The 243,793-nt window shown below is 49.6% G+C and overlaps 1 protein-coding gene across 3 annotated transcripts; it reads left to right on the plus strand.

Moving 5' to 3' along the window:
• Positions 1-45,552: 45,552 nt before the first annotated feature.
• On the plus strand, positions 45,553-237,443 carry ZFHX3 (zinc finger homeobox 3). 3 transcript variants are annotated; one of them, XM_063334933.1, is made up of 11 exons: positions 45,553-45,765; positions 61,458-61,819; positions 121,851-124,594; positions 128,172-128,668; positions 158,265-158,496; positions 197,568-197,675; positions 210,122-210,255; positions 210,463-210,663; positions 220,097-220,199; positions 221,490-226,940; positions 232,049-237,443. In XM_063334933.1, exons 3-11 carry the CDS (start codon positions 121,897-121,899, stop codon positions 233,629-233,631), a joined length of 11,007 nt encoding a protein of 3,668 aa, XP_063191003.1. In that variant the 5' UTR covers positions 45,553-45,765; positions 61,458-61,819; positions 121,851-121,896; the 3' UTR covers positions 233,632-237,443. The 3 variants fall into 3 exon arrangements, with proteins under 3 accessions (XP_063191003.1, XP_063191004.1, XP_063191005.1); XM_063334934.1 differs by lacking the exons at positions 45,553-45,765; positions 61,458-61,819 and adding an exon at positions 63,992-64,068; XM_063334935.1 differs by lacking the exons at positions 45,553-45,765; positions 61,458-61,819 and adding an exon at positions 87,941-87,978.
• The last annotated feature ends 6,350 nt before the right edge of the window (positions 237,444-243,793 follow it).

Here is a 243,793-nt window from a genome sequence, read left to right on the forward strand (position 1 = left end):
TAAAAATATCAAAATGCAATATAAGAATAGGCGGCAAATGCTATTTAAAAATAATAAGTCTTGTGGCTTACATTAGGAATAACAGGTTTTCTGACTCAACATTCTAAAAACGTGGATGGCAGGCGTTCAAAGTTGAATGTTCCTGGGATCATGATAGTAAAACTTAATCATTTTCCACTTTATACTATAATGGAGTTTTTGAGGAGTAAGTGATAGCAGGGCAGAGGCATCTGTGAAGATGAGCTACTCTACACAGTTTTCATACGAGAAGTACTCTTTCTCAAATTTTTCCAAACCAACAAATAATTGCTTAAGGAATAAAGAATATAATTCAGAGCTGCAGGGCACAGCCCTTGATCCTAGAAAGAAACAGAGAAGACTTTGGAGTCTTGGTTGATGGCCAGATGAGTAACTCTCGTCTTCCTTGGGCGCGTCAGTGGAGCAGTGACAGTGACTCTGCAGGGGGACCCGTCCCTGTGCCGGCACGCAGCCTGGTGCTCAGGACCTGAGCTGCGGGAACTCTTCTGTGCCCAAGTGGGAGGCCAGCGATGGCCAGAAGCAAGATGCCGAGCCGCTCTCCGCTGCAGGGGCGACCCGGGGCTGTGGACGTACATCAGCGTGCAGCTCACTTTCTGCATCTCAGGAACTCGCTGATCCGGGGTGACTTGGCCCGTTTGGTTAATGTGAGCATAACTCCGTGCATTTCTGTGCGGTAAGATAAAAACAAGAAGCAGAGCCAGAAAAAACGCCAAGGAAGAAGCCGGACTTAGCACACGCTGTGCACCATCTCCAGCTTCTCGGGACTCGGCCAGGCTGCGCTCTCCTGGTGGGTACCTTGCAGCCGCCAACAGTTAACGATGCTCTTTTAGCCTGGACTGTCCTTCCCACCCACTGTGCTCCAGGGGAAAAACTGTGTTTATTTCTCCAGTTATTTTCCTTAAACAAGTTTCAGATATTAGGAGATTTAACTTAGAGTGGCACCATGACAGAGCCTTTACATCTAGAGCCCTTCCTCCTCCCCTATCTCGCCCTCTTCCTCTTGCACGCTAAAAGCAAACAGAATTCATTATCTCATCTCAGCATTGCAGCTTTTTAAGTTCAATGTCAATAGCTAGTTAGGAAAGGGCAGGCAGGTCAGGGATTAGGACTCCGAACTGTCCTTGACGTTTCTCTGTAGGATGATCTGCTGTTTGCATCAGCCAAGTGAAAAAAAATTCCTTCTTCTCTATCCTGGGAATGATCAGGATGGGAAAATGTCAGTTTAGGGGCTGACAGAGCTCTGATAAGAATGATGTAGAAATGGCGAAGAGTGAGAGAGAAGGAGAGGGACAGAGACATAAATACTGTAATTCTAAGTTTAAAATTTCATTTTTAAGTATATTTGCTAGTGCGTGATCTGTTTTCTTCCAGTGTTTCAATTCATAGGCTTGTTTTTCAAGCAGTTTCATTTTAAGAAAGTCTGAATCTATTTTTATTCGATTTGATTTTACAAGTTCTGGAAAGGTCATCCTGCCTGGCCTGGAAGCTGCAAATACATTCACTCCCACAGAATTACTTATAAGCACGAAAATAGTTTCTGCTTTCAAAAGTATCTATACATTCTCTGGAGTTACCGACTTGGTCTGAATTCTCAGGCTTAATCTAACAGGACGGAAACAAAACAGTAGATGAAAATATTTTTGAAGTGTGATGACCTCTGAACACAAATTAAATACCTACTTTATAAAAATTACTGTGCTAGTAATGATTTTTTTAAAGTTTCCATGCCCTTATTATAAATTTGATAAATTTTGAGAGAAAACTTATTGTAGTATTCTTCATACTGGGTTCGGTGTTTCATCCAAATAATCTCATCTACCCACAAAGATACTCTTGCTATATAAGATACGTCTTGTATTAATATGTTCTCTTCCTAAAGATATTCCATTAAGAGTTCTCAGCTATGTAGTTGTTATGCTTATGAAGGACACGATTGTTTTCAAAGCCATGGAAGACATTTGTGCTTTAAATTGGAGAATGGATTATGCTGTTAGGCAAGGAGGAGCATGCGTTTCTGTAAAACGGTCTTCGTTTTTTAGTTTTTAATGCACCTTTCTACACAGTTTTGTAGTTACTTGTGGGACAGCCTGAAGGAGAGGCAAAATAAATTCTCTTAATTTAATTTCTTTCTATAACCTAGTAAAGTACCAAATGTCATCAAATTGTGGTCTCTGGGCTATGGCAGTTTCTTCAATGGCAGTGCAGCAAGGTTACATTTCACTTGGGTTCAGCTTTTCCATTTATTGGTTAAATCCCAATAAACGGAACTAGGAAGTATTCGTCCCTTCTCAGAGTTCATTTTCCTTGTAACCACTGGCTGTGCTTTTCCAGGTATTACAGAATCACAAGTATAAAAAGCACCACGACAGCAGCAGCAGTGGCAGTCTGTATGAAGTAACTTAGTGCCCAACGTGATACTGCTATTTATAATAAAGTAAAATTTTTTTTTTTTTTTTTTTTTTAATTTTAGACCTGCATTTGTGTCTGCTAGCATGGAATGTTGCAGTACTTCCAAGTTGTTGCCTCTTTCAGTTGTAGCTTACTCCGCCACTGTGCAATTATCTGACCAGGGGTTTCTAGAGTTTGATGCACTTACCAGAAACCAGGCATTTTAGTTTGAGCATCGTGTCCGCAACTGCTGCATTTATTCTCTCTGCCCCATATTGAAACAATACAGCGTGTTCTTCCTTGTCCCCTCTCTTTTTAATAATCCTTTGGTATAAATATCAAGACACGGTTTTCCTTGGAGAAACTAAGTTGTCAAAAATCTCAAAATTATCAATTTTCTCAGATAGCAGTAGTTATTTTTCAAAATAATAGCTTCTACTATAGCTTGCCTACAAGAATAATTAAACTACCACGGTGTTTTTTTCTGTAGGGCCTGATAGTGCACTGTATAACTTTCTATAAAGGTATTGAATAAAAGAAAAAATTAAGATCCTACTCCTTATAACTTTTGTGAACAGCTTGTAAATCTTTTAATTACTTCATTTTTAAAATCCTAAATTGGATTTAATTGTGACCACAATCAGATTTCTCTGTCTGCTATCCCGATCTCCTACTGTCGCGGCCAGGAAAGGAGGGAGACGTGTGTTCCTGCTCATGTGTCAGCGTCATCCTGTCCCTGGATCCTGCTCTCTGGGGGCTGACGTGCCACCACTTCCATCTGGGACGTGGGACTTGGTCACCGTCTGTTTCAGAAAACTGAGCTTCAGCATCAGTGACATCGGCCCAGAGAATCGGTGGGGATCAAGCCTTGATGGCGAACCTTCCGTACGAGGAAGGTGACTACGTGTCCCTGTCCTCCTCTGTCAATTTATTTTCCTCAAACATTTAATTTTACCTGGAAAAGCTCAACTGCTAACTTTAAAGTTGCTTCATTGCCAAGTGATAGATTCGAGGGGTTCTAGTAGATAAATTTCCCAGCAGAATGGAAAGTGATAACGCAGACCCAAAGTGTTCTGAGCCCTATTTATCTTGAGAAGAAATATCCAGTACGATTCATAACCAACTCCATTTGTATACCCTCTTGCTAAGATAATACTGAACGAAGTCTTTCTGACAATATCTCGTCTTTTCTTACCTTCGGTTCTGGGGGGTTTTGGCTCTAGCGCACTGCCGGTGCCATCTGCACTGTGTTTCCCACCTGGACACTCTTAGCCAAAAGTCACGCGCTTTTGACAGAGTGGAACCTGCGCTCCCAAAGTTAAATGTGGCATGCTTAGGGTCGCCTTTTGTGACGAATTTTCTGGCTTCATAGGCTGACATTTATATAGATTGACTACCTCCCCTCTTCTCTGGAAACAACAGCTCTGCCCATGGTGTCTAATCTATACGATTCCACAGCAGTTACCCAGATATACCCAGCGTATATAACCCTCTGACTGGAGAAGGTTAGTGCCTGTATTAATCAAGTATGATGTTCGTTCCATTAATAACTCTATCCTAACAAAAGTTAAAACTATTTTAAGATCCTATCAAGAAAGGAATATACTGAACTATAGTTTCTCTACATTATTAGCATATCAGAGAAACGTATACAAAGGGAAGCAAGCTCAGATAATTGATTTACCTAAATAATTTAGATCATGCATTCAAACTTTTAAAGAACTCTCAAGTTTAATACCTGAGGGCCTTGTGCTATCATCTAGCAGATGTAAAGCAAAAATGCCATGTGCTTGATGAATAGATGTCTCAGTCCTAAACACAAGCGGTGGGTTCTCAGCTTTTAAGCTGGAACAGGGAGCAAAAATGTCGGTAGCTAAATAAAGAAGGAGTTATGGAATTTAAATATTTATAGTGCATTATTTTAGTCTACAAGATGCAGATGCTCATATTAACTTTTGGCATTTTAAAGCATTTGATTACATTATAATTACACACAGTGATCTCCAATTTGATTTATTCACAAAGAACCAGAGTTGGTCAGCCCAGAAAATACTTTTTTTCGCCAAGAAAGTCCAGCATATTTGGATCACGTTCTTAGTCTTGCTAAGCTTCTACAAAGATATTTACAACCCAAACTGCAGCCAGCTGCTCGGTGATTCCTGCTCAGTTGGGGAATACCTGGATGATGCAGAGGCCGGCACAGCAGACTTTGTGCCTACTTTCTCCTATCCCGGACATCTATCTGATTCTTGCCTGCCAAAATGAGCCTTTGAGATCATTGTCACTCTGTAAATATACTCTAACTTGCCCTGAAATAATCAAAACCGTAGCCTTTCTTCAGCTGTGTTTCTTATCAGTTAGGTAGCTCCAGGACTTGGGCTAACGTTTCCCAGTAATGTTTGTACACAATATTTACTCTCTCTTTAATCTATTACTGTTGCCTTCCTTAGTCCCCTCTCCTGATTCAAGAGTATAAACATTTAAACTGGTGACAGAGGTGGTCCCCATAGTCAGTGGAGCATGCGTATTTTGGGTACATAATAATTTAAGATTGCTCTTAGGTTTTATTTTTGCATCTACTGTGTATAGCAGTAGGATCAGAATTGTTTCAGCTCTGGGTAGTCACACCTTCACCTTCCTGGCTTTGTAGCTTCTTACAGTGATTTTCTAGTAGTGATTTATAGTCCGCGTCTATCATTTACGTCTTCTAGTAGTTGTGAACCTGACTTACAGGGCAATATCAAAAGTGAAAATCTAAATGGATTGGTTAAACTACACGTGACATCGTTGAAGAGTGCGAGCTGTGGTGCCTTCAGAGGGCTCAACACAGCGATATGATCACTAATCACAAACTGGTGGAGCAGTGTATGTAGATCAACAGTATTTGATTAAAGACAGTGGTCTTAAGGCGGGTTTTTGGCAGTGCCAGGTATTTTAGGATGCTCAGAGCCAGGGACTAGATCTGCAGTGTAGTCTGGTTGTGCAGCACTGTGCCATCGCCATCAAGGAGAGAGTGGTCCGAGTGCTTGCCCAGTGGGAGACTGGCTGGAATTACAACCTCAACCCCGTGGGATTCAAACTCATATCTGCCACCTGCAGGGATGCTTCCTGCCCATGGTGCAGAAGTGATGAGCTTTTGAGGGGCCTCAGGCCGCAGAGGAGACTGAACTCCTGCGCCAGCCTCTCGCCACCAGGCTGTTAGGGTGGGCAGCTTTGGTGCCCTCCTTCCCTTTCACGTCAAAGATGGCTCATCGTCTGTGCCCCAGGGGAAGCCTCTTTCCTGACATCTCTTTATTCTTGTTTTTGCTCAATAAGAATAAAAGTTTACAAAGCTTTAGGCTGTGGTATTCCAGAGCTGGGTCCCTAGTCAGGAAGAAATGACCAGGCTGCCCTTTAGTTTGTCTCCTCTCACAAAGTTGTAATGAACGTATCTCCTTCAAAACCACGCTTTTGTCCAAAGACAAATGGAAACAATTCAGAGGAAGCTCAGATGGGTGCAGGAACAGTCATTTCTCTAGACTTGAGCATAACTTTGTTTTTAAAAGCCTCGCTGTTTTTTTTATAACTAAAGGCCGTGTATGGCGTGTGACCAGAAACGCCAAGAGCCTCAGAGGCAGGTGACAGACAGACAGGCTCCCTGACACAGCCTGGGCAGCAGCTCAGCGCAGCAGGAAAAAGACCTGCTAAATCCTTCGAAAAAGACAAAATGCGAAGGATTGCTGACATCAGCCTGCAGTTTTCAGAGAGAATTTACAGGCATATGGAATAATTGTACTATGCCTTGGCTGCTTCTGTTTTCAAGCTAAACGCAAGAGTAAATATTGTATCTTTCAATGTATATCTATTTCTTGGCCTGTTTACACCTTCCTGGTTTTGCACTCTTTAAGTGGTTACAGGACCTACATCAGAAATATTGTTTAATATTCAATCAGCTTGATTTTCAATCTGACTTTTTAAATTTTTTTAACGTATGCTAGTTTATTACCTGATAAAGACCCCTGAAGATACAGGGGTTGCAGTTTTACATGATCTGTCTATTGATAGGTACTGACGTATGTAGAGATGTGCATGCACACACACATACATACAGTGCAGCTTTATAGCGATCTGTGTGCCATAGGTTTGTGTTGAATAACATCACCTGACTACATGTTGTCACACAGGCATTTTAGAGAAGTTGGTTTGTTTTGCTAAGGGAACATGTGGTGTAAAAGCAGAAAATAAAATGAGGGAATCGTAGAATAATTCAGGCTGGGGGGGGCCCCTGGAGACCATCTGGGCCAAGCCCTGCTCAAAGCAATTACAAATAGATCAGTTGCTCAAGGACTTGTCTAGTCGAGTTTCTGCTCAATGCAGATGCAAACTAACCATAACGCCCCCTGCATCCTCCTGTAGTTACAGGCTGTCTGATGTGGACAACAGCAAGAACCCGTGTCTGCTGATAGCCAACACGAAGTAAAAGATCTTTACTATCACCTCGAATGTTTCATAACTCTGCCTGGGGGAAGCTAATTAAATAGGTATAATTAAGCATAAGATACGTGAAATTTTACTGCACGCATCTGTATTAATTTGAGAAATAGCTATATGTGACCATATAGTGAAAATAATGAAATACAGGTAAAAAGGAAATAAGGCCTATTTGAACGTTTCCGGCTCTGTGGACGGTGCCTCTCTCTTTGTCTTTTAATAAGTCCAAAGAAACGTGAAAGTCCTTCTGCATCCATCTACGTTTGCTGAAGCTGCTTGAATTCTTTGTAACCCTTACTCAGCGCGGAGTAAAAACTGAAATATGCGATTGAGACTGTAATTAATGCTGCACAGTTTCACTTAGTCTCCTTAGTCCACATTGTCAGTTCTGCTTGGATGTTTTCTACCCGGAGTCTATAATTTTAATCAAGCAGTATCTGTTTTGAGATGTTGTCTTGCATTAACATCATCGTAATTCAGACAGTCAAAGGAAGATAAGGGTTCTTCGGATTTTGTGCCTCCCTTCCCTGCCTGGTTTCCATTTGATTTTCTCAGCCCGGTTCCCTCGCTGGCCCTTTGTGGCTCTTTGGGCGATGGGGGTGACAGGTCCGCCACCTCCTGCACGTGAGGGACAGAGTCTTTAAGGCGGTGTGAGAAAAGACCTCCTCACCAACCTTCTACCTGGGAGCAGGTAATCCGCAGCTGATGAACCTCTCTTGAATCTCTGAGGAAGCTCTTTTTAAGAAAAAAACAGCCATCAAGTCATGTCTGGATACCAGTGGCCATATGAGCCTGTACGGCTCGTCGCTCCTCTCTGGAATGGGCATCAGACATCAGGGCTGAAGTTTGGCATTGCTGCCTCCAGCCACCCTCCCCATATTGCAATTCCCGCTCCCGGGCTGTGGTTGGCCATCCCTCCGGTTGTGCTGATACAGCTGTTTCTGCAGCCACATTGTAAACCACAAGTGAGATGACCGAGGTTTAAAAAATCCCAGCTAAACAAAGCCTTCCCTTCCCTCTCCAAAAATAAAGGGGTGCGTGGAAATGGCTGGACCTTCTTAAGCTAGCCTTAGCAACAGAGAAAATGGAATGACATCTTCATAGTGGTTATGTGCTTGGGAAGAAGTTATGCTGAAGTCATTGCCTTTAAATGTAATTAATGGTTATCTAGAACCCCCTAATTTCCTGCTCAAAATTGTTGGCAAATCCACGTTGTTGGATCTGTGCGACCTGCTGCTTTGTAAATCTGAATTAAACACGTTACTGTGATTTTAAGTTTAGAGAAGAAAATTAAGCTTTTGAAAATACCCAATGCTTGCCACAAGGCGCGTTCCTGGAGGGGATAAAATATGAGAGCTGAAATATGCTCCACGTTGAACAATCCTCCAAAACTCAACGGTGTCTTTGAGCTAATATGTAACACCAACTTGGAATTTAAGTTATCATTAACTTAGAGGTTAATACCTTCCTTCCCAAGGATTCCTGGAAATGTGGTAGAGTTACTGTTTATTTTTCTTCTGTGAAGAACCTAGACTCTTAAGCCAAATTCCCTGTTGGCTGAAGATATCTACTGAATTCAAGGATGCACAGCTTCTCAATAATCCTGGGTATCACTTCAGTTTTGAAGGTATATATTGCTTCTGAGCCCCTATATCAGTTGTATCCTCATCTTTATATCGCATTTCAGAAAAAAAAAAAAAAAAACAGCAGGAACATTGCATGTAATTTTAAGTTAGCAATTACTGTCTTTTGGGCTGTGATGACTGGAAGTTACTGGGGTCTGTGCTGGTGAAGTCGATTGGGCCCTCTGAGCTGAAGTACTGTGGCTTACAGTTTTCTGTTTCAACCTTGCATTTCATGTTAGATCATCTTCCATTACAAGTCAAGGCTGTGTGAAAAGCAGGCGGTGTTCTAAAATTGACAGTCAGCATGTCTTCCTCCCATTTGGTAAAAAAAAAAAAATTGCCAGCAAGTCTTTGTAATGGTATTTTAAAGTCAAAGATATCAGATTTACAGAGAGTATGTTAAAATATCGAATCCTTCAAAGATTATATTGCAGATGTTTTTCAGAGCAGAGATTTACGGGGGAGGAGGCCGCGCTGTTTGTAAGGACGCCTGCCCGCTGCTGCGAGGAGCGGGCCGTCGCTGCCTCTGCCCAGCCCAGGCTCCAGAAAAGGGGAGAGAGGAATATTATTTCCAAGCATTTTAGCTTGCCGCCTGAGAGAAAACGAGTGTCAGCGCCTGGATGCTGTGCCCGTCCCTGCCTCAAGTGCTTAGAAATGACATGTCTGTCATCTCTCTTCCCTGGCTGGAGCCAGCACAGGTGACGAGTTAAGTGCAGTAATAGCCATCACCAGCCTGAGCCTGTCTTCCTCCTTGGCTAGCCCTGTCCTCATCATTTCCCATCTGACCTTGGTCTCTACCTGCTGTCAGGCTGGTAGGACCTTTGCTTCATCTCGCTTTTCCTTTCAAACCTGATCTTGGACCTCACCTATTTCCCTCAAAACCTGATGCTCCAGCTTCCCCCGGGAGCTGCCCAGCTGCGGGCGGGCTCTCTGCAGGCAGGGTGGACAGGCTCTCAGAGCAGGCTTTAGGGCATGGAAAGTGATTAAAAGTCATTAGAATGAAATTATTTTTTGCAAACTTTGAGGCATGATATATTACACTGCACTTTTCCCAGGACTTTTCTGTGTAACGGCATCCAGAGAGCAGCCCGGCACTGTCTGTCACTAAGCCAAGCCGATGAAGCTTTTAGATCTGAGGTTTTATGTCATCCAACTAACAAGTCATACTGGGAGCAGTTTGCAATTTAAGACTTATAAGTTTTGACTATCCAACGTCCTCTCTTCAAGTTGCTTATTCCCCAGTTATTGTGTGCAGTTAATTTTTTTACTGGGCATGTTTACATGGAGGTATTTATTTTTCTTTTTAGACTACTTTCATAGTCATATCATGGAAAGGGAAGTCTATTGTAAAAACATTTTTGCTTTACTGTGTCTTCTTAGACCTAAGGCCAGAATGAGATCTCTGGGTTGACTCCTTGTGCATTAGATTTCGGTTTCCACCAAGGCATCCCTGCACAAGACCAAACATTACAGTTGAACCATTTCAGTTCCAAAGAGACCAAAGCTCTTCAGGGTTCAGACAGAGAGCAAGAGTAGCCAGGGTACAAGGCAAGAGATGACCAGATGGTTTCGTACCAGACAAACCATAGCCAGTGCTGTAGATGACGCTATAAAACCAGTCTTCTACGTATTCTTACTCACATCATACCAACGATGTCCTGTGAGGGGACACAGCACGGGTTGCCCTAGAACCACCACACCCTCAGTAAGGGGCACGGAGAAGAGCACGGTACTGCTAGCACAGGAGAAGAGAAGAGCAGAGAGACACCAGGTGCCCAACAGCCAGTCCACATCGTCAAACTACTTATATTATGGTTTTCCTATTAAATGAAACAGAGCCTTTTGCATCTGTAACTTGAATAGGAAACCTTCCCAGAAAATCCAGGTGCTGTGTAGTTGATTCGGTTTGTTGGTCTTCTTTCTGAGTTAACAGTGAAGCAGTTCTCCAGCATAAACACAGACACCCCCGTGAAGACAAATGTGTAGATATAGAGGTTTATATTTAATGTTTTTATTATTTTTTCTGCTGTAATATGGAAACCATGGCTGACAACCTTTTGGCAGATTAGGGATGAAGATTTTTACTCAGAATCAAAATGACTAGCATGTAAGCAAAGAGCAGTGCTTGGATTACATGAGAAGAAAGCAAAAGCGAATGATAAAGGAAAAAACTTCTACACGTGTAAGCAAGCCAACAAATAAAATATAATTTTGTAAATGTAATACATGACCATCTCAAGTTTAGTCCATGTTTTTTGGCTGTAAATAAAAACCATTGTGGCAAATTTGTACAACAGAACCTTTCTTAAAAAAAAAAAAGGTAATTATCCTTTGAACTTTAAAAAATCAAACCAAACCAAACAAAAATCCAACCACCCAGAGACTGAAATATTGTAAAAAACAATCTCTGAGGTCTAAGTAGCTCTAGAATCCGTGCCATGTGGGTCACACGTAATATGTTCAACTAACTATCAAAAGTTTTCACACGTTATTACCCTTTCTGTTTTGGCACCTGTTACACATCTTTGATAGGCTCGCAAGAGCAGGAGAGCATGCGTTTCCCAGGACAGGGAAGCCAAACCTAAAAGCAAAGCGTGTGTGCTCAAGCCAGATGTCCTCGGTTCATACCCCACTGGCGGCTCTCCCGCCGGCGGCAGGCACGCACAGGCTGACAAGGGGCCCGCACCTCACCCTTTCACCCAGCACCTATTGCTTGACGCTGCTCTCCGTGCTGCAGTGGAGGTTAAACTCCACCATTTCCACCTCTTACCTTGCGTCTTCCGTTGGGTGCAAGGGTCTTCTGTGAAGGATGGTGCTTGGCTTTTTACATCTGCTCTTCCCCCTTGCATCCTCACATTTCTTTCTGCTCCGCACGCATTTCCAAGCCCAAAAGCAAAATGAACCTCGTCTGCATTTGAGACCTGAGGCTGTCTGAGATTTTACAAGGTGCTCGTCCCTCAGCACTGTGCTGATGAAGTGGAGGGACCTGTCAAGGTCAGATGTAGTCTGCTGCAGAACAGTAGTCAAACAAAAGTCTCTTGGGATGCTGTCTAAGATCCCTATTAGACTCTTCGTTGTCTGGGAATATTTCAGCCTTGGGAGGGAAGTAGCAATGATCTTTGAGGTGCTATCTAGTGAAAGCTCCATCAAAGGAAGGAGAGACATAATGGTGCTGGGAAAGGGAGCGGGAACTTCAAACACTTCATTAAATGTCAGTGAGTAACATATCATCCGGGTATAGTCTTTGGACAAAAATGAAATAATCTGCAAACAGCTTGGATGAAGGGTAAAAATGTTAAAAATACACTGTTAATGTGATAAAATAAGACTGGATGCTGCAAGTCATGGCACACCATGGCTTTCAGGAAATACAGCCCTGAAGAAGTACAAAAGGCCTTTAGTTTGAGGTAATGAGGTGCATCTAATTATATTTAAGAAAGAACAGCAAGAACTACTTAGGAATACACTACCCACCCTTTTCCTTCCACGAGGGCCAGGCAGAATCCCAGTCCTGAGACACCGTTATTTTATAAAGGGTGAGGATTTCAGAGAACATCACAGAAAACAAGTTTATTTTCCCATAACTGTGGAAAAAAAATGGCAAAGTCTTTCTTGTCTGTTCTCTTCTTCCTCTCAATAACTCCCATTAGGGGAGGGGAAAAAAAAAAACACAACAAAAAACAACCAGGCCAAAATAAGCCCGGCCGTCATGAGAAATGAAGGCTGTCAGAATGACATCTGACACCATCGGGCCACAGCTGAAGAACAAGGGAAAAGTTTTCGGACGACTGTCACTGACCCATAGTCCCTCGCTCCTAACCTTGCTCTCCAACATATGTTTCTCATTTCCTTGCTTATAGCTGGTCCAAGCTAATGATATGTGTTTTGGCAGCCATCCCGTGCTTGGCATAGTGCCTGCCTTGTTCTCATTGTCTCCGCTACTTACAGAAACCCCTTTCTCCGTCTTTCTCTCTCTCAGAAAATCAGCTTTGTACAACTCCAAGTATGCAAAGCAGCTCTTGCTGCCAGAGCTACCATCTCCAAGGCTCCTCCACCCTGTGTCCCCCGTCCCAGCCACCACTGGCCAGACACACCAGCAGAAGTGCAGGGAGACTGCCGAGGAGCGGGACTTGAGCTGGGGTGGAAACAGTGGAAAATCAAACATATTGGCCCGTTAGAGCCTTGCTAAAAATACGGAGAGCAGAGCTATTCTGAGGGACGATGGCATGGGAAAGCTCTGCCTGGAATCCTGGGTCCCTCCGAGCAGACAGGGCTCTCCGGCAGACGTGGGAAGGGGAATTTGCTCCAGCCCCGAGGGGAAGAGGGCACCGCTCTTGGCAGATGCTGACTGGGGGCCGGGAGATGCCAGGACAGTTCGTTTCTATCTGCAATCAATAACAATTGTGGATAAGCGCGGGGAGTGCGTTCTGCAGGGCATAGCGCTGGCCTGGGAGCCAGCAGCCCAGGCTTCCATTCCCAGGTCAGCCGCTGGCTTTCTGCGGGACTTGGACCAAGCCTCGGCATCAGTTCAGGCTGTGCCTGAATAACCCTCTCCTTAAAGCGCCGCGGGTACTGGCGCGTGGGACAGTGCCGGAGGATCAGAGCTGCTGCTGCCTTCGGAGCGCTCGCTCACTGTTACATCTCGACACGTGGATATTTGCCATTCAGCTTTGTGTTGGCATGGGGAAGCGGGTCCTGTGGATCAAAAAGAAAAGGCCACTGCCTCTTCACGAGGCATAAATAACCGAAAAGACCACAACAAACAGAACAAGTGCTAGCAGCGAGCAATAACCCTAGGCTACGAAACAGCTTTGCTCCAAAGGGTTTTCAACAAATCCTGGTATATTCCGTTAGCTGCCCCAACATCTTCTTATAACCTTCCCCACACCAAAAAATTTAACTTGTGTTTTAGTCTGGGCAGTGTTTTAGCCGCCCTAGGTAAAACTAGGGTTTTTACAGAAACTCTGCAACTACTTCAACGGCATGCGCTTCGCTGTAGGATGCAGACATTTACGATTCTATTGTATGTATTTACATATCAAAGGCTCCATAACCAGTCTGTCCTCGGTAATCCTGCTACCACTAGGACATATATATCTATAAAATGCATATATATGTTCTCAGTTAGTGTCCAAACTAATCTTATTTTTTACTAGCAGAGGAAGTGTAAAATCCAACACACGGTGCTCAGGTTAAATTGTTGTCCAGTGGGCATTCCTTAGGATTTTGCACCCGATCTGTTGGTTCTTAGGCTATTGTCACCTTTCTTCTATCCAGGTCAGGGTGAAGGACTCTCACTAACTCGGATAAATCATCAGGAATTAGTCTCTGGCAACAAGAAAGTCATGCCATCTTTTTAAAGATACAGAGCCAATTAACTCCAGCAGCAGTCACTCCGCCGTGTTTGTTGCAAACTATTTATTTTCATTTTTGAAATAGGGAACAATAGAATTTCAGCAGTTAACTCGTACTCAGCATGATGAAAGCGAAACTTAAATTTTTCCTCCTTTCCTCCTCTCTTTTCTGACACTGTCATCCACTTTAGTGTCTGCTCTTTTAGAGCCTGGTCCAGTGTCACTGAAGTTAATAGGAGATTTTCCATTCTCATTGTACGAGAGCAGGAGCAGGCCATTACCAGGGCTCATAACCTCCTTGCCACATTCGGCTATTTCCTCTTTGTTCCTGCTCCTCGTATCAAGGTCATTGCTGAACACTTTTTATTCTTTCCCTGCACTATCTACAGAAACCATTTCTTACACAGAAACTTTACTCCGCGTTCTGTGATCTCAGGTGCTGACTGCGGTGACCTCCGCGGTTCTAGCCTTCCTGGTTATCATGGTGTAATTTAGGTGAGAAGGGACCTCCGGAGGTCACCTTGTCCGAACCCCCAGTGAAAGCAGGGCCAACAGAAATCAAGTTCCTGAGGACCTTCTCCAGTCAGGCATTAAAAATCTCTGCAACCTCTCTGGACACCTGTTCTACTTTTTGACTACTTTCATGAAACATTTTTTCGAGTATCAACTCATAATTTTCCTTGTTCAGGCTTCTGCCGCTCACCCCTTCACTGCACGTTCCCACAAAGAGCCTGGCTCCATCCTTTTATGGAGGAAACAGCCCCTGTTCCTCAGGCTATCCATGTAAACTCCTCCACCCTGCCCGCCGATCCAGGTCGGTGCTATGAAGTTTGATTCCTTTCTGAAGCATGCTCCGAGTCTCTGCTGGCTACAGCTCCCGGTGCCCAGCGTCACGGGCCAGGGAGCCGGCTGGGGCCAGCACGCGCCGTGTCCTGCGCCCCACAGGTCCCTGTGAGCAGGGTGCCCGAGATCAGATGAGGGTTTTTGCACAGCCCAGGGGCTCCGGCTGCCCCCAGCAGCTCTCGCACCCTGTTTCGGCGTGATCCTGAAGGCAGCTCTCCTGGGCAGCGCTGCCAAGCGGCGTCACTGGGAGGGCAGGTCGCAGACCGTGCTGGCAGCTGCTGTGCAGCCGGATCCGTGCTCGGAGGCGGTGGGGATCAGCGCGTGCTCCATGGGTGGGCTCCTCTGCCCACCTGCAGCCAGTCGGTGAGGACGGGACGGGGTCCGAACCCTGCTGTGCCCGTCTCCGACCCAGCCAGTGTCTTCTCCGGTTCCTGCCTCCTGGCTCAGGACCGTCTCACGCCGCTGGCCGGCAGACACCGCTGCCGTGCTCTCACCTGCTGCCGTGCTCTGTGCCTGCCCAGCCCAGCTGCCCTGCCCCGGCCCTCTCGCAGGAGGACTCGTCTCTGCCTGCCAGGACGTCCCTGAGGATGCTGGCCTCGTGTCATGGCTGCCCGCAGCACGCACGACCTGCAACCAGCAGGTCCGTCTTGCTGTTCCCTTACGTGTTCTCAGCTCCCACCACTGCTGGGTTATGGTTACGTTAGAGGTTCCCCAAGGCTGTCTTTCCCACCTAAGGAGTTATGTAAATATATAAAATATATTCATATCGGGGCATGGATGCTAAAACGTTATTTGGACCTTTAAATCAGGCTTTGTTCCTTTGTAAGAAAAACAGCTCAGCTTTAACACAGCTTTGGAGCTCAGTGTAGGAGTATCTGAAATTCTGGTTTGCCTTATGGGATGTCAGATTGCAAGGTCACTGCTGGTCTTAAAACCCAGAGCACAGATTTCTGTGTCGTGCCTTTTGGAGCTGCAGCAGTTGCAGTGCAACCTGAAAAAGTCTGGTGGCTGACGGTGGGACAGCCACCCTGCTCTTGGGAGAGAGCTTTCTGGTTAAGCTCTTGGGTTGTGCCATCCATCTCCTGGTCAGGAAAATACTTGGTCTCCACTGCAACCCACCGCAGAGCGTCTTCACTGCCTCAATCGCAGGGAAATCTCGTCCTTCTTGTGGCAAAGTTTTATGTTGTCTAAAACTGTGGGGCATCAAAGAGGGCTGCAAGCAGGTATGAAAATCTCTCCGTTGTTCCAACGTGACATTATTGCTAAGAGGATGGTGAGTTTGTTGGGTGAGGCTTGGCCAGGTTTGTGTACACGAGCACTTCTCTTGGTGCGAGGCTTCTGTCGGAGCACGGGGCGGATGGGCAGGTGCCCTGGGGGGACGTGGGGCTCCAGCGCAGGACAGTAGAGCTGGTGTTTAAGTGGTTAAAATATCCCCACATTTCGTTCGTCTTGGGTTTCTCATAAACATTCAGCAAAGCACTTTCATTCAATCACACGTATTAACTACTTAAGTTCCCCTCTCCAAGGATGTGGATTGTTATTTTATGCCAAATGTGCTGTAATTAAGTTTGACATAAGCACATGGATTAAATATGTGGTTTGGTGGGCAAATGGGAGATGGCTTTTCCTTCTGGCCATATGGAGAATGCAGCCAAACGATGTGAGGGGGGGGAGATAATTCTTTACTCTTTATTTTGTTGTTCAGTGTTGTCTCTTTTATTAAAATTGCACAGGTTAGTCAGCTAGTGCCAAGAACATCAGCATTCATTTAACCGCTTCAGAAGGAAGTTAACACCAGGCATTACCCTGGCTTGCTTTGTGTAGTGAAATATATGTATGTATATGTATACGTATACAGATATGATTTTGGGGCTAGCAGTTTTAGAGACAGCATATACTGGATAATAATAGATTATTACTGGATTATCAGTGAAGTTTTTCCTGAGACTGACCACATTATTTTTTTTTCGAATTGTCACAGTAAGTATCCTAGTAAGAATGCTGCGCCTTTCAGTGTTACTTAGAACATTGTTCTGCACTTTATCATTCTCTTGTTGTAAGTTACGTCTTGCAATGATAAAGAGACCTCATTGAGGGCCTTCGTTGTGGTGGTGGTGGTGGTGGTGGTATTGTTATTTGTTGCTACATCCTACGTTTATGTCTAAATCAGGATATGGTTGTCATAGTGCTTGCTGCTAAACTCATGAGAAAACGTGACAATTATTCCATAAATATGACTTTCTAGTTTAAGGCCAAAGACAATAGTAAAAAACATGGAGGTAAGGAGATGAGGAAGATGAAGATTGCATCCTCATGAACAACGGGCACAGAAAATTATAATTCCAAATGAAATACATTTTAAATGCCACAGAAAAACATTAACTTTCTACATTCCTTAACATCTCCCTCCTCTCCTGTGAAAGTTGGCTCTAGAGTCAGTTATTATTAGTGTATTAATTTATTGAATATTTATTTCTTTTCCTAATTCTCTGTATTTCCAGCACCTTTGCTCTCTCTCGGTTCAGTTCCTGAATTCTGCCATCTGATATAACATCTTACACCTCTTTGTTTAGAAACCAACCTTTTGGTCGGTAGACCAAAGTTAGTCATGATTTTGGGTGTCCAGCTTGAAATGCTGCAAAGGGACTTGATTTTCAGACAGTCATTGTTATCTAGTGGCTAAAATTCTGTCTTAGAAAAGGACCTAGGCTCATGCCAGATAACTGAACACGAGCATCGTAGTGATGTGTTTGTAAGAGCTAACGAGGTTCTTGGCCGTGCACCAAATGAGCATCACAAAGCGTATTGCACCACTTGCGAGGCTACGGTCAGGGTTACGGCTCTCATCGGTGAGTTCAGTTCTGGTGAATGTGTCTCAGAAAGAAAACTGTGCAGAGTTTAGAGAAGAGCTGAAACAAGGATTGGTGATCTGGAAAATGTACCTTGCAGTGAAAAATGGAGAAACTTAATCTAGGTATTTTATCTAACGAAACCAGTAGACTGTTAGCACAAGTTATTTAGGGAGATGAAGAATCTATGTCACCTAGCATTTATAATTGAAGATTGAATGATGTCTTTTCAAAAGGTACGCTGCGGCTCTCAGAGAGGATGAGCTTGGTGCAGGAATGAACGGAAGAGCAGCTGCATTTGTGCCCGTGGGGCGGCCGAGCCAGGTCTCATGAAACGTGTCTCTCTCACGCAATGCGTTTTGGTGCTGGGTAACTCTGCGTGCAGATACGGTAGCACAGGGGAGGTCCTGGTGACATGAGCACCGACAGACCCAAACAGATGTAGACCCAGCGGTGGCAAGTAGGTGTCCTGCCTCCAGCTCCGGATTGAGTTTGTCAGCCCTTGCTCAGGGACCCCTCGCCCTGAGCAACTGCGCTTAAAACTTCAGTTATCTCTTCTGACATGGAAATCTATTGCTCTATTACAGATTCGGAGGGGGACACACACATAAGTAAGAAAAGCAGTTCTTTCCAGAGGAGAAAAAGGAGAGAGGAAAGAGGAATCATTAGCTGGTTGAGAGCTGAACGACCCATAGGAGGAGGTGCAGGGAAGACTCTATTACACTGGGTTTAACAGTGTGCTTTGCAAGAAATTGCTTCTGTCAGTGATCTTTCAAATGGCCTAGATGTAAAAGGAAGGTGGGCCATAAGATTGTACCGATCTTCATAACACTATCATCGTTCTCTGATGTACTGATACAAGTGTATTGGTTTGGGTTGAATTTTGGTTGGTTGGCTTCATTTTTTTTTACTTAAAACCATAGTCTGGTGTACGTACTGACTAGAAAATAGGACAATAAGAGATGGGAAAGCTGGAAAACTCTGCCAAGAAATAAAAAAAAATCACAGGATTAATGCATCTTCTGCATTGTACGAAAGGGTTATCTTCTATAACTACTTGTTATGTAGACACCCAATGAAACGTCACTTCTACAGGGAAAAAAATGGAACAAATCTGGAAATGTGTTCAGAGGAACTTACTACTTGAACTACTTCTGGTGACAAAGAACATAATTTAAGGTTATTCTAGGAGTTATACGCCTTCACAGCAGACTCCTTTGACTTACAACTGCTGTCAGTTCCTCTGGCGTGTACTTCTGAAACATTCAGCAATGGCTGCTCAGTTAAAGTAAGCAGCAGCCTCAAATATAGCTTATTTTTCAACATGCAAAAAGTTGTAATCGTATCACATAGGGAAAATGAGCTCGCTCAGTTTTCTGCAATTTTTTTAACCACAAATTGATTGGTATAAACAAGGTTGCTTTTTAGAGACTGTATATAAACAGAGCAACGCTGGGCTGCAAAACCCCCGGGGAACAACTAAGGAAGATCGAGTTCAATATAGACATGCAGAAATCTGAAATTGTATTGAAATGTAATTAATTTTAATTTTTCTAAAAACGATACCTTTCTCCAATGAGACGTCTTATTTCCAAAGTATTTGGAAGAAAACTAAGACCAATTCCTATCCAAGCATGTCTTCTGCATGGTCTTTAGAGACAAGGGTGCATTACCAAGGTCTCAGAGACTTTCCTTAGCGCTCCCAGGAAATGGGCAATTCTTTCCTTTTGCAATTACCCTCCCAAAAGATGTGACACCTGGGAAGGCTCCTAGACCGTCATAACACAGTGTTCATCTCCTAAGAGAGACGTCAGGAAGCCAGCTCGACAGGTGAAGAGGTTGAGCGGTCACTAGTTTTATCAGTCCAGGCATAATAAATCTCCCGAGGTTTGCAAAGACAACTATGCAAAACCATATTCTTTCTCTTTCTCCAAAAAGCACCATAACAGTCATCTACAAAGTTAGAATCTTTTAAAAAACGTCAAACGTTTTGACATGCTGTGCAACAAACGAAGAAATTGCTAAGATGACTCATAAAAGCCAAATTCCCAAACTGAGGTCTGGCACTGAGTGGATGGAGTTGGGAGGGACACAGCCGTGGCAGGGAGGTTGTCCCTGTGATGTCTGTCCGTCTGTCCTGCTGGCAGGCACAGGGTGGCCAGGATGGACCATGCCGGCTGCGCGAGGGAGGTCCTGCTCTGCCCACGGCTCCCAGGTGCTCCTGCCTACTTCCAGTATCCTTAAACACAGACGTGTACTAAGAGCTTTGCCCTCAAATGTGTGTCCACACCATGGCAGTGGCTCTTCGAGGACAGTGCTTCCACGGAGGACGGAGGCGGTGGTGGGTGCCGCGGGGCGGGGGGTGCACATGTCAGTGTCCCCGGCTGCTGCACAGAGACCTGGGGGCTGTTACGCTGAAGGTGCGAGTTTCACATTGCCGCCTGCTGATAACTGTTCTTTGATCGGGTCAGATAACCTGTCTGTGACAGCAACGACAGAAACAAACAAAAACGTGACTTAAATTCAGGGTCTTTGCAAGGGGCAGGTCTGCAGGTTCCCTCCGATCCTCCCACTAACGGCAGAAGAGTTATCCCGGGATTTAGGAAAAGTTCTTATTCCCAAGGGAAAGGAACCACTAAAGTTTCCGATAACCAGTTTGGTTCTGTGACCTGGCATTTGGGAGGGGGGTTTGTCGGGTTTTTTTGTTGTTATTTTAGGGGAGGGTGTAAGGCTAAACTCTACACGGTTTTGCATGCTGGGGTGGAGGGGGAGCCTGTCCTGCAATCCACAGGTGTGGTCTGCATCCCAACGGGGATTGCGGAAGGTTGGGGGTTTGGTATACCTTTCTCTTCACAGAAGTCAAAATTTCCAATGTGAAAGCAATTTTCTCATCAAAGCATCACCGTGGTTTCCTTTAATATTCATATTTCTTTTCTGACAAAGAAAAGAATCTGTCCCCACCATTCCTTATGACAAGTCAAACAAAAATCAGATGTAATTTTAATGCCTTACTGATATATTAGCGAATTTTGCATTAAGAGCTTTCAGAAATCCTTATTTATCTTTTTTCTTTACGTAAATGAAAGCATTTAATCTTAACATGTTCTGCGTAAAATTTTATTTTAGAATTTTATTGTTTCCATAGTCTTGTTTCTTGTCTTGTTTCTTGTCCAAGTTTTCTTGCCTTGAATAAATCAGATTCTCTTTCCTTCTCTGTTTATTTTTCTGTTTAATTTCATAATTATCCAGTGTAAGACAGACGCCCCAATTCATTGAAGTACATAGACCTGCATTAAAAGTCCATATCCATTCAGGAAAGACATTAAGCATACACATAAATCCCATGAACATCAAAATTAATCATGTTGCTGAAATAGGTCCATTGACGTTTTGCTTTGAAAACTTTTCTTTTATTGCTTCGTTATACTCAATTCTGGCCAGTGTTTCTCTCATTCCTGATTTGCCTTGCTGAAATTGAGCGTAATTACTACTCATTTATTAGGGTTAATTTTTGTCCCATTTAAAAATCTAACTGAATTATGATCCTTGTTGCCTAGCTTCCCCTTAACTACAATGAGGCCTTCATTATTACTTGTACCTAAAAAAAAATAGAATTCTTTTGATATGCTGTAAGAAGCATTTTCCAGCATCAGATCATCAAACCTCACCGACTTACTGCTTTGCAAATTACTGTTCATGTCAGTGTGACTTAGAGCCCTCATCATTAGTGGTTCCCAGAATATACGTTTCTTTAGATGCTTTATCAAGAATTGCTATACAGTATAGAGACTTGCTTCACATACGTCATTTACATGTTGAGTCACCGTCACAAATTTTATTTTGAGTTTTAACTGGCACAATCCACGGTTGCGTGGTTTTCCCTCTTTCTTCTTTCTGGGGTTTCACAGTCCTTTTCTCGTATCAGTTAACTTCTTATTAAATTAGCTCATAATATCAGACAGCAAGTGCTAGCTGACTCTGTCAGGAAATGTTGGTTTTCTCCTTTTTGAGCTACATTCAGTACGTACCCTTGGTTCCTCCAATGTCTTTCAGTTCAGCTGTGGCCAAACCTCCCTTCTGCATCAGCTCGTTGTTCCTCTTCCCCTCTTCGGTCTCCCCCAGCAGCCTTCTCCACAGCTTCACCTCCTCCACCTCGCCGTGTTCAATAGCGACGCTGTTGCTTGTTTGTCTGAACGTGCATTATAATTCCCTACAGATCAAAATATTTTTAAGAGTATTAGCATTTTCTAATCTGCTGAGCCCTGAGGTAACAAACAAGGCTCTTCCTACGCAATTACTTTAACATCCAAGTAAGCCAGGGCTCTTTGTCTTGCCTTCTTGGCCATTTTCTGTCAGACCTCCACTTACTTCTTCACGCGTCTTGGACAAAGACTGTCACATAAAGTGTTGGGTTCTCATTTCTGAATAGAGGTCTGGAAACTTTTCTGATGGAAGTCCTTTGGGAAATTGGGGCTTGATACAGCTTTACAACATTGTTATAAGTTGGATTTGGTGATCTAAGAGTCTTCACAATGAACGTTGCTGGGACAATTAAAAAAAAAATTACTTCCGGTGCACTAATGTTAGTTAGTGTTAAGCCTGTTTCCATCCTGTCATCTCTTTGCGGACACGTGTCCAGTGTTGACCTTTTATTACATATACAGGTCAATCCTGTGTACTTTTTAAAGACCTGCAATTGAACTTCCAAATCTTCTGGAGACTTTCCCATATCTTGAAGACATATTAAGGATTAGCCAGAAACCTTTGAAGAATTTCCAAATGATTCCTTTAAAATTATTAGATACAAGTGTTCAGACTTGGTAATTTTAAAATATGTATATTTAACAGATGCTATTTAGCCTACACCTTTACTATTATATGACCTTGATTATATATTTACATCAACTAGTTTGATTACAAACGTGTACCAGGAATCTTTTATTCCACAGTTATTGACATTTTTACCCTCTCTGTTTAGTAACGGTTAATTATTGCACATAATAATCAATTTTTAGAATTTCTTGTATCAAAGGTGAACTTCAAAAATCTCTGGTTTATTGTTTGTGAGCGTTTTGTTGGTAGCGCTCGATACATTTGACGTTTTTACAAGTTTGTTCACATATATTTGCTTTGGCTTATACTAATTGTCACAGATGTTTCCTTGTTTAATTTGTTACACTTTGATTCCTGTTTTTTATAACTGCTTTCATATCCTCTTTTAGCAAAGATGTATAAACGTCCTTGTGAGTAAAAATTAGCAGCTTTTGGGGGCACAAAGTAAATGGTTGTTAAATGTTGGCCGGTTTTCGCAGGAAGTTTTCAGGTTGTGTTTCAGCCCTTATTCCACACAGGTGTCTGTAGGGTGGGAAGTGTTCTCCTTTCAGACACACGTGAATAGTACTGTGTGGTTTTTTTAAGGAGTATAACCAGGTTTGGCTGTTTGTAGTCAGGCACCTAGTGCACTTAATTCACTCTACTTTCGCCCACTAGGACGAGGGTCTAACATTGCATTGTCCTGTCGTGGCAATGGACGCCGCGCGTGTTCCATCCATTTCTCAGTGACCTCCCACCTGCCTTTTTTTTTTCCCTTTTCTGGTACTGGAAACAGCTGAAGGCAAAACCTAAACGTTTAAACATCATGGTATGAATAAAATAGCTTCTATTCTCTATTAATATCCCATGGTTTCTGAACATTTATGTTGAGAATCCTGGGAAAACCTCCAGAAACATTTTTCTGCAACTAGCAAAGCCAGTCTAGAAAAGGTCCCTGAAACTCCGCAGAGGATTTGCTGGCTGCAGCTAAACCCAGCATCGGTCGCCCAGGCTGGAGGCGACAGCTCAGCAATCCTGTTCCGTAAGAAATGGCAGGGGGTGCGAGGAAGGGGGCTGGGGCAGGACCGGGCGGTCTTGGGCAGAAGTCAGTGGTGCTGGAGCCCTGCCCCAGGTCCCACGGCTCTGACGTCGCCTTTAATACGTTTATTTTCTTGGAACTGGGCAATGAGCAAGTCGGTTGGTTTGGTCTGACATACTGTGGTGCCTGCACGTGTTTGCTTAAATATTGATGTCGGCCAAAATAAGGGATTTTTGGATGCATTGTGTGGGTTGGTATAGCATGGAAACAGAGGCTCTCCGTGTTACGCAGCGGTACCACGTACCTGCACGAATGAGCGTCCCGAGCGTTGTGAGCCCTGAAAGCGCTCATCCTGCCTTGGGGCCACAACGGGCTCCCCAGCTGCTGGAGAGCATCCTTGAGGCTTGTTTCATTGAACCGATCTGAAGGTCATGTGAAGTTTGTGGGTGGCCTCATGCTCACTATGGGTGGCCGTTCCTGGCAGCAGAGAACCTGGGGGTGAATGCAATACTCCTATGTCTTGTAAAATGTCAGCGTTAATGCTGAGGAAGTTAGAGTAATCAAAGATATTTTAGGATTTCTTACACTGGTGCATCTCAGCTTTATCTTCCTCGAACTATCTGTAATTTTCCCTTAAAGAAAAGACAGGCTTGTTTTTTATTTTCTTTAGCTTTTTGAAAAGTTTCCAATGCCACCGAGGTAAATGTGCTGACTCGTACGCAGGGACTTGTCAGGAGGTGTCACCAGCCCGGCCAGGATCATTTCAGGTCTGAAGCTCTGACTACAGATCTGCAGGCTTGCTCGTGAGGAGGCTGGAGACACGTATTCCTTCTCACGGTAGATCTGCTGTTCTCGAATCCTAACAGCTAACGTCACCAATGGCACCTCTAACTACTGGCACTTTCTTATATGAAATACAGAGTAGGATGATTTCCAGCTTTTAAATATTTTAAAATTATCAAAAACCTTTTCTGTTTGCTTGCTGGTCAATGTTTAATCATATGTAAATATAACACATACATCCAAAACAACAAGTTATCATTAAAGTTTAGCGAACTGACTGGTTTTATGGCAAGAGTTGGGATATTTTTAATATCTGTGAGCATCACTAGGTACAGGTTTTTTGCTGGTACGTTTGTCCATTTCTTTGCGTAGATCCTTGCCATACCATCAAAATTTTGATTTCAAAATGAACAAATCTTTACTCGGAGCTGGGTAGATTCCTACCTGCTCAGAAATTAGCACAACAATCTCACGCATTCGACACACACGCTGCCGGCAGCAGGAAGGAAGCAGCGCTTCAACTCATCCTTGCCTTACCGTGTGCCAAAGATTACTCAGAAGGTAAAAAAATCACGTGCAAACTTCACATTTCAAAGTTGCTTTTCAAACGGTCACCCTGGAAGCACATTTGTGGCTCCGACTCCAGCTGCACAAGGACTCCATTGTTTTACACGCTGGCCGTACACATCTGTACGGAGTGACCAGGGGCGGCAGAAGCAGCGTGTGACGTGTGACTGTTCTGATGCATTAATCGCCGTTTCGCACAGGTGTCAGTAATTAGCCGTGGCACAAGACAGATGAGAATCTGGCCCTCCTCTCTTCTGAGCCTTAGAGCTGGTGTCAGCACTGGGGAAGTGCTGAAAAAAGGAACAGGAAACAGATGGGAGATGAGATTTCTTAAAATGCCACAAAATTCTGAGACTTTTCAGCCCAGTCTCACACCTGAGAAAGGCAGCCCAGCACAGGGCAAACGGGGTCCTTACACAGATGTGCGAGAAGAGAGCAAGAATGGAGAGGGACAGAGTGAATTTCCAGGTAACAAAGTGAACACAATAAGCATTTTTCTCCTCCTTTGTGGCTTTGAAAAAAACTAAAACCAAAATATTTCAAAAATCGACTTTCGTATCAGAGAGTGAGAGTGTTTCATCAGCCCTGGCTTCGTCCAGCACAAGGAGGAGGAGAGGACGGGGACGGTCGCATGTGCAACAGCCCTGGAGAGCAGCGGGGACACCGGTGGGAGCGCCCCGTGCTTTTGCAGGCAACAAACCCAACCATCCCTCCTCAGTCTTCACTCACTCACTCACAGCTTTAACCCTTCTCCGGGGACCCGCGGGGGTGCGTTAAACACCGTGGAGGAGGAGGAGGATGTCAGTGACATCCCGCCAGAGCGGCCGGCGGGGCCGGCGGTGCAGAGGTCACCGGGAAGCGGCTCCCCAGGCCTTGCAGCGAGCGCCGGCACACTGTGGCAGTTTTTACTTAGGGCGATTGTGTTGGCAGTTTTATTTATATTTTCCTTCAGAGCGGGGCTGAGCTCTTTAACCACGAAGGGAAATTTAATCTTTTTGCTGATAAGACGGTAAAATACTGCAATCCGGCTGACCTCCTGAAAACAGATCCAAACAGCCGGGCTGTCCAAAAATCCGAGACACCCCTCCCCCTGCCCCGCAACTGCATTTCACTTGTGACCTTAGGCAGCCCGTGGCCAGACAAGATCCTTTGAACACATCCCCGGAGCGGCAGCGATTAGAGGCGCTTTGATTGCCCTGCTCGGCTGGTCCTCGGGGCTCCCGAGTGCCCCGCGCCCCTGCCCTCCTCCCCGGCACTGCTCTGCTCGCTCGCGGGCAAGGTTTAAGGCAAAGCTCCTTCCTCCCCCGCCGGCCCCCTTTCATTTTCGTAGAGCGTATTAAACCTCAAGACGTAGTTAACACTAATCCTGATTTATTTAGGATTTATCTGCATTATTAATTCCAGTCATGTTGTGAAAAAGTACTAAGGGTTCCAGTTTGTATGTAAACTTGGGCCGTCTTGCAGAGAGGTTTATTTGAATCTTCTCCTTGAAGTGATATTTTAGCCAAAATCTCAGACTTTCCCCTTTTAAAAACACTTCAGATCGGAGCTAGCCATAATAATTTGATTTATTGTTATTTTTTTTCCAGTAAATACCCTCTTGGACTATTTTATGCATTAATCTGGATTTGATGTGGATTTAAACATTTACAATGCAAAATAATTTGGGTTAAAAATAATCCCCCTTGATAAAGCTAAAAAACCCCCACAACTGTCACCATCTCTGACAGCCAGGCATCGGCGGTGATCCTTGAATATGCAAATCGAGGCAAGGAGAAGCCTGAGCAGCAGGAACCGACCATGGCGTCTCCTTTGATCGTCCGGTCAATCAAACATCTCGACCCACGAACACTACGAAGAATCTGGATCTTGAGCTGCTACGTCTCAAGACTGAACTCACCGCTGCTGCTCAGTAAGTCTGTCCCGGATCTCACTGCCCCGAGTGCACCTCCACACGATTCTCAGCCTGGGATGTTGGAGGAGGGAGATATTCCTGCGGGCTCCGTGTAGAGTGGTGGGCAGCACGGGACCACAGCCGTGTCCCCTGCTCTGGCAGAGAACCCCAGTTCACAGACGGATGAACTCCACCGAGGAACTGGTTACAGGTTTCTTGCGCCCAGCACAACTGTTGGAAAGCTGCAGCAGGAGCAGCTCTGACTGTCGGAAACCTCTTCGTCATCGAGAACCCGGTTTACCAGCGGCCACGGTACATCTGGGAGTCCTCGTGCCAACCGGGCGTCCACCCTCTCCCGCTCCCCTCTCTCCCAAGACGACACAGGCATTGTTCAGCCCGTGGTTGGGGTCCCAGCTAGAAGCCTGCCTGCCTGTTGCTTCAGCCTTGATTTGTGGAAGAACTCCTTAAAATCGTTGTATGTTGATGTGGTGTCCATATTTTCACTGTGATGGGTGCAGTGGAGGAAAGATCAAACCTGAAGCTGCTGTAGCCGATATCCCATTCTCCTCGAGTCACCACATAATGCCACAAAATCAGATCTGGGAGAGCTCCGCATGAGCTCTGCAGAGCTGAGAATGGCCCCGCCGTCTCACAGAGCTGCTCTCCGCCCTTGGCAGAGGACTGGACGGTGGCTGTCCCAAGAGGTCTGCCTGGAGCCACCGTCCGTCATCCCGACCAACCTGACTGGTGTCGGGTTTTCCTCTCTGGAAACCCACACTGCAGCGCTTGGGTGTGCGGCGAGCCCTCTCTTATGTGGGACATAAGGCTTACGGATACTGCCAGTAATAAGAAACCAGAAGTCATTACTATCTCAGTTTATTCTGAGCATCTTACATGATCTGATTTCTTTTCTGTCTGCAGTTAATCAGTAGTAAGATCCCAAGTGTCTTTAGGAACTGGCGCTGACACAAAGTCACTAGGAGATTAATATATTTGAGGAAAGAGTTCTCAAATGCAGGTATTTCCAATTTACACCTCTCATCAGTAGCGGTGCCAGTATGTATTTTGCCCGTTCTCCTCCCTGAGGCCGCGGTGGTGCTGCTCCTCACACGCCTCCTCACGTCTATTCTAAACCAGATTGCCAGGCCTATAGGGAACAATTTTCCAGGGTATTTATTTGTTTCCTGAATAGGCACTTGGGACACTGGCATCTCTTGGTAATCTCTGCATACAGGAGCAGAACTGCGAGGGCTTCCGATAGTGCAGTACAACACAGCATTCCCAAAGTCAAATTAAAACGTGCAAATTATCAAAGATACAATTCCACAGCAGCCATAAAATCTGGGATCCCCTATCGAAAAATGACAAGACAGGATGAGGCAACGTACAGTGTGGAGCAAACGGTCACCACTCGGGTGGGGGATCTTGGGGCTACAACAAATAGTTCTCTGTAAGTATCATTTTGGTGCTTAGTAGTAATTAAAAGATCAAACAACGTAAAGAATTTTTAGGAAAGAAATAGAGAAAAAACATAAAGATCACTGTGCCACTGTATACATCCCTTATGTGCCTGCCTGTTAAATAATCTATGCGATTCTGGTATAAAAGGTATAAGAGAATGGGGAAAAGTTCAGAAAGGTGCCAGAAAGGTGATCAAAATCGGGAACAGCTTCTGGGCAGGGGCAGAGTATGAAGCAGGCTACGTCCCACCAGTCTGGAAAAGACGACTGCCATGCGATGCGGTGACCGTCACAAAATTGTAGTTTAATGGACACGGTAAACAGGGAGTGCCTACCTGCTGTCTGTCCCGGTCCAGGAGTGAGAGGGCATCGAATGAAAATTGCAGCCAGAAAGTTAAAAACAAGCAGACGAAGAAATGAAGCTGTTTCTTCACACAAGACAAAACTACGCTGCGCAGCTCTTCTCCAGCAAGGCTACAGAGGCTGGCAGTGTGTGCGTTCAAAAAGCAACTGAAAAGCTTCATGGGAGAAGAAAAGCCATTGAGGACTACTAAAAAGTGGAACACGGCTTGTGGTTCAGAACGTCCTTTAATCGCAAGTTGGTGGTGGCTTCTGGGGAAGCGTGGCTGTCTGCTCACTTATTTCGTACTCTCGCCTACGGGGCTCTGTTACTGGGCGCTGTTGATGACAGGATATTGGCTAGATGGACCATTAATTTAATTTATCTTCTTATAATCTCTTAACTAGTGTAGAAATGTGATATATCTAGTTCAGTTGCAATACTTTCCCAATATGGCAAGTCTTAGAAATCTGTAATGATTATACCATCATTACATCTTTATGGGAGCAGCCATGGTACCTGCAATCGTGTGTGTTTGTCAGCAGAAGAGCAGAGAAATCTGCCTCTTCCTCCAAGTCACATCTTGAATTAGGTGCATACTATGGGCTGAGATAGGTCAAAAACTGTACGTTTATCAAAATTCTGATGTTACTGTTATCCCAAATTCTGGTGGTGTCTCTCACCTCCTGGTTTTGTAATTTCTTTTGTTTTTTAAAAGCAATTTCAAATGGTGTAGAAGGCAGGAGGCACCCTATGTAATCCACGGTTCCCTCGTGCTGCAGGATGCTCGTGCCAGTGCACGGGGTCTGGCCGTCAGGTGGTGGGCAGGTGAATGCCAATGAGGGAAGTCCTGAGTTGGTCACCGGGAGGTTTCGATCAGGCTGGAAAGGCCGGGCCGGAGCTGGCCGCAAACAAGCAGCTTCCGGCTGGTGAATGGGGCTGAGCTGTGCGGAGCTGGGGAGATTCATCAAGTGAGGAAAACCCAGCCGTCGATACACAGCTCCGTGGGGTCGGTCAATGAACTGCCTTTCAGAGGGTTTCCGACCAGCCAGCCGGCTCTCCAGCGGCAATCAAACCGTCTGTAGCTGCTATCAGCCGCTTCCATCACCTCCCAGACTGGCAGTTTTCCAATAAAGCCGATACCCCCTCCCCCGGGGTATGGCCGTCAGCAGGAGGTGGGCATTGTCCCTTTACTCCAGCAATTTGAGGACAATGTTGGCTTACACTCTATTAGCAGGCGGACACCCGACCCCTGACCCTGGCATTGACCGGCAGCCACTGGCGGGTGGACGCGGGGGCGTTAAGGTGGTCTGATGCAGTTCCTCAGCGCGGCGCTGGACAGGGTGTCCACCAGGATCACAGGCAGCTGCGCCAATGCCCAGCGATGGGCACGCCGCAGGCAAGCGGGGTTAGCTCCAGGTCGTGAAGCGGAGGCGCAGAGCGGGGATGTGATCTCAGTTGTACATTACAGGACGCCCCTATAGAAATCAGCACGAGTGTCCGGGTTACAAGTGCAGCATTTCGATGGAGGGTTACAACACACTCGAGTATCGTATTCAATCAGAACGTGCTGAAAAGTGCTGGTTTATGTGGGATGGATACTAGCCCACCATCTTTTTGCTGGGACTAGGTGCCTGTGGCGTTTCCACACCAGCCATCCCAGACGCTCCCTGCTTTGGGAACGTCCCTGCTCCAGGGTGGGCTTGGCTCCGCTCCCAGCGGGTGCGGACCCCCTGCAGGAGGACACCCCCAGGAGTCCAAAAAGTAAATCAGCTGGAAAACCTAAACAAATTCCACCCAAACCAGGTTGCTGGACTTGAACTTCCCGTCACTTATCTAAGCTTTTCCCTGTTGAGGACTTAAAGGCCTCCCTGTCAATAAACACATTAGCTCACTAAAGATGCGGATGCCTTTTCTTCTTTGGATTAACCCTTCGGGAGCTGGGGCTTCCTTTGGATTTGTTAGGATATTGATCACAGATCATGTTTGCCTTTCAAACTCTCTTTCTGCTTTGGACTTGACAGATAGTTCCAGTGTTGCAGTCAAGCAGCAAATTCACTGCAGCCACAGGGAGGAAGGGAGCTGCAGGGAACGGCCGTGTTGTGCTTCTCCCGGGGCAGAGCCACCCCTTCCACAGCCTCCAAAGGAAACGCGCTCACCGTCGTCAGGAGTAACTTGTTCTCATAAGGCATTGCTAATAAGCAACTACTGAAAAGTTAAACAACGTCAGATATAATATATGTGTCTTTCCAGTATTAGCAAAAATTGTATTAAATTAAAATATGCTTTAGCCTAATTTAGCTCTTCTTTTCCTATTGAAAATCATACCCCTTTTCAGTAAGTGTCTGTAAATGGGCATGAAAATTTAAAAGGAGGCCAACTGAGGTAACCCCACTGTTTCTGGTTAAGAACAGATTAAAGAAGCTCTTAGGAGAATGACTTAGTAGAAACTTTGAAAAATGGAAAGGTCGTATTTTGTGACCCTGCTGACCCAAATGGATGCAAAAATATCAGAATTAGTGACCTATCCACAAAGCAGATCCTCTGGCTTTTTCATACGTGTGGTAAGCTCATTCTCTCGGTTCCCAGAACCTGCCTGAGAAGCTGGAGTAAAATGTATGCTGGTTTTAGTTAAGGCTGTTTGCTATTGCACCTCTCACGTATGTCGTGTCCCTCCTTTATACACTCTCTTAAAAGTGCACATGCACCCGCCTGGCTCAGAATTAGGCAAAGTAGACGTAATGTTCCCTTGTAATCTGGACCATGCTCTCAGGTTTTTGAGCTCCTCCTCAATCTTGTGCGTAACTTTGCTGTTCCTGCGCAGTTATTGCCCTCTCCTGCCACTCTAATAAATTATATTGAGTCTATATGCTTTGGTTTTAGGGCTGTCTGTTAGACTTCTTAAGATCTTCGCTTTTTTCCATCTAGTTGAGGATTTCGTAGTTTTCTCTCTTTTTGTGCTTTTTTTGAAGAAGGATTTTTTTAAATTCTGCCGCGGACTGAATGCGAACCATGCCTTTCCCAGTCGGCTCTACAAAGATAATCCTCTCACCGTACAACATCTAAGTTCTTCCTCTTTCTAGGCATTAAGTTTAATAACAAAACCCCCAAGAAGGTGGTATAAAAACTCATCCAAACCTTGCCTCCGGGCTTGGTTGCCCTTATGGTTCCTCGATCCAGAGAGGTTTAGCCCCTCTTTCCTCAAATGATCACTCCCTTTCCATCTGTGTTCTCTTGGGTGTAACAGCAACAGCATCTTCCTTTGCACGTCAGCTGAACTCCTTTAGCCGGTTCTGAGCAGGAGGAACATCAGCTAAGAAGGTGGGATGTTTCAGGCAAAGAATGCTACAATTTTATAAATGCATTACAGAACAATCATGACAGGTGACCCTCTAGTGCACGTTTTGGAGCAGAACAGGCTCTGTGGCAGAACAGGCAATCATTGCAAATCTCTCATTTAAGTGAAACATCTGCATTTGGGGAATTTAATATGCTGCCTCTCCCCATCCTGTCATGTTGTACAGAGATCACTTTGCTTCCTTCTAGATATGATTTGGTTCTCAATGTTATTCCCATGTTTTTTGTTAGTCTCTGTGTTTACTTGTTGACTTATTCTCATTTAGGCAGCTGAGATTTCTCATTGTCTTCAGAATTCATGTAATGGGTTTGCATCGTTTTCTGCATTGTGCACTGGGGAAATTATCAATTCAGCACATAGCCTCACTGAAACTTTCTTTAAAACGCTCAACAGACACATGAAGCATAATGTTATTTACCATCTGACTCACCTGACAACGTTCTCTAGAAATTCCTTAGTGCAATGCCAGCATTACCATGACTGTCTTAAAACTGTGGCGTAAGCCTAAAGGGAAAGGTTCTCTCCATTTTAATAGTCACGTCGGAGAAGAAGGTAATAAGAGTCACGATTTAAAGAAGTTCTTATAAGGCTGGGAATAATTATACTTTCAGTGCTCCTGCTGGTTTGCGATGTCATACTCAGGAAGTCACGTCACTTCCCCGCTCCAGCGTGGTGGTGACAGGTCCCTCCTCGTTTCAAAGGCGTGTTGAGAGGATCAGTTAACACTTTTCCATCATTTGCACTATATTAAGTATGAAGTGTCTCTATGGTTAGCTGCTACATGAATAACAATGCAGTGAACTGGGCTTATTGACCAGGCTCCTCCGCATGAGCCTGGGTGGCCACCTGTCCTCCGAGGGGCCGGATCCTGCGCCTCTTCGTGGGGAAGTAGAGTCTTACTCCCACGGAGAGTATTTGTTTAAGAGGATTTCCTTTCTCATGCAGGGACAGCAGCAGCCATGCCAATAAGGGTGGGAGCGATTATGGGAGATTGACTGGTGGAATATAATCCCTGTGCGATGCTGATCGGATCTGGTGAAGATTGTGTTTCAAAGGTAGCAGCTCATCCTGCTCCAGGAGTGGCGTTCCACCCATAAATAGGGCTTTAATGAGATCCGACAGGCCTGATTTCTCTGGTGATACAGTAAAACAACACGACCAATTCTGATGGTTTGGGGTCCTGACCTTTAACAAGGACTTGCAACGTAGGGCAAACTGCCCAAGAGAGATGGAGGGGCAGGAGGCCAGGGGGACAAGGTCGGCAGATAATGAAGTGGTCAGCATTGGATTTCTGTCACTCACGGTGGTTAAGTACAACAGTGAGGGACTTCAGTAAAAGAAACCGTGAAAGCGCACATGCAGAAAGTAACAGAGACCGGGGAATCTGGGGAGGATTTCAGTTACCTTTGGCTGTGAACTCCAACAGTCCCAGTGACTTTGGTAATGAAGAGGGTGAGTACAGAAATCATGCAAAGAGAGTGAGAGAACAAGGAGGGAGCAAGAGAGATTAAAGCTGAGAGAGAAGGAAATCCAAGGGGACTCGTCATTTGAGCGAGTACTGCAATCAGGTGCGGAGACCCAGCGAAAGGAAAGGAAGCAGCCTCAGCGGCAAAGCAGAGGTCTAGACCAAAGGTGACTGAAGACAGAGTTCTTGATTTAGCCAGCCAGCGTTGCGGCAGCCGTTTGGGGCTGTTGGGTTGTTCCTGCCCTCGCTGGCAGGTGAGGGTGCTCCTCAGTGCTGTCCTGGCCAAGGACCTGCTTTCAGCCATGGCCGCAGGCCTGGTGGCCACTGAGGAGCAATGCCCCGAACACACGTCCTTCAGCCAAGGCACCCCCGGCCTCGACCTGTCCCTGCTGCTGGGAACTTCTCTGGGGTGGCAGAGGTGGCTCGTCTCCTTTTAAGCTCCTTTGTGTCGCTACATCTAACTTTAGTGGGATTATTCGCTAAGAAAACAACCCGTTTGCTGTCAGGCTGCCTGCTGCGAATTCAAAGAGCAAAACGGTGAAATACAGAGGAAACGAAGACCGGTGATTAAGGAGACACTGGCAGGTGATCGTGTCTGAATTTAAGATCTGTTTCCATTTCAAGTGTCCACCTTTAGACCTGATTTTAATAGAAATATTTCATTACAGTTCTGCTAATAACATCTTTCTAGGCTACAAGTGATAGAAATTAAACGCATTCGACCCAAACACTGAAGAAGAATGTTTTTGAACAGCAACCCCAAAATTAAGCTGACCAGAAACAAAAGTGAAAATGGAAAGCCTGGACATGTTATTCATGTCCAGACATGAACAGAATGCTAGGCAGGATGCTAAAAGCAACTAAAACGATAAGTGATAAGTAGGAAAATACATTTTGAAAATGCTTTAGACTCAGTAGCCCAAGCTAGTTTTATTTACATGAAGAAAAAAGTAATATATTGTTTTAGCACTGCTGATCCCTTTGGACATGTTCAAACTGCGAGGCCTACAAAGAACAAAATCATTAAATCACATGTGTACAGTAGTTTCTTCTACAGACTAAAATAACCTTTAGTCTTAGCTATTGCAGAGAGCGACCTGCATCTATATCGGCTTCCATCAATGAAAGGTTTGCACTTTAGTTGTTTTTTCTTTATTTGGGTGTCTTATTGTTGCTTTTTTTCTTTTGTAAATGTGAACATTGAAGCCAGGCAACCTGTTAGAGAGGTGAATTGCATGATTACACTGCATTGTTTTAATTTGTCTTTGGATGAATTCTCGTAAGCTTTCATGAGAAAATCTCCCATTAGAAGCATTCATTTAATTTAAGAACAGTTGGGAGAGGAAGGTTTGAGATGACAGATGGAGACTGTGGGTGTCTTATAAGAGAGAGCTGAGCTTTTTGTATTTATCTTTTTGTGGCACATAGTTGCTGTTCTCTGCTGCTTCCATTTTTTTAATCTGTGCTTTTTGTGCAGTATTTCTTAGAAATCTCGCCTCCTTTGTACTGTAAGTCTAATAGATTTCATTAGTTTTTCCTGTACTGTGTCAGCTTTAAAACATAACAATATAACATGGTGTAGGGATGCAGCCCGGTAAGAAAGCAGAATAAAACAGGCTGAGCCTTAACATGTGGATTTCAATCCAGTTTTGAATTGAACAGTATTTAGCAGAAAAACATACTGAAATATAGAACTGATTTCTTCACTAAATCATCTTACTGACTGTCCAGCAAGCGGTACGTGCACGCGGAAGACAGTTTTCTAGCTGTGCCGCTGGCTTCGCTTTGTAATTAAAGGTTCCCTGTCAGGAAGTGGTGTAAATCTCACATTTAGCTTTTATTTAAATTAGCGTAAAAGTAAGTTTAAGATTTCAAAGCATTATCTTTAAAGAGCATGTATATAAAATTTGTACGATTTCTGAGTGTAAATGCGCACTGTTAGTATTTGCGGCCCAGGCAGTTCAGCCGGCAAAAGCTGCGTGAGAACCAAATACCTTTGGTAGTGTAAGTCAGTAACAGAAATGAGGACAATAGCTGTGTTTTATAAGCACCTAAAATATCAGTATACACTAATGTAAGTACATTCATAGGAAGAGTCCAGCTGATGAGAGTATTTTGATAATCAGGTCCCTGATTTGTGGCTTACACCTCTTTTAATGGTCTTTAAATTATAATAAGAAATAATTTGTAAACCGTACTGCCTATGCATTAGGACTGCCAGGCCTCTTCACAGAACTAATTAAAATTTAAAAGTCAAATTAAATCCTGTTAAAGTAAGATGGAAAACAGTAAAATGTTTGTTCTATATAAAACTTGCTTTGCTCTGCAATATAAGAAGCAAGCTATAAATATAGGGCAAAAATTTCAAACATTAGTCTGACTTGTTCCCGCTATGTTACATATGAATTTATTTGCATCTATATGTGCTATCCCTAGATTTGCATTGCACAGAGCAAACCAGTTGATACGAGAAGCAAAGCACATTCATTACATTTTTGTTGCTTTTCCATGAGGTTTTTAACTTAATATGATCAATCCGGAATTCCAGTTTCCCCCTTACCCTTCACGTTTTCTGAATGATTTGACCATTCTCTGTTCAAACAGCAAAACCTCTTTTCCAGGGCTCCGTCGTCCCTTGCTCTGATTGCCACAGCCACTTCTTTTTGCTGCCCCACACGTTTCAGTCCATAAAACATACACTGCAACAACAGTCTGTCTTAGTATTTGATTTCTCTGGTTTTATCCCTTCAGTTCCCTTCTTCTTTCTCCATCCCTCCTTCCTAACAAGTCGAGCTTCAAGTTCACCACCTCCAGTCCTTCCCCTTCCTGTTCCTGTAGTCTCTCCATCAGCTTCATCAGAGGTTGGACCTCTACACTTACTTCTCTTATTCTTTTAGTCTCATAAAATCATCTCTACTTTCTTCCATCTGTATCATCTCTATCACTTCCCACAAGCTGAACTACAAAGCTTCTGCTTTCTCCTCTTTGGAGTCTGCGCTGGACCTACAGGACTTGGCTTTTCTTTCTTTAAGCTGTAGTCTCCCGTGATGATATCGGAGCTGTATCCCATCACCATAATACTGAGCTCATTAAGGACCCGTGTGGTTTGGCCACCGCTGGTGCTGAAAGGACGGGAATGGACTCGTGTGCTCCATGAGAAAGGGCACATCCCACTTTACCGCGGGAAGGTTAGCAGTGTCGCACGGCTGCCTTTGCTCCTGCACGCTGCAAGGAGACATCTCATCCCGGCTGGCTCCCTGGAGCCCCGGCTTGCGCCGTCCCTTGTCAATACTCCAGCTCTGTAGGACACACTAACTGGCTTCCAGCTTCCTCTTCCTTCCTCGGGGCGTTGCTGGCTCTGTTACAAACTCCTCTCCAGTAGATTTTCTAATATCAGCTGCCCCAACCCTGGAAACCTGTGACCCATTGTCTTCATGAAGAGATGGGTAGACAGGGGCATTCCTGCATCTGTCTTTTCCCGCTGTCCTGATTTATTGCTCTGTAAAATAATAAAACGTTAAAAAGGTTGAACCTGAACTGAAGCTATGGCTGCGACACCATTAATCAAGCTGTTGGAGAATTACTTTATATTAGGTGTGTTACGCACTGATCCAGTCCACTAAAAGTTGTCCTGAAACGTAGTCTAAATACTGAATTGGGCCCGGGAAAAGCAGTTCTTGGTTGCTTTGTGTTCTCTTACTGTGTGTGACCATACAATGTAACAGACCCCAAAGCAGCACTAACACAAGCGATTCAGAGAGGAAGACAACCAAAAGCTGTGCTGAGGTGCTGAGGAGGAAGCAGACAGCTATAGGAGAGCTCCTCGGTCTCCTCCCGACACAGGGCAATGCCGCCGTGTTTCTGAGCGCCTTTCATACAGTAAGACTTCATAACGTGGTGCATCGTTTAGAGAACCGTTGCGGGGTGGTTTTTTTAATTCTGACGTCCTTCCTGATGCAGAGACACCTCTGGACTGGAAAATGTGAGCATGAACACGATGGCATCAGCCAGCAGTTTCAGGCAGAAATAGCACTGCCACCCAAACGAGCCCACACGGCATCTCGGCAACTTTTTGAAACTCCTTTTGGTGAGCCATTACTCTTTAAACTTCCCATACATTCAAGACTGGAAACAGGCTCTGTGGCAGTTGCTGGTCCCACACTGGCATAAGAATAGTCTCCAACCGGCAGAGGCTGGGGCTGGAAAATCTGTGCTGCTTCTCCATGCCAAGCAACTCTCGCACAGGTCCTTAGCAGGATCTCAGGGGAAAGGGACTGAAATAAAATCATTGCTTTCATTCCATGAAGTAGGTATTTAAGTACTGGCCATGTTTGCTCCGTGAAACCTTCCCACACCGTTCCCATCTCCTGCCATGAAGCCTGCCAGGCACTGTAGCAGGGCCAGCGTGCGGGGCCGATGTGCAGGCTCAGCGTGCAGGGCCAGCATGCAGGCTCGTCAGGCTCTCCTGCTCCACCAGCCGTCACGAGCGTCTCTTATCTCAGCCGTCGATGCCACGCTCGCTTGATGTCTCAGTTCCGGAGCAGAGACGCTCCATCTGCTATCTGGGAAGGCTCTGGCCCCAAAAATATTTAGTTAGCAGCCATTCAGTTAAGTGGAATTGACTTTTTATCGGCTTTCCTCTGTACGTCTGCCACCAGCGAAGGCTGTTTCCTCCTTCCCTCTTCTCCGCCTGTCAGTCCGCTCCACATTCCTATCGGCAGCCGTTAGCTCTGATCAATACTAACCACTGTGTAACAGCTCACGCATGGCTGCCTTAGTTTGCATCGATCAGACCCTTCTTCCAACAGGTATCTGGCTATTTGAGGCAACGACTTGAGATAAACACCTACTTTTACTTCAGGCTAATTCATTACGGAGGGGTTTCAAGGAGACCCGGTGCCCTACATCAGAGACTCGCAGAGATCAGAGACTCACAGCAACTTCTCTCCTGCCCAAGATTATACGAGACCATGTTATTTTCCCCATCCCTTCTGAAATCTAGCCTGTAAAAACAATGCTATCCAAATAGTTTCAAAAGACCCAAGACTGAAAATTGCACCTCAAACCATTCTAGTTAGGAGAACTTGGTGATTTGGAAAATGAAGAATGTGAGCACTGATTAGAAATGGGGATGTGTTGGCCAGCTGGGCAATAGGTGTCTTGTGACTGCCCCGTCACAGCTTCTCACCAGCAGACCCTCTTCTGTTGCAGTTTGGCGTCCGAGGGCTGCGTCCCCACAAGCCCCGTGTGCTCCAGCGGGACGCAGCATTCCTGGCCTCCGACAGAGCCAGCCCCGGCCCAGCCCCAGGCATTGCCCGCAGCCCCCATGGGGCCGGCTGGGAGCCACGGGGCACCCGCGGGAGGAGGCTCACTGCGCGAGGGGGTATGGCCTAGAAACTATATCAATACCCACAAACGTTCAGCATCCTGATACATGAGATTATGTTGCTGAAGCATAAGGCACACAGGCGCCAGGACAGCACCTTCGGGCCATCTGTCCTGTTTAGATGCCATGACGTAACTCGGCGATAAAGCGCTATGAGCATCGATAGGAGGAATCTCTGCAAAACTGACTGGCAAACAGCAGCATACCGGCAGTCTTACTTCTCCTATCCTTGCTGCTGTCCCCAAAACTGCCAGCGTTTAGAAAACTAGCAAACATTTTGAAGGAATCCTAACAGATGTCTTTGCACAGACACGCTCACCCCACATGCCCGCTCCTGAACCAGACCCCAGCTTTGATTCCCAGGCTTGAAGAGAGGAGAGCAGCACTCAGAACCAAGCGCCTTTGCTGAAGGAGAAGATGCAGTTCTTGACCCAACTGCTAAAAAGCCCATAGATCAGACGCGTCCAGCCCGGAAAGCGTCCCGGAGAAGTTAAAAACGCCTTTTCTGGTTAGTTTATACCTGGACCGGTTACAGAGGCAGAAGGGCCGCAGGGCTGCTACGGCAGCTACAAACTTTCCAGTGAAATGAGTGTTTATTATTTTAGGTTTGATGCCGTTCCCAAAAGGACCTAATCAACAAGTAATAAGGCCTCAAGAGAGCAATTAGAAACCTGAACTTTAACTCCCTTATAACCACAGGGTAGAAAGCAACTTTTGCTTTGGTTTTGGGTATGCAGCCTGGCGTGTTACCGAGGAAGAAACACTGAAAATCTGAAATCTAAAATAACTGTAGACAAGCATTTAAATTTGAACAATGAGGTACAACACTACTTTCTGTGGCAAGGTGAATGTGTGCCTGACGGAAAGCACTAATGGTTTGAGGGGTTTATGCCCAATATACAGCCTCTATCATATCTCATTTTTTTTAATGCTTCTTCCTAGCTTTAGGCAATGACCGAGGATGTTCGGTGCCTGCACACTTGCAGCATCTGCCCCTCTTGAAAAAAAAAAAAAAATTACCTCAGTTTTCCCACTTGTAAAATAACAATATCTGCCTAAATGCAGACGCTTGAGATACTTGGTTTGTTTGACACTTGTTTTGAATACTTTGGATGGGACGTTTCAGACAGGAACTGCACATTGAGTAATTCTTGCCATAGAAAGTCACGTGGCTACTGGAAAGCAAAAAGTTGCATAAGAATCCGTCTGCGTAGCACGGCTGCACCGGTGAGTGTTGCCCAAGAGGGCTAATACTGCGCACTGCCTGCCCGAGAGCATGGAGGAAGCACTCGACTTTGCAGGTCTTTACGCAGAGCCATGGCAACGCTAACACGCACCCACAGATTGTTAACGTTCGCGTTAGTTGAAACTTAAGAGGTGTGTTTCTGAAAAATGTTAGAGCTAAAGGGGTTTTTTCTTCTTTTTTTTTTTTTTCCCAAATACCATATTTGAAGGCTCTTTCCCCTGGCAGTACGTGTCTGTGTGTAGAGGAGAGAGCTGTGATTGTTGTACGTTTCCTGGTCAGCGGGCAGTATCCTATAATGCTGTTGCGGTACAAGAAGCCAAGAAGAAAAAATTTCTCTTGCACCTGTAAGATTGGTTGTTGATTTTTAATTGCTTGACTCTTCTGCAGCCTTAGTGGGCTTCCAGATCAGGGCAGGATGAGCAGGCTGACCTCTGTGTAGTGGTAGTTGGTGCCTTGTGAGATGAGTATAGAGTGCATAATTTTTTTATATTATTGGCTATTGCAAGTCTTTCCAGAGAATGTGGGGGTAGGGGTAACGAAGCCTGCTGCAGTGAGCGTCCTTAGCAAGCCTGCGGCACACAGCTCCATTGCCTGTCCACCAGAACTGTCCCTGCTTGGCCGAGGATTAATCCAAACAGGATGAAACCCCTGCTGGCAGGCTAGGAGAAAAGCTGAAGAAGCTGGCAGTGGCAATGTCTGCTGCTCCGTTGACGAGGACAGTGCGTGTCTTCCAACACTGTCTCTTCTGACCAACTCAAAGCTAGTATTTTTCCTGATGTGCCGTTGTCAATGCACAAGTACAAATAATACTCAGTAAACAGTGAGAACCAGGAGAGATATCACTGTAAGGAGGAAGCAGAAGTCCTGCTTAATTGTTCCTAGGAGAGAGAGCAGGCACAACCCTTCACTGAAGTGAGTGTCGTGCTATCAGGAATGATCGATATCACGTGAAAATGGGCTAAAACTCTGGGAGCACGCTGTAGAGCAGCGTCCAGGGGAGACACTTTAATATACTGATTTTCTCTGGAAGGTACCTAAAGCCAACAGGCGCTGGCAGCACGCGTAAGGCTCCTCACGGCAGTTGGCCATGATTGCAGTTCCATGGAGGTACAAGGCTGTTGCAGCCAAGAGTTATGGAGCTGTTAAGGTGAGGTCCTGCTCTCTTTCGGAGTGGAGGCACCAAACCTAGACCAGAGCTGCACATGTCCCACTCAGACTTGCAGCTGGGGATGTTGGGGGTGCCTCCATGGCCCTGTACCGAGCCCGGGATGCCATGGCCCAGCGCAGGAGCAGGGGGGGCTCTGTCTCTGCCAGCCACGGTGCCAGGGCAGAGCGGAGAGCTGAGCAGAGCCAGGAGCCCGAAGATCGAGTGAACTTTTAGATATCCCAGCCTTAAACAAATTTAAGGTCTTGAAAAACTTCATTTGATGTATAAAATGGAGCCAGCAGAGGGAGTGAAATGCAGGGACGCTATACCGTGCATGGAAGAAGGAGTCGCTGGGGTTCTGAACCAGGTGCAGCTGGTTCAACAACACTTCTCAAAACCCATAGTGTGGGCACACCAGCTCAGTCCAGGGCCACGGGGAATGCGGGTATGGATTAACAGAGGCAGGTTATCCCTTGTAGGAGCGAGCAGTTGTCTACTTCATCATTATCAATGTTAGACTAGATGTTTTGGGGGGCTAACACTGTATGCTTCCAGTATGAAGAAGATATCCAGAGGAATCTTAACTTCTCAAATAATTCCCGTTCTGAGGGGGTTCTGAGCACTGTCTCCGTAAGTAGGTTCAAATGCTTTAAAATATGCTTCAGTTGATCTGGCACTGTTCACACAGTCCTGTGAGCGGCCATGTAAAATACTGAGGAGAGGCCTAAAACTAAGCACGCTGGTGTTGCTCCCTTATTCTTTTATGCCTCCTAAATGTCCTGGTCTTGGCATTATCTTGAGCACTAAATGTGGATAGACGTGCTTACAAGTAGCTTCTTGCTGATTTTTTAGTTAACTTCTTCAAAAATAGGAATTTTGCAAATGCGTTAGTTCTTCAGCATCCACTTAGGATTTTTCCAGACTCATCTTTAAAGTGTCTTCAAAGACAGAAATACCATTTCCTCTTTTGATTGAGTGTTGGCCATCTTTGTTCACCATTTGATTAGAAGAGACAGGAAGTGATCTTTTTAAACCGTTTACCACGTGCAAGCTTCCTTCTAGCTACTTCTGAAGGAGAACTGGCAGGAAAATGCCAACTTTAGTGGTCAGAGACCACTGCGGGACTTGGACTTAATTCTTCCAGGGCCTCTGCAGACTCCAGCAGCCATCAGTTCATGCACCGCGGAGGGCAGCAAGGTTGTATCTGTAGCTTTGAAGAACAACACAAAAAAAGAAGTTGTATTATTATTTTTTACTCAAGCTGAAATTTCTAAACAGTAATACAATAAAATGCAAATTCTACAGCCATGGATTCGCAAAAGGCCAGTGCTCTTTGTCCTGGGACTCGTGTTGTGAATTCTGCAGCCCAGCTCGGTCCCCAGTTCCCGAGTGCAGGTTTGCCGCCTCCCGCGCACGCACAGCACGCAGACGATGGCACGGCAGAGCAGAGGGAATCACCAATTTAGCTGTCAATCTGATTCAGAGGGGATGGGCAAATAAAAGGTGGGAAACTGTTACATTTATGTGAACAATCAAAGCAGTTTGAGGGAACTCACTTCATTTTGGACAGTGAGGAGGCTTCACTTGCTGCTGTCCGTCCAGGGGGAAGTTACAGTCTGAGTGTGCCAGATTTCCCCAAGTGCGACTTGAACCTGCTGTTCAAATGGTGATGTCAGGCACAGCGTAGGTTGTTACATTGAGAGTTGTTGTTGTTGTTTAGATGACACTGCAAAGGAAAAAATTTGGGGGGGGGGGGGGGGGAGATTCCAGCCAAATAAACAGAAGTCTGGTGAAGCATCTGTTGGAAGTGTGTTTTTCTGAAAATCATCCCAAGCCTGGATGTTTTCAGAAAGTTTCCTTTCAAAAAGTGCTAAGTACTCGTCCGATTACAGTTGAGAAGAACAAAAGGACGTATTTTTCTTCTGCTAAGTCAGTACTATATTTGATATCTGAGGGCAGGAGAATGCTGTTGTGAGTCACAGCTTGCAGATTGCTGTTTCATACCTTCAAGAGGTAAACGATAATTTCCCAGGGATATGTGAGAGGTTTCAACTATTGACGTAATCGGTATGCACAGCGAACGGCTGTGTTCTTCTGTAGCTGATCTTCCCTATTCTGTACCTGTGCCCGATGACAAAGTTTGCTGCATAAATTAGACTGGATTTGCTTCCAGTGTGTCTGCCCAGTGATGGTGGCTGGGACAGGCTGTATACTTGGGAGCTCTCCAGATGTGTCACTATCTAGAAGTGAGTTGGTCTCACTTGGCACTCTTTTCAGCCGTCCTCATTGACCGTAACAGCAAGAGGTGGAATTGATGGAGCTTTGTGAAAGGCATTTAACACTAGTGGATCAACAGGCAAGCTTTATGGTACAGGTGCCTGGTGACCCGTTAGCTCTGATTCTCTTTTCACTGGAAAAGAAAATTCAGTGCAGAGGTAGTTTGGGATATAAAGTATGATGTGATCAACCAGTAGGGTCTTCTTCACTGTAGGGGTTGTCAAGCACTGGAACGGGCTGCCCAAGAAAGTGGTGGCGTCACCATCCCTGGAGGTATTTAAAAGACACGTGGATGTGGTGCTCGGGGACGTGGTTTAGTGGTGAACTTGGCAGTGCAAGCTTAACGGTTGGACTTGGTATCTTAAAGGTTTTTTCCAATCTAAGTGACTCTATGATTCTACAAAAAGCCAATGTAACGGTCTCCTGGGTCTGTAATATCATTCCAGTTACCAGGTGTTTGGAGTGAGACTCCTCGCTTTGCAGGAGAAATTTCCAGCTTTTTACAGTCTCCTCTTTCCAGTATCCCATGTCATTTTCAGCCAGAAACGATTCATATAGTTGTATTCACTGTATGCTTTATGTTTGAAAAGTCGTTGAATCTGTGTTTCTACACCAGATTTCAAAGAAACATTTCTTTTAGCAAAATACAAAAATGTAACAAGTTGGTAGTCTCAATAATCATGTTGAATACTGTGGAATTAGCTTAAAATAAGTTTTTCCTCCTTGAAATGAGATTAAATTTGTGCCTGGATCAAGCAATTCTGCACCAGTCTTGAACTTGTTAAAGATGAAAATCAGAATAACCACTGCAATATTGAAAAGGTAAAATGAGAACAAAATGGCATTTGGCCAATGTTTATGAATCACAGAATATGATCATGAAATCATAAGAATAACCACCAAAAGGTAAATAAATTACCCAGACTACTACTTATTTTCATGTACAGTTTGACACAAAAGCTGAAGCCATGAATGATTTATACCTGTTTTAACAATAATACTCATTTTCCTGAAAGATGGTCAGCACTCAGGCTGCTGTGGGCACCGTGCCAGTTGTTGAAAGGTTAATGTCTCAGCAGCAATACATTAAATTATGAATTATACCAGTCCCAAAATGGAAGGTTATTAGCTCAGTATGTTTAATTAGCCCAGCTCGAACTTTGCCATCTGCTAGCACTGCCCATCGCTAATGCACGGCCACGTGGAACAGGAGGGTTGCAAATAAGATGCCAGGAGCAGGAGCCCTTCCGCTTCCACGCAGCCTGACCTCACCTTCCCGGCACGCCGACGCTCTGAAATCCTTGGCAGGGCCAAAGGCTCGGCCACACACCTGGCTCTGGTGATGTCCTCCTTGGTAACAGTCGAGCCGATCCCCAGACCCTGGAAAGGCGCTGCCTGCCGCACAGACCGCACTGAACGTTGCAGAGAGTTCAGAAGTACGAGGAAAACGCCTCTTGTTTTCTCCCGAGGGCCAGTTAGGGCCCCTTAGGGCCAGTTTTCCTGCCAAAGCATTTGATTGATGTTTGTAAATACTCATTAGAGTTGTGTCCTGGTTACAAGACAGACCTTGCCATGAGAGGAAAAGGAAGAAAGAGGAGGGCCCAACATGTACCTGAGCAATCAATGTGCCAGAAAAAGAGGATCTTTCCTCGGGAGAGGTGTGGAGCCGCAGTGGCCAGGGGCGCCGGCAGCATTGCGAGGGCGTCCTGCAGGCCAGTGCTCGGATATGTAGGAAGCAACAGCTCGCGGTGGATTTATTTGCGCAGCATCTCTTGCCAATAACTGCACAAGGCTACGATATTTAGTTTTTCAATAAATATTTAAATTTTACCTCTTTGCTTATTTATTTTTTTAAAAGAACAAACAATAAATTCTGTTGATTTTTTTATTGGTTAAGATTACGTGATACTTTTAAAATATGATGCGCTGAGTATTACCATTAGTAATTATTCACCGTTATTATGAGGGTGCTTTTGGGGGGCTATGTGTTAAAACTCAGGTCAGAAGCATGCCCTGGAAAGTGGAATGTACAAACACGAGGGAAGAACCAAAATTGTGAGAAGCCAAACACAGTCTTATTTTTAATTCTTCTTTTTCTAGGTAGGATAACCTTGCCAAGGAGGAAAGGAATTTGGACAGACTTAACATACAGCCTGCGCAGCTTCCACTAGCTGGACACTAAAATGAAGAGAGAGTTTATTCATTCCCATCCCGACACAGCCCACCAGAATTAAAAGACATTTTAACCTACAAGGGAGATTGGGTCAAACGCTTCCTAATCCACCCCAACCAGTCTGCATAAAGAAGCCCATTTGATTCCGCTGGCTATCAAGTCTCCACGTGTCTGTGTTGGATGTGAAAACTAAAGAAAGAGTCTGGCAGAAATTAGAAGGCATCCGAGTCAGCACAAGAGACAACACCAGGTAGAGACTCAGTTTCTTTTTCTTAATTTTTCTTACAGTAATTTTTTCTTCTCCTCCCGTTGAGTTTTTGCTGATTCCCTCTTCTTGACGTTAGTAAAGCCCCTGTACTTGTACTTCTGGAGCAGGTGGCATGGGTGGGATATTGGAACAGTACGTATTAGAGTAAAACCTGCAGACAGAAATAGAAAGTAAATGGGAGATGAATTGATCAGAGGAAAGGCAAAGGATGGAGGGGATAAAATAAAGGGAAAGAAAGACAAGAATGATACCTTGCCTGTGTACTACAGTAATTTATTATTTTTATATGGTGCCCAGGGTGTACAGTATCTGTTTTACTGAACAAATGGAAAAAAACAGTTCTCAGCCCTGAACAGCCAACATATTAATTTATAATCCGAGAGCCTGACAAAACAAGTGGTCAGGCCAGTGAGACAAGGAATAATTCAGTGCTTGCAGAGCCTGAGTTACTTAACTCTGGTATCTGCACACGTGTATGCCATCAGATGGAGGTCTCTTGGTTTTGTAATAACTCACTGTAGAAGAAAAATTTCTCATTCGGGAAAGTTCTGAGCGAGGGGGATTGGCTGAGGGCACAGGCAAGTGTTGTATCTGGAGGAGCAAAGAGGCTGCCATTTCAATGAACTGGAAGGATGACAACCCGAATCACAGCCTGGCAGCAGAGCCATGGGGGAGCACTGCAAATCCCCCCGACCGGGGCGCGAGGATGCTTGTAGTGGGCCAAGATGTGGTCGAGAGTAGAGAGGAAAGAAAAGGACTCGGGAAGAAAAACTGGAGCATTTGCTCTGAGCTGTCTAGAGCTGGAGTTTCTAACGAGCCATCCAGATGGGACAGCAAGGAGATGACCTGAAACAACACGCTCGAACGGCAGAGGGTTCCAGTGCAGACGCAAACCTGCCGTGACCACAGAACCAGGGGAGCAATACCAAAGTTGTTTTCTAACACAGTTATTGCCACTCCAATTGCAGTTTTATTCCAAAAGCAAATTCCAAAGTTTTATGTCCATAAAGGTTTAGACATAAACAAGAAAGAAGTCGGGAAAGTGGTATGTTCTGTATAAACAGTTCCACTTTATAATTAATGCTGGAGATCAGGGGAGCAGGAATAGCTGTGCATGTGTGGTCATTCAGATTTACTGTTGGTCTTATTAAAACCTAGTTCTGCAATAATTTTATGCCCAGGTAGGGGCAGAAAGAGAGCAGGATGCCCCCAAGCAACCCATAAATAGTGTGGTGAAGACAAAGCGTTTATTACTTAGCTTCACAAAGGCTCTGTAAGTGCTCTCCCAGGGTATGTATACTTGTACCCCAGATGCCAATTCTGCAAATTAGCATTATTTCTCAAAATACTATGTAAACAGAAGTCATTTGAATACTTGATTTCATCAGACAGCCACACATGGAAACGTCAGTATCTATCTTTCCCTTTTGTGGAGTGAGCAGGGGTTTTCACTGCCTGTCTTTTTATTGCTCTTGGAGTATTGTTACTGATGAAAAAACCTGGCAGGGTCTGGGATCTATACAGAACTCATTCTGCAGGATTTTGTCCCATCTCATTGCCCCATGCTGCCTGAAGAGCAACTCTGGGACATAAACTTTCCCATTTGTCACCGAAGCTTGCTATTTTGAAACTCTGTTTAACGGTTTAAATTACTATGGCAAAAGTTACTTCATGGCTGAGACACACAGGGAATCGCAGGGATTTGAGATCCTATCAAATTAGCTTTGGGATGTCCTTTTTTTCTAAGTAGAAATGCCACCGGTAAGTTCAGCTCGGGTTTTGCTGATGGGCTCTTATTTTATCATTGTGCATCCTACAAGTTGATCAAATTTTAGAAACTTACACAATTTTTTAAAATCCATTTTTGTATTGCATTTCACGTAGAAACAGGTACCTTAGTTAATAGGATAACAGTAAAATGGGGTGAGAAAGACCCATAAAATCATCTTTAAATGATGAAAGCATTTTCCTAGATAAAATAGAACATATGAAAAAGTGAGTATTTCAGGATTTTCCAGGGCTAAAAACAGTGTTGCATTTTAAGGATGCCTATCTGTCCCGTTCAGTGGGATAAAGACATACATTTAATACTGCATTTTGCAGGATATTGGACTTTAACATCCTTACATTAGAAAAGTTGTCACTGACCAGGAAGCCAGTGCAAGGAGGTGCTGCATTTACTGGGAGGGAGAAAGCACTTTTCTAGCATCTAATTTATTTTTTAAATCATAAGTGTTTGGACCTGCTGGTGTTTTGAATTGTAAGAGTTAATTCCATGAAATAGGAAAGGAAGAATTGGGCGAGTGAGCGTGATCAGTGGTGCACTGTAAAGGGACATGGTTTCGTGGTACTCCACACAGCTGTCGTCTGCGCGTCTGCAAACACATCAGGAGAATTTATGCCAACATCACGCCTTACGTGCTCTGCTCCTTCATGGCGAATTAGTATTATTCCCATTCTACAGGGCGGGAAAATAGGACAAAAAGTGGAGGAGTGGGTTTTGAAGTCCACCCCCATATGCCTTTGTCTTTGGGCAGTTCTAGCGTACCCTGCGTGCTGCCCTGGCTGGTCCTTCAGCGCAGACAGCAAGTCTGTGGCAGAGCTAGGAATAGAAGCCAGGCCCTTGTTCCAAGTCACAGATCCTCAAGAGTATTTTTAGGCACTTAATACCATTAATTTCATACTCTTTTTGGCCAAGGATCTTAGAAACAAGATCATGCTTCCTCCTGAAATAATTTTTAAAATCATACTTATGTGCTCTCGGACAGTTTTTTTTTACAGAGATCGTGTACCGTTTAGCTCTATTTAGGCTTCAAAATTAGTTTTGGGAGGAGTTCTGTGTGGACTGTGCTTTTGTGCAGCCTCGAAGTGTGACTAAGGATACAGTGGAGATGGTGCAGTCTTTGGCTTCTGCAGGGCAAACGGTACCTGAGGAGAGGGGCTTTGGCAGAGGGCAATGGAGGGCTTCGTTTAATGGCCATACGCTTCAGGTTCCTTTTTTGCCGTCTCTGAAAGGCAACGTTCTGTGCCTCTGTATCCTCTTTATTTTGGCTGCAACTTACTTCTCTGAAACACAAAATCTTTTACGTTTAAAATACAGCAAGACCATTGTTCACCAATATTTTGACTAAAGTGATGCTAGGACATAGGGGGCACCCAGCAGCCCCAAGGACGGCAGGCCTGCGATGCGCTGGGGCTTCTCCAGCCGCAGAGGCACAGCCCTTGCTCGGGCAGCTCACGCTGGCGTGTTAAAGCTGGATGAAAAGGTGTAGAGAAATACATAGATTTCTATATACGATCATGTTTTTATCGTGCCAATTCAGCAAACCCAGTTCAAGCCCTGCTCTGGCGTCCTATCTATTATTAATTAATTGATTTCCTAGGCTCATTATTGAGTTTGCTGTGACTTCCCCACAGTGTGCACAGCTTTGCAGACAACGGTTCCCGTCACAAAGCTCAAACACGCTGAAAACGCCGAGTCAGGCGAAGGCAGGAGAGCACCCAGCGAGTGGCCAGGCTGTGGCACACTCATGCCTGGCTTATCCTTCTCTTTTCGGTGACACACCCCAAGATCCTGACAGCTTTTGCTGTCCCCTGGTCCCCACAATCGCCTGTTTCGCCCATCCCACGCTTCTGTGGCCACGTCCAGCCCACGTGCCTCCCTGTGGACAGCCACTCATCGCATGAACGGGGGAGCAGAGTGTTTTTTAGTGACTCTCCTGTCGCTACCACAGGTCTCGAGGCGGGTTTCAGGGGGCTGGTCGCAGGGCAGCCGGGGGGACAGGGAGCCCCGTGCGGGAGGAGCACAGCCGCCCCGGGTGAGGAAGGCCTCTCCGCGGGCGCGCTGCGGAGGCTGCGGCCCTGCTCCGGGCGTCGAGGGGCTCCTCTCCCTCGCTCCATCCAGCTCTGGCGGTAAACGTGCTTATTACAGTGCTAATGTCCTGCAAGTGGAATCCTACCTCCAAGTGTATTAGGGTAATGAGTTCACACCTAACTAATGGAGACTTAATAGAGTTACTAATAGGCTGCCTTTTCCCCCCACGGTTTATGACCCCGCGGGCTGGAGCTGTCAGGGGAGGGAGAGGCGAGAGGCCGCTCTCAGCCCTGCGGCCGCCACAGCCCACGCCCCAGCTCGGCCTCTGGCCTCCCGGCCTGCGCCTGGCCCGGCAGCCAGTTTCCAGGGACATCGTCTCTCCACCTTTCTGCAAGGAAAAATAAACAGTTTGAGGCTCCTGTGTCTTTATTAAACATTTCCTTTAAACTGCATACTTTGGCTCCCTGCCCAAATGCACCAAGAAAGCTTCCACAGAGCAGCTTGAGTCCGGAGCTCTGCTGCGGGCTTCCCGGGATAAATAACCCCTGGAGGAGCAAGCACCTGCGCCGCCGGCTGCAGCCCAAGCTGTCCCCAGGGCTGCCGGCTCCCCTGGGCCCGCCAGGAGAGGCTGATGCTGCCGGCCGGACTCCCCACACCGACGGCGCCTGGGAGCAGCCCTGGGGAGGAGAGTGAGGGAGGCGAGGAACCGGCAGCGCGGTTTGCCTGGCTCCGCTCTCCGGCACACAGACGCGACGTGGCAGCGAGGTGGGTGGGGAGGCGGCTGCTCTTATGGCGGTGAAGTTCGTCCAGTGCCGTGGGCCGAGAGGGTTTGAGTCGTAGGTGTAAAGGGGGTTGGGATGCGGCTTTGGCTGGGAAGCAAAAGCAAGCTGTATGTTTAAGCCTGTCGCACCAGACGAATAATACGCTGACGTTAAAAGGACATGTGCTTCACCCACCGTCAGCAGCGCGGTCGCCAGCCGTCGGCGCAGGGTCGAACGTGGGTTGCATCCCTGCCGGCGCAGCGGCCGCCGTCACGCCCCAGGGTGCAGAGGGAAGCAGCGTGCCAGGCCGCATTGTTGCGGTGGACAGGACAACATGTCTCTGAGCTGCCTCAGGAAGCAGCAGCAGCGCTACGGCGCCAGCGGCAGCCCCACAGCCCGCCAGCGGCAGCCCCACAGCCCGCCCGAGAGGCTTTGCAGGCGTGGGCTGGCCGGGCAGGGGGACGAGGGCGGCGGGGGAGAGGGGCCGAGCACGGCGGGCAGTGGGGAGGGGGCACGGCGGCGGGTGATGTCAGCGTTTCCTTCTGGATCGGTCATGTGTGCTTGCCAGGTAAACAGTCTAGAAATAGATGGGAGGAAGGCAGCGGATGGAGCGTGCAGCCGGGCTGGAGGAGCTCTGCCTTCACCCTTTCCTCCCCGCTGCCGTCCTCGCAGGCGGCTTCCCCTGCCTTCAGCAGGGCGCTGGGAGCAGAGGGGGCGAACGCAGAGGAGTAAAGCGAACCCGCTTCTGTCCTGTCTCACAGCTTTAAAGTGCGGTGCCCTCTCTGGAAGACAGTGCTGGTGGATGAAAGGAGGTAGAGTTTGTTGTTTCCAGGCAGCGGTTGCAGCAGACCTGCTTCATCCCCTCCCTTGCTGGAGGAGCCCAGGTGAGGCCGGTGAGAGCCCCGGGCGGGAGGCACCGAGGGGTCCCCTCCGGTGGAGGGGCTGAGCCGGCCGGGCTGGCTGAGCCCGGCAGCTCTGCTGCTCCCTGGGCTGGGAACAGGTTAAAATCCATGCGTTTGCTGCAAGCATAGAAGCTGGCTTACGTCGCGCGAAGCGTTCCCAGCAACTGAACAGCACGAGTTCAGGTACAGAAAGCTCCGCAACGTGCCAAGAATATTCTTAGTTTGCTCTTTCCTCATTCACTAGAAATGTGCCTTTTCTGTTACGCCTTTCAGAGCAGCCTAGCAGTTAAATTAGTAACTACGATAAAAACTACCTGCGCTGCTTGGAGACGGGGTTTTCTAAATCCCCAGTCATCCCAAACATAATGCGTGGACTGAGCCGCCTGCTGCGGCGGGGAGTCTGGCCCTCCAGTCGCCTCCCTCGTCATTGATCTCAGCAGAAGAAACGTGCAGCACCGTGCAGGCTCCGGCCTGGGACAGGCACCGTATCTTTTCCAGGCAGGACAGGGTGGTTTTTTTCAGGCATTTTTCAGGCATGATAGTATGCTACTGTGCATCATCCATATGTCTGTCCTGTCTGGAGCGACAGAGAGAAACTGTAAGGATAGAAAGCTGGAGAAAACACCCTCACAGCCACTGCTGATGGCCAGGTGCCTGCTTCTCCCTGCTCAGCACTTTCCTTTACCCCCAGAAAACAAAGCTGCCGTCATCGCAAGTACCCATAAAATGCAAGGCATCCTGAGTGCAGAGATTAGTGGTAATTTTACAAGGACTCAAATAACGTTGGTCTGCAGGGTGCAGCACTGCCTTGAAAGGGAACAGCAGACATTTCCCCTGGAAGCGAGTTTCCTCTTTAGAGCAGTTTACGGCCGAGGCGCAGTGTCAGATTGTGGCACAAATACACTGTCAGCCTTTGGGTTGGAAGGCGGACATTTGATACCTCTTTCTGTTGCCGAAACGCGCTGCCCAGACACGACTCCCAGCACGGTTATTTTTCGAAGCATTATGTAATTGGATTGCATGGTCAGTAGTGCTTCCTTAACAAGCCTTTCAGCAAACCCTCTGCCTGCCGCAGCCAATCCTCAACCCTTACATACACACTTACTCACGCAGGCTCAGTCTGGAGTAAACTCGCTGCTAAATACAGTTAGAAAACAGACGAAACCAGGCTCGGAATAGATCATCTGCTCCCTGCGCTACATGAGACGTGGTGTGGCCGAGCCCTGAGCGCCACTGGTGTGAAAACGGGGTCGCGCTGGCATCTCCCGGCGGAGGGGTCGCTGGTTGCCTCCTCTGCCATGCCTCTCTCTAACGGCAGAAAAAACCCTGCTTTTTGGGGCACGGATGGGCAACCGAACCGGGGGCTGGTCACGGTGTCCCTGTCTTATCTCGCCCTGCTGTGGTGGCCCTGTGCTTCAGGGACCAGCTGTGGGAAGCCTCTCCTACTGCACTCAGGCCCGGAGCGGCACCGGGGCCTTTATCTCCTAGGTTTTGGTGTAAGCTGAAGTGCTGAATTAGGAACCAAGTCTCCAGATACCTCCACGGTTCAGACCGTACACCATTCCTGCAGTGCAGCCCGCAGTGGTGCTGGGCCAGTCCCGGCCCTTCGCGGGTGTTTTGCAGGATCTTCCCTCTCCTCCGGCCGCTGTCAGCCCGCGGGTTATGGCTCTGCTGAGTCACAGCTTCCTGTTTGTGATTGCTGACTAGTGGCAGCAGTTGCAGAAGCAATAAGAGATATTAAAAAGTGTGAACTTCCACTGGGACCAGAAGATACAATTAGGGCTGTGCCAAGAAATACACTGCAGCGAGCTGTTGTTTAAAGGGATGCGGAACACTGCAACCCCCCGTTCCCTTGCTGCAGGAAGTAGGAAAAATGAACATCACTAGCCCTTTATCATCTCTGAACCCAAATAAAAATTGCATTTGACTTTTGAAGCTCACTCTGGCTCTTTTCCATGCTCCTCCTCAAAGCGTTTGATCCAGCCTTCCAGTCTGGGTTTCTTCTACCTGCTGCTGCTGAGACATAGGGATCCTCGTTTCTCGCTTTCACCTAAGAGTGATTCTCCATGGAAAGCCTACGTGATACTGTGTAAAAGGGGCTGCTTTAGAAGGCTTGCACAACCGTAATGTTATTTCCATTCTTTTTTTTAATGGGAAATATCTCTGGGGAGAAGCATGAAAGTATACGTAGAAGGTGCTCTTTGATCATTAAGATCTAAATGCAGCATCCAAACAGCGTGGCTGTTTCTTCACATTATGCTGAAATTCATCTTAGTGCTGCTCCTGGGTGGGCATTTTCTTGTTTCTCCTTCCTTGGCTTGAACATTTGGAAGCATTGCCGCCAGTTTCATCCCCAGTCCTGGTCATTATTGTCTCCAAAATTTATTTCTCCATCCTGCAGTTTACTATATTTATATCAGCCTTTCAATTTCTATTTTAAATCCATATTAACTTTTTAGCCTTATTGTCAGAATATACATTCTATTTATTCAGCTAAGCATGGCAATTAGAGGATGGCATTCTATGGCCTGTGTGTCACTAGAGGACTGAAAATACGCTGGGGCTGGTCTTTTCTGGATTGAGGCTATAGTACCTAGCAGCTGACAAAAGAAATCTTCGCTTTTGTACTGGCATTAGATTGATTTTTATTTTTTTTTAACCCTGTGACAGACATAAGGCTGAGGACTGGCACAGAGAACATACATTAGGGGAGGAAAAAAAAACCCCACCCCACAACCTCAGTTATTTCAACAAATACCAAAAGTGGATTGAGAGTGGATGAAGAGGAGGAGGAGGCAATAGTGAACACACAACACAGTTCAAGCTGGCAAGGAGCCCTTTCTTGAAGAATGTAAGTTTAACCTTTAGCATTCAAGTGTCTGGGCTTAAGTGTCATTATGAGCAATACTTTCCTCCAGCACAGCCTCTCCTGCCTGGAGGAGGGTTCTGTGCAACCTCATCAGTTTTCCCCTTTCCTTTACCGAGTATAAAAATATGTATTTCTGCCTGCATATGCTCAGCAAAGTTACTTCTAGTGGCAGCGCCTCGCTTGACGAAGCCAGGATGGCCCTGGACGGGTCCGAGGGAGGGTCTGCCCCGTCCTGGCGGCCGCTGCGGTGGCTGGTGGCTCTGCTGCCGCTATGGCCCGATAAAGCGAGAGCTTTGCCGGACTAGTATTCACTGGCTGAATTTAGGTTAAATATTTTGTGCTCCAGACTCAAAAGTGGAGCCAGCTGGCTGGGGTGGGGGCTGCCCCCCCAGGCAGCTACCCACGGCTGGCCTCTGTGTCCAGGCCCTCCGGCTGCCCAGCTCAGGAGCGGCTGGCAGCAGGTATCTCTGCCGTTCCTGCCGGCTTGTTTTGGCCGCAGGAAGAAAGAGCATCTGCTGGCGAATTGCTTTTGCGAGAAGCAAACTAAAATGAGGAGGAGGGAGGGATGGGCCTGGTGTCGTCGTCGTCGTCATCACCCCCACACTCCCCCCAGTGCTAATCTCACCTTTTGATGGAGGCAACATAGAAAAAAATTAGAGAGACAGCAGCAGACAAACATCAGACCTGGCTGCAAATGGACAGGCTAGATGTGCCCCCCCAAATCATCTCCAGCTGTAAAACACTTCAGGGCTGATAGAAACCACACACATCCCAGGCACAACCCAATCTGCAAAGCTGCATTCCAATAAAAACGCAGCACGGACGTAAAAGAAATACTGCCCGGGATTCCCGCCCCGGGTTGGGTGCTGGGGTGGGAGGTGCCCCCTGGCCCCCAGCCGGGCGCAGGGCTGGGCCGGGTGCCTGCTGGGGCGCAGGGGGAGCAGCGGAGCCCCCCCAGCCACTGCTGCGGCTCCCCGGCGCTCGGCTCCCCGTCCCAGCCCTCCCAGGGCACAAATCAAAGCGGCTGCGCCGGCTAATAGGGGAGGGTCGGGGTTAGCTGCAGGGTACATCGCCGACTGAAATCACAGGCTGGAATCCGAATTTCAATAAGCATGCCTCACATCGGAGGCTGGGCTGCAAATGTCAAATGCGCTTATGTTAAATACAGGTAATATTCTGAATGTACGTTTGAGAGCATGATTCTTTCGGATACCTTGTCTGATGAATTTTGCGTCTCGTATTTGTGATTTTTCCATGCAAAGAAGTACAGGTTTTAGAGGAATAAGAGCATATATTTATAAAGAGGCAAAGATGAACTATTTGATTAATTGTAGCAAAGATGCTATGTCAGATCAGATTTCTCACCGCTTACAACTTAGGTTTTGAGTCCGTGGTTACTATATAGTAAGTGCAGCTGGTATTGGTGCTTAACTTACTGAATAATTCGATGCAGGCTTTTCTGCAAATCTCCGTCTTAATTCTAAAATAATTTGGAGGGGAAGAAGGCAGATGGATTATTTTCCAAGGAGCATTTGGTACCTGACTTGCACTGAAAGATGACAGATTTGCAATGCTGCCACTTGTTCTGGCCCATAGTGGGGGATGACTCTGGGACTGCGCCAGCCCTGGGCCAGGGTCCCTTTGCCGCCGGCTCAGCCTGAGAGACCAAGACTAGCCCAAGACAAGCCAGGTTGGTTTAGTCACTGTATGGACACACTCTGAATTTTGTGGAAACTACCCTGTAAAACAGAATTCTTCTCAGTGCTGAGAACAATTTTTTCCCCTTTCTATTTCTGTGGGAACTGTAATTCTACTCTGTAACTGATTTCCCTCTTTTTTCCTTTTAAGATGGTTCCCAAACATTTATTGTGGGATTTTTCATTTAAAATAGTTTTCTAGGGAAATTACTGTGACAGTGATTTAATTGTTTAATTAAAATCTGACATTGATGACAACATAAATACAATAGGCATGAGGTGATATAGGCATTAAACAAGTGCAATTGTGGAATACATCCATAGTCTACTTTGAGCACACAGAACAGCTCACAAAGAAATGATGTTCAATATTTATCAGGTTAGTGAGTCCTAATTAAATGCCGAGACTTTTTTCTTCATTTCTCTAAAAAAGCAAAGGAACATATAGATGTATTCCAAGTGATTATTTCCATCGCAAACACATCTACTCATCTTGTGTTAAGGCCTGCAAAGAAAGCAAATTCATATTAAAAATCTGCTAGTTGGCTTAAGGGGTATTTAGTCAGCCTGACTACAGCAACCTAGCCCGAGGTTTGGAGGTAGCTGGAATAGCCCGCTGATGTCCCATCACTCCCAGTGGCTATAGTAAGTCCAGCGATTACAAAACGGATGGACAGATTTCTTTTAATAAGTGGGTAAAAAACCCCAGAAATATATTGAAGACAAAAGAGGAGAACAAACATTCCTCTGAATTTCCCCCCTCCGGCCCAAATCACTCCCAAATCCTATGCCCCCCCTCGAGCATACCCACACGTCCATCTCTCAGCAATAAAGGAGGCAGCCCCCTGCCCATTAAACAACACGTACGTGCCTCCAGAAGAAATTCACGTTATCTGGCTGGAATTGCTCAGCAGTGCGTCTCTCCAGCCCTCTCTTTCTAAGCCCTGCTGCATTTCTGCATCCCAACAATGAACACGCCGCTGTTGGAATATCCCTTTCCATGCCTCTTGCTGGGCGTCTTTAAATGGTATCAGATCGCTTCTGCAGCTTAGACAGCCCTTTGCAATCAGTCGCTGCTGATCGTCTGCCCTTTCCCCCCTTTCCAGACCCCTAAATAAATGCATCTGCTCCAGCCTAATTCATGTCAGCCTTCCCCCCTTCTTGTATGCAACTTCATGCAAACAAACTTTCTAAATGAAAAGATAGCTTACCTGGACAATGCTTTGCGTATAAAGTAATAAAAACTGATAAAGCCAGACATCCCAACTCTAGTACAGGGATTTGATTGCAAATTTCCATTGCAAAGGAGTAGAGGGAACTGGAAATCTGACAAATGCCTTCAAATTGACCTGTGTTTTCACAATGCACGCTGTGTTTAAAATGAATGGCAGACTTTATCATTTGGAGCTCCTTCAAGGACTCTGGCCTTCTACGCTTTGTTCTAATTCTTCAGACATATTTCCAAGAAGCACAAAGCTACGTAAGTGGATGATATTATGGAGATTTTTTTTCTAAGCGGGATTCTTCCCCCCCCCTCCCCCCCCCCCCAAATAATTTTTAGAGCCTGAATTTATAAACGTAGCCTGGAACTTTTTTCTTACTGTATCCATACATTAGTCCCTCGTGTCCAGTTGGCCTTTTCCACCTCAGAGCTTTAGCCCGGCGCCCCCACAGTGCCAGGTGGAGGGAGGCAGCGTGCAGCCAGCCTGGTGCCTGAGCAACGCGATATGGTTGTGGCTCCCGAAAAATTCACCGTAGTCCACTGCTTTCACCACAGCCCTAGGCAAATCTGGCCCGCTCCTGCCTCAGGACAGAGCTGCTCCTAAGCCGCCCGGCAGCCAAGTCGTATTCCTAGGGCAGGACTTGGTTGCCTTGCAGAACCCGGGGAAGCGAAGCCGCTTACCCCTGTTTTACATGTCAAAGATAACAACCATCGTTTCTGAAAGTTATGTCCAGAAAACCCTATGCGCTGCCTCAGAAAAAACATTTTGCTTCAGAGTTGTTCCTCTTAATCTGTATACGTTTTTACAAATAATAACTTTCCTTTAAAGTGCTGGTATTGGTTCCATCTGTTCAAAATAACATATAAATGAAACTGTATGATTCTATGCGCAAATGTATCAGATATGCTGCAAGACAAAAAAATAGGGTTAATCTAATAATTCAACTGCGTCTTTAACAAGTTTCCTATGGGAAAAATCAGTCTTATTTTCCCTGCAGATCTGATACTGAGAGCTTCTTTCTACTAAGCACATTAAAAGCTATTTGAACCAAAAAATCCTATCTATGCATGTGGAAAGATACATATATAGAAACAAGAGGCATCCGTAGTATTACAGATGGGGCTGTATCAATATTTCTAATTACAGCAAGGGTAGTCCCTTCTTATATTTTAGGAACCAGATTGCCTTTTTTATTCCAAAGAACAAAGAAATCTTAAGGGAAGTAAATTTTCTAGAGGAGAAACGCGTGCATGTATGTGTTTGAACGCTGTACCTAACGATTACTGTACACATTATTCCTGAATTCCTCAGATTTATTTCGGTATTTGCACAGCGGTTTATCTGGCTGGTCCTGCAGTCATCACTTGCTCGTTCCCTTCTTTTCACACGCACACACACCCCTCGCTGCCTCTTTTTGCACCCTGGTAGAAACGAGAACTCTTCCATTCCCCAGCCTCTGGCCGGCTGCGCTCAGGACGAGGGGCAAACCTCTGCCACGCGCTTCATCTGGCTGTTTCCCTTCCCAGCCTCTCCTGCCCTTACCAGGAGGGGAGGGAAGATGTCCTAGGACTTGACCCCAGAGCACAGCCAGCTCCCAGGAGGGTGGGGGGCCGCAGGGCGCGCTCCCCTCTCCCCGCTTAACCCCCTCTGCTCCTGGGCACGGCCGCGGTCTCGGCGCCCCTGACCCCGGCGCCCGCTGCCCTCCTCCCTTTCGGGGCACTCGGGATCACCCCGGGAGCACGAAAGGACAAGAATGCAGGAGCAGCAAGAGGCTGTCGCAGGAGGGCATAGCGCAGCACGGCCAGAGAAGCAACAGAATCGCCGAAAAGGGGGATGTTTGGTTTGTGTTAACTACCCAGACAGATGCACTTCGGCATGTTTGCATTTATGGAATCCATATGTTGTCATGGGAAATTAGAGGACAGCAACACAAAACTAGAATTCGCGATGCAAATGCAAAGAAAACGTACATGGCTACCAGACTCTGCGTTTGCACATGTTACTGCGAAGGTGCCTATTTCTGGAGCATCGACACAGTTATTAGATTTGCTTGCCACCTTCTCCACATGTTTACTTTTTCTTTGCTCTGCAAAAAAGTGTGTACATAGGCAGCACCCGTTCTCAGACCCGTCCACCAGATCCACAGCCTCTGGTGAAAACAGGCGCTTCTCCTAAGTTATACCAAGTACTAAAAGACAAGGGTTACTTTATTCTCGCCTCAACTTCATCATCAAAACACTTTTGTTCCATATTCAGCAAGAACAACAGTTACAAATTACACGCACCTTTACAGATAGCGCACCAAGCAGCCCTGAAAAATTCTACTTGCCCCAGGGCTTGTTAGTTTGGGGTTTGTTTTGTTGGTTTTTTTTTTCTTTCTTTTTTTGGTTGGGTTTGTTTTTATTGGGGTTTTCTTTTCTCTTTTTTTTTTTTTTTGGAAGGGCAAGTAATGTTAGCAATTATTCTTCTATAAAGCTAGACAAACATATTTTGAGCAGGGACTGACAAATTTTTAAGGGCAGCTTTCAAAGGCAAACTGGTAACATACTGGAGTCTGTCCATTTAACAAATCATAAGAACTCACACACAGCATGCGCATTGTAACAGTACACATCAGTGCTGCATTTATAATATTCAAATAACTATGGTACATATTAAAGCTTGACTCTTAAAGCCTGTGAATATCTTCCAAATGCAAGACACTTGCAGTAATGTATCAGCTAGTACAGTCCTCCTTCAAATTTCTAATCATCTGTCCTCTTCCTTCATCCCCCCCATCCCACTAAAGGGACTTGTCAAAATTTCAAATGACTATCCCCACGTTAAGATATATGGAAAGCTCGATACATTTCATTAAAAATACTTACTAACAAACATGCAGTTTATTACCTTGCAGTATAAAATACATCTACATTAAGGTTCTCCCAAATGGAAAAACTGACCGCAACTGCATTCCTTGTTCAACGCTATGAAACAAACCGGGAAGTTAATTATTTGGGTTACTATTAAAAATAAAAAATTAAATGAAAAAAAAAGGAGGAAAAAAAAAGGCAATTTGAAAAGCTTCTTTAGATTTTCAAGACAGATTATTTAATTCAGCTGTATTGCTGCCAGTAATAAAATAGTCTCTTACAGAAAGATGAAGAAAATATATTCCTGAAGCCTGGACAGAGATTCTTTACTGGTTCACCTCCTCCTAAAATTCAAATTCCATGTTTCCAGCGATCATCTACATTTTTTTTGCCAGGGCTGGAATGGGGAGGGAAAAGCTGCTGGAAATAAAAATTTTAAATAATACTCGCAGATGGACCCGAACAGAAAGTGAAAAATGTTACCGTAAGGCTAGAGAAATATTTATTTAATCAAACCAGAGGTTCTGTTGGGACTGGAGGAATGTTGCATCCTTTCCTAAAAAAAGAAAAAAAAAAGGGGGAAAAAAAGAGGAGGGGGTGGGGGGAGAAAAGAGAAAGCAAGAAAGAAAAAAGGCAGAGGCACAGCCGCCTCCTGGAGTTCCCCATTGTCCGGGGCTATAGAGAGCCCCAGAATGGCATTAAACTCACAAAAGGCATATTGTGCAGGGGACAAAAAAAGCCCCTTCTTCTACAATAACTTTTAGCTTCTTATTTTTAGAAAATGACAAAGCTGTTGCCAGCGATGGCTGGTGAAACCTGTAGCCCGGCTCCCAGCGAGGCTGGACGCGGCTGTATTGATCCGCTGTCCCGCTCGGAAAGGCGGCCGCAAAGTTTGAATGGGAGCGCGGGCCGGGCCGCGCCGCGCCGCGGGGATGCTGCGGGGCCGCTCCACCGCCCTCCGCGCCCGCGGCCCGCCCCGCGCTGGGGCCGCCGCCGGGGCCGGGGCGGCGCGGCACAAAGTTGCGCTCGCTGCCGGCCGTAACTTTCCCGGCTCCTCCCGGGGAAAACTTCGGCGGCGGCTGCGGCGGCGGGGGTCGTCCTCGCCCTGCCCTGCCCTGCCCTGCGCGGGGCGGCGCGGCCCCGCCCGGGGCGCGGGGGGCAGGTGGCCCCGTGGAGCGCCCCGCCGCCGCGGAGCGGTGCGGAGCGGAGCCGCCCGCCGGCCGGCCCGCTCGCCCCCCTTCCCGGCGCGGCGCTGCGCGGCAGGGCGCGGAGAGGCGCGGAGCGGCGCCCCCCCCGCCGCGGGCTGGGGGCCGGCCGCTTGCCCCAAGTTTCGGTGCGGCGCCGCCGCCGCCGCGCTCCCCCCGCCCGCTCCTGCTCGCTCGCTCCCTCCCCCGCCGCCTGGGCTGAATCTTATTGATCCAGAAGGTGGCTAATTAGCCCTTCCCGTCGTGCCTGGGTAATGAGGCACATGCGCACTGCACTAATCAGCCATTTTTTGCAGGAAACTAATTAGCAGAATAAAGATCCAAAGAGTTTTTTTTCTTCCCAATCATCAGATCTGAGTCCGGGCGCTTCCTGCTCCGGCGACCGCCAGCCCCGCCGCCCGCTCCGCTCCGCGCCGCTCCGCTCCGCCCCGACCCGACCGCCGCCGCCGCTGCTGCTGCCGCCGCCCGCGGCCCCCTCTCTCCGGGGGGCTGCAAACTCCCCGACAACGATGCTGCTGCTGGGCAGCGGCGGCGGCGGCGGCGGCTCCCGCTCGGCTCCGGCTGCTGCCCCCGGCTCCCGCTGCTGCTGCCCCGGGCCCCTCCGCGGAGCGCGCTCCTGCCGCCGCAGCCGCCGCAGCCTGCATGGGATCTGTAGCCCCCGCGCCGCCGCCCGGGATTAAAAGCGCCGCCGCCGCCGCCGGAGCAGCGACCGCGTAAGTGGCAACTTTTCTGCCCTGTCCCCCGCTCGGGCTCCTCCTGCTCGGGGCGCCCGGGCTGCTTTGCATGGGGCTGGTCCGGCCCCCCCTCCCGCCCGCTCCCACCCACCGCCCCGGATCCCCCAGCAAACTTTGTGCCGCTCGCCGTCCCGGAGCCCCGCCGCCGCCGCCGGGGACGCGCAGGTGCCGGCGCCGCGGGGGCCGCTGCGCGCCCCGCGGAGCCCCCGCCCCGCCCGCCGGCCATGGCCGCGGGGCGCGGAGCGGGGCGCGGAGCGGGCGCGGCGCTGCCCGGCTTTGTGCGCGGCGGGGCCGCCGGCGGGGCTCGGGCATCGATCGGCGGGGGCCCCGGCCCCGCGGGGACGCCCGCTCCGCGCTCGGCGGCGGTCGCGCGTGGGCTCCGCGGAGCCGGCGCCTCCCGGGACCCCGCGCGGCGAGAGGCGGCTCGGGCGGGCCCCCGTGGGTGCCCCGCGGGCGCTCCGCGCCGGTGACGCGCTGGAAAACAAAGGGGCGAAGAAGTGCCTAAAACTGCCCCGGCCCCCGGCGGCCCGGCCCCGCCGCCCGGCCGGGCCCCGCGCCGGGAGGTGCCCCGGAGCGGCCTTGCGAGCGAGAGTAATTATGATTTTTGTTTTCCGCGGGCAGGCTCAGTTTTTGGGAAGAATGCGGCTTAGGGGGATGGGAGAGGTGAAGGCAGCGAACGCCACTGTAGGCCGATCCCCCCCCCTTCTCAGTTTCAGTTTTTAATTACTTAATGCTGAATCGCACGGCGCTTATCTAAATATTTGCAAATGCGCTTTCCTATTGATTCCCCTGAATAAACTGTGCTCCTCGCCCTCGGAGGGAAGGCGATTCCTGCTCTCCTGAAACTAACCCTCCCGAGGAGAGTGTGTGTTTGCGTGGGGGACACGTACGTCCGTGTGTCTGTGTATATACGCGTATGTATGTGGCACGCACATGCGGGTTTCTTAGCGTGAATTATTTATAATTTGGGTTGCGGGATTTTATTTTATTTTTTAAAAATTGTTAAACTCCCTCCCTCTACTCTTTTTTTTTTTTTTTTCTGAAAAAAATATTTTTTTAATTCCGAGAAAGGTCTGTTTCTCTTTCAAGCTGTGCTTGAAGCTGCTCTCGGGTATGTCCTGTACTTTGTGCGGATATGTAATATATACGCGTCCCTTCCTCGGCTGTCTGTCTGTCTTTCTCCTCTTCTCGCTCCTGTTTAATATGGAGCAATTTTCTGGAGGCTCGGTGACTCCCTCCTTAGGGTCACATTGAGTTCGAATCCGACTGAAGGTGCAGGAATCCTGCGACGGGGGAAATAAGAGAATAGAGAGAATGGGGTCAAGTTGGCTGCTTAGAGGCCAAAACTCCCACAGCTGCCTTTAAAAAATATATATATAATATTTGGCTTTCCTCGCCATATTACAAATTGTAGCCTCCCCTTTCAGGTATTTTCTTTACAGCTTAAAGCCCTTTCTTCCTTTTGCCCCCCCCCCCCCCCCCCCCTCCCCCGTTAGAGGAGAGAAGGGGGGGAGGAGGGAAAATAAAAGGAAAAGAAATGGGGGGGGGGGCAAGAGGGGAAAAAATAAAACCCATTGAGTTTAGGCAAATAAGGTTTGGTCTCCGTATCCTATTACAAAGCACTTTGAATATGCAAGACATCACACAAGACCAGTTATTCCAGTTACGACAAACTTAAAAAGAGAAAAAAGAGAGGCATGTTTAGATTGTAATTTGTTAGAGCAAGAATCATATTTAAAACTCTGTCTTTTAATTTTTTTTTCCAGCCTTGCATTGTATCCAGCCTTTTTCTGATGTCTAGGGTTTTTTTTCATTATTATTATTAAAATCTTTCCGTTGAGTTTAGGAAGACTGCTGCGAGCAACACATTTTCTATATTTTTGTTCCTGTATCTTGGAGGAGAGTTGGCAGGGATTCTGTGGTTTGCAGTTACACAATATGTTATCATGTTTTTAATCACTAAATCATTGCAGTGGTTATAGATTTACAGTCTTAGGGTATTACTGAGAGGAGCAGCGCAGACCGTATGTACGGGAACATACGAGAGCATGCAGTTAACATGCTCGTGAACTTTGCTTTTAAATCGTTTCCCGGCCGAGCTCTGGCGGAGAGGAGAGCGAGCGTTTTGGCATCACCCCTCCACGCACTTGAGGAAAGTTTGTGCAACCCTCCCGGCAGGGCAGGAGCTCCGATGGGTGTTGTGGGCAACCCGTCCCGCGGCGCTGGCGGTAAGCGGCGGGTCAGGGGGCGCGAAGGGGCGGCCGGTGGGCTGGGGCCGCCACCTGCACCGGGCCGGGGGGAGCGGGCCGCCCCGCTGGACGCGCTCTGCTCCCGTTTCCCCCTTTATTATGTAACAGAGCCCTCGGCAGCATTAAAAATTCAGCATTACAAGCTGATTGTAATGCTCCCTCATTAGGGAGCACTGTCTGGTCCGGCATTAACGCAAGACGGAGCGTGGCTTTTCGGCTGCAGCACTGTCAGAGGCTGGGGGGCAGCCGTGCAGTGGGGCGGCCCGAGCCCCTGCAGCCCCTGCCAGCAGCAGTGGGGTTGTGCCGGGCTCCCTGCCGCCGCCGTTCAGTGCTGGCCCCGCGGCCAGGCCCGGGGCTCCCGCTCGGCCTCCCGGCCGCGGGCTGTCCTCTTGCGCCGGCCTTGGCGTGGGGACCCGGCTTCCTGAGCTGCTCTCCCGCCTGGGTCCTGCTCCGCAGGCCACCTTCAGCCAGAAACAAAAGCAAACAAAAGGCATATTAGAGGGGAGAGAAACTCTGCGTCTGGACGCAGAGGTTGCTTTGCTGCATTTGTATTTATTCCTCCCCCCGCCCCTTATTCTTTTTAAATGGTGTCATTTTGGGAGGAGTGGGCAGCAGGAAGTTCACTCCGGCCCCTCTCCCGCGCGGCAGCGGTGCGGCTCGCAGCAGCGCTGCCCTCCGGGAGCCCCGTACCCTCCCTCCCGCCCTGCCGCTGCCTTTTGTTCCCGCAGGACCGAGCCAAGGTGCTGCTCGGGCGGGTGGAGGTGGCACGGGCAGCCCCGGGTGCCTGGCACCTTCACCTGGCCTTGCCGTGGCTGCTGTCAAACCAGGGCCCGGCGGCGGCCGCGTTGACAAAAGCAGAGGCGCGTGTCCCTCTTTTCATCTCTCTGTTTTGACCCCCCACCCCGGTCCCCATCGGTGTCGTGCCGGAGGCCGGGAGCAGCGTGGAGGAGCGGATTTACTTTGGGCCTGGCCAGCAGTTTAACGGCTTGAGTGGGGATCGCTAAATCCCAAACTGATGGACATATGGCTGGCTGCGTTAGCCTCGCCGTTAACACTTCCTTATGCTTTCCAAAATAATAATGATAATAATAAAAATGTTGCATGGAGAAGATGAAAAATTATTAGCGGGCTTTTACATCAACTTTATTCAGACACTGTGTTCTGCTGGGGCTCGACTCCCTCGCGTGAGCGTTTCCCCCGCCGGTGTCAGACTCGCGCGTCTGCAGTGGGAGAGTTTTCAGCAACCATCTTCTCGAAGGTGGTGGTGGTGGTGTGCGTACTGGCCCTGCCGCGGTGCCGGAGCTGGAGCTGTGTTTGCGCTGGAGAGACCGGTGCAGTTCAGGAGGGACAGGGCTGGGGAGAGGCCGAGTGTTTCACGGCTCCCCACTTCCCTTCACCAGAGCGCGGCCGAGGTTTGGCCTTTGTGTGGCTTCGGGGGCCGCGTGCCGGTGGGCGCGTATGGCCGGCGGGAGAGGTGGGCCACGAACAAAGCCGGGTCCCACCTGCTCCCTGCGGCCCGGCCACATGCGGGGACCCCCGTGCCGCTGGCGGGGCTGCGCTCTTTTGCAACCGACCAACCGTGGGGGGCTTTGGCCTGGGAGAGGCCCCTGGGACTGGAGCGGGGTGCCCATGGGGGCTGCCCCCCTCTGCGCTGCTTCTGTTTCCTCATGGTGGGGTGTCCCCCTGCACCCCTCTGGGAGGCTGGCCTCGCCGTCCCTGTGGGGAGGTGAGGGGAGACTGGAGAGAGGAGCTTCTCCAGTGGGGAGCGGGGCTGCCCTTCCCTCCTCCCTTGCCAGCCGAAATTCGGGCCGGGTGTCCAGCGCGTGGTGGCGCGGTGGCGACAGGGCTGTCGAGGGCTGTCGTGGCAGGAGAGTGGGAATCAAAACATCTGTGCGCAGGCCTGGGCGCCGCAGCCTCTAATGGTTTTGACGGAGCTGTTGTGGTCTGTTGTCTGGAAAATCTGCATTCTGCGCCGTGCCCGAGGGGGGCCGCGGCACCGCAGACCGTGGCGGTACCTAAATATAACCGCCTCGCGCCGTGGGGTGAGGTGAGGGCAGGAGGGAGCAGGGCCGCCCGTCCCGCCTCCTGCTTTGTCTCTGATCTGCGATTCATGCATTTTTGTTTGCTCCCGAGGTTGGGTTTGTGTGTAGGCAGGGATTGGAGAAATAGATAAATTCCAGCTAGTTTAAAAAAAAAAAAAAAAATCCACCAACCGAACCAGGGTGGATGAGTCGGGCTTCCCTCCCTGCCGGCAGCTGGGGAGGCAGCGGTCCTTGCCGCTGGGTCGGGGATCCCAGCGGACCTGGACGCCCCGGCGTGCTCCTGCCCCGCAGCTGCTGGTGGGGGAGCGGGCCGTTCCAGCCTGCTCGTGTCGGTGTTTCTCCTTCCCCCCATAGATGCTGTGGGTCTCATTCAGGGTCCCGCCACACTGGCAAGGAGCGAGCGCTTTCCAGCGCTTCCTCGTTGGCTCTGCCGGACGGACGTGTCCATCTGTCGGTGCGGGAGGTGGGTGTTCATCTCCACAGCAACGCTGGCTGGAGAGCGGTGGTATTCTGCGCCAGGTGTACGCTGTGTGTGTTTCCAGAGGCAGACTGTAAATACAGTTTAAAGTTCATTCCTATCTGAAATTATTTTTCGGTTGGGGGTGCCACCACTGACGGGTGGCTCCCGGCGCATCCCAGGAGCTGCCGAGGAGGGGCCCGGGGTCCTGGCTGTGTGGGGCCGAGCCCGGCCAGCCGGCGAGGTGGAAGGACGGTGGGATGGTGTGGGTGCTGGGGAGCCCTGCTGCTGGCAGGCTGCAGCCACCCTGCTTTGCCCTTGAGTTTGCTGCTGGGAGAAAGACACTTAGCTGTTGATTGTAATTTCATTATGTCACAAGTGCCAAACATGCCTCTTGCTAATAAAAGGCAAAGCAGAGCAGCAATATTTTTTTTCTTCCCCCCGGAAAAGAAACCAGTGTTGTCAGTTGTGTGGTGGACGTTGCTGGAGAGCAGGAGGGTGCTGGCCCTGTAGTGCCTGGGCTTTCAGGTCTTAAATCTGGTGGGAGCTGAGCCGTGCGGGTTCCATCACGGGGCGATGGTGCTGGAGCAGGCGATGTGCGTGGCAGTTCTGGTAAAAGCCTTTCTCCCCTCCGCCCCCCGCCCCAGTATCTGGGAAAGTGGAGCCTGCGGGGCCTGTAACACGTTAGCTCTTAGTAAATGTTTATTTTGGTGGCCCAAGCGTACCTGCTGGAGAGTTGGTCCCTCCTGGGGGAGGATGGGGAGCAGACGTGCTCTGGGCGCTGTTCCCGACCCCTTGGGGCCCTGTCAGCGGCAGCGAAGCGCCCTGCGTCCCACCTCGCGTTTGCCTCGGACTTGCCCTGCGCATCCCTGGCTGGTGGTAGCCTAACTCCAAAATGGCTGGTTGGCTTGGTTCAGTGGCAGGAGTTTTAACCCTCCTTTTGCCACGCTGCCACTGACTGTCTTGTGCAAACAGACTGATGCTCACTGCAGAATTCAGAGCACGTACTTAAATGTTGATAGCAACATCGCGATGATGTGCTTGATCCTGCTAGGTTGGGTTGCTGGGTTTCCTGAATGCCTGTGACGTCTGGTGACGGGCTCAGAGGTTTTTGGTCTTTCCTTCTTGTTATAACAGAGTTGAGTGAAGAAGGGGGAGGCGAGGGGGGTGCAGAGGCACAGCCGGCTGAGTCGCAGTCAGGTGCGTGTTGTTTGGGCTGAGAATTGCAGTCAGGTGCACGTTGTTTGGGATGATGCAGAATCTGGGGATTCTTCTGCAGCTATTTTTGGTGAGATACCGTATAATGGGAAAATGTGCTGGCAGGCCTGGAGGTTAGTTCCGAAGACTGAGCAGGGGGAGTGTGCGAAGCACAGAGCTACGTGGTCTCTTAGGCACAGATTCGAGAGTTGCAGAATCTGCTAACTAGAGCTGCACCTGCAGTGCGAGGATGTTCTGGATTCAGGCTGGGCACACCCCCTTGTGCGTTTCACCTGTGCCGTCTTGTGTTGCAGAAGCTGGCGCACAGACCCTTGGACACCTCTGGAAGCAGAGCAGAAAGGCTGCCCCTGAAGCGCCGGGGTGCAGTAAGTTCTTGCAGTACAGCTGTGGAGGTGATGCCCCGAGGCCGTAGTTCTCCTTAGGTTTGCTCTGTTTGACAGCGTTGGATGTCAGTGTGCAGCAGCAGGAGCTGGTCTCAGACGAGCTCGAGTGTTGTGCGGTGGCCGCTGATGCTTTGGTGCCTGCCGAGGCGGGGTACCCCGGGACAGCCTTGCCAAGGTGGTCTTTGCTCCCGCTGCGTGTCCCCTGGCTGGGCTGAGGTTGCTTTGTGCCTGCCGGCGTGCCAGCAGGCAGAGCCCTGCCGTGTGGCTGTGGGCTGCCCGGAGGAGCGGAGCATGGCTGGCGGCCGCGTCCCCACTGTCCTTGCGCGCCGTTCCCATCGGCAGCCCCTGACTGTGCCAGACAGAACTGTAGATGTCAGGCTTTGCACAGAAAGGAGAGCGAGGAGGGAGGGCGAGGGAGAGACAAGCGTGCAGCAGCGGGGCTGTGAGTTTCAAATTAACCTTCTGCTTTGTTGGTGTCGAATGCGAGGTGCCCCCGGCTCCCCAGCGTAACGCACGCTGTGACAGAGGCGGCAGGATTTACATGCGGAGGAGCGGGGCTGAGCCGGCATCGCCGGTGCTGAGGCCGGGAGCGGGGCTTCCCTCCCCAGCAGTGCTGGGGACGAGGGCATGGCAGGTGCCCAGGGTGGCGTTGGCCCCTCCACTGGAGAGAAAGACACCCAGTGGGTCCCACTGTGGCTGGTGGGGCTCACTGTGTCCCCCCGGGTGCTACAGTCAGAGCTTTCATCTCCGGCTTTGAGGAATGGGAGCTCCGGCCTTTCCTCTGGGAGATGGGTCTGCAGCACCCAGGCGTTTGCTCCTCAAAAGCTCCTACAGATGTCAGAGCCTAAATTTCTCCTCTTTAATTTTCTCCTGTTAATTTTGTCCCTTTTAGTCTTACATACTTCCTTCCCCAATTCCTTTCTTCTTGCTGTTTTTCATCTTCCGTAGAGACAGTTAAAAGCGGCTTAACGCTGTGAGCTTGTTTGGAAGTCAAAAGATGCGTTTTAGCTCTGACGCTGACTTTGGGCAAGCCACCAAATGTTAGCCTCAGCTGGAGTATGAAATAGTATAATACGTAGTTCACATGCAGAGACTGTAAGTGGGGGTTAATTATGAAAAATCATAACGTGTCTTAAATTCCCAGAGCATTGTTACATCCTTAAATGTAGTTTTTTGTTACTGCCTCAGTTTTCCTCCTCCCTGCTTCCAGATAACTCACAAGCTGTTACGCTTCGTTCCTCCTGCTTTCTGGTACGCAAATACCGTCCCACCTGGGGCTGCAGGGTTCTGGCCACTGGAGTCCTTAGAGAAGGATGTCCTCTCCCCTGTCCATGTTGTAGATTAAGTAGTTCATGCTGTAGGCCTTCCTTGTTTTCCTGATGCTTTGCCTGCGCTGGGGAATTGTGTTCAGGCACCTTGGAGAGGAGGGAGGCGGCTGGGGTAGTGCATTTGTGGCAGGTCTGAACCCAGCCGGGCCGAGCATCGTGTGGTACCTGTGCGTCACGCGAGCGACTGCAGGCGCATGGTTCCCCTGCCTCCTCACTGCAGTTACCGCTTGCGTTGGTCGCAGGCCTTGTTCTGTGGGATCATTGCCAGTCCTGCTTCCGTGGACCTTTATTAGGGTGGGGGAGGAGGGGAGAGGTGACTCTCCTTGTCTGAGACGGGTTTTTCACTGGGGTAATGTGTGTGCTGAACGCCAGCCCTGCTTCATGGGGGCAGCCAAGGAGCAGAGGGGTCGCCTAGAGCAGCTTGGCATCTCCCGGTGGGTGGGTCGTACTGGAGACCTGTGCTCTGGTACTGGAGAAACGGGACTGGTTGGTCCTCGTTTTGTAAGATCTTCTCATCTTTCCCATTTTTGCTCCTTTCTGCACAGAGAACTGGCGTGGAGGAGGCTGGTTGTGTCAGCCAGGGTTTGTAGTCTTGGAGAGTCCAAGTCTAAACAGAACCACGTATGAAGGTGTAGGTAGGTGTACATTTTGAACTCCATCGCGTTCCTCAGGATGCGCTCCTGTAGGCATCAGTTGGTTCTGCAGCGCAGCCGGAGGGAGAGGTGGTGTCGAGGAGCGTGCCAGCGGTTGGGTTGCATTATTGGCCAAGGAATGGTGGAAGAGAAGTGTGCACTGCCTCATGACAAGCTGATACTGGAGGAAGACCGGTGGGATGAGTTTTGTGGCAATATTGTACGTCTTGCAGAGGAGAGAGGAGGTGGTGCAGCAGGTATTGCTGCCAGCCTGCACACACCGTTGCGCGTGGAGCGGGACGTGTGCTGCGTGCTGGCGTGGGATGCCCAGCCCGTGGGAAGGCGCTGAATGCCTCGTGCCCCTCTGCTATTTCAGAAATCAGTTACTTGGCCAATAGCAGTGTCTGTCTGAAGGAGCTGCCACAGATTTTTTCCTTGGCTGCCTTATTTTAACCAGCCTCTCTGCTGTTTCCTCTTTATTTTGAGCGGCGTGGTAGTCCTGGAGGTTTGCATGAGATCCTGGAAATTCCCCAGGTGGTGGGTCTGGTGCCAGAGCAGCCCTGTGTGAAAAGCTCCCTTCATGGCGAGCTCGCAGCAGTTTCACCTGGAACTGCAGATGTTGGAGCAACTGAGCCAAGCTCTGGAAGCGTCCGGGGGATTGCTCAGAGCTTGCTGTGGAGGAGGGTTGAGCTCTGCTCTGCGCAGCGCTGGCTGGCCAGGGTCAGCCTAACAGCAGGGGTGGCACAACTGGCTTCTCTTCGCTTGAAACCTCCCAGCTGTGCCCGGGGCTGTAGACCTGGTTGCCAAAAGCACGATGCAAGATCTTCCTGCTGTTGGCAATGTGATTGGAAGTGTCCAACCAACCGCTCCTCCATTGATGCTTCTCTGAGTAGCATCACTTTGTGTCTCTGAAGTGATAGGTGCTCTTTCTTTGGAGCTGAGATTTCTTTCCACTTAGTCTTAAGTGGCCACTGGGCTGTGGAACTGTGGGGTTATTTCAGGTAGCGGGTCTCTGACTTTTCTTCTTTCAGCCGTCTTTTTCTCAGCTGCTTCTTGCTTCTGTGTGCAAAGCCCGTGAAGCAGCAATGATTAGCAAGATGCTTTTGACGAGATTCTGCAGGAAGCACTGGCCATCCTCTGGAGATAGTGAATTACGTGGTATCCCTGTCGCTGGCCTTCAGCGTGATAGAGCTGTCTGCTGAGCTCCGTCCTCTCTCAAAAGCTCGACTGGGCCTCTTCTGGTGTGCCAAGGCAGGGTCAGTGGGATGGTGCAGTCTCTACTCAACTGCTAAGGCCAAATGAGAAATACCCAAGTGAGGTTTCTTCCAGAAAGCAAAGAGCAGGAGCGAACCAGCTCCCTCCTTACTGCCCGCCCTGGTCCATGCAGGAGGGAGGGTTCTTTGGTGGGAGCAGGGAGGGAGGCTGCTGGTGTGCCGCTGCCGGGGGCTCTGTGGGTGGGTTGTGGTGGTCGGGTTCCACCACTGGGCCCAGAACAACACGGGTGGAGGGGTGTCAGGCAGAGCCTTGGTATTTTTTACTACTGATGGTGTCCAGTGAGTCTTCTGCGTTTTAGAATTCTAAAAAAGGTGGGGAAACTAAAAAAGCTACAGCCTTCCATCTACACGTAGCATGCCAAGAGGTAAGAGATGGTACTTTTGTCACAGTTGTCCCCATTCAAAGTATTGGGGATATTAAAAGCTGTTCTGTGTCTTGTTGGGGTCCTTGCTGGGTTATGGAGCAGGAATGGGTGCTTTCTCAACCTCTATTTTAATTTGCCTTTGTTAAGACTCCCACTCTCTTTGTTATTGATGTTATCTGGGTGTTGAACAGTTCAGCCCCCGCAGACGGTACCAAGCGATGGTCTTCGCTGTGCCTGACCCGGAGGGCTCTCGGGAGAGGAAGGGGATCTGGAGTCAGCCCTCTGATGACAAAACGGGCGAGGGAAGGGTGCGCTGGGGGCAGGAGCAGCCTTCCTCCCGCGTCTGCTCCCCAGGTCATCTTCAGATGACGTGACGGATACAGCGGGAGAACCCCAGGGCAGTTTTTAGCTGCAAGATGATGTTTGTAACTGCTGTTGGGGGCTGCTGCTGCCTTCCCGATGACAAAAGAGGGCTGAGAGTCTTATGGTACAGATCGTTTACAAAAGAAGATAATGATAAAAAAAGGCTGCTTTTGGTAGAAACAGCTGCTTTGGATACTGCAGCAGAAAGGATAGAGGGTTTGTTCTTTTAATGTTTTCATTGTGTGTTGAGTGTAAAAGTTTTTTTGGTTGTGGTTTTTTTTTTTTTAAGGTTCCTTCTTCCTTGTATGAGCCTCTTGCACAGCAGAGGAAGAGAAACCCTTAACAAAAATAGAGCATGTGTTTTCCTAAAATGAGATTGCTGTGGCAAGTTTAGGACTTGAAACTGTGTGACTTTGAAGTTGACTTCATTTCACGCTGGTGATATCCTTTTAACTGTCTTAAGTAAACAATGCAATTCGGCTCTGAAAAGTGTCTTGCAAAAAGCTGTGCTTGGTTTCTAATTCTGACTGTTTCAAAGATTTTCATAACAAATACCCTCTGCTTACTAGCAACCCTTCCTACTTAGAAAAGTTTGCATTGATTTATTATTATTTTTTCAAAGGATTTACTTACACTTTAGAATGCCCTGTGGACATTATTTTCAGTTCAAGAATGGTTTATTTTAGTTTGGCTTAATTGAATTGGAAACAGTTACAAGTTGTACCAAAGCTAGTTCATTTCGATCCCAAACAAGAGTGTCCACAAGCAGGTTTACGCGATGATGAGCAAGTCGTGCTGCGTTCACAGGCCCTAAGTTGAATTTCTGTTGTTTACTCATGTGTACGGACTCTTGGCAAGTAAATCTCGTGGAGGGCTCAGCGGCGCCTGTGGTGCTGTGCGGGAATAAGAGGCAGCAGAGCAGGACGGGTGTCGCAGAGGCTGTCGTTTCACGTGCATTTGAAGCCAATACAGCTGCTAAGGGCAGACTTGCCGTGGATGCGTTTTCTTTTTTGCTGGCACAGAGCTTTGGTGCAGCGGCATGGGGAAGTAGTTTAGGGAAGGGACCGGGGTTAGAAAAACTCTGCCAAAGGAGGGGGAAAAAAAAACGCTTCCTTAAAATCTTTTTTTTTTGTTGTTGTTTTTTTGCCAGCTTCCCTTTAATTTGAAATAATTGTGTATATGGTGTGTTACTGCAGAAGTTACTGTGCTGAAGCAGAGAGAGGGGAGCGCAGAGGCCGGGATGAGTGCCCTTCCCGAAGGAGCGATGGCAGGAGCACCGCTTGTTCTGCTACCGTGCTGGCTTAAAGTGGGTGTTGAATTAGGGCCTAAGTGTGCGTTTGGTGTAGGGCTGCTGTAGAGGAAGGCACTGCTTTTAGGGATTATGTATTTATTTATTCATTTTTGTTAGTATTTCCTCCTTCTCCTTTTGGGAGTACGGTATGGTTAAACTTAAAGGATCCTTGTGTAGCCTTCCAGGACTGGCTGTTCAGCAGCTCGGTCCTCCAGCTTTGGAAGGAGGAACTGGTGCCCACAGTGCCCTTGGCTCCTTCTGAGTGTCCTTCTCTGTTTGGGAGCCCCAGCGCAGGGAGCTGGGACTTCTGCTTGGAGCTGAGAGTGGGAGTTGCTAACTCTGCCCGTGGGCTGCTGGTGTGAGCAGCCGGGGCTGGGTGCAGCCTGGGGACTCATCCCCGGGCACTGCGGCATCTACGCGGCTCCAGCATCTGCTGCAGGCTCTGGGTCCTGGTGAGTTCTGCCACCGTACCTCCCACCCTGCCGGGGCAGGCCCATGGAGCGACTGTTTAGCTTGGATTACTTCTGTTTGTATTTTCACCTGCTTAAATAAATAAATAAATCTATTTGCTCGCCCCTGGTCCTCTGCAGCAGCACTGGCCAATGGTATTCTGAAGGAACTGTCTCCTGTTCTCTGAGAGGTTCATGCATACCCTGGGTACCTCCATCTCCTCTCTCCTGTCCTCTATTCAGTGTTCTTTGCAGCTCTAAAACAAATAATGTGCTGCAGGTTTTAAAACTGATTTTGTTTTTATTTGAGCAATTGCATAATAACATTTAGAAGACGTCTCTTTCATGTCTCTACTAACATTGTAAAGGTCTGCAACGTAATTGGTGGTGGTGGAGGGGATGGCGGAGAGCTGCACAGACCACCAGTGAGGGGTGAGGGCTGGCTGAGCACACGCGACGTGCTTTTCCCTGATGGCAGGTTGTACTGGGGTTGGATTTTGCTCCTGGATGTCAGCTGTGTTTGCATAGTATTCTTGTTGTGTTTGCAAGTCAAGTGTTTTTAGACTCTGCAGCAAGGTACGTTCAGTCTGTATATCCGCGTCTGAGCGGTGGGGGCTCTGCTCGAGGCCTCTGACACACGCTCAACCCCATCACTCGCCGCTTCTGCCAGCGGGGCAGTGGAGGTGAGACCGCCGGGGCTGCTGCCCCTTCGCTGCTACCCGTAGCGAAGGGCTGGTTTTTAATTGACTCAAAGCTGAACTTGTGTGATAAGGGCAACCCAAGTGAGAAAACTTTGCCAAGTTTGCTGAAACGTTTCAGCTGGGGATGAAGTGATCCGGCCCCGTTGAGCGGGCACGCTTGCTTGCGTGTGGTGCTGTCACCTCCTCCTTCGGCTGGCGCCGGTTGTCCGGGTAGGGTGTCGCACTCGGTTACCTCCGTCAGTTGCTATAGTGATTTAGCTGCATCGGTACAACCTTTAGCTCTGTTTCCCATCACTTCAACCTTGTCCTCCGGCAGTTATGGACATCTTCGTACAGGTGCCCATTTTCCTGGTCATTAAAGAGCAATTCCTACGTAAAGCCTCCAGATTCTTGATTGTTTCTGTGGACTGGAGATTTTTTTTAGTGGTTTAGTCTGTACAGAGTCATTAGTGAAGAAGAACTTCATATCCCGGATTGAAAATGTGAGCTTAACAACTGGCTTCCAAGTCAGGACAAAGAGAAGTGATTACTCCTGCAAACACACACTCAAGACCTTGAGTAAGAAGGATGGTTTCTAAATCAGGTGATGCAGGACATGAGAATGGGGAACGCTGTCAGAAGCTGTTGCGATTTCTTTGATAATACCTGTTTTGAAACTTTTCTTTTAGAGGGGGAAAAATGTAACGTAGAATATTTCAACTTTAATACCCTTTCGAAACAGTGTAGGTATGTATTATCTGTTGTGGCGGCAAAGCTCATCCTTTCTATCTTGCTTGATCGTTCAAACTTGGCTCCTGTTTAGATGTGTCATGCTGCGGCCTCCCTGAGAAACCAGGCGTGCTCACTGACTGCAGATACAGGAGGTAATGTCTTTCTAAACACTGTTTTGAAGATGCCCGCCTGGGTGTAGTTTAATGAATGTTGCCTATTTACAGAGGGGCTTCATGTATCTCGTGGGGGGGGTAAGCAGGCGGCCCCAGGACGGTCTGCAGCGTCGGGGCTGTGTCGGTTTGCTTTCTGCCAGAGCTGACGGTCTGTGCTCAGAGTTGCAGTGATGAGAAACTTGCATTTAATAAAAGTCACCGTGGAAGGGTTCTTGGGATCTTGCCAGGGAGAGTTTCCTGTTTAAAATTAGAAAGTGGATTTTTATTTTTTTTTTTTAAAAGAGCCTTGATGTAAACTGGTAATTGCTAGAGTTTTCTTTTAAATCCTAAGATGCCACCTGGGGAGGGGAACAAGCAGAACCCCAGAACAGTGGAATTGCAGATTTTGGCTTTTTGTGAGAGGAAAACCAGTAAATTTTGTGCAATGTTGAGTCCTCTTCCCTGTGGTAGTGACTCATTGGGCAAATGCAAAGTGTGCAAAGGCAGAGAGATCCGTTTCTGTCCCAGCCCGTGCCACGCGCGCTGGGGAGGCCGGAGCTGATGGGGCTGTGCTGCTGGGCACACGTGCTGACGCCGGAGAAAGTGCCAAGAATCTCAGCAGCGAGGAGGCAAGCTCGGATGGAATACAGTGTGATAAAGCAAACTGCTCTCGTTGTAGCTTTTGGAAGGGCAAACTTGTTGAACTGTAGTAACAGCTCTGGATTTTGTTCTGTTCAGGTCATTTTTACAGTTGCTGGCTTTTGGGCACGTCAGCTGTGTGATTTGTTATTCACGATTTGTGCCGCCTTCTGCGTCCTCCCTGGATGGAGAGCTCTGAGGTGAAGGCTCCTGAAGCTGTACGGTGTCTTGAGGACTCAAACCTCTGAATCCCCAGGCTCTCCTAAACGCTCGCCTCTTTCACTTGCCTTTCTGCTCCACTGAACGGGGCAGCAGCGGCTGGACGCCGCAGATGTGAGCCGGGTGCTTCACCCGTGGTGTGTCTGGGGGTGGCGGGTGCCCGGGACCCTGCGATGGCCGCTGCAGCAGGAGGGGAGAGCCAGGGGGTGCTGGATGGCTGCTGAGACCCCCTGGTGCGCGATGGGGTGTCGCTGTTGCTGCTGGGAGGCTCGTGCTCCCCCCGCCACGGTGCCCGCTCTGCCCTCGTCCCGGGCGAGGAGGAGCATGGCTGCCGTGGTGGGAGTCACCGCTTTGGGCTGTCTCTTGCCAGCTCTTATTTTGCTCTTGAGTAGGGCTGAAGGATTTATCCCATTCCTTTGTTTTATATGGAAAGAAACCTTATCCCTGTGGCTTCTGTTGCTGCTGGTAGTAGGAGTGTTTGCGGAGATAAGGCCCCTTTCCCCCTGCCCTCCCCCAGGAGCGGCTGGCAGCCTGCCTCCGCTCAGTGGCCCACCGAGCGGCTGTCCGGGCTGGAGCTGCCTATGCTAATGGGCCTGGCTTGTCCTGGCTTGTTTGTAATGATTTGTGGCTGCATTTATATGCAAATACTAACAACTTGCTGCTGAGTTAATTAGCGTTTTTTCTCTTTGCTTCCCGGAGCTTTAGCAAAAGGTCTTTATTCTCCCCATTTCAGTTGTCTGACCTGCCCCACCCACTCCCCCACGCCAGCATCCCCTGTCCTGTGCTGAGGACGCCGGCATCCCCACGTCCCCGCCGCCTGCGTGGAGGGTGCTGGGTCCCCGTTGCCTGTGCCAAGTGTGCCTGGTCCCCATGTCCCCGTTGCCTGCGTGAAGGACAGTGAGGGGGTGCTCTGCGGGAGCAGCACGCAGACGGGAGACAGGCTGTGCTCTGCTCCGGGTTTCCTTTGGGGATTTTAGGCCCAGTTGCATGAACTGGCCGGAGACTGTTGTGAACCTCGGGGGCAAGCTGTCTGGCCTGTGTGCCCTCGGGAGCTGGTTGAGGTGGTGACCATAGCTGGGTGCTTTGGGTGAGCGTTTTGCCGCCTGGCTCTGCTGGTCGCTGCTTTGCGGAGGAGGAGAACCAAACCAGCTTTTTATGTCTGGAAATGCCGAGTATTTGCTTTCTAATGGTGAGGTTGAGAGCATTAGGTGCAATCAGATGAATGATTCTCACCAGACGAGAGGCTCTGCGGGCCTGTCTGGTGACCTGGACATGACAAGGATGGAGTGGGAATGGCTGGCCTTTGACATTGGCTGGGAGTTTGATTTTTGCTTTTGCAGAGGGGAAGGCAGGCATTTCCTCTTCTCCCAGGAACAGCGTTTTTGTGTCCTTGGTTGGGCTTGAAGATTGACTCCTTTTGATCTTTCATTCCATCTTGTTTTTGTGGTCCCTGCAGGTGTTTGCTTTGCCAGAGCTGCGGGAGTCGCGGGTTGGATAGGTTACTTGCCTTGCTTTGGGGCAGAGGTGGAAGGTGGGGGCTGCAGTAGGAGACCCGGGGCATTGCCGGGCGGGAGCAGCTCCCGGTGCTGCGGTGGTGCCAAGGCTGTGGTTCCTGGATGGTGTTAGGAGCTTGGGCAGTTCTTCTGTGGGTGTCTGGTGCTATCACCGCTCTGCACTCTGTGTGCTTGTCCCACCCTTCCTCCTTTCTACCCTCGAGCCAAGGCTTTTTCACAGTTACTGAGTCAGAACTTTTTTTTTTTTGGTTTTAAGCCTTTGTTTTTACCCTGGAAGGTAGGACCCTGGCTTCTCTGCTGCAGGGGCAGAGCAGAGGAGCCTGAGCCTGCTGCAGCTTCTGATCCCTTCTAGGGCTCCCACTGCTCGCCCTGCATGGAGGAAGAGAACTGCACAGCACAGCCCTCCCTCGGGGCTGGGGCAGGTCTCCATGGGCTCCGTGCTCCGGGAGCCTGCGTACAAGTCCCTTGGGGTGGCTTGAGGTGGGCACTGGCTGTCCTGGGCAAGAGCTGTGCTCAGCTGAAGTTCCAGCAGGCGTTTGGGGCAGGGGGGCTCTTCTCAGGAGAGGCGGTGATTCTCTCTCATCTTGTTACTTCAAAAGTTTGTATTTTGGGCTCTTACCTTTATTTACTTCCATATCTTTTACTTGTGCACTATTTAGCTTGTGAGTTCTTTGGGCAGCAAAACGCCTCAAACAGCATACGAGACATTGAGGTACCACCTGCCTCATGGGAGGGAAACGACTTACAGTCTGAGGCCAGGCACTGGCAAGTTCCAAGTGGAAGCTGGTAACCCTTTGCTCCTCGATTGACTCTCGTCACCCCACTCCACCTTGCTCCTACTTAGAGCCTTGGTGCCCTATTGCATGGTGGTGGAGGAGTGAATTTGAGGTGGAACGGAGTAACTTCTGCAGCGTTGCATCTAGCTGGAAGGGGGAATGTACCCAAGTTAGTACAGAGCTCCATATCCTGATGTGAAAGCTGCTAGAAGTGGTATCGAGCTGGTCAAGAGGCTTTTAGCAGCTTCTGAAGCCCTGCTGGCCGCATATTTTCACTGTCACCTCATTGCTAGTGAAATGGAGGGGGTCTGGAGTGTTTTATTTAGGTTTCCTGCTCCAGCGCCCCTCTGAGTTGAAGAAACTCTTCTCGTACGCAGTGGTGTTTGTCACTGTTGGGATTTTAGACTTGGGAGATGTGTTTTTCCCATGCTCTTACTTCTACTCTTCCATCTCACATGCAAGACAAAGGGACGTGGAATTGCAGACCTGTCCCGCTGCCATGCCGAGTAACATGGTTTTGATTAATCCAAGGGGAGAAAGTCAGTTTCTCATAGCAACCCCGACGATTAAAGCTCCAGGAGAGGCAATTATTCCTGGTGTACAAAACTCTCTACCACACTTGTCACGGGTGGTTTTCTAAAGCTCATCCACTGTGGCAAGCCACTGCTGCTGCTCGTAGTGGTGCTTGGTGGGTTTGATAGGCAGATGCCTCCCCCTGCCCTGCCATTCTGCTTCTAGACTTTTCTGCACGGAAGACGGTCCTCCCACGGGGACGTGCTGCTGGGGCAGCACCCACCCACCCCAAGCTTTGCCGTAGGAGCCCTGTCCCTGCTCCCCCACTCCCCCGGCTGCGCGCCTCCATCCTTCCCCTGTGCCGGCTTTGGTCCCCAAGGGACCCTGCATAGCGGTGTTTTGGATGTGGAACAATAAAGGCAGAAACTTTACTAGAGGTGAGAAGCTGGCTTGGTGTGGCCGCAGCGTGGCACCATGTGGCCTGTTGATGCCAGTGGTGGTTTGTGAGCTGGGATGTGCTGGGTGCCAGATGCGGGTTGCTGACCTGGGTTGGGTGTCCTGTGGCCTCGGGGGGCGTCTCAGGACGATGGAGAAGGCATCCTTTAATCCAGGTCCTAGGCAGATTTTCCCTTAAAAGTTCAGAGAGAGGTTTTGTCCTTCTGAGCATCCATAACAAATGCCGAAGGTACTTATTCCAGATCTTACTGGTGCTGCCCACCACTCCTCCCCCTCCCTGCCTTCCCAGGGCTTTCCCTTCTTTGATCTCTCCTTTCTGGTTGACTTGTTCATGATTCAAGACTTCCTAAAAGGGCTCGGTTTGGCTGCAGGCTCTGGCAGCTGATGGCAGCCGTACGGGGGGACGCCGGACGGTGTGCCCCCGCTCAGGGGTCAGGATCGCTCGCGGGGCTGCGTCCTCACCACAGCCAGCGCTGCCCGAGCTCTGCTCAGAAAGGTGACGTTTTGGAGACACGGTGGGGACGGAGGGTCCTTTTTCGGTAGGAGATGGGCTGAGCGCTATCAGCACCCATTCCCACAGCAGAGACAGTATGCGGGGGCTTTGGTCCGAGCAGCGCTCACGCCCAGGCAGTGTGGGTAAGTGACTTGCCCGATGTCACTCCAGGGAACAGAGTTTAGATTCTGTCACTATAGCCAGAGTGCTCTTTGGTTTTTCCTTTCCAAAATACTTTCCTGTTGGAGGAAAGGCCTAAATATCTGTTTACCTTAATGAGCAGCTGAACATCTTAAACTTTTCCCCAGAGGAGCAGGTAATGTGCTTTCCTGAGCAGCAGCTTTGGGCATCAGCAGTCCAGAGGACGGCATCTTCATAAGCACTGGCCGGAATGTTGAATTCGTGCTCTGGGTTGCAGTGGTCTTGGTTGACTCGGCCATGAGAGCCTGCTGCGAAGCCTGCAGTGAAAGATCCAGTTTTTCCTCCAGGGTAGGACTCCGAGGTTTTCTTTAACTCTGCCTCTGCTCAGGGCCTCCCAGCTAAGTTACGGTTGGGACAGGCAGGCCAAGTCACTAACGCTCTCAAAACGCGAGTTCCCCCTTGGCGTCGTCTCCCCCAGTAAAGCTGTGGGCAGAGGGGGGTCTGCAGCCAGGCAGCGTCAGCAGCTTTTCGGGGTTTTGCTGTGCCTTGCAGGCCAGGGACACCATGTGTTGTGCTGCTGGGGACCAGGGACACTGGGGTCCGTGCTGCTGTGGGTCAGGGGTGCTGCGGTCTGTGCTGCTGCGTGGCCTGTGTGCGGATCGGAGCAGACTCTGGCGCCTGGTCCCTGCTGGGGCCGGGCTGGACTCCAGCTGCCCGACCCTGGGTGAAAAGTTCAAATCTGCATTTTAAAAGAGGAGAGCCGTTAAGCGGTTGGGATGTCTCCAATCTAGTTGAAACTTTTTTATTTACAGCTGAGTTGGTCTCTTGCAAAGAGGGAGCGGAGGCCGGGTGTGCTGGCCGGGTGGTGCGGAGCCTCGGCCGGGTGGGAGGGCTGGGAAGCGATGGAGCAGAGGGCCCGGAGCTGTGTCTTCCTAGCCGTGTACAGAGCTCTGCAGAGACCTTGGGTAGCACCTAGCGGCTTTCATTTGGTTACAGAAGCGTTGGATGTAGATAGTTCAGCTGCTCTCCTTGTGGCTACCTCTGTTACAGACTGGAGTTTGGCCTGGATGGGGATGAGGAGCCCCAGGGTTTCAGGTGGTTCCTGCTCCATTCTGATGCTAAGGGGGAGGTGCGTAACCTACTGGGGGCAAGGGCTGCTGCTCTGGCTCTTGAGACTGTGCCTGCTGCTCCACCCTGCCATGGGGATGGGTTGTGTGACCTCTGGTTGGGGTGAGACCAGGGGAGCAAGGGGTTGGCAGGGGTCTCCACATGCTTGCTTCGTCTGCTTTAGTGCTTCAGCAAGGAGATGGGGTGGGACATACTCCCACCTGCTGCTGAGAGTCTCCCAGCATCTCTTCAAAGGAATTCCCATCTCTCCAAAGGAATTTGGGTTCCTTTTCAAAGACGGCACAAGTGTAATCTCATATTTGAGCTGTTACGGGGTAGTTGCTATCTAGTGCTTTTCGAGAGGGTCATCTCACGGTGTGACTGCAGCGGGGGGCAGCTGGGCTGTGGCTGGGGGATCGAACTCAAGAAATTCCCAGAGCTGCCCCAGGACTGGCAAGGGGTGGCCGTCCTGCCGTACCGCTCTCCCTGCCACTCGCTTTCCCACCGAGCACCTCTGCCTGGGTACCCCGCGGAGGGGCACACCCTCCGGCACAGTGGGATGAGGATTAAGCAGATGCAGTTTCGGGGGAAATGCGCAGCAGGGAGTGAGGTTGGGTTGTTGTGCCCTTGCTCCCCCCAGAAGAGGTCCGTCCTGCTGTCAGGCAGATTTGCTGCACGCCTGCTATGGCTGTCCGGCTGGAACAGGGGAAGGAAACGGTCCGTGTGCTTTGAACTCTTTATTCAAGGGTGGGAAATAAGGTTTGGAGACAAACCTCACCCCTTCTCATTTTCTGTGTAAGTGCAGAAATGCTGATTTTTCTGAAATCCTTGTGAGCAGATTCCCTGTCCTGCGGTGGGCTTTTAACTTCATACAGCTAAGATTTTGTAGGAAACTGAGGTCAGCCTGGGTATGGTCCAGGCAGGAGGGTCTGAATTTAGAATCTTGTGGTGTGAAATATGGGTTTTTCTTGTTCTGTTTCGGGCTGGTGGGACTGTGTCTGCCCTAGTGACTCTCTCTGCACAAAGGTCTGAGGTGAGAAGCAACTTGAAAAGGCTGCGTGGCATGTGAGGAAGCAAGTTAGCTCTTAATCATATCATGTATTAGCCTCCTTTGCAGTAGATACATCTGCTGTAAAATGCTTAGTGCTGAGAGCCTGATTGGGCAGCCCATGCTAAGTGTTCAAACTCCTGCTGCCTTTTTTCTTCAAACAATATCTTCTGGCTTCCAGATTTCTGATAAATTGATAAGAGGAATTGCGTGAGTCAATAGAGTTGTAGACACTTTGCCAATATAACCCTAGCGCTATTGATCTGCCAGTAAATTAAAGTCTTACTTAGAGGCTGCCGATATTTCTAATCTCCTGCCTCACCAATTACAACCTCCCAGCTACCTGGGAAAGACAGCGGACGGGAGACGAGGCTTCAGAGGTTTTTCCCAGCGAGCCGGGCTGCGGCGTGGCAGCCAGAACCTGCGCAGGGTGGAGGGGCACGCTCCAGGAGTGGCTTTTGGGGCAGCAGCAAGGCAGTTAACGTGTTTGGGAGGGCTGCAGAAGGGTCTCCAGGTTAGGGTTTATCCTGACGCAGTTCCTAGGGCGTAGCCTTGGCTCCTGGAGGATGGAGACAATTTGGAGGGGCAGTGAGCCCGTGTCCCCGGGCTGTGTCCAGCCATAGCTGGGGTGCTCTGCCCTCAGTCCTCTGCCTTGCGTGGCACGAGGCCGCCGATGCTGTCGCGTCCTGATGTTGTTGGGGTCATGGCCTTGCAGAAGGGGACTTGCAGGTCCCGGCAGCAGAGGTGGGCAGGTCTGAGGAGAAGCCACTTGCTGGAAGAGGAGGGATGCGGGACGGGAACCCCGCTGTCCTGTGGCGCTCGCCCTGCTGTCCTCCCCGGCTGAGCCCCCTCGGCTGCCCGTCGGAAGCTGGGGACAGAGCGGGGCGCTCAGCTGTCCGAGAGGGACGCGGATCAGAGAGCTCCCACCGGGGCTCCTGCATCCCGGTGAGGTTTCAGCAGATCCTTGCCCGATAAGCCCCTTTCAAGTCTCATTTACGTTTGAAAGTCCGTAGTTAGCTTTGGGAAGAAATCTCCAGATAAATGCTGTGTTCTTTCTAATACCCCAGAGCGAAAATCAATGGGAGGGATAATTCCTTCCCTTGTCCTACACAGACTTTCATGTGCTTCTACCTCCAGCAGCACTTTTTAAATAAAGAAAAGAAAAAGCCCTCCCCTTCCTACTCCGCCTCTTGGGGCAGAGCCCAGGCTCCTGCCGAATCACCCCGGCACGCAGAGCAGCGTGGTCAGTCGGGGGGTTCTGTCAGCCCGCTTGGTGCAATTCAGGCGTTCATTGGGGCGAGGGAGCTGGGTTTGCAGGGCTCGAAGTAGGGATGCGTCTGGGAATGCACGTACAGAGTAGTCCAGTAGCTGGAGCAGAGGACCTGGGTCTTGTGAAGTTGGTGGCAGAGCTGTATCACGGTGAAAGGATTTTAAAAAAAGTAAAAATTTCTTCCTTTCATTAAAGCCAGTGGAGCGTACTGGAAGGTACTCCCTGCTATAAAACTGCTAGAGAGGTGAAGATGTGCCCATAGTATTATAATTTTTTGATCCTAAGCTTGTGCAGAGTGCTCTAGGCAGTGATGTCTCTTTCGCTGGGCGTCCTGCAGCGTCTGCCTCAAGGCAGATCCAGTTTCCAGAAATGCTTTGGTAGGAATTAGTAGCCGAGACTGGTGCGAGACAGCTCCTTCAGGCTGCCCTGGAACATGCTTATGTCTAAAATCCTCCAGAAATTAAGTTATTTATCCGGCCACCTCTGCTCTAGCTGTATTGAATTGTGTTTTCCCTGATGTTGTGAAGTTATCGTATAGGATGTACATTAAAAGTTGTAACTAGTCCAAGTACTGCTGTTTTGGCAGGGATTTGCTGAGTCTCATGATCCATCTGTAATGGAGTGGAGATGCTGACCTGCAGCAGGATATATTTACACCAAGAGCTTTTTCGTGGAGGAAACCTCTGAGCAGTCGAACTGTCTGAAATGCTTTCTTTAAATTTCTGGTAGCTCAACGTACCGCACGAGTAGCAATGGTGAAGGTGAAGAGGAGCAGCCTCGCCGGCACCAGTTTGCCTCCCCTGCTTAGAAGAGATGTGAGCATTACTGAAACAACGGCAATAGCAAAGCTGAAGCAAATCTTCAGTGTTGACCAGATCCTCAAAAAAGATGTTAGAAAGGTTGAAGCTGACTCAGTCCTTTGTGTATTATTTGAGATATTTGAATCTTGTTCACACCTGATGATGCCGATGCCCCAGGCAAGGGCAGGTTGGAACAAGATTTCTCTACTGTTTCTAAATAAGTTTTCAGGGTTTGTTTGGGGTTTTTTTTTGCTTTGTTTGCAATCAAAGATACAAAGTTTGTCTCAGCAGCTTGTGCCAGTGCAGTTATGACCAGTGAATGACCTGAGGCAGCGAAGGGCTTCTCTGGAAGCGGTGCAGTGCTGATCCTTGTTGTTGTGGTCAGTGCAGGAAAGGGCAGTTCAGCACCCAAGTACCGATGTAATTGCCTTTAGGTAGCTGCTCGGCGTAACTGAGGGGAGTGCACGCTAGGTCTGCCTCGGTGGCTGCTAATCCCTGGTTCCCGGGGTGCAGCGTGGCGCGGCCAAAAGGCGCCAGGGAAGACCCTGCGGGACATCCAGGCTGGGTCTGGCCCTCGGGTCATGCTCCTGTGGACCTGTGCCCAGGCCAGCAGACCCCGTGCAGTGCAACTCCGGGAGCATCTCCCTGGCCTCCTGTTGCTTCACGGGGACCCAATTCCCTGCGCTCCCTCCTGGCCACAGCTCAGGGTCCCGTGGTCCAGGATTGGACAGAAGGGTTTGTGAAACTTTATGGATGGCAGATAACTCCTCACTACTTTTAGCTGGTGTGGATAACGGGCCGGGGACTCAGCTTGGTTTTCTGCATGTTTCTGTTGGCCAAGGCTAGAGCTGCTCTCTGCAGCTCTCGGTGGAGCAGGTAGTCACCTGGGGTGACTTCCATCATAAATATTGCGTGGCACTTGACAGGCAGAGACAGCACCAGGATGAAAACCATTCATTAGTAGCATCTCTGTCTCTATCCAGGTTTGCTTTTAGGATTGGGATCAGCTGAAGTGTGTTTCTGGTGAGTCGGTGGCGATTTCTCTCCAGCTGTCAAAGCCACTGAGCATGACTTGACCACCAGCCCTTGTGGTGGGTGGAGCCTGAAATATTTAGTGCTCTATGTGTGAACTTAACGACTGAGAAGGAATATTAATGGATCACAGCCCAAAACCTCTAAATCAAATGTCTCTTGACTTGCAGGAAATCTAAGTTTGGGATTTTTATGCTCTCTGTTCAGGTTGGTAATTCAGACAGCGTTCCTAATTTATTTCCACAATTTGGAGAAGGATGTAATTTACTATTTTAAGAAGCACGTGGTTCAAAAGACCTTTAATTAAAAAAGAAAGTTCAGTGCATGTCTGAAACTATAAGAATCACTAGACTGCATCAGAACAGTAATTTGTGGTAATTTGACCTGTGCAAAGTGGACATTTCTTCCTAATTTTCTTCTTCTCTGACCTGTCTGTGTAGCAGTGTATTTATGGAGTCATTGAAGCACAGCTCTGGAAGGGGACTCTCGCCGTACCAGCAGAGCGATGTTGCCGAGACCGTGGCTGACTGGCCTTACGGCCTTGCACTAGGCAGCCTGTGCCACTGCTTCATCCCTTGTAGTTAACAGAGGGAAAACCTTAACTCCTAACCTAAAACTTGTCCTGCAGTGATATAAAAGTGCATTTTTTTGGCTTGGTGGATGATGAGTACAATAGTCACAGCTATTTTATAACAGTTATCTCCATGTTGGAAAGCTAACCAGTCCTCTTTCCCGAAGCTTTACAAGACCAATTATGCATTGAAACAGAAAGGCTCACATAAGCTTCAAGACAAATCTCGAGATGTTTTACTCCACCTCTCCAGTACTTCCAGTATGGCTTTGAGCCTGTGTGATCTCTTGGCTTCACGGGTGGCCAGCAGCAGCGCGTTCCCCAACGTGAGCGAGAGTTGCCTTTCAACGTCAGCAGGTATCACGCTGGGTTTTGGTAGTGTAAGGCAGGAGACCCGATTTACTTCTTTCTACCATTTGGTGCTTTTAAATACCTTTGTCTTACTCTTGGCCTTTTCTCCGCCTTATGCTCTCATTTCTTGGAACCTCAGGGTTTTTGCACTCTTGCTGTGTAAAGGTCTCTCCGCACCTCCTGCGCTTTGCCGCAGTGTCCGATCCTCCTGCAGCCCGGGCTGGCTGTGGGGTGCAGGCGCTGCTCCTGGGGGGGCCCTGCCGTCCCGCCCCAGCCACGTGCTGTGTGGAGGGAGCTTTTCGTGGGTCTGCCCCCACTGATGCACGGGCTTTTCTCCCGCAAGGGTACAGCTAATTAAAACGCAGGGAATGCCCATGAGTAGTTCACAGGCAACTTCTTTGTGCATTATCTGGCAGAAAAACAGCGTGTAGGATTGCCTGCCAGTGTTGAGACTCTCTGAAGCTCCTCTCTGGTTGTCTCCATGCATGGCTGATCTAATTGTTTAAGTTACAGCTTTTGCTACCTGGCTATTCAGCTGTTTTCCGGCATCACTGGTACATTTGAAACAAAACCCACTGGATTTGGTGCATACAGTCGACTGCAAATGTTTTGCTGCCACTTAGGAATAAATGGTTAATTTATAGTTCTTGTATTAGTCACCTAACTTCATGTTTCACCTCAAATATTAAAAAGGAAGTTGAGGTTAAAAGTAAAGTGTCATTTTTGTGAAATAGTAAAAGTTGGGTAGAAGTAAACGCTCCCACAGGAACAGTAACTTCAGAGGGCACGTGCGCACCTCGGGTTCAGACTGAAGACCTGCTACCGTACGTGAGGCTGTAAGACTACGTTGGACCACAGCTGCACTGTTTGCCCCCTCTTTTCATGAGGTATTCCAATATAGGTGTATAATATTTCTCTGAACACAGGTTCCCAGTGCAGGAGATGGTGGGCAGGGGAGGGATGCACGCTTGTGTCTTATCCCTCAAGCTATCTGGGCTGGTGCAGCCCGTAAAATATTGTCCCCGGTGGCCAAGCGGAGGTGTGGTGAGAGCTATAAAGAGTGCAAGATGCCCAGCAGTGTATTAAACACTAGTTGAGTACAGGAGGGCAGCATATCACAGGAGAGAGATAAGCAAAGTTCTCTGATTGTGGATCAATAAAGGTTAGTGACATCATATCTCAAAGTGAGAGAACCTGCTTTCTGCAGAGCCATTTATCAGATTGCAGGCTGAAGCAGCATTAACCTCTTCCTAACCAGATATCTGTTTCTCATCTGACTCCAGACCAAATAACCTTCCCTATCTGCAGCAGAAGGTTCCCTGACCTTGCCTTCATAATCCTGGCGATTTAACGTTAGCGTGGCTGTGCCGGAAGGGTTCTCCTCCGAATGCTTCTGCTCGGCTCTTTGCTGAGCGTACCGTGGCCAGTGGGACAGCACAGCGCTGGGTCCTGGGATGCACTGCTGTTGGAAGTGCTTCACATCGCGATGTTTATCTGCTGTTCTCCTCTTACTTGACGCTGTTATGGCCTTGGTCAGGTGGAGGATGCTCCCTGTCGGTGCTGGGACACAACAGAAGTTCGTCGTTTTGGTTGGTAAGGGTCTGGCATGGTGCCAGGCGTCTCAGGATGTGGTTGCATAAAAGGCCTCCTTAGATTAACTTGTTGTCTACGCCAGCAATGGCAGTGAAATCATTGTGGCACGGTCTTTAGGAAAAGTTGTGTGGGGTGGGTGGCAGGAGGCCCTGGGTGCGCTGCTGTGTGGCTGGCCTTCCTTGAAGCGTCCGTCTTCCTGGTTTTGCTGTTCTTGTTACCAAAATAGATTAAAGCTACGTTGAATGTATCAACCCATTCTGCAGTCCGGTTTCTTTGCTGCATGCTGTGAGGCACCAGCTTTCCACGTGAATGCAGCTTCTGAGCGTGGAGAACGTGGAGCCGTGTGCTTGTGCCGGCTAAATTTAGAGCAGCGGTGGTTTGGTGCGAGCGGCTCTGCTTTGGAAACCTGCCCTTGCGGCACACAAGGTGGTTGGTCCAACCCGCCAGGATCCTCCAGTAGGCTTTTTTATTGCTTTTCGCTTTCTGATCTTGTCTTTGCTTGGTTGGTAGCATTAGACACCTGCAGGTGAGCGGACTGACATTTTTGTTATTTAACGCAATGTGCTCTGTATTGCTGACCTAACTAGTACGTTCGCAATAAGCTAACCAAGAAGCTAAAGCATGAATGGTTAAGATCTTTTGTGTGTTCTTGAAATATATATGTTTTATCTGTGTTAAAGCCTGCTGGTTTTAAACTTACCTTGGTCTGTTGTCTTCTACCTCCCGCTCTTCCAAATATCCAAGTGGCATGGATGACTTTTACCGCCAGTGGGTTTGAAGTGACATGAGGTCTCTTGTCCCCCAGTGAAAGCATCAGGACTTCCCTTGCGCCTGGCGGTGTCTGTTTATGCCAGGGCATCCTTGAAGCTTCCTGGCAGACCTTCGGGGACCCATGTGTTCCTTACAGCAGCTGTTTAAGAGAAAAATCGTATTTTCTGATGCTTCTCTTGAAGACCTCTGCCTTGCACCCAGCCCCTGCTTGTGTCTAATTACCAGTTCCCGTGATGGCTTGTATTCTTAGAAAAAGCATAGCCTTTTTGGGAACGGTCTGTGTGATGTGATGCTTCATTCTGGGAGCTGTGATGCAAACTTCTGTCCAGATGTCACAGGTGAAGCACTACGTTGATTGAGATCTTGTGGCACTTTCAGCCCTACTTTTTCAATGACATTAAACTTGGAGCACGGTTACAAAGTGTAAAATAGAGATGCTTGTCTACTTTTCCCTGTGTGTTGAAGTTTATGGGTGACAATGTTGTATTAGGACAAAATTAAACACTCTCATGTATTTGGGACTTGTTGGTTTTTATTATATGATCCAAAACATAAGTAACCTAATTTTCAGTGAGAGTCCTTCATACAATCATTGCAGTCAAGACCAGTGTTTACATCAGAGGTGCATACGAGAGCACACGCGTGCACAGTAAGGGTTATCAAACATTGGAACAGGCTGCCCAGGGAAGTGGTGGAATCGCCATCCCTGGGGGTATTTAAAAGATGGGTAGACGTGGTGCTGAGGGACATGGTTTAGTGGTGGACTTGGCAGCGTTAGGTTAATGGTTGGACTCGATGATCTCAGTGGTCCCTTCCAACCTAGGTGATTCTGTGATTCTGTAGTTACAGAGATGATTAAAATGAGTTGGATCGTGCTGTGACAGTGGCTGCCAGAGAGCTCTGGAGGATTCCTCCAGCTGAAGGCATCCCAAGCGCATGGGGACTTCCATCATGGCATCTATTGGAGGATGTCCTTGCCAGCAGAGGAGTGTTAGTGATCCACTGGAGCATCCTTGCCCCGTAGAGCAGGAGTAGGATGTAGGTATTTCTGCTGTGCAGGAGCAGGTCTCTGGTTTTCAATGAATGAAAGGAGAGGCTTCTGCCTGGAGGAGCCTAAGGTCTAAGTCTAGAGATAAGATAGCAAGGAAGGATGACAGACGGAGGGTAAGGGGCAAGAGGAGAGTTAAATCCCGGAATGAACTTCTGCTGTCTAGCAGGGAAATGCCAATTTTTTTCAGAACCTACAGAGACTTGAGTTATAAAGACTTTTTGATTACCTTTCATCCTTTTTTCATTGGTGATTTCTCTTTGCAAAAAGAGCCCCGGTCTGTGATCCTCTCGGCCGTGCCCTGGGGAGTGGCTGGGGACTGTGCCGCTGCGTGTCCTGGCGGGTCGGGGGAGCCGCGATGCGAGCCTGCGCTAATGGGCTGATGTCCAAGTGGAAAGTGTATTTTCAATGAGGAAGTGCTGAGATATTAGTGGAGCCTGGATTACCCTGTGATTGTGCTGTCAATACTGCTGTATTGAGTCGGAGAGAGCCTGCACAACACAGGGAAACACTTAGCTCACTGCTGCTGCTTATTGAGAAGCCAATAGCAATTTACTTGCTGACACTTGACATCGAATCCATTCCCAGAGGTGCAGCTCCTGATGAACCACTGTTGGGCTCTCCTTCACACCTGCGCCTTCCCTCAGCCTCGGAGCTGCAGGTGTGATGATGCTGACGCTCCTCCAAGCACAGCCGCCCACAGGAGGGGGAGGAGGGACCAGTGCCGGCCCCTGTGGAAGGCCTTGCTCTGCTGGGACTGGCAGGTAGGGACCAGCTTCCACAGGGCGGTGGGAAGCCTTCGTTCTCCAGAGCTGGTCTCAGGTGGGATTAACTTTGTGCAGATACATTTCATTTTCTTGCATGTATTTGGTGAAGAAGAGGGAATGTGGGTGCCTGGTCCTTCCATCCCGTATGCTGAAAGCTTGCAGCACCTGGGACCTCTGGGCCAGAACTGCTGAATTCCTCCTGTCCTGCTTTTCTGTTTTCCTGCGATGAGCGTGGCTGAGCTCCCATGGCCCTTCCTGCATCCACATATACCTTTTAAGAAAAACTAAAGTTCATCTGCTGCCAAATACTTTTGAGAAAAATAATGTCCAGGGTATTTCTTTGAAGACCTAACTCCCTAAAATGGGGGCTAACATGTGAAGGAGTAAGGATGGGATGAGAACAGAGCTGGAGCACTGATAGGAGAAGAGCAGGGAGGGGAAGAGAAAGCAGGGAATCTGTGTCCCGATGATGTCCTCAGCCAGGAGCACGAGCTGCTGGTGCTGCAGTTCTGTCAAGAGAGGCGGAAGACCCAAGTGGACAGTCTTCTCAGCCCCTAATGCGGTAGGGCAATGAGGCCCCTGCGGGATTTTAATTGTGATTCTTGCTGTTTTGATATGTTGCCTGGCAAACAATTTTAAACATTCCAAAGAAAATCTCTTCCCTTTAGCCGTGGTGTTGCCTTTTAGTGCACTGTTCCTTTTGTGTTTCCCTTGTGTGCCTGAACCTCCTGGGGAGGGGTAGAAAATCTGCGTCCTAAATATAAAATGAAACAAAGATGATGTGATGCACGAGGAAGACACTTGGAGCTACTGTTTTCATCTTGTAGAAGTAAAATTTAGGTCATATTGCAGGTCGTGTTTTAAATATATCTGTTGCTCTGTGCTTGCAGTTTGTGTAGCCTGCGTGCAGCTGTCTTGGCTCTGCAGGGTGCGGAGGAGAGGAACCGTTGTGCGCTGGGCCCTGGGCAGCATCTGTTTCCAGAGCAGCCGTGCGGGAGGGCGCTGTGCCGTGCCAGGGTGTCTGCTCACAACGAGAGGAAGCCGTTCCCAAGCACTTGTGAAGCAGCAAGTGCAAAGCAGTTGGTGTGTGGCTGTCCTGGAGCTCCCCTGAGGAGAGCAGGGACGTGATGGGAATGTGTCGCAGTGTCTTCAGTCTCCTGCGAAAGCAGGGCTCGGTCTGGAGCGGGGCAGGTAGGGTGCTCCAGGTGCTCTGTGTCTGTCTGCGGTCCCCGCAGCACAGTGCAGGCTGCCTGTGGTCCCAGCCCACGGTGGATCGTGTGGCTTTGCTGGCTGCCGGTCAGATATTGACCTGCTATCTTTGTTGAATGTGCCTTCCCTGCCAGGAACTCCGGACATGGTGTGCCCGTTCCCCGCATCCCTGCACTGCCCGGCTCTTGACCCGAGGCAGATGTTCCCGTTTGCGGTCCTGAGCCAGACTAAGCCGCAGGTGCCGGTGTGTGGAGACTTGCTGCTCAGTGCAGTGGCTGTAACCAGAGCCAGGAGATGATGTGGCCAGGAAACCCGGCTGGGGACCTCGGGGGACCTGACCGCTCAGTGTCAGTGGAGCCTTTCAGCAATACTGGCTTGCTTCATGTATTTCAAAAACTCCAGGAAAAAAGAGCACAAAAATGGATTGGGTCGGAGTGTAAGGGAGGGCAGCAGCAACATGTGATGGGTGAGAGAAGAAGGAATAAGAAATACCAACATTCGATGCCTTTTTAACATCAGTGGAGGACAAAGCAGCTGGCGTGTATTTTGGGATGCTGGATGGCCAGGATGGCAGGTGTAACACTTCGGCACATGCTTTTGCAGAGGTCCCTATTGCTTATTATATTTTGTTCTAGTCAGTTGCTAATCTTTTTCAGCAGTTGCTCCTCTTAATTATTGAAGTACTTTTACAGAGATGTGGCAGATTAATCCTTTTAGTTCTGCTTGCTGCCAGAAGAGATTGCCACCATTATTCTCACACTATGGAAGGAGAGGTTGGAGCAAGGAGAAAGAAGAAGGGCTCAGTTTAGAAAGCCCGCGTTTACACGTCTGCTGTTCTGTAGCTGTAGACGAGCGTAGGGTGGCAGGTCCCGGTCGCGAGCAGTAAGAGTGCGTAGAGGCAGGGGCAAGGCTGGAACAGAGCAGCCGACATCTGGAGGGTGCAGGGTCTTGAGGGTGACACAGCCACGCGGTGACCTGCTCGGGGGTGCCTCTGCAGCCCTCTGCGCCGCTTTCCAGCAGGGAGGGCAGCTGCTGAGGCATCACTTATCTGGTCCTTGCCTCACTGGAACACAAATATTAACTGACAAACAGTTGCATAATAAATGGCACAATCACTTTGGCCTGTTGCCGTATCTTCCAGCAAAAGAAATAAACAGGGAAAAGTAGGAAAGTTAACTTATAAACCAATAAGCTGTTATTGCATTTACGTTACTGTGGCCTGGGGCTTGCACGATGACTTGGAGGAAACAGAGAAATATTTACTTGTTAAATATACAGGACAACATGACTGCTCTAGGCGCAGTGGTGTAACATGCATGCAGCTGGTTCCAGTGGTATGCGATCTCCTCGTTGCCGATTTTCCTCGGAACGCTTGGCAGAGCGGTTTTTAAGCCTCGCCTGGCTCTGTCCACAGGAGCCTAGTAATTTTCTCGAGCAGAAGTGTCTGAGGTTGAAAGCTGCTCTGTCAGTGTTTACTAAAAGGTATGCAGAGTGGAAATGTAAATCTGTCAGAGCAGATCCTATGTATATTTAGGGTTGCCTGAGTTACCTCTTGTTAGACTCGTTAATGCTGGGTCATCAAGACTGCCGCCCCTCGACTGCTGGTGCAGGCGTTGCTTTCTAAATGTTGATGCAACAGCTTCCTCACTGGGATGTGGTTTGCAGCCTGGCTGCTTCCATGGGATGAATTCCTGTCTTCTGCAGCTGTGCGGGTGCGCATGTCCTCACACGTGTGTGCACACACCAGCTTCCAGCCAGAGCCTGGATAGCTCGGGTAAAGCCATGTGGTTGTGTGCTGGAGAACATCCATTCCTGCGGTGGCTCTGCTAGCTGCCTCCTCCGGCTGCTCACAGCTGACTTGTTTCTTCTGTAATGTGGCCGCAGTTGTACATGCAATTCCAGCTGAGGTCTTGCAGTGCTATTAGCGTGCCGTTTATTACTTCCTTATCTCTACAAACGCCCTGAATAACATCTTAAGATCGTGTTTGCCACTTTGACAGCTGCATCCCTTTGGTTCTGCCGTCCTGACTAGCGCATCCGTCTGTCTCCTCCTTTGTAGTTCCTGGTTGGTAAACCCTGAATTTACTGCTGCAGACGTTCAGAGTTTTCCTGTTATACTCTTGGATTTAGTTCCTTTCTTGTTATTCTAGGCCTCCAATCGTAACTTCTTTCACGTGTAATATTCTGGTCTTCCACTGTGTTGGATGTGCTTCCCAACTTAATTTCATCAAGTACTGGTGCTCTCTGCTGACTTGCAGCAAGGCCATCGGTGAAGTTAGTTAGCAAGATGACTCCCAAGGCCTTTCCAAATAACCTCCGCTCAGGGCAGTGTTTTCTTTAAATCATTTTGGTGTCATCTTCTCTTGGCCTGGTTTTCTGCCTTTTTAAAATCTTAGCTAGTCCCTATCTTTGCTGGCTGAATTCTCTGTGGTACAGTATTGAAGAAGGGGCAGTTATTTTAGTAAAGACAGATACTGGGTTAGTTTGCACAACGTGTCTTCGACAAACCTGCCTTATGTTTAATCCTAGTTTCCATTTATTGCCGTCTCTTTAATTATTCTTCCCTTCACAATACTTACAGCTTTGTCTGTTATGAGATAAAGCTAATAAAACCCACAGCGGTGTCTCCCCAGCCCTTTTTTAATAAAGGTATTGTATTTGCTGTTCTGTACCCAACACGATTCATGAATTGATGGATGGTTAGGAATATCTGATGTTGAACCTGTCTAAGATATACTTGTCTATCCTTAATTGTGAACTGATTGCTATTTTTTTTTTATATTCATGCATTAAACTTGCAAGTTCTGCTTCCTCCTTAGTTATGCCAGCTCTAGTACTGTACCTCTTTCTTGTTTAGTTGTCCTGGCCTTTATGCGCTTTCCCCCTCCAAGAATCTGTATCTTAGATGAAAATGGAGATATTGAGTCTTGAGGTCTTGGTTAAGTTTTTTTACGCACACCGTATGCTTGCACAGGAGAAGCCTGGACGTAGAACTCAAGATGCATCTGTGAACTCTGTGTCTAATTGTCTTGCTCCAGTTCCTCAGGGAGGTGGTGACAGCTGTAATGACTAGCTCAAATCATGAAACACTAAGAGAAAATAGGAAAGGGGAAGGTATCTTCAAAGTTGAGGTGAATGGTCTCCACCTGGGAGTGAGGGGCAGGGGAGGGGAAGGTCAGGTTTTCACAGGGTTTTGGTAAACAGAGCGAGCTCAGCTATCAGTGGTTAGTAGCGGCGAGAGGTTGCCAGGCTGTGACGTTTGTAGAGTATGTTGTCTTCTGAGAAGAAATTATTATAGTGTAATTTTGAAAATTACGCACTGTTCATTCTGAACGTAGCTATAGCCCTAACCATGAAAAATGTTTGTCAAATGTAGGATATTTTTTTGCCTCTGTAGAGCTGATGATTTCGTTGGGACAGGAGGAGAGGGAGAGCATACTGCCCGCCGTGGGAAGGTGGATGGGAGCGGGTTAGTGCAGGGTCACTTTTCCCTTGTTTAACTCCTGGCGTGGGATTGTGCGGGGAAGGATCTGGCTGAGCAGAGAGAGGCGATAGTCAGTGCTGGGGAGATGCTCCAGTGCAAGTGCTGGGAAGAGCCTGACCCCGTCGGTGTTGGACCTGCCCTGCCCAGCAGTGTTTCTGCGTGTGCTGGGTGCTCCCTGCAGCGCCTTTCTCTTCGGTTGGGTGGGTGGAAATGGAGGGGAGACATCCCAGTGGGCCTTCTCCCTCTGGCCAGAACTTGTTATCTCCAAACCAGTGCCTGAGTGGTGCCAGTCCATGCCACACACCTCCCAGCGGTCTGGGCGAAAGCTGGCAAGTCCTAGTTTGATGATGTGCCTTTGAGTGCCAAGAGATGCCCAAGGGGTAGAGGGAGTCTGGAGAGCGGTGGCTTCTGGTGAGTGGAGTGGGCTTGTTCTTGCTTGGTGTCAGCCCTGTGCTGGAAAGCCGGGGGCTTGGTGCTGGCTCCGCTGGGGGGCAGGTGGAAAAGGCCACGTGCAGGGCAGCATACGTGCCTTGAGAAGGGTTGTATCTGACGGCTGAAGACTGCTGAAAAAGGGTTTCCATCTGTGGTAGGCTTGGCACAGTCTGCTTTGAGAAGAAATACTCCCTGCGAGCAGTGGTGGTTCATGTTGGCAGGTTCAAGCCCTCTGCAAAGGGAGGTCTGCACAGGAGCAGGGTGAGTCGCCAGTTGTGCCTTCAAGCGCTGTGGGGCCGAGTGACCCGAGATCAAATACAGGTAGATAATTTGTCCTCTGATTTAGGTGAGTATTTATTTCTTTGCATGCTTTGCGACGGTGCCAGCTGAAGTTAACTGACTTGTTCTTACCCAGCAGAAGTAGAGCTGCTCAGTGTACTGGTGTTACTCTGAGGTGTATGTTAGGAAAGTACGTTCTTGAGAACTATTGCAAGTTTTCAGGTTTTTTCTATGCCCATATTTCGATACTTTTGAATTTTCTGGAGTCTCCTGGAAAACAAAGCCTTTGTGAACTCATGAGCCCAAGGAGCACCAATGGGTGGGTAGTTCAGGTGTAGTTCCTCGTGTCCTTTGAAGGAGACCTTCCAGTCCATCCTAAGTGTCTGTTCTCCCCCAGCAAGCTACAGCAGGGGCCAGATGTTCCTTTGAGGCCACGATAAATCCCATACTGTAATTTGATTTGAACGGTGGGATCTGAGTGTGGGAGCTTCTCTGTGGGAGAAGAGGCTGAAGATCCAGCATCCGTGGTGCGTGCATTTACTTTAAATACCTCCCTTGCTAAATACCAGGTTCTTGTTATTAATAGTCACCTGATCTGGTGCGACATCTTTCCTCCCTTTACAGTCAAACTTCCAGATGAAATACATGTTTCACCATGGGCCTTGCTGTGAGGCCAGTGAATGTGGAAGGAGGTTTTTCTTGGCTTGATCCTGAGGTTGTTTTTAGTTGTCTGAGCCATAGCTCCCTGGTGCTGAGTGCTGCTGCTTTTGGAGTGGCTCCTTTGGACCCCTCCGTCTTCTGAACAGCAGAAGGTCTGTCCCTGGAGTGAACGGAGCCACACACGTTCCCTAATTTAGTAGCAGATGTGTTTTGAGGCTTAGGTAAGTTGCTGGTTTTGAGGGAGGCATGAATCATGTTGGCTGGCGGGGAACCTGATGAATAACGCTCCTGTGTGGTTACAGGTTGAGGGTGTCTGTCCCTGAGAGGTGGCACTGTGCTCCTGGTTTCCATTCGGTCTCCCCGACGAAAGGTGGGGTCATCCTGGACCTGGGCTGTTTCTAGTTTGGAAAGGCTCATACTTGGCTGATGTTTTTGAGAAAGTAGTTGAACCTTAAGTCCTTGGGTATTACTCACTAGCCGAGGGTTGCAGACCTGCTGGAGTCACGCGCGTAGGCTGGGTATGTCCCTAAAAAGCCAGAATTGCATGATTTTCATAAATTTGCATCAGATCCCCAGCTGGTGGAGAGGCAGCTTGCATCCCCCAGTACTGGCCCTGGAGGGAAGGAGCCAGCCTGGGGCTGCCACAGGGAGGGCAGAGCACGTCTCCCACGCTGTTTCGGGAAGCTTTGCCTAGTTTTGCGAGTTTGGGAAGCGCCAGCAGTGTGGCCGGTAGCCCCGTCCCCCGCTGTAGGCTCCGTGTTGGACAGGGAGGGACACGGGCGGAGCACTGGGACACTGTGCCGTCCCATCGCCCTCGTGGAGCTTCGTGGTGCTCGCGGGTGCCAGCAGGATGAAAGCCGATGTGTGAGATAGGAAGGGGCCAGAGTGCCGTGCTGTGACACCCTGGGCTTAAAACTGAAAGTGAGATTTGTCTTTTCTCCATACTTCCTTCTGAACGAGACTTTAAACAAGAAGTAAATTAGTATAATGAATAATGGAAACTGAAATTAAATAGATTATTATAATTGAAACATTTGACAAAACCCACACAAATCCTCCTAAAGCACGCGTCCTTGTCTGTAGGGATCTCCCAAACATGCTGCTGGAGGTGGCTGGAGGGGAGCAAGAGGTCAGGACCAAAAATACTTTTACCCCAAGGGCTTCTTTAGGCACATTCAACACCTGCTGCACGTGCAGGGCAGCGCGTGAGCAATGGGGGTGGATGGTGGGAAGCTCCTCTGCACGGCCGGCAGTGGTGGGTTTGCTCTGACAGTTTTTCCTGCTCTTCCTTTTAGCTTCTTTTTCATTTTGTATTACTACTTTTCTAGAATTTTGTTGCGTTTACGGTCCGTGATCTCTGGTACACAGGATCACCAGATGGTTGTCCCAGTGCGTATTCTGATGCCTTCTGCCTTGCGTCTTTCTGAGGTGATTATTCAGCAGCTTCCTTGTGTCTGGACCTCCTTGATCTTTTAAAGCTGGTTGCTATTCCTTGTGTTCTTGCAGTGCACGCGTGCCAGCTTCTGACTTGCACCATGTCTCATTTCTGCAAGAAGCTCACAACGCCAGCAGTGCTTGATATGTAGTCTGAGCTGTGGCTGTGACGGGTCATTCTGGCAACTGCAGCTTATGATTAAAAGGAAAATCAGTCACTGTCATCTTGGACCCCAGCACCAGTGATTTGACAGTGCACAATACATCAGCTTCTTCCTCATCAGAGGTTCTTAGACGCAGGACTGCCCCAAGGGTTGTCCTCTGACTCAGGCTGCTACCAGAAAGCTCGTCTTATTTTATGACAAGCACAGCCAGCCACATGATTCCCCTGCCTGAAGAGGCTGCGGTGAGACCCAGGGGACCTCTGAATTCCAATTTTTGGTCAGGTCTTCAGGGCCTTGGTGGGTGGCTTCAGAAGAAGACCAGAGGGTAAGACGTGCAATTATTGCAGCTGTGTGATCACACCCAGGAAATTCCCTTACGTGCCTGGTCCTCCGGGGAATTTGGAGCTGTCACGTGGGCTTTCAGGCAGGGCTAGGGCTGCCTTGAGTCTGGCAATTCAAGGGCAGGACAGTGGCTGCAGCTGAGATCATCTCCGCCCTTTAGAAAAGGGAACTGGTTTGAAACTCTGCTTTCAGAGCATCAGATTTTGCATCTCGTGTGACCGCTGCCAAGAGCAGCTGTTCCACGGTTGCCAGAGGTCTGCCGACGATGCTTAATACTTCTCGCTGTGCAAACTCGTGGGACTTCCTACAGCCCCGGCGGCACCGAGGGCACGCACCCGTGCGTGGGATGAGCAGGGGGAGAGGAGCTTTACCCAAGCTTTACCCAAATAACTAGCTGGTCAAAGATCCCCAGAGGTCCCAGGTGTGCACGTATCTTATGGATAACGTGCACCTCAGTGCAAAATACTGATAAACTGATTTGTTTTCCAGAACTGTCACCCTTGGAAAAAATGCAGTCATGCAGGGTTAGTTTTTCATCTTCCTTCTCACTCCCACTTTCTGTGGTGTGTTAAAATTGGATTTTAATTGAGTATCTTGTTCCCAGCTGTATCTTTTAATGCTAGCATCTGCTGTTGCTATCAGGGATATTTTAAATAGGACGGAAGGTCATCCATAGGATTATCTATGGGGATGTGTGGCCCACATCAGGAAATTATTTAGGCAACAGAGCTAAGGAAATGTTATTTGTAAAATGTCTTTAACTTATCACAACTCTTCAAGAGTTAGGGACAAGGAAAAGGTTCAGTTGAGGTCTGAAGAGACAGCGTATTGATGGGTACGTAGGTGCAGATTGCAGAGAGCCCAGGAAAGGGTCTTGCGTCATCTGTGGCAAGAGACAAGCTGTGTAGTCTACCAAACGCCACTGTCATGGGTTGGACAGATTTCAAAGATTTGACGGCTGGTTTTATGTCCCCTTGGAGCTGAAAGATCGAATGCAGGCTGGCCGGGCTCCATCTGCCTCCTGCTATGGTTCGGCTCATGGCATCACTGCAAAGGAAGGACGTGAACCAAATTGAGGATGGGGGGAGGATATTTAGGATGAGCCTGATGGTCAGAAAGCACCCCGTGTCTGTAGGCTGGGGGGACGTACCAGCACATCAGTAGAAGGCATACGGGTTTGACCTTCAGGGAGAAATCGTTCCCAAGCGGCCAGCGTATCGCAACTACCAAAGCAGATGTGCAAGGGGGGAAAGGACCTCAGCGGGGAGAGAAAAATTGCCAAGTGTTTTTGGTGCTGGAGACTTGGGTTCAAGTTCATCTCTTCTTTGCATTCATAATGGACTTGAGCAACCTGCTGGCCTTCCCTTGCGCAGCTTCTTCAGAGCGGAGCAGAGCTCCTGTGTCGGGAGTGCGGTCAGAGATGTCGAAGCCTTCAGCGCTGGCCCGGGCTCACCTGTGACTCCGCTCACGGGTGCGAGCAGCGTGTGCTGCTGTGGCTTTGCCGATGGCTGGGTTTGCACAGGCCCAGCACAGGCATGGTGGGAACTCTTGGAGAGGGAGACGTATGCTGGATGTTGCATGCATACTGTTTCAGCACTCTTGTTTGGTCTGTAACTAATGCATAGAGTAATGTAAATGGGATATTAAAATGGTAAAAAAGATAGTAAAATGCTCTTCGGTTGTTTTTGTTGGTGTGGTTTTTTTCATTTTTAGTGGGAAACCTCTCTGTAAATTCCTCAGCGTTTTAACAGGGCCATATCTATAATAACCTATGGCTTGAAAATTGTGTATTTCCTATTTTTATTGATAAACAGAGCGTGCAGGCTTGTGAAAAAGTGTGCAAACTACTTCTCAGCTTCGCTTCCAGTCTGATCCTCTTGGATGGAGCTGACGAAGAGCCACAGTCATTCAGCCTTTGATGTGCAGGAGGCCAGGCTGGATGATATAATGATTCCTTTAGGCCTTGCTTCCCGAAGGTATCTCCTGATCCTCATTTACCCAAGTAGTTAAAACCTTGCCTGCAAGCAAATGGCAGGATGCCTGCTGCTTCTCCCTGCCTGGCAGGGAAGGGATGTGGGGGTGAGGAAGAGACTTTGTAAATTAGAGACTTGTTTTGTAAATTAGTTCATTCTTTGTCTGACTTGTGAAGCTGGTACCTCCGCCTTGCGGCTAGGCGGAGGGCAGAGCAGAAAGGAAGGAGCTGTAGAAGGACCTCATTCAAAGGAGACTGCCTGGGTGATGAGATGAAGCTTCCTGGGTGAGGTTTCTTGGCAGCCTCTCTAAGTTAGGGATTTGGACCTGCTGGGCTGCAGGATCAAGGAATGTTGCTAAATGTTCTTGGACTTCCACGGGTCTCTGGAAGGTCTCGCTGAAGTATCGCCATTTTAGTGTTTGTATTATGAGGGACACTTTCGCTTTGAATCCAGTGCTGTGACAGTTCTACTCTGCTTAGAGGGAGAAAACAGGAAAAGAAGGAAAAGATATGGCAGACAAAAGCTTTTCCATGGTCCGGAGGGCTCCGGAGGGGAAGCCACAGGAGGCCAGTGCTGGCTCAGGGCTTCTCAGGGCTGAGCGTGTTTTGAGGTGGTTCAGGGGCATTTCTGCATGGGGCAGAGCCCACCAGACTGCTGCTGGAGTGACCATGGCACGTCCCTCTGGGGGGCTGGATCCCGCCAGCACGTCGGGCAGGCTCAGCACGGCGCTGACGGGCCTCGGCCCCCGCAGCCCTGGGTGACCACAGGCTGCGAGTGGGGTGTCGGGCGCTCCAAGAGGAGTGTTGCAATGAAGAGCAATACCTTCCTGGAGTTTAAACTCTTTCCTTTCCCCCTTCTTTTCATGTTGTCTCTTCTGTGAACCTTTGAAGCAGGCCTTCTTAATTAAGCTTTTCCCAATTGGGGTTTTGCTTTTGAAAGAAAAATTGCTTTGCATTTGGGGTTTTGCTTTTGAAAGAAAAATAAGGAACAACTTTCTCATTTAACATCTATTCTGGCTCTTTTTAACTCACTTGCTACTTACCATATTGAATTTTCTCTTGAACTTCTTTCTGCTCATGTTGCCTTGTATATTCCCCCTTTTTGCTCGCTATGGGAAAATCATATTGCCGCTTTCCATATTGCCGTTACTAACTCACGATTTTCTACGTCACAACCAATTGGGCTTCCTGAGTAGTGGGATCTGCTGATCTTGTCTGTATGGTAAAATTAAATCAGTTATTTTGTGGTGATTTTTCTTAAAGCTCTTCTGGGCTCTGTACTGGAGTTGTTCATGGTTTTGGTCTTTAATGCTTCAAAAATGAACTGTTGATTGCTGGAAAAAGTCGTATCTCTTCCCCATTGCTCCTGGGAAGGTGCCTGAGCAGAGAGGTGTTCCTGGGTAATTACTGCAGAACAGCACATTCCGCAGAAGCTCTCCTGGTTGATGGTCACCTTTAGACCCCCCTTGAAGCTGGCCCAAGTCTCCCGTGCTTGTTTCATGCCTTCAAATCCCGTCAGTCCCCCAGAGCTGCAGCAATGGGCAGCTGGAGATGGGTAGGGCAACCTTGACCCCAGGTACCTTGGTGAAGGGCTCCGTCGGGGACTAGCTCTGGTCCTCAGCCTCCTGGCAATGTGGCTTCCAGCTTCCAGGTGGGAGGAAGAAACCTTTTCTTCCTCTTCCTCCTTTTTTTTTGTTGCTGGCTCTCGTGCGGTGCCGGATACGCTCAGCCCTGGAGAAGAATCTCCTCTACTCCGTGCTCCAGCTTCTTTCTGTCACAGGGACTGTAAGAGAAAGCACAGTCTGTTCTAGGCCTCAGATTTAGAAGGCTCAAGGGATAATTTAGGCTTTTTTGTGTAATTGCTGGTGGTTACATATGTCTGTTGTGGAGCAGGTGTGTCAGAATATCCATGGATGATCCACAGGATTTCAAGGGTGAGGAACTAAAATCAAGCATGCAAATCCTGGTAAAATAGTAATTCTGCTCTCAGCATGGGCAGGACATGGTTAAAGTTGGACCTTAGATTTTTGTGAGGAAATGGTTGGAGGGTAAATGCATCTTCATTGACTTGCGATAATGAAGTTACAGGTCTTGAAAAAGCTGCACATTGTTCCAGACTATTTTATGACTGAGAGATTTTTATTTTTTTCCATTTAGTAAAGGTGACCTGTCTGACTTCCACCACCTTCAGAGGTGTTGATCGTGGTCATCCTACGTACGTAGTGATCTGGTATTCTCCCTGTAGCACACTGGCACAGCTAGCAGTGCAGTGTGACTTAGGCAAGAGCTTCACATGGCTTTTCTGTTTTGAACCTTGACAAAGAGGAAGAAGTAAGTTACCTTTAGAAGCGGGGACTGGATTTCAAGGCTCCTGTTCGGATCGCTTATTGTGTAGAAGTGGGGGATTTCTTGTGTCATTCTCTTCCAACTCCTTCCTTTGCTTATGCTAATGTATACATTAGTTCAATTGTTGAACGGGTGCATTTCTTTTCCACCTAACAGTTATAATTACTTGTGGTTTTGCATATTTTTCTTCGAAAAATTCTTTAAAGAGTGAGAAATTATTTGTACTTTTACAGTTAATTTCTATTTCAGTTATTCAGTTGACTTTCGAATTAACCAAAGGGTTTTTTGCGTGGCGTGTTGCATAGGTTTGTTTATGCGGCTGCCTGTCATGCAGAGAGGGGTCGGGCTTTAAGCTGTGCTGGGCTGGGGCCTTCAGGGATGCCAGAGACTCAGTTTCCGTCACTGGGGCTGGTTTTTCAAGGGAGCACAGGTGATCAATCCGCTTACCCTCCTACCACACGGGTATGATGGCTTTCCAATGGGACTCCCAGTTCCCTTTCTGCAGATTCAGGATCAGTGCACATCTCTTTGCTTGTTTTCCTTTTTTTTTTTTTTCTTTTTTTCTAAAGTTTTTCTTCCCAGCATCCCCGCTGAGGTGTGGCTGCTGGGGATGCGCGTGTTCCCTGGATGCCTTTTAGAAAGCTGCTAAGTGGTTCATCCTTAAATGCGGAGAATTTTTGTTGCTGTAGAAGCAGTGATTTAAGTGTTTTCAGTGGAAGAAATTTGTGAGATCACTGAGACATTTCTGTATTGGACGATTAACCTGCAGATTTACTGCCAGGATTCGGTTTGAAAAGCCAGGCAGGCTTTTTGTGTCGCCTTGGGCGAACACCTCTGTTTGCTGCCGCGGCCACTGTGGCTGTTCTGACCCTGGTGTCGTGTGGCGCAGGCAGGTCCTGGTGTTCACAGGCCACGTTGTCATCTTATCAGAGGGGAAAACATTCAGCGGGATGCATCGCAAACCCCACCAAGAACAGAATAAACCCCTGCAGTTGTGAGGCTCTTTTTTAAGTTATCTCGCCGGGAAAGTGTTGCCCTTTTGGAGGGGAGATGGTGAGGAAGCTGCATTCAGACCTGGTTGCAAGAGTGGGGATTTACTCGATAGCTTAGCCCCGTTCTCTCTCTGAGGGGCTTCTCACCAATTCGCCTGGGCACAGAGAAGTCGAAAGAAATCTTGCCTGAGAAGCTTTCTTTGTTCCCTCTGCCCGGGGAGCCTGCCTGAGCCCTCACCTGTTGGAGAGCAGCCCCATGTTTCTGGGGTTGGGAGCCAGAGCTGTCGCCCCTGGGGCTCTTGGAGCCAGTCCCAACCTCCGTCTGTTCCAGTCTCCTCTCTCTCTGCCATGCACCTTCCCTCGCCTAGAGCTAAAACAAAGAGCCAAGAATTAATTGTTTTGTGTTTCCTTTTTTCCCCCTTGTTGGCATTGTGGTCTGATCGGTATCTGGGCTCATTGGACACTGGAAGCGTTCGCTTCCCCTTCTCCAGAGGCAGATGTTGGAGAGCTGAGTAAACGCTTGAATACCCAGCGAGGGGATGGGCTGAGCCAGGCGGGGATCCTTCCCTCCGCGCGCTGCCTCGGCTCCCCGTGGCGTTGCAGTTGGCAGCAGTGGGGTCGTGGGGAGGAACGCTGGTGCTCAGCATGGCTGCTGCACGCTTAGCAGGGGCTTCTGCGGGGCAGGGTGGAGTAACTGGTGTCAGGCTTTTTAGCCTTACATCCTTCACTAGTCTGGGGCAGTGAACACAGTGACACGCATATATCCTTGCTGTATTGCAAGTGCTGGATAGAAAAGATGCTCTTCTCGAGAGTAGATGCCCCACGCCATGGCGGGGAGGGCAGGGGCTTGGAGCTGGGCCGGGCGCGGTGGTGCAGCCCGTGTTCAGGACCCGCTGTGGCACTGACGGACGGGGGCTCGGCTCCCCCAGCCTGGCTCTGCAGGCTCCTCTGCTCCTGTGGTTTCGAAACAAGCCAGTGGATCTTCTGGTGCTGGTGTTTCTGTCCCTTACCGCGGGCTACAAACTGTAGGTAATATCCCACCTGTGTAGGTTAAATAAACTTTCCCAGGCATGAGCTGTAAACAAAGGTTAAATAAATAAAGTTTATTTCACATCTGCCAGGGAATGTCACTGACATGGAATTTAACTCAGTGCTCAGAGCAGGGCTGCGAGAAAGTCGCTGTGAAGGGCGAGGAAGAGGAAAATGCAAAGGGGAGCAGGGGAAACCGAGTGACTTAAAGGGTTACAATTTTGAGTGGAAATGATGATATTAGTGTTATTTTAAGCCTTGTCATTCTGTAGGCTTAGGATTGTCAACATGTTTCTGGAATACTCTCTCTAACACAAGGTTTGTTTTCCAAATACGAATCCGAATTGTGATAAATGCAGTGGTGTTGGGCAGCTTCTCTTCAGTGGGGCTTAACGAGGTATGAAAAAACTGAGGGAAAGAACGAAACATGCCTCTTGGATTCAGCAGACAGTGCAGTTGTAACACTACAATGAAAGCTGTTACCTGCGTTGGTAACTTCATTAGTTCTTCACTTGTTCCTTTTCTGTGCATTAGACTTCTGGACTTTATCATAGATGCGAACTCCTGTAAAATTTTGGTTCCGTAATGTGAGGAAGAGACTGGATTTGGGAAAGATGAGGGTGAAGCGTCTTGGTCCCTTTCATTCACAGGTTCTGCTCCCCTTGGGGTGGGAGTGGGGCGCTGGGGGTGCTGGTTCCCACAGGACTGCCCAAGTCTCGCGTGCTTTGGGAGCAGCTTGATGGTAGGGTATCAGCCCTGATTGAACTAGAGAGGGGGGCGATAGCTGTGGGTTTTGATCAGTGTTGACTGAAGAGTTTTGGAGCTTCATGGCTTGTTTCTAATTAAAGCCTTGAATCCGTTGATGCTGTGCTGTGCGCCAGGGCTGGGGAGGTGGTGGTGGCCCATGGGACAGCCCTTTCCCGCGGCATCCTTCTGACATTTCACCTCTCTGTCTTCTTGCTTTCTTGAAAATGGCTGAGGCCGCCTCTTGGGGCTTTTTTGTGGATGTTTCTCATTGCTGTTTTTTCAGAGAAGCGCTTGATCAGGAGACCATATTTCTAGTAATTATGCTTCATATGGACCTATTTTCTTATGCATTTAATAGGGCTCGGTCTTTTCAGCTTGTACTTGGCCTGAACTCTTGAGCAAATTAAATTATGTCAGGGGCCTTCCACAAGTGAGATGGGCATTGAAATCTTTGATTTTTCTCAGGGCAATTATTGTGACCAGGTGAGGAAGAGGAGGCCGTCCAGTGAGTGATGCAGGGCAGAAGCGTTAAGACCCCTTCATTAGTAACGCTGAAGTTCAGTATTTCAAGTTCCTGACTTCAGTAGCCCCGCTTGTGCAGGAGGAATCCCGGGGTGACCTGTGGGCTTTGAGCAGTGCCTGAAGATACCCCTTCAAGGGAGTTTCGCTTAACCAGGTGCCTTGCCTTTTAGCTCTGCTGAGAAAGCCATTTCTGAAGATGAGAAAAAAATTCCCTTAGTGTACCTTCTAATTGTTCATTTAGGAGCAGAACTTGCCTCCAGCTGGGAGGGCTTAAGGCTGCTGTAAAGTGCTAATTAAAAGTAATAGTGATGATGAAAACAGATGTTTTCAAGAAGAGTAAGTGGTATTGGGGCACCAATCTGCTGTCCTTGGCTTCTCTGCGGGAGGGGTGTGAGCTGGTGTCCCCCGTGCTGCATTTCCAGGAGGACTGGGGAGCGGGGCTGGATCCTGGGTGGCTCATTCTGCTTTAGCAAGCGGAAGGTTCTTGGTAAAGCGTGGAGGAGCAGTGCAAAGCTTGCATCGGTTGGACAGAGTCGCCACCTCTGGTACGTGTGCTGCCTTCCAGTGCCAAGCATGGAGGGGTGGGTGCGCGAAGGTGGAGCACAGTCGGCGCACTGAGGCTGCGACCACCCGAGGCCTGGAGGAGCAGGACGGCTGCTGCTGACCACGGGGTAGTCCGGCATCGATGGAGCCTTCAGGTGCTCTTATAGAACGTATGATAAATAACGCTGAAAGCAATGAGCTGCAAGCGTTGCTTGATCCACAGCAGAGTCAGTTGAGTACTTCCCAGTCCTGCATGTCCCAGTGGCTTCCAACAGCTTGACTCTGTCACTGCTGCAGCCATTCTGGGAGCAATGGGTTTTGCAAGAGGTTGGGGAAAGCACTGCGGGGGGAAGAAATCCCATCTCTTGGAGCTGTTTTATCCTTTTTTCTCAGCTGCAGTTTATTAGGAACTGGGCAGGTTACAACTGGCAGCAGTCTTTTCTGGGGAGTCTTTGTTATCTAGGTCCACCATGGTTAGCAACTGTCGTTACTGTTACGGCACTAATTACCGTGCCTAGTATTAAAGCAGTTTACGTGGGGAGCTTGGAGTTATTCAGCTAAGGTTAGTCTCTGGCTTAAGAGGCTTTCTGCGGTAGCTTTCTGAGCACAGAGGTATTAACAACACAGAAGACAGAGAAGACCACTTGAAATTTCATCGACCCTTTTTGGCTGCTGTGTTAGGGGTTTTTTTGTTTTGTGTTTAAAAGATTGATCTGTCTCTCCCGTTGCCTGGTCTTGCTGACTGTAAGTGGTGACCTTTCCGGGCCTTAGTGGGAAAGTGTGGGTGTCTGAAGGCAGGGCTGGCTGTTCAGTAGTCATCTTCAAGACCATTATTTGACTTGTCCTCTTGTGCTGTAGAAGCAGCTTCTCTCACTGCTACAAAGTTGATGTATTCTGTGGAGCTTTCCATGGGTGACTGGAGAATTTACTGCCTCATGTTTGTTACTTATCCCTCTTGACGACTTAAGCCGTTCAGGTGCTCTGTCCATTGTTGAAATGGCCCTGATTTTCTCCCATTCTGTGGAGGGGTAGAACAAAATTGTTTGAGACTCTGAATCGTTTTCTGGAATACTGTTCTAGAACAGGAAGGAAAAAAAAAAAAAGTAAATTCCAGTAAGGCTTCAGGGAGGTGCCTCCGCCCTGTGTCCTAGTGAGTATGGTCAGTGATGCTCGGCCGTCTCCCAGTGAGGACCCTGCAGGGCTCTGGCTCCGGGGACCGTGTCTTGCAATGAGGTAGCTGTCGTGTAACGCTGGTGCTTTGCCTACTGCATGACTCAAGAAGTGCGCGTGAGACAAGAAGCCTTATGTATAGAGTCGAGCTGCACGTGTTAGTGCTTTAGATGGAAGAGTCAGCTTTGCAGAAGGCTTGTGGAGCTGGGGTTGGCTGTAAATGATAGCGGATTTTCTAGTAACAACGAAGGGTCCCTTGTCTTGGAGAACCTGATGTGCTGGTGGTTGGCGCTGGCTGCAGGTGACTCTTCGCTCCTTCTGGACCTGGCAGGAAGAGGTGAGTGGAGGCTGGCCCTTTCGAAGAGCGATAGGGTGGGAGGTCTCTTTCCCTTTGCTAGATTTTAATAAGAAAGGATTGTTTTAATCTTGCTTATATTCAGAATTACTGATGGGAGTCTGAAAGACAGCCCCAGCCCTCCAAGACCTCTGTGATGAGTTTCATGAGGCTCTGCAGCCCATCGCTACCAGTGTTTTGGGGTGAGAGCAGACAAGTTTTAGAAGATCATGGCCAAAATCTTCAGCCTCTAAGGCAGTGGCTGTGTGGTACGGCATGTTCATTCATTGGAGCGCCAGTTTCGATCACATTGAATTCCATCATTAACCTTTTAACTGCCCTACAGGCAAGCTGTAGAGGTAAAACACCATCCTCACCAGTCTCCTTTGGTACAGGTGTGCGCGGCAAGGACCAGCCTGGAAAATAAGAGGTTGGTTCAGCTATGGAAGGATGAGAGAGGGCTGTAAGGATGTGTAAGGTTTTGTCTTTGAACCTGTAGAAGAATTTGGCTTGAGAATCCTTCACTGACTATGCTTGTGGAGGAATTGGCAACCTTTAAAGGCCGGAGGAGGCACCAGAGAATGGGTGAACTGGAGGGTGGGCACCAGAGAGTAGGGAGGTCACTCAGATGCTCATGAGAGAAGGCACAAAGAAGAGAAGGAAGAGGAAGAAAGGGCGTTAGCCTGAAGCACCATCTGTGGTCTAATCCAGGTTCAGGCCAGGCCATAGAAAGATTGCTTTGACCGGTGTAAAGTTTATTTTGCAAGTGTCGACTGTGATTACTTAGAGAAAGTGACCCAGACTGCACGAAAGCAGTCAGCCAAAAACGGGGGAGTTTGCACCGAGTACTGCCTGCAGTCCGTAGCATTGGTCCTTTGGGTTAATACTGAGATGAAGCTGTCAGAGCCTTGTCCATACTGGGAGATAATGGGACCCGTGCTCCATAATTAGTGCCCGTAGAGCTGCTGACAGAACCCTGGAGCTTCAGCTCTTGTTAAACTCATTTTCAGCTGTCATTTGGCAGTGGTGGCAACGTGGAGCCCGGTTGTGTTATAGTTTCCATTCCTGCTCCTGATGATGGAAAAGTAATAGATGCTTTTGCCAGAGTAGATATAATCTGGCTGTTTGTGTTTTGCTTATCTTCTAAAGGCCAATTGATGCCTGTTACTGTGTTTAATTCAAGAGAAACTTTTTGGTATTTGAAACGACTTCAGAATCAAAATGTTGTCTTGCTTTGTGCTGGTAGATCAGTTGCTCGTCTTGCAGGCGCCTGGCAGCAGGCTGACAAGCCGCTGTGTGTCACCTGTTTTTGAGGTATGGCCTGCGTGCACGTATTACCCAGTGGTACACAGAGGTGGATCTCCCAAACCAAGAAAGAATTCTTAATGCACTGCACAATAATGTAGGCCCTGAAGGGAAAAATTCTATTAAACCTTCTAGAAAGGATGTGGAAAACTGTAGAAAGTCCAGAGCAGAGAAAAAAGCAATTGAAATACTGAAGAAAACGCTTTGGATTGGGAAGTTGAGGAGTTCTGAATTTCGGCTGATCAGAAGGGGGATCCAGAACTGAAGTTACAAGGTTTTGTATTTGAGCTCTTGCTTCCCTGGAAGGGGATGCTCCAGTGAAAATGTGAGCGTGGGGGTGTGTGTAAGAGTGAGACCACAATATGGGCTGTATGCATGATAAATAGGACCTGAAGTATGTCTAATAATGTGACCTTCTCCATCCAAGCAGTAGCTTGGAGGTGAAGGTGGCTCGAGGTTACTGCTTTGGCACAGCAGAGTGTGGAGGACTCGCACCAGGGTTCAGAGGGGCTTCAGGCAGAAGATTATGCCCTGGCAATTCTTGTTTTTGTAAAAAGCTCAAGACAGCACTAGGAGCATCTTGCAGGCACCCTGCAATTATCATAATAAACAGTTTTATCATCTGCTTGGCAATCAATAATGTGGCTTATGCTGCTTTAGTATCTCACTGGTATTGATTACCTTAACAACTGTGCTGCGGTCAGCTTCTGTTAACCCGTGCTCTACTGATGGGGCTCACCCGTCCTGCTGCAGGAGGTAAAGGACTCTGCTTTCAACCTCTAGGCGTGTGCCAAAATTAACAGCAGGACAGGTCAAACCCAACTCTTAATCAGAGAGGCTTCGTGGTAGGATTTTAATCCAGGGAAGTGGAATTGAGTGCATGTTCTGTGTATGTGGTGTTTTCAAAAAGGATTGAAATGTGATTCTCAGTTTGGGCTCAAATGACTTTGGGCTTGTGGGAATGTTGTGTAGTGCTTTGTCAGAAGGGGTTTCCCCCGAGCCGTGCATGCCCCAGACCTCAGCCCTTGCAGGAGGAAGGCTGCTCCCTCGGCAGCGAAGTTGTGCTGCTTTACCCTGGGGACCTGGGCTCCGAATGAGCCTGGTGCGGGAGCATGCGCTGGACGTCCCCTCGGCTTCTTCGGGCTCTGCCGGGACTAGCGGAGAACTGGCTGATGCGCTGGCCTGCCGGCACATCTCACACCTGCCTGGCCCCGAGAACAAAGGCTGTGGCGTCGGGCGGGCGCTGTGAAACTCCACTGACCCCCAGCAGCCTCCTGCGCTGAGCTGGGGGGGCCGAATGCTGCTGCCTGTACCAAAGACTTTGTCTGAGCTAAGTGAACCCTTGGGGGTGTTTTGACAGCATCGCCTCCGCTTCCGGCAGAGCAGTCGGCGATTAAGAATATCAGGTTAGTGGCTTACTCCATTTTGGGAGGAAGAAAGATGACTCTGTCAGCATCCAGATGGGACTTTAAGGAAAGACGGGACTTTCTGGGACTTGGGTGTACCTAGATAGTTGGGTCTCATGGCCCGGTATTTCTCCTAATGGAATTTCCCATCATTTACTGCCCTGCTGATTTCTGATCAATGAAAATAAAATTGCAGTGCCTCCTGAGAGGCTCCATGTATGGCTACAGCCTCCAGCTGTGTCAGTTCCGGTAAGATAATCTCATCAGGCGTGCAAGAGGGTAATAGGAAATAAAAATAAAACCCACAATTAGCAAGAGGCCAAGCAGCAGAGTAACGCTTTCAGTCCTGGAGGTCTGAAGAAATGTGCGTAACAACTTCCTTCCCCATCTCCGAAGGTGCCTGCGTCCCTCCCAGGTGTGCCACGGCGCAGTCCTAGCTGAGTTCGGGACTCTGCTCAGATCCACCGGGCACATGCTTTGAAACCCGTATTTATCTGAGTCTGTGTCAGCTCTCCCTTGTGAGGTGGTTAAACTTTCACAAGAGATGTGTTTGTTCTAAAGTGTATCAGGGATGTAGCGGCTGATAGAGTGGCTGCACGCTGGGGACTAGGAGAGCATGAACTTGAGACTTTGAGCCGTTGAGCGGTGTGTAGTTATTGACTCCTGTTGGTTGCTGCAATCAGAAGGGTTTATTTTGACCAGATAAAGGAAATACTTAAACTGTATGTGGAGTCTAGAGCGGGGCACCGTTTTGGTAGCAGATGAGCGTGCAGATGCTCTGTTCACGGGAACGCAGGACCTCTTGGGTCTGCTAAAAGTTTGCCTAAAAGGCACTCCAAATGGGCAGGTTTCCCAATCGCACTGGCAGGTTTCTTCACCTGTTTTAGGGTTCTGGGGTTTAGGTTATCTTCCAGCGATACAACTGTGACCAGTAAAATTTACTCGATACCAAAACACTCATGGCTGATCTGAGCACACATCCTGGTGACCTTTGTAATGGGGCTTTGCAACATCAGCCTGTAATTCCGAATTAATGTATCAGACAGCCCCGGTGTTTGTGTAAGCATCAAGCAGAATGGTTACTGAATGACCTAATGCCTCTGAGCCCGCTTTCCTTGCCCAAAGCGTCAGCTTTCCCGAAGGCTGGGAAAGAGCGGCTGAGCCTGGGACAAGGCAGCGTGTCTGTTTCCTAACAAGGACTGGATCTGAGCCCTGGCACGGGAGATCTGCATGACTTATGAATCTAACTCTTACCCTCTGCTTGGCCCTTGACACTAGTCTGGAACGCGCGTGTTGTTTGGGTAAATCAGTAGAAAGGAAAAGCGTTGGCAGGGCTTCTTCCCGAGGCATGTGAGCCCGCATGGGAAGAGCGTTGTGCGGAGAGGGCAGTCCAGCAGCGGAGCATTAGCTTTCCAGGCCGGGCCGTCTCAGGTTGGCCGTGCCTGCTCCCCAAGTCGCGTTGCAGGGCTGGCTGAAGCTTAGCGGTGGGAGTTCGTGCGAGTTGGCTCTCGGAGTGCAAATGCCTCAAGTGTTTCTGCCTGGGTGGGATCGCTCGGTGTGTGGAGTAACTGGAAGATGGGGGGTGGATGAACCACCAGCAGAGCCGCAAAAGCCAGCGGCGATCCCTCGCTTTCAGGAGTTGCTGCTGTGGTTTGCGTCCTGTAGCCTTGCTATAAATGCTGCACTTTGTTCTTGCATTCAGGAGCAGCGCTCAGGTGATTCAAGTCTCGTCTTTGGTATGTTTATACGTGTCTTTATGATGTTTGAAACTCAGGACATTTCTCTCTTAACAGGCATGTCTGTGGGTGAGATGGCTGTAGATGTTGCCTAGTGCAAGGTCTTATGGATGTAACTGCCCTTTGTAGTAGGGACCAGGTGGCCCAAACGGAGCTGTGGCAGCTCTTACTGGTACAAGCTCCGGGACAGACTGCTAGGGTGACAGTGGAGGAGGGGGAAAGGGCAAGCTTCAGACTGTGGCAAAGGGAGGAACAGTAAGGCCCTTTTCCCGAGGCCCCGTGGAGTCCGTGCAGTGGAGCGAGGCACTTTGTCCTCGAGAGCTCTTTGGTTAGTTTTGGAGTTAGGTCAACACCAGTGCACTGAAAATGCAAACCAGATGCAAATGTAGTTATTTATGCAGCAACATAGGCTGGAAACGGCATTTGACAAGAAATGTTGGGTTTTTAGAGCAAAGGGGTGAATTGCACAACTGCGGAATCGTGACATGTGTGATGTTTTGAAACAAACCAATGTGGAAGCAAAATCTGAAACTTCTGTGGTGTCCTACACAAGAGGAGAGGTTTGTGCAGGACCTGAAAACAAGCTCCGTGCCCTGGGAGCTTGTAAATGCCATGTCACTTATGAACTAAGCAAGTGCTTCGCTTTGTTTCATAGAGAGAAATGCAACTTAAGCTAGTTTGCCTCGGCTACAAAATACTTTCAGTGCAAAGTGTCTCTCTGGAGGAATAACTGCTCTTTTCCCCAGCTGCTCACTTAAAACCCTCTGGCACTCCTCTGGATTACTCTGCTCTCAATGGCAGTGGGTTGATGATTATATAAATATTTTCGTGTGTAGTACAGTAGCTGGCACAAAGGGATCAGCAAACTTGGAATAACAGTTCATAACAAAATGTTTTCTGAAAAGCTGCCTGCATCTTGTAGTACTCTCGTTGGCTCAGTTTTAGCTGGTGTGAAGGACAGAGGAAAAAATGTGGATAATGTAGAAGGTTCACCTTTTCAAGGAGACCCTTTCTCTTAAGTTTCATGCCAAGTGCTTGAGCCCTACAGCTTTCAGTCCTGTTTTGTTCAGCGTTTCCTTTGCTTCCTGCTGCTTGAAAAGCTGTTTATGCTAATGATCCTGTGAAGATCTGAGGGACTGGCTGTGCCTATGCATGTGAGCCTGTGTGTAAGAGAGGGCTTGCATTTTCTGTCCCGTTAATGAGCGTGCGCAGTGCAGCACTTGTTTGTGTTGTCAGCACGCCAGTTCTGGAGCGCTGTCGGCTGCCGAAGGCAAGCCCTCCATGTGGTTGTCTTCCCGCTGGGAGAAGACTGTCCTGTCCTTTTCGGGTGCCTGATGGATCTTTCCTTTCTGTAGACCACTGTGTGCTATCTCGTCTTTTTCTGGGACCTCGTGCCCTTCGAGGCCCATTGGCTAGAATCCCTCGGAAGGGAAAACACAGAGCGTGCGCAGGGGCTTCCACAGAGGCGTGTGAATTCTTGATTTTTGTCAGGATAGCAGATGGGCTCGCAAGGACTTGCAGCCCTGGGACTCTTGTCAATGGGTGTTGGAACCTCTGGGTCAATGTTGGCCGGATCCTCTTCCGCTAGCGGGCAGATCTGGCTTGCTAATTCCACTCCTGGTGCAGTGGCGTTGGACGTGGCCATGTGTCCATCTGGAAACAACAGTCTGGTGCTGAGCAGTGTCTGCAGACAAAGTCAAAACTGAGCTTGGGCTTTTGGTTGGTAAAGCCTAACCGCAGAAGAGGAAGATGCAGAGCTTGTCCAGGATTTGGCAAGACGGATACTTCGTTATGAATACTCAGCAAACCACGTTTGTTGATGAGGCAACTCTACTGTGATCAGGTGTGTGCCAAAACACAACTTGGTCTTGCTTGGAAAGGCGCAAGATGTGACTTGCTATGTGAAAGAGGAAAATTAGTTTATAATTTCTTCTTTAAAATGTTGAACTTGGCAGATTAATATTAGTGTTTTCAGGGTTGGTTGTTTTTTTCTTGTTAGGAATTGCATAAGAGGAATCCCAAGTCACTGACATTGTAAAACGTTGATGGAAACCCCCAACTAGAAATCATTCTTCAAGCCCTGCATCCACATTCACTATTATGCTTAGATTTTGGCTCATAACATACTATTCTATCCTAATATTTCAAGTCCTGTTGCAGAATCCTCAACGCTTCCCTTAGGCTGGCAGGTATTCTTGCTGCTTTCTGGCACCTTCATGAATGGGAGAGAGCTGGAATCTGTAGCTTCTGTTTAAGTTGGAAGATAAAAGCTTTTTATGAAACTGGGAACTGAAACTATCTCTGTGTTGCTACCAAGCTTGAATATCTATCCCTTGTTGCTTAGGAAATTTAAAAAGATCTTTCTATTCTAGGAAGTGACTTTTTCACATATTTGTGTGATAACAGCTGCTGTATAAATCTCATAAAGTGACAACATGCTCATGCAACCTTATTTCACCCTCTTATGTGACCATCCTGCTTACTAAGTGAGACAGTGTGTGATCGCGTAATTAAAGACACTATCATAATGCATATGCATAAAGGAGCAAAATTAAAGTTGCTTTGGCAACATACATTCTGTTCTTCCTTAATTTTTGAATTCTCGATCCTAGGCAATGATTTTTATTATGTCTTTTCCATATGCAATTTCCTAAGTGTTATGAGAGTGCTTTGTAGCACGCCAGGTGCGGGGACGCGACACAGAAAGCTTTGATGCTCCGGGTTCGTTGTGTCACCGCTCCAGACGGACGTGCTAATTGCCTTGCATCCCCCTTCCCAAACTTCCTGTTCTTGGGAGCTTCGAATAAACCTGGTCCTAGGGATTGTGAATTTTACTTGGCTGCTCGGTCACCTTTGGTACGCCTGTCTCTTTTTTAGGCTGGAACGGGTGTCAGCAAGTGCCCTTCCAGAGACAGGAGCTCCTTGGCTGACCTGAGCATTAGCACTAGCGCTTGCCAGGCTCCGTCCTCTGAGGACACTGTGAAAGGCCAAGATGAGCGTGTACGGAGGGATGTGCCCAGAGCATCTAAGCCCGCCCTTTAGTCTGTACGCTGTCGTTGTCCCCTTGCCGCGGTCTCTTTCCGCTTCCGCTCTGAATCACCAGCACCTGTGCTGGAGCTAATCTAGGGTAGTCTCTCAGCCTGTGTTCATGGTATTGATTTATAGAGCATTCTGTTGACACAACAGGTAGGTGTGTATTTACAAAGTTTAGAGGCTGTTGTGCAGTTTTTTCCAACAGGAACCACTCAGTCCAGATGCTGACTGTGAGCTTTTGCATGAGCCACATCTTTTTTGGAGCCATGGCAAAAAGCTTAAGAGCTGGCGGGAGTTTGAGCCTCTGCTGCTTGCCAGGATGCTCTGAAGGAGCAGACCCTGCTCATTACAGGGTTGAGCACTTCTCTCCACCGCGCGGCGGTGGGAATAGGCAGGGGGAGGGGTGCCTCGCTGGGTATCTTCCAGGGTAATGGCCGTGGATGTAATGCATCTGCTTGTATCTTTTCCCTGTCCTCGGTGCCCTTTTTTTCATGGTGCCATGTGGGTCATTAGCTGAGGGAACAGTTTCTCACTGTCTCTTTCTCCTTTTGTTTTCCTCCTTCCTCATTGCTTCCAGTCTTGGTTTACTGCCAAACAGCCTCTTGTGAAAGGGCCGCCTAATTAACCCTGTGCTAATTAACAATTTAAAATTACACAGCACGGCTGTTCATATTTAATTCTCGGGAAGCCTGGGCAACAGCAGGAACCCCCTCCTCCCTCCCGCTCCTGTCCCTGCCGCCCGCGCTGCTGCCGCACGTCCCTGGGGTGGAAGCAGCCTGGTGTTGCGGGCCAGGGGCTGCCCCAGGAGCCCGCAGCTTGCCAGGGGGGTGGAGGGTGTTGGTTTAGCACCAGCCGCTCCTTGGCAGTGGAAGCGTTGCTGTAAGATGGCACGTCTGTCCCCGTGAGGATGGGGCCGGGGCTGGAAGGAGGTGACGGGGGGAGACGCAGGGATCGACTGCACTTGCGTTCTGGACAGAGCGTGGTTGCAAACCACCAGCCGTGGTTAGTAGAAACTCTGGATGAAAGAATGGGGCACGTACTGCACTGCTTTAGTCTGTACTGTGCTGTCTGATGTAGCTCAGCTCGGGACCACCGTGGCTGCTGCTCCTGCCCTGGTGGAGCACTCCCTGCCCCATGGTGTCCACGCTCCTCCATCTGGGTCCCAAATCTGCTTGGGGCGGCGAGATGCAGCGATGCTGCAGGGAAGGAGCAGGGGCTTGGGTGGGCTGTGCGCCAGAGGCCCAGTGAGTGTGGTATGGGGAGCAGCGGTGGGACGCGAGGCTGGAGAAGGGACTGGGGAGAGCCCTTCCCTGCCGCTGGGGCGGTGGGAGTGCAGGGAGTCTCCGGCACTCAGGCTGTTCTCTCTGTAACTGGAGTTCATTGATTTTACGGGAAACCATGTTTACAGACAGAGTGCTGATCGACCTGACGAGTTGACTTCTGCCTCCTTAAGTAAGAACTACCTTTTCTTATTGACTGGCTGATAAACAGAGCAGAGGGGGCGGCGGGTGGGGAGAGGATGGGAGGTGTGGAGCGCGCAGAGGTCTGTCTGCCCTCACAAGCTCTTCTTGGCCTGTGCAGGTCGCGTAGGGGTGGTGTGGGATGGAGGAAGGTGCGGCGCCCGTAATAGTGAATTAATAACCGCATTGTACCCCTGCGTAAAGTCTGGTTTGCTTTAATGAGGCAATCGCTCCTTTCAGTTTAGAGGGATGATATCTGCAGTTCCTGTACGAATAGAAACAAATATTTCTGTGACTCTTCTTCCCTGATCATCGTCCTTCAGGAGTAGCTCTGGTGATGAACTAAAAATGGGCAAGAAAAGCTTGGGTTTGCATAGAGCCAAGGCTCTGTCCAGAGGCTCTCGGCAGGCTGTCTTTTGGCTGTGGGTTTTACCACCTGCCTTGGAAGGGCTCCTCCATGTTGAGGAAAGGGACAGGAGATTCCTTTGGAGTAGTGCTTCCTGAGCTGGTTAACTTGGAGTGAGTGGGGAGAGAGATGTTAAAGCAACCCAAGGCAGAAAAGCCCACCAATTAATTGGTAAGCGCTTGCAGGTTTGCCTGGCCTGGCCTGGCGGGGAGAAGAGATTGGCTTTCTTGTCAATAAACAAGTCCCCAGTGCAGCATCAAAGCCGCAGTCCTTTATCAATCGCGTCCTCCTCTTCCCGCATGTTCCTGTAACTTACCAAGCATTTATTACATTGATTTTACAATCAGGCTGTTAACCCTCCCGCCCCATCAGCCCTGCTAATGCTTTTGGCCCAACTGTCAGTCAGGCATCTTCCTGCCAGTCGAGAGTTCTTGATAACGGAGAGGCTCAGGTTCGTGCTGTATCTCATCTCGACATGTTTCCTGGGGAGCCGGCGGTGCTGGCAAACTGAGTGGTTTTTGTCTAAAAGCGTTTGTGGGGTGCGGTTGTTCCACATTGCATTTTGAAGTCTGCGTAGATATTCCCAAAACTTTTCTTGGCAGAAATACAAGGCTTATGGCGTTTCTTATATTACTCAGTTTTTTCACCCAGTATGAATTTGTTTTGGTTTAATTTGGATTGCAGTTGTCAACGCAAAAGGTAGCAGTGAGGGGGAGAGAGTATGTCATGTTGTGGGAAGGTGAATATGCAGCTTCAACACCGAAGGATCTGGGATCAATTTGAGGAAAACACACAGTTAAGGACAAGTGTTCAGTGGGAGAGCGCTGTTGTAAATGAGAGCTGTTACAATGCAGCGTTGAAGTGTCGTTTTAGCTAAGGTAAGCAAAACTGGCTGATTAAGAAGACTGAGCCTTTTGTCAACAGTATTATGGTACTCCTCTTTCTTACCCCATTCAGTGCACCAGGTTGTTTTTATTGCGGATCAGATCACTATTTATTCCCAGTGCAACCACAACGGCAGCTGTGTATGGCATAGGGTCCGAGGAAGTTGAGGATCAGAAACGCTGTAAGGTGATACTGCGTGTGAACACTTTGGATCATTACACCGTTGCGCCTCCATGTCCTTCCCTAGGCATCTTTGCCACGCTTGCTTCGGGAAGTGTTACTTTCTACCTTCATAGGTAGTTCTAAATAGTTTTTCTCAAGCTTCACCAGAAGTAAAACAGGACAAAAAAAACCTGCCCAGATACCTTCAAACAGGTATGTCTACGATCCCAATCTGACGGTCAGCAGCGTGAGAGAGATTTGACTTGCTTTTGTCCTGTTCCACTTCTGCTTCCCACGGCCCAGGAGCAGCGTTTGGGTGTAGGGGAGCATTACTGCTGATGCAGGGGTGAGGACAGGCAGAAGACACATCCCCCTGCTCTCTCTAACTGCTGGAGTGCTTGCTGGTGCTAGCAGGGAGAGCTTTTTCTTTCCTCCGCAGTGGATGGCTCGCCAGGGCAGAGGAAAGGGCGTCAGAAGCCATAAATACCTACTAGGCAAAAGCATTTAGGGATGGTGTTCCCAAAGAGTGTGCAGGAGTAACCCCCAAAAGGCACTGCAGTATTTGGAGGATAAGGGGGAGAGAGCCTCTTCTCACCTAGAGGGATCGTGTGAATTCTAACATACTGTTATTAGTGTTAGTTTATGGTATCACAAAAACTATAAATTTCCATTGTTGCGGATGAAGAGGGCTTGGAAAAAGTGAATGCGTATAAACATACGTGCGTCTGACACACATGTAAGTACAAGTATCTGTCATTATGTATCCATACTTCTGTAGGAAACAGCGTAAAGGGAAAATGCGAACATGTGAGACAAGTCAGAAAAATTATGGATGGCTTCATGTAGTAAGGGAAAATAAACTGGTAGGTAATGAAACCAGGAAAAACAAAGACAATATTGAAAGTTGCTCCCTTTTCTTTTGCTCAAACAAATTCAGGTACTTCATTCAGTGCTGCTATGGCGTGTCACCAGCTTTGCACTGGCTTATCAGGACTTCTCTGGCAAATTTTCGGTTCTCTTCGTACTTTTTCTTCTCTTCCCCTGGTTGTTGAAGTACCAGTTGCATGTCGGTGCCACAGCGGGTCCCCGGGCGCTGACACGGTTGCGTGCAGTGTGTGCCGGGCCGGTGGATGCGTGGGGGAAAGGGCTGCTGTCTGTTACAGGCACGCTGCTCTGCAGGAGCTTGCAAGGGTCTCCCGTGCCTCGTGGACTCAAATGGAGCTTGAGAGCACTGGAAACACTTTCAAACAATGATTATAATATTTAAGGTTTAGATAGCGGTGTAGGTTGTCAAAACACTAATAGTCTCTGGTGAAAGAGACGAAGGGTGGCAGCAGGCTGCTAATGTGACTGCAGCCTTCGAAGGGAGAGACCTTAAAGCCCCTAGGTGTCAGCTGGTACGTACACAAGGCTGCTGTGGGCAGAGCGGGGGGAAGTCGTCACTAACGGTCTGGTCTAGGCAGAGCTCCAGCACTGCGCTGCACGGAGTATCTCACGAGCTGAAGCAGCAACTGCTCGGAGGATGCTCAGGAGCAGCTTTGAGAAAGCTGTGGTAAATGAAAGAGATTTAAAGAAAGACTTAAAATAATTTGTATAAATGTAAATGTGTTATTTGGAGCAAATCCCACTGAGTCAGCTTAAGAAGTAACATCATGTTGTTAAATTAAACCTGTTGTGCCGCTCAAACCCTTATACTGAATATCAGCAAAAACTCTCCCTAAGCACGTATTCAGTTTTGGAATAGTCTGACAAGCAAAGTGGTGCTTGTGTTTAGTTGGTAGAAGATAAAATACTGTGGAAGAAAGTACTGTGTGCCATTGACGAGGACAGATCTAGAGCATGAGTCTTCCCTTTTTCGCAGATGGTAAAAACACGGACAAGTTGGCCTCTGCTCGTACAGTTTTTCCTCAGTTGTTTTCTGTGGATGTTTTGTGTCTGTATACTTGAGGAAAGCTGTGGACGACAGGTTAAAAATCACTTTTGCAGACGAGGCAGTAGTGCTTTGATTTCTGCTGGTGTTTCCTCCCATGTGGCTTGTGCAGAGCTCTCTATGGGAAGCAAACTGTAGAAATGCTTCCCTGCAGACAGGGTTCTTGGTGGGTTTGCAGCTGAACTGGCAATCTCCTGCTGATCTGCGGTCTGCATTACAATGCTGCAGCTCCTAACGGTAGCACCACCTAATCTCAGAGGTCTGTAACCTCTAGACAGGCGCGTCCTGTCAGACTGGCTCTGTTAGGATCGAAGCTTAAGGGACACTGGCAGGATGCAGCAAACAGGGTGGAGGTGAATGTCAGCCGTGCCCAGCAGCCCATGCTCGCCGGCTGCCTGTCAGTCAGTGGGAGTTCTCCAGATCTCGTATCTGGTGGAACAGAAATAGTGGGAAGGGTGTTCTTCCTTCTCCTCTAGGACCTGCATCGGCCATTTGCCTCTGGGGGCGATAGGAAGCCATCTGTGCCCAGAGGCTGTGCCCTGCAGGATCTCTGGGAGCTTCCTGGCGCGTGGTGGGCTGAGCGCTTTCCGATCCCCAGGATGGACCCTTGTCAGATCTGGAATTTCCTGTTTGGTTTCCCTCCTGACGTCTCTCTGTTTAAACTCTGTCCAGAACACAGCAATTAAATCTCCTGTGCATACCAAACGCTGTTACTCCAAAATCTCTTTGAGTTGTTCTGTTTCTCATGGTCTGCCACGGAGGTGCACGTGTGGTAGCTCTGGTTCTGTGCTCCCTGAACCACTAACAGAGGGAAATCACCCGAAAATGACAGCATCTGGCTTAGGGAGGCACAGAGTACAATTTTTACAAAGTTTCAAAGTTCCACCACTGTTCTGTTTTAGTGTCTTAATTCCGTTTTCATCAAAAGCTTTTCTGTTACATTTTTGTTTGGTTTTTTGTTTGTTTTCTGAAGATCTAAGGCTTCGGGGGAGGCAGTGCAGGTCCTACAATCTTCCTGCTCCCCTTCAGGGAACGTGTTGGGGGAGGTTTTCACCACCTTCTGTGTCCCTTTGATTTGCCTCTTGTGTTCCTGCTTCCATCGTATCTCCATCGCTTGTTTCCAGCGGTGTGTTACCCAAAGCCAGGCTGCCCGTTCCCGGAGCCCATCTTGGGGCGCCAGCTCTCTCAGCCTCCCATTTGGTTCCGAAGAGCGGGATCGGCAGCCTTTGAGGTGGTGGGGTCTTTACAGGAACCATCTCCCCTCCCTGACTCACCTGCCTTTCTCCTTCTTTCTCCGCCTGCAGGTCCAAGCCGTAGCGGGTGCAATGAGCGCTCCGTGCCGGCCCTGCCATGGAAGGCTGTGACTCTCCCGTCATCCCCGGGAAGGACAATGGGTGCGGCATCCCTCAGCACCAGCAATGGACTGATCTCAACAGCGCCCACCTCCCCGACACGGCCGGCAGCATGGAGCAGCCCGCGGCGGAGAGCCGCGGCCCCCTGGACAGCCTGAGGGTCCCTTTCCCCGAGCGCGTCCCCGAGAGCAGCGCCGCGGCCGGCCCCGGCGCCGAGCCCGCCGGCAAGGAGGTGAGCTGCGGCCAGTGCGCCGCCTCCTTCGCCGGCCTGCAGAGCTACATGGAGCACCGCTGCGCCGGCGCCCGCCCGCCCCCGCCGCTGAGGGGGGAGAGCGGGAGCGAGAGCAGCGAGGACGGGGAGGAGGAGAGCGACGTGGAGAACCTGGCCGGCGAGATCGTCTACCAGCCGGACGGCTCGGCCTACATCGTGGAGAGCCTCAGCCAGCTGGTGCAGAGCGGGGGCGCCTGCGGCAGCGGGGCTCTCCCCTCGCTGCTCCCGAACTCTCTGCCCAAGCAGGGAGAGCCCTCCACCGCCGCTCCCGTCTACCCACAGATCATCAACACCTTCCACATAGCCTCATCCTTCGGGAAGTGGTTTGAGGGCTCAGACCAGGCCTTCCCGAATACCTCAGCCCTGGCGGGCATCAGCCCCGTCCTGCACAGCTTCCGCGTCTTCGATGTGCGACACAAAAGCAACAAGGATTACCTGAACAGCGACGGTTCTGCCAAAAGCTCCTGCGTATCCAAAGATGTTCCCAACAATGTGGACCTGTCCAAATTCGATGGCTTTGTGCTCTATGGGAAGAGGAAGCCCATCCTGATGTGTTTCTTGTGCAAGCTCTCCTTTGGGTATGTCCGCTCGTTCGTGACCCACGCGGTGCACGACCACCGAATGACTCTGAGTGAGGAGGAGCGGAAAATTCTTAGCAATAAGAACATCTCCGCTATCATCCAAGGGATAGGCAAAGACAAGGAACCCCTTGTCAGCTTTCTGGAACCAAAAAACAAAACCTTTCAGCACCCTCTCGTTTCTGCAGCTAACCTCATGGGCCCTGGACACAGTTTTTATGGTAAATTCAGTGGCATTCGCATGGAAGGCGAGCAGGCCCTCCAGGCCGGGGCAGCCGGCGGAGCGGAGCCGTCGCCGGCGGGCGTCCTGGCCCCTGGCGCGCTCCTCAACCTGGGCGGGCTGACCAGCTCGGCCCTGAAGACTCCCATTACCTCAGTCCCCCTGGGCCCGCTGGCTTCCAGTCCCACCAAATCCTCAGAGGGGAAGGACCCTGGGGTGGCAGAGGGGGAGAAGCAAGAGGGGGGCGACCAGGACAGCCTCTCGGAAAAGGCAGAGCCGGTCGAGGAGGTGGAGGAGGAGGAGGAGGAGGATGTGGAGGAGGAGGAAGAAGAGGAGGAGGAGGAGGAAGAGGAAGAAGATGAGGATGATGAGGGTTGCAAAGGACTGTTTCCGAGCGAGTTGGAGGACGAACTGGAGGACCGTCCCCAGGAGGATGCTGGGGCTGTGGCAGGCGGCGGCAGCAGCAAAAAGGACCTTGCTCTCTCAAACCAAAGCATTTCTAACTCTCCCTTAATGCCTAACGTGCTCCAGACCCTGTCGCGGGGCACAGCTTCTACTAGTTCTAATTCTGCTTCTTCCTTTGTCTTTGATGGTGCAAACAGGAGGAATCACTTAAGCTTTAACAATGAGGGCGGCGGAGCCAGCGTGGCAGAGGGCAGCAGGAGGCTGGACTTTATCGATGAAAGTGCCAATAAAGACAATGCCACAGCACCAGAACCAAATGAGAGTGCGGAGGGCGAGGACGGGAGCTACATCTCCCATCACCAGCATGCTGGCCCCCTCTGTGAACTTGGGGGTGGGGAGTGCCCCTCGGGGAGCGGCGTGGAGTGCCCAAAGTGCGACACGGTCCTGGGCTCCTCGCGGTCGCTGGGTGGCCACATGACTATGATGCATTCTCGCAACTCATGTAAGACACTCAAGTGTCCCAAGTGCAATTGGCACTACAAGTACCAGCAGACGCTTGAGGCGCACATGAAGGAGAAACATCCCGAGCCGGGTGGCTCCTGCGTCTACTGCAAGAGTGGACAGCCACACCCGCGGCTGGCACGGGGTGAGAGCTACACCTGTGGTTACAAGCCCTTCCGCTGCGAGGTCTGTAACTACTCCACTACTACCAAAGGCAACCTCAGTATTCATATGCAGTCCGACAAGCATCTCAACAACATGCAAAACCTGCAGAACGGAGGGGGAGAGCAAGTCTTCAGCCACACCGCTGGGGCGGCGGCAGCAGCTGCGGCAGCCGCAGCGGCCGCGGCAGCCAACATTAGTAGCACCTGTGGGGCCCCCTCCCCCACCAAACCAAAAACCAAACCTACGTGGCGGTGCGAGGTGTGCGACTATGAGACCAACGTAGCTAGAAACCTTCGGATTCACATGACCAGTGAGAAGCACATGCACAATATGATGCTGCTTCAGCAAAATATGTCCCAAATCCAACACAACCGGCACCTGGGCCTCGGCAGCCTGCCGTCCCCCGCCGAGGCCGAGCTCTACCAGTACTACCTGGCGCAGAACATGAACCTTCCCAACTTGAAGATGGACAGCACTTCCTCAGATGCACAGTTCATGATGGGTGGATTTCAGCTCGATCCCACCAATCCCATGGCACCAATGGCTCCATCTCTAGGTGAGGCTGAAGGGTTTTCCAGCGTGTCCATGTGTAAGGGAGGGATTGTTTGCGTTACTGCAAAACCCTTGTGCGTGGACTGGGTGCTGTGTGCCAGATCCCTTCCTTCTGTCTCTGCAGCCCGCTGTGTAGTGCAGCCGCAATGCAATGAGTTACCTTTTGTGCTGGTCGAGGATGGAGACTACACAGTGGAGACCTCTCTTCTGCTTTCCCCCAGACAAGTTTTTCTCATTCTGGGAAAATGTGTTACTTTTCTGGTACATTTTCTAAGAGTTTTAGCAGGGAGCTAATAAAACTGTAGATACGGATTATTGCTGAGGTGCATTAAACGTTCCTTCTTGTTGTGGAAAGCATCCTTACTACAGTGTTTCCTAATGGTTTTTCCTTGGTCTGGTAAGGGGTGTGAGTAGTTTGGCGGGTGGCTTTGTGAGAGGGTGTCATCAGCTGCTGGCGCTCTCAGAGGCAGTTGTTGAGTTGGTTTGTTACGTGCTGTGTTGCCCTGAGAAGAAAAGGTAAGCAAGTTTTGAGAACTGTGATGAATTTGGTGGAAGGGGAGTGTTCCTCCACTGAAGAAGCTGAGCTGAAACCGTTCCTCTGATGCCAGCGTAAGATACAAGATTCGAGGCTTGACCAGATGAGAATTATTAAACTGGAGAAGAATGGCTATAGAGAGAGAAGATTATTTCTCTCGTCAGATGGCGAAAACATTTACAAATGAACTACCAAATGGGTTTTTCCTGACAACGAGCATTCCTCCTGTTCGTGTTGGCGCTGTGCTTGGCACAGTGGGGGGCACACCCTGTCCCCAAACAATTTAGCCCAAGAGTTAGATTTAGAGTGGGGATAGGGGGTCAGGTCCCTCTAGGTTCCTCCCCCAAGCTGCTTTTGTCACCCAGGGCCGGCAGCAGCCGCTGGGAGAGCGCATGTGCTTCCCGCTGTGTTTGAACTTCGCAGTGCTGTGGGGTGAGAGCTGGCGCAGAACAGAGGGCCCCCACACGCTTCAGACGTGGCAGATACTGACTGAAGTTACTGCCGTCTCTATGTTGCTTTGCTGCTGCTGAGAATTTTTCACAGTGCCTTGAGAAAATATGTGAAAAGAAATCTGCCACTTTACCTGCTTTCCTCTCCATGCAGCACTCTGCCCTCCCGAACCTTGTCCGTCCATCGATGCCGTTGTTACTGATGCGCTCCATTGCTGGTTCGTTGGTCTCATGCATGTTCTGCTTTCCTTCAGCTATTCATAGTACAGTTTATTATTAGTCCAGAAGGACATGAAAGTCATACGAGAGAACAACAACACAAGATACTAAAAAAATGAAAAAGAAAACGAAGGAACTCAAGTGACTATAAATTAATTATCTTCCCCCTCCCCCCAGTGGTGTCCCAGCGTGCGTCTTCGGGAGGTCAAGGACACAGTCTTTTTTAGCGTATTTTCAATAGCTCCAAGTTGCCAACAGATGTAATTGACAGTCATTTGTAATATAGCTTCTAGTGTATAAAGTTACGGTGTCATCCATGGTGGGTTTCTTGGAAGGCGCCCTTTTAGAGCTCATGGCCTCTCCTTACTGAAGCACAGGGCGGTCGGCATGAGAGAAGTTGGGAGTGTTTTAACTGAAGCCTCCTAAAGTGCACGACAAGGCCTTGAATGTATATGAGCTCGACTGGAGAATGACTTGTGAGTTGTGCACGTGGTGGTTGCAGATCTGGAGCTGAGGATTATGGAGGGAGGCCCTTCCCGTGTCAATGAGCACCTGACACAAGCTCGGCTCGTTAGACTCATATGCATGTGCTATGACCTTTGCTAGAAGTGGAGCAGATTTTTCCTGTTTTTAGATTTCAGTCCAAAACTGGGTTTGAGTTAGAATATTAATAATTCAGAAGATTCTGCTTTTGGGTTTTTACCGCATGATGCATTTAGGAGAGACTGATTCAAAGAGAGGATTTCAGGATACAGCCTAAGAGACGCTTAGAAAAAACGCTACGATTAGGAGATACAGAGCATAGAAGGCAAGTGGTGGATTCCCTTCGCCTCAGGTGTTTAGTGAGCAGTACACAGGGGTAGCTGTACGGAGGGTATAATTCTGCCATGGCAGGGAGGGATAGAGTGGATCAAGGAAAAAGATCGCTGACTGCTGCGACGGAAAGACGGGTTCCTGGCAGTTCATGCAGGTGGGACTCCCTCTCCTACCAGTCCTCTGTGTGAGCGGAGATACGCGTGGATGAAAATGAGATGCTGTTCCTCGAACAAACTCAGCTTTCAGGTTGTCTTGTAAGCTGCAGTTTGTCCTGCTTAGGACTGTAATGAACATTGTGGTATTGCATGTCTGTAGGAAAGACGGTAGCGTGTACGCTGCCCAGAGCTGCCATCTGCACCAGCTGTGGTTATGTGCTTTCAGAAAGGTTAGTATGGTTCTGCCTGACTTTGAGTGTCTTCCCAGTGTTGGCTGTTTCTCAGCAAACAGGTTGAAACATAGGAAACTAAACGTTAAAATCTCTCTTTTTGATTGTCTGAGTAACTGTTGACCTGAAGGTTCCTTTAATAAGATTGTTAGGCTGAGCTATGACGTAAGATCAAGGTAAAAAACCAAAAAAACCGCAGGAGGAGCCTAAATGTCTTAAAAATGGAAAAGGAGAGCAAGGTGGAGCAAAGGTTCTAAGAAGAGGCTGGTGGTTGGTCTCTGTGCTTTGGCATAAAAAGTTAATGTCAGAAAGTCTGTCCATATCCTCAGAGTGCCCTGATGTTAATAAGAGCTTGCTGCATTCATTTACTGTAAGCGAATAGAGTTCAGCTCTTGGTTTGAGGAGTAGATCTGACACTTAGAGACAGTTAAGCGTCCTGCTGGCTTTCCTTGACATGCTCTTGCACTCTCGTTATTAATAGTGGCTGTCTTTTTCTCGGGCATACAGGGTGTCTGTCAACACTGTTTTTCGAAGACTGTCCACCATTTTGAACTCTTGGACAAGAGATGAGATCTAATAGTGCAGGAGTGGCACTTTTCAGATTGTTTTTTGTACTTGCCGCATTCTGCACCGTTGCCCACTTCCGATGGCAGTGCAGTGACCTGACTGTAATTCTGCCATCACTTGGACTTGTGAGTGTTGACCTTTTTTTGTTCAGCAGGGACTGTGCTCAGGTACTGCATGAGGTAACGTTTCTTGCTTCTCCAGGCAGGCAAGAAAAAACAGGATAAAGTGTTACACTGTTCTTGAAATGTCCACGGAGACTTTCAGCACGGTACTAAGGAATTCTTCAATCTCTGAAACTTTATAGGGTTTTTCTTGCCACCTTTCGTGGGCGGAGGGTTGGATACTTCTTCAGAGGGTGGGTAGCGAGGGCCACTGCAGTCCTTTTCCAGCCTCACACGCCAGCTGTGATGGCTTTTTTTTTTTCCAGGTATGGTACTGATGAGCAGCATGGAGGAATAAGTGACGGGACAGTTGTGCTTGGCTTTCTCTGTGCGTTCGGTGCATGCAAGAGTTGCACCGAGAGCAGCGTACGTCCTGCTCTGTGCTTCTCTTCTGGCAAGTAAAGAATTCAGCTTTTCTGACCTCTTTCTCCCCTTTTTCCTTCGTGCAGTGGGTGGAGAGATCCCCCTGGACATGCGGTTAGGTGGTGGACAGCTGGTGTCTGAGGAGCTAATGAACTTGGGTGAGAGTTTCACGCAAACAAATGACCCATCGCTGAAGCTCTTCCAGTGCGCTGTGTGCAACAAGTTCACTACAGATAATTTGGACATGCTGGGCCTCCACATGAACGTGGAGCGTAGCCTCCCTGAAGACGAGTGGAAGGCAGTGATGGGGGACTCATACCAGTGCAAGTTGTGCCGCTACAACACACAGCTCAAGGCAAACTTCCAACTCCACTGTAAGACAGACAAGCATGTGCAGAAATACCAGCTGGTAGCACATATCAAGGAGGGTGGCAAGGCCAATGAGTGGAGGCTGAAGTGTGTGGCCATTGGGAATCCAGTACATCTGAAATGCAATGCTTGCGACTACTACACCAACAGCCTAGAGAAGCTGCGTCTTCACACAGTGAACTCGAGGCATGAGGCCAGCCTGAAGCTCTATAAGGTAAGGGTTGGCTTTGCTTCATCTTCCTTCGTTGCCCAAGTGCTGGAACAAAGGAAAATCTAACTTGAACCGCAGTGGATCGTGATCCTTTGGAGACGAGCTGCTCAGATCTCTCCAGCGGGACACAGTCTCACTTGCGTGGTACAGCTCTTCAGGAGGCATTCTGATAGCAGCTGTGGTTGTTAAAGCCTTAGGCCAATGGGTGTTCCTGTCAAGGTGCTTTGGTGGGGGCTTGTATGTCTTATAGCACTGCATATAAATGATACTTTTGCACAAAAATTCAACAGTCACATCGTGCGAGGTGGTATCTGCCACACTTTTGTTGATTCTTTTCCGTAAGGCGGTTTGTTAACCCATACCCAATTCTTCATGAGCGCTTGAAGGCTTTTGCTGTTGTCAGAGAAACGTGTCCGTGCCGGCATTGAGAAGGCTGGGTGGTGGAGCGGGGAGGGATGGAGGAAGAGGGCTGCTGTCGCTGTGCTTTTATGCTCTGAGTACGTTAATGCTGGCATCTGTAAGCAAAGTGTTGCTTGAGGCTGGAAAAGGGAGAAGGCCAGAAGAGAAGCCCGTATATTGGTGCGTGTACTTGGCCGGGCATATGGACAGACTGTATTTGGAGGCGTTGCAGGATTCATCCACCGCAGTATTTGGCCTGTGACTGCCATCTTGTTTTCTTTGCTCTTTTTCCCCCCTTCATTTTGTGTCGTCTTTATAACCATCTTCTCTTTCCTGACCTGTTCCTCTCGTTCACAACCCCCTCCCCTCGCTGGCCTGAACCCTGTGGGCTGTAACCCAAGAGGAGCGCCGGATACAGTGAATAGTCCTTTCACTCCTGCAGCAGAATTGCTCCAGACGTTTCTATTGATTTTCACTGGACTTAAAGCTTCACCTTTTTCTCTAATCATCCCATAATGGCTTTAGTATGAACAATCAGGTACGAATTGCCATAAATCTAAGCAGCCACATACCTTCCATTCACACGTGCTGTCCCACTCGCTGTCTTCTCATGTCTCTCTGTTTTGTTTTTTTTTTATTCTTTCTGTCCTCATCCTTCTCTTCCTGCTTTCCATCAAATGTGGTGAGATTTTTTTTGTATATAAGTGTCTATATACACAGACTGTATTTTGTGCTTCTTAATTATTTCTTTGAATATTTTCATTTATGTAATGGGAATTTAAAACGTGATATTGAACTGTACAGTAGCCCACCCACGTCACAGTGCAGACATTAGATTTCAAGACTTCTGGCTTTTCCCTAGGAATGCGCAGTTCCGTGGAATTCAGAGAGGAAAGAGACAAGCAGGAACATCATAGAGGGTTTGCCCTGAACTATGGTGGTTAGACCTGCCTGAGTTGATGGGGAACGGCTCGGAGGAGGAGTATGTTTCTGCTGAGCTCGCTATTGAGGCCAAGACTGCTGTGACAGTTGTGCTGTTACCGGCATCAGCTGGGATCCAGCAGAACACGGCAGGGTCTGGCTCGAAAAATACATATACGTGCCTCTGCTCTCAGGTGGGCGGCAGACCTAAGAGAGTAAAATCAGCTTGGAAACTCGGGGCAGGAGAGTCCCAGAGAGGCTTTAAAATCCATCTGAGGAATTGAATCTCCTCTGTCTATGGAATTCAGTTTGGGGTAAAAAAGAGTTGTTTGAAAGCTCTATTATGAATTTTAACACATCTTCTTGTTCTCTTCAATATATGTTGCAAAGGTTTAAAAATTCTTTATCTAGACCTTTAATCTACAGTGGTTTCTACTGGGGAAGAAGCAATCAGGGCACTAGAATTCTCTCACTCTGAGGGGGAGAAAGAGGAAAAAAAAAAAAAGAAAAAGCCCCACCAAAGTCACGTGGGGAAGAGCCGTAGATGCTTGTAACAGGATTCCTGAAATGCTTTCCTCAGACAGGCGAGCTGTTACAGCCCTACGTTCTTCCTGACGTGAAAGCAGTGAAACGCCAGGTGGAGAATAACACGCTTGAGAGTAACGAAGTCTGTTGTATGGTCCATATATTAGTTTTCTATATAAAGCCTGTAGCAGGGGACAGCCGGTGGCTGGATTCATGGAGTCTTGCTCCCATGTAGCTGGAATCAGTGTTTGACTTCATGGAAGAACCTGCCTATGGATCAAGCAAGCTCGAGTGCAATTCTTTCAGTCTTCAGAGGGGTTGTAATGCCATGTCTCTCTTGATAGCTGAAAAGATGCAGCGGGAGTGGGGGTAGTTCACAGAATGGTTTCTCTTCTCTCAGGCCTTGGTGTGGTCTGCAGTAAATTGAGATTGATTGGATGTTATTTTTCCTCTTGCTAATGTAATCCATTAGCCTGGCACATGCATAATCAGTTTAGAGCACAGTTAACTGGATGTAATCGAGTTCTTCCCTGCCTGCTGGAGAAAATCCTCTCCAGATGCTGCTGGGTGAGAGCGCATACTAGGCTTATCACACACAATCCTCCTTATTCTGCTTTTTTGCCATTTTCCTCTTAAATCACATGTTATTGGCTGCTTGCATTGCCCAAGAGCCACTTCTGTTAGTGCTACTTGCTGCCAAAAAATGTGATCTGGAGACACTGTTAGCCTTGTAGTCTGGTGAACCTTTTTGTCTTCTCCTGCAATACTCCAGTGCTGGAGGAGAAGGTCTGGTCTTCTGCTGCCATCTTCGTCCTGCACATTGCAATAGCTTGCATCAGACCTCTTCCCGTGTCAGTGAGGAGGGGGCAGGGATGCCACAGTGGTGCCCTTGCTTATAACAAGAAACTGGAAGGGTCTGATAATCTTTCCTTTATTCTTACATTCTCCTGGAATCCCTACTGTCCCCCTAAAATCCGGCAACTAAACTAGAAATCCTGTCATTTATCTTGCACTTCCTGGGGAAATGCGGTACTTGTGCCTCTCACCGTGACTGCTTATCTCCTTGGTGTGCGGTTGGTGGGTTTTATGTTCTGAGAAACTACCTGGAAAGCAAAAGAACTGTTGTAAATGTGTGTGCTTAAGTTTTTGAGGTGGATGTACTGGCTTGAGGGAGATGACAGGTTTGAAGACCCTTCATCTCTTCGCTAGGACACCAGATGACTACAGTGAGGCTGGGGTTGAGTTACGCGGGTGGCTGTAGGCAGAGACACGGCAAACTCTTTACAAGTGCAGCCTTACTGTAACAGAAGCTAAGTCTTGTCTCCTCATGACCACAGAGAGCTAGACCAGACTTGGAGCAAAGCAGCGTTCCCCACATCTGGAAGAGGTCGGGCACGAGTTCCCGGCGTCTATTGCACAGGTGGAATTTCCAGAAGGAATTAATCTGCTCGAGCAAGAGCCAAGTTTGGATGTTTCCTACAACTTCCTGAAAATCTCTGGTTCAAAACCTGCAACTCAGAAGAAGTTTAAACAAAGAACTACTGAAGAAACACACTGCTGGCCAGACTGCCAAATGAGTGCATTCAATGAGTTCATTCAGTGTCTTCCTTTTCAGTCTTTCCAAGTGCTGAGTTAACTTTTTTAGGGAATAGAGAGTCTGAAGGAGAGGGTTGGGGTTACATGATGCCCTGCACAGAGGTTCTTTGTTAACTAGGAGATGCAGAGTGTGCAGGAAAATTAGTCCTTAATATCAGAACTCAAGATACTAGAGGTGATGAAACTCTGTGGGTCTTTGCTGACTTAGAAGGAAACGAAGATGACCTGTGAGAAGGAAAAGAGGAGGTGCAGTTACAAACCCAGCAGAAGGTGGTGGGAGTTCCCGGTTCCACTGCGGAGCAGCCTGTGTCTCGCCCTGCCTTTCCCGCAGGCGCGTGTGCGTCTCTTCTGGGGGCGGAGAGGCTGAGCTGGAGTAACTGCAGCAGGATGCTGGGCTGCGCTGGGGTTTGGGAGCCAAGCTTTACGGTTCCGGTTAAGTACAATACACAAGACAGACTGAAGCCAACAGCATATGTTCTATGCCGTGTTAATCGAAGAGCTGTGGTGGGGCTGTTGGTCTTAAATGAAGATACCGGTCAAATAGGCAATGGAGAAAGGTGGTGGAAAGGAAGATAATCCCAAGGACGCTGCAGTGTGAGAGTGTGGAGTATGCTGGGGTGACAGCGTGCATTAACTTCCTTGAATCCAGTAAAATACCGTAGAATCCCCAGCAGTGATTTACATCCCACAATTAAGAAGCGCGCACAAGGCTGTATCCCCAGCTGCCAGACCGCGATGGAGGCTGTGATGAGCTAGGGGAAATTTGACAGTCTGCAATGTAGAAAGTGCAGTAGGAGACACTTTTTTTAGGTACCGTGCTGCAAATGGGAGTAACTCGTCATGGCGGCATGTGATGCAGTGACTAGGCTTCTACTGGCTCTAAGTGCCAACTTAAAGAAACTTGTTGGAAAATCCCAAAAAGGTTTTTATCCCAGACAATGCATGGAATATTGTATGAGATGTAGTTACTGAATGGTGATGATAACGTGTTCAAATTCAATATCCTCCCATAACAGAAACAGACAAAAAGAGCATTTACCATAATAGTATCTAGCTTTGAAGTTAAAACTACATGAAAATGGGTGAACTACTGTTGGAGAAATTAAAAGGGTGTGATGCGTTCGGGTCACAGAGGATTTACTTAAAACCACATCAGGTGCTTGTATTAAATGTATACTACCCATGAGAAAAAGTTGAAAACAGAACAGGGAGGGAAACACTGCCAAAGTCCACAGAAAGTCCAACATGATTAAATAGGAAAGTATTTCAAGGGGAGGTAGAAAAAGGAAGAGGGAAGAAGGACCACAGTATGGGAAGGAGGAGTGAATTCTTCTCGCCCGTGTTTCAGAGAAGAATTGAAGGATGCCTCTTTACGTAGGAGAAATCTAAGAGGTGATCTCAGGCGGATATACCAGCGAGGGAAGAAGTCACTGGGGTTACCAGGACTGAAGAGTTCTGCAGGAACCTGCACATGAAATGGCAGACTCCTGGCAGTAATGCGCGTCAGAAGCTACAAGGCAGTAAGTCAGCAAATTGATAGAAACTGTAATAAGAAGAGTCTTAGTAGGCATATGGATTCGAAAGGGGAAAAAACAGACTTTTGGAAGAGAAGGTTCTCCCAGCACGGCTAGTTCTTTGATGGAGTCAGCCAGCCTACAGGCAGGGCTGGTCTGGTTCGTACGGGCAGTGGGTTTCCCAGAGTCTTTGCCAAGATTCTTCGTGAACAGCTTTTAAGCAAAGATGTGGTTATTGTCACGGGCGGAAGAGGTCTGTGAATTGATAGTGAGGTGAAGCATGAGAAATAAAAAGTGAAATAAAAGGGGAGAAGAAAGATTAGAAAGATACGTGGGTTTTTTCTGTGTTTGTAAGTAATCCAAAAATGAAGTAAAAAGCAAGCTTAAAAATCTGCTATAAGGTAAAAATATGTAGACTGCTTAGATGTAAAGCTGGATGACAGTTGCAGAAGAACTTTACAACGCTAAATGCTTTCACAGGAAATGACAGATGAAATCTGGTGTCAGAGTGTTAGAGCAATGGAGGGCAGACAGCCCTAATGTGCGCGTCTGGGCTTCTCTCCCTGCTCCTCCCATCATGGGGAAAAAAAGTAAAAATGGCAAAAGAGGGTTAAAATTGCTCTTCCTGCAAGTGGGATGTGGAATCACTCCCGATCTCTTTGGTAACGGTAACTCAATGATCAGTGGTAAGCAGAAAGGCCAAGGGGTAAAACATGGGAACTGTGTAAATCCTTGATTTGCCTTGTCATTGAATTTTGTGTCCAATTTAGCTCATTTTAGGAAGGATTAAAAAAAATAGAAGCCCAGAGAAAGCGGCAGGGATGATAGCTGGCTGGAATGACTTGTGTGAAGGCAATAAATAGACTTTGGAGTTAGCTTGACGCACAAATCCAGAATGGAGCAGAGGAGGTGAATAGGCAGCAGTTGCTCGCTGTTAGCACCAAAACTAGGGAGCACCTGGCACAATTAGCAACAGGTTTAAAATGGAAAAAACCCCACTTTTTTTGGACAGCATATCATTTACCTGTGAATCTTATTGCCACGGGATGTTGTAGAGAGCGAACGCACAGATGGACCCAAAAAGGAGCAGGACAGACAGATGAGGAGCTGGCAGACGGGAGCTCATTAGATGGTCATCGAGACACAAGCTGCAGCACAGTAAATTCTCAAATAGCTGATAGCTTCGATTATGTACTAGAAAAGGATTGTTTTAGAACTGCCTGTTTCCTTTCACAAATTTCACTGGTAGTGGAAATTGCTAATTTATTAAAATCTGTTTCCCGTTCCATTTTGGATTAGTGTGAGTGAAGCATGCCATAATTCTGCTGTAAGGTAGAGCTGAGTCTCCTCTCATCCCACCATTTGGCTGAAAGTAGATGTTTCCTGTAGAACTTCAGTGTAGGAAAGCTTTCTGTTTGGTCAGGTAAAGAGTTTTCAAGAAATATATTGCTTTTCAAGCTTTAAAAAGAAAACATCAGAAAATAAATTACATCAATGAGAAGCAAATAGAAGGAGATCGTGGCTTTTGGCTCCAAGATACAAGACACTGAAGTGGAGAGTTTTTTGCGTTTCTCTCCTCAGTGAGTTTTAGTCAGCCTACCAGAAGTTTGGAAAAGACTGCGTAGTCCATCCTCCTGCATCTGCTGGTAGAGGTTTGTCTTCTGTCACATGGAGGATGGCTGAAAACTTTACCTCGGCCATTGCCAGCAAGTGGTGGCTTTGCCGTCAGCGCCTGGAACCAGCCCACCTTCGGGATGCGGACCCTGCGGGAGTGCCAGAGAGCTCAGCTCGGCGTTGCCGGAGCTGCAAGTAGCTGATGTGATTCAGCTTTGAAATACCCAAATGATTTAACATAGGCAAAAGGAACCATGTTTGGGTTTTGATTTTTATCAAAAACTTCCGTTGATCTCTGCCTTTTAAGGTTCTTGGGGTGAAGTTGCCCACAAAGAGTCTGTCGTGCTTGTTACAGAGGATTTAGAGCTGTATTAACCTTTGATTTACGTGCTGTCTGCCTTCTGTGTGTTTTGGGTTTATTTTTGTAAGTTTATCTTTTGAACTACAGATGCAGCATCAGAGCTCTGAATTACACTCATGAGTAACACAAATTGTGCCAGAAGCCCGTTTAAATTATAGACTAAAAGGGACTTCTAGCTGATTTCCTACAAGGTCTTAAGTTAAAATTCCACCAGCAGCTTCACAAGTGAAATACTCGTTTAAGTCTCCCCACAAAGTTGTTTTTAAAGCTGGTCTCCGAAACCTTTAATTCAAATCTGCCATCCTCTAGTCTTGGATAAACTCATAATGAAAGAAGAACATACAAACTGAAGCGGTTCCGAGGACTAGAGAGTGCTTAAATCTGGCATGAACTTTGAGCCTTGCTGAACCCATAGCTGGAGAAACTTTGTGAAACTGCACCCTGGTCTGCACACCTCGTGAATCTGAGTCGAGAGGGGTTTCGGAGCTGGACCCGCTGCCTGGTGGGCTGAGCTCCGTGGACGGGGAATCGGTCACCCCAGCCCCAGCAGCACCTCTCGGCAGGCTCTCTGCGCTCAGGCGTCTTCCAGGCTTAGGGAAATTCAAGCAGTGATTTGCTTCTACTCAGAACCGACTGTTTTTCACAGTACAGCCAATTACAGGAGGAACGAACCCCTACGATCTGGTTCTACTTTCGTCCTGGTGGGATTGCCAAGTATTTTAATACAAAAAACACTCACTATCCATTTAAACCTTTCAGAAACAATCCTCTTGGGACTGCGTGTTTCTCTGAGTGACAGATTGCTCCACCACATCACCCTGGCATTAAAGTAGGTTTTTACCTTCCTTTAGATATTTAATAATAAGGTATGTTAGTATAGGATCAAAAACTTGACACTTCCCCTACGCTGCTTTTTGAAAGGGTTGAAATCAGAACTATTGAGAATGCACGGCCCTGCTTGCTGTATGTTTTATTTATGGACTTCAGTCACTTAGATTTTTCTTTCAACAGTTTTCCAGTAAGTACTGAGCCATATGCACCAACAGCTTAGTGAGGAAACCACCCTGTAAAAGCAACTTGAATAACAAATGAGGGAGACTGCAACTGGAACAGGAGAAAGCGATCACCACAGCAGGAGCTAGGAGTTAGCCAGAACATATAGCTAAAAGCTGTATGTTATAAGTCAAACAGGATTTAGAATTAAAAATATTTGTGAGAATGGGTTAAAAAAAACCTCAAAAAACCAACAAACAAAACCCAAGAAAAAACCCAAACAAACGAGAAACACCTTGAGAAGCTTTTATCCTAACCTGCACAGACTGGTGATTCTTGCCAGCTCTGTAGCAGTCACTCGTGCCCGACTGCGGGTCGCTGCTTGGGGTTGGTTTCTCTCTGCCTCCCCAAGGCTGCGGTGTGTGGGTCGGTGGGGAGGGGCTGAGCCCCGAGGAGTAGGAAGGGTCTTGCAAAGCTGTCCTGGGCCTCAGCTGTTCCTCACAAGATGTCATCGTTTTGATGAGGCAGCAGTGTGAATCTTGTTCGACCTTTTCCCATGTGTGATGGCAGTTTTGTCTGTGTTTATGGTTCATTTTTTATCCCAGTAATTTTGGAACATGTGGATGAATATTTAAATTTCAAAGCAAGAATTTCTTCTTTTTCAGGTGATGCTTGTACAGACTTTCAGGGTGAGGACGAGGTGGTTGTGGTCATTGCTCTGACGTAGGGCCATGGACAGAAGCTCTAGCAGACTTTGCTGTGGTGGTGTAAGCTGTCAAGGACCTGCTGTCCCTCCTGTACCAATGCGGGAGGTCGCTGCTCTGCAGAGGACAGTGTGGAGAGTCGATGTGTCAGAGATGCTGGTCTGGACCTGAAAGACCTGAATTTTTTTCTGGGTGATCAGCCACTGTGAGCACAGGCTGGCGCAGAAGCCTGTGTGTCTGCTTGCGCTCCTGCCTGCAGCCCCAGCCCCGCGGCAGGGAGCTCCGGTCGCGAGAGCTGAAGTGGGGTTTGTCCGAGAGGGGTAACGGGCCTGTTTGTCAGGGGTCTCAGATCCCGATGTTCCTGCAGGCACCTGATGCGCGTAGTTGAAGGCAAGTGTGCAGGACTGGAACGAGCCTGGGTGTAAGAGTGCTGGAGCGAGCAGGTAGAGGAGATGGGGGTTCAGCTCTGTACAAGACTGAAGCCAGCAATTGGGGCTGCAGCGCGGGGCTTGTAAGCCCCTGCTTGCCAGTGTCTGCTGAAACCTGTGTGAGTGGTTCGCTCCCCGATGATCCTGTGCTCCCAGCTGGGCCGTCGTGTATCTCTTTGGGTAGAATGACTCAAAGACCTGGGAAACACTCTTAGTGCCTTTTCCTGGTTGGGGTGGGGTCTGGCTTTCAGCCCCGTGGGTCGCAGTCCCGGCCAGGTAACAGCAGCACAGCTGCAGGCTCTTTGACGGCAAGCTTATTAAATAATGGATGGCCATTCATTAACATCCATCGCTAGCAGCGGGTTGGTTTGCAAGCTGGGAAGGAGGCCATAAGGTGCTTTCCCCAACCTGTTCCGTGTGACATGGCGTGGACTGCAGGTTTCTGTTAGGCTGTGCAAGTGCAACCAGGCCACAAGGTGCTTTGTCGTCTTCTCTCCTGAGATAACCGAGCTGTTTCTGAATAAAATTTTGTAACAGTTAAAGTCCCCACAATTACTGTGGAAGTGGCATGGGAGGTTCTATGTTTGCTATCTCTTATGGAATTCATTGAATTACAATAAATAATGTATGCAGAATGCATAACTTAATACCATAATGTTCTTTTGGTCCTACTTGCCAGTCCTAAAAGTTCTGGCCTTGCACTGTAATGTGTGCAATCCAGTTCTGCAATTCAAATTAGGCAATAAGTTACACTTGTGCAACAGGTTCTCTGAAAGTTGTGCCTTTGGGTACGGTTGGACAAGCTCCGGTAAACCTTATTGCAGCTCTTTGAAGATACGTGTCTCCGGGTTACTCTGCCTCTCTGCCAAAGACTGCTGCTACCCACATCGCAGAGCTGCGGGGCAGAGCGCGAGCATCCCGTCCCGTCCTGCTGCCGGAGCGGGGCTGCGTGCACTGGGGATGTGGGCACCATCACCCGAAGGGCCGGAGCCAGCTCGGGGAGCTCTGGGCCGGCGGGGCTGTGCTCTGCTGTGCCGGCAGCACCGGGGGAGTGCCAGTGCCTGGGGGGTGGCGGCAGCATCTTAAGTGCTGCCACTCTCTGGTAGGTGAATATTTATTTAAAACCTTAGTGATAGCAGTTTGTCCCTTACCATCGTTGTGGAGTTTGCAGATCCCTCTAGCGGGATGCGGTAAGCCAGCGTAATGGCGATGCGTTACGAGGAGCAGATTCCAGCTCACGTGTCTCTGGCAGGGACTTGGCATGTCTGTGCAGACTAAAGATAACAAGCAGGTGTTGCAGTCAGCTGATTTTTCACAGTGCTATGTCATTGTTCTCCAAAACAGCCTTCCCGCTACCGTGTTTTGAACTGTCCCCTTGCCGCGAGCTGTGAGGAGTTAGGTCTGCATGTTGTGGCACAATATGGAAAAGCTGCTGGGATCAACTTGCAGTACAAGTACTTGCTTAGGTACTAGTTTGATTTATGTTGGAGTTGCCGTACAGCTCCATTGTTACATTGCTTTTTTCCTGACACCAGAAATGAATGCCCTGATTCCTTTCTTTCCTCTCTTGTTCTGCATTTAAAGCAGGGAGGTGGTTTTCTAAGGAGGTACATTTATTTGGCCATTGAATCATCAGTGGAGTGCAGTTAATCCCAGGATCCTGGTTTTCTCTTTGTCCTAAGCATTAGTTCATATTTTTTTCTGCCCAGCAGAACAGGCTGCGGCGGCTCGGGTAGAAATGCAGTCGCTGCCTTGTGGCACGGCTGTTTGAGCCTGCTTTGGCTTGTCCCTGCTCCGCTCATGGGCTCGCGAGGTGGGCAGAGTGGGGAGCTGATGCGGGAGACAGAGGCCAGGATGCTCTGATCTGATTGGGGATAATGTAAAAATTTGAATTTTATCCCTTCCTTTCATCCCTCGTGCAGGGCTGCTGGCAGTTGCAGAATTTGCAAGGGTTGATGCGCTTGACCTGTTTGGCTCCCACCACGTTTATGTGGCGGTTAGGGTCCTCTGACCCACTGCCGTTTATTTCCCTTCGGCTGCCTAATGGCCTCAAGACTTTATTGCTGCCTCTCGTTCTGGACAGGCATTACAGTCCTGTCCCACCCACTCCTCTCTTTCTTGTGCTTGGAGAATGATGGTTACACAGAAAATCACCTGGGGAAGTTTCAGGCAGCAGTAACAAAGCCTATCTCCACAGAGGGGAGGCTAATTACACAGCTAATTAATCCAACAGATGTCACTTTAAATGCCTGTTTCTTTGTGATTCTGTTGCACACATCATGCTGGTTAAACAGACTTCATGGACCCTGTTCAAAATGCCTGCACAGGCTGCTGGAAGCTGCCGGTTGAGACCCTGATGTGTCCTGTTTGCTCCCCGAGGTTCCTATAGAGGAACGAGTCCCGGAGAGCCGAGTCCAGAGTGCGCTCCAGCAGATTGCACTTGGAGAGAAATGCTGTTTAATAGTTACGTTTGGTTTCAAAACTCTGAAATAGCAGATGTGAGTATTGAAGTGGTTGTTTACATTCTTGCTCTAAGTATGGAGGCGAGGCAGAGGCGCTGGGGAGAGGAGACCCCATCCTGCTGCACCAGAAGCGCTGCTTGGCGCGAGGAAAAGAGAATTTGGAAACCTGAGCCGCTCCGGTGAGGTCAGCAGTTCAATCCCAAGGCTGGTGGAGGGCCTGAAGCCGCTCGTCTGTCTGACGTGAATGTGGTCTGTCCGGTTCCCGCAGCCAGCAGCTCCTGTGCCATCGGGAGGGTTCCCTTACTCTGGCTCCCTGGGGTAGGAAAAAAATGAGCATTTCGTCAACATCTCGAGCAAGTCTTTGCTTGTAAGGGCGGGGATGAGTCCTGGTCACCCCCCAGGAGAACGGAGCAGTTCCCTTACCCTTGTGTGGAGCTGGTCCCTTGCTGCTGAAGGTCAGTATTCTGCTGAGACTCCGCCGATTCAGTCTCCTGCTGCATTTGATCACCAGCCTGGGGGATTAGGGGACACCTGTAACGATGCGGTGGTGTTAGCGGTGGTGGTTTTATACGTAGGTGCTGCGGTATTTTCTCCCTTTGTGCTGTTCTGCAGGCTGGTAACACTAAGGTGCGAACGCCTCATCCGCATGTCCATCACCCCAGATAAACCCTGCCGCTGTCAAACACCGGTGTCACACTGTGAGTGCGTGTCCTGGTTTGAAATGGTGATTCTGAAGTGTCCTGTTTTCTGGGTGCGTGATCTGCTGGCTGGATTGGCCTTGTGTTCCCCTTTTATCCTAGCAGAGTCAGAAGATTCCCTGCGCCTTGCTGAGCTGATACCCTGTGGGGACAGGAGACTTGTACGACGCTGTCTGCAGTGCAGGACCAAGGCCCACAGCGCCGTGCCTGAAGGGTGGCTGCTGGAATGGGGAAAGTGACCCCAGTGCTCCAGGTATAACACACAAGACCGTCCTGAAGACGGTGGATTGAACTGCCTTGTGTGAAAGAAGCAGGAGAGACAGTCAAGGGGGAAGAGCATCTTTCTTGGGGTCTTAACATTATCGGTAAATCACAGTTGGCGCACTTGATTCAGCATAATGGATGTGTTCTCATTTCCCACAGCTGATGAGGATTATATCAGCTTGGTTTAACAGTCTCATTTTCTGCTCCCAATGCACACTTGTTTTAATGCGTTTCAGTTAATGAGGTAGAAGAGAGAATGAGGTGTTACTGTTTATGTACAGACAGCAAGTCTGTGCAGAGGACTCTGGAGTCCTCGCAGTCCCTTCCCATTGCTCTCAAAGGGACAGCATTAGCTGGCATTTATAGAAAATTTATTGGCTGTGGTTTATCCAGGTAAAATTTTTCCCAGTGGTGTATATTTCTCTCTCAGGCCTTCCTTATGCGTTACTGCAGGCTACAAGACATGTCTCCAGCAGACTGTCTGTGGGCAAGGGATGTCAGTGAGCTGAGGAGGCCCAGGTGTCGTGTCTCACAAAACAAGGCCATATATTTGACATGGGCAAAGCTGCTGCGATCTACCCGGGGTAAAAAGTTCGTGTGTGCCCTGAAGTAATTTATGGCTGGGGCATTTCATACCTCCATTGTTTCGCTGGCGTGGTGTTTGCAGGTGCCAGCCACGGTCATGGCCACTCGGTGCCACGCTCTGTGCAAGCAGGTTCATTAGCCGGTGTCCACAGGGCTCACAGCCCGGTGTTGTCCCCTCCCGAGGAGAAGGTGTGCTGGGCCTTGGTGAGCTGTGGCAATGGGACGCGTGGCTGCAGAGGCGCGGGGCTGCGCCTCGAGTGCCCTAAGGAGAGGGACTCTGCCTTCCTGAAAAACAGGTTGTCCTTGTGCTGATGGCAAATATTTGCTGCGGGGTGGGCTGGAGCTGCGGTTCTTCCAGCAGCATCCCGCCTTCCCCAGCCCTGCGCCCCCCTCGCTGCTGGTGAGAAGTGCTTATAAATAGTTAACGCTGTTATCTAATTCCTGGCCGAGTGCCAGCGGCTGGCATCACTTGGCTGACAGCACGCCTGAAAGGCCCTGCACATTGTGCCGCGTTTGAAGGTAAAGCTGCTGTTGGTTTAAGCGGGAATTAAACAATTACCGCGTCTTAGTTCTCCCCACCTTCGGTGGATTGGCTCTATAAATTGTCAGCCTGTTGACATTTTAATGTGAATTATGTCATATGGTATCCCCTTTGATTTCAACATGCCTCAGTTTGTAAATACACGAGCCTCTCAAAGGGTTGTGGTTAGCATACACGCAGGAGGCCTCGGGGTTTTTGGTGGGGAAGGAGCACGGCGCTCGTTTCTCTCGGCAGCAAGCGTGCCTGGCACAGCGTCTCGCAGCTCCGCTGCCGGAGCTCCAGGCACGTGCAGCGACGGCTGCCTTGGAGCACCCGCGTCTGGCGGGGCTCCCTGTGCACTGCGGGTTTGGGCAGCCTGGAGAACCCCCGGCAGGGCGCTCGCTAGCAGCACGTGCAGTCCTGATGCATCCTCCAGCCTCCCTCCGTCTGGGGTCCCTCTGCATGGGGCTGCTTCCCTGCCCCTCCCGGGGCAAGAGCCCCCCACTCTGCAAGGGCTGAGGGCGTTTTCCGCTCCCCGTTGTTCATGCCTCCGGGCCAGCTGCGGACACCAGGGTGGTGCTGGTGCCATACAAAGACAGCGCTAGCCTGAGCTCGTACCGGCGATTGCTGTCGGGGTGCGGGTCAGCTCCTCAGTCAGGAGCAAAAAGGAGAGTGGCGGCAGGGGAGGAGCTGCACAGTTCTGTCAAAAACATTTTGGGAGGTGGAATTAGTGAAAAGTAGCAGAAGAGTGAAAGGTGTGGAAGCAGGAGGCAGGAAGGGCTTGTGTGGGTGAGGAGGCTAAGACAGGATCACGTCAAATACCTGCGTGGCACGGGGCTGTGGATGATGGCTCAAACTGTGGCAAAGCCTCTGGGTGCCACCTGGGTCACGCTGCAGGCAGGGAGGTCCTGTCCTCGTCTGGGTTCCTGCTGGGTCTCCTTGCAGCCCTGTCCCCGTCCAGCTGTCCTCCCGTCCCCCAGCCTGTGCTGCAGAGAAACTCTGAATTCAGCAGGTCCTGACTTTTTGGATCAACCATCCTTTCTTTTTTGAAACTGGCGCAAAGAGTTGTTGTAGTCTTCACGTGTGTGGCAGAGGAAGGAGGATCCATAGGCAGGGTAAGCAGAGGAGCGAAGAATAGCGGGGAGCTCTCCTGGGGTGACTAACGCCTTCGTCCTTCAGGTGTGACTTGCATCCTTTCTAGCAAGATGCCTGAGGGTGTCGCAGTTCAAGAACTGCCGATTTAAATTGTAACGCCCACAGCGTTCGTGGGGCTGTTTTGTAATGCCGGGGGTGTTGCATACAGGTATGTCATGTTGGGACCATGACTGTACTTCTGTGGGTGGTTGCAGAGTGCACCTGCTCGTGGGACCTGCTGATGAACCCAGGATCGATGCCTGTAGGAGGCGGCATGAAGAAGGACAGTACTCTTGAATAGTTTTGGCTCTTGACCACCAGCCACGTTGGTAGAAATGGAGCAGATGCTGATGTGTGTGTTCTGCTAGAAGACCCTTGGAGAAGACCAGCTGTCCCAGAGCTGGTTCTTGAGCATGCTCGTGGGGGAGCTTTAAAGACTTTGGATTCTTTCTGTAAATGGTGTTTTCGCGTCATGGGGTCTGTGTTACAGACAGCTTCTGTCTGCCTGTGCGTTTCCTGTAGTCCCACAAAACACGAACCCCGGTTTTACTGTTTTCACACCTCCCTGGTTTTGACTTACCTGTTTTTTCTGTTGTTTGCACTGCACTGCCCAGGTAAACCTATTAAAATAGGTCTGGGCTGGGCAAGTGGATTAGCGAGACGTGAAACCCACATACTGGCCTCTTGATAGCATACAGTAACCCCAAGCAAGTATCTTCGCAAAGAAGTTAATCCCACACAGGCACAGAAGTGAGAATCTTAGGGATACTGGAGTAAATGGAGTTATACATGCAATTTAATAAACAGGATTTAGAAATCTGTCATCTCTTCACACTTCTTTGCCGTGATTGGACACTGGTCCCAAAAAAGATTTTGTTGCTTCCATTTTATTTCTGAATTGCAGCAGTCAGTAAGTACTCTTAATGCTGATTAGTGCTGCCTTCATAGTATTTATCATTTACCCTGTGTATGTCTCCACAGACTTCACATTGTGGACTGCAGATCCAGAATTGCTAAACCCAATAAATACTGTGCCTGGCTTTTCCCAGGAGTTTCTGTGCCTGTAAACGGCAAATACAAGTGGATGCAGATACACTTGAACAAAGGGAGCACTGAAGAGCAGAGACACTTATCATCTCGGGTTGTGTTCTGTTTGCTTCAGTGTACTTTTACAAGCTCTGTATTTTCCACTTCTGTAGTCTGTCCTGGAGGGAATGGCTCCAAGTAAAGTTGAGAGCAATTCTGGTCTCTCGTATTTCTCTACAGAAGTATACTGCAGTTGAATTAGATTTTAGATACGTACAGGAGATTTTGCACAAACATTGCCATCGGTGTTACAGTTGCACCGAAAGAAAGCACCTTGTGAACTGGGGAAGCTTGAGCTTCACCTTCAGTAGGAATCGAAACAGGTCTGGGCACCAAAACCCCTCCTCACTGAGTGAGCCAGGGGCTAGACAGCGAAACGATGTGTGGGGAGGCGTTCTTTGCTTTTAGAAACCAGGAGGGGCCATTACAGTCTGACCTGAAGAGAAGGTGTGGTATTTTACCTTCTGTTTTGAATTATGTCTCAAACTTCTGCTTTCAGTTATAAAACCTCATATTAGAAAGTCCTAGGTAAGGGATAACTTGCTGTATCCTTTTGTTTGAAGAGTTAACTACTGACCTTGTTCAAAATCCATGCACTATTTCATGTCTGCATTTATTTAGCTTCAGGTTGTGAGCACTGGATTTTGCTTTGGCTTTTCATAAAGATAAAAGAAACCTTTACTACGGGAAGTTTCACGTGCAGGTGCTTGCCAACCGTGATCATATTAGTTGTTTAATTTCTCATGGATGAGATAAAAAGATTGAACTGAAATATCACTGTAAGGCTTACTTGGCTCTATCCTATACCAAGGGCATAAAACTAGGAATGACGCATAGAAGTGTGGAGAGACCCGAGTTTCCAGCATATTAGGGTCCACCACACCCCTGGGCGGCAGTGCTCTTGAAGCCTTGCCTGTTTCTTAGTTGTCTCAGCAATTCTTTAATTCAGGATGCACATCTTGGGGTTAAACACAAAGTATTCCCATAACATTTTCATGTCAAATAAGCCCTTGCACCTTATCTTTATGCTGGCAAAGCTTTTGCTGGGAGTTTTCTTGGTGTCTTTTCATGTTATCATGAAACTGATAAGGAAAAAGAATGGGGGAAGGAAAAGACTATCACGTGGGGGATTTCTGCTGATTTGAAGGAAACTTTGGGTTGGTTTATATTCATCATCAAGACTGGGGCACATTGGGTAGTTAAAGTTTTTTACCTGCAAGTTCAGTTTATTTTCAGGGCTGCACAAAGCCGTTTTAATCCTTGGGACCAAGCCGCAGCCAGCATGCGGGGTCTGCAGCCAGAGCGGGTGCGAGGAAGAGCACAGGAGAGCGAGCGGGACGCTCTGACGCTGGGCCCCTGTCCCCGGTTCCTGCTCTCCTCGTGTGCCTCAACGTCTTCCCTGGGGCTGAAATTGGTTAGGAATGAAGACTGACAGCTGGGGAAGGGGCTGCAGGTATCTCGGGCTGTCCCTCTTGTTTCAGGTTCATTTTCCTGTTTGCATGGTGCTACGATGGTTGTACCGACAGTGCCACCAGATCTGCCAACGTCCCCTGGCTGCTCCCCAGCTCTGTGCAGCCGTGCCTGCTCCTGGTTTTGTGGCAGTGAAGCGCAGGTTGTTTAGTTTCTGCCCTTCTGATAAGGACGATGTCTTGTGTGGGTGTCGGCTCATGATGATAGAGTAAAAAGCAGAAGATCTGCTGCTGGTTCAAAATATTGACCTTTTCCACCGAGAGGCTTGGAAAAGTCTGCGGCAAGGATGGGAGGCTGTGCCAGCCCCAGCCTGTCGGGGTGCCACGGGGGGGGTTGCACTTACCACACCAGCGTCTGTTGGGATTGTGGAGAAGCATTGCCCATATTCCTGGCAGCCTTGCAAGCTAAGAGCCTGTTGCAGATGAATTTAGAGCAGCAAACCTAATCCATTCATAGACTGCAAACTGCTTGGAGGTCGTGTATGTAATACACAAAAGCCAAACAGTTCTGCTGCTGTAAATTGTTACGGGTCATTGACGTGTCCTTTCTGGTGGAAACCAGGCCTGCAAACACGTGCTAGGAACCACTGCCTGTTCGAGGACCAAGAAGATCTTTCTCTCTGGTTCAGGAGAGGCTGTATTTGGAAGGCTTCTCCTCACCAAGAACTTGGTGGCTTTCCTCACACAGTAGTTGCTCAGCGGTGTGGGGCATGGAACAATTGCCTGAACTTATATACACGATTCTTAAGACACGTTAGTGTCCGTTCAGCTCATAGAAGCCCTTGCAACCATCTTAAACATAGGAAATACCAGACTTCAGGTTGCCTTAATTCAGCCCTTTGTGTGCAGGCATTATTATAGTTTTTAATTATAAGTATTTCCATACATATTTTTCCAGTAGGATTCTTGCCTCATTCTGTGAATGAGTAATTATTCCGTTTCTTTTTATCTTCCTCTTTCATTACATTGCCCCAGGCTTTGTCTAATACAATCCAAAGCTTTCACTGAATGAAGAATTATTTATTTTCTCATGGGCATTTCCGTGGTGCTCTGTGTTGTTTGTGTGTTTCGCGGACACTTAATGAACTTACCTTCACAGCGCTTGTCTGAAATCAGATGGTGCTCCTGTCCTTGTGCTTTGGGTACGCTGCGGCCAAGAACTGCATCAAAGGCTGTAATCTCGGCTGCCCAGCTTGGTGCCCAGCCCTGGGGTTTACACCTCTGGAGAAGGGCTGCTCTACTGGGAGGGCTTCGCTGGCTTAGGGTCACTCTACCCGCTCTCATTTTGCCTTCGAGACTCAAGGAATATTAAATATTTCCTCTTTCTGCTTCCATTCTCTGTCATACTAATTCACCGCACCTTCCTTTGGTTCCCTGTCCTGTATCACCCGCTCCTGAAAATCCTTGCGTTACCCGCATCTTCACACTGTCACAGCTGTGCCACCACCGCTGCCACTGTCCAGCCTTCCTTTTGTTGCAGCAGCTCGTAACTTGCCCCAGAGTGCAGACGGTGCCTTGTCTTTGTCCAGGACTCGCCTGTGTCCTGGGCTGACCCTGTAAGCCCAGCTCAGTCAGGGGCGCGGGATGAAGAGAAAGTCAATGCTGTGCGGGGTGCTGGAGAAGGGATCAGAGCGGGGGCTGGTGATGATCCTGATGACCCGCCACGTGCCACAGCAGTGGAGGTTTGGAAGGGCTGGTGGCTTCGTGTCTAGGGGTATGCGCTTCTGCGTCACAGGGGTGCTGTGGCGAGGCAGGAGGACAGAGTTCCAGCTTCCATTGGCCGAGGTTGCATGGAGTCCTCTAGCGGATTGGAAAAAGTAGAAAGTATTTCTCACAAATATTTCTGTGAGGACTGGATGGAGGATGAGCTTGGTCTGTTGTTCCTAAATGCCTCCTTGTTGGCTTCTGTGAAGGGAGGTTGTGTCATCCATCTCTTTGGTATTGATATTCTTCGATTTATGGAGAGGATTAAAAAATTGTCTTGTGTATTGTTGTTGTTATTGTATGGTTATCTGTTGGGATTCAATGTGGTACATTGCTGTAGGAAGTTATAAAGAAGCTATATGAAAACAAGGAAATCTTCAGTCTATCATAGCGCTTGTAACTTCTCTAGAGATAGATGAAACAATAAATACTGGGCGAGGGAAGTTAATCTGTGTCTGTAGTATTTTATTAAATAACGTGAACTCAGTGTGGTTTTCTGCGGCTGGTTCAATTTCCCACATGGTTTTATGGAGCATTATTACAATGGTCCCTTGCTGCGCGCGTGTCCGCAGGAACGCTGCCCGTGGGCTAGCGGCGGGGGCACCCTCCTGTCCCTCTGGAAGGAACTGGCTTCCATGGCGTTCCTCTAACTCGCTGCTCGGGTTCTAGCTCCAGTCGCTGGAGCCAAGCCAGGCTGAAAAGCCTGGTGAGGGCTCGTTGGAGGGGCATCCAGCCTCTCGTCCGTCCTTCTGCATGCCAAGAGCCGTCTGCCCTCGATGTGAAGGGAGCCACTTCTCATCGGGCTGCTTCCCTCTCTGCAGGGGTTTCCTCGTGCCACTCCTCAGCACGCGCGGGTGCCTCTCGGCTTCGGGACGTGGTGAGGAGCACAGTGAGTGTGAAGCCGTTCCCAAGCTTCTCCCTCAGGGAACGGTGGTTTCTTTTCCAAAGGACTTAATGTGGGGGAAAAAATAACAATTTAAATTCTTAAATTCTCTTTGCACATACAGAGAGGGTTTCGGGTAGTTGTTCTGAGGCGGTACTAACAACACAAGACCAAGCGTGTGTTACGTGCTGTGCCTTCGAACACGCAGAACCTCCTCGGAGATCCCTTGCAGTGTGACATATGGATCATTCCTATTGCTGCTGGAGGAAATAATACATCACCTGTACAGATAGTCCTAGTCTTGTTCTGTGTTACGGAAAGCCTTTTTCAATCACTCAACAGCCATATAATTACAATATGGACAACAGATTTTTATCCTGCTGTCTTTTCAGGTTCCCTCCAGCCCTTTTTGTTATATAATTTGCCTTTTATCTGGTGCTTTTTCCATATTCACAGGCTGCTGCAGTTCACCTGAGTGTTCACAGCTTAACAACTCACACTGAACTTATTATTTTCAAGTATACGTACAAAATAAGTAAAAAAGAAAAACGACTGGGTAGTGGGACTGTGGAGCCTGGTTTTGGTTACTGTCTTGTCTTCACGTTCAGCTGTTCTTTTCCCGTTTCTTTTCCTAACCCTGGGAAAGATAAGGCTCCCTGAATTCCTCAGCCCTTGGCTGTCCCTGGCACTGAGAAAGGAATGGACTGGGTGTCCTGACCTCGGTGGCATTGCTGAGTTGTGGCAACAATTTTCTTGCTCTTTTTATAACTTCATCCTGTTGCTGTCCGTACACCACTTTGCAGGCACTGCTTTTAAAAACAAAGCACAGCTTTTCTGTCATGTTTCTCCAGGGATGACAGCATCCATGGAAAATACGAAGTGACAAATCTGTACATTTTCCTGAGGAGCAAAATGTCACCAACTCAGGTTTTGGTTAACTCTGAAGGCTCCAGAGGAACCCCGCCATCACCAAACCACTGTGCTGCTCTGCAGAAACTGCTGTGTGAAGCTTGGCTCATGGTTAACATCCTTTGCCTCCCTCATTTGTAACAGGAGAGTACAGTTTATGTGAAGTTTATTGGGTTCATGCTTGCCAGAGGTGCTCAAGTGAGTAGCGGTGGATGCCCTTGCAGACTCATGGGGCTGTCGTGGGCCCTGCGACAGGAGCCATGGGCCGGAGCAGGAACGTGCAAGGTTGAGGGCAGCACTTTTCAGAACGGCTGATAGGAAATGTACTCTCAATTGTGCTTTGTTTTTACCACTATAATTAGCAAGATCGATACACACACTCCTTTATTCATCTCCACATATAGCAGTGCTTACGCCTGTGCCTCCCTGGGGAGAGGTACAAAGATTTCGGGGATCTGGAAAATTCTCGAAAGTTGCAGTTGCCCAGAAGTAGATCTGTTGTGACTGCAGATCTTGTAAGTCAGCGGTGGGAGAAAAGGAAGTTTCACGGCTGTAGGAAGGAGGCCAGGCGCAGTGAGACCTTTCTCTTTTCTCCTTGTCTTGGCTGCTCGGCTGTCTGTGCTCAGCCAGCGTGTAGCTAGTGTCCAGCTGTACAAAGGGATACCCGTCTGCTACCAGAATTAAATAGTACAGATGGACAGTGGCATCTCTGACTGCTACCTTAACTGCCTTCACGTCGCCTCCCTCCCTCTGGGAGGTTTCCAGTTGGCATGCCGTCGTGCTTCCTCTGGCCGCCGGTGCCTCTCCTGGGGTGGACGGGGATGGCCGGCACAGCTGGGCAAGCGCGGGCTTTACCGTGAACTTTGTTCTTCCTCGAGCGTATGGGAGGAATCCTACTGATGCTCTTATACTTTCAGTGGTACCACACAGATTTTCATCTTTGGGGATCTCTTCTAACGAATGATTAATTAGTACTTTCAGGTCTATTGCACAATTAAAAAGGTGGGGGTGGGAGCGTGTGAATACAAGCTCAACCTTTCTTGGCTCTTGTTTTCTGTTAATCTCTGTCGTTTTTTGCCCACTGACCCTGGGGGACTGCGAATGTGTGGGGATGCTGCTCGTCACAGTCTGCATAAACAATGTCCTCGTTAAGAGCTGATCGGCTTAGCAAGGCCCCATGAAGAAGTTAGCTGCCAGAGCCGAGCAGAAGCTGGGACTGTTGCCTCCCTCTGGGCTTTAGCCCCTCCTCATTAAGCAGGTCCGGGCTATTGATTGGGAGCTTGTGTTTGGAAGAGTCTTACTTACTCCATGCATTATCTTGACAGATTGATCAGACCTGATTGAGAACCTCTTAAAGGAACGAACAGCTGTAATGGGAAAGTTGGACTCTGTCATCCGTTAGGATGATTCTGGGAGCGAGAAGAACGAGGCTGACATCTTGGAGCAATTGTATTTACAATTAACATGGCTGAAAACGATTGCCTCTATTGATCCCCCCTTCCTGCAATTACAGCCCCATTGTTTACATTCCAGCACTTCGGTTATAAAAAGGAAATTCAATAATTATTGCATTATTTAAAGTTAAAGTGCCACAGAGTTTGCTGGCTACGCTTGCTGGTTGATTTAACGTTCAGTAAAATCCATGCTGAGCTCTCCATCTTTAGGCTGAGCAATATTTGGCTTTTAATGAGACTTCAAGGGCTGATGGAGCAAACCCAGTTTGCTGGGTGGCTTTTGGGGTCGTTTATGGGGGAATCCAAAAGCCTTTCAGGGCAGCAAGCACCATCCTCCTGGCCAGCAGGGACAGCATCTGTGGCCCACGGCCTCTGGGTGGCACCCCGTGGGGACGGCTCCTTTCCCGTGCTGCAGGCTGACCCACTGTTACTTGGAGATACCGAGAATTTTTGTGCCTCGTGCTTTATTACCGACCTTTCCCCAGGTATGGCAGGACTCTGCTCAGCTGCCCTGTGCCTTGCTGCTGGGCTTCTCTTTGAGGAAAGTCACTTGTTCTTGCTTCCCTCCCGCTTTGCAGCATCGCGGTTGGAGGCTCGTGGTATGATGGTCGGCGGCTCTGCGCCTGTGTGGGGCTCAGTATCTGTACCAGACCCCTCACAATACTGGGGCATTCACTTAACTCCGGGCAGGGTTGGAGGGCATGGAAAGTACAGATGCAGAAGGGGAATGTAGGCACTGGCTGGTAACCGGGGTGGTTAGTGCGGTTTTTCAGGATTGTCTGTGTGACTGAGGGACTTGCATCAAGTATCTCAGCCTCTTTGGCAAGAGGGAGTGCTACGTTTCCAGCCTTTTGGAAAGAAAAATAAAGATCAGTAACAAAAAGGTAAATCAAAAATCCAGATTTGTTGTGCAAAGTCTCCTTGTCCTCATCTTGCGGTGAAGTTTTTAATGACTTGAGTGATACAGAGGAAGCTTTAGCTGGAGGTGAGGGAGTGATGCTCATCATTAGGTTGTTCCAGGTACCACAAGCTAAACCGCAAAAACTTGGGGGCATGTGAGTCTGAGCTCCACAGTCTGCAGGCTGTGTGAAGGAGCAGTTACGCAAGGAACAGGAGAGGCTGGAAGGAGGGAAGGGGTTTGTAACGCTACTTCTTCAGAAGCAGTAAACAATTGCAGGACATTGGTGGAATACGAAAGAGCGTAAGTTCATCTTTTGAACCTGCTGTATGGAGAATCAATTTTTTCCTCCTTTCAAAACATCTGGGCCGTGGGGCGGCTGTGAGAGCACCGGCCCCTTCCAGCACATAGCCAGCATGTGTTCTTGCTGCGTGCTGCGTCCGCCCCACGTCTCCGTCAGCTCCAGGAAATTCCAGCCGGGGCTGCAGGTGTGAAAGGAGAGCAAGACGGATGGGCCAGCTCTGACTTTTATGGAGTACTTGGAACAGACTGGGATCAGACAGCTGCATCCACATGACTTTCATTAAAAATTCAGGTTCTTCTCTTCCAGGATTGTGTGATTTATCTCGTGCAGCAGATCAGAGGCGCATGGGGACCAAGAGACGCTTATGAGGCTTCTGAGGTCTGCTGCAGGGTCTGGTCCCTTTGCATGGCGACCTGTAGTCTCCCCTCCAGCTCTGGTGTAAGGGTCGTGTCTCGCCTCGCTCCCCGGGAGTGCATTGTCACAGGCACAGTTCTTGCTGGCATGGGAAATGTTCCCTACCAAGCCTGTTACTAATTACCCATGTCTGACTTCACCCTGAGGAAGAGTCAACCCCTGGGCATCCTTCTGCGCTGAGGATGTGCTCGTAGGGTTGGCGTGCCTCCGGCACCTCCTCCCAAACACGGGAGTGTGTACTGGTGTTGGCTTTCACAGTAACCGTGTGTGGTTCGAAATCTTGCATAACCTCTGCGGTGCTCTCCTGGTTCTGCGTGACACCGTGGGTTTAGCAGGGGTCCCACGGGCTCTGCGTCTCATTGCTGATGCTGGTCAGGTGTAGGTGCTCACAGGAAGAAGTAAGAGCGGCGCGAGTCTGCAGTGCTGCTCTCTTCCACAGCTTTTGTAACCCTCCAGCAGATTTTTGGCTCCATCTTCCTCAGCTGCATCTGTCACTTCTTTTAAATCCCTACTAATTTTACCCATTCTAACAGAACAGACGTCGTCCTGAGTTCAGCGGTAAGAAGAGTGTTATATGTGGAAAAAAAAACCTCCTCCAAAGATATTCAAGAATGAAAACTTCAGGGGAGTGTTTCTTAAAGGAGCTCTTGGCAGTTCAGTGGCTTGTGATTTTGTGGCAGGATTGTCCTGTAATGTGAGAGTCAGCTGGAGAAAGTGATCCAAAGTGATGTGGAAGAGATTTCTCCAGAGGGTTTATCAATTATCCATGCCACCACATGGCCTTCCTGAGCAGTCAGAGTTGGTAAGCAAAAGGATGTTTGTGTAAACAAGAGGGGGCGGACTCGCGTTGACTGTCCCCGTTGGTGCTCTAGCACGGATCTCGGATTCGGTTGTTTTGGGATCCAGGTCACCGCTGCGGCTGGTGATCCTGGCAGCCAGCTGGTGGGGAGGAAGGGTTGTCCCTTTGTTAGCGTTGGTTCTCTGCTTGTTGCGTGGAGTTCATGAGATTGTTTTCCCACTTTGGGTTTTGGCCCCAGGCCTGTTACTTCACCTGCTTTTTTCTCCCTACAGACACCTTGTTACATGCAGAAAATCCTTGTGCACCAGGGAGGGGAGCGGGAGAGCACAGGCTGCTGCTTGTTGCTGGGGGCAGTTACAGAGGTTTTTTTCTACTGCTTGTTGTCATTTTGAGGTCTGCAGAAGAAGAGGGCCATCTTCAAGCTTGCAGAGAGTTTTCCCACATGTTCTACTGCTTCTTGTACCATCAGGACCTCCTGTGGGTGGAGGTGGGGTCTCACCTCTTACGGAGATACGGTTCGTCTTACAACTTGCAGACCAAGGGCTTGTCAGATTCCCACTGTTGTCACAGTGGGTTTGTCCTGAGCAGCTTTTAGGGCCTTCCAAAGGGAAAGCATTACACAAGATGAAGTTAAGAGTGCATAGAAATTGGGCCTTTTTTCTAATGAATAATAAACATCAAAAGCACGAGATAGTTCAAAGTGGTTATTGCGTCTCCCTGGTGAGCTAGGGTTACAGTTCAGATATCCCCCGGAACAGTACCTGACCCGCTAAACATAGCAAAGAGGGTTTGGAAAATAACATTGTGCCTTCTGGCAACAGAGTGCTATAGGGAGGATTATCCGTTCACGTCACCGTAGAAATCGGGCTCTTTACATGGTGGCTGTAATAAACTTAATACAGAAGAGGTTTTGAGCAGATCCAGATTTAACATCTTTTAAAATGTACAAGACATACAAAAGTTTTCAGAAATCGGATTAAATGGTTAACATTAACTACGGTAATACCTACAAAGGTATTCAGCAGGAGAGTTCATTACTTGTCTAATAGTAGCAACACGGATCCTCAGTCCTGCTTACAACAGTCTCATCTCCAAAGAACGTAGTTTGAGTACATGGCATGGGGGTGAGGAGGACGGCCTGCAGCCAGGGAGATTAATACAGCTGTCGCATTAAATTCCATGATTATTGAAAAATACTGTGGGTGAGGCAGTGTTAGATGGGGGAAAGATAGATGGTGAAATAAAGAAAGTTCAGGGTATGTGAAGGATGGAGGTGGAGACAAAGAAAAACTGAATATAGTGTCATTCTTTTGTTTAAAAATTAGATTTCCGTAGTCATAAGCTATGAACTTTCATTACACTATTATTTATTAGAAGAAAACAATTCCAAGCCAGATGTTAGAGAGTGAGGGTTGGAAAGTCAGTCCATGAGTCTGGTGTGGGTCAGCTCGTCCCAGCGCACGCATGCTCACCCAGGCGCCTCTCCTGCCCTGGCCGGTCCCCACCCCCAGCCTCCGCACCCCCTCCTGCCCTCCTCCATCCCTTCTCCTGCCCTCCTCCATCCCTCCTGCCCTTCCCCAGCCCCAGCTAATGGCTGTGCTGAGGGGCTGTGGGCAGCGCTGGTGTGGACGCCACCTGCGCGCCTCCTCCTCCCTCCTCTCATGTTTGGGGGCCAGGGGCTGTGCACCACCCCGAAGGCATTGATTGCTGTCTGCTGGCCCCCGGCGCTCTGCAGTGCGCATATAGCACAAGTTATAATTTTTCTTTTGCTTACTTAAACTGTCTTTGTGTTCAGACCCTCCCAATGTGCCGACTTCTCCAAGCCAAACCCAGAGGAAGGGGGCGGTCAGTATGCAGTACTCCCTAAACCGGCCCGAAACGCTCGTCAGGTATTCCTGTGGGGCAGGGCTGAATCCATCCTGGCTGCCGGCACGAGCACGGCCGCCCGGCGAGTGTGGTTTGGTACGGAGTCCCAACCCCAAAATAGCATTTTCCTTGTGAGAAGCTAAAGGCGAGGCTCCGGCAGCTAGGGTGCCTGTAACGGGTGAGGGACTGGTGCTCCACAGGTGAAGGTCGGGGCAGGCGGTGCAGGGGTTGTGGCAAGTGGAGGAGACGAGGTCTCTGGGCAGGATCGCCGCAGAGCGAAAGCGCAGCTTTGCCCAGAGACCCGAGCGCTTCCCAAATGGAAGACGGGTCAGATTTGGTTTGATTTGTGTGTAGGAATAGGTGTTGGGAGCAGTGCGGTGTTGTGCTGCGGTTAGCGTATGTGCAGGAACAGCCCACGTCCCCCTGGGAAGCTGTACTCATGAGCCGTATGGTTTCCATCAGAGCGTTCCTCTGTCTGTTTCTGATTTAAAGTGGAGCTTTGACTAAACCTGATCAATATTTTGCATGCCATGCGTGAAGAACCAGATGTTGGAAGTTTCCTATCGTTGAGAGGGAGGGGGCGAACACCCCCCCAGACTTGCAGAAATCAATGTTCTCTGACAGAAGTTGGTTGGTTTTCCTAGGAACAATATATTCCTTTGATTTTCAAGTTGATTTGTCTTCTAACAAGGTTCTGGTTTAATATTTTGAATTTGTTTCCTGTGATACGGATAAATTCTCGCAAGGGGAAAGCTTAACAGTATGATGGACAATAACTACACGCACTTGTCCAGCATTTCATCGCTTCCAGCAACTCACGGCTGGTACTTGTTCGTCCGTTGTGTTGTCCTAGTCTGGCCTGCTCCTTTCCTCTGTTGGGCGACTGATGGGAATCAGAGGTCGCGTCGTGTCAGGGGTGGACTTGGTGGCATTGGCACCCTCAGGTCTTGACTCCTCCAGCACGACAGGCAGGTGAAGCTGACGCAAGCACAAGGGATATCTGAACATACCTCGCGTGCATGGAGTGGGAGCAAAACAAGAACAGAAAACAAGACACGTTTATTAAACCGTTTAAAACAAATGTTTTCCTAAAATCCCCCTTTAAATGAGAGCAGTACAGATGTGCCTCTAGTTCCCACAGAGACCATGTCCTTAATATTTCCTTGAACCTGTGACCAGATTTTTCTCTTAATTGCTCACTGGGGGTTTCCTCTGCCTTCTCGCAGAAGCTGCTGCTGAGCCCGTTGGCACTTTCTGAGCTCGAATGTGGGGTTTGTAGGACGGGGGCTTCCCCGACGCGCCTCTCAACAGACGGGAGACGGGGCTTGCCGTGCATCTCCTGGAGCGAGACCCCCAGCCTTCAGCGAGATGGGGCGTCAGGGAGGTTTTATTGCAGAGTTTGGAGCTGAGCAGGGCAGAGCAAGGCTGGTTAAGCTGGGCCATGAGCGCTGGTCGTGCGGCTCTCGCGACTGGCTCGCTAACCTGAGCTTTTTATGTCTTAAGCCGTTTCTCTTTTTCTAGCTCAGGAAGAGGGTAATGCATGCAAACAATAGAAATGAGAGGGAGAAGAAGTTCTTATGAGGGAAAACAGCAAAAAATCTTTTGAGGGCACCAGTGGGATTAGTGCCCTGGTGGATTCTTCAAATATTACAGTGAATTTAATTAAATACATCGTGATCCCAAAAGAGGGTAGTCTAATTAGCCAGATCTAGAATACATTTATTCTCTTCCCTCGCCCTTCCAATCAGAAGCCTCAGCATCAGCTCCTATCCTATTTTTAATCATTCCTAGACTCAGAGGGCTCTCCTTCCTCCGTGTTAGCTAAGCACGCAGCGCTGGGTAATATGTGACTTTAATCTTATCTTAGCTGTAACTGAGACAATACTCGTCAGAATTTTTACCAGAAGGTCCTGGCTGCACATAGGCAATATTTTTGATTGGCAAACCTTGAGATCACGTCCAAATCACCTTACTTAGGTGTCTTGGGTGAAACGCGTGGCAGGGAAAGAGTTCCATGAGAGGACTCAGAAGACAAAAAGGCCTTGGGGTTGGATGGTAGGAGGGATTATTGCTTAGCTGAAACGTAGGTGTGTGGTGGAAACACCAACTGGCCTTCGCGGAGGAGTCTTTTGTGTCATTTGACTTTGGTATCTGTTTTTCCTCAACTTGTGATAAGCCCTTACTGCGGGAACTGGGAACTCTCAGCCCTGACACTGCCCAAACTGAACGGAGAGAGCGAATTCTTCCCTCTGGTTTTAAGAACTAATTGCTGCATCCTTGGGATCTGTGACATAAAATGGCTATTCATTTCCGTAGCGACATGAACCTCTGTGCCAGACAATTGATAGATTTTGTCAAATAATCAAGGTATAATACTCTCAAATTAGCTATATTGGCTGCGATAGCACCACTTCAGAGGGTGGCAAGATTATTTTTTTTCCAAGTGCTAACCTCTCGCAGTGGTACCCAGCTGCATGCTCACCGTTGGCTTTTCATTCTCCATCGCTGTCACGGCTGTCTTCCAGGCCAGGCTGCTGCTTTCTTCAGATCCAAGGGAGTAAAACCTAGATGCCAGGGAACGGAGCACTGGATGATGGATAGGATGGCACACGCTCTGGGCTCTGCTTCCATATGCTGTTTCCAGGACCTCTTGATCTAATGGGTTCATTGTGTTCTAGGATTGTTTTAGTTTTATTCTTCTTAGTTTTCAATGCGAATTTATCAAATTTAATTTTATCTGTTTGACATGAAGTTGGATCCCCTCCCAGGATAAGCTTTAAATATGAAAGAATTAGCCATGCGTAGGTCGTGAATAGTTGTTAATGTTGGATCAGGTTTTTTTCACTGAAGGAGATGATCTTGCCTATCTTGATTTTTTCTTCTGTGTTGGTTTCAGCGTGTTATGTTTTTTCTTGCTTCTAAGCACGAGAGCGCACGGTATCTTGAGAGTAAACAGGCTTGATCTTACTGCGCCTTTGTCAAAATGTGGTTTCTTACTTAATTCCCGGGTGGCTTTGAGCAATTTACAGTGGACTAACCCAGGGAGACTGGAGATAATGCAGGAAATTCACCTCTCTCTACTTTGTTCTTCACAGCACCTTCAGCATCACGAGAGCGGGGTTGAGGGTGAAAGCTGCTATTACCACTGTGTCCTCTGTAACTACTCCACCAAGGCCAAGCTGAACCTTATCCAGCACGTGCGCTCCATGAAACACCAGCGGAGTGAAAGCCTACGTAAGCTGCAGCGCCTCCAGAAAGGTCTCCCTGAAGAAGAGGAAGACTTGGGACAGATCTTCACCATCCGGAAGTGTCCCGCAGCTGAGGCCGGTGAGTGCTGCCTCCCTTGCATGAACAGGGTCGGCTCTTGGCTGCTCTCCCTCACAGGTTTCGACTAGCAGCATCAGATGTTCTGTGCAGTTTCGTGACAAGCTCGGTGACTTTCTTGTTTCTCTTCCCTGCTGTGGGGATGATGCTTATCGCTTATCAATAATATTTTACGGAATTCCCGGCCGCCCGGAGGTGGGCCAAGACCCCTGTGTACCTGCAGCATCCAGCGTAGCTTTGCTTCACCAGGCTTGTGGGTGGTGGCTCTGAAGCACCAAATACTTATGTGTGTGCTTCGTTCTGCTCTTCTAAGTGGTGCCCTCTGTTCCAGTGGGCTAAACACAAGTTTGACATGTAGAAGTGTGTGTATTTGTTCTGGTTAGTGTCTTAAACAGTGGAATATCGTGTTGAGTATCTAAAGATACCGTCACATTTGGACAAACTAGTCCATTGGACAACATTTGGACACCAAACTAGTGTACTGTACTTTTGGTAGATATTTTGCCACGTGTCAAGTGATGTCCTGAGCGCCAGTGCAAACCTGTATTGCAGCCACATTGGATTGGGAGGAGAAGCTGGTTGATCGGGGTGGGCAGGAGAAGGGACGAGTGTTTCTGTTTTCTGTGTCTCCTCTTGACAAGGATAAAGTGAAGGGCTTGGATGGAGCTTTTGCTCATACAGGAAGGACAGGTAATAGGAGAGGGATTGCAGCTGTGAATCTAGCAAGAGAAAATGTGCCTTAAAGGGGACAGTTAGGCTGGGCAAAACAGAAATTGTACTTTGTTTGATCATTTGAAGGGTTAAGAAGTTTTTTTATGTTAGGAAAAGCAAGATCTCATTAAGTCCTCTGCAGAGGGAGAAGGAGGAGAGCCTGCCCGAGTCGACTGGTGCATATGTTGTCAGGGACGTGAAGGTGCTGGAGCTGGGAGGGTGCCAGCGAAAGCCTTCAAAACCCTCCTCTCAGCTTCAACGAGGATTTTCCTCCATGACCGCTGTAGAAATGGCTAAATCTTACAGAAAAGTGCTCTGAGGAACTGGCATTCTGCAATTAGTGCATACAGAGACAAGAAAAGTGATCTTAGCTTAAAGGCATTGAGCAAGGAAAGCAACACCAGCTGGAAGAGACTGTGTGTGGGTCTTAGAAATGTTTCTTGAAGTGACCTGGGTTGCATTGCTGTTACGCATGTTACTAACAAGGATCTGAAATATTTGCAGAACACCCAGAAAGTAAAACAGGAGATTTTTCATTAAGAGTTAAATTCAGTCTCATGGAAAAAAAGTGACCCATCTGTGAACTCGGTGGCCCAGTGGAGTCGAGGGCATGGAATATGCTTTCCCAAAGGTCACGGTGACAGTGAAAGCGCGCTGTGGTTGCCACACCATCCTGGAGGGGACAGCAGCTCTTACAGCCGTTCCGCTTCTCTGCGATGCTCCGCTGTAGAAAAACATTCCGATTTCGAAAGGATATGTTGACCAGTGTTGTACGGTTTGTGAGTTTTCTTAAAAGTAAAACGAACAGAGAGGAGAAACCATCTGTGCCCTTTTGTGATACACAGAACAATCTTGAAAACCTTTGCTTACTTTAGAAATTTTTGTTTACTTTGTCTTTTACTTTAGAAACCTTATCTTTCCCTGTATGTCCGCCAGGATTGTGACATTGCAGGTACTGAGAGTGCAGAAGGTGACTAGCTGAGAAGGAAAAGGATTTGTTGACCATTTTAAAAAATGTAATTTTTTTTAACTAAAAGGCTTGTCAAGTCGCTGAAAGGAAATCTCCATTTAAAAATGGAGATTTTTTTTCTTTTTTTTTTTTCCTTTTCAAATGGCTTGAGATAATTTCCTTTAAGCTTGTTGGTTCTTCAACGAAAACTTACAGCAAACAAGACACTAAGAATTTCTTTATCATATTTCTTTATCAGAAATAAGACTCTCTAGAATGCGACGGTGGGGGGACACCTCTGATCTGTTTTGCAGGTCGCTTTGACCTGAGATATTTAATTTCAAGCACTCTTCCAGTCCATTGTTGAGCAAGACAGCAGGCACACCTCGCTGGTGGCCGCAGGCACAAGGCCCGGTTATCCCTGCAGCGACGGCAGTCGGATTTGGGTGAGAAGCTGCAGTATCCCCGTGGGGGAGAACAGATGCTCTCATCTCCCCTTTATTCTGATCCTGCCACGGCATCAGAACATCAACTGGAATATAAAGCGGGGTGGCCCAGTCGTCCCAGGCCGGCAGCGGGGCTGAGGACATCTCCTGAGGGAGGATGCGTCAGGATGCCGCCAGCTGGAGCTGGGCAGCCCTGGCAGGTGCTGGTACCTCTGCTCCTGGGCATCGGGGCAGGCGGGGGCATCGCCTGGCACGCGGGGCTGCTCCTCGCAGCGAGCAGGGTTGGCCTCTTGCAGTGCACAACAATAACTTGTTTCTCGGCTTTGATTTATTCCGTGTAATTTCTTCATGCATAAAAAGATCTGCCTTGAACAGGCTGATCCTTCCCTTTTTTCTGTGATGTTTAAACTTCCAGTGTTATAAAATGCTGCTCTTATTTATTATTTAGCTGGCTGCCGTTATTTTTCAGTAGTTTCGGGTGTCAGCGATGTGTAGCAGGAATGCACATGTGCCTAGGCTTAAATTCACTCTTCTGACGTGTTTGGTTTTTCTTGGTTTTGAACTTTGCCAGTGTATTTGGCTGTTACGCCCGTTCGGGAGAGCAGCTCGTTCTGCTCATTGAGGCTTCACTGAGGGTCTTCCCAGCACGATGCTGCCAGCGTGGGAAACGCGCTTCCTCCATGGCAGGGCTGCACTGCAGGTTTGCAGCTGGCGCTCTGCATTTCTTCCTCCTCCGTAATACGATGGTGTCTCTATTGTATCCCCGTTTGGCTTTTATTGTTTTTTTTCTGAGAGCAAGGTGGACTTTCCTCTCTGCCTTTTGATGACAGTCTCTGGTGATAGCATATAACACGAGAAAGCCTTCCCTGTGTTTCAGACACCTTGAGCAAAAGTGCTTTTCTGATGTGACACGTCTCTGTCAGGGGGCTGAAAGGGATGCTGACTGTTTTGCTGGTTTGCTGCGTTACAAATGCAGTGGTTTGGTTTGCTGCTGCCGTTACTCCCTGGTAATCATCACTGTGATTCTCTCTCCCCTTTTAGTTAATTGTATTTGTTTTGAATTTAGTTTCCCTACAAATACAATACCAGCTTGCATTTTTTTCCAAAGTCAGTCCCCTTTTGTTATCACTGCTCTTTCTGAGGACTGTTAAAACATTTCAGTCCTCGCAGCTTTTCTACCTTCTGCAAAACTCCTCCCTGGGAGGGTGGCCCAGCCCTGGACCAGCAGCCCGGGGAGGTTGTGGAGTCCCCATGCTGGGAGATGCTCAAAACGCGATGGGCAAGGACAAGGCCCTGGCCCTTGTCTAGCGCCCGTCTTCTCTCCCTGTAGAACTGCAAGTGCTCAGGGCAGGGCGGAACTGTCAGAAAACTGTTCCCTCCTTGTGCTGGTCTGGCTGGCCAGCTGCTGGGCTGCCTCAGAGGTAGCGTGAAACATCATCCCTCTCCTCGCTCTTCGGCCTGGTGCGCTGGGACCAAGAGCGAGCAGGCACGAGGGACCGCGTTGTAAGGGATCCCGAGTTTCCGGGGGACGGTGGGGTCCAGCCAGCTGCTGCTGCCTCCAGGAGAGACCCCTGGGCCAGCCGTGACCCAAGGTGAGGTGTTGGCACGTGGCAGCCACGATTGCTCCTGCTGCTGCTGGAGAAGTTTGTGGCTTTACTAGAAATGCTGAAAGATTCTTTATTGCTTTTTTTTCTTTCCCTAACTTCATCCAGTTTGTGCCAATCTCCTCATCCCCAGCTTTGCATAAAACTGCTGGTTGCAGTAAGGAAAGGTAGCTCAGCCTCATACTGTGGCCTTGTGTTAAGAGGGACCGTGCAGACCGAGTGAGTGGTGTATCCTTGTTCCCCTTCCCACTCCATCCCATTTGCTCTGTGGCAGGGAGCAGGTGCCGCGGTTAAATGCCGTGTCTCTCTGTGTGTAGGTACTCGCTGGTGTGTGCAAGCATGTAGGAAAAAGCATTGCTGTCTCTGGGGCGGTGCGTAGATATTTGCTTGTATAGATGCATCTCAATCTGTTGGAAAAGAGCGTCTGATCATACCTTAATTAGTCCTCTAACAATCTACAAAGGTCAGTGCCAATTGCCTGTTCATTTACATTTGTAATTGTGGTGGTTCTTGATTGCACATTAGTTGCAACTCATTCCCTCCCAGCCCACAGAAAACACATGCAGCAGCCTGAGCAACAGCCTTGTAGACACAAGGACCTTTGTCTCTGCCTGTGCCAGCAGCGCAGCCTTCACTGGAACTTTTGTGTCTTTTATGGAAGAGAGCTTTAGAAGCTACACGCCACTTCCAGGAAAGGGATGATCAAGTTGTTGGCAGGGAAATTATATGGACATCAGGCAAGAAACCCAATCCTCCTTAAACTGGATAATTAAAGACAATTAAACTTTTCTGCTTGCTCTGAGAAATGTGCTAATTATGCAGGAGACAGGGAAGTGGGCCCAGGCTTGGACATTCAGCTGTTTTGTGTTGATGAGAAAGAACACAGCTTTAAGGGTGGGGGCTTATTTTCCTCTGTGGGGTATTTTTGGACATCTATTGCTGTAGTATCTGGGCTGCTGCCACTGCAGATGTCAGCCCCTTGCTGCAGAAGCATCTGTATAACGTTACCCATAAGCTAATTGATTTTTAATGATGGGGCTTTAGAGAAGAAAAAAAAAAAACAAACCCATAATAAAAAACAAAACGTTCTCAAGATGTAGGGATGGATGCACTTATGACTCATTAGATAATGAGAAAGAAGAGTGAAACAACCTGCACCAAATTTTCGTTCTGGCTTTGAAAGTGTTTCCTTCTAGAAGGCACGGAGTCCAGCAGCCCGTTTCGTAACTCGGACAGCCGTGTGCGGAGTAGCCGGTCCGGAGCGGGATGGCCGCTTTGTCTCCAGCGCGTGTTGCCCAGAGGCGTACGCAGTCCCCTGCTCACCCTGTCCCATCACTCTATGCATGCTGTCCACACGGTTGTGGATTTGTTACAGCCCCGGCTGCTGAGCCTGTTTCTCCTTAGGCAAGTGCCGTCCATAATTAATCTGTTTCCTCCCTTACCTGTTTCTCCTGACTCTTCCCGTTTTCCATCTCTGTCTGCTCTCCCTTTCCGTAGCTGTCCTCCTGTGGGAGGAGCAGAGGAGGGTTTGCTCACTCTTCCCGCTGTGTAGGACAGAAGTCCATCAGGCCTCCATCGGATGTCTGCGTTCCTCACCTGCACCGGAGTCCTGGGCGTCCCTGGCTCGGGACTGCTGCTTTGTGCAGCTGCTCGGGTCAGGGTCCGCCACACTCCTCAAGTCAGGAGGAAGACCTGATGCTCACGGTAAGCCTGACCTGAGCAGAAGTCCCTCAGGTGGAAACACTTCATGCTTGGGCTCTGCAGGAGATGAACTAGATCCGGAAGGGTCAGGTGGAGCTGAGGCAAGAGACCACCTAGAGTTTTACGATGCCCAGGAGCTTCATTTTGATCATCCTCTTGTATGAGCCCTGAATTTGTTGACATCTTTGAAGGGAAACAGAGATTTTAGCAGATGTAAATGCAGAGGAAAATTTGCATGGCCAAGGAGTTGTGCTGGTGTCAGGAAGCTGTGCAGTCCCTCTGTGGCTGGAGAAGAGGTTCCTGCCCTGCCACACGAGCAGCTGAGGCTCAGACCACCCCGTCTTGTCCAAGGAGGTAGCAGAGCACACCGAGGAAAAGGTGCGCGCCTTTCTCCTTCTCCTTTTCCAAGGTATTTCGAGTACTGCAGTCTGGGCACGATCTGTGGAACTGCTGAGAATGCTTTTGAAAAAAACAACAGCAAAGTATATGGCAAGTGAGCCCAAAAAAGTCAAATTTGTTGATCTTTACAGTTGTACTGGAGACCGTTACAAAGCTCTGGGACGAATAAGATGACTTGTGGAAAAATCATGTAATATTTAGTGGGAAATGCTGACCATTTCTCAACTCTGTGAGTCATCCTATAGACTATTTTACAAAGCTTTGTGTCCTTAGTGTGGAAATCTGTAGGAAAGCTAAAAATAAATTCAAAGAATATCTTCTATTCAGTGCGGCTCTAGATTTTTTTTCCTTAGCACCATATAGTTCTGGAGAAGCTTTGTCCTTGCAGATATGGGAGTGTTCCCCTAAAACCAGGCTAAGCCAGCCAGAGTAGTTTTTGAAGAATTATTGGGAATAATTGGGAATCCCATCCTGGGAAGGGATGCCGCACCATTGCACCGCAGAGAACCGATCCCCTATGGTGGACATACTGTTTCAGCAATCTTACTAACCTCTGCCAAATCCTTAGCAGCCATCCTCTTCCAACACACAAAGTCATTGTTGGGGCCCTCGCGTGTGAAGACTGAGGGCAGGCTCCCTGGAAGCCGTTGCTAAACTCGGCCAAGCGCAGTCAAAAGCCCCTTTGTTTGGGCAGGAAAGGGGCTGGAGCGGGTGTCAGCGGGAGGATCGCTGCCTGCCCGTCTTCCCCTGCCTGGCCTTGCTGGAGCATCCGTGCCGCTCGCTCTGCCAGCAAACAGCGAGGGACCAGCCACTCTCCCCGCTCCAGACAGGTTGATTACAGTTATTTAGAGGAATATCTTTACTATAAAGCTCTGTTCTGGTAACCCCTTAAAAGCTGCTGGATCCCAGAGCTCCCTGGGAGGAGGGGATACCCCATGGCTCCTGCTTTTCCCCTCTCTCTGTCCCCCCGGGCAGAGACGGGTGCACTGTCCATCCACGTCTTCCTTGTATTTCAGCATTCGACCTTCTGAAGGGCTGCAAAACGTAGACTGAAATCAGGATGTGAATTTTTAATGAAACCAAGTATGTAAACAGAACTGAGGTATAGCTAGAGCAGTTGCCAGATGAGAAAAACCCATGTGGTTTAAAAATAGTAGTTACCAAACTCAGCTTGGCTCTGCCTGTGGTGCTTGCAGACGGCTGGATGCTCATATGGTGCTTGCACCTCTGTTTTCACTCTGAGTCATATGAAACACTTTGCTAATGTTCCTCTTTCTAAAAGCAGCTTTGTAGCTGCACCAGGGATGCGAAGGCAGCGCCGGCAGGAGAGAGGTGATGGTAAATGGGAACGGAAGCAAGTTCCCGTGTGATCGGGAGCAGATTTATTCATTAAACACTCAGGATGTGGTTTGCAGTATGAAGTTTTCTCTTAAACAAAAAGTTTCTATTTAGCAGAAGGGAGGCTTGATGTCAGCCACACTTGTCGGTTTCAATTTGTGACTTGGAAGTCCCACAGAATGCGTTATCTTCTTCCCCACGGCCGAAGCGTTACTCTCCGAATTCCCCTCTCTCCTACCCAGGCTCTCCAGTTCCTTCCTTCCCTTGGTGGTTCTGCCCTGGACTTAGGAATTGTGATCAGCCCAACGGTAAAATGAAGTGAAACAAAGAGCGGAGAAAGGGATCTTCCACAGAAACCTCCTGTGAGGGAAACCATCCTGTTGTTTTCCCACCTCGAAGAGCGGGCAGCCATGCAAGGCATTTCTCATTCACAGCCATCGAGCATGGAGTCATTATTAATGTAGTTTGTTACAACAGGGATGTGAGATGCTCCTTTGGAGTGGATTTTTCATCATGATTGCAGGCTCCATACTTCCAGTGGAACTTTTAAGACTTTTGAAATGAAAATGGGTTATGCCAAATGATATTCCTCCCTGCTTGAAATAACTCAAATTTATTAAGATCTGATGTCCTCCACTTGGTCTCAATTAAAGAAAATGTGGTCATTGCTAATGCTGCAGAAACATGCGTGTTGCTCTCCTACATCTGATAGAGGTAATGGAGGGTTTCAGAAAGGAATAATTAGTTTGCTTTTGTAAGCCTCTCTCCACTTTTCCATGGGACTTAATTGCATGCAACAATTAAAAACTTCTCAAAGCAGATTACTTGTACGGTGCCTGCAGGAGAACAGTGTAGAGATTTTATACTACAGCATCTACCAACCAGAAGCGCACAACTCTGGCTCTGCTGGTGATGCACAGATTTATCTGTCTGGAAAATGTGGCCCTTGCAGAAGGCTAGGGGAGAGCAATGTGTGAGGTGCACGCTGAGGGATTTGGTGTAAAATTCCCACCTGGTGCAAGCAAGAGTTCCAAATGATGTTCTGCATACCATCTCCTCCCATTGCCCCTGCCTCTTATGGCTGGAGAAGCTCGTCTGGTCTTGTGCTGCTGCCAGCCACCCTCTCCTCCTCAAAACGAGATTCCTTCCTCTGGTGTTTAACAGCTAACCTCCTTCCACGTGCTTCCCCTTGCCATTTCCAGGCTTGTCCTTGATTGACACATTTAATAATCTGCCAACCCAAATGACAATCTGAGCTCCTGTGTGCAAACATCAAATGCTGCCCAGCTTCACTAGCTTCTCTCGGGCTTTTTACCTCCCTCTTACTCCCCGCAACCCAATATTGTCTTTTCCCAGTATGTTATCTGTAACCCCCTGAAGGCAGCAGCCTGCTCAGTCTTTGTTTCCGAAGCGTTGCATGTAAATCCAGCCAAGTCATCAGTACGTGAATCGTCAAAGAGGTGCTCGGTGCGCGCTGCAGCAGGTAGTGGGGAGGGGGCCAGGAGGGCCGTTGGGTGCCCGGTCGCGTGCACCCAGCTTTGTGCCGGGGGCTGTTTCCTACAGCTGGGGGTGTGCAACAGCTTTGTTGTCTAAAGAGGAAATCCATTTCTGTCATCTCATCCTCAGACATAGGGAGTAAGACAAGATATTGTCCTGTTTTGAGAAAACATTCACCCACGGTGCAATAACACACGTGAAATAGCAACAAAGAGGAAAACAGCTCCTGGCGATATGTATGTTAAGCTGATTAAACTTGCAGTTCCCCTTTACTGCAGCATTTCTGATCTCTGTGCCAACCCCACCAAATACCCCCACATGCAGGATTATCATCTTGTTTTCCAAGATCTCATGTCATGTGTGTTCATTTAAAGCAGGAGGACAGCTTGTTGCGTTCCCCTTTGTTGTTCTGCTGAACCTTGGAATTTTTTCATTCTTTTGTGGATTGAATGGCTTAAGGACCTTTTACCTTTCCGGCAAGTTCGTGATGGGAGTCGCAGTGTTTCTGCGCAGGGTCTCTCCTCTGGAGGATGTCCAGAGGCCAGGTGGGTAGCAAACTCTCTCCTTCATGGTTGGACTGAGATGCAGGTGGAAACTTTGGGTTCTGCTTTAGTTTCATATTGCTTTAATTGTTATCAAAATCCAGCAACCATACATCTCGCAGCCATGGGCCGGGGTTGCTTTACACAGTTAGCTCCTTTGGAAGGTCTGACGATATGCGGAGAGCCACATGCTTCAAGAAAGTCGGTCCCTTTCGAGGACTTCTGAATACGCATAAGGGGACTTCTCTGTCCCAGCAGTCTTCTGTAGCATGATTTGTACCTGTTCCCTCCTTGCGTCCTTTTGCCTGCCCAAATTTTAGAGAACGCTATTCCCGTCCCAGCAGCGTCTTTCTGTCTTTGTGTATATGGGATACCATGGGACTGTTGAGGTCGGGCTTTGCAGAATGCAGGGGTAAAGTTGGTTCCCCTTTAATATCTGGCAGAGCCAGATTTCCTTTGTTATTTATTTTTTTGGGTTGGTTCTGAGTTTAAAGTAAAAAGCAGTTGTGCCTTAGCTCTGTTTTGACCAACCAGCAGTGAATAGATAATCTCTAAAGGATATGAAAGGTTTAATCATTTTAATTTTGTTTTTATTAAAGTTTATCGTGACTTTTTTTCATGTGCCCCTGGTAAAGCAGGGGGGTAACAGAAATCTGCACAAACCCCCAAGCATTCGCTTAATGAAACTCTCTAATGGGAGGCGCCTGGCGGGAAGGAAGTGGTTAGATAGCTGGGCTGGGGAAGGCAGACCAAAGGCACGCTGTAATATCACTGAAACGTGGCAGGAATCTCATAAACGCCCCATCTAGCTCCAGCAGACACTTGTCACTGGGAGCTCATGGCTTTCATTAAGCAGAAAGAGAGGAAGCTCTGACGGCTGACTTGTTCCAGAATGTTTTTCTTGTTCGGCTGCATCTTAAAGCCCTTTCCACTTAAGAAGAGCAAAGGGGAAAACATCACCAGATGCTGTAGTAAAACACTAGGCAGCTCCTGGTCCGTCTCCTACTCTGCTGGTTTTTTCTCTCCACCAAAACAAACCCCAGAGCCACACTGAAACAGAGCACAGCGTCTCTCCTGAGCCCCAGCAGCTGCCGTTTCCTTTGGGACAGAAGAGTTGCGTCCTTGTCCCTACGGTCTCGCCCTTGGTACTGAGTTTGGTCACCAAACGCTCTGCTGCCAGTGCCGGCTGCACTTTCTGCTTCTCTCCGGTTTCACTTTTCTCCTCTCTCCCTTCCAGTTTTAGAATAGGGAACTCTTTTCTCGAGGACTTTAAGGTGGTTGTTGCAGTGCTGCAGGTTAACTTCAAGACTGAAGGACCCTTCCTTTTTGGGGTGAATCAGTAAAGCCTTGCGGACATTGCAGCTTGAACAGCAGTAGATACTGCAGCCTAGTCTCAAGATGCGTTGGAGAAGGGTTAGAGTCAGTGTGGGTGACACAGGATTCATATTAGCAGCAAATTCAGCTCATGTTTAAAGTCTTATCAGCACAACCGTGATCCCTCTGTCCAAACCTTGCACTTGTTCAAGTGCTGTGTCTGACTGAGCCCCCTGCTTTGACATTCTGGTGGTAAGGAGAGAAGGAAACCTTCCAGAAACTTAGACACATGCTCCAGCAACTGTTCTTCCACTGCCAACCCTAATTTATGTTGTTTATCTCCATAGTACTACATGGTAGCAGCTCATCTCCAGTATCTTTCCTACAGGTTTGACTGTTCTAGCCATTGCTGAACTCTGCTGTTTTCTCCCTTTTTACACTACTGGCCTTCAAATTAAATATATCTGAAATGAACATGCCTTTTTCTGTGTCAACAGGCTAATGAGTTTAGAGACTTGCCTCACGTGCATGCTCTTGTTGGTGTATTAGCTCAGAGTCTCTTTCCCTGTTCTGAAAGGGGCTGGAGCTCCAGCACAGAGCTCCGTGTGAATTGCTGATACCTTGATACCCTCTTTCCTACTAATTTGCCCAATGAGACATTAGGTGGGGACAGTGGCAGAAAGAAAAGTTCAGTCGCGTTCAACTGGGCACAGGCTTTTGTTCAAAGGCAAGGAGGATGTTTAACTTGTTTATAAGTAAACAGCGGAGTAGGGTGAGGAGGGGCTGTGAGAGGGAAGCTGCCTGCCAGGCTTCGTGCTCAGGCCCGTGCTGAGGAGCTGCTGTGTGACACGGTCCAGCACCTGGGCTTGGCAGCTGCTGATTCCTGGCGGTAATTACTGACACACAACAAGAACTCTGCTTCAGACCAACTGCCTCGCCAGACTCCGTGTGAAACAGACCAAACCTCCAGCCTGGCCCGCCAGCGCTGCTCATGCTCCCTGGGTTTTGCTCCGCTCCTCGCGTGGAGGTGCGGCCGTGCCCCAGTGCAGCACCCCGCTGTCCGGCGGGGCATGGCCGGCAGACAGACCTTCCCAGCCTTACGCCGCCTGCCCGGTTGTGCAGCCGCAGCACAGAAGGGTGCTGGGCCTGTCCCAGGAGGAGAGGTAGGAAATGGAAGCAGGACCCCAGTCTGCCAGATGGTACTTCAGGGTTTGCTGCAGCTCCACACACACTTAATTTTGGTATCTCTCTGGTGAGCAGCCTCGAGCCTTGACTGATGAGTCCTGAAGAGCACGGGTAGGCTTGGGAGCGTGGTGCTCTGCTGGTTTGTCTCTGCTCGATCGTACGGGCTTATCCTTAAGGAGCGTCACAGGCTGAGACGACTTCCCTGGGGTGGGGTTCGCCTTGGCCACGTGCGTGTTTTGTGTCACGGCAGCACCTCTGTGAGATGGCAGAGTTTCCAGGCGTCCCTTCTGCTCAGCTGTTTCCTGCCCATCTGCACGCGTCGTCAGTAGTGAAACTTCCTGGTTGATTTCTGTGATGGGGGATAAAAATGAAAGCTGTGCTTGAAGCCAGGCGTCTTCTCCAGACTTGTGACCGAGTTTGTGACTGCTGCTGTTCAGGGTCAGAAACAGGGTTGATTCCTCTCTGACACTGACACCAACGAGGTGTTGTGATGCCACCGGTTCTGCCAAGGACTGCAGTTCCCTTTCTAGAGGAAGCATCAGCAGAGCGTCAGGAGGTGGTAGGCAAGAGCTTGCCAGCTCAAGGGGACCCAGACATGCCTCTGAAGGTCTCCCTCTGTAATTGATAGCTCATACGATCCAGTTTGACAGGATGCTCCTAGGCAGAAATGCCAAGTTTATTTTTCTTCTACAGTTCCGTGCAGTGTAAGAAGAACAGGAAAAGATGTTGTGGGATGGTTTGTGTTTCTTGAGAGGTACGTACACAGGCTGGATGGAATCTCCCTCAGTGCAGCTGTCATTCTGTATTTTTCTGTTTCTCCTGAAAAGGTTGTGCTTTTCTATATAAGGGTTCTTTTAAAAGGATTTCTGAGCGAATCTAAGCATAGAGCTCTCCCTGAGACTGGCTGAGGCAGTACCAGGTGTCCTGGGCTGTGGCAGCGTGTCCCGGAGAAAGCAAATCCACGCTTTCTGCAAAGGAGGAAACTACGTGGTTTGAATGGATGCAAAGGATGCCTTTATGGAGCGGTTTCTGTTCCTCACATGGGACATTTACACCAGATTTCTGGTCTCCAGCTCCATCTTTTCATCAGAGAGGAAATTGCAAGACAAGATCTCTTCATAACCTCCCCCTGTGGTGCTGTTGCATCACTAGTTTTAGCAGAACCTGCCTATGCATTTTCTGAGGTGGACAAAGTTACATTTGCTTCTCAGTGTCAGTGAGAACTTCTGTCCAGATGTTTACTGTAAATAGTAACGGAAAAGTCACTGAATGAGCCAATGGAGGATGTAAGTCAGGGTCCAGAAGCAACCTCTGGGCCTTGGATTAGCAAAGACACTAAGCCCACATTAGCTTTGTCCTTGATGTTTTAAACATTTTTGATTTACAGATTATAAAAATGTTGCTAATTTGTTTCAGCAGTTCTCAGAGATTTTAAAAGATGGGACTGAAACTCCAGAAGTCTGGACAACTTCGCAGTTTTGGCATGGATCAATAAAAATAAGTTACTTCTCGATTTAGGGTTTCATCCATGGAACAAGAAGAATATCTGCTTACTCTTCAAGGTGGTTGTGAAACTGAATTCCTTGAAGTTTGCCATGTGCTTTTCAGTCCTTGGAAGGGAGAGGCACGGTCCCTTCCCTTGGTCTTTCCTTCAGGTCTTCAGAGACAGAAAATTGTCCTTCCAAGTTCCAAACCTGCAAGGAGAGTACTCTCAGCCATGCCACTTCTTGTTGCAACCAGCGCAGGCTTCTCTTACGGCTGGTCAGCAAAAGCCGTTCCAAAGAGAGAAAGCAAGCATGGGAGAGCTTTTCCAGAGCTTGCACACCGAGACCTGTAGCATCAGCATGCTCATGTGCCATCCTGTTTGGAATGTGAATTTGAAGCTTGTTGCCACTGAAGATGCTGATTTTGGGTTACAGTGTAGGATTCGTTGCCTGGTACGAGAGATCCATTTGTTTATAAAAGCTGATGCAAGTCCACAGGGTCATGCTCAATGCTGGAAGAAAACATCCTGCACTTTTCCTCCCTTCGGGGAATATCCCTGCAGAGCATCAGTTCTTTTCCTGTTTGTTTCTGTCTTTTCCCTGTCCTGATTCTCTCATACTTCATTCTGCTGCAGGAGGACGTGTCTGATGGTCTTTATCTAACTAGCGAGACTGAAGGAGAGAGTCTGACCTAAACGAAAAAGTGCTTTGAGACTTGGAGATCTTTGTTCAGAGGAGTTTGTTTCATTCCATCTATGAAAATGGAAAGTATTCTCATCCTGCAGCTCACTTGTTAGGATTATAGACTTCATTGCAAGAGATACAGAGCATTGTTTCTGAAATTGATTTTGTTTTTCTTTAAGAGCCATAGGCAAAATGAGATCGTATACGTTACCAGTGGGGTATTTGTGAAACAAGGTTTTACAGCAGCTGGCACAGGGCTAGAGGTAACCCCTGGCCTGACCCACTCCAGCGTTTTCACTGCTGTTAAGTGTAATTCGACGTGCGCGCCAGAACACTCTCCTGTGCACTTGATAGTGGTCCGGTATTTGCCTGTATTTCTCAAATATACTTGCTTTGTTTCCCTTCTGTAAGGCCTGTCGATCCTCTGGTGGTGACGTTAAGGTCCTCAGAACTGCCTAAGAAGGAGGTACCAGACGCATTTATTTTTCCACAGAAAACTTGAGATTGTTTCATAATGTGTCTGCCAATGCCAGTGTCTTGCTCTGGCCGCTTCAGAAGGAAATTTGGGGACCCATAAACAAATAATAACCTACTTCAAATACGGGTCTCATCTTTATTCCTACTAAAATTTAGTTCATGCCCTTAAACAAGAGGGTTTCTATTTCTTCCAAATAGTCAGTTTGCTTTTCTAAGTTGTACATCTTGATGCCCTTGCCATATATTTTGTTTTGACCTCAATGATTTCTTGAGGCCGTGAGTTCCAAAGGTTAATTGGGAGCTGTATGAGAAAGCATTATCAGTATCTGCTTCAAATTTGCATTTTTTCCATGTTCATGGTGAGTCCTCCAGAGACTGGAGGATGAGAGAAGCCGTATAGGTCCAACTTCCTTGAACCAACCTTCATTTGGATGCTCCTGTCAAGGCCGCCTTATTTTTTTTCAGACCAAGCAGCCCTAATCGTCTCTCCCTTTTCTGTGTAGGTACCTCTTCCTACGCCTTTTCAGCGTTTTCATTCATCTCTGGCCACTTCATTAAATAACTGGCAGTGTTTAATTTTTTTTGTCTTGTCCCACACATACCCTAACGTGTTGTTTCCTTCCCATGCAGTGTGTCAGATGCAGGTTTCCTTTGGTCTGCCTGCAGGGATGTCCTGGCCTTTCCGAAGCTGGCAGGATGCACCATGTACATCTGCACTTAATGCCCCCCCCGGTCCTGCTTTGGACCCCGAGCCCTTAAATCTCGGATTTCTTCTGGAATGGTGTGTGCGGGGCCCCTGCGCGGCCCCTGCTATCGCTCACCAGGCTCAAAGGGGCAGAAAGTGGGGATGGACTGAGCGTGACTTGCGAGCGTTTTTCTTTGCTTTTCTGATTTGCTGGTATTCATGCAGGGCAGACGCTTCTCCTTTTCTGGGAACTGCCCTCTCATTTGGTTACCAATTAAGCTGAAGCGTTCTGGCCTTTTCCATCCTCCTTTTTATTGTTACGAAGGGTGAATTAGGGCTTGGTGTTTAGGATTGTTCTCTGGCCTCCGCTGCTACTTTGCTGCCTCCTTTGTGGCAAAACAATGGCATTAATTTTGGCCTTTGCAGGCAGGCAGGCAATCTGGCAGCGCACAGTGCCTGTCCGTTCCACTTCACTTGTGCAGCCACCTCTCCTTTCCACATCACCTACTCACTTTTCTCCTCCTATTCTTTTTTTTCCCTTCCCTTTTGTGCGTGCGTGTGTGTGTGTGTGGTGTGGAGGATTGCTCAGAGTTTATTTTGTTCCAGTCTGGAAGGGGTTAGAGGTCGCAGCCTGGATGCCGAGCGAAGGGAAGCAGGCATGTGGGCGATACGGCGTGAGCAGACCTTCCCCTGCTGTGCCTCCTTCCCTGAGCCAGCGCCTCGCCAGCCGTGGTGGGTCTGATGAGATTCGGGCAGTGGGAGACGGGTTGTGCCCCCGCCCCCCCCCATTACCCCTTCACCCGACGGTCCCTCTTCCAGGGCCTCAAGCAGTGTCGCGAGAAGGCAGTGACGTGGGGAGGATGGAGAGCCTCCTGGGTAGGGGCAGAGGGGTGCTGACAATGCCCTGTAGCAGCAGGAGCACGGGTGACGCTGGGGGATCCCCAGCACGCAGTGTCCCCCTGCAGCATCAGCCACGGGAGAGCGGGGACTTGGCAGGGGAGGGAGTCCGGCTGCTCTCCTCTGCCATGCCCCTGAGTGCGGCATGAGCCCCGGTGCACCCTGCTCAGAGAGGTCCCCGTGGGTGTCTGTGGGCTGGGTGCAGGGCATCAGTGCTGTCTGTGCCCCGCCAGCACTCTGTGGTCCCTTTTACCCCCTGGGCATCGCTTCCAGGTGGCCTTTGCCTAAACTCAGGAGGGTGGCTGAAGGAGCGGGTGGCTGCCGGGCAGCCGGGTGCCAGGTGCTCTCGTGCCGGATCCTGGAGACACTTGGAGCGAGCAGCCGCTGCTGGCTCCACTCTGGGTTTCGCTTTTCCCACTGATTGATGGCAAGGGAGGACGTGTGTGCGAGGTCAGGAGTGTGGCAGCAGCTCCCCAGGGTCTCCAGGCACCTCCTCCCCGCCATGCTACGTTCTCCCTTCCAGCCGTGCGCCTGGAGGGCGCGGGGGACCCCTTGCTTTCCCCCCCTGAAGCGGGGTGCCCTTGTGGAAGCAATCCAGACCAGCCAGCCCAGACCTCCTGGTGACAACCCCAGCCACCAGTGCATGAATAGGTTGTGGCAGTGACTGACTCACCTCCCTGGAGTTTTTTGGTTGGTGTTAAGCTTTCTGTTTACGCTTGTGCTACTGTTGTGCCAGCCGCTGAGGCGTGCAGTGCGACACCCCGTGGCCCGCGGGCACAAGGAGGAGAAGAGCTGCGTGGGTGCAGTGCCCAGGGCTGCAGGGCCAGGAATGGTGCCGGTTTCAGACCGTTTCCCACAAGGGAGCAGCACCGGTGAAAGGGAAGGCAGGAAAAGAGGTTTCACCACAATCGCCAGGATCATCCTAAAACGGCAGAAATGGGAAAATGCTGAAAAGGCAGGAAACATCCGTATGTCAAGGATGTGCTGTTCGAAAGGAGCAGTGGGGTTTTGCAGCACCTCTCACTGGCATGGAGCATCAAGCCCTCCAAAACGGGGTACCATTAGAGAGGAAGGACTGAGAGCTAGGGCAGTGAAGAAAACCTACTTCTAGCCCCAAAAGGTAATTAATACGAAAAAAGAGGCATGTTAAGCTCTCATCAGATTGAAGGCTGCTCCAAATGGTGCAAGTTTCAGAGGGAAAGACTCAAAAAAAGAAAAGAACGGCAAGATTAAAATCAAGTGGAAGAGCACAGTGCTTTTCAGAAGGCAAGGATAGTTCTGAAATGAGCAAGGTGGTTAGTTTCTGTTTCATTTCTTGCAGCGGGTGGGATGACAGCCCCGTGCGCTGTCAGGGAGCTGCAGTGAGGAGGAAGAGTGTGGTACTGGGGCCAGATGGAGAGCTTGGATCTCACCAGAGAACTTAGGGAGCTGACTAGGGACATGCACTAGGGAAAACCAGAAATGTGAAATAGAAGTCTCGTGCGTGGCAGTACCCTCACATCAGCCACGCTCCTGCTAGAGTTGGGTCACAGCTCACGGGGGAAGCGGTGACCCCGTTGCGGTCTGAGGTGTGGATCCTTTTTTGTTTTCTTTTAAATAATGTAAAAAAGAGTAAGAGCCTGTTGTTGTTGCTGACGGTGTGAGGCAGTGCTTTCCCTGGCTCTGCGCAGAGCAGCAGTTCCAGCTCGATACAGCCAGCAAAGTGATGAAAGGAGGATGTTCTCCATGGCCTGGCCTCCAGCCCCGGCACGTGCCCGTGTGCCTCTCGCTGCCTCCGGGCTCCTGTCGGTGCGCTGGCAGAAATGCTCTCCAGGTCCCACGGCTGCTTTCAGCCCTTGGGAGAGCTGCTTTGGGCTCAGCTCTCTTCCTCTTCGCTGAGAGAGCACAAGACAGCTCTCTCCTGCAGGGCCACAGCTGGCTTCAGACCCCGGCCGAGTCTCCTTCGGGTCCGAGGGAGCGTGGCAGGCGAGGTGGCTGCCTGGCGTGGGGCGAGCCTGTCCCCCGCCGTCCGGAAGGCAGCAGCCAACTGCACCAACGAAGCGCGCACACAGTCAACAGTTTCCTTTCTTCTGCACAAATTGGCAAGGACTAACCTTGTCATATCTAGTGCAGCGCTAACGGGCGCCTGCCTCCAAGGGGTAATCATGCAGGCATAAATTCGGAAAGTTGCTAAGCTATGAGCAGTCTTATGAGCATTAAAAGTGTCCTCTTTGCCAGAAAGGTCATTCATAACTTGGCTGCGCTGCTGATGTACAGTCAGTGATATTGATTGATTAATGTATAAAAAGCACCAAATCCATTTGCTTCTATGAAAGAGAATAAAGTGCAGTCGACTCTCTCTTTATTTTCACCTCATCCTTTTGTTTGAAGGACGTTTTTTTTTTCTCTTTTTGTTTTGCCAGCTAGGTTTAAGGGGGTTACAAAAAGCCAGTTTCTGCCAAGTAATGCGTTCACAAAGGGAACATTGATTCACATCAGTGTCGCTTGAATTACCCTTAAAGGTTTGCCAAGGAGTTGTTCTTATATTAACCTTCTGTTCATCAAAGACAAAATAAATAAATAAGTCATAAAATCAGCTTCACTGCCCGCGCTGGAGTTGGATGCAAAACAGGAATTTCTTCTGTTAGGAATTTGTGCTCCAGGTGCTGCCGCTCAGCCCCTCTCCCCATGCTTTAGGCCTTTTCCTCCTGCAAAGCTGCTTCCTCCTGAGCCCCCCAGCCGGCCCCACTTCTCCCTCTCCCGGTGCGGGTGCTCTCCCTCCCCGCCTGGCCGCTCCCTCTTCCCAGGGCGGCAGGACAAGCTCTGGGGCTGCCCCGTGGCACCTCCGCGGCCTCTTGGGTGGCATGGGGTGGGAATTTACTCCAGTGCAGAGATCAGTTCTGCGCCGCTGCCGTGCTGCCTGACTGCCCGCGAGCCCTGGCCCTTAGGGACAGGCGGGCAGGCAGGGTGACGGGACGGGGGCTGCAGCAGTGACGGGGCCCTGCCAGCACCGGGGAGAAGGGTTCAGCCTGTCGGGTTGGAGCCTGGGCTCGGTGGAGCCCTGAGCCTGCCGCGTCTTGGCTGCTTTTGCAGTGGCAGCGTCCTCGTAGCTCCCGCGGCTACTCGGGTGCTGGGACCGTGTGCGCACCCCCAGGACACCGTGTGATGGGCGAGTGCGGTACTTGCTCTGTTCTGAACTCGGATGAGTGTTGGCGGTTTCAGGGGAGAGGGTTTCCTGCAGGAGTCTTCTGAAGGATTTTGTATAAAATGTTGATTTAGTCATTCTAAGCTTAACTAGAATGAGTTCTACCTGGAAAGACAGCCTCGTGACGACCCAGGACGTTCTGCCCCATCTAGTTCTAGCATTCTTCTAATTCACTGTAAGTCGTGTTTGTTCTGCTGGACTTACTTGGCCACTGGTATTTAATTATGTGTTGTTCTCGTTTCCTTCTGGTTAATTCTGAAATGGGAAATATTCTTGTGCTTGTGGAGCTTTGTGCAACACCGTCTCACCTTTCTCTCTCCAGGGTGCATCTGCATTGTCCATCCCAAATGATCCTCTCCCCGAGCGAGTGCAGTAAGGGTGCTGCAGTTACCTGTTCCTTCTGGGACAACGGCTGGGGAACACAAGTCTGAGTGATGGCTGTTCTCCGCAGCAGGAGCCGTGTTGCTTGTTGTTAGTGGTGTTAAACTCGAACCAGACGTCTGTGTTTTCACTTGGTCCCTGTTCCAAAACCAGTGAAGGACCATTGTGTTTTTCCGTGGGTTGGTGTCATTTCTTGTCTTGAGCAGGGAGTTTGTTTGGCTTCGTTCTGCACGTCGGGCAGCTGCGCATGTCACCCTTGTCCATAAAACACAAAGCTCAGATATCAGCCCCGCTTGCAAATGTCTCTGCATGAGCTGTCCCCACCTGGCTGTCACGACAGCCAGCCCCCCCAGCATGTGAACGTCGTGACGGCCCCCAGGTTCTGTGTGTCACTTCAGATAACCTGAGCCACTTGGCCACAAGCGGTGCGGAAGCCCGTGGCTTCCAGCTCAGCTGCACATTCCTGCTGGTGACCTGCCTTGGCTCCTGAAGCGCCCGCCGGAGCAGTGGAGGGATCCAGCTCCCAGGTTCGCAGTCGTGTTGGACCCCAGTTCCTGGTGAGGGCTGTGCAGTGCTGGCACTGCAGCACGAAGCACAGAGTGCCGGTGCTCGGGTGCGCCGTCTGGCCGGGGCCAGCCGTGGTGCGAGGGTGGCGGTCTGGACTAGCACCCAAGGCTAAGGTAGCTGAGGTACCACCAACCTGCGCAGCGCTGCCTATGTGACACGCTTATTTCAATGTCTCTTACCCGGTGAAGAATGATAGTGATAATCCTGCTAACTGTTGAGGGTGCATGCTGTGATGTACGCCAAAAATGGTAGAGAGAGCAGGACCACCACAGGACGTTCTTCCTGTGCGTGAATCTCTGTCTACACATTTGCTTGCGTGGTGCGAGCTCTGTGGTGAGCCGCGGACCTTGTGCTGCCGTTTTAACATCCCCAAGAAGCAAACCCCTCAAACCCATGCACGCCGCATGGCATGGCTGACAGCAGGCTTTGGCACCTTGCGTTCCCAGGAATAGCTTTTTCCCCATGGCTGCTGCAAAACCCGAAAGGAGAGTCATCTTATTTTTTAATCTTTTTCTCAGATTGTGGGAGAATTGCAGAACGCCGAGGCCCCCTCCCCCTCCGGCGAGGCGGTAGGGATTGGATCAGACGATACAGAGTGAGCATGCTGAGAGTGAATCCATTTTCTCTCCTCCATCTCCCCAGAATAAATTAGAATTTGCCTGATTTAATAAAATGGCTTCATCTCTCTGCCATCTTTTCTGTCTCCCATGCGTTTCATCCCCACCCCCACTGCAAAATAATAGATCTCGGCTGTATAGCATCCTGCTATAGGCTGGCAATTTAACATGTAGGGTACGTATGTGAGCGTCTGCATGCACAGCCTGCGAAAGGGTCCGGCCACTGAAAGTGCACAGAATTTGTCCCTGTATCTCAATTTCCTTATTGTCAACTGTGATAGTTATAATTGCTGTCGAGGTCAGTGTAATTTACTGTCCATCTGTCATTAGCCTGACCTCATGGGTGGATGTGACTGCCATGCAGATATTGTTTGGGGACTGGGAGTGGTTAGCGATAGAAATTTTACAGCACAAATTTGCCCCAGCCACTTTTCTCTTTAATTGGCATGTATTTGTCTATGCACAGAGTGGAACTGTAGCTCTTTGCCGCAGAGCGAGAGGAGGGGTTATTGTTAGAATTTAGATGGTTTCGCTACAGCTGAACCTTTTTCTCTCACTTGAATCTGGTGTTTTAATTTCTGTTTCCTAGGTTGATTTTTTCCTTTCCGTTCTGACACTAATTATGCCAGGCGCATTGGGAGCGGTTGCTGCTGAGAGGTACCCAGCTAAGTGTTAAGAAAGGTTTTAAAAACAGACTGAACTCTTTCTTAATGAGGCTCAATCGTGCTCTCCTCCGGGTGGTTTTGTTTTGCTGATCTGTCAGTTTTTCGAGGATTTAATTGCACTTTTTTCATATTAGTCTTTGAAATGGGGCTAAGCAGCTTTCTGTAAAATAAAATAGAAAAAGGGAGAGATGTTACTGGCTTTCCTATTTTCTTTCTTCGCTTTCATCACTCTAGGATCATCATCTGCCACTGACTCCTGGGACCCAACAGTAGTAAAGACCAAAATTTATGAGAGCAGCAAATGAAATGGCAGGCTAGACCGCTATGGCAGCTCCAAAATTGTAAACCCTTGCAGGCAATTTTCTTTGCCTCCCCGCTCTTCAGTCTGGCTCCTGTCGTGTCGCTGCTCATGCTAATCCTAGAAGACCTTCCAAATGTTTATTTTGGAGGAAGAAATAGGAGGCAAGGGAGGGACAAGGAGCGCTGAAGTGCCTTGTCCAGCGTAGCTCATTTCCTGCAGAAATTACACAAAAACTATCCTGAACCGAGCGCTGCTGTGAAGCTCCAGAAACAGTTGGAGATTCCCAGAGTGGCGGAGGTTGGCAGGGACCTCTGGAGGTCACCTACTCCAACCCTCGGCTCAAAGCCAGGCCAGCTACAGCAGCTGGCCAGGACCGACTCTACTGGGGTCTGAAATACCTCCCAAGGACGGAGACGCCCCCCCGAGCCCCTGTGGGCCCATTAGAGTGTTCCAGCTCCTCAAGAGCCGGGAGTCCAGGGGAAGGGATGCAAAGTAGCTGATGTTGGGATGGGAAGAGGCAGGAGAGAGGAGGCGGATGTATCCATGATGCTATTATCTTTATGGCATAGAAAAACATGTTTGAAGCAATCAGCATGGAATTCTTAATTGCTTCACTTACTTCTGCTCTCCTCGTGGGACAGATTGTACAAATGCAAGAGCTGCCAGGACCCTCGTGTTAGCGCACTGTCCCTGCTGTACACACTATTTTTAACTAGCGCTTTGTTTTGCAAAGATGCACAAAGCTGCTGCGTTTTTTTTCCCAAGGATGCTAATAAACAGCAGAGGCAGTAAGAGCTTTCTGATCCGCCTGACAGTGACTTTGCTTTCTTAGCCTGCGATTCATTTTTCCTTCTCCTTGCATTTAAATTTCCTTGATTCCCCTTTCTCTTCCTTTCTTTTAGCTTTGATTCTCTCCCTCTGTCTTTTTTTCATGTTTATCCCTTAAATATTTGAGTCTCTCTTCTAGTCTCAGCCTAACAAAAATCCCATTTCCCTTTCTTCGTTCAGATGCATGCCTTCCTTCCTCTTTTAGTTTCCAGCACGCCTCTCATGAGGATGTAAAATCCAAGAACCAGATCTTTGAGATTTCAAAATAAAATAAAAGTAAACTCTGCTTTAAAAACACTTTAGCAGGAAAGCCAGGCTAATTGTAAATCAATGAGTCTTAAAATGCAGCATTGATCTCCAGTTAGAAGTTTGAAGGGGAAAGCAGTAATTACTGCACTGAAGGTAGATTTTTTTTCTCTTAGTAAGTTCTGGGCAGAAGGAAGGCTCATTAGGGCAGCACTTCGGAATCTGAGTAATTAGTTTAAAAAGTACTTTTGTGGTGTTATTCCCATGGCTAGAAATTATCGGAGTCTTCACAGATTTATAGTTCAGCTCTGATAAGGTTTGATTTATGATTGTGTTTGGCGGGGAAGATCCTTCCTATGTAATCACCTGGGTGAAGATCCAGAGAAGGGATTAGTCTGGGAAGGACTGCTGTGGGCATGCAGGGCTGTGGCATGCCGGCAGGTCACCCCGGCATTCCGGTGGAGCTGCCAGCCTGGCACGCCGCATCGCACCCCTCATGTCCTGCCGGCACTGCTCCTGGGGGTGGTGTGACGGGTGGATGGGATTTGCACCGCAAAACAGCCCCGTGCCCGCAGCGAGTGGCTCCTGCGCGTCTCGAGCACTCGTGCAGCTGCGTGCTTGGGGTTTGTTTCTTGACTTGCCGTGTCTCCTCTGTGGCTGCTCGTCAGGCCTCATCCTTGTGCTTCCCTGCCACGGCGACCATGTCTCGCATGGCGCCGTGTCCCTCTCCCAGCTGCCCCTGCCTGCCCAGTGTGCACCCTGCCCGTGGGCCCCGCTGCCGGGAGTGCAGGCAGGGTGCTGAGCCGTGCAGGCAGGGAGCACAGGGGTGCCGGTGCCACGGCGGTGGGGAACCCTGCTAGAGACCTGCTGTGGCACCATGGTCTTGCCCCTTAGGCCATGAGGTGCCGCCCAGTGGTGTCCCCAGAGCCGCAGAGGCTCCAGCACACCCAGAGCAGGTCGGCGGTGTGTCCACAGCTGGCCTGAGGGACTGGGAGGTGATGGCGTGCTCGAGATCCAGGGGGAGATAAGAGCCCCTGGACGTCAGGTACGAGCTCACCCGCTGCCAGGGCGAGTGCCCTTGTAAACCCTCGCGGTGAGAAGGCAGTTCATGTGTGCCCTAAAGCTTGTAGGTTTATATTCTTTCCAAATTCTTTTGTTAGACTTAGCCATTGTATCTCTAGATATTCTCATTAACCTTAATTATCTAATCCCTTTTGTGAATATTGCTGAATTCTTGGCCACAGCAACATCCTGTGACAGTGATTTCCACAATCTAATTACCAAGTCTAATTCTATAGGAAAAAGTGTTTGTTTCACCTGCGAGGTCCTGCGGATCCATTAGCCGCTGGGTTTCCTGCATTTACACAGCTGCACAGGCAGAACCGAGGAGGTCAGCAGCTGGGGAGAGGGACGGAGGCTGGGAGCATTGAGCGGCATGCTGATATTTCCATCTGGCTGCAGGAATGTTTCCCAGGCTTGCTGCTACAGTGCAAATGCTGCTGTAAAGGAAAACAAAACCTACTGCATCAAGACAGTTGATGTGGCACATCTTTGAGCCCCCTGGTATCCTCTCTGGCAGCAAGCTGACGTCTGAGAGCACCATCATCCTCCTGGGCTACAGGATCCAGTGGTGTGGTGGGCATACAGGATAACCCCAGCTGTCCGGTCACCTCAGCTGAAAATTCAGCAACTGGATGCTGAAATCGGCTGCAGTCACCACCAAGTATGGCCTTTCGCAGGTGGAGAAGAACTAAACCCAAGGAGGGTGGGGTTTGAGCTCTTTCTGAACATGTTCTGCTGTTGAAATCTGTTTGGCCAATAGACCAATGGAAAACCGTGAAGACAAAGTCTCTGTAAGTCAGAGTAGGGGCTCTTACTCCTTGTGAACATCATTTGCCTGCTGTCAAGTTAACTTACAGTCCCTTCGTCTTGCTCCAGGGAGAAATGTCTCAGAAAAACCTATCTCAATCTTCTTTAGACCATTACCACTTTTGTGGTCTTCTCTTGGGTTGTCCCCTTTGCCACCTTTCTCAGGAAAACGGGGCTGATCTCTTCAGTGTCTGTCCAGGGGAGGTTTAGGTCTTGTGTTCTTTATACACCTTTCTGCCCCCAGAGATTTGGGCCGGGGACATGTTGTGTTACCCCCAGTACTGCATGTAGCATCGCAGCCCAGACTGCCAAGCTCATGCAAGCCCATGTAATATTCTCCATCTATTTTCCAGCGTCAGCTAATTCTTCAGATGAGCAGAGCAAGTCCTGCTCTCCTTTGCCAGCTTGAGGTTGACGAAACGGATGCAGGCGCCAACGGGGATGTGGAAGCCTGCAGACCCGTGTGACAGGACTGCGTAAAGATGTGAAATGGTCCAGGTTCACTCTGGAAGGCGGGGTAGGGCAGAAATATTAAGGGCTTATTGTTCTCTGACAAAACGGTGCTAATTGTGGAGAACTGACCCTGTAATTAACATTAATCCATGTGCGGGGAGGCTTTCTGGCACGGCTCTGGAGCCCCTGCCTGTCCTTTGGGAGTGGGTTTGTACTCCGGCCCGTCTCTCCAGTGTGTTCAGTTGGGGTAGTCGTACAGCCTGACTTCTTAATCTGACACCTCTAGCTGTCCTACTTGCGTAACTCGATAAATATTTTTACAGAAATGATTTAGTTTGCAGTGACTGTTATAGATCTGATTCTGCAATGGGAGGAAAGGGGAAGGTCTCTGGAGGCAGAAAACCCTTGTGTGGCAGAAAGCCTGCTGGGAAGTCAGCTCAAGAAGAATTAGAAACCCTTTAAATAAATGCTTACTTGACATGACTCTGTCTTCCACAGTCTAACAAGCAGGGAAGCGAATGGCAGCCGCTGGCCAGAAATTGATTGCATTAATTGATATGCCAATAAGAGAGCTTGTTACATCCGCCATTGGTTAGGAGGCCGGCTAACAAGTCCCGCTGATCAATGGAACCAATAAAGATTTCATCCATTAATGAGCAACATGGTAATTAATGTTATCCATAAACCAATTAGCCTGGGTAGCTAATGTGCTGGTTAGCACAGTGAGTGGCAGAGCCGGGGGTGTGCGCGGACCCGCCATCCGGCACGAAGAGGGCATCGCCTCTCCGGTGTGACCGTGGGGCCCAGGGAAACAAACGGCTCCCTCTGGGCCTCCCCGAGAGGAAGAAAGTTGGGAAGATGGCTGATGGGATGGGCCCCTTTTTCTGGGAAGGCACGCATCTCTCTAGATTTACGAGGCAATTTCAGTGATTTCTTTCCTTTTTTTTTGGTTAGCCTTTGTGTAGCACTCACGAGGATCTTTTCCACTTCTGACGTGTTCTCCGGGGACGTGCAGGTGTACCTAGCTTGTGTTCAGATGGCGGAGCGCAGTGTTCGGTTCCCTGCTCTGTGTCGTTGGAAAGCTGCTTGCACGCTCCGCCTGGACCCTGAGCTCTTCCATCCAGCTTGCAGGAGGCGTTGTGTGCACTGCTGCGTTACGCCTTCTCCGCACCATCTGTACTCATAACTGCCTTAGTGCAGAAAACACAGTGTGTGTGTTGAAGCCGCTGTCTAAAACGGCGTGCAGCGGCGTTGCCTTACGTTGCTGAGGGCCAGCTGTTTGCCTGCATTGCTGCTGGTGTCACTGGTGCTCGTGAGGTGACCTGGTTCGCGGCAGGATCCCCCGCGGAGGCGCAGAGGTGTGAGCGGGGCTCCGGCAGCTGCTGCCGGCTGCTCGGGCTGTCCCCTTCCTCGGCCGGGGGACAGCAGTGCCCTGGGGAGGGCAGCGGGCGATCTGGGGCTGCCATATCGGGAAAGGGACGCGAATTGTTACCAGACAAAACTCCCCCAGCCGGGGGTTTCTGAGGGCAGCCCTGCCTGCGGTGCTGCCTTCGGTAGCTCAGAGGTTGCGAGGTGCTGCACTGTTTGTGGGGAGCAGAATACCCGTGGCCGGGGGGACGGGGACGGACAGGACATGCCCCTGCGAGGCTGCGGGCGGGAGAGGGGCCTCCGGAGGCTGCGCAGGCACAGGTCCCTCTCCGGGAGGCAGCGGTGTCCGGAGGGATCTGGGCAGGAGGTGCAGGAGCAGCCCCAGAGGCACTGGGCAGCATCAGTCCCGCTGTTCCGCTGTGGAGTTACCTTGCATTGTTAGATATTGACCCTGGGAGACCCCTTGTGGATTCCCTAATTGAAAATTAATACCAGATCAATGCCATGGGCAATTTGCATATTGATCATAAACAACTTCGAAGGCACCAAGTGTGTGTTGGATCAATAGAGCTCTTGAGCAGGCTGAAGTGGGAGAGCATCCCCCCGCGCCGCTCTCTGGGAGAGGTTAATGCTTTGGGAAGTTCGGTGGCTGCTTCGTGCCGGCGGTGGTGGCGGCAGCCGTGCCGGCGATGCCGGGGTGGGGGCAGCTTGTGCCGGACTGGAGTCATAGCGTCGAATTAACAGCCTTTTCCTGTGGTTCACTTTGGAAGGGGAACTAGGGGAAGTGTTTTTGTTTACTTGTTTATTTTAAACCAAACAAACAAGAACCAGGGGCATCTCACAGTGATGGCGAAGCTGCCATGCCTCCTGGGCACATGGGCCTGGGGGACTTCGCAGCCCCATTCGACTTCATCCCTCCATCCCTCCACTCCTGTGATGTGCAGCTGGTCACGCTTATTTTAAATACAGGTTTCCAAAAGCAGGAGTGTTATTTTTCTGGGGAGACCAGAAGAGATCTTATCAGTGATTTTTTTCCGGCATTTTTGTCCTATATTTGCTTTTTGAGAGCAATATTTAGATTCCTTCTCTGCTTGGGATATTCACAGCTATTTCAGAATGGTCTTGGGTTGAAGGCAACAAATATTTCAGATCAAACTCCAATAAAAAAAACCCAAAACTTCCTCTGAAAATACATAAAGCACCCTTGGAAGCCTTCCTTTAAAGGTGGATGTGTGTGGGCAGTAGAGCTAAAGCGTAGGGACGGGCACTGTTTCGTCTGCCCGCTCCTGAGCGTGTGTGCTGGTGGTGTGGAGGGCAGGCAACGCCTCAGACCCCGCAGGGAAACTGCGTCTGAATTGGCCATAAACCCGGAGCCGCCCGCGGTTCGGGAGCGGAGGGGTGGGCAGGGCTGGCAACCCGCTTCCCAAAGTTGCCGCTTGTTTTCAGAGCGGTGCCGGCCGCTTGCGCGCAGCTGGCGGCTCCGGGAAGTCGCTGTGCATCTGATTAGCGCATTACTGAGCTTTCATTGACTCGGCTGCGCCGCGCTGATGAACTGAGACTGGGGACAAGCGCTCGTAATTGAGAGAAATAAATTCTTATCACAGGCCTCTGCTGGAGCCGCCACCTGTGCGTGCGCCTTGGTCCAGGTTTCAGGAGCATTTCAAATCCCTGGAGCACCCGGTGCCCTCGTTAGCGTTTGAGGAAGCCGAGCACGGGGACTGCAGGCACCGAGGAGTGTCCCAGGGTGACCGAAAGGCTCTGTCCTTCCAGCCCACCGGCCATTACCTACTCGATGCTGCCTGCCTGCTTGGCCACAGGCCGGGCAGCTTGTGAGCCACAAGTACCTTCAGCATCTCCTTGGGAGCCTCTCCGTGCTCTTCCCTTTTCCCTGGTCCTCTGCGTTTCACTCAGAGCAGCCGTTCAGCACCCTCCATCTTTATCTTGGATTTGGTGGCGAGTGAAAGATCCTTCCCTGGTGTATGGCAGGGAACATGGGCGTCATAGGGGAAAGTGTTTTGTCTTGCTGCAAAAAACTAAGGATAAATATATAGTTGCCTTGAAAAGAAACCCATCTCCTGTTTTAAATTAAAGGAAGAGGGGAAAAAAAAAGTCCCGGGTCAGCAGGGCTCTGCAGATCGGATGCGGCGCGGGGACGTGACGGGTAGCCCTCCCTCCCTGCTGCGGAGAAGCTGTGTTCGGATTTCCCTGGCTGTTAGCAGCCCCTGTAATTTTGTCCGTTCCTCTGGGCTGCGGAGCAGGCTGCCTCCGTTAATGCAGCGCCGGTGGTGGGGAGGTGAATGGAAAGGCTTCACTTGACTTTCCGTGACCTCCCTGGTGCAGCTGAACACCGGAGAGCCAGGGCTGAGATTGCAGTCGCTTTCAATTACTCGAAGCCAAGAGAGGTGGAGAAAAAGGGCCTGTTGGCTCCAGGAAGCTGAAATCTTCTGCTGCTGAAAGCTTGTTAGTACAAGGGGAAAAGCAATTACTGACATTCTGCCAGTGCCACTAACCCAAACCCGGGGAAGGGGCAGATCAGCTCTAGGACGTGGCCATGGTGGGTGATGTGGGGCTCCTCAAGTGTGTCCTCAAGGACAGCTGCAGGGCTGTAGGGCTGTGACTTTTCTGCTTCTCCGCTGCCTGTTCTCGTCAGCAGGTGTTTGCCGTGCATACAAGAGCTTGCATATGTTATCTGCTGCCTCTTCTGCACCAACCCAAATGGAGTTTGGTATTGGAGAGCTCTGCCTGTGGCTGGATGGGGGCTGGTGTAGGGGACCAGTGGAGGGGTAAAGGTGCGGAGAGGATGGCTCATGGACTGTGGACTGCAACGTAGCATCACAGCTTTGTATCGGGCTGATTTTTGTGTCTGGTTAACCTGCGGAGGTATCACACTTCTGGTGACCAAAGTGTCGAGAACCCCTCGGCTGGCTGGAGACGGTGTTGTCTCTGTCCAGGCCTGCTGGGCATGTCTGCTCCGTCCTTCTCACGGGCCCCAGGGGATGCTCCTCAACTTTTCGCTTTGAAGTCCCCATAAAAGCCTGCAAGGGTCTCTGCAGGAATGTCTTTGGCAATTTAAAAGGTTGCCACCACCAGCTGCATGTCTCCCCTCTGCAGTACAGTTGCACTTCTCCTCTGCTTCAGCAGAAAGTAGCCCCTTTTGTTCCCTGACTCCGGTGGTTCGAGCAGCCCTGCCAGCTTCCTCCTGTGCTTCCACGACCTGCTCTGCCTCACGGGCATCAGCATGCCCCAGGGTGATCCTCTTATTTTTTACTATACATGTTATTCCTGGCCATTTATGATTTCCCATGTTCGTATATATTCTTAGTTCCTAGAAATAAGCTCCAGGAAGAGCCCGGCGTCACAGCACCGCAGCCAACATTGCTGCGATCTAGTCAAGAAAGAACCACCGTGTGCACACCGTCCTCACAGGCATTTGTTTAGAACTGTTGATCATTTTTTCTTGCTCTTTGTAGCAAAAAACTTTGCCCACCAGGGGCGAGGAACGCTGATCTGCCGCAGACCCCCATGCCACAGCCGCTAAGCTGCACGCTGGTCGTGCTCCCCTGCTGCCGTGTCAGCCCCACCGCTTTGCCTTAGCTGCCCTCTCTCTGTGTCTATACCTCATGGTGCAGTGGGTTGGAAGAATATTTTAATTGTCCTTAAACCAAGGTACTATAATTGTGGCTTTCCTAAGTTTTTAGCTAAGCTTAAAAGGGCTCCAAACAGGTTGAGGTTGGGAAACACCTGGGGAGGGGGAGAAAGAGGGTCAGCAGCACATTAATTAACTTTTCCTTGGGGCGACACCGTGGAGAGTGAGAACAGAGTAGGAGTTGTACATTTAAAAAAAAACTAACCAGAAAAGGGACAATTTATCATTTAAGTATGGTTTATGATGATGTTACAGGGCAGGGTTAAGGTTGTTGGGTGCACTCCTGTGCATATCCAGCCCTTAAGGCTAAGCATGAATTAATTGTAGCTCTTTTTCGCCATAGTTACAATATTCTCAAGACATACCTTGTCCCAGAGTTGCTGAAGTTAGCTTTAACTTCAGCTTGGCTTTAGCACTGGTTTTACTTGTGAATCTAAGAAGTTTCTCTGGAGTGAACTTATTCCTGCTGAGCACAAAGCACCTCTTGCTTTGAACACCCTGCTCCGCTCGCTTTCCCAGCTGAGGACGTGAGGATGCGCGGTGCCGCTGAGTTTTCTGAAAGGTGGAATGTGAATTTCGTGAAGCGTCTTGGTCTCTCTGAAAACGCGCTTGTGTCCGCGTGGGTGCAGCAGGTCACCAAAGCCGCGGCCCGGGGCGGCCGAGCCTGGCCCAGGCCATGCTGCGCTGCTGGGTTTGTGGGGAGCCTGGAACAGGTCGGCACCGTCAGCCTCTTCCTGTCGCGTCTCTAAAAACCCACCGTTCTCTGCTTTGGCGGTTTCGATGTGTGTTTTTAGCCAAGGGAAACTGAGCCGGGGAGGAGGTGTGGGGAGGGAGGTGAGCGGGCGGAGAGGAGGGGTGAGACCAGAGAGGACAAGAAGCGGGCGGTGGGGCAGGGCTGCTGGTGGGGCGCAAACCCCTTCAGAGGGGCGAGTAACCGGTGAGAACAGCGTAGTGTTGCCGTACCGGCTGCGGGCTGGCTGGGCGCGTGGCCGTGGGAGAAGCTGTCCCGAGGCTCCCTGTCAGCACCTGGGACGTCAGGTCCCAGTGAGGACACCCGTGGGGTGCGGAGTCATCTGCACAGGGCCAGGGCTGCCACCGCTGCCTTCCTTCACAAAACTTGGGCTGGGCACCGCGCTCCCCGTCCCCCGACAGCCTTTGCTGCGCTCCTGCCTTGTCACCTCTGCCACCCCGTCTCCTCCAGCCTCCTCCTCCCCGCTTGGTCCCCCTTGGCTCCTAACCCTCCTCCTGCAGGTCTCCACGTTGGAGACCCTGCTGTCCTCTCCCTGCAGACCTGAAGCTGGAGATGGGTTTTCTTCTGTTTTGCTGTTTGAGCTGTGTTTGTGTCTTTGCATGAGTCTCCTTTCCAGCTGATTCCGGTTTGGAGCTAGGTTAAACTGTGCAAAATACTGTTTAAAAGAAAAAAAAAAAAAGGAACTTGTCAAGATGCATTTGTTAGATCACGTTTAAAATGAAATAGAATTGAAGGTAGTTTTTGTCCAAAGAAGGGGGGGCTGAAAAGCCGTCAAGCCGCAGGAGAAAGCCCCTCCTTTGTTGTCCTCCTGACATTGAAGTGTAATTTTTCATGGTTATTTGGACTGGAAAATGGGGGGAAAGGGAGAGATGGGCTTGCGATTATTTCCCATAAATGACAACACAATCACATCACGCTCCACTACAAACATGCTCAAGGAATTTGCCTTTTTTTTTTACATTTCATGTGTGAAAATAACGGCAACCTTTCTAGTTCTGCTGAAATTCAAGGGGGCAAATCCCTGTTGGGTTCCGTTGACTTAAAATTTAGCCCAGTTTACAACAAAAATGGACAGCCTTGTTCCCAGGGACAGGGAGAGGTCGGTGCCGTCTCAGGGAAGGGGTTCTTGGGCTTCTGTCCCTTCGCGTGGAGATACCTGCGTCCTCCAGAGGTACCTCTAGTGACAGCCACGGCGCTGCCGAAGCCCTTGGAAGATGTGTGAGGAACTGACAGTGCAAGGAGCCCTGAGCGCACGTAACGATGCTGCCCGAATCCCCAGCTCTGTCTTCCTTTGCTGGATAAACCCGGCCTCCGTTGGTGAGATGGGACCAGCTCCCAGCTGGCTTGTTCATGCAGAGCCGTTTTCTGATAACGCTGTTTTCTGCGGGGCAAGGCTCTGCCCAGCCTTCCAGGGAGGTGGAGGCTTCCAGAGCAGTCAGGGCCCTTCCCAAGCTCGTTCCCTGCGCGCCTGAGATCCGGGCCCGCTAAAGCAGATGGGACTCCTGCACCCATGAAGCTGACAGCATTGATGGTGCGCTGCCACACAGGCGGGCTTCAACTCTTGGTGCCCTGCTCTTCTCTTTCTTTAAAAAAGAGGGTGGCAGGTTTCACGACCACTGGCTTCTCTTTTTTTAGAACAGAAATTGGTTTTTCTTCTAATTATCATGTTGTGATGACATTATTCTCTTCCCTAGTGCTGCTACATTTTGTTACCGAAAGCACAAAGCCAAAGGTTGCCTGGTTTCATCAGTCCTCCCCGCCTGCCCCCCGACTGTGGGCACTTCTCAGCCGTGGGGGGGCTCTGGCTGGCGCTGGCGAGCCAGATAAAGTGACCCAACTGTATTGGTAAAAGCATTCATATTTAAGAAGAAAAGATGTTGACGTCCGGCAGAGGGTCGTCTGATTTCTGTTGAGCAAGAAGCTTGTTTGGGAGATAACCGGAGACCTGGATGCTGTTGTAGGGTTTTCTGATCTCTTCGGGGAAACTGGCCAAAAATTCTGATTTTTTTTTTTTTTTTGCTTTGAAGCAGAAAGCAAAGGAATAGGAGCTAAAAGTTCACAAACAGTTCTTTTGCTGTTGAATTTCGTGTTTTATTTATCTGAACGCTTGCCTCTATAGTTAACTGCACAAAAGTCAGATAAACTTTCCCTGCCTTGAGAAGATAGACAACTGAGGATGGCTTTATCAGCTGGGGGCATGTTTGTAGTCAGCATTTTCTTTTTTTGTCAATGAAAGCAGCACAGATATGCTCTGACCATGCTGTGAAACGGGGCCATCTTGGAAGTAAGTGTCGTTAATCCAAGATACATGTAGGATTATTAACGTTTTTCTGCAGCCTTTTGTGAGACGGTAGGACTCGCCCGTCAGCTTTCACATCAGGGCTGGAGCGCGTGGCATTTCTCTCATAACCTGTGCCTGGTGTTTTCTTTTCAGTGCTTGGAGTCCTGCTTTTCCTTTTAGGAAAATGATAGGAATAAACAAGTTTATGTAGAACAATCCAGTTAGGAGCTAGCACAGAGCGCATATGTACGCATCCTGAGTCTGAGCTGGAAGGGCAGTGGCTGCCTGGTAGCCAGGGTTATCTTGGGAGACGTGCCCCAGACGAGCTGGAGCTGGATGCGAAATACAAGACGGCAGAAGAACCTCTGAAAATGGATTTACCTACATTTCCATGTGGATGGATTGTCTCATCTTCAAATGCAAATAGTCTGCAAGTCAGGGAGAGGTGGAAAACATTTTTTTTTGTGTTGGGCTGGTCACAAACAAATAGTCAAATTGTTTCCAGGGTGTTGCTCTGTGTCCTGACCCTTGCCGGCTTCTCTTCTTCCACAAAACTGTTCAAGGCTCTGCTCTCACTCAGATTTCAGCAAGTCGAAGAGCGGGCAGTGGTGGGGTTTGCCATCGCCCCGTTCCATTGTGGGCCACCGACAGCTTCAGCAGCACGCGTGGCTGCTCGCCTGCAGCCCTGTGCGCCAGAACACATCCCCTGGCAGGGTGAGTGTTGGGAAATACAAGGAGGGGGTGGGGGGTGGGCATCAAAAGACAAACCACTCTTGTTCCTCTGGCTTGGGAAGCTTTGTGTGCCCCGAACAAGAACGTCCTGCTGGCTGTGGGACTGGAGCCCAGCAGCACCCACGACCATCGCCGACAGTCCAGAGACGCCGCAGCCTTTCGAGCGGCCGGTGGGAGCGGGCATAGATGTGCGCTGCTGCTGCAGCAGAGGTTTGGCTGTGGCCGGGGCAGTGCCCTGCCTCCTGCTAAAGCTTCTGCGGGATGCCCGGTGCAGGGGTCTGCTTTGGGCCCTGCGGGGTGATGCCGCCTCGTGCGCGGGGCAGCAGCAGGTCGGCCGGGCTCCGGGAAGCGTGCGTCCTTCTGCGCCGGGGGCACTGGGTGACGTTAGACCTCCCGCCTGGGCTCTGCGTTTGCTCTGTTCCCACAGCCCAGTGCCCTGGCCAGTGGGCACAGTGCGAGGTGGGAACACGCTCCCCATGCCTCTTCCCCATCGGGATGAGCTGGGGGTGAGCGACCGTTTCTGAGTCAGCGTTGTAATCCCATGTGGGCACAGTTTTGGGGACAGCTGAACAAAAGCCACTGTTAGGACAAGCAGCGCCAGACCGTGCCCAGCGTCCCTGGCACAGCTCGGGGGCGGCTGAGCTCCTTGTGGGCTTCCCAGTGTCTGGGAGGGCATCAACCCTCCATGGACCACCTGAAGCCCCTCCTGTTTCTGTGAGGAGCCAAGCCACGGCGCATCTCCTCTCAAGGCCCTGGGACCTCACGTTTAAACTAGCTTAAAGCAGTTGAACTTCTGAAACACGCTGGGCCGCAGCCCGGTGGTGTGACCCCGGCGTCAGCGGGGGAAGCTGCCCCTCGCCAGCCGGCAGCTCGCAGGGAGCAGCACGGCGGTGCCGGCACGCGTGTCGCTGCATGTGCAGCTGACTGCACATAGGCCATCGCTGTCACCTCTCCTGACAGCGTCAGCTTGCAGAAGTCAGCCAGGTCTCAATCCTGTCTTTCTATGGGCTTTTTTGGCCGCTTATCCTGAAAAAGGGAGCATCAGGGATTCTTTTTGTTTCAAGGGAGAGACCCTGTGTACAATTAAAACTTGTTTCTGGTAAACCTCATTCCAGGAAAGATGAGCTTTTAACAAAAGGCTTTTGACAGCTGCAGGGTATTTCATTTTTTTAATGCCGAATGAAAAATCAATACATTTTTCTAGGTTATACATATTCAGAACAGGCTTGATATTTCCATTATAATGGAAAATGGGTGTCTGCACATCTCGCCTGTCAGAGCTGCACCACCGCATTTTCCAAGCCACTGCTAAATATTTCAAACCTGATTTGATTGTGGTTCATGACAGCTAATGTTTCTCAGCTCTTGAGCCTGCCGGAGGGTGGGGAGGCCAGCACGCGCTCTTTCTCTCCCATCCCTACATTTCTGCCACCCCCAAAATGCCCCTTATCCCTTCGGATAAGAGATCTGGTTTTGTTAAGGAAAATCCAGCTGGGAGGAGGAGAGGTGAGATGTCTTGGGCTGTTCAAGCTGGCCTGGATCCAGTCGGGATTTGCGGACTTCTCCAACCCTCAAACTTTCTTGGTTTTGAGAGGGGCAGAAACGCAGCGGTGTGGTCCTGTGCGATGGCGTGCGGGGATTCAGGCACATTCTCAGTGTGTAACTGAGTCAGAGATTCCCTGACAATCTGGAGATGTCAGATACTCATGATTTTCCAGACTCTTCTCCCTCTCTTCTGCGCCCCCCCCCCCGCCCAAGTGAATGTTTTAATTTTAAATTAAAAGGAAATGCCACTGTCTAAAATGATTTATTCATGAAGGAAGAAAAGACTCTTCCTAGGATTTTGCACAGGGCAGATTTCGTACTGTGGAAGACCATACTCCTTGGACTCCGGGTGCCCCATGGTTACAGTTGCTTGTTCTTGGTATTGATCTGAACCCAGCGGTTGGAAAATTCCTTTAATAAAATTTATTAATAAAGCATCATGGCCTCGTGCATGGCACTGGCACGGGAGCTGCTCAGGAGGGCTGTGTCCTACGGGGCTCTGCGGACGTTAAGTAAAAGACAGTGGTCAGCTCTGCTCGAACGTGGCACGGGAACAACGTGACACCAGGATTTGCAGACAATTAAAATGGAAGCTCAAAAGCTCCTTGTTGCATGTGCAGCGGATTGAGGAGAGAAGCAGACCTTTCCCTGCCAGATGTGATGCTGGTCTTGTCCTCTCAGAAGGATGCCCCAAAGAAATGCAGGAGCAGAGATGGCTGGGTGCCATTTGCACATGCATTTGCTACCCAGACCTGCCATCGCGACTCGGCAGCTGCAGAGCTGTCATCGGAGAGAGTGGGTGCAAATCTTTCGGGAGCAGGAGCTCTGCTGCGTTTTATTTTCAGTGGTGGAGGATCTCATGGTTAGAAGGTGGGTCAGATCACATGCCCGTGCCCTGCGTGCAGCCTGTTGGAGGCCGGTGCTCGGTGGTTCAAAGCCCTCTGCAGTGCGCGTAGCCAGCTGAGGAGTGGTGGGGCTGCGGACGCTCTCCCAACCGTCCCTGGGGTCAGCTTAAGCACTGGCGAGACAAATTAGGCTGAGTGTAGTGAGCAGAGTTGCTTCCAGCCTTCCAAAAAAAGTCTGCTGGAAGAGGATCACAAGGCAGCCGGGAGTTAACGCTTCCCCTTCCCCGAGTCTCTGCACCAGGCGGCTGCATCCCGGGGGTCCGTGGGCTCAGGGAGCCCCCGGGGTGTGCCGGGGAGAGGAGCAGGAGGATTGTCCTCGGCAAAGCACTGGGAGGAAGGAGCCAAGTAAGGACGGTACCAGGGGCTTTCCCAGCTGATTCGGAGCCTCCCTGGGCAGATGCATCTTGTACTCCGTTCCTCTCCTGTCCTGCTTTAAAAAAATACTCTTCAGAAAAAATCAGCTCAGACCGGAGGGGGGAGGAGAAGGGTTTGAAGCCTGCGTATGCTTTGTGCAGCCCGCCTGCCCGGCACAGAGGCGTCTGAGCCAAGGAGGCAAATCTTGTGCTCGGGGAGAAGCCGTTTCCAGGGCCGGGGCTCGGGGGGTGCTGGGTGCCAGCGGCTGCCGGGGGGGCTCGGCCGGGGCTGGCGGTGGGACAGGCTGTGCCTGCGAGCACAAGAGGCCGGAGGATTTGCCGTTTGTAGCCTTGTTTTTTAATCATTTTCTACCGTTATTGGTATTCATAGCTCACATTTTTCCGGTTACTGTCAGCCTGGGCTTTCATCCATTTTAAAGAGCTATTTTTTCCCTTGTTGATGATGATGATGGTCTAAAGACAGATGGTGTAACTGCTTATGAATGTCCTATTTTATTCCCCTCGAACCAGACAGCGCACTTGAGGCCGTGTATTATTTCCACATGCTCAGGTTAGAGCCCAGACAGCGTCTGAGCGCGGCCGCCGGCTCGCCCTTCCTCTTCCTCCCATGCCGATGCTGACACCTCCGGGTCGCAGCCGGGAGCGCCGGGCGCCGGGCGGCCTTTGTTGTGCGGCCGGGCCGCGGGGGGCGATGGGGCCGGGGGGGCGGCGGGGCCGGGGGGGCGGCTCCGGCCGGGCCGGGGAGCTGGCCCCAGGGGAGCTCCCGAGCCGGCACAGAGAGGTTAAAATGAAGATCTGAATGAAATAACAGGCACCTCTTAATGAAGGGTTTTAATAACACCGGCTGAAATCTGCTAGCTGTCTCGCCCTGCGTGACAGGGAGGTGGTTTGGGGAGTGTGATTTGTTGGGGATTTTTCCCCAGGGTGGGAAAAATTTTGGAATTTTAATTTCTGAAACATGAATCCAGCTGCTGGTTTCACAGCCCTTCTTGCCTTCCCTCCAGCCTTTCTTGCCTTCTCTCCGCACTCCTCTCACCCCTGTGTCAGTAATTTGGATCCTCCTATGAATTGGGTGCCTTTGCCCAGCAACGCCACCCATCACACCTCTCACGCGGGGGTCCTCTTTTCCCAGGCAAAGACCGCTGGGATCCCCGCAGCTCTCAAGAGTGTCCAGCCTTTAAAAGAGTGAAAGAGGGGTAGAGTATAAATCACAGTGCTTCCACTTAGTATCAGTGCTCATCTCTGGATGCTTTTACAAGTTCCTCCCTGATTTAAGTTGTCACATTCTCAAAGGGCACTGCTGAGTATCTGCAATCTCCGAATATATATTTTTAATCCTGATTTCTACCTCTGTCTCTGTTAGGGGGAGGGTGGGGAGGGTGCTTTAACTGGTTAGGTAGTTCAGATAAAACCTTAGGGTAGCCTAGGATTTACCGTGACCAGATAATGCAAGTTAAAATTATGAACTACCCTTGCCTAAAAGAGGATATAATGGCTTAAAAATACCCTTTCTTCCCAGTGTTGATGTAGCCCTCCTCCATTACCTGGTAGCTGTCTTGCTGCACGCGCTATACATAAATACCCAAGATATTAGATGATAATGTAGCTGTTATACCCTGGAGTAAGAGGTCTGGCAGCTGCAGCTATCTCGCTCCCAGTATCCCACCTGATGAGGGTGCCTCTGCGTGGAGCTGCACTGTGCCGTGTCGACATGCTCCGTGCTGCCGGCCTCGGCACACCGGTGCTTTGGTTAACGGGTGGGGCACTGGCACTTTGTGTTTTGTTCCGAGCTTTCAGTGCTTCACTTCACTGAGAATTTTTTCGCCTTAATGGTTTTGCACCTGTATGATCCTGCCTGTGTGCTCAAACTCTTCCCGTGACTGGGATGAAAATAAGGCCCTCCAGCAGCTTCCTCCCATGCTTTGTGTCAGGGCCATGTCTGCAGAAGACAGTGCTGCTCCTTGCTTTGTCTGAGCAGAAGTGAGCGGTGGTATTTCTGCGGTGATCTTGGGGGCCTCAAGGACCGGGGTCAGTGCTTCATGGTGCCGTTCGGTCCGAAGAGCTTGAGATGGGGATGAGGAAGAAGGCTGAGGCTAAAGGTGCTGGAGGCTCTGGTCAGTCCGTGACACTTCCCTAATCGATGGCATAGTTGGGTAGAATCTTCTCATATCAGGCAAGTGTTTTACTGTATGTCATGCTGCAGGGGACATCAGTAGCTATAAGTGGTAGAAGTGGGTGAGATGCTTCATTTCGTCTTGATCTCTCACTTTTTTGCTCTGTAGTTTCTTTCTTCACCAGTTAGCGGGTAGTGCTGAGAGAATGCTGGGTGACATTGAGATCTGCCACTCAACACTTGTGCTGCAGTGTTGGGTGTTCCTCTTGCTCAATGGCAGTTACTTGCTCTTCTGTTTTGACTTCCATTTTTACTTTCTGCTTCTCTTGTTTCAGAAGAATCCATTGAAGATGTGGAAGGGCCCAATGAAACAGCCGGTGATGCTGAAGAGCCTGCCAAGGAGCAAGAGAGTGGCGGGGACAAGGACCAGGGTAAATGGACAGGTGGGTTTTCGTTCATCTTTTTTGTTTAAATCCAGGCAAGGAAAGTGGGAAGAGCAGCAGTCTACAAAACTCTTTCCTTAAATGACCACACAACGCAGCACTGTCGGTATGACATAAGTGTTGCCCTCTGTGAAGTCTTCGGGTGTGCTCATTAAACACTCGCGTAGTTTGAGCCGTGGTTGGTCATGCGTCCCCCTCCCCAGTCCCAGGCTCACGCCGGGGCAGTGGGTTGGACCTTCTCTGCTCTCGGTGGTGCTGGACCTGACCCGGGCAGTGGGAATCAGCATCTGGGAGGGGAGGAGGGGACTGCCCCTTCTGGCAGCAGCCAGCACTTAGGGTGGATTAAGCATATCGTGAAACCCCACTGTACGTTGTTAAGACTTGAGAGACTGTTAGCCTGCTTTTTCATCACGGTCCTGGCTCTGGCAGCAAGATTTTGCTGCAGAAAGGCAGATCAGAGAGGCAGACCCTGTGCTTGTGCTCTGTTAACTGCTCCGTTTCTGCTGGAGCCATGACATCCTGAAACGGAAACTGCAGATGCGCAACAATACTTAGGTTGTTTCAGTGAAATCCGAAAGGTTTCTCTTTGCAAAGTCCTTAGGTGGATTACTTACGAAGGTATTAGGTTACTCTGTCTTTCCCAGAAGATGGTTGCTGTCTTGCAGAGGTGAGTGGGAGGAATCCTTTAAATATTCCTTGCCTTTGAGCAGAAAGCAGCTGCAAGATCATCCTCCTCTGGAGAGGGCCTTTCCCCTCCTCAGCTGGCACTTGCTGACCGCTTCAGCGGAGGTGTGAAAGCGGAGCCACTGGAAACGGCACTCATTTTCCTTGACCCGGGAGGGAGCAGTTCCGACTGGCCATTCCGGTTTCTGCATGGTAGCCCAGTCGGTTTGCAGGCTTATGGTTGCAAAACTCCTGCCTCTCTCAGTCTGCACAGAGACCTTTCTTCCAGGCAGCCTTCTCCTGCCGTGTTTGTGGTTGCCTCTTAGTGAGCCGCAGCCAGAGACACTTCAGCTTACCCAGTCTTCAGAAGGATGAAATGTGGTCTTTCGCTGCAATGCAGTTTTAATCTCAACCGTTGGAAGATGCATCCAAACTGGTGAAGAAAGCAAGCTGTGCTTTAATGCGTGTTGAAGCTCCTGCTCTCAGTCTAGACTGTGCTCACAGAGGTTGCTCTGTACGGCGCTCCCCACCACAGACCGTTCTTCAACCCAGAGATGCAGGTTTCACTTGGCTGTAGGTGATTTTTAGTCTCTTGTTGCATGGGCTTGTGTGATCCTAAGCAAAGATCACACTTTGTGAAGCGTCACAGAAAGATTTAAGTATCGTATATTTATTATATCTCTTAAAGGGTGTGTAGGACCCTGTGCCCAAACCTGAAGCACTTACGAAAGTTGATCTATGTGAAAAGGAAAAATGAAGAACCTACTTTTTAAACCCTTTGCTGTCCAGAAACTCAAAATTTGGATGGCTTTATTTCTTCATCCTACCAGTGAAATTCCTAACCCATTTTTGGTATTTGTCAGTCAAACAGCAGATAAGAAATGGACAGCTTTGTTGAGTCTGCGAAGGACACCATGCAAAGGAGAACGCAGGCTACGTACGTAAGCCCACAGAGCTCTGGCCAAGCCTTGTCCAGAGCCATTGCAAGGCCGGAGATACGGCCCCAGCAAGATGTGTGCACCTGCTGTTGTTGAATTCAGGTCCTGCTTTCAAACATGTAACAACATTACCCTGAACTTTAAAGCAAAACCAATGTTATCACTGTTTATGTACAGTGGGTGTGTAAAACAGGTCCCACACCTCGGTCTTGTGTTGTTTCTGCTTTTGAGCCCCCTTGAGGAGCGTGGCTATGTTGCTGTGCCCTTCTGGGCCTCAGACGTGGAAAGGAGGGGAAGCCAGGTGAGGTTATTCATGACAACCACAGAAGAGCAGTGTCCGCATGTGCAGCAATACCAAAGCGCCACGGTCCAAATTGAAGCGTAACCAGGAAGGGAAGCGGTCAGCATCGAGGAAGCCCTCGCTTGCTGCAAGAGGAAACGGCAAGAAAAGAAGCTGGTCTGCAGCTGAGCCCAGGGGGAAGGCTATCAACCGTGATGTCAAGGAAGCTGAAGAGCATAAAGCCGCCTTTGCCCCATCTTCACGAAACAGACCGACTGCACGAGAGACCAGAGCAGCTTGTGCCAGCGGCGCTGCGGGGAGAGCTCGTCCTCCAACTGTGAAGGAACAGGCTGCAAAGTACTTAGTTAAGCTAAACGTTGTCGCATCGGTGACCTGCTGCTTCATACCGGGGTGTTTTGAGAAAGTGACTGAAGCATCCTCAGACGTGTCAGCTGCTCTCTCTTGTGAATTTACAGAAAGCAGGGGAGGTACCGTGAGGGGACAGTCGTGGTGCTTATCTTTGACTAAAGGAGTAGCTGGGGAACCGCACACCTGCCAGCTCCGTTTGCCCCAGATTTTCCTGGGAATTGACCAAACAACTGTTTGTAAGTACTGACGGGAAGATAATGAGATGAGTAACAGTCGACACGGATTTGTCAAGAACAAATCATGTCAACACGACCCAATTTCCTTCTGTGTGAAGAAGGTCTTGTTTGCAGTCAGCAACTCGTATCTTCTCCTTAGGAAGACTTTTGACGCTGCTTTTCAGGACAGTCTCAAAACAAAGCTCAAGCATCATGGTGTAGGTGAAAATATTATGGAATTGGGTGTGTTTCTGCAGTGCTGTAAAGCTTCCTCTGGAAGATTGTGTCCATTTCTGAGCTTGGGGTGTCAAGAAAGTTGAGGAGAAATTTCAGGAAGCCCAAACAGAGCGAATGACCCAGGAGAGAGCATGGTCTGCATAACATCTGCTGTGAGGAGAAAATGGACTGAACAGACTTATTTGACCCAAAAAGAGAAGACCAAAGTGGAGGGGACAAGATAAGTCATCTTGTGCATAAAATGCTTCTGAAAGGAAGGAAATAATTTGTTGTCCATGTCCAGGATATAGACAACAAGAAGTAATGGGCTTAAATTGAAGGGAGAAAGATTGAGGTTAGATAATAAATTAAAAAAAATTCTCCTGGTACAGCTTGTGAAGCACTGGAGTAGATTTTCTGGGAAGGTTCCTCAGAGGTCTTTCAAGAAGATTAGACGAGCTGCTGTCGGGAATGAAGTAGACACAGTTTATCCTGCTTTGGGTGGACCGGCTGACCTTTGGAGGTGCCTCTGAGCCCTGCAATTCCGTGGCAGTGGGAGATAGGTGAGAAAGAAGCGCAGGCTCAAAGCCAGTAAATAGCGTGTTGAAGTGGAGGTTGATAGACCTGTTTTCTGTTCATCATGCTGCAATTTGATCATTACGTTCCTCAGCAATTTACTCACCTTTGGTGCCTCAGTTTCTTAACTGCGCGCTGGGTGATTATTTCTTCCACTTTCTTAAAGATTTGTGAGATCTCTAATGAAACAAGTGTGTCTCCCAAGCTCCCTCTGCACAGACGCGCGAGGGATGAGCCAGGGTTGTTTGACTGCTCTGCGGTACACACGTCCGCGTGTGGCAGGCTGCACCGGAGTCAGTGTTTGTGCCGAAAGGAAAAAACTCTCTGTAAACATGTAAAAATGTCTCAGCTGGAACGCAAATTTATCGATTTGGTTTTTTATTTATTTTAAAACAGAATAATCTTAAGCAGAAACATTTTTTTTAGGTAATACTTTCCATTAAAATAGACGTGTGGAAAACTCCATCCCAAGTAAGGATTCATTTTACCTTGATGTTCACATACTTGTGATTTGTGGCTCTTAAAAGATTTCTGGAAAGCGTTCAGTGGGGCTCCCGCTGCCTCCGTTGCCCTCAGCTCCTAACAGGCAGCGGTGCTTCGCAGGCACTATCCCTCGTATGCGACCCCTAAACTCCTGCGTGGAGAGAAAAGGGCCGATGCTCCCTGGTGCTAGACAGGACCTGTCTGCTTTCTCTTCTTCCTCTCTCCGGCAGTGGGACGAAGCAGCTCCCACGCGCCGTTCGGTGCAGCTCCCTCGTGCCGGAGCTGCCTCTGCCCTGTCTGCTTCTCCTTCTGCTCCAGAGCCGTCCAGCTCCGTGCTGGAGAAGGGAGATGCTCCTTGCCTGGTGGCTGAGCTTCAGAAATCAGCTCATCATGACTAACGTGAGACTTATCGCAAGCAAACCAGCAAGGAGGAAGGAAACAGCGGCTCTTCCCGACTCCATTTTTAAGGCAGGATGTAAATGATTAATATTCAACACATTGGTTTCCAGCTAAAGCCTGAATCAGAGTGGGGTAGATCAGTACGAGACTTTTGAGATTTGAGGTGGGGCTTATATTTATTTTCTGACTAGAGAAAAGCACGTTGTCTGCAGTGACCCAGCTATGAAAGAGACTTTCTTAATGCACTATCAGCTGTATAGATGTAGAATATCAGATTTTTTTTCCACAAAAAAACAAGATACAAATTCTACTTAAAATATAGATTGAAATGAAATATTTCTAGAGGACTAGCCTGAAGGGCTTTTATTTTTTTTAATGATTTTTTTTTTTTTTTAAGCCATGATGCTCACCTAACACAGAGCAATTAGTGCAATGGAGCGTCCCTGATTCGAATCCGTGGTAGATTGCTATTAAAGGAGGTATTAATGGGCTGCCGAGAGCTGGGAAATTGTTGCAGAAAAGTGTGTTTATGGAGTATGGTGCTGGCAGGCATGATTTCAATCGGATTTGACATGTTTAACATAAATGTATACTGCACAGCTCCTGCAGTTTATGAATAATTCCTACAGGCCCACTGCCTTTCTAATTACTGAAATTGAAAAAAACAGGTCAGGCACATCCTGACGGAAATCTATTACTGCCCCTCCCCCCTGCCGCTTTTTTCTGTTTTTTTAATATATGGCGTTTGTTGAGCACGTAATGGCTGGGGTATTCTGTGGACCACAGTAAAGACGAGGGCGAGAGCGGGCTGGGAGGAAGGGGACGAGGGGCGCGATGGAGCAGCTCTCCACCCTGGCTTCTGTGTGAAGGAAACCTAGGAGAGAGGGTGGGAAAGCACGCTGTAGTTGTGCTTTTTTCCTGAGGATTTACGAAGCACAAAAGGCTCCCGGGCGCCAGCTCAGGCCTAGGAAAAGAGCCGGGCCGGGTGCCTCGGTGCCATGGCTTCCCGGGGAGGCTGGGCTCAGAGCAGGGCACGCTCCTGGCTCCGGGGCAGCGTCCGCAGGTGCTGGGCTCCTGCTCTCTGTGGGGACAAAGGGGAGGCAATGGCCCGGCGGTCTCCCCGGCCCATGGGAGAACCCCAAAGGGCCATCGGGTTTCCCCAGGGCAGGCTGTGGGACCCTCCCCGGGCTCTGCCCGTTGGCTGGACTGGCCAGCCCCGGAGCATCCCTGGTTGCCCTCTGCGCAGCACCCTGGCCTGGCTCGTGCAGGCTCGTCTCTCCTGGCCCCCTCCACTCCGCTGGGGATGTTGAGCCCAGCCACCTGCACGGCGTCTCTTTTTTGAACTTTCTGCTTATTCCTAGCGAAGTATGGCTACTCAAAAAAGCAGGACGTCCGGGAGCACGGAGGGGCCGTCTCAGTGGCACTGCTGGGTGAATTCCTGTGCTGCAGCAGAGCCCGTCCGACGGCTGCTTTGCTGTTTTCAGGTACTTTTCACGCCTGTTCTTCGTCGAGCAGGTCTCTGCTGATGTCTCTGCGATCTCCACTCTCCATGTTCTCTCTTTCCTCACCAGTAGTTCTGCTGTGTGTGCCCAGCAGTGGTGGTGATCCTTTCTTGCTGGTTTTAAGGAGTTAATACAACTACTGTTGGTTAGGCCATCTCCCAGTCTCAACACATTGATTTTAATAAATTAGTTGGTATGGACTCTCGTGGTAGTTACTTGAAATATTTATTCAGTTGAATTGGACAGTAATATTCAGACAGATTGATAGCTGGCTCAAGAATCTGAAATAGGTAAATAAAAAAGACCATTGCTTGTTTCCTTTCAGCCACTTTGTAATTTAAAAAAACCCCAAGATTTCCCACGGTTCTAAAGATGGAATCTTAGGCACCATTGCTGGAAGAAAAGGTGCAGTGCTTTAGGGTACCACCTTGCAAAGGTGGGGTCACGCTGTGCACAAGATGGGGTGATGTTCTGCATTCCTCGTCTTCTGCCAGGTGCAAGTCCCAGTTTAACTCAGAGTGGCAAAGAGGGAGCTGTCGCTCCCGGGGCCAGGAAGCCGCGCAGCTTCAGTCCAGGCCTTTTCTTTCAGGTACATTTGCCAGAGCGTTTTGCTACTCGTGTGCCAAGCTCAGCTTCTGCTGCGGTCGCTGCCACGTACGTGTCTGTGAGCTCCTGGTCCCAGCGTGCCGGCACGGCAGGGCCACCTGCAGCCACATTGCTCACCACCTCTCCTGCTCCCTGCCTCAGAGTCGGGATTCTCATGACCTTTGGGATTGATCTGTAACTTTGTGCCGTTGGTCCCATATCTCTTGCCCAGCCTGCGCGAGTCATTTTCTCTCCCCTGGAGCCTTCGCTCGTGGTTCCCACGGCAGCGCGGTGTTAGAGCAGGGTAGGTCCCAGGGCCTCCTCCAGGAGCCAGCAGGAGATGAGCTGACCTGCAGGGCCGCGGGAAGTTCTGTGGTGCTCACGATGGCAAGCAAAGCGCTGCCTCCACGTGCCTCCTGTGCTGCCTGGCGTCTCACCGCAACGTGTTCTGGGTGCTTGGTGTTCGTACAGAGTGTGGCAGAAAAGTCTGGTGGTGTCTGGGGCTTCTGGGTACTTTAATACGAATACTTAATGATAATTCAGTTGTTCATACTCACTGCAGGCTTGAAGGTATGACACAGCGTTAGAAAAACAAATTATTTGACCATTTCAGGGCCACATTTCTGAAAGGCAGCAATAAAGGCCTGGGTACAAAAGCATGCTTGCAAATCTCTGTGTATTTACTTCTGTCTGTCATGCGATCACGTTAGTTATCAAATACAGAGTTGAAAAAAATACTGTAGAGCAACAGGCAATATACAGGCCTGTTAGCATGGCTACAACATCTTATTAGAACAAATGGTACCTTCAGGGAATAAGGAATGTAAACAGACAGTGTTTCGGTAAGAAACATTCAGCCATATATTACGAAGAGAGGAGGTAACAAGGGGGCAGCGCTGCAGCGGTGCTGGACGCCCAGCTGCCCTTTCGGGGTGGCCTGAGGGGAGCGCGCGCCGCTTTTGTGTCACCGCCGTCTCTCGGTGGAGTTCCCTTCTCAGAGTTACTCCTGCCGGATTAATACCTGGTGTGTGTTTGTGCGGGATAGCAACTGTCTGCCAGAGAGGCTGAGACCAAAACTTTGTGTGCCGTTATTCTGGGCTCCGGAGCTGGGCCACAGAGCCTGTCCTGCCCTTACCCGTCTCCCGTGGTGAAGGCTGCGCGAGCATGAGAACAGATAAAATAGTCCACTCCAGTTTCAGGATTTGGGGAGGAAAACTGCAGCCGTTTTAAGGATGCTCCTCCACAAGACCCGTGCAGGGGCGATGGCTGCTGTCGTGGGCATTTCCAGCGGCATGGCTGTGCAGGCACCGCAGGCAGGTCAGTCTGGTCCAAGGGCTCGTGATGCTGAGTAATTGCTCCAAGAAAACGTCGGGGGAGGTTTGAGGAGGGAGGCACCACCAAATATGGAATTTTATTTTCCATCGGGCAGTGAAAACACAGTTCCCTGGTCCCGCTGAAAACTTTTTCCCAGGCTGGCTGCTGAACTGAGTGGGAAGGGATTTTTTTCAGTAGGCTGGGGGCAGAGAGGGTGTTGTTTTTTAAATCAATGGAGATAGCAGAAACCCCACTGTAAATTTCTAGGGCAAGTGGCAAGCTGGTTTACGGAATGCAGGGCGATGAGAACCTCTGGCTTACGGAAAGCAGCATGAATTAATAATCATTTAATTGGCTTCTCCATTATGTTGCTGGGTTGGGAGATGGAAGTTTAGATGAAGGGGCTGTCAGTGGTACTTTAGCTAAAAGAATGTGATGGCTGGGAGGCGGGGTGGTGACTCCCTTCCCACCAGGATGGAGAGCAGGCAGCTTTGGGGACCCTTGACGGTTTTGCCTCTGGACCTAGCAAAGGAAAGGATCCCCACCTCCAAGGAAACGTCCCATCTCACCTCTGAAATAACGCCTGGGAGGATTTCTCCTTCTCTGAAAAACAGAAGCTGCCAAGGAAGAGCGAGAAGACAAGTAGGTCTCCAAGAAGTGCTGTGACAGGCCAGCACACCAGCAGCGCCATCCCGTTGGACTTGGCTTTCGGGTACATTTATTGAGAAAAACAGATTTTTCTCTAAGGTTGGCAAATCTAAGCTAGATCCATTTAGAGAGTCAAAATAATAAAAATACTAATTGATACATAGTCATACATCTTACTTTAAACCCAAATTCTTTTTTCCTTTCTGCAAGACCTGTACCCCTAGAGCGTGGTCTTGGACGTGGTTAGGGCACAGATGTTGTGCTTCACCTTCTCTGGTGCCCGGCTGCTGCTCGGGGCTAAGGCCCTTTTGACATTTTCGGCCAAGGACATTTTTATCCCGTCCACTCCGTGCAGACGCAAAGGTCTTGCACAGCAGCCGGAGAGCTCTGCAGGCACACGCTGAGCTGCGTGTCCTCATTTCTCCAGGCAGAAAAGGAGCTCTTAATTCCTCTGATCTGTGATGTGGACTGAATGTGTCACTTCGTGTGTTTGGCTGTTTATCAACAATAAACTTCGGTCTCAGTGTTAAAATTCCCACTTGAGCTGTCAACTCAAAAAGGAACACTTAGAACAAATATTCAGTATGCGTTTTTCAGAACTGCAGCAAACCAGTTATTCTGGGGTCTGGACAATTAATAATAATTCTGGTTTTGAAGGATTAAAGTTCCGGGTTGGATCAAGTGCGTTTAATAAAATTGGACACTTTGGAGACGGTAAGTAAAAGTAAATCTTAATTACCTTTTACTTTTCCCTAATTCTAAGCAGGCTGCCTCCCAGTAGAAAGGAAATAAGAAAATACCCGGTTGTGATTCCAGAGGCTATAGCTAGTGTTCAGGAGCTAGGGGGTAGTTGACAGTTGGGTTGCTGAACGTAGTCACTGCGTCTGAAAACATCATAGTGGTGAGCTACTAGAAGCGGTGCACAGTGAAGTTGGGGGCAAAGGGTGAGGGCCAGGCTTCCCCGCGTTCCTCGTGCCTCACTGTGCTGGCGTAGATCCCACTGCCAGTGGGGACACCAGGGGTTTTGTAAGTGTCCAGAGCTCACCTGGGTTTATTAATGCAATTGTGTAGGTATTTAATGGTTCTCACTCTTGTTGCCAAAACTGGAAGTGTTGGCATACTTTATTGGAAAGGTGACCCATATACGTGAGGAGAGGTTTCTCGTGGCAGCACTTGTCGGTAGTTTTGCAGAGCAGATGGCACCCGAAGGTTTGAAGTGTCAGTTGACAGATACAGAGCCTGGAGAGACCCTGCCTGGACCATGTAGGAGACACAACCACCATCCAGGGCAGAGAAGTCTAAGGGCAGCCGAAGTTGTGGCTGGCACTGTCATCCCAGCCTGGTGCATGGCTGGAGCAGAGCTCGCATGGCTGCGTGACCGTGCTGGGAGACGTAGGGTCTCCAGACACTGTTCCCGACGCCTGAGTGCCTGATTGGGGCTGACACTTCAATGTCCGAGGTCACACCAGGGAGTGGACGATGTCAACAGCAATTAGCCTCCTTATCGGGGCCACTCGCGTCATACAAGGCTTGGGCAGGGCATTTTAAGGCAGGGTGGTCCTTCAGCCACCATGGTCCTGGCTCTTGGTGGTGGTCTCTGCCTCCCCAAACCCACCAGGAGGGACGGCTTCCCTCAGTGGAGGAGCAGTGCAGGCGGGTCCAGCGTGGTGCCATGTTTGTCATGCTCCGAGCACATTTTACTAGTAGGAAGTAAGGGAGACCACCTTTGGTCCTGTAGAATCTTTGATGGGGGGAGAATCCTGGGGGGAGTCTCGGGGTCAGCCACTGGATCAACCTGAGCAGCAGCCCATCGTTCTGCGCAGGAGGCAGAGCGGGATCTGCGTTGGTGTCTGTAAGTCAGCACTGACACCGCAGACTTGTTTTACACGAAGAAACTCTAGGTTTGCATGTTTTGATGGAGTTGGCAGCACAGTGAGGTCCTGTGGTTTTGGTTTCAGATACAGCCTGAACTTTACGACTGTGCACGGAGGCTGTGTGACCAGCCGGGGCTGAAATACCAGGCCTGCGGCAGGGCAGCGCTACAGGGAAGGAAATCACCTCTAAGCAGGCTTTGGCATGGCCAAGTCTACCGGGAGAAGTTTAGTAGCAGCAGAGCTCTTCCGATCTCTGCCTCCTCCTGACAGTATCGTTACCTGTTTGTTTCCCGCTCCTGGAAGTTATTTTGCATCTGTTTAGCAGAACGCGTAGAGGTGGGCGCTGGCAGGGAAGAAGGTTAGAAATGGCGATTGTATTTCTTACTGTGATGTGGTACCTTTCGAAATACCACTCATGCCAGTGAACGGGAGGATCTTGGAGAAGGAAGGAGTTTACCTGGATCTTACTTTGACAGCATCTTCTGAAACAAGGAGCGGATACCAGTGGGTTCACAAAGGGAATAAGAGACAAGGGGAAGAGTATGGGGGGACCAGTCTAAGAATGCTACAGTGCCTTGTTAATCGGCAGCCGATCCATCATATTAAATATCCAGCTGTCATATATTACCTTTCAAGTGAAAATGAATAACTCCCATTAAGGGCGAAATGGGTTTGAAGTCGATTCGAGACAGATTAAAGTACTGTTATGAATGTGTGTTCGGGGAGGAGGAGACGGGGGCTGTGTATAATATACTTGTCCTTACAGTTTTTAAATAATAGATGTCCCACAAATTTATGTACTGCAGGCTGCCAGGGTTCGGGGGAGGGGTAAAGGTCAGGGATGTTCTTCTCGGAGCGCCGCAACTTGCGGAGTGTTTTGCTGTTGACTTCTGGGCTCATTTGCCTTTTTGTGTTTTGCTGCAATAAAATCGCCTTTCCTCAGCTTACTACAGTGTGAGAATGGCCGGGTCCCATCCCAGTACTGGCTGTAGGCTGGGTCTCTGCCATCCTGATTTTGGTGGGACCACTTGCTGGGAAGTGCCCTCAGGTGCTCTTCCCCAAAGCACATGGGCTGAGCTGGCCGATACCATCCTGGCAACGTGCTGCTGCTTCCAGCATGGAGTCCAAGGCAGTTGGGTTGACAGCCACAGCTTCCAGCCGTCTCCAAGGCAAACGTATTCCAGAGTGTTAATATGCAAAACGTCCTAGATGACCTAGGAGTATGATTTCTGTTTCTGGAGTCAGTCCAGCTTCTCGTGGAGATGACACGTTAGCCTTCACATCTGGCCAAGCATTTGTGTGTCCGATGTAAACATGGGACAAGACTCTCCTGCACCTAACAGGTTGTAGGCAGCCTGCAGAAATAGCTGAGATTTCTGATTACAACTATAAATGACATAGAATCATAGAATCATTTAGGTTGGAAAAGACCCTTGGGATCATCGAGTCCGACCATCAACTCCACTCTACAAAGTTCTCCCTTACACCATATCCCTTAACACCACATCTAAACGAGTCTTAAACACATCCAGGGATGGTGACTCCACCACCTCCCTGGGCAGCCTATTCCAGTGTCTGACCACTCTTTCTGGGAAGAATTTTTTCCTAATGTCCAGCCTAAACCTCCCCTGCTGCAGCTTGAAGCCATTCCCTCTTGTTCTATCGCTAATTACCTGTGAGAAGAGACCAGCACCAGCCTCTCTACAGTGTCCTTTCAAGTAGTTGTAGAGAGCGATGAGGTCTCCCCTCAGCCTCCTCTTCCTCAAACTAAACAGTCCCAGCTCCTTCAGTCGCTCCTCATCAGATTTATTCTCCAGGCCCTTCACCAGCTTCGTTGCCCTCCTCTGCGCTCGCTCCAGCACCTCGATATCTCTCTCATATGGAGGTGCCAGAACTGGACACAATACTCCAGGTGTGGCCTCACCAGTGCTGAGTACAGGGGGACAATCACCTCCCTGCTTCTGCTGGTCACACTATTTCTAATACAAGCCAGGATGGCATTGGCTTTCTTGGCCACCTGGGCACACTGCTGGCTCATGTTCAGCCGCTTGTCAATTAGAACCCCCAGGTCCTTTTCCACTGGGCAGCTCTCCAGCCACACTGCCCCAAGCCTGTAGCGATGCATGGGGTTGTTGTGGCCCAAGTGCAGGACCCAGCACTTGGCCTTGTTGAAGCACATGGTTCCCTTATTGTGGAATGTAATCAAGAATGAACTTTTTTTGGCCAGGCGTACTTTGTAGGACATAAGTTAGTCTACAGACTCATCCTCTTCCAATTCCTAGGTATGTGTTTCAAGAAACAGCAGCAGAGTAAATGGAAATACTGTCTTTGTCCAACTTAAGCCTCTTTGGGGATGTCCTAATCTAAATCTCTTTTTGTTGCAGCACCAGCCACCCAGGCAGAGAAGGAGCTGACGGAGCCTCCAGCATCCTCTAAACGAATATCGTTTCCCAGCAGCTCTGAGTCGCCTCTCTCCTTTAAATGGTCAAAAACTTCAGAGGAGACCAAATCAGAGCAGGTAAGGAAGAAGAACCCAGCTTTTTGTGCATCTACAAGCAGGTAATTTGTTTCATATGTGCCAAAAGCAAAGAATAAAATAGGGGAAGGAGGATGAAAGGCGGTAACTGGTGGCAGGAGAAGGCATCGAATTATTAAAGTCTAGCTGTAAGGAAAGAGGAAAGCGGCAGCTGTAACAATTGCGTGATTCGTTTGTCTTGCTCCGCAGATGTATCAGTGTCCGTATTGCAAGTACAGTAACACAGACGTGAATCGACTGCGGGTGCACGCCATGACCCAGCACTCCGTGCAGCCCATGCTCCGCTGCCCGCTCTGCCAGGACATGCTGAACAACAAGATCCATCTGCAGCTGCACCTCACCCATCTGCACAGCGTGTCACCTGACTGTGTCGAGAAACTCATCATGACGGTAAGTGGCTGCGTAGTCAGGCACGTCCGCTGCCTTCCGAGCAAAGATGAAGAGTGAAGGCATGGCCTGACCTGCGCGGGCTGACCTTGCTGTAGTGGGCAGCTCCTTCGTCTGTCGGGGCTCTGTCATTTAGGTTTTTCCCATGTTTTGTCCCAGCATCTTGTCCATGCCTGAGCACTGCGGAAACTGGCAATGTGGCAGTGTTGAGTAATTTCCCTGTGAAGAGATGAGAATAAATACCGTTTCCTTTAATTACTGAGGTCATTGCATGGGATTGCATTTTGCGCAGAAGCTTCTGGGAGGTGCAGTAGCTGTGTGCTCTGCTGCTCCCGTTGCAGAGAGAAAGTGCTCGAGTGTTGATGAGCACTTCCCAAGAAGGACAGCCAGGGTGATTAAGGTAGCATTACAGGAAATTAGATATCAGGTTTCTGCTTAAAATATGATTTTAAGAACCAATAGAGTAACTTCCCTTGGCGGCCTCATCTCATGGAAAGAAGACAGTCCTATTGTGCTGCCGATGTTCTTCGCTTCACGCACTTAATGAGGATCATTGTTGTGGTTGTATGAGATCAGTTGGATCTGTTACTTCTGTGAGGAGTTGCTCCATCCAAAATTACAATGCTTTTGTTGTGTAACAATTCCCTTTTCTCAGGGTAACCTGAACGAGCAAGGGATATGCTGCCATTGGCCCAAGGGAGGTGCGACCTTATGGGACTGTTGAATACTAGAGCTACCGTTTCAAGTGCTGGTTTTAAGATGTTTTGAAATGCCTGGTTTTATATTAAAATCTAAGCATAGGTGGTTAAAATTCTCTGAAGTGGGAAGTTAGCCACTGAAGTGTGGAGTGAGAGTTCGCCAGATAGAGTCAACTGTCTTCATGTAGAGCGCAAAACTTGTAACAACTCTGCTTCTCAAGCGGTTTGTCAAACAACATCGTGCCTGTGTACGGGTTGTGATTGCTATTGCAATATTCTGATGGGCAGCAGAAACGTCACATGGCAGATTGTGGTCCAGCGCAGACGTGTTTGCACCAGGCTCTTGTTCTGCCCTGCATCCTTGTTTTAGCACCTCGCATGGGAATCCTCCTCCAGCACCGTCACTGAGGGATCGGCAGCTAGTGCTTGGTGAGAAGTGGTAGATTAACAGCGCGGTGTTCAGGTTCTCGTTTGTGGGACCTGGGTTTGTGCTCTGGCTTGCTTTACCCCAGAGCTGCTGACCCAGCGCCTCTCTCTGCTGCTGGCGTACACATGGAGTCGTGTGGCAGCTGCCGGACCTCTTCTGCACGACTTGTACGTGCTGCTGCGGTGCAGAAACACCCATAAAGGCTTACCCCGCTCGCCAGCGCTCAGGCACTCGCTTCAGTAAACAACATTTTGAGTCCCAGAATGTTTCTTTCATGAATTCCCTTTTCGTAGGTTTCACATGAGTGCGCCTTTCCATTTGCTAGTGTCAGTTTAAGATACAGGTAGAATTAATAAGGCACGTTTTCAAAAACCCTTCTAAATTCACAAATGGGATGTATTGTCAGATTTCTACACTGTTATTTCTTTGGTATAATCTTCAAGGCAAGGTTGTGTCTGCATTTAAGAACTTGTCGCCAAGTATATAAAATAAGCGTTTATTTTGATTCCTGTCAGTTCTTTCTCTTTGTGATTTTTTTTCTTGCACCCCGTTTCTGCTTGTTTTCTCCATTTTTACCGATTCTTGATGGTGGAAGCAAACAATATCATGTTTGTCATAATGCTCATGTTCTTTATCAGCTCCCCTCCCATGACATCGTCTGAGCAAGCACGTGCAGCGTTGCTCAGCTTTTCTCTTACAGTTCTCCGGTCTTTTCTTTCTGTGACCCTCACAGTCCTCTTGTGGCTCCTTCTCAAATGCCTTTATGCTTTTTATCTTCCCCCTTTGCTTTACCAGCTACACCTCCTCTCACTTTTCTACTCTCTCTCTCAGCCCCGTCGGGCTCCTCAGGAGACGAAGGTGTGTCCTGCATCCTGGCAGGCTGCAAAGGCTTGTGGTGGCCATTGTGGGACCAGTGCTCCTGACCGCCTGTGAGAACCACGTCTGCCCCAAGTAGACGCTGCGTTGTAAAACCCATTAAAAATCCAGCCAGGCTGACAGGTCCCAGCACTCTCAGAATCACAAAATACAGAGAGGTAGGGAAAAAGAGCACCAGCGGTTCACTAGCCCTGTGAAGCTGGCCATGCCCACAGGCTCTAGCAGGGCGTAGCTCTGCTCCGCCGACCACTCGGCACCTGGGTCGAGGATCTGTCCTGTCACACCGACCTCGGTCTCTGTGACCTGCATCCATTTTGATTGATGGCACTTGAGTGTTTAAATACCTTCTGAGGACTTGAACGAATCTTATTAGCGTCTAACTAAATTGATGGAAGACATTTTGACCTTATAAGAGCAGTGAGCAGAAGCTGAGCCCCTTTCTTACACCAGCAAGTGCAACCAGTTTGCTAAGGGCGTCTGTTATGCTGGTGTGAAATGGTTCATTTCTGAGCTGGGCCGTTCACAGAATACACAGTCTGGAACGAGTGAGGTTGGGCTGGTCCATCCTCTTGGCCTGAGCAGGTCTGTGTCCTCCAGGATACAGGGAGTCTGGGTCCAGAGGAGGGCCACAAAGATGATCCGAGGGCTGGAGCCCCTCTACTGTGAGGACAGGCTGAGGCAGTTGGGGTTGTTCAGCCTGGAGAAGAGAAGGCTCCAGGGAGACCTTATAGCAGCCTTCCAGCACCTGAAGGGGGCTACAGGAGAGCTGGAGAGGGACCCTTTATCAGGGAGTGTAATGCTGGGCCAAGGGGTAACAGTTTCAAAGTGAAAGAGGGGAGATTTAGATTGGACATCAGGAAGAAATTCTTTACTGTGAGGGGGGTGAGCCCCTGGCCCAGGTTGCCCAGGGAGGTTGTGGCTGCCCCATCCCTGGAGGGGTTCAAGGCCAGGCTGGGTGAGGCTTTGAGCAGCCTGGTCTGGTGGGAGGTGTCCCTGCCCAGGGCAGGGGGGTGGCACTGGATGAACTCTAAGGTCCCTTCCAACCCGAACCATCCTGTGATTCTACGATTCTGCTGCAGAGCATAGGACTTCTGCTGAGAACCATGGAGAATGGCTTAGCCGTGAAGCTCATCCTCTTGCTTGTTTCTGGTCTTTACGCCTTGCCATTGCCACTGGCCCTGGGCAGCTGTTCCCTTTGGTACCCGGGGAGATGTCCAGGGAGGAAGATTGCCTCTCCTGCTTCAAGTCAAGTAGCGTGTGGATCAAGAAGGTGGTTGTTTTTTGCATTAAATGACAGATGTTTTGAGAAATCAGTATGGCTTGTGCGGAATGTGGCAGCATCAAAGGTTCCTAATTTTGCTCATTCTAGCTTAGATTCCCGACTCAGTCTGACGTGTGAATCGGGTCTTGGTGCCACCGCGAGGGAATTGCAGTCCAGTAAATGGGAGCCAGGTCCCTTTCGACACAGTGTCTTTGCGCTCGGCGTTTGGAGGAGGCTCCAGTTAATAATACCTTATCAGACGCCTTTCAGGAACCTGCAGTGTCTAATATGTCTGTTGCCGTGGTAACGGCTGCTTGCTTGTGCTCAGCATCTCAGAGCTGGAGCTGGCTGTTCCCTGCCCCGTCCTTTTCGTATCAGCGAGCAGCTGGGCCTGGCTGTCCCGCGGGACACCTGGGTCCTCCCCGCCGGCCCAGGCGCTGGGACAGGGGCTGGTGGGGCTGCACCCACGGGCTGAGGGGACAGGAGTGCATGCCACGTCCCTGCAAAGTGTCGGGGCCAGGGGCTCTCGCCAGCACCCCTGTCTCCACAGGGGGCTTCACTTCCACGCGGCCAGTGAATGGATGTGGCCAAGTTCATTTTACATGGCATCTCAGCCGCTGTAAGCAGGTCTAATCGCCATCTTTCCACATAACAGCCTCTCTGCTAATCTTGGGCCTGCACCGCTTCAGCAGAGAGCCCCTTAATGAGGGTGAAGTGCAGTTCGCCGGCACAGTCGATTGACAAGACTGATGGGCTCAAGCCGGGAGAAGGGACGGCTTCCCGAGAGCCTCCGGGAGCGGGGAGCTCTCCCTCCTCCCGCGGCCAGCTTTATCCTTCTGCACATTCCTCTCCCATCATTTCTGTTGTCAGTTTTCTAGTCCTCGGGTTTAGGGCGTCTTCCCAGTGTTTCAGACGTCTTTCCGTCTTTTTCTTTTCTCCCTTGCTCTAAGAGTAATTCTTGCCCGTCCCTGCCATCCTCACTTCTCCCTCTTGCCATCCATACATTTTTTACCTCTTTCCTATTGTCTTTTCTTATTGCTCTCTCCCTTCTGCTGTCATTCAATTTTTCTCTCTCCCTCCTTCTCGCCCCCTCTCACTCCCCCCTTTCCCTCTCACTCTGTGTCTCATTCTCCATCTCGGATGAAGGTAATGAAAATAATCGGGCTTCATTAATTCTGAGCCCTGTGAGATGATAGCCATTTGGAGCCATGTTTGCCAATTAGATGGTCTAAATTAGAAGTGACCTTGGTATACTGCCATCGCTTTGCCTCTCTGAGTCTAATGAAGCTTTTCACTCCAGCACCCTCTCTCTCTCTTTGTAATGGAAATTACCTCCTTTGTCTGGTTCGGGAACCTTGCATTGCATGTGTATTTCCCCCTGGTTGCATGGACATAGGGATAGTAATGTATCTCCTCAGACCCCTTCTAGAGATTTTCTTTTCAAAGCCGCATGATTTCAGCATTTTGGGGCATTTACGGAGGAGCTGCATAGGCTGTCTGCACCGGCGGTCGCTCGGTCCGGAGGAAAGTCAGAGCAGGCAGATCCAGCGCGCAAGGGGAGCTCACTATTCACGCTATCCAAGATTAATTTTTTGGACGTGCCAAGAATATGCTTGTGTCACGCTGCCGGGGCCAGCGCGGGAGGGGTGTTACAGCTCTCAGCCTCCGGCCCGCGCTGATAAGCGGCTCTGCAGTTCATCATCTTAAAGATCTGGTGGTCCAGTAGTGGCAGGAGCCACACTTGTCACTCCTGTAGGTTGTCACCGGTGAGGAGTGGACCCACAGGTTGTTCTCCAGACCGGTGACAGGTCTGTAGGTGTCAGGGTGTGTGCAATCCGCTGAGGATGCTTGTGGGGCAGGGAGGCAGGAGATGTGGTGTGACAACCCTCACGTTTTTGTAACAGTCACTCACAGGGCCACATTGTCCGTAGAAATGGCCATCAAATTGGGGTGCCCACCCATGTCAGTGGATCTCACCATCGTAAAGAAATTTTGTCTGCTTAAGGGGATGTGAATTTCGTCCCAAAGGGAGGGTCCTTGGAAGCAGAGAGGCTTGGCCCTACAACGTTCCGTCTCCTAAGGCAGGTAATTGGCCTCTGTGCTGTCTGATCTAGAGGAAAGTTCTCCGGCCAGCGTTCCCATCTCCAGTACAGACCACAGGGGAGATGTTTCACAGTGGGGTGCAGGAGGGGCTGCCACAGTCTCCGTCCTGAACTTACCTCTCCTTTGCTCTTTACCCAAGAGTTCCTGAGTGGGACAGGGACCAGGACAGGGCGGTCAGAGCGAAGGCTGCACCCTGAGTGCCTCCCCCCACCATTAGGGTTTTCCAAATGTTCACGGAGACACTGACCTCTAGTCATTGAAGTACGGATAAACAGAACCTGATCCACGTATTGGTATCCAAACTCCAGGCTGTCGGAAAGAGCGGGTGGGAGTGAGCTGCCGATCCCTCCCCAGCTCCCAGTTTCATTGGGACAGAAAGGTCAAGAGCAACACGTGTTGAGGGGACCATTTGCCTTCTGGGTGGTAAGGTTGCTCTCCAAAGCAGACCAGGTCTCCAGAGGAGACCTTGGATGTAGGAGCAGCAGGGGGATAGGCTCTCTCAGGGCTGTGCGTGGAGGTGGATCTGGTGTGACAGAGAGTGGTGTTTCCAAGCTGGAAGGCTTTGCTGGTGGCTTGTGGACCAGAAGATCATGGCTGCAGCTGTGAAGGGGATTCAGTTTAATGTTAGAGCAAAACAAGTATGTACAGGAGGAGGAAAGCAAGAAGACACATCACACGTGGCGGAGTTACATCTGTAGGATTGTTTTTTTGATAACGGTTCACATTGACTGACATGTTGCCATTGTGAAACAATTGGTGCTCAAGAGACATTTAAACAGGGAGCCGGAGTTATTGAGCAGAGCGGAGGGTCGGTGCCAGGATTACATGCCAGGTATTGCCTGCTCAGGTGAGAGGGAGGTAGAGAGCATTTAACAACCGCATGCTGTCGCACAGGTCTGTGCTCGAGGTAAACACCTTCCTCTCTATCACCGTAACAGTTAATGCCATTTAAATACATCTGAAGTACAAAACGCCGTGTCGTAGAGCACCGCTCCGTGTTTATCTGCTGGGTGGCCGTGGCCTACTAAACCTTCCTGCCCCCTTCGTACTCCCACTATTTGTTTATATTAAAAGCAGCTGCAGCGTGCGAGGCGTTTTCTGCACGTACGAGGAAATGGTATATCCTTGGACGGGTTTGCAGTGTAAAAGGACAAATAGTTCAGAATGGGCACTCTGGAATTCAGTCATGCAAAATGATTTGAGACGTGCAGCCTGTTTCCACTATTTTCATCTTTGCAACCTGCTCAGGGCTGGTCCGTGGCGTGGGGGTGAAGAGACAGAGCAGTCCTGCCCTGGAAAATGGCATTGGAAAAGGGCGGCACTTTCAGGAGAAACCTGAACGGTGCTAAACAGGTGGAGGACTGAAGCGGGTCCAGTTGCTGAAGCAAGACTAGTGCCTTGTTTTCAAGGTTGTGCTTCCCAGGGCCAGCCCTGCGTGGCTGTCTGGATTGCTTCAGTTTCCCTGCATCTATATCCAGAATTTCTAGTTTCCTGCATTTTTTTCCAAGATTTTTTCTGTTTTCCTTTTGGGATTTTGTGCCTGTAGCAATTTAATGTACCACATCTTTTTCTTTTTTTTTTTTTTCCTCCCCGCCCCCCCCCCCTTTTTTTTTCTTTTTTTTTTTATGTGAAGGGAGGGGTAGAAGTAGGGTGAGAGCTGTGGCTGTGGAGATGCAGGTAGATAAAGGTAATTACTTAAACACATATAGGGCAGGACTTATTGGTTTGGAGACCCAGATTAAGATGCAGAGGAGCATGTGAGGTTGATGATTATATTTCGGGGAGAGTTAATTGACGGAAGGTGAAGGCAGACAAAGAACCGCTGCTTACTGCCTTCTTGAATCCCAATCAGGAATTATGATTAAAGACGCGGCGAGACAACAGAGGCCTGATGAATTGGTGTCTTTTTTTTTTCTTTTTTGCCGTCATTCACACTTGATTGACTTCAACCTTTCAAGTGCAAAAGTCTCTCTTTTCCATTATTATTCATAGCCATCTGAGTTTTTCTAATTAAAGTGTATGAAAACAATTACTGATCCGTCGTACTGAGTGTGGTAGTGGGGATGGCTGCCTTACTGTAATGCGTATAAAAAGCCCACAGTTTTCTATAATGATGTGCAGCTGAGGTGTTAGATAATTTTATTCTTTTTCTACTCTGTTGGGGTTTTTTTTAATTTCTCATGATTTATTTTTCATAATTCCTAAAGATCCTAGGAAGGTGCTCTCCCTGCTGATAAAGCTGGGAGGAACGGCGCCTTCTTGCCTTCCCTCCTTGGTGTCCCTGCTCGTCCACCTCCTCCAAGCCCGGCTACCGGGAATTAACCAGTGACCTTTCACGTCTCCCGACCCACCACCCACAGCTATCAGATGCTCCCGCTTAGAATAAAAGGTGGAATGAATTTGGTGTGCTCAGCTTCCCTCCTGGTGATTTATCAGTGTCAGCTGCCTTTCCTGCAGACGTCTGTGGGACTCGGCGCTCACCTCCATGCACCGGCCATCCTGGTAAAGGGAGGGAGCTCAGCGTCCCTCCCCGGCGCGGTTCAGATGTCTGCAGCCACTCATGTGCAAACATTTGTTTTTGAGCTTTTTCATGGACTGTTTTTGCTTCCATTCACTTAATGAAGCCAAGGTCTAGTCTGTGTTTGCCTGGATTTGACATGTGTGGAGTTCAGGAAGATTTCGTGCCCTGCACATAGGTTTACCTTCAGCTTCACCACAGATTTGCTAATGTCTCTTGCGGTTCAGTTGGAGCCTTGTGGTCCTTGACTTTGCGGAAAGCAAGGTACACTGCATGCAGATAACAGCCTCACGCACTCACCCTCTTCTGAAACCCAAGGTTCAAATGCCCTCTTAGTATCTGACAGAAGGATGGAGAGACTTGTTTTGCTTGGAAACGTGCGTGTCTAGGAGTGTTTATTTATGCCTCCCTTTCCCGGCAGTCAGAGGCTGGGAGCAGAAGCACCACAAGCGTTGCAAGTCAGTGTGAGCTTCTGTTCCTTCAGGTACCATGGCCCTGGTGAAAGGGAGATGCTCCCTGAGCATCAGCGAGGTGAAGCACGCAGCTGCTTGGAACTGTAGAGGTGTCTTTGCTTGCCACAGGCATCTAACCAGTGCTGGCAGCAGAGCACTGGAGTACGGCATGGATGGTGACAGTGATACGGGTCTGTCTTCCTAGTTGCTGCTCTGGGGAGAAGGGCTATGGGGCAGCTTTTCAGGTGGTGTGAGGTATTGGCTCTGGCCGCTCAGAAGGGTATTTGTTGTTCTGTGTCTGATGCCAGCCACACGCAGACTGCTGGCGAGGCAGTTTGTATGTTCTGTGTGTGACCAGATGCACCCAAAGATGCATGTGGCTCTTTCAAAGAGCATCTCTGGTTGAAGCATGCAAACGCTGCAGCTCTTTAAAAATGTTGGCGTTCAAGCACTGCCTTGGTTGTGATGGTGCAGGTTCTAGACAAACGCTTGAAGAGGGGCAAAGGGAACACATCAGTCAGAGCAAGGAAAGGGTTACCGAAAGCTTTTCATTTCACAAACAATTTGCTCTTTTTTGTCTTTTCCTTATTCACCCTTTCCTTTGTCACCTCTCTCCTTATTTGTACTCTTCTTTCACATGCCCCTCCTTTTCCTGCATCGATACACTTTGAAAACAGTGCTGCAATGCTCCCTAGTTCAAGATTACAGTGTACTTTACGAGGTATGATTTAATTAGGGGCCTTATTATGTTTTCAGCAGCTTAAGGTGGGCCTTTCAACTTATCTACCTAATTGGTTGCACAAGAAGTTTCACAGCCCATGACAAAACATTGTCAGTGATCAAAGTCTGAATTCTACATAAAGGAAAAATATTAATAATAAGATTATTCTTCAAGTGTGCACTGCTAATTATGTCCAGAATGTAACTGTAGAAACACTTTTGACTGATGTGAGCTTTGTCTAATAAATATGAGTCTTCAGTGAGCTATGAAAAGTGACGCCTCTGACTTTACAGTACTGGTGTCTAATTTTGCCACTGAAGATGTTTAAAATATTTTCCTGTGTTTTTCTTCCCCCCACGTCCCTCCCTCCCTGTCTCCAGGTGACAACACCTGAGGTGATGATGCCCAGCAGCATGTTTCTCCCAGCAGCTGCTCCAGAGAAAGACGGGAACTCCACCACAGAGGAACTGGGGAAGCAGCCTGGTGAGTGCAAGTCAATGAGGTCCACGGGTCCCACCACCTGGTCAGGGACAGTGTCTGGGGACATGTCTGCCTGGGTGAGCTCCATGTGCTCAGCTGTCTCCTGAGAATCACAGGCTAATGGTGCCCAGCAGGGCAGGTCAGAGCTGAGCACAGCTCACCACCCTGGCGATTCACGTGGAAATGGTGTTGAATCCCTGCGGAGGAGAAGACCAGATGTGAGCAGTGAAGAGCAAAGGTGCTAGAGAGCTGAGGGGATTGATAGAGAAATGCCAAAGGTTGCAGGTGCTGGCCACAGACGGTGCTACCACCTCTGCTGTGCTCGCTCTGCTGCCATCATAGCTCAAGTACGGACACTGGCCATACAGTTTGGGGAGCTTTGAGCTGCTGTGGTCCTTATCTGGCCCAAATCTCCTCAGCCTTTTTCACTGCCATGCTGTGTTGTGAAGGCATGGCTGTAAATCCATGGCTCTTTAGTCCTGGCTTTGTCATGTGATGTGAGAGCATCCCAAGAACATCGTTCTGCATGGGCAGAAGTGTCTGATCTCAAACCGGGCAGGAACGCAGTGCCGTTCCTCCTTCTGTGCCCTCCTGGAGGGTCTGTAAGGAATCTGGGAATGAAGACAGCCGTCATTTCCTTTCAGGCAGACAGCCCCGAGGCAGCGATGCTGGCGGGGGGGCAGCACTGGCACAGCCAGGGTAGCTAATGCTGCCCTGGGCAATGGGATCCCTTTTTTACCCTCTACGCGTATCATGCCCCTTTCCAGCAGGACTGTGCTCTTAGACCCTGGAAGAGTGGCAGTGTTTGTTCCTTCTTCTCCCATCCTCCCTCACACAGCACCCTTTGAGCCGCTGCCAGCAGGACCTGAATTTCATTCCTGTTGTTTCTAGCTTTGGTAGGACCAAGACTCAAATACTACGTTCAGTTTGATGAACTTTCTTATTGGAAAATAGGCAGGACATCAAAGAAAAACAGCAAAGACAGGTGGCTGAATGGCCTTCACTTAAAAGGAAGAATTAAAGGTGATAAATGCACTAAGGGAACGTGTGTGTGAATAATTTCCAGATATTCGAAGTGGGCAAGAAAGTAAATTGTGTAGGTTTATGCAATGGGGCGTGATAAGGGTAATGGGCTGGTATTAAAATAAATGAATGAAGATAGAGGGGAAATGTTAGACATACCTATCATCTTGCAGAGAAAAAACACGGATGTATTAGGGACAAAAAGAGGGCGTTGATCCACCTTCGTGTGCTGGTGTAATTTTCAGGTTTGCTGTGCTTTTGTTTTCGCAGACATCTCTGAGGACTCGGGAAAGAGTCTTTTGCCATCAGAAAGTGCAGAGCACAGCGGAGATCCCAAGCCCGTTCCCACCGATCAGAGCTCTGCCAGGGAGGACTCCGGCTTCCTCTGCTGGAAGAAGGGCTGCAACCAGGTGTTCAAGAGCTCGGCGGCCCTGCAGACACACTTCAATGAAGTTCACGCAAAGCGACCTCAACTGCCAGTGTCCGATCGCCACGTCTACAAGTACCGTTGTAACCAGTGCAGCCTGGCGTTCAAAACCATTGAGAAGCTGCAGCTCCATTCCCAGTACCACGTCATCCGGGCGGCCACAATGTGCTGCCTCTGTCAGCGCAGCTTCCGAACTTTCCAGGCCCTGAAGAAGCACCTGGAAACCAGCCACCTGGAGCTGAGCGAGGCCGACATTCAGCAGCTGTATGGTGGTCTCTTGGTCAACGGGGACCTCCTCGCTATGGGCGATCCTTCGCTTGCGGAAGACCACACTATAATAGTTGAGGAAGATAAGGAGGAGGAGAGCGACTTGGAAGATAAGCAGAGCCCGACGGGTAGCGATTCAGGGTCGGTGCAAGAGGACTCTGGCTCAGAACCAAAACGGGCCTTACCCTTCAGGAAGGGCCCTAACTTCACTATGGAGAAATTCCTAGATCCGTCTCGCCCTTACAAGTGCACAGTCTGCAAGGAATCTTTCACGCAAAAGAACATTCTCCTGGTCCATTACAATTCAGTTTCTCATCTGCATAAACTGAAAAGAGCCCTCCAAGAGTCTGCTACTGGGCAGCCTGAACCTACCAGCAGCCCAGACAACAAACCTTTTAAGTGTAACACCTGCAACGTGGCCTACAGTCAGAGCTCGACCCTGGAGATCCACATGAGGTCTGTCCTGCACCAAACCAAGGCTCGCGCTGCCAAGCTGGAGGCGGCTGGGGGCAGTGGCAGTAGTAACGGAGCTGGCAACAGCAGCAGCAGCAGTCTCTCTTTGGGTTCATCCACGCCGAGTCCAGGGAGCGCTAGCAACAGTAATACTTTTACAACCACCAACACAAGTAATTCGGGCACAACTCCCGTTCCCAGCCTGCTCAACCAGGTATCCAGTGACAATGTGGGAATTCCTCCTTTAGGTAACCCTGTAAGCACTAATATCTCCTCCCCTTCGGAGCCCAAAGAGGTAAACCGAAAGAAGCTGGCAGACATGATTGCATCCAGGCAGCAGCAGCAGCAGCAGCAGCAGCAGCAGCAGCAACAAGCTCAAACCTTGGCACAGGCCCAGGCCCAAGTCCAGGCCCACCTGCAGCAAGAACTGCAGCAGCAAGCGGCTCTCCTGCAGTCTCAGCTCTTCAACCCAGCACTTTTGCCACACTTTCCGATGACCACTGAGACCCTTCTGCAGCTTCAGCAACAGCAGCATCTTTTGTTTCCTTTCTACATCCCCAGTGCCGAGTTCCAGCTCAATCCAGAAGTTAGTTTGCCTGTCACCAGTGGTGCGCTGACATTGACTGGTACAGGTCCAAGTTTGCTGGAGGACCTAAAGGCTCAAGTTCAGCTCCCTCAACAGAGCCACCCACAGCTCTTGCAGCAGCAGCAAGGTCAGCTGTCCCTGTCACAACCTCACTCCGTCCTTATACAGCAGAGCCAGCACCCTGAGAAGAAGAGTAAGTCCGTAGTGAAGGAGAAAGAAAAAGAAACCCCACGGGAAAGGGAAAGTGCAGAGAGGGGAGACAACAATGTAGCATCTAAGGAGTCTCTGCCTGATAACTTGAAGCCCAAAGAGAAGAAGGACTTTGTACCAGGCAGCAGTTCGGAGCCCTCCTTACTGCCTCCGCGTATTGCCTCTGATGCAAGAGGGAATGCCACAAAAGCCTTGCTGGAAAACTTTGGCTTTGAGCTTGTTATTCAGTATAACGAGAATAAGCAGAAGGTGCAGAAGAAAAATGGGAAGACAGAGCAAGGTGAGAACTTGGAAAAGCTTGAGTGTGATACATGCGGCAAGTTCTTTTCAAACATCCTTATCCTGAAGAGCCACCAAGAGCATGTTCACCAACATTACTTTCCCTTTAAGCAGTTAGAGAGATTTGCCAAACAATACAGAGAACACTATGACAAACTGTACCCACTACGGCCTCAGACCCCAGAGCCACCACCACCACCTCCACCGCCACCACCTCCACTCCCTCCAGCACCTCCTCAGCCAGCTTCTACTCCTACCATTCCTACTTCTGCGCCACCGATTACCTCTCCTACAATTGCACCAGCCCAGCCATCTGTGCCACTCACCCAGCTCTCCATGCCAATGGAGCTCCCCATCTTTTCACCACTTATGATGCAAACCATGCCACTACAAACATTACCTGCTCAGCTGCCACCCCAGCTGGGTCCCGTAGACCCTCTGCCTGCAGACTTGGCCCAGTTGTACCAGCATCAGCTCAACCCTAGCCTTCTCCAGCAGCAGCAGAACAAGAGGCCACGGACACGGATCACCGACGACCAACTCAGAGTCCTTCGGCAGTATTTTGATATTAACAATTCCCCAAGTGAGGAACAGATCAAAGAGATGGCGGACAAATCTGGATTGCCCCAGAAAGTGATCAAGCACTGGTTCAGAAACACTCTTTTCAAAGAACGCCAGCGCAACAAGGATTCCCCATACAACTTCAGTAATCCTCCCATTACCAGCCTGGAAGAACTGAAGATAGACTCACGGCCTCCTTCTCCAGAACCTCAAAAGCAGGAGTACTGGGGAAGCAAGCGGTCCTCCCGGACACGCTTTACTGACTACCAACTCAGAGTCCTGCAGGACTTCTTTGATGCCAATGCTTATCCAAAGGATGATGAATTTGAGCAGCTTTCTAACTTGCTGAACCTCCCAACGCGGGTTATAGTGGTGTGGTTCCAGAATGCCCGTCAAAAAGCTAGGAAAAACTATGAGAATCAGGGAGAAGGCAAAGATGGGGAACGACGAGAGCTTACAAATGACAGGTATATTAGAACAAGCAACCTGAACTACCAATGCAAAAAGTGCAGTCTAGTCTTTCAACGCATTTTTGATCTCATTAAACACCAGAAAAAGCTCTGTTACAAAGATGAGGATGAGGATGGACAGGATGATAGCCAGAATGAAGACTCTATGGATGCAATGGAGCTCTTGACTCCAACCAGTTCCTCCTGCAGCACACCAATGCCCTCACAAGCTTACAGCACACCTACGTCTTCAGCCAATGCAACCTCCTCAGCTTTTCTGCAGCTCACAGCAGAGGCAGATGATTCCTCCACCTATAGTTCTAAAGTAGAAACTACAGATGAGAAACCAAAGCAGTCTGAACCTCCAAGTACACAGCAAAACCAAACTCAAGAGAAGCAAGTGCAACCAAAGCAAGAGTCTCAGCAGCAACAGGACCAAGGAGAACAAAAGACAAGTTCAGCACACCAAAAGATTTCACAGTTATCCTCCCCCTCTTCATTGCAACACCCACCTCCCCCTCCTCAGCCCCCTCAGTGCTCCTTGTCACAGTCAAGCCCAAGTCCATCTCAGCTCTCGCATCTCTCCCTCAAACCCATTCACACATCCACCCCTCAACAGCTGGCAAACCTACCTCCTCAGCTAATCCCATACCAGTGTGACCAGTGTAAGCTGGCATTTCCTTCCTTTGAGCATTGGCAGGAGCATCAGCAGCTTCATTTTCTGAGTGCACAGAACCAGTTTATCCACCCTCCATTCCTGGACAGAACGCTGGATATGCCATTCATGCTTTTTGATCCCAGTAATCCACTACTTGCGAGCCAACTGCTATCTGGAACATTACCACAGATTCCAGCAAGCTCAGCCACTTCGCCGTCAACTCCAACATCCACAATGAACACACTGAAGAGAAAGCTGGAGGAAAAGGCCAGTGCAAGCCCTGGAGAAAATGACAGTGGGACTGGAGGAGAAGAACCACAAAGGGATAAACGTCTAAGGACAACCATTACCCCAGAGCAGCTGGAAATTCTTTACCAGAAGTACTTGCTCGACTCCAACCCAACACGGAAAATGTTGGATCACATTGCACATGAAGTGGGCTTGAAGAAACGCGTGGTACAAGTTTGGTTTCAGAACACTCGTGCTCGGGAACGGAAGGGGCAGTTCAGAGCTGTGGGGCCTGCTCAAGCCCATAGACGGTGTCCCTTCTGCCGCGCTCTCTTTAAAGCAAAGACAGCTCTTGAAGCTCATATCCGATCCCGTCACTGGCATGAGGCCAAGAGAGCTGGATACAACTTGACGTTGTCTGCTATGCTCTTAGATTGTGATGGGGGACTCCAAATGAAGGGAGACATCTTTGATGGAGCAAGCTTTTCACACATGCCACCAACTAGCAGTGATGGACAGAGTGTTCCTCTCTCCCCAGTGAACAAGAGCATGGAGCTGTCACCTCGAACTCTGCTGAGTCCATCCTCCATTAAGGTGGAAGGGATAGAAGACTTTGAGAGTCCCTCCATGTCCTCGGTCAATCTGAGCTTTGACCAAACAAAGCTGGACAACGATGACTGCTCTTCTGTCAACACTGCAATCACAGACACTACAACAGGAGATGAAGGGAACGCAGACAATGATAGCGCAACAGGGATTGCAACTGAAACCAAATCAGCATCGGGACCCACTGAAGGTCTGACAAAAGCTGCCATGATAGCAATGTCTGAATATGAAGATCGGCTGTCTTCTGGTCTGGTCAGCCCAGCTCCCAGCTTTTACAGCAAAGAGTACGATAATGAAGGTACTGTGGACTATAGTGAAACATCCAGCCTTGCAGACCCCTGCTCACCCAGCCCTGGTGCAAGTGGTTCAGCCAGCAAGTCTGGAGAGAGCGGGGATCGGCCCGGACAGAAACGCTTTCGCACTCAGATGACTAATCTCCAGCTAAAAGTTCTTAAGTCATGCTTTAATGACTACAGGACACCTACCATGCTGGAGTGTGAGGTCCTGGGCAATGACATTGGACTGCCAAAGAGAGTTGTTCAGGTCTGGTTCCAGAATGCTAGGGCAAAGGAAAAGAAGTCCAAACTCAGCATGGCCAAGCATTTTGGTATAAACCAAACAAGTTATGAGGGACCCAAAACAGAGTGCACTTTGTGTGGCATCAAGTACAGCGCTCGGCTGTCTGTACGTGACCATATCTTCTCTCAACAGCATATCTCCAAAGTTAAAGAAACCATTGGAAGCCAGTTGGATAAGGAAAAGGAGTATTTTGACCCAGCTACTGTACGTCAGTTGATGGCTCAGCAGGAGCTGGACCGGATCAAAAAAGCCAATGAGGTTCTTGGTCTGGCAGCTCAACAGCAGGGCATGTTTGATAACACCCCCCTGCAAGCTCTTAACCTTCCTGCTGCGTACCCAGCACTACAGGGCATCCCTCCAGTCTTGCTCCCAGGCCTCAACAGCCCGTCCTTACCAGGCTTCACTCCATCCAACACAGGTGGGTACGGGTGTTATCACACTGCTCAGAGACACAGCTTAACTTGACACATCTTTAGCACAAGGGGATGTTCCCTTCAGAATGACTGATAATAGGATACCCTTTAGTCGAGCATGTTTACTTGACAGCGAATAAGCAATAGGTATTTTATCTTTAATTCCTGAACTCGGGTTTTCTAGCAAAGTCTGAAATAGAGCAAGATCTAGACATGCTGCATATCTCTGTTCCGTTAGCACAGACTAAAAATTCTGAAGCACCTTCAGGGAAATGGAAAATAGCGGATTTATGAAACAGAACAGGAGAAGGACTAGTGTGCTAAATGCGTGGTTCATTATAGCTTTCCTTTCGTTATTAAGTTCAGTTGATGCAGTGCCATCCCAAGTTTTCAATAATTCTGAACTGTTTCTAGGGAAAAGTGTGATGTGCCTGGTATTGCTGGTGACAGAAACCTGGAGCAGCTTTATGTAACATCCCTACGGTGACCTCCAGGACAAGTCCTGATGCAGCTGTGGACTGGGTTTTGAGCAATGGCTGGGCACAACGTGAAAGTACCTTCTCAACAAACAACAGTGTAGCCATGGGACAAATCTACTTTGTATTTTAATAAGATTTTTATTAACAATACTCCATAAAAATCAAATTTGGCATAGTCCTTTGGGTGACCTCATCCCGGATACTGAAATTTGTTTTTTGAGGATACTCCTTTCCCTTGTACCTGGGGGACGGCTGGAAAGCATAAGATGTGTAGCAAACACTGGCAGTGAAAGGTGCTGCTCAGTAGACTAGCAGTGACCTAGAAAACTTGATCCAAGGGCCTTATTTCACCCCTGCTGCATCTGTGGCATCCCAGACACATGCCGGTGTCTGAGTTGCCGCTCATGACGGAGTAATTGATGTTCTCTAGAATTGCTTTCACTTGGCAGACTTCTCTGTTTACTTGTGATGAACCCTGTTGAAGTTGACTTTCACCAGGGCTGCTCTACGTTTACAGAGATATCCCAAGAACTGATTCCAGTGTCTTGTCTCAGCAACAGGCTGAGTCTGTCTCGGGCTGGAAAGCCCATGACACCGTTAACGCCTGGTAGGGTTACACCATATGCCACTGTGCACCTTTGTTTTCTACACGGCAGCAATACACGTCTGCCACTATTAGACAGTGTCCAGAAACGGTAACTTTCTCTTACTGGACTGAACTAATTGGCTAATGATGAGTTATAATCCATGGTGTGAAGCCAAAATAGGGTCTGAGCATCTTCCTGGCTTCTTAATCAGAAACTGGAGTGCTATCAGTCTTCAAAAAGACTTTCTGATGCTTTTATTCAGCAAGCTGACTATGAAGTTCCTTTTCCAACAGATTGAAAAACTCAGTGCAGATGCTGCCAGGTAACATGGTGTTGTCATCTTAGTAAAATTGCCATCTTCTTTTGTCATGCAGGAGGTAAATCTTTGGATAAGCAAATGAAAGCCTTAGACAAAGGGATGGTAGCTGATGTGAGAAGCTACGTGGAACTTGAGCAGCTCCTCTGACATTTGCAAGGGGTCTGGCTGCAGAGCTGCTCGCTGTAAATCGTACCACTGGCTCCCGAATTTGTGTGTGGTTGCAGTGACGTTGGGTTTGACACCCTAAAGAGTGCACTAGAGACCTATGACTCAAAGCAGGCATCTTTCTCTCCCCTTGGAAGTGTCTGTGTTCACCTTTTCCTCCATTACTGCTCATCTCTGAAGTATCTTCGGTTGGCAAATGAAAAAGAGTTAAACCTCACTGTATGTGTTGGGTTCTGGCCTTCCGAAGATGATCCACTCTCCTGGAGTCAAGGTCCCTTTTTCCACAAGAGCAGCAGAGGGGATTACCTTGTAGCATGGTCGCTGATATCCATGTCAGACGGTCCTATCAGAGAGCAGAAAAGATCAGAGTAAGTTTTTCTGGAATCTGGAAGAGCTTTCTGCTGGGAGTTAGGGCCTCTGCAAGGCTTTTTTGCATAGTTACAGAACTCTTCCCACGACCCCCAAAGGGAAAGTGAAATTGTTCTTGACTATAGTTGTAGGATAAGCCATTGTAATTAAACCATTTTTAAAAGCAGTTGTTGTTAGAAATTCTTCTGTTCAGGGCTGCTGCCCATTCCTGCTCCTTGAGTCTAGTCCTAGCTACGTGCCTGAAGGGCATCTTTGTGTGCCAGCACTTCTTCATGCCATACTTTGGTTCTTACAGTGATCTCGTTTCAGAAGCCACAACTAGGCCAAGAGGATCTCTTTGGCAAATTATGTTGCCAGCCTATCACAGATAGCTCTGTGCTGTTTACTTAATACACCAAATTTATAACAAGGTCTAAAATTACTTTTTTGCACTTCAATCTATGTTGTTGCTTTTATTTCTCTCCAAAGGCCAGTATGAGTCCTGGGGAGATGGGGCTACGTACTATGAATGTTAAAAGCAATCAGTGACTGCCTAGACAGGACTAAGCTATTTAGAAAGTCAAACAGACTATTTGTGGCCTTTAGATAAAGCTCCAAAGGTCAGGCCGTCTCAGCTCAAAGCCTGTCGAAGCAGATAAGGCTGTGCATCCAGGAATGTTATGAATTAGCCGCTGCTCCTGCGCTTGAACCTCTCAGGGACTGTTCAACGAGGGAACATCAGTTTCAATGGCATCCATCCATAATATGCCCTTATCTGAAATCTATAAGACAGCTGCGTGGAGACTCACTTCATACCTTCACAAATCACTATTGTCTCGATACCGCATCAGTTGCAGATGCAGATTTCAGAAGGGCTTTGCATCAGCCCTTGCTGAATTGGCCCGGCTCTTGGCCACCCTCCCGCCTGCCCTCCTGCTGGGCCCCTTCCCCAGGCTGGCCTCTGCAGAGCCACAGCAGCTTTGTCTCCTGCCCTTCGCTCGGGAGGCCAGCGCCGGGTGCCGGTTTCTGGCATCAGTGAGTGAATGCAGCGCTGTAGACACATGAGCTGTTTATACCAGGGTATAGCGCAGCCAGGTTTTGGAAGGTGCTTTTCTGCCCTTAGCTGCCAGCTGTGACTCAGAGCAGGATCACAGAATCACAGAATGGTGGGGGCTGGAAGGGCCCTCTGGAGATCATCCAGTCCAGCCCCCTGCCAGGGCAGGGTCACCCAGAGCAGGTGGCACAGGAACGCGTCCAGGCGGGTTTGAATGTCTCCAGAGACGGAGACTCCACCACCTCTCTGAGGTGGCTCTGCCACCCTCAAAGTAAAGAAGTTCCTCCTCATTGTTTGGATAGAACTTCCTATGATGCTGCAAGAAAGCGGTTCCTGTGCTGTGCGTTGGGAAGTATGGATTCCTTCTGGGCTACACCAACTTTACAGGGCATGGTTAAGTGACAGGCTCTTGTGATGTGACTGTGCAGGCAGCAGCCTGGGGCTTGGTGTCCAGAAGCCTGAGGAGCACGTGTGTCTTTGCACAGAATTTACATCTTCTGCTCCCTCCATCAGCCTCTGCCGCAGGTCCTGCCATCTGCTTTGGCCGAGGACTTGGGTATCGGGCTGCCTGCTTGCGGCAGGGATGAGGTGGTTGAGGATGCCTACGCTTGTTCCTCAGGATCAATAATGATGATTTAAGACCTCACCAGGATAAATGAGGCAGCTGCAGCTCTGACAGAGCTGTTGGCCCCATCCTCTAGCTGTGTTTGGGACCCTTTTACCCTGCCTTCGCAAGGCAAAGGAGCCCCGTAGCAGCTGGATTTCCCTGCCAGGAGTCACCACCCGCCCTGTGCAGTGATCTCCCTGCTGGCATGCTTCCCCTTGGAAAAGGCTTTAAGCTGCCACCATGCCCCAAATCATTCCCAGAAGGGGTCGTTTCTCCTCTCCCCCTGGATGTATCGAAGAAGAGGTAGAACCTAAAATAAAAGTTACTGGGCCTCTATGGCTGATTCCTAGTTCTGTGACTGTTCAAAGTCAGGCCGCCTTTGAGCAGTTACCGTCGCAGTAAGGACTTGGGCTTTGTTAACGAAAGGTTAGATTTTGTGGAATGGTTTTGTGGCGGGGGTGGATCCAGCAGCTCCGGAGCCACGGAGCGTACGGGGCTGCACCAGCAGAACATTAGAGCTTTGTTTCTTTTTTATTTTCGCCACATGGCATTGAGGGACTTCCCAAGCAAAACGTTCCTTTTTAGGAGCACGTTCCCCAACTGCAGTGGAGGTGACTAAAGGATGTGACTGTGGGAGCCACGCTGGACAGGCTTTCCCCCAGCTTCCATCAGCTGTGAGAGCAGGAATTGGCACTGGGGGACTGTGTTGTTACTGGCTCTTCCTGCTGTTGGGAAGATAGGCAGACTTCACATTCCACCATTAATCCATCTCCTTTGTGAGGAAGCGTCACAACACTTAATTCCACCCAAACCACGACGTTCATGCCCTAGGGGGATGTCTGAATACTGCATAAACTCTGAAATTACTCAGAAGCTGTGCACCCAAAGCCTCTTACATTGGAAGGAAGGAAGGGGTTGCATCAGAGGTTTGTGGATTCATGAACATCAGCCTAAGTAGGACAAAACAACTTAGATGTAGCCGGTTCAGTCCTCTTCAGTTGCCATGACCAAGGCTTTCTAACCTGCGGAGATTTTAACGAGACTGACAGTATCTAGCGTTACGGCCATTCGGCATAGCACTTTCCTTCTGCTGGAGTCCTTTGGCCAAAGGACCATTTAGTGCAGATGCAGGAGAAATGCCAGTCCCCGACATCAGCTGTAAATCATTGGGGAAACTCAGAGGGGTTGGTAAAACAACAGCCATGTTGAGCATCCCACGTGGCCGGTGGGTATCCCTGGCAGAGACGCCACGTTTGGTGCTGCCGGGCAGCGTGGCCGAGCCAGCCATGGGTGACGGGGGCTGGTAAGGCACGTCCCCAGGCACAGGGCCTCGGGGAGCGGGAGAGGAGCAGTTGTCCCAGAGGAAGCGGGAGCGGAGGATGGGCTCTTCAGCCCACGCTGCTGCAGCATGGGAGCTCAGCCCGGTCGCTGCCCTGGCGCAGGGGAGACGGGGGTGCAGGGGCACTTGAGGGGTGGCCTGGGGTCACCCCAGCTTGTGCTTTCTGCCTGCCCAGCACCGAGTGACTCCTCACCTCTCTCTCCTCCCTCTTGCAGCTTTAACTTCTCCCAAACCCAACCTGATGGGCCTGCCCAGCACAAGCGTCCCTTCGCCCGGCCTCCCCACCTCTGGATTACCAAATAAGCAGCCCCCGGCCGCGCTGAGCTCGCCCACCCCGGCACAAGCCACGGCGGCCGTGGCCCCCCAACAGCCGCCGGCGACGACCCCGCAGCCGCAGCAGCCGCCCCTGCCACAGCGCAAGGAGAAGGAGAGCGAGAAGGCAAAAGAGAAGGAGAAGGCACCCAAGGGGAAGGGGGACCCCCTGCCAGGGCCCAAGAAGGAGAAGGGGGAGGCGCCGGCGGGCGCCCTCTCGGCCCCACTGCCCGCCATGGAGTACGCGGTGGAGCCCGCCCAGCTCCAGGCGCTGCAGGCCGCCCTGAATTCGGACCCCACCACCTTGCTGACGAGCCAGTTCCTTCCCTACTTCGTCCCCGGCTTTTCCCCCTACTACGCCCCGCAGATCCCCGGCGCCCTGCAGAGCGGGTACCTGCAGCCCATGTACGGGATGGAGGGGCTCTTCCCCTACAGCCCCGCGCTGTCGCAGGCGCTGCTGGGGCTGTCCCCCGGCTCCCTGCTGCAGCAGTACCAGCAATACCAGCAGAGTCTGCAGGAGGCATTGCAGCAGCAGCAGCAGCAGCAGCAGCGGCAGGCGCAGCAGCAGCAGCAGCAGCAGCAGCAGCAGCAGAAAGCGCAGCAGCCCAAAGGAAGCCAAACCCCCGTCCCTGCGGGGGCTGCCACCCCGGACAAAGACCCTGCCAAAGAACCCCCCAAGCAAGAAGAGCAGAAGAACGCACCCCGCGAGGTGTCCCCCCTCCTGCCCAAACCCCAAGAAGAGCCCGAAGCGGAAGGCAAGGGCGCGGACTCCCTCTGCGACCCCTTCATCGTCCCGAAGGTGCAGTACAAGCTGGTCTGCCGCAAGTGCCAGGCGGGCTTCAGCGACCAGGAGGCGGCCAGCGACCACCTGAAGTCCCTCTGCTTCTTCGGCCAGTCCGTGGCGAACCTGCAAGAGATGGTGCTTCACGTGCCCACCGTCAGCGGCCAGGGCAGCGGCTCGTACCAGTGCGTGGCGTGCGAGAGCACGGTGTGTGGGGACGAAGCCCTCAGTCAGCATCTCGAGTCAGCCCCGCACAAACACCGAACAATCACAAGAGCAGCAAGAAACGCCAAAGAGCACCCCAGTCTATTACCTCACTCTGCCTGCCCCCCCGACCCCAGCACCGCATCTACCTCGCAGTCGGCCGCTCACTCAAACGACAGCCCCCCGCCCCCCCGGCCCCCCCCGGCTTCCCCCCACGCCTCCAGAAAGCCCTGGCCCCCGGCGGCCCCCCGCGCCCCGCCGGGGAAGCCGCCGCCGCCGCCTTTCCCTCCTCTCTCCTCATCTTCAACGGTTACCTCAAGTTCATGCAGCACCTCAGGGGTTCAGCCCTCGATGCCAACAGACGACTATTCGGAGGAGTCTGACACGGATCTTAGCCAAAAGTCAGATGGACCGGCGAGCCCGGCGGAGGGGCCCCGGGACCCCGGCTGCCCTAAGGACAGTGGTCTAGCTAGCGTAGGAATGGACACCTTCAGATTGTAAGCTTTGAAGATGAACAATGAAAATGAATTTAAATAAAAAAAAAAAGTTAATAACAAACCAATTTCAAAAATAGACTAACTGCAATTCCAAAGCTTCTAACCAAAAAAAGAAAAAAGAAAAAAGAAAAAGCGTGGGTTGTTTTCCCATATAACGATGCCGGTGGGTTTTACATTTCTTTTTTCCTTTCCTTTTAATAAAATAAAACTTAAAAAAAGAAAAAAAAAATCTGTTACATTTGTCCTTTCGAAGGTACTGTTGGTCTGGGAGACGAACGCCCGTGCTGCCTCCTTACTGTCTTCGGAGCTCGAGCCCCTTGTATATTGCCCCTTTTCAATAACGCCCCACGTCGATAGCACAGCAGAGGCCGGCATGCACTGTATGGGAAAGCAGCCCACCTTGTTACAGTTTTAAATTTCTTGCTATCTTAGCATTCAGATACCAATGGCTTGCTAAAAGAAAAAAAAGAAATGTAATGTCTTTTTATTCTCAGGTCAATCGCTCACACTTTGTTCTGTTTTCAGAATCATTGTTTTATATATATATATATATAATTTCTTTCGTTTGTTTTGGGGTTTTTGTTTTGTTTTGTTTCGTTTTCGTTCCAGAAAAGGATTTTTTTCTTTTTTTTCTCTTTTTTTTTTTTTTTTTTGTTAATTTAAAATGGGCAGAAAGTATTCAAGAGAAAAACAATGTGAACTGCTTTAGCTTTTCGGGGATTTTAAGGGTAGCTTTTCTGCTGAAGCCAATTTCAAGGGGAAAAGTTAAGCACTCCCACTTTTCAGAAAAAAAAAACAAACCCACACAAAGAGTGTTGAGGACTCGGAGCTTAAAAAATAAGTTTTAAAACAACTGACTTTCTGTATTTATGATAGATATGACCATTTTTGGTGTTGAGTAGATTGTTGCATTGGAAATGAACTGAAGCAGTATGGTAGATTTAAAAGAAAAAACCCTTTTGTGTACATTTAGCTTTTGTATGGTCCAGCTGACGGCTTCTCATTTGATGTTGTCTTGTTCATTCCTAGCCAGATAGATTGCAATCCATTGACTCGCCTAAGCTTTTCTCCCCTTTGTACCTTTACTCCCCGTTCCCCCATCCTGTAATCTTCCACTTATGGTCGCTACCTTCATTTCTTAGAGGGTGGTTGCATAATTATTTTATAAAAACTAAAGAAAGAAGTTCAAAGGGTTTTGGGGGTCAGTAGGATCCCTTGCAGAATATTTTTTGTTGGGGGTTTGAAACTTTTTAAGGCGTATACATACGATTTACCTATGTCTGTTACCCTTGTGCACTTATCTCTTTCTTAATTTCCATTTTTCCTCTTTTTTTTTTCTTGCCCTCTTCTTTTCCTCATTTTGTAAATGCTTCAAAGACTCTGTTCCTAAACTATAAGCATTTGTTTCTGTTTGTGTAATTAGGCTGCACTCTGTTCCTTCTTTTAAAAAAAAAGTTTTTGTTACATTTTTTTTTTCTCTAAAGAAAATTCATGCTTTAAATAAAATCCAAAGACATACCCTTTCACCACTGGTGCAGAATGAGCAAAAAGGATTCTTTTTACTTGAGAATTTGTTTCTGATTTAAACAAACAAGTCTAAGTTTAAATAAAGAATAAAAAAAGTACCCAGGTTGTTATCTGTGCTTCTTCTGCAAGCAGAGAGACAACTCTTAGCGAAAACCCAGCGCACCAAAAGGCAGGTTTCTCTTTCCAAGTTCTCTCCCGCGGCAGGCAGGCGGAGCGGCGAGGGTCCCGGCTCAGAGCCCGCGCGGGCACCGCTCCCCCCGTCCGGCTCCGTACCCCTGCTCGTGGGAGCACGCACGCACGCATCTCTTACGGTCCGGACTTTGAAAGGAAAACTTTGTGCTGCTAAAATGTAGATTTTTTTTTTTGGAGACAATAGATGCTTGCTGTTTCACTTCCGTAGCCAAACGTCCAGAGAAACAATCTCCTTTCCCTCCCCCCGCCCCCCTTTCCTCTGCCCCGAAAGTGCGAGAGCCTTCTCCCCATCATCTTCATCCTCCTCCTCCTGCTTCAAAAGGGAACTTCGAAGACTGTGAACGCAGGTTCCTCCCGCCGCCTCCGGGCTTCTCCTCCCCGTGCTGAAGCCGCTTGTCGACTCTGCGAGAGACTGGAGCATTCGAGAGACGAACGTGGGGTTCATTTTCTAGCGGGACGCTTTTATTTTTATGGATTTTTTGGTTTTAGTTCGATGAAAGACTAGATCCTGAACTGTTGTACATATTTCTAACTAGGCTAATGCACAGTGCAAATTCCTTTTTTAATTGTTTTTTAAGTAGACGATACTAAAGAGAGTACCATCTAATATTCCTACCAGTACCCAGTTGTAGCATAAGGTGTCAAAAACGGAAACAAGTACACAAAAAGCGTTTGCTGTTTTAACAAACTGTTTTCTTTTAACAAGAGTTCTTGTATTTCTCCCCGTGTTTGAGATGAACATTTTTTAAATTCTAAAGTTGTACAGTTTTTGTTTTCCATTATTTTATCTTGTTTGTAATTCTATGAAATATATATATATATATTTTTTGCCATTTAACTGTTGTATGTTACTCTGTCTGTATCATATAGAAATTTTTTTGTTTGTTTTGTTTTTGATTCTCTATGTGATACAAGTTAACAATTTAACACTAGCTTTATCTGTCAGATTCCGCAAGGTCTCTTTTGGAAATCCTTTTGGTTTTGTCTTGGTTTGTTTCAGGTTTTTGTTTTGTTTTGTTTCTTTCTTAATTATATTGCTTGGTCATAGTGCAATTTCTCTCTCCTCCTTCCCCCTCCTCCTTCCCACCCACTAAAAGGTTTTATAAATTCATTTCCTTGTATTTTTTCTAAACGTTTCTAGAGACTTTCAGTGCGAGGTTGCCTCCTCCTCCTCTTCCAGCCCGCTGCCTCGGGGACGGTGCTGGGACCTGGTCACCCGTCCCCCCCCGGCCTCGCGCCCCGCCGCGGCCGCCCGCGCCCCACGACCCTCCCGGCCACCCCGGGGACGCTGCGGGGGCCACCTCGGCTCCGGGGAGCCCCTGGGCGACCCCCCCGAGCCCACGCGTGGCCTTTCCAGCCAGTGTCAGAGCGGGGCCAGGGCAGGAGGGAAAGATTTTAAACTCAGCATTGAGCGGGTTTCTGTTTTATTTTTAATAAAAAGCTTTTTTAAGTGGTGAAGATGGCCAAAGTTTCATACGATTGAGAATAAAGAGAGGCGTAAGGGGTGTGTCGGGGCTGCCCGCGCCCCGGGGGGGACGGCGGGGGGGGCGAGGGAGGCGCTGACACAAGCCAGCACACTTGCCGTTCGTGGAAATATATTTTGCTTTAAAAAATTTAAAAAAGAATTAAACTTTTAAATAGAAGCAGAAATTGGGTTGGTTGGTTGGTTGCTTGGTTGGTTGGTTGCTTGGTTGGTTTGTCGGCGCTGAGATACTGCCCACTGTGAAACACAAAGCTTTGCTTATTTTTTTCGGTTTTCTTTTTGGGGGGGCGAGTTTGGGTAGAACAGAAAGCATAAATGAGGTGAAGAGGGGTATGAACAGCCTTTGCAATGTACAAAAAAAATAGAGCAAGTGAAACCAAAAATGATGTTCTTGGTGTTTTTCTATAATGTAGTCTTGTTAGCTTTTTTTGTTACTGTAACAATGCTGATCTCGAACTGTACCAAAATACATGGAGACTAACAGAAACAGAAACCACATGGAACTTTCAAAACTTTAAAAAAAAAAATTGTCACAAAAGACTTTGTTGTCATAGTTGAGTTGACTGTAGATGGTAATTGAATATACTCCTTTGGAAATATTTCATCACGTATGTTTCCTGCTCATTGTGATACATTAAAAAAAAAAAAATGAGCAAAAGCTCTCGTCTCCGATGTCCCCGCTTGTGCGGTGCAGGGTCTTGTGTCGGGGTGGGTTTGTGCCGTGCAGCTCGGCGGGACGCGCCACGACGCCGACGACGCTGCCCGAGCTGCCGCATCCTGCGGCCGCGTGTCCCCACGCGCACGTCCCCGCACCCGCCGGGGCAGCGCGCACGCGTGCCGCATCCCTCCCCGCGCGCGGGCGTCCGGGTGCCCGGTCGTGCGAGGGCGCCCGGGCTGGTGCTGCCGATCAGTGTTGAAGTGGAAGTAATGAGCCAAATAGCACAATTCGTATTAGGGCTTCGGGATGCATCGTGTATGAAAAAGATATTATAAGAGCATTTAATTTTGCCAAATGGTCGTGTAAGAATCCTGGGCGCAGTGCTGTAATTAACGGTTAAAGGGAAAGCATGATGCCTTTATGGGTTGAGGTCATCTTGAAACCTGTAAACTGGAAGTGAACTAAAATCGCCATTTGTTTTCTTCGGCTGATCAAACCAACAGGAGACGAAGGTAAGAAAGGTAAGTGGCTGACTCGCTGCTCCTCCCGCTGCTTGCGGTGCCTCGAGAGCGGGGAGGGAAACTTGACGAACTGCTGACTGGTGAATACACAATTCTCTTACCAAAAACTGCCCCTTGCAGCAGAAAATGCTTGAAATTCATTAGTAAGGACCACATCCAAAAGAGAGCCCCGAGGGTTACCATTCATCTCTAATTTATAACTGCAGCAATAAATAATTTTAAAAAAAACACAACAAAACAACCCACAACCCACCACTGCAGGTGGGATGAGCCGTCTGCTCAGTACGGGTGTCATTGCGGCTCTGCCGCCCCCCCGGCAGCCGGGGGCTTCCTCTGCTTCCCTGCCCGGGCAGCGGGGTCTGACCCCAGCAGAGGTCGCGGGGAGGAAATCTCGCAGCGAGCGAGGGCGCGGGGGCGTTCCTTAATTAATAGGGTCAGGGCATTCACTCGTGAGCCAGTAAGTTCAATAATCGGGTCGCTGATGCACCTTCATGAGAAAACGAAAAAAACCCAACGCAACACTGACGCAGGCTCCAAAGATACATGAATTATGAAATAAAGGGGGTCAAAATTGCCAAGCCCCCGATGACTCCTGGTGCTACGGCGTAACCAGGCCAAGCCAGGCCCTGGCCCCAGTGGGCAGCCCTGCAATTGGAGGTCCCGTGCCGCCAGAGACCGAAACAGTGACGGCACCGAGGGCACCCGAGCGCTGCGGCCCGGGGCCCCAAAACTCTCCAGGGGCCGGGCTGCCCTGTCCTGTCCCAGCCTCAGGCGTCGCTTTTCTGGCATGAGCCTAAACAGGCGGGGATCTGGATTGCCTCTTAAGTGTTTGGGGTTTTTTTCACGGGAAAAATCCATTCTGCGTTTTCCGCAAGCGGAGGGGACTGCGGCAGTAATGGGGTCACCAGCGCAGCCCTTCCACCGGTGTTTGCACTGCGCCGCGTTAATGATTTCGCTGTTGTTCATAGACCTGCCGTTTTGTAAGTTTATTATGTAACGTTGCTATTTATTCCTGGGTTGAATTCCCGTTTAAAACAGCTACGCTTGAGAAAGCCCCGCTCTAACGCTCAGAAAGGTGTAAATGGACTCTAGTAGCTGCACAAGCTGCAAACTAAAAACCTCTGCGAGAGCCACGCTGTTCAGAGCACTGCTCCAGCGGAAATTGTGCAAACCTCTGACAGAAATAAGAAGGTTTTTCCATGCTGGGATTCTGGTAAGAGGAGACGGGAGTGATTTTTAAATAACCTTTCATTGCCATCACCTAAAAGACGAGGAAGGGATTTAGCTCTTACTAGTACATTCTTACAGGCCAAAAAAATACATATTTATAAAATCAGAGCAGTGATCAGGTGCCCTCTACAGAGAGTAACTTTGCCGATGGATTTGGAGCAGAGTTCCCGGCTGGAGGGTGCCTCTGCCCCCCAGTGCAGCCCGTGTGTTACCGTCATTGACGCAGCAGGAGCAGGGGCTTTGGCTGTTCTATTCTATTCTATTCTATTCTATTCTATTCTATTCTATTCTATTCTATTCTATTCTATTCTATTCTATTCTATTCAGCCTGCTCCTGGGCTGCCCGGCCAGCGGCTGAGCCCTTGTCCCCGGTCCCGTGTCCCCCTGCGTGCAGTGCCGTGTCCAGGCAGCACAGTTGGCTCTGAGGGGGCCGGGGCAGGGGTCAGACATGGCAATGCCACCGCACAGCCCGGCGTGCGGACGCATGGGTCAGTGCTACGGAGGGTTCGTTCCCACACCAGCAGCCATGGGTACCAGCTTCCCTCTCTTGCTGCCAGCCCAATGCCATGGCTGATGCTGCCAGATCGCCGCTGCAGGCCCAGGCATCCAGGTGAGGCATCAAGGACACGTTTTCAATGCCACCACGTGGCAAACCTTGCCAGCTGCCAGCTTTGAGTGAGACCAGTTTTGCTGCGCTCTGTGGGACGCCTGCCTGCCCTGCCCAGGTTTGCTGCAGGAGACGCGCTGCAGCGCCGGGCAGGTTCAGCCCGTGGGGTGGCCGGTCCTGCAGTCCCCCATGGCCACAGCAGCCCACGGGGGGTTTGGGCTGGGCACAGACCCCCCCCTCACCTGAGAGCTGCGGCTGCAGCCACATCACTTGTGCAGCCAGGTCTCTGCTGAACTGAGCAGGGTCCCACGTTAACGTCTTTGCTAAATGACATCTGAAGTCTGCTAAGAGAGCCGACTTCTCTAATGCAGACGGATACGCTGAGAAACTGCCACCAGGCTCGGGCTGTGCCAGCAGTGGTGAAGGGTTAACTCCATCAGCGCTTAAACTACAAATGTGGAGCCCATTCTCTCCTCCAAGCTCGTTAACAATGTACACCTGATGATCTAAAGCACTAGAGAGTCATTTTAATTAACGCTCTGCCAGAGGGGATGTGGTGAAGACACTGATTTCACTCCAATGACTTTCTATTTTGGTATATTGCAGAATCGGTGCATTAGTTCCCCGGGCTGATGTGGTGAGCTAATCCAACTACAGCCGCGTGGGCACTGCCTCCGATCGGCTCCGCAGGCGGCAGCTCAGCGCGGGGACGCTGGCACCATCCATGGGTCGAGGAGGTGTCTCCTTCTCCTCGGCAGCGCTGCCTGGGGCTGGCTCCAGCAGCTCGTCCCCCGGCAGGACCGGGATGGTCCTCCCTTACCCACCGGCGAGGCACAGGTGACAGCAGGTCGGTGGCAGCGCAGAAACAACAGACAAAGCTCTGCAGCTACGGGGGCCCTTCCACATGCCCACTGGGGCTGGGACTGGGACTGCTGGGCTGATGGCACCGGTCCATGCCCACCATGCCGCCCAGCAGCCACAGCCGCCCCAAGGGAAGGCGCCATCCCGCGCGGCGGAGGAGCTGCATCCGGCAGTGCTGCGGGTCTCCCGCCGCCTCTGCGGTGATGGAAGAGAGACTTCACGCTGCGCCCCAGAGAAAAGATAGCGGTACCTATAAATGGTATTGTGCTGTTGGTTAGATGGTAGCATGATGTTACTTAATTAATGTTTTAATACCCTAGGCATCTTCTGTGCCGTATAATTCATATCGATTCAGCTGTGAGCATGTTCAGTTAAAAAGACTCTCTTTCCTAAGCAAACTTTCAATTATATTGAATTGTCACAGCAAAAAAGGGCCTTTTCTCTGCATGGGGGAGGGGATTCTCTGCCAAACTGCTGCCAGCCTGGCTGGGCGCACTCGCATATGTGCGCACACACCCTCCTGCCCCAGCACTTCCAGCCTCCCCGAGCCACCGGTGCCGACCCCAGCGATGCCGTGATGCCGGGTGTCACTGTCCCCAGTCCGTGGGGTTTCCTCCTGCGTGTGTCCAGGCAAAGAAGCCTGTCCCCTCCAGCTGTTGCTGGGCTGGCACTGGTGGAGGCTGGCCCCAGCCCTGTGCCACCGCCTGCCACCAGCCTGGGTGCCTGGGCACACGCGCTGAGGACCAGCTCTTGCCACCCCTCGGCCAGGCTGGCCAGGTGCTTGCTGCATCCAGCAGCCATTTGCCCCGTGGCCAGGGGCCCATCCTCGCCGTGTGCAGGGCCGGGCTGCGGACCCCGGGCTGCCCATCACACGTCGTGGGGATGGGGGGTTGTGGGTCACTGGGGACCTTGCTGGTCCCCGTCCAGCCCACGCAGCACCAGCCAGCCCACCGCCGTGGCAGGGAGCCCAGCGGGGACTGAAGGCTGGTCTGGAGTCGGTGTGGGTTTAAGTCATGGCTTTGGGCATCGCTGATGTTTTCTGAAGTTTTGCCGGTTTGGTCTCTGCGTCCCGTTTTGCGGGGCCCTGCACACCTGGGGCAGGTGGGCTTCCTGGGGGAGGGTGTTCCAGTTGCTTCTCCCCTTTCCCACAGGTTTCCAGGAGCACCCTCTGGTGCGCTCGTGTCTCCCGAGGTGGTGGGTCTGGGCTGGAAGCAGGTCAGCGGGGGGTAAACCCTGCTGAGGCCGAGGCCCGGGGCAGCTCCCAGGCACCTCCTGCTGCCGCGGCGCTGGCGAGCCGGGCACACCAGGGGCCGGAGGGAGGTTAAAGCCAAATCAGAATTGACAGAAAATTATTAGCAGGGCAGAGACAAGGAAAAGCCCCCCCTTCCTCCCATAATCAGGTTAATGTGTGCGTGGAATGCTGAGTGTCTTGGCAAAGCAGCGCCTTTTCTTTTTTAAGCAGAAATTTGGTTTCCATTCTGTGACGCTGTGTCCCTCCTGCTCCAGCAGCACCTTTGGTCAGGTGGGGGAGAAGGACAGGGGACGTGACCAGACTCACCGCGTGTCCCTTGGCCCTGCTGTGCCCTGGCAAGTGGCAGCTGGAAGGTGTTCCCTTCGGAGCCCAGCCATGCTGGGGACGCGCATGTCCAGCTGTGCTGGCAGCCTCCCCGCGTCACTACGCTTCTTCGGGCTCCTCCTGCTTCCCCATGGCACCGAGAACAGGGTCCCATCCCGGCCTGTCCCCACGTTGTGCCGTGAGTTTTCCCACCGCCGCAGTGACACAGGAAGGTCCCTGACACAAACCCAGCAGGTTCCCCTGGATCGCATCAGCAGCCTTCCTGCCCGGACCGTGCACCGGCCACGCCACCTCTCTGGGATGGGCTGGGAGAGCAGCTCGGCACGCGGCCGTCGCTGCCAGCACCACGGAGCTGCACTCATCAGCCCCGGGGAAGCAGGATGGGTAGATGCTGGTGGAATTTTTAAGGCTATATGTGTGCTTTCAGACACAGAAGAACACCTTGACGTTCTGGAAGGAGAGAAGGTGTCTGCGAGCAGAGCGCCATAGCGCGTCAACTCTTCCGCGTGCGTCGTGGCAGCAGGCAGCTGCCAGCTTTGTCACCAGCCCCTGCCACAGTGCCGCAGCCCTCGGGGCCACCCCTCATCCCCAGCCCCGCCGAGCCTGTTGTCCCCAGGATGGGGGGACACGAAGGCTGCTCCCCGCACAGACTATCCTTCTAGCAGGGAGGCTTTATTAAAGATTTCTGTCCCTTTTTTTTTTTTAAATAATGAGGCAAAGATAAAAATTCTGTATTTTCATTACTCCCTATTTTCACAGCCCGCTGAACAAAAACACAAAGCGCTTCTCCTGCTGCCCCTTGCTCCCTGGCCCTGCCTCTTTCTCCCGTGGAGTTCAAATTAAAGAAAGGCGAAAATTGAAGCTGTTGTACGCAAGGCGATTGCAACATGCATATTTGATTTTTATGATGGATCTAAATTGCTGAATAAGGCCGTGGAACAAAGGGAGACTGCGGCTTCCTGCCCATCACAGCCAGCCAGCCACTGCAGAACAAAAGCGCCAGCCATTAGGGGCTCAGCAGGGAGACACATTATATAAATGACTTTGTTTCTCTGCCCCTTCCCCCCCACGGGGTGCTCTGGACGGGGCTGGGGGGCTCCTGATTTGCGCATCCCGGGGAGAGCGTGTGGCTGCGCCATCGCGGTGGCGCGGGGCGGCTGCGGGGAGCCCCGCTCGCCCGGCACAGGCGGCCGCCACGTCAGGGCAGCCGGGGCCGGGGGACGGTTGGCAGAGACCCCTCCGCGGCCGCAGCCGCAGCCCTCGCCGGTGCAGGGTGCCTTGGTGTGGGGCTGAGGCGCTGCCATCCCTTTCCTCTGGCGCTTGCGGCCATGGGGAGCAAAGGGAGGCAGAACTGCTTGCCCCGCTGCCCCTGCACCCAGCCGCCATGCTGCTGGCGTGTCCCTGGGTGCCGGTGCTGGCTCTGGGCATCCTCAGGGCCACACAGCACTGCGGGGACTGTGGCCTCCACGGTCCCCAGGCTGCTGTGCAGGTAGCTGAGCCTCCATCAGGCC

This window comes from Chroicocephalus ridibundus, chromosome 4, assembly GCF_963924245.1.
Source record: "Chroicocephalus ridibundus chromosome 4, bChrRid1.1, whole genome shotgun sequence".
Classification (NCBI taxonomy): domain Eukaryota; kingdom Metazoa; phylum Chordata; class Aves; order Charadriiformes; family Laridae; genus Chroicocephalus; species Chroicocephalus ridibundus.

Bases quoted from the DNA above. Each gene is read 5' to 3' on its own strand.
- ZFHX3 (XM_063334933.1), top strand. From the start codon at position 121,897: ATGGAAGGCTGTGACTCTCCCGTCATCCCCGGGAAGGACAATGGGTGC. The intron at 158,497-197,567 runs GTGAGTGCTGCC...CTCTTGTTTCAG, and splicing joins GTGTCCCGCAGCTGAGGCCG to AAGAATCCATTGAAGATGTG. The intron at 220,200-221,489 runs GTGAGTGCAAGT...TTGTTTTCGCAG, and splicing joins GGAACTGGGGAAGCAGCCTG to ACATCTCTGAGGACTCGGGA.